Source organism: Phoca vitulina, unplaced genomic scaffold, assembly GCF_004348235.1.
Source record: "Phoca vitulina isolate PV1807 unplaced genomic scaffold, GSC_HSeal_1.0 scaffold19, whole genome shotgun sequence".
In the NCBI taxonomy this organism is placed as follows: domain Eukaryota; kingdom Metazoa; phylum Chordata; class Mammalia; order Carnivora; family Phocidae; genus Phoca; species Phoca vitulina.
Genome location: NW_022589722.1, coordinates 29,483,443 through 29,757,057, shown reverse-complemented (window position 1 = coordinate 29,757,057; position 273,615 = coordinate 29,483,443). Strand labels below are relative to the sequence as shown.

At 53.8% G+C, this 273,615-nt stretch overlaps 6 protein-coding genes and 1 pseudogene across 10 annotated transcripts in view; 3 read left to right on the top strand and 4 right to left on the bottom strand.

Annotated features, from left to right (window-relative positions):
• Window positions 1-5,823, top strand: part of SHISAL1 (shisa like 1) — a 133,092-nt gene extending 127,269 nt beyond the window's left edge. For both annotated transcript variants that reach the window (XM_032416384.1, XM_032416383.1), the window contains exon 5: window positions 5,389-5,823. In XM_032416384.1, the coding sequence (XP_032272275.1) occupies window position 5,389 (1 nt within the window). In that variant the 3' untranslated portion in view covers window positions 5,390-5,823. The remainder of the gene's footprint in view (window positions 1-5,388) is intronic.
• Window positions 5,824-30,469: 24,646 nt separating this feature from the next.
• On the bottom strand, window positions 30,470-52,114 carry PARVG (parvin gamma). Of its 2 annotated transcripts, XM_032416785.1 has the most exons (13): window positions 51,917-52,114; window positions 50,712-50,806; window positions 48,567-48,631; window positions 46,662-46,764; window positions 45,560-45,700; window positions 44,509-44,624; window positions 42,954-43,009; window positions 40,572-40,594; window positions 37,612-37,670; window positions 37,348-37,416; window positions 35,160-35,261; window positions 31,167-31,239; window positions 30,470-30,724 (listed from the first exon to the last, which is right to left on the bottom strand). In XM_032416785.1, exons 2-13 carry the CDS (start codon window positions 50,788-50,790, stop codon window positions 30,615-30,617), a joined length of 996 nt encoding a protein of 331 aa, XP_032272676.1. In that variant the 5' UTR covers window positions 50,791-50,806; window positions 51,917-52,114; the 3' UTR covers window positions 30,470-30,614. The 2 variants fall into 2 exon arrangements, with proteins under 2 accessions (XP_032272676.1, XP_032272674.1); XM_032416783.1 differs by lacking the exons at window positions 30,470-30,724; window positions 31,167-31,239; window positions 35,160-35,261 and having other exon boundaries at window positions 36,841-37,416.
• A 3,024-nt stretch (window positions 52,115-55,138) lies between these two features.
• On the bottom strand, window positions 55,139-151,520 carry PARVB (parvin beta). Of its 2 annotated transcripts, XM_032416518.1 has the most exons (13): window positions 151,355-151,520; window positions 107,108-107,197; window positions 104,271-104,341; window positions 89,360-89,462; window positions 83,861-84,001; window positions 82,475-82,590; window positions 79,639-79,697; window positions 76,772-76,791; window positions 70,893-70,954; window positions 68,342-68,410; window positions 63,782-63,883; window positions 59,465-59,537; window positions 55,139-57,990 (listed from the first exon to the last, which is right to left on the bottom strand). In XM_032416518.1, exons 1-13 carry the CDS (start codon window positions 151,467-151,469, stop codon window positions 57,914-57,916), a joined length of 1,098 nt encoding a protein of 365 aa, XP_032272409.1. In that variant the 5' UTR covers window positions 151,470-151,520; the 3' UTR covers window positions 55,139-57,913. The 2 variants fall into 2 exon arrangements, with proteins under 2 accessions (XP_032272409.1, XP_032272408.1); XM_032416517.1 differs by lacking the exons at window positions 104,271-104,341; window positions 107,108-107,197; window positions 151,355-151,520 and adding an exon at window positions 102,454-103,408.
• On the top strand, window positions 141,279-141,379 carry LOC116640138 (annotated as a pseudogene).
• Window positions 151,521-166,696: 15,176 nt separating the features above from the next.
• On the bottom strand, window positions 166,697-202,377 carry SAMM50 (SAMM50 sorting and assembly machinery component). Its single transcript, XM_032416555.1, has 15 exons — window positions 202,212-202,377; window positions 197,669-197,779; window positions 195,236-195,337; window positions 192,599-192,686; window positions 190,552-190,658; window positions 189,758-189,888; window positions 189,439-189,526; window positions 186,866-186,994; window positions 186,293-186,364; window positions 185,391-185,477; window positions 182,751-182,821; window positions 179,919-179,986; window positions 175,504-175,650; window positions 174,637-174,778; window positions 166,697-167,858 (listed from the first exon to the last, which is right to left on the bottom strand). Exons 1-15 carry the CDS (start codon window positions 202,230-202,232, stop codon window positions 167,813-167,815), a joined length of 1,410 nt encoding a protein of 469 aa, XP_032272446.1. The 5' UTR covers window positions 202,233-202,377; the 3' UTR covers window positions 166,697-167,812.
• A 2,675-nt stretch (window positions 202,378-205,052) lies between these two features.
• PNPLA3 (patatin like phospholipase domain containing 3) lies at window positions 205,053-220,454 on the bottom strand. Its single transcript, XM_032416733.1, has 9 exons — window positions 220,128-220,454; window positions 217,334-217,566; window positions 216,323-216,388; window positions 213,712-213,921; window positions 212,804-212,864; window positions 210,786-211,001; window positions 209,465-209,597; window positions 208,399-208,503; window positions 205,053-207,434 (listed from the first exon to the last, which is right to left on the bottom strand). The coding sequence occupies exons 1-9, from the start codon at window positions 220,312-220,314 to the stop codon at window positions 207,386-207,388; spliced, it is 1,260 nt and encodes a 419-aa protein (XP_032272624.1). The 5' UTR covers window positions 220,315-220,454; the 3' UTR covers window positions 205,053-207,385.
• Window positions 220,455-255,176: 34,722 nt separating this feature from the next.
• PNPLA5 (patatin like phospholipase domain containing 5) lies at window positions 255,177-267,379 on the top strand. Of its 2 annotated transcripts, XM_032416526.1 has the most exons (9): window positions 255,177-255,448; window positions 255,828-256,060; window positions 257,904-257,969; window positions 258,267-258,476; window positions 259,885-259,945; window positions 261,042-261,227; window positions 263,249-263,381; window positions 265,512-265,628; window positions 266,214-267,379. In XM_032416526.1, the coding sequence occupies exons 1-9, from the start codon at window positions 255,256-255,258 to the stop codon at window positions 266,296-266,298; spliced, it is 1,284 nt and encodes a 427-aa protein (XP_032272417.1). In that variant the 5' UTR covers window positions 255,177-255,255; the 3' UTR covers window positions 266,299-267,379. The 2 variants fall into 2 exon arrangements, with proteins under 2 accessions (XP_032272417.1, XP_032272416.1); XM_032416525.1 differs by lacking the exon at window positions 258,267-258,476.
• The last annotated feature ends 6,236 nt before the right edge of the window (window positions 267,380-273,615 follow it).

Sequence of the window (273,615 nt, the reverse complement as noted above, 5' to 3'; positions counted from 1 at the left end):
CTGTGGATATGGACATAGACACACTGTAGACATAGATACAGACATGCTGTGGATATAGATAGACACACCTTAGATTAGATACACTGTAGCTATAGATACAGACCTGCTGTGGATATATATAGATACACTGTAGATATAGACACACTGTAGATCTATACACGCTATAAATACAGGCATGCTGTAGATACAGATACACTGTAGATAGAGACACACTGTAGAGATACTGACACCCTGTAGACATAGGTATAAGTGTATAAAGAGATTTACTACAAGGAGTTGGCTCGTGCAATCTTGGAGGCTGAGCAGTCCCACATTCTGCAGCCCGCAGGCTGGAGACCCAGGAGAGCTGATGGTGTGAGTGTCGGTAGGGGTCCAAGTCTGAAGGCAAGAGAGACTGACGTCCCAGTCGGAAGACAGCCAGGCAAAGGAGGAATTCTCCCCCTTCAGTCAGTGTGTTCTATTCGGGCTTTCAGTGGACTGGGAAGGGCTGTCTGCTTACACAGTCTGCTGACTCAAATGTGAGTCTCTCCCAGAAACACCTTCCCAGACACACTCAGAATCATATTTGGGTGGATATCTGGCCCCACCCCACTGGCCCAGTCAAGCTGACCCGTAAAAGGAGCCATCGGGGATGGAGTGGAGTGAATAAAAGAGAGAAGACAGGGACTTGATCAGAGAAGATGGAGAGGAAGCTTTTGGCTTCCACTCTGATGGGACGAGGGCCATTGAGGGTTTTGAGCTAAGCAGTGACATAATCTGACTCAGGTTTTCACAGGATCCCTCTGGCTGCCAAGGAAGCCCCTGTAGGAACCCCGTGGGCTGGGTCTGTGGTGGGAGAAGGGGGTACAGGAAGCAGCTAACGGATCAGAATGGACTTTGAGAGGAAGAGGGGGGCCAGAGATAGCCCTGGGGCTCTGATGCAAGCAACTGGAAGGATGGACTTGAATTTAGTGAGGTCAGGATGATCGTGGGAGGGTTGACTGGGAAAGAAGATCCGGGTTTTAGTTCTGAGAAGGTTAAGTTTGAGATGTGTGGCAAATCTCCAGTTGTTGATGTCAAGTGGACAGGGTGGAGATAATGTGAGAGCTTGAGGCCAGAGAGTCATCAGTGTATAGAGTGAGCCCCTGCGAGGAGAGGAGCTCCTCAGGAGTGAGTGGAGGTGGAGAGGAGAGGAAACGGGAAGATGGGGAGGGACCCAGGGAGGAGCCTGAGAAGGTTTCAGAGAAGCAGGAGGAGAACCAGGAGAGGGTCCGGAGCGTCCCAGAGGCAGGAGGAGTGATGCCCTGGGTCAGCGGTGCCCAGGGGGCAAGTAAGAAAAGGTCTGAGAATTGACCACTGGATTTAACAACACAGAGGCCTTTGGTGACCTTGACCAGGGCAAATTCTGCAGAATAGCAAGGGCAAAAGCCTGTCTGGAGGGACGAAGGGACAGTGGAGGAGTAGAAATGGAAAACAGAAGTGTAGGTAATTGCCACATGGCCACTTCCTCTTTCCGCCTCCAGATTCACCAACAGCTAACGTTTCAGTGTTTTTCAAAGAACCAGAAATTGGGTTTATTTATTCCTTCCTTCCTTTATTTTTAACTTCATTTCAGTTTTAATTTATCAGTTGCTTTCCTGTGCCTTCCTTGGACTTATTTGGCCTTTTCTAACATTTTGAGTTGGATAGTTAATTCATGTTCTGTTTATTAATATCAATATTTAAAGCTGTAAATTTTCCTCTGAGCATTATCTGAGCATCCCACAGGTTCTGAGATATGGTATTTTTATTTTTATTATTATCTACCTATTCTGAAATTTTAGTTTCTTGGCTCTCTGAGTCATCAGTTATTTTAGAGTTTTTATTTATTTTTTTTTTAAGATTTTATTTATTCATTTATTTGAGAGAATGAGAGAGAGAGAGAGAGAGAGAGCACATGAGAGGGGGGAAGGTCAGAGGGAGAAGCAGACTCCCTGCCGAGCAGGGAGCCCGATGCGGGACTCGATCCAGGGACTCCAGGATCATGACCTGAGCCGAAGGCAGTCGCTTAACCAACTGAGCCACCCAGGCGCCCTATTTTAGAGTTTTTAAATGTCTTGGTGGTAGAGTTTTGTTTTGTGGTTTTCCTTATAAATATTTTCAAATTCTAGTGTATTGTGATCAGAGAATGTTATCTGATTTTTAAATTTTGGAATTTACTTTCTTTGTGGCCTGATAGTCACTTTCTGTGTGTTCTTTTTCAAGAACATTCGAATAGAAGGTAGATTCTGTTTAATGCACAAACACATGCACACACACACATGCATACACACATGCACACACATACATACACACACATACATGCACGCGTACACACACTATGTTATTAATTAGGTATTTGGCCTCCTGTCTTTTTATTTATGCTTTTGTCAACTTAATCTGTAATGTAGAGGCTATGTTATTTGGTGCATAGACATTCATTATTTTGAGATCCTCGTGGTGACTCTCAGCCTGATCTCTGCACAGATCCTTTCTTTTTCTCATTCAGTATTTCTTGCCCCGACTTCAGCTTTATCTAATATTCAGATCAAGACCCCTGGTTTCTCTTGGTTTGCATTTGTTTGTTATGTTTCTGCCCATCCTTTTATTTTTTTTTAATTGTATTAAAACACATAACATAAAATTTACCACTGTAACCATTTGAAGTGTAGGGGTCAGTGGTACTAAGTACATTGACGTTGTTGAACAACCATCCCCTGGGGCATTTTCATCATCCGTCCATCCTTTTATGTGAAACCTGTGTGACTGATTCTACCTTCAGTAGATCTTGTTTGTAATCTGGTCTGAGTGTCTTTTTTTTTTTTTTTTTTTTTTTTTAAGCCAGTGTGTATGGCTCATTAACATTTACTTACATGGCAGATACATTTGGTGTTACTTTTGTCATGGTTTGTGATATGCTTTCTGCTTTTATAGCTTTTGTGGGGGTTGTCAATTTCCACCATATGGTCTCTGTTTTCTTTGTTTTATTTTTTGTGTATATGTCTTCTGACAATTTGCAAAGCTGTGTTTTTGATCCTGTGGTTATCTTTATAATTCTACTGTGATATGATACCCTTAATTCTCTATTGCTTTAGACGGTGTTTATTTTCTCCCCACATATGAAGAATGTCCAAATTAGAATATTTCTATTTTCCTTCCCCTTCTCTCCCTTCCACCAAATGACTTTAGTTGATTATATTTTATGATATTTTCCCTGTTTACTGTTGTGCCTCTGATTGTACTTAAACCTCTGAACAATTCTTGAGATGCCTAAATATAAGTGATGAAGACATAGTTTACATAAATTACCTCCCCGCTTCTCACCTCTACCCTCCCATCTATTGTTATTTACCCCAGTTCTCTGTTTTCTCTTTCATTCTTGCCTATAGTCCCAATCCTTGGATTTGTTTCAGACGGTCCTACAGTTCAACAGATTCTCTCTGTTGGTGACGTCACCACACTCACCCCATTTGGCCTTGGTTATCCCAAGTGTGTCCTCTAGTAATTTATATAAGAAAGACTCACGTGAACTATATTTCAAAAATAGATTCAAAATGTGTTTCTGTTGATGTTAAACTTGAAAGATGGTCCATCTGGGTTTTAACTTCTTGGTTCATTCATTCATTCAACAAATATTTATGAAGCTATGTTCCAGATCCTGGCTATGTTACTGTTCCGGACCCTGGCAATACAAATGTGAACGTGACACACAGACACTTTGGCCCTCTTGTAGCTTACTTTCTGGGGGGGGGGGGGGGGGACAAACAATAAATTAGACCAGTAAGTAAAATCTGTGGTATGCTGAATAGAGACGGATGCTATGGAGAAAGATAAAGCAGGTGGTGGGGGGATCATTGGACCTGGCTTTGTTCTGGGAAGCAGCAGAGAAGGCTCTCTGGAATCCAACCCTGAGCCCATGCACACATTCCTGCTGATGTAGAGCAGGGAGGTTGGCTCTGCTTCTTGGACTCTCACCTGCTCTGGAAAGATGCGCTGTGCTGGCTTTGTCAGAGCCCCTCCCTCAACTCCCCCCTGCCCCCCGCCCCCTCCTAACTTGCACTGAAGCTTGGTTGAAGATGGTTTATCAGTTAAGAGCTATAATCAGATGCAAGTAGCAGAAGTCCAGCTGCACTGATATGGAGGGGAGAAGTCAGGGGCCACCACCAAAACCAGGTTTCTCCCTGCTTTCCACTTCACCTACATTAGTGAGTGTCCCTTCTTCTCATGCTCTTATCTGGATTCATATCCCCTTCCCAGGGGACTTCCACTTACACAGGACTGGGTCGTGGGATCACCCCATCTGCAAGGAAGTCTGGAAAGGTAAGTATTTGTGACTGAGCAGTTGCCCTTATAATTGGATATAGGATAAGGGATTCACAGTGCCATCTGGACTCTGCTAGTCAAAGCTGTAAGTGCCCCATGGGCCAGTGTTTACCGTCCTGACCCTGCCCATTGGTGTCCTGGCCCATCCCTGTGCCAGGAGCACCCTGGTTTCCTCTCCATGGCTTTGTAGGATACGGTCACATCCAGTGATGTGATTCCAAGACTCATAATGGTTTTTATTACAATTATGAATGGTATCTGTATCTGTTCTTAATATTTTCTAGGTTTTTTAAAGATTTTATTTATTTATTTGAGAGAGAGAGAGAGCATGAGCATGCATGAGTGGGGGTGGGGAGGGGCAGAGGGAAAGGGACAAGCAGACTCCCTGCTGAGCTCAGAGCTGTAGCGGGGCTCAATCCCAGGACTATGAGATCATGACCTGAGCCAAAGTCAGACACTTAACTGACTGAGCCACCCAGGTGCCCCAATATTTTCTAGTTTTTTTATAGCAAGGGTGACCATATAGTTTATCATCCAAATCAAAACACTTACTAACATGAAGGGGGAATGATATTAAAAATTATGTCAGAACAACAGGTGTTAACTGGGATGACCCAAACTAAGACACATAATCACTCTGGTAACTTTTGAGACAGATGAACACTGTTGGTTTTATAAGTTAATCTGCTTATCTCTTGGATTGAAGATCATATCTCTGTATCTGCACTCTGTTCTAATAATTAGTCTGTTGATTCTCTTGGATTTTCTGTGCACATTATCTGCCATTAATTGTAATTCAGGTTCTTCTATTCCACTCCTAAGATGTTATGCTTTTTTTTCTTGTCTTATTACGTGGGCCATGAGTGCTGGTTCTGAATGGAGCCACAGTGGCGGTAGGCTTGCTTATCTGGCTTCCAGCCTTAAAGTCAAATATTTCTCAGTATTCCAGAAGTCATGCACTCAGAGAAAACCTGGCTTCTCTGGGCACCGAGGCCCAAGAGAAATGTCCTCAGTGAGTCCCCACGGAGGAGACACTGTGTGATATTTTGTTTCCTTCTGCTTCCCCAGAAAGCCCTTTTGCCATGCCTCAGGATGGGGGAGGTGAGACCCGAAGCACCTGGCACAGCCTCCAAGAAGAACAACTTCCACAGAGACCCCAGGGAGAGCCGAGGTGGCTGCGGCGGTGGCAGAGGAGGAAATGCCACCTGTACCCACAACCCCCTTCCATGGACTTCTAAGATTAGGAGCAAACTCAGGGGTGGGGGCCAGGGATCTTAAGGGAGGGGGTCTTGAGCCACCCGTCTGCAAGCAATAGTCCCATTCTGGGCTGGTGGCTTCTGAAAGGTGACGCCATTGTGGACTCAGGATGACCAGCACAAAACTGCTCCGGCTAATTCAAGCCACAGGGATTAGGCCTGTGCATCGTATCTGTGGGCCCCTTGCCTCCAGTCCCTCCAGTCGTGGCCTATGGGCCTATTTGTGTCAGAATACTGAATGTGAGTGTGTGTGTGTGGGTGGGTGGGTGGGTGTGTGTGGGTGTGTGTGATTTGGGTGTTCTTTTTGTGTGTTTGTTTGGTTGGTTTCTATTGGAGTCCCCCCGAGTCCTCTAATGGGCACAGGTCACCAGTGGCGGGGGCCCTGGTCAGCGTCCCCGTTCAAACTTCTGGCTGTGGCTGGCAGCCGTGAACCCACTAGAGTCAGCGAGCACGAGGCATGGCCCAGCTGTGTCTGAGGGCCCTGGGGATTTGAAGATGCTAGTGAGGGTTGGTTCTTATGGAATTTGTTCCTATAACAATGTCATAATAGGGGATGATGCATCTTGGGCCATCCACAGAACAGGTGCTGAGCTGCGTGTCTTCATGCACTCTCCCTCTCACTGGGAGAGGGGTGTGGTGAGCCCCCTGCAGAAATGGCTCTGAGCAGGGAAGTTGCCCAGGGTCACACAGCCAGGAGGAGACCAGCCCCTCTGTTTGATCTTAGGGGTGTAGGAACCCAAAGTCTACACTCCCCATCCCAGGGGACCCCCCCAGCACAATCCCTGGGACATCTCCCCACTGGCTTCTCAGTGGACTGACTGTTGCCCCAAGTTCTCCACCGTCACTGCCCTGAAACCCTCATCCACACAACACATTCTGGTTAAGCACCTGCTGTGTGTTAAACCCCAGCCTGGGCAGTGATAGGGACTGGCCATGAGTCAGGCAGGCCTGGTCCCTGCCCTGGAGGGGGGGCACCATCTGGTGGGATAGACAGACACACAGATCTGTGCTGAACATGGTGATGAGGACTGTGGAAGCTCCAGGGGAAGTTTCCAGAAACCATTCCACTTTAGACTTCCACGTAAACCCGGATGCCTATAACATCTGTCCCCAGAGCTCCCCCCACCCACCCACCCTGCTGGCCCAAGGTGCACACACGGAAGGGCATTGCCTGGGAAAGGATCACATAAATCCCCAAGGACCACACTGCCAGTGTAGACACACTCATTCCACCAGTGTTAGTGATAACCAGATCTCCCCCAGCTCTTAGCGTGGCGGACCCTGCTCAGCAAACTTGTGTCCGTCTGAGGGCGTGTCCTCACTTAGCCAGACCCAGTGCTCTTGCACACACACTGTCTGCCCTCCAGACACAGCAGGGAGTGGGCAGGCCCCAGCTCCTGGTGCTGGCTGGCTAGGTGGGGAGAGAGGACAGGGGAGAAGTGAATCGTGAATAAGGACGGGGAGCGCTGGGCCGAGAATTCAGTCAGAACAATCTGTTAGTGAGGGGCTTGTCGACGTTGGGTGGTCTGGGAATGCCTTTCTGAGCAGGTGATGTTTAAACCCAGGTCTGAATGATAAGCAGGAGCCATGGGCGTTAAACACAGGGGAAGAGCATCCAGCACAAGGACCCTCAGGCAATAGCATGCTTGATGGTTTCAAAGAACCAAAGAAATCCAGGATGGCTGGGACGCAGAGGGAGGGCAGGAGGGGTTGAGGGCGAGGGAGTCCAGGCTCTGTAAGACCTCACAGACACAACAGCCCGTCCTTTGATAGAGCATTTTCCAGACAACCTGGCTCTCCATCCCTCAACAGCTCCATAAGGAAAGGACTCTCCTCATTTCGTGGACTAGGAACCTGAGACTCAGATGGGTCCAGTGACCCGCCCCAGTTCACCAGGCAGGCTGTGAGAGACCAGACCCATGGTTTCCGTGCATCTCCCCAGACGGGTGCCCAAGCGTATGGCTTGGCAGAGGCAAAGTGAGAAAACTTTACTTGGGGTCTTGAGTATGGACGGGCATGTCTTCCTTTCCCTGGATGCTGTGGGGAGCCCTGGAGAGGGGCTCAGCCACCCTCCGGCCCAGGGGGATCAACCCTCACCTGCATCCGATGTGCAGAGCCTCGGGAATCAGGGGAACCTGAGGTTTGGGGGGGGCACAAGACCCGGATTGTGACATCAGCTCTGCACTAAGAGCGATGTGCCTTCGCCGCCCTCAGTTTCCCCCTCGGTAAGAGGAAGGAGTCAGACCAGGTATTAGGGGGCTGGCATCTCTGGCTTCCTGTGGTCCAGGGTGACGCTCACGCCGTTGATCCCACAGGGGGTGCTTCCTCTGGCGGGAAGGAGCTGGTTGCCTTGCCTCCCTGGCCGGACTGCCTGAGCCGGAGGCTGCTCTCACTTCGACCAGCCAGGGCCAGGACCCACCTGATCCGCAGCCTCGAGAATTACAACTTGCAGGCCTCTGGCCCCTGCCAGCAATCTTCTCGGGAGTGACTGATAACCCCGTGGGGCTTGGGACGGAATATTCTGTTGGAATGGAGGCTTCCCACGTGTAGCTCAGAAGACCACACAGACGTAGCCGGCCAGGCGGGGCAGAGTATGCGGAGGGCAGGGGCCCTTCCTCGCTCCTCTCCGAGCCTGTTTGCCACCTGTCGGGGGGGCAGGGGGGGGCGTGGGAAGGAGGGGACAATGGTCACTGGCTCTCTCAGTGGCTGAGGCATGAGACGGGGCGCCAGGAGTGAGCGCCCCGAGTGGAGGGCGGCTGCAGGGAAGGCACGTGTGCGCAGGGCCGTCCCTCCCAATGTCCAGGGCTCCTCAAAACCCCACAGGAGCCCGGCTCACCCCAGCAAAATCCTGTCCCCTCCCTACTGTGGCAGGCCACCATGCCAATCGGTAGAGTGTCCCTGAGAATAAGACACAGGGTAGTGACAAGTTAAGTAGAGATTTCCAGGGTTAGTGTTTTTAGTGACTCCCAAACCCGGTTTTTCAAGCTGCCTATGTTTACTTTCTACTGCGAGCTTCTGGCTATCACCACGTAATTTGTAACAATAACAATAATCATAGTACAAAAAGAAAAATAAAAAGCAGAGAAAGAAGAAGACAACGTACCTAACCGAGGAGTTTGTACCCGACGCCGGTCTGTGTCCTGACTCCCGTTTGTAAGGACCTCTTCCTACTGGGAACGGTGCGTCATGGACGAGCAGCTTACGCTTTCCCTCTCACCTGTGCATGGAGTGATCCGTGTGTTTTGGAACCGATTCAGGACCAATACCGGTAGCACCCTCAGGCCCTCTGCCCTCACCTTTGCCTCTGAAGTCGCCCTGAGCCTCAGTCAGGAGCAGCCTCCTCCTGCAGACGGGCCTGGAGCTGCCAGGGGCCAGGGGGCCGTCTGACGCTGACCAGGACCAGTATGAAACAGGCCTTAATTGAAAACACACGCACGTGCACCCCCGCACGCACAGGGACAAGCACACACACACACACACACACACACACACACACACACACACACACACGTAGATGCGTGCACACACGCAGGTGGATCCAGGCCCTCTTGCGGTCTCGGATGCTTTAGAAAAATAGGCGGGCCGCTAACGAGGGTGGGTGGTCCTTCCCTTCAACGTCCAAAACACCATTCAGGCAAACGTGGCTCCGAGGCTGGAAAGAAGGGCTTGGGGGGTGGGGGGGATCAGGGACAACGTGGTGAGGAGTGGGGCCGAGAGACGCTTCCCGGCTCACCATCAAATCCAAAGCTCTCTCTAGATCATTTCAGTCACAGCGAGACTGTGGGTGTGGCCATGCCTGGCACCGTCTCCCACGCAGACCCCCAGACCCTCGCTGCACCAGGTCGGGATCCTGACCCTCCGCCGTCCCTCCAGCCCAGGCCCCGTCCACCAGCCCAGCTGACATCCTGTCCACCGTGTCCACTAGAGTCTAGTAGATCCCTCAACAACCCAAATTCACGTGACAGCCCCCAGGGGAGTTATTGGGGGCATTTCTTGTCAGTGTCGAGGGGCAGCCGTGTCATCACTATGCCCCCACCCCCGTCGTCTGCTACGGGAACCTGAGGTTGGAATAATAGAAGCGACTTTCAGGAATTCTTGACATTGCTGCTTACCTGGTGAGTATCAGATGGTGTCTGCCTGGTCCCCACAAACCATCTGTAAGGTCAAGGGGCAGCCAGCCCCCCAGTGAGTGGTGACACCGTGCTCACTGCCACCTGCAACCCCAGAGCCCATCACCAGATCAGGCTGGGGAGATGCCCTTTACCCCCCAGAACATAAAGACCACACACCTGCTGTGTGACCGACACCCCACGCAGGTCCCAGCCTGCCTTGCAGCACACACAGCCCCAGATGGCAGTCAAGGGAACGGATACAACCTTGGGGTCTGTGGCCTGAAAAACAGATGTTGAAGTTGAGAATTCAGGTGAGAGAGATAGAAGATCTTAGAAAATCCATTCGCTCATGCATGCATTCCTTCAACTGTTCAACAAATATTTATCCAGCTCTGAACCCAGCGCGCATCTGGGAGCAGTTCCTGCCGAACACAGAGATGAGAGGGAACAGGCGTGTGTCCGTGGGAGAGGCCGGGGTCCCCTGAGAAGTGACTAGTTGTGCCTAAAAGTTAGGAACTCCCAGATCCACAAAGCAAATAGGCAACACCTACCTATCCCCTCCATGAGAGTGACCTTGGAGGTGGCATTGTCCCCATCCCTCAAGTTCCCAGGACCCTGCCAGATAGTTGGTGCTAGAGAGATGCCTGGTGAGTGAGCCACTTTGACCCTTGGTCACACTGTACCAAAAACTCCTATCTTTACATCAAAACCCTGATATGTTTGCCCTTGACAGGGTGACATTCAGGGCTGTGGCAGGGCCCACCCCCCAGAGGCACCATTCACAACGCTGTCACCAAAATGGTCATGGGTTCCCAGGAACAGCATTTCTATGGACCGCTTTGGGAACAGCAACCCCCAGGTTTGTGCAGTGAGGTGCCCTGTGAATTGCCCTACACCACCCTCCAAAATACGCAGGAGCCCATGGAAGTCAGATGAACCTGGGCGGGGGGGTGAAATGCTGGGGCACGTGGTTGCAAATGGCGGCTGGCACTGCCACCAGGGCATCCAGTGGGACCAAACTGGTGACCTGAGAGAATGTCTTCTTGGAGCCCCGCCTGGATTCTCACGTGTGTTCTTTCTGTTTCTCCCCGCTTCTGTATGTTCAAGCTGGTGGGATGCGTCACAATCAGATCGGCAAGCAGTCAGTCTGGGTCAGGTGCAATAACTAAGTGGGACGCCGAGGGGGAGGGGCTCAGTCGCTTAAACAAGGCAGGACCCCCACCCCAGGCAGGTGCGTCCACGCCAGGGTCGGCCACGCTAGGGCACACAGATGAGGGTGGGACAGGGCAGTTCCTCTCTCCTGCACACCCCGACTTCCGTGAGCAGGCAAAGGTCTCCCTGAGAGATGATAACTGGGAAAACCAAAAACCAACAATATTCCTGATAATAATAATGTAATAATAATAATAATGTATTTTACACTGCGCTACGCTGCTTTTGTCTTTATATACAGTAGTTTTTATAAAGATGTCCTTAGGTTTTAATAAAGGAGTGTCATGTCAACTGTTCCAGTGTTAAAACGTGCTTTAACGTTTCCAAATGCACTCGTGGGAACCGGCCTTCGTGATTATTCCATTCTCGGCTCGGGAGGCTGGGAGAGGAGGACCTGAGGTCTCAGCTGAGGACCTGTCTAGGGTGGCACTAGGGGTCCAGCCCCAAGGGCAGATGGAGAGGCCAAACGGGGACCACCTCCCAAGGGGCAAGAGCAGGCGGGAAAGGAGACAGAACCGTGCGGTCCCCCGGGTGGTGGCGGGAGCTGTGAGCACACGGGTGGGCAAGCGGGCGGGCTGGGAACAGTTGCTGCACATTGTTGTCTCCTTGAACCCTGTGCCAGGCTGGTAGGTGGATTCCCATCCCTGGCTCAGAAGGTGGCCCTAGATAACCGAGCACCATCCCGTGAGTTCTCGGAGGAGGGCCAGACCCCTGCTCTCCAGGAGGGACAGACACCCGTATTGGGCAAAGGGAGGTTTTGTGCCTCCCATACCTGCCACCCACGGTGGCCACGTTGGACCCTCTTTCCGCCTGGGTCTCAGCCCCACAAACAATTTGGCCAAAGCAGTGTCACCCCATGAGGGCTGGCGCTGCATCCAGTTCCATTCAAAGCTCCAGCCTCAAATACCATTCGGAGCTTTGCCTCCCAACCCCCCAGGCTGGAGTCCCATCCTAGGGCCTAGAGGGCGGAGGCCGGACTCAGTGCACCCTTCTCCTCCCCAGGGCAGCCAGCGTCTGGGCTGGAGTGGGAAGGTGGGGGAAAGGACCAGAAAAGGGGGCAGGGAAGGAGCTAGTTTGATGTCACTGTTTTTGCTGCTGCAGGAAAGTTCTGCATTCTTGGGGCACATGGAGGTTTCTTTGGGAGAGTGTGGGGTCTCCCCATGCCCCTATTCCCAGGCAAGGAGGACCAGGCCAGGATGCAACCATTTGTACACACACACATGTACAGACACACGAACATACACACGCAGGTGCACGCACACACATGCTCATGCACCTCCCCTCCTTGGCTCTGGAGAGGGGACGGGGACAACCTTCCTGAATGAAGACTGTCCTCCTGGAAAGCTGCCCTCTCTCTCCCAGGTGCCCCTTATGCTGTGGGCAGGGTGACCACACAGGAGAAGGGACAGAGGTTGGCTTCAGATCCCTCAGGGCCTCAGGTGCCCAGCCAAATGTCTTGGACTTGATCGAATGGGCCGTGGAGTGCTGTGGGCAGGCTTGGGACAAAGGAGGGATGTCATCAGTTCCCCAGACTAGGAATTAAAAAGAAGGCACCACTACACATCCAAAAAAACAAAAAAGATAAGAGAAAAATTCATATCCAAAACACCTGAACATTGAAAAGAAACAGATAAGTTTCTTTAAAACATTACAAGTTCACAAAACTACTAGAAAATGAAAATCTAAAGAGCCCTATAATTATTAAATAAATTGAATCCATAAGCAAGTTATTCCCACTAAGAAAACTCCAGGACCTGCAAATTCAATGAAACCTGTAAGGAAGAGATCAAGCCAATCTTAAGCAAGCTCTTCTGGAGAACAGGAGGGAAAAATAAGATAAACATACAAGAGCATAAAATGGCCTCAACTCATTTTTTTGAGGCCAGAAGAACGCTGATACCAAAACCTGGCAGAGCAAGCCCCAGTCATCACACAGATGCAAAAATCCCAATCAAAATAGAGCACATGGTGGAATTCAGCACAACCTAATCAGGTGTATCCCAGAAATGTCAGGTTGGTGATCCCATAGCATCAGCATCTTAAAGAGAAACATGTATGATCACTTCAATAGGCTCAGAAAAAAAATAATAAAGTCAACACCCATTCAAGTTTAAAAATGCTGGAGCACAAGGGGACATTCTTAAACCAGATAGCCAATACTCATGAAAAACATATAGAAAACACCTTATGGATCTTGATACGTGAAATCTTGAAAGCTTTCCTTTCAGATCAGGAATGAGCCCCTGACACCTGTTCTCACCGCTTCTGTCCAACGTTGTATAACTCCCAGCAGCACTGTGAAACAGAGACAAGGAATCAAAGGTGTAAGGATTAAAACAGAAGAAATTAAAATGCAACCTTTCAAGATGATATGATTGTATAGGTGAGAAATCCCAAATAATCTAATTTAAATTAAACCCAGCAGCTAAGCGTTATATATATGTCATTCAAACAAAATCTGATGTGGGTTGCTGAGAACTCTCTATTATACACCATTCAGGAGCCTAGGCACCCTCTGACCTGTTCACCATTGTCTCACTCCGAGGCCTCCAGAGTCACCATGGTGAGGAAGGACAGAGCATGAGGGTCGCTTGTCAGCTCTTCAACACTTTGGGCTGGAGGTAAGAAGTGTCACTTCTGCTCACACTTCATTGGTTGGAACCAGTCACACAGCCCCACCTAACTGCCAGGGAGCTAGGAAGAGTTGTCCTCCTGTGGTCTCCAAATATTCAAGTCACGCTTTGTCCCACATGTAGGACACACTCACACCTTCTCGAGAGAGTCAACCCAACTGCCATGCTCACTGAATCCAGCTTGAAATCTCGGCTCTTGGAGCAAGTGACCTACATGGAGCTCTTCAGAGGGTCTGTGCCCACCTCCTCTTGCTCTGGACACCTATAAACTGAAAGACATTCCCTGCCTCCAATACTGACCCCCATATTCAATGATGGAGCAGGGTGGTGACAAGTGCAATGAATACTTCCATGTGGAGAAAATGGAGACAGGTGGCCATCTCTGCTGTGTAGAATCCCTACACCCTGCTGGGCAGACCTACCTGGGGCCAAGACCCCTACCCTGGGGTGGCCAAACTTTCTTGATTAGGCTCCTTCTGAAAAGGTACCTTGATGGTCATTCTCCCTGGCCCTTGACTATGTCCTGCCATCAGGCTCCTTGACCACAGCTGAAATGGACATTTGGGAATATGCCCTTTGGGGGCTGTGGAATCTCAGCTGCTGTCTGCCCACAGAAGACTGGGGACCCAGTGAAGAGTCAACAGTCGAGTATTTTAGTCCAAGCTTTGGGTTCCTCTCCAATATGGTTTCCTCAAAAATGTAGTAAACATCAATATATTTGTTTCCAGTGAGTTCCATGTTCTATCCTTCAAGGCAAAAGGTCTTTCTGGGATACAGGTCTCCACTTTGCTTACTTGCCATTTTGTCCCCATGTTTCACTCACAATATAATGGCAGCCACTTGGAGTCTATCTGGACTTTTCTAATCTGCTTTTTGCCCTGAGGTAGTTTGAGCCTTTGTTGTTCAAACGCTCCCTAAATCCCTTTTCAAGTTATTTTTGGCTTTCCAATTTTGCTAAGCCCCAGATTTCTGGAATTTCTCTATTGTCTTTATTTCTGCTCACAAACAGCCACCTCTTTCTTGAGCTCATGTCTTTCTTGCAAAATCTTGTTGAGTGTCGTCAACAGCCAAGACACACTTCTACTCTCCTGCTCTCTCCCCTCTTGTTTTCATGTTGCAAGTTCAATAGGGTATGGGGTCATGCGGACTGACTTAGGTGAATGTGTCACCATCCACAACCTGACCCCCAACCCCCAGATCCAGTGTTCCTTGGCACCCGCCACCAGCCGCTAAGCTAATGCCGTATCTTTTAGTTTTTTGATGCCTCAACACCGATGTAAGTCAGGACAGGATAAGGCTACGCGGAGGTCAAAATAAAGGGTTCTCCAACCCTCATGCAAAGATGGTGCAATCAGACTAAGCTACAGGGAAACTCCACTCCACAAAGTAACTCAGGGATCCAACTGCTTCCATCTTGTCTCCACAGTTTTCACTCAGAGCCTCTTGGATCTGAATGCACCAGGAGGGAATAGAGAGAGAAAGAAGCATTCTTAATGACCTCATCTCAGCGTTATGTACCGTCTTCCCGAAGTCCTCTGGATGCAAACATACTGTAAAGACACTATGATCAAAACAATATGCTGCTGGCTTGAGAATAGACAAATAGATTAGAATACAGAAATATAAGGGAGCATATATGATACTTAATATAACAAAAGTAGTGTTTCAATACAATGAGGAATTATTAATTAATATATAGTTATTGTCCTTGTTTGACTAAGCCACAAGTATTTACAAATGATACTGACTGGCTACCCATCCAGGGGAAAAGAAAAGTCGACCCCTATCTTAGCCCTATCTGAAAACCAACTTCCTATTAGAAACTTAAACAATAAGAATTCAGCCAGAAATTCTAAAGGGTTATAGGAACATTCTCAATGCAGGAAAATTCCTAACCAGGACCACACACCCGGTGTAGCTAAAGAAGTGATAAACAAAAAAATTCATTTTTGTATGGCAAAAGGTAACACAAAGTTAAAATGCGAACAAGAGATTTAAACACAAAGAACACATACAAGGCTTATATTTAATTTATAGAGAGCATGCACAAATCGAGAGGGAATAAACAACCCGATTTCTATAAAAAGAAAAAGGGACACCAGGAGGCAATTCACAGAATTAATCCAAATGGCAACAAATGTCTGAAAAGACTTTCAAATACACAGACATGGGGCAGGGGAGCAAAGCGAAATAAAGAGTTGCCATTGTACACCCATCAGACTGGCAAAAAATAAATCTGTCATTTTCTCGTTAGCAGCCACCTGAGAAAAGGGTGCTTTTCATGCACTGATGCTAGAAATGAATCCACACTCACCTTTGTTGGAAGCAATCTGAAAATATCTATTAAAACTAAAAGCTGTACCTCATTTGACCCAGCATGGATGGAATGGAATTCCAAGTGGGAAAGGGAGCAAAATGATGTTTATCAACAGGGGAAAGACTCAGCGGTGTGCTGCTAACTGATCAACAATTTCATCTCCAGAGGGGGAAAAAAAGCATGTATTTTTTATTTATCATAAAATTAACTAACATAAAGGACGTGTGGCACAGAGCTCACGAGTGATAATAAAATATACAATCCTCTTGGTTATAAATTTTATATAGTCAAATAATTCTCAGAGAGTGCTTCTGTTGATTTTTGCCAAACTCTTATACCTGTAGCCCACGCAGGTGGCCATGGTGAGCAAGTGTAGATCCAGCGTGAACGTTCATGGATAGTTCCGTTTTAGTGTAAGAGGAAGAAGAAAATGAAACCAAGACGTGTTGAGACTTCACTCTTTTGTCCATGGCCTGAATACCCTCTTTGTCCAGTTAAATAAGTTTTCAAGTCCTTGGAGAACGTTCCTCCATTTTTTTGTGCGATTCCCAATATAATAGCTACAAACATCACACCCTTGGACGTTGATTTGCAGTATCAACGTTAGCGTTTCTTAAGTACTAGACAACCACCAAGACAATAAATCAAGCCCTAATGGGTAATGCGTGGCAATTTCCGCGGGGTGTACCCTCTCACCATGGCCACCTGTAAACTAGGTGCATGACGTGTCTGATCATAACTCGGGAAGAGATGCACAAAAGTGTGCCGTTATATTGTATTGACAATAGATGTTCATAACCTCGAGCATCAGTTATAGTAAAATAATTAGGAAGCGGTCGTTTTAAGTATTTTTTGCCTTTTTTTAAATTTTTTTTTTTTTTAAGATTTTATTTATTTGCGAGAGAGAGAATGAGAGACAGAGAGCATGAGAGGGAGGAGGGTCAGAGGGAGAAGCAGACTCCCTGCTGAGCAGGAAGCCCGATGCGGGACTCAATCCCAGGACTCCAGGATCATGACCTGAGCCGAAGGCAGTCGCCTAACCAACTGAGCCACCCAGGCGCCCATTGCCTTTGTTTTTTAATAGAATGTATTTAATATGTAGTTTATGGAATTTAATCTTCTTGCTGACTGCATTGAATAACCGGCTCACAAAATTCCTGAAAAATTAACAATAGACTCTCACGAGCCAGTACATGCTGGCTCCAGCACAGCCCTGGGAATAGCTGGCCAATACGGAGTGGCCATGCAGTGGAATTTTTAGGCAACTATTTACAAGAACAAATAGAAGTTCTACAGAGGATTTGGAGGGATTTTCACAAAGAATTGCCAAATAAGAAAAGCAAAATACAGACAAGAGAGAATAATATCGATCCCATTTTTGCAGCACAATGACCGCCCCCAGCAAAAGCTGCGTACATGTGTGTGTACACATTAATTAGTGGTTGCACCAGCATTCCGAAGAATAAGGCGACACGGTTTGAGGACATAGGGTGTGATGTGTGGGAGAGAGGAAAGGGAGCCAAGCAAAATAGGAAAACAGAACAAAAAGACCGCCAATAAAACAAATTGCACATATGTTAACACATTCTGGCATTTATGCATAATATATGCATGTATGTGTTCATGTCATTAAAGTACATCCTTTTTTTTTTTAAGATTTTATTTATTTATTTGAGAGAGAAAGAGCAAGAGAGCACAGGCATGGGGAGGGGCAGAGGGAGAGGAAGAAGCAGACTTCCTGTGGAGCAGGGAGCCAGCTGAATGCGGGGCTTCATCCCAGGACCCTGGGATCATGACCTGAGCTGAAAGCAGATGCTTTACTGACTGAGCCCCCCAGGCGCCCCTCATTAAAGCACATTTTAAACCAGGTCCTCTGTTGGACGATTGTTAGGTTATCCATTGTTGCGTAACAACCTCCCCACAAAAAACATAGTAGCTTAAAATGCCAACAACCATTTACTGTGACAATTCTGTGGGCTCAGAGTGTGGGTTTTCTGGGGCACTGGGAAGGCTGGGGAGGTTGGCAGGAGCTCCCCACGAGGCTGGCCACAAGCTGTCTGCACATGGTCATCTCCACGTGGCTGCTTGGGCTTCCTTACGGCATGGTGACTAGGTGCGGGGGAGTGAGTGGGGGGAGCTGGAGGAGGGCCAGGAAAATGACACGGGGTCATTTTCGACTTACAAGGATTTTGACTTGCATTTCAAGTGAAAAGTGGGAGATTTTGCAAGGTTTTGAACAGAGGAGTGACAGATTCTGGCTCCCTGTTTGGGTTATTTTAAAGATTTTATTCATTCATTCATTCATTCATTTTAAGCAAACTCTACAGCTTGAACTCATGACCCCAACACCAAGAGTCGCACACTCGACCGACTGAGCCAGCCAGGCGCCCCTGGCTTCCTGTTCTGAGTCCTGTGCTGAGGACGGACTGCAGGGCACAAGGGTAAAGGTGGCTTGTACCGGGGGGGGGGAAGCAGCGAGCGTGGTGGAGAGCGGTCAGGTCCTGGATGTGCTTCGAAGGCAGACAAGATGATTTCCTGCAGATTGCGTGTGGGGTGTGAGACAGGCACCATGAGTGAGCACAAGGTACTTGGCCTGAGCCACTGAAAGGCGGCAAGGCTGGGAGACCGGGAGTTCAGCGCTGGGTGTGCTGAGCTTGAGAAGAGGTGGTTCACATCCCAGAGAAATGTCACGAAGGCAGCTGGAAACCTGGCTGGAGGTCAGGACAGAGGCCCAGGCTGGAGGATAATGTGGGAGTCATTGGCATCTGGATGGTGTTTAAATCCACTCGGCTGGATCACTAAGAGAGCCTGTGGCTAATGAAGGGAGGCACAGTCGGAGGACTGAGTCCCGGGACACTGCATCGTGCTCAAGGTCAAGCACAAGGAAGCAGTGGCAAGGGGGGAGTGAGTGTGTGGGCCCCTGAAACCAGGTGCGGAGAGGGCAGCCAGGAGGAGAGAGGGACCCATCCGCAGAGTCGGATGCTGCTGGTAGGCGGGGAGCCCAGGTTTGACAGTGGGGTGGGGGCCCCTGCTGAGTTCATTCTGAGCCGTTTCAGGGAATCCATGGGGTCAAGGGCCTGCTTGGAGTGCTTTGGGAGATTCGAGAAGGATGGGGAGGGGTTTTGCTCTTTCAGGGAGCTCTGCTATCAAGAGAGGGAAGAAGATTGCCGTGGAGGGCAGAAGCGGGGCCGAAGTCCTGTTGAGAACGGGAAAAAGAGCTGGATGCTTTCTTTCTGAGCTGTGCTAAGCCGGCATCCTCACTCCACCTGCCCTCGTTCTTACCTGCCCACCAGCCACTCCCAGAGGGGGAGCCCCTGAACCACACAGAGGCTCGGCACTCCAGTGGGGGGAGCTTGCCTGGGACAGCACGGTCCCCGGATCGCTGTCGGATCCCCCACCTTCCCATTAACGGCCTCAGAAAATACCCAGAGCGGCTGGCAAATGTTTGAGCCAAACTCCGTTGCGGGAGGCAGCAAGACGTGACGGGGACTGGGAATCTGCGGCATATGAGCCGGGGAGGCAGGGCCAGACGGGCTCTCGTTAGAAATGTCTATTTGTGGCTCCCCAGCCTAATTTCTGAGTATGATAATGAATAAATATTGGTCTTTCCTTCTGCAGCTTTTTCCATTTGGGTGGTTCAATCAGATAGATACTGCCACCTCTTGTTTTCTAGAACGGTGGAGAGGTTGGGGCCCAGGAAGGGAGAGGGTGTCACCCAGCATGGCGCAGGAAAGTGGTCACAGACAGGGAGGGGAGCGTGGGAAGGTCAGAGCCCTTCAGAGGGCATCTGGGGCTGCCCTCAGCTTCCACTTACCTCCTGCTTTCATCCCTCCGACATACCCTGACAAGGGCTCATCCGACTACTGCTTGGATACCACCAACCACGGGGAGCTCACTATCACAAGCAGTCCATTTCATTGTTAGATGTTCCAAAAATGCTAGAAAGCTCTTTCACTTGAAAAACAGTGTTGACCCCTGCTCTGGACACAGGATGCAGTGAATAAGACCTCCAGGGTCCCTGCCCGCAGTGGACAAACAGGAACCCACACGGACAGCAGAAGGACAGGAGGGAGGAGATACCTAGTGCAGAGGCGCTAGGGCGGGGTGAGACAGTGACAGGTCACAGGGGTGACCAGGAGCTGTGACAGCTTCATGAGCACTGGGTCAAAGGGAGCCGTACGTGTGAATATCAGAGGACAGTGTTCTGGACAAAGGATGTAGTATGGGGGGACCCAACTGGCCTCTGAGGATGGGGACCCCCACCCGATGTGGGTGGCCATCTTCAATGTTCTTGCTGGGGTCAGGTCGGTCCCAGGAGCAGAAATGGGACAGGGGCCACGGGACAGTTAGCAGCAAGGCACTGCACTTCGTCTCTGAGCCTAGAGGGGCGGGGTGAGTGTGTGCGACCCACCGGCAGTGCCCTTCCCCTCCCGGTCCCCACCCCCTCCATCCCCACCCGAGCCCCTCTAGGTCTCTGCAGCCTTCTCCCTGAGTGGAACCCGCCCCCACCCCCTACCCCTGGAAACCCTCCTTCCTGGCAGCCTTGGGGGTCCCAGCTTAGGCTTACTGGACTCTGCGGGAGCCCCTCCTGCATTAAGCTGGGCTCCAGCTGCCTCACCCCCGGCCCAGCCCTCCCCCCGGGGCCCTCACGACTGCTCCCTGCTGCAGGTCAGCCCCAGACAGGCTCCTGTCCCTGCTCTGGTGCGCTGAAGAGAGTCCCCAAAAAGATATGTCTGCGTCCTCACCCCCAGGACCTGTGAATGTGACCTTATTTGGATAGAGGGTCTTTCACAGATATAATTAAAATGAGGTCACCCTAGATTTAGGCCGGGCCCTATGTCCAATGACTGGCATCCTTCTAAGAGAAAGAAGAGGGATATTTGAGACACGGACACAGAAGAGACTCACAGGGACGCCCTGTGAGAAGGAGAGCGGAGGGGCACGGCCACAAGCCAGGGACACCACGGGAACCATCAGAAGTCCACAGAAAGCCTGGGACGGATTCTCCCTCAGAGCCTCCAGAAGGAGCCAACCTGCCCACATCCTGCTCTAGGACTCTGGTCTGCAGACAGAGACAATACATTTCCATTGTACTGAGCCACCCCGTGGGTGGTGATTTGGTACAACAGCCCCAGGGAGCTCCAGGAAGACTGCCGGCCTCTCAGGGGCAGAGCTGGCAGACCACTAGCAGAAATGGGTGGCTAGGGGACCGACCGGCCCAGGGCAGCATTGGGCAGCCCTCACCCTGGGCCTTCTCTTCCTCTCAACAACACGAGGTCAGGTGACTCTGAGCGGCTGGTTCCAGCCCCCAGTCCCAGCCCTGGGCCACCCCAGGGCTCTCAGACTTGGGTCTCCTGGCTCTGTCAGGGCTGTGTGGCCTGGAGCATGTTATCAACCTCTCTGGGCTCTTGCCAAATGAGTGTGTGAGAACTCCCGCTGAAGGCTACCGTGAGGACCCGAAGTATTCGCAAGCCACACAGTCAGGAGCAGGCACTTAGTAGGCGCCCAGGGAGTGGCTGCCGAGCACAAACCCCTCCATGTGCCTTCAGGCTCCGCAGCAAGTGACCAAATGAACATGTGCTGATCGGAGGGTATTTCTGCCCAAAGCCGATGTTTCTTATATGGAATTTTATTCTTACCAATAGTGGCAGCTTGTAAAATGCGTAGCTAAGTGTATTTAAAGGCTTTTACACTTGTGTAAGGGTTTCTCTGAAAACTCATTTACAAATGGAGTGGGGGCGGGCGTCCTTTGTCCAACCACATGCCTCCAGGCCCTGTCCCCAGGGTGCAGCCCCAGACCCTGGCCCCCCGCGCCTGTCACGGCCGGGCTCTCTGTCTGGGCCAGCGCCCAACCCTCTTCCTCCCGGCTCCCGCTGGACGAGCCAACTTGGCCCAGAAGAAGCTGTGCTGTCGAGGAAAGCCACCTTTAAAATCTTCTCTGTCTTCACCCAAGACAGGACCTGGGTTGTCCACCATCAGAAAACAGCCTGACACGGCCGAGCCGCCCACGGGGCCTGTCTGAGGCGCCTTCCCCTGCTGGGTCACTGGCTCGGTTCATCTCAGGCCGGAGCCTGTCTCCAGTCCCATTTGCTCTCTGCGTTCCCCCGGGAGGTCTCGGCTCTGTCTCGCCTGAGCAGCTGAGAAACACCTGCCCCTTGCATCTCAAGCTCAGCAGGGCCGAGTCCACAGCAGCTTGTGACCGCATCAGCTGCAGAGCCCGGTGGACCCCTGCCGCAGGACTTCCAGTCTGGGTCACCAAAGGCCACCAGCTTCCTCCGGGGACATTCAGAGCCCGGCTCTCCCGCTGTGAGAAGCCCAAGGCGCGCCCAGCAGCCACACACACTACTCAAGTGCCGGTCAGCCAGCCGGGCCCAGCATGGACCCAGACAGGCCCGTGGGACACCTTGGACAGCTCTGACCACCCCAGCCTCTCCGGCCTTCCTCCCTGAGGCCCCCACACTGCAGAGCTGAGCTGCCCCCCACCCGCACCTGCAGAGGCCAAGAGCATGATGCTGATGGCCCCCTCCAGCTGTTGTGTTGACCAGCAGGTAAGCACGGGGGCGGGGGGGGGGGGGCGGTGGTTACCAGATCGCCACAGAAACTGGAAGGGACGAAGTGGTATCAAGAGACTCCACCCTCCACCTAAAAGGAGGCACTATGACTTAGCTCCAGTCCCTCCCCCAAGGTCAAGGCAGATAAAGGGCAGAGCCAGATTTGCACCGAAGAAGTCCTGCCTATAAAGCCCCGCCCTCCCCTGGTGCCCGGTCCTTTGTTGCAAGAGGGCAGTTCCATGGTTGAGTCAAGGGGCTGGTTAGATGTGTAGGACCCCCAGGCTGTGGGACGGCAGGGAGGGAGTTCTGAGCAGAAGAGGGAGAAGGCCCAGAGCGGCACTTGAGGGGCTCCCCGCAGAAGAAGTTGCAAAGTGTTCCAGCCCTGGGGTAACGAGGCTGTGTTTCTGGAGCGACCCCATTCCAGCAGCACCCAGTCCAGGAGTTTCGGGGCCCAAACATCTACAGTTCATTCGGGGGACGGGGGTGGGGGAGGGGAGGCAGGAGCACTTTAACAAAAGGAACGTGAAAGTAGTTTCTGCTTGCAGACTGTACTGAGATATAGGCCCCTCCCAGCACCTTGGAAGGGGCCCAGGGAAGGGACGGACCCTGAGGCTCCTGCCTGCCCTCCCTCCCAGGAAATCCACTCTGCCTTTTTAAAAGGCTGCCCCTTGTTCCAGAAACCATCCCTGTGTCAGCCAGGATTCATCACTGCACTGTCTAAACCACATCACAAACCGCACATACCCCAAAAATCCCACCGGTGGCTTGCTGCTCCCCAACACTGGGTCTGGGGCAATATGGCCACTTACAGTGTGTGAGATGGGATAGAAGGGGCCCTTCTAAGAGTCCAGAACAGGGAGGGGATCCCACTGGAATCTCGAGGTCAAGCACCCTGGGCCTAAAGTGGGGAGACTAAGGGGGAAAGGTCTTGTCCCCCAGATCTAGGATCCTGAGGTTAAGGGCTAGTCTGTCTGCTTTGGTGTTCCTTGACCTTGGGCCTCATGGGTTTGTTGCATGAATGGGAGGGGAGGGGTCTGAAAGGGAAAGAAGGAGGAAGGAGCGGAGAAGGAACAGAGGAGGGAGGGGAGGAGGAAGAGGGGGACAGGGTCTAGACCTCCCAGCATCCAAACCGCACCTGGACCAGGCACTGAGAACGTCTACAGGTGAGATCCAAGATCAGAAGTCCAAGTGTGGCCAAGATGAGAACCACCGTCCTAGAGCTGCCACTCAAGTGTGGTCCGTGGACTGGCAGCATCCAGATCGCCCAGAGCTCGTTAGCAAGGCAGAATCCGCATCGAACGCCCAGATGCGTCGCGCACATGTAAATTCTGAGCGGTTGCCTGGTGTATAATATAAAGCCCAGGATGTATTGCCTGTCCCCGTAGGCCCTGAGGGGTGGATGGACATCAGCCGGTGGGCCTGTCTGACCAGCACAGCCCAGATTCTGGTGACCCAGTGTGGTCTGAGCGAGGCACCTGGCCCCGTGGGCTGCACCCACCTAACCCATTAGGAGTGCTCTATTCCCACCTTGCCAGAGGATGCTAGAACCCTGTGCAGACACCCGCCAGGTGGGCGGGCAGCACCTTTGAGGCACCCCACGACCCCCTGGCATGGCCTTGCCTACTGGAAAGCTCTGCCTGATCTGATACAGAATCCCCTGGCCGTTGACACCTGGGGGACTCTGCCTCCCCCCAGGTAAGCTGCTGAGGTCTTGTCTCGGCCTCAGGCTCTCAGTGCCTCCACACCTGTTTCTTGCCGCTCTCTGCCTGGGAAATCCAGGCCAATTTCTTTCCTCCAGAACTGCTGCTTCAGCCCACTCGGTGCTCCGAGGCAGGCCCTGTCCCCCAAAACATTCTGTCTCCCTAGCACACCCACACTAATTTTGTCCCGAGAAGAAAGCACCCAAAGCCTTTTGTTAGTGGTATATACTGGTGTGGTGGGGAAGACAAGCCATGGACAAATGCTGCCCAGGTCAGGGTCCAGGATGGGAGACAGGACAGGGCGAAGGGGATCTGGATAACCTCCAGGTGGAGACTCAAGGAGGACCCAAAAATGGAGAGAGAGAATTGTAAAGATCCGTTGTTGCCTGTTAGAAATCTACTATGTGAAACCAGAGAATGTCTCCCATTCCCCACAGTACGAGGGACTAATACACCAAGCAGTGGTCACCCTGCAGAGCAACAGAAAAGTAACATATGTATATGCATATATGAAGATATTCTTATCTATATGCATGCACACATAGATATGTATAATATAAATATTAATATGCATCACATGGGGCAAGCAAGGACAAGGAAAACTCTCTCACAAGCCAGGGGACTAAAAGTGAAATTGGAATTCCCCAGAGGTAAGCCGCTGCCAAAGCTGGCCTTGTCCTGGGGACATTTGGCCAAGCCAGGTCACCTGACCACACTTGGCTCTGGGGTGAGAGGAAAGCCTGGGCCTGCCCTGCTCAAGAGTCAGACAGGGAGCCACATAAAGCTGGGGTCTCCAAAGGGCTGTGCTGTCACGGTTGAAATAAGTTAGGGGGAAACCCTAAAGAGGACACTTGCCTTTATCAATCCTGGTATGGGAAGAAAGGAAAAAACCCTCCCCTGAAGTCATAACCACAAGCCAGCCCTATTGTGGATATTATACTAGCTGTGTGGCCCATAACGCTCAGGCTAAGACTTTAATTTAAAGGGAGCCGAATCGGAGCGACCCTCAGTATCTGGCTGAAGTAGATGTGAATTACCTCTGGAGGTTCCCATCTGCAACACAGGCTTCAAAGGGTTTCTGATGATTAAGTAGAAAGGCCCAACGGCAAAGCTCACAGAAGACACACAAGGGAAAAAGCACCATGAGCAAGAGTCAGCGCAGACAACAGGCGGCAGCATCAGACCAAAAAGACAGGCTTCAGGCATTAGCTCATCAGACACAGAACATAAATAAAGGTGCCTAAGGAATTAAAGAATTAAAAGAAGGGAGCAAAGATATGAAGAAGGAATAAGAGACTATAAAACGGCCATGAAATTTTGAAAAGGAAGCAAATAAAACTTCTAGCAACAAAAACCTATATAATTGAAATAAAATGAATGGAGTGACCAGCAGAGTCAATGCGGCTGTTACAGCCAAGGTGGCTCCCAGCTACAGCAGCAACCCATCGGAGAGGGGAGTTCAAGCATTTCTTGCTCACGTACAGTTCGAAGCTGGTGTTCCTTAATGGCAGGCAACTCTCCCCCCAGAACAACTCCACCTGTGGCTCCACCACCTTCAGCACATGGCTACCAAGGTCACCACATTGCCCGCATCACCTGGGGATCACCCAGGCATCCTGGAGCACCAAGGGCCATAGAGGGACCAGGTGTGGGGACCAGGCTCTTCGATGTTGCATCTTGCTTCATTCACATCTCAGTGACTTGGACTCAGTTACACGGCTGGGAAATGTGGTCTAACTGTGTGCCCAGGAGCAAGCGAAAGCAGGTTCGGTGAGTGGCCAGGCTGTCTGGTCCACAGCTGGTGAAGAAGTGTGAAGGTCCAGTCAACGGGAGCCACAGCTATTATTTTGCTAACTGCACTCTTGAAAGCCCTGCCCGTTGTTATTTCGGTTAATCCTACTGACTCCCACCCTGGGAATTAGGCTAAGCAGAGAGGATCCTTCCCATTTTATAAGTAGGGAAACTCATGCTCAGAGAAGAGCAGTGTCTTGCCTAAGAGTGCAGAGCTGCTGAGATCGGAGTCCAGGACTTCCCACAACATCACACTGATGCCTTTCTCTCCAGATGACAGGGGGAAAGGGGAGGGATCACAGAGCCAGAGCTCCTCCATATGCCTCTGTGTTTTCAGCTGAGCTGGTGAACACACCAGCCTAGGGGCCAGTGAACCCAGGGGCCAAGGAAACCAACTGGAGGTCAGAGCAGTGAGTCTAGAGTTGAGCTCAGCTTTAACACTGGCTTCCTGGGGCGTCAGGTCTGCATCTGCCCCACCCCAGTAGAGCTAAGAGGTCCCTGTCATTGGGTCAGCCAGCAAATATTTATCCAGTGCCTCTGGTGTGCTGAGTAGTGTTGTGGGTTTCAACGAGCAGAGCCTGGGGGCAGGGGACATGCAAAATCCAGGTAAGGTTACCTGATGAGCTAGCTCTTAATGTCTGGCCCTGAACTCCAACTATGTGCTGGGGCCCGGACCTCATGTGATGGCATTCTCACCAGAACCCATGGAGGGAGGGGCTTTCGGTTCTGTTTTTGCAGGTATAGTGATGGTGATGATGATGATGATGGTGGTGATGTTGGTGATGATGATGATGATGGTGGTGATGGTGATGGTGGTGATGATGGTGATGGTAGTGATGGTGATGGTGGTGATGATGGTGATGGTGGTGATGATGATGATGATGGTGATGGTGGTGATGATGATGATGATGGTGATGATAATGATGATGGTGATGATGATGATGGTGATGGTGATGGTGATGATGATGATGATGGTGATGATGGTGATGGTGGTGATGATGGTGATGATGATGATGATGATGATGGTGATGGTGGTGATGATGGTGATGATGATGATAATGATGGTGGTGATGATGGTGATGGTGATGATGATGGTGGTGATAATGATGGTGATAATAATGCTGATAATGGAGGTGGTGGTGGTGATGGTAGTAGTGATGATGTTGATGGTGGTGATGGTGGTGGTGGTGGTGATGGTAGTAGTGATGATGGTGATGGTGGTGATGGTGATGATGGTGATGGTGGTAATAATGGTGGTGATAATGGTGGTGGTGGTGGTGATGGTGATGGTGGTGATGGTGGTGATGCCACCTGACATTATTGAACACTATGTGCCCAGCAATGTTACAATGTCAGATGGATTCTCTTCTTTAACTTTCATAGTAACCCTACAAAAAGCAGATTCCTTTGCTCCCATCTGACAGAGAAGGAAACTGAGGCTCAAGGAGGTGAGTGATTCACTCTGCATCACAGAGCAGGTGGAGGATGCACCCAGGATTCTCACCCAGAATCTGACTCAAGCATTGCACTGAAACCACCGCACCTCCCTGCCTCCTCCGATGGGGCTCTGAGCTCCTCCAGGACAGGGCCTCCATCTGACCATCTCTATATCCACAGCTCTGAGCCCAGGGCCTGCACATTGGCAGGTGCTCAGGGAAGGTCTATTAGGAACGGCTTGTGCGCAATGATTTGTACAGATGTAAAATCCCATCTGTGCCTTAATGTATCACCTTTACAAGCAATAAGCATACCGATCGATTTGAAATGCTCGTGGATAATTGAATGAATTCGTGCAGTTTTTGGCCAACCCAGATCAGTTGGCTGGCTCTTCCTGGAAGAATCATGTCCAGGACATCCTCATCGTCCACTGCCCAACCAGCCAGGACTCCCAGAACCTGCTGCCCCAAGATCAAGGCACCCTGGCCGCTCCCTAAGTTAAACCCACCCATGGGTGAGGACCCCATGAGCTCCCAGGTAAGAAAGGCCTGTGATGTCCCCCTGCCTCTTACAGAGAAAGAGCCCATAGGGGCAGGGACTGGAGGAGGGGAGGTAGCGGCATTGATCTGTTGCCAGAGAGAGAGAGAGCAGGGAGGAACACACTTCTCTCCAGACAAGCTGTTCGCTTACCAGCTGCCTTTGGTAAAAGAAAAAATATTCCTAGTGCCATCTGTTCCCAGAGTGGGGCTGGTGTGGGGCCCGGGGCTTCCTGCCGCTCAGGCAGCCAGACCCAGTTTCAGAATCTGCGACAGCTGCCCCCCTGGATTATTTTGGGAAGCGGCTCAACTCCGCAGCACCCCGGCCTTCCTTCGAGGCATTTCCCGTCACTCCAAAGCTGTTTGCACACCCGGCCCCAGACTGCCAGCTTCTTCTCAGGCCTGCCTGTCCTCCCGTTCAGCCACTGTCATCATCCCTCTTCCCACTTCCCCCGCAACCCCTGCAGGAGTCAGACTCCCCGGGGTGGGGGGCAGGGACAGCCAGCTAAACGGAGGGAAGGGCTCCCTGTCCGCCTCCCTGGTCTCCTCTGTGAGACCTATGGCTTCCACCGCCTCCAAGCACCAGGCAGGACCCCCAGGCGTCCACCCCGTGCCACCGGGGGCTCCCCCTCCCTCACTGACTCCTCAAGGATCGTCACTTTGTGAAAACTAAGCTCCTGGAACAGGGGGATGGGCATCTCAGGCAGGGGCAGCAGCAGAAAGGCCCGGAAACCGAGCTGAAAGCAGACGGGAAGGGTTGGGGTGGGGCAGGGGGTAGACCACAAGGCCGGCATGCCGGGAGGGCCCAGGGCATCGGATGCTGCGGGGAGGCTGGGGACCAGGGGGGATTTAGAGCAGAATACTAATGTAATCACGATCCCAGGACAGAAAAACCCCAAGTGTTGGTGCGGAGCTGGGGTCAAAGGGGAGAAAGGTAGAGAGCCCAGCTGCGGAGTCACCGTATCCTGGCCCCACATGGGGGTGAGAGCCTGGACAGCTCCAGAGGCAGAGGGGAAGAGAGGAGGGTGTGAGTTTAAGAGGCAAGATGAGGGCAAGACTTGGTTCCCCCGGAAGGGGTTCTGGATGAGCCATGGATCTGTGGCCTGGGGGCCAGGAGGCTGAGATGGGGCATCAGGAGGTGGGACAGGGGAAGGGGCGAGCTCTGACTTGGACATGGAGAGTGGGGTGGGTCCCCCAAGGGAAGCTGCGCCCCTGGGTCTGGTCAGGAAGGGGGAGGGGATGGGGGGTGTCAGGGGCTGGCAGGGGGTGGGGGATGGAGTTACTGTCTAAGGGGGACAGAGTCTCAGTTTGGCAAGATGGAAGGAATTCGAGGGACGGATGGTGGTGATGGTTACACAGCACTTCGAGGGTACTTGATGCCCCCGAACTAGACACTTCAAAATGGCCAAAATGGCCAGCTTATTGAGTGTGTTTTACCACAATAAAAAAAACCTGATTGAATCCTGTGATTAAAAGGCAGAGGCATTCAGATTGGTCAGAAAGATACAACTATTTGTGTCTGTAAGGAATCCTCTTTAAATACAGAGACACAGAGAGTTTGAAAGTAGAAAGACGGAAAAGATACCTCGCTGTATTAATATCAGACAAAGGAGGCTTCAGAGCAGGAGATACTCTGGAGGATAAGGAGGCACAGGTAATGCTCCCGACGGGCACAGCGGTGGCAGCGGCCCCGGGGAGCAGAGATGGCCTGGCCCGCACCAGCCCCCTACTGCAAATCCCCTCCCCAAGGCCAAGGCCATCAAACTGTGATGACCCCAGACCTAGCGGGCTCTGTCCTCGATGGGGGTCCTGAGCTGGGAATGCAGGGGAGAAGCGCAGCAGCAGCCCCGGGGGGCCCACCTCAGCCCTCCCCTGCCAGCCCTGCCCCCCTGTCCCCTGTGCCTTGTCCTGGTTGGTTCCCGCCCCGCGTCGGCTACTGGGACGGCCATGGTCAACCCTCCTCCAGGGACTGATTCTTTGCGAAACATAGGCAGCAAGTGCCAAGTCTCAGCAGAGAGAGAGCAAGGCCCCTCCCCGGGACAGACTGGGGGACCACAAAGATTTCTCCTTTGGGATTTCTGGGCAAGGTTCTCTGCCACCGTTGTGGGGTTGGGCCTGGCCCACGGTTCCTCTGGCAAGTAACCAACTTAACTGCCCCAAGGGGCTCGGGGGCTTGGTTTTGGAGCCACGTCCATCCCCCTGAGGGAGAGACAGGCTAGCAATAGCTAACTGTGGGCAGGCTGGGGCCTCTGGCCATCTGCCCTGACACCCAAGAGTCCTTTCTGCTCCCAAGGTCAGGCCCTGGAGCCCGAGGGAAAGTCAGCATCACTGGGCTCTCAGCTGCCCCCACGGGTGCCCTCGGAGATGGGACTCCGAGCACCTTCCACGCCCGGCCTGTGGGAAGGGGAGCTGCACTGGGGGGGGGGGGCGAGCTCGTACACATGCAGATTGAACCGTCTCTCCCAGGACACTACAGCCTCCCCAGATCCCTCCCAGAAATAACACTTGTTAATATAAACTGAGTGAGGCCAGGGGGTGGCTCAAAACAGATCCATGCATGCCTGCTGAATTCAAAGATACTCAGACGGACACGGGAATGGGGGTGGGGGTGGGGCCGGCACGCCGCAGACACACAGGAAACGGGGGGCACGGGCTGTGCGGTGGGGCAGGTCCCTCTGGGGCCCTTGGGTCTTCCCGCGGCTGCTGCAGGCAGGCAGGCTCCGGGAAGCAGCTTCTGGGGCAGTGACCGCTAATTGGGGGATCCACGGGGCACGCTATCTGTGCTTTCTTGCAGCTTGTGCTTTCGAAACAAGCTGTAGAGGACGCGCAGCGTGCTCTTGACATCCTTGTTCACAATGTCTGCGGGCCAGAGGAGAGCAGGACAGCTGGTGAGGCCTCGGCCAGGGCGAGGAGGGGGGTGACCACAGTCCCACTTGGCCCGGGACCGAGGGGCTTCCTGGGACACGGGACATCAGGGCTAAACCTGGGGTCAAACAGGACGTTTGGTCATGCTAGGCCTGGGTCCTGGGACCCATCACATGGCCCTGCCTCCCTCCTCCCACCCAGTCCTCCCCTGCACCCCTCTTGCGGTACCCCCCACATATAATTCCTCAAGGTCTCATCCGTCTGGACAGCCTGCCCTGGGGTCTCCACCCCTGTGTCCTCTCCCCGGGCCCCCTCCTCCAGCAGGGTGGGTGGAAGCTGTCTTCCCGTCGTGGGAAGGCCCCGTGCCGAGCAAGAGGACCACCCCGACACAGGCCGTCCCCTGACACCACAGCACCCACATGGGCCATGCGCTCACCTTCGGGGTTGATGGGGTAGTCGAGCAGACCTTCGTCCTTCAGCAGCTCCAGGGCAAGGGTGACGTTGTGCAGCTGTGATAAGACCCCACCAGATGTTAGCCCCAACCCAGGCCTGGGCCCCCAAGTCCCAGGCCTCACACTTCAAGGAGGCCACCTCTAGTGGGGAAGGCAGTTATGGGGAGGGGCATCCGGTCCGGAGGTCAGGGAAGGCTTCCTGGTGGAGGTGACACCTAGAGGTAAGTCCTGCCGGGCAAGGAGACTTAGGCAGGGCAAAGAACACAGGTTGATCCTGGCCTTTTCTGCTGCAGCCCCAGGACTGTGGGCAACAGAGGCCCCATCGGAAACAGCTGAGGAGAGCAAGGTGCAGAGTGGCCAAGGGGCTCACACGAGCTTACAAGATGGAAAGTGGCAGAACCAGGTCTGTCTCACTCTGATGTCCGTGCAAAGTGGGCTGGAGGCTGGAGCAGCCGCCCATGCCGAGGCACTCATGGGTTCAGATCCCTGCTCATGGGGTAACTTCCAGCAAGTCGCTTGGCACCCCTGGGCCTACCTTGCTCACCTGCAGAGTGGAGTCACCACCATCTGCCCCGTGACCTGATCCGGGGTGCCGGGTGGGAGCCCAAGGGAGCCCGGAGAGCCCTTGGCTCAAAGCACACACTCTGTTAGCGGGGTTTTCCCTATTCGTGGCTAGTTTCTCCCTTAGGCCTCAATACGATCAAAAAGACCCTGCCCTTCTCCTGGGGACAGCAGCCTGGTGTGGGGCAAAGCAGGTCTAAAGCCGGTTTCCCAAGCTGTTTGACCATAGGATCCACTTGTCGTGGAGCACCTCGTGGGACCAGTGTTTTGGAAACACTTTGTCCACTCGCTTATTTAAAATACATTTATTGAGCATCTACTATGGGCTGGCCGGGCAGCAGGGGGCCAAACCAGACCCCCTCCCTGCCCTCATGGAGTTGGTGCCTTGAGAACCGTCTCTTGACACTATAAAAATGATCACACTTGCTTCAGCTCGTCAAGCCCATACTTGACCTGAGCCCTGCAGGCTCCAGAGACGTCTCAGCATGCTCTACCCCTGGTGTCACTTCCCTTCCATGCACGGCCTGAGATTATAAAAGTAAAACCACCACGTTGCACGGAGCTGAGGGAAGGTTGTAATCCAGGAGGGTGTGCTCAAATCCTCCCAGGGAGAAATAATTGAATGTGGGAGGAAGCCCACGATTCCTGATGCCGGTGTTTTGATTTCTGCAGAGCAGACAGTCGCCTCCCTCCCTCTGTCCCTCGCTTGTCTTCCTGGAAGGGATGACAGCCTCACATAAACACCAGTGGCAAGGAAGGCCTGATAATAAGGCATCCAATTTCGAGGGGCCACTCTGCCAAGATTACATACGATTCCTCGGGTGTCCCACCGGCGGAGAGGACTGTGGTCCCCGCCCTCCAGCTAATAACTTCTTTGGCATTTTGATCATACGCTCCTGCGGCTGAGGTTACCTACAATGTCCTATAAAAATTCATTCTTGGGGTCTGAGCAAAGAGGCTCTTTCTCGCCCCCCCATGCAGTGTGGCTCAGATTGGGAAGTTGGTTCTAAAATCGGTGGCTAGAGCGGGCTCACGGCCCCCAGGGACATCAGGAGTAAGAATGCTTGTCCCTGGCTTGTAACTGGGGTTTGCGAGCATGCCGAATCCTGGGCAGAGGCTTTGAAGTCCCGTGAAGCCCAACACCCGAGTAACAAAGAGGGGACACCTGTGCTGTTCTGGGTCCCGGTTCTGAGCCCCTTCCCCAGGCTCCCTGGCCTGCGTGTGGCCCGTGCTCTTCCATCTTCCTGCCTTCTCCCCCACCTCCGTGTTCTGCCTTCTGGCTGTAGGGTAAGCACCACCACCTCGGCTGGGCTCTGACCCTCCTGGGCCCTCCCAGTGGCCCAGCACAGGTCTGATCCATCCCCAGGACTGCGGCTCTCACCCTCCCCAGGGCCACAGGCAGGCCAAAGGGACAGACATCTTTCCTTCTCCCACAAACGGCCCCAAGGCTGGCTCTGGGAACTGGCCTGCAGCCCTGCTTGGTATTCCTGCTCTACAGAAGAAGCCGCCTTGGAGAGATAAAGGGGGTGCCTCCCAGCGGGCCACAGCGACCCTGGCGTGGACAGAGCCAAGCAGGCCACCTGGGGTCCTGGGCAGGCCGCCACCTGCCCAGTGCTCTAGCGCATCTCAGCCATGCCTCCAGCATCACCTCTGGCAGGGCTGATGCTCACGAAGACTCCTGGCCAGTCCCGAGCAGGCCAGGGGCCCCAGGGACCGCCCGCCCTCGATGCTTCCCCTCTGTGACCCTCCAGACTCCGTCTGCGTGGTCTGAGGGGTGGGCAGGGCAGGGATTGTGAGCCCACGGGGAAGAAACGAGAAGCCCAAGGTGCAGGCCGTGAGCTGGTGGTGGAGCAGGGACTGGACCGAGGCTTCTGGTTCCCCTGCCACGTCTGCCCCGACGTGGGGCCGGATGATGGGGTCCGGTGCTGCCCCTCATCTGCAGAGGAGTGAGAATCCCCTGCCCTCACTGGCAGGTCGATGTCTCTTGTGGAAGGGGCCTTCCCGGCAGGGGAACAGCCTGGGCAATACCCCGAGCGGGGAGAGCGTGAGGAGCTCTAGCACTGTGGCGCCCTGCGGGATGGCTGGGGAGGCCGGTGGGCTGAAGAGCAGAGCAGGGGAACGGGAGCCCGCCAGGCGGGGAGGCTGTGCGTGGGGATGTAGGCAAGCCTGTCGCTGCCACCAGCATTGTCATCCTCTCCCCGGCTCCCCTGGGTCAGGACGCAGACCCTCCTGCCTGGACTGGCTAGCCGTCCCCCAAGCAGCCTACCAGCCTGCAGGGGCCACAGGGAGACTCCTGACCCCTGCCATGCCCTGGCCCACCCCTGCAGCGGTGCAAACCACAGATGGACGCAACCCTGAGATTTCCGTGCTTCTGTCCACACCTGAACCTTTGCTGATGCTGTTCCCTCCCCTTGGGGTGCCCTCACTCTGCAAAGCAAATGCTGATCAACAACATGTGTCACCTCTTATGCCCTCCCAGACTCCTTCAGATCATAGCAACCGCTCCTTCCTCCGGGTCCCCAACTGACCCACCCACCCTGAACCAACACACTTCATTGTGGCCCTGGGGAACCACACATCACTGAGAGTACAGTGGGTATAGACTGAGAGGCCCTCAAAAACAGGAGCTGTGTGGGACTATCTTTATGACCCACACGCCACAGCTTGACACCAAGCAGGACCTCAAGAAATGAAGGATCAGGTGGCAGATGGGGGCTGGATAGGTGGATGGATGGATGGATGGATGGGCAGATAAGTGGGTGGATGGATGGATGGATGGGTGGGCAGGTAAATGGTGGATGAACTGGGTGGATGGGCAAATAGGCAAGTCAATGGATAGGTGTGAGGATGGATGGATGGATGGATGGATGGATGGATGGATGGATGGGCAGGTAAATGGATGGATGAGCAGATAAGTAGGCAAATGGATGGATGGGTGGGCAGGTGAATGGATGAATAAATTGGGTAGATGGGCAAATAGGCAAGTCAATGGATATGTGTGAGGGTGGATGGATGGATGGATGGATGGATGGATGGATGGATGGATGGGCAGGTAAATGGATGGATGAGCAGATAAGTAGGCAGATGGATGGATGGGTGGGCAGGTGAATGGATGAATAAACTGGGTAGATGGGCAAATAGGCAAGTCAATGGATATGTGTGAGGGTGGATGGATGGATGGATGGATGGATGGATGGATGGGTGGATGGGTGGATGAGTAGATAAATAGACAGATGAATGGATGGGCAGGCAGGTGAATGGGCAGATGAATTGGGTAGATGGGTGGATGGATGGGTAGATACATGGACAACCAAACAAACTTCCCCTCCACCCTTCACTTCTCCTGGAAGTGAATAAGGAGACTGGTATTGCCAACTCCATAAGGCCTACATCAAGGAAACCTCTGGAAAACTTACCATTTCCGCAGGAGAGGTGGGAGTGAGGTAGAATTCCTTCAAGTGCAGGAAGAAGCCTTCCAGTTGTCCAATCAGCAAGAGTAAGAAGACCCCGTCTGCAAACTGCAGAGCAGAGCGTTGGAGGCAGACGGCCCAGGGCTCCCGCTCTGGCTCCCACTCTGGCTCCCGCTCTGGCTCCCGCTCTGCCTCCCGCTCTGCCTCCCGCGGGCTGTGTGGCGCTGCAGGAAGCACGCACCTCTCTGAGTCTCAACTGTCTTTCTGAGACTTAAAGACAACATCCCCGACCTTTGCAGTGTGTTGTAAACATCGGCGGCAGCAGGTAGCAAGCACTCACTGGCCACCTGGCACAGACCACACGCTCTGTAAAATAGGTTCTTTTCACATTATCTTGTGAGATAGCTGAATATCGCTTTTTAAACCACATACTGATCCGTGAGCTACAGGAACACAGGAGAAAACAGAGTTGAGTGTAAAATTATTCCTCCGGAAGAGGCAGAGAACAGCACACGGGGCTCATTTTGCTGGCTGCCACATTAATATTTCTGCCTGCGCGGTCTGTTTGGTCAGAGATAAAGCCGCCAGCCCGCCACCAGCGTATCATATCCTAGCGTAATCCTACTCAATCTCTTCAAAGATACAAAACACAAGATTAGCTATTGGAGGGAAAACCACCACTCGAAGTCCTTAATAGAATTTCCCCATATTAAGTCTGCTCCGATGTTATTAGTTCGGTCTGAAATCTTTTCTGCTGATATTCCCTGGTAATACCCCCAAAATACCAGGGACTTCAACTTCTCCCTTTATCCGACAGTCTCCACATACGGTCCTCCCACATATCATTATTTTCCGAACGCCATTCCTTCACCAAGGGAGAGATAAAGACGAGAAGCAGGTAAAATGGAAACCTACAGGATCATCCTTATATACCCACATAAGATATAATAAAACCCCAAATTCAGCATTTATGGCATGTCCACAGTGTACCAGGTCCTATGGCAAACACCAGAGGTTCATCATCTTATTTATCGCTCCCAATTCTATGAGGCTGGTCTCCTTAAACTCATTTTAAAAGAAGAGGAGCCTGAGGTTCAGAGAAGGCCAACCCAAGGCCACGCAGATAATGTGAAGGAGGTGTCCTTGAAGCCCAGGCCGCATGTGTCCATCTGGTACCCGTCAGGTTCAGAGCCTGGTATCGCTAGCCCGCCACGTCACCACAGCACATCACACACGGCTTCTCCTGTGGCCACCATGGGACGTGCTGATGCACACAAACTGTGGCCTCAGCTCCCGGGTTCAAATCCCAGGTCCTCTGCTCTATTGCTGGGTGACTTCGCATGAGTTCTTCGACATCTCTGTGTCTTAGTGTCCTCATCTATAAAATGCGGTAGTATCTGCTCCCCCCACAGGGACTGTCAGGAGGATTCAGGAGTTACTGGATGTAAAGCACTTTGTTCAGGGCCTGGCACATAGTGAGGACTTTATTGCCTTTAGATACCTGGCACCCCGTCCCTCGCTGGCTAATGCCAGGTGCGTCAGAAGTCAGCAGCTCTGGCTAAGATCGCCATAAGCCATTTGGCCCACCGGGGGCCAGACCTGCCTTCCACCTCCCTCCCCCACGGCCACCACGCTGCATGGGCAGGAACATGGTGGCAGGTGGATGAGGCCGGTGGCCAGCAGGCTCCATCGGCCCCGAAGGCCCTGGGCTGACAACTAGCCTCCCAGCTTCTCTGTTCCCCTCTGTGCTGAGGGGGCATTACAGGTGCACGGTGTCCTCGTGGAAGGCCGTGGCCCCCTACACAAGGCTGACTGGTAAGATTCTGCTCCTGCCCCACGGTGGCACTCGGTGAAGTCAGCTGCGGCGGGCTGGGCAACTGGGGGGCCCACAGAGGCTCTAAGACAGCGTCGGGCACGTGACACCGTGAGCAAATGCAGTCACACGAGGGGGGCTCCAACCGCATGGGGGAACCCACGGTCCCTGCCTCGCGAGATCCCCGCAGTGTCCTTGGTTGGTGAGGCTACGTCCCAGCAACAGCCCCCCACTAGAGAGGAGGACCCCACGGCTCTGAGAGGCGACACATCCTGGGCCACACGGGGGCGGGACCCGGCTCCCAGGGCCCCGCAGGACCCTCTTCCCCACCTGCACCCCATGGCCCTTCCCTGCCTGGGGGCCCCACGGCTGAGTCCCTACCTGGGTGTCCAGGTTCTGCACAGACAGGCCCAGGCGGTCCAGGTTCTGGTTGACAAAGTTCACAATGGCCTACCCGAGGAAGGACAAGGACCTTAGGTCCAGGGCTTCGGTTGCCACCTTCCCGCTCGGGAGGGGACAGAAAGCCCCTTGCGTGGCTTTCGAAGCACAGCAGGTGAGGAGCGAGGGCCTTGTTCCTTCCCCTTCATCCTGCAGGACTCAGGGTGGACAAGCGGGAGGGCGACTGGGAGCTTTGATCTCTCTTACCTCTTTCACCGTGTTCACTTTCTCCGGAGCCAGCCTAAATAATTCATCAAAGATGTCCTCTGCAGACAGATCCAATAAACACCTCATTACCATGCCGCCAAACAGGGACTGTATTTCCATACAAGTTTCTCAGGGTCCCCAGTCCAGAGGGAGCTGTCATTCTACCTCCGGGTTCTTGAATTCAAAAAACGGGCCTGGGTCTGTCTGGGTCATTGCTCCCCTGGCTGTGTGGCCCAGGAGGAACTGCCTCCCCTCTCTGTGCCTTGGTGTCCTCATCTGCAAAGTATGGCTGATAATACCTACTAGATGGGGTCATTGCAGAGATGAAATTTGGGGCCACATAACACACTTGGCGTGGTGGCTGGGCACAGAGTAGGGCTTCACTAATGGTCCTCCTTTCTGTAGTGGATGCCTATGGCGTCCGCTCCGCCACCACCCCGTCCTCGGGAAGCTGCCCTGCCTCCTCCCAGGCCCCTGCTCTGCCCACAGGTTCCAGAGCGGACATAGGTGGCTGGGCAGGGGCCAACCCCACACGGACACTCGGCCTATAGGTCTCCTCCCCAGCATTTCTGGGTTGGCAGAATGAGGACATCGAGCCCTGCACCGTGCAAAAGGCCGCCACCCTCAGCAGCTGAGTCATGCCTGTGAGAGTCGGGAACAAAAGAGGCATTTTGGCAGCTCAGCAGCTCAGGCCCTGGGCCCGCCTCAGACACCCGAGTCCTCAGACGAATGCCCTTTTCCCACAAGCTGTCTTCCTAATATTTGCAGCCCACACATCTCCCTGGGGGAGACCAGTCTTCGGGCACTGAATGCCCCAGCTAGCTAGCAGAAATTACCTTCCGACCCTGCAACTCAGCAGCTGTGCAACCCTGAGCAAGTCACTTCACCTCTCTGGGCCTCGGTTCCCTCTTTAGTGAAAGGGAAAGGTAGCACCAGATAGCAGCATGCCCTTTCAAATGTACCCATAAACATGGTGGAAACACCAGTGGTTCCTTCCAGACCCCTTGGCCCATGCTCAGGGGACTCGTGTCCCTAAAGGAGCCAGGAAATGGAAGGCAAACGTGTGCTCAGTCGACAGGAGCCAGAACAGCGTGAATGTGCTAGAAAAAGGTTGTGAGGAGGTCCTGCTCTGTGTCCCTGCCCCTCACCATGTGACCCACCCTCATGCTGCCCCCCCGACAAGCTCTGTTCCCTGAGCAACAACTCCCATCCTCATGCTGCCCTACACACACACCAGCCAGCCTCCCTGCTCCTCCCCTCTCCTTCCTCCCCCCACACATCCTCCCTCAGCCTGTTCTCAGAAGCCCCTCACAGGACATTATTTCCAGCTCTCCAGGTGGGGTGCCCCTCATGGAACCCCCAGCCCATACAGCAATGTGTCCTAAGTGGGGAGGGCTTAGGGAGGAAAATCATGTTGGGATGGATGGATGATGGATGCCCTGGTGGGTGGGTGGATGGATGGATAGATGGATAGACTGGTGGGTGGGTGGGTGGATGGATGGATAGATGGATAGACTGGTGGGTGGGTGGGTGGATGGATGGATAGATGGATAGAAGGGTGGGTGGGTGGATGGATGGATAGATGGATAGAAGGGTGGGTGGGTGGATGGATGGATGAACAGCCAATCAGGCCAACCGGCTGCAGAATGAATGAATGAGGGATGCTGGGTGGCTCAGTCAGTTAAGCATCTGCCTTCGGCTCAGGTCATGATCTCAGGGTCCTGGGATCGAGCCCCACATCGGGCTCCCTGCTCAGTGGGGAGTTTGTTTCTCCCTCTCCTTCTGCTGCTCCCCCTGCTTGTGCGTGCTCTCATGCTCTCTCTGACAAATAAATAAAATCCTCATTGGCTATAGATGGTATAATGTCAGTATAAAAAAGAAAAAATACTGCACTGATTAAAACATACGGAACAAATAAAAATTTACACGTTCTGGGGGCACCTGAGTGGCTCAGTCGGTTAAGCATCCGACTCTTGATTTTGGCTCAGGCCATGATCTCAGGGTCATGATCTCAGGGTTATGTGATCAAGCCCAACATTGGATTCTGCACTGAGTGGGGAGCCTGCTTAAGATTCTCTCTCCCGGGGCACCTGGGTGGCTCAGTCGTTAAGCGTCTGCCTTCGGCTCAGGTCATGATCCCAGGGTCCTGGCATTGAGCCCCGCATCGGGCTCCCTGCCTGGCGGGAAGCCTGCTTCTCCCTCTCCCACTCCCCCTGTTTGTGTTCCCTCTCTCGCTGTGTCTCTCTCTGTCAAATAAATAAATAAAATCTTTAAAAAAAAAAAAAAGATTCTCTCTCCCTCTCCCTCCACCTCCTCCCACTCTCTTTAAAAAAAAAAAAAGTCCATGAGTTCACATCAATACCAAAAAAACAGAAGAAAGAAAACTAAAATAAACAATTATAAAAAATGAAGGAAGGAAGGAAGGAATGGCTGGACCAGTCAATGGGTGAAGAGGTCTGTCATGAGAGCAGCGGCCACGTCCCAGACCAGCCATGATGAGGTACCCACGCTGTGCTAAGCATATTTGCAAATTCTTTCAACCCTCATCACCAGCCCAAGAGGTAGGTGCCGTCATTAATCCCATTTTACAGATGAGAAAGCTGAGGCACAGACAGGCTAAGGCACTTGCCCAGGTTCGCACAGCTGCAGAGAGGAAGCACTAGTGTTCGAACCCAGGCCATCTGGCTCCAGAGTCCACACGTGTGTAACAACCCCACCGTCACCACCGGTGGGGATTATAAATCTCTCCCCCACACGAGCAGTACCAGGAGAGGAAATAGCCAGATCCATGGACGGACTGACAGACAGGAGGAGGGACAAATGGACCAGAAGAAGGCTCGAGGTACACATAGCAGGGCGCAAAGCGGGTGAGAACGCCCAGCAAGGCACCCCTCGTCATCACATCTGTGTCAACACACACCCAAGAGGAACAGATCCCCTTAAGGTACAATAGTACTCACTCGCAGGTTGGTCCTTGTCTGTGCTAAAGGGAAATTGTAGGGGGAGAAAGGCAAAGAAATGGTTAAAAAATATATATACCATCCTCAGACCTCTAGTTTCTTCATATGACAAGACTTGGCACGGGCAGAGTTGACAACGAAGCTGGCGGCTCCTTCTTCCCCCGCAGCTTCGTAAGCAGGCAGGGAGGGTCCTTGTGCAGAGCAAATGGCCAGAAGGAGGCCCGTTCCCTTCCCTGGAGGTTTCCGCACCGAGTTATGTCTGGGTTTTATCATTTCTGTGGTTGTCATTTTGGTCGGGGCGGGAGGCGTTATATGTGCAACCAGACACACAAATTGTACGTTTATCACGGGTGCGTTTTTACATATCCCCTGTGGGATCAGCACCCCAAAGAGATAGAGACCCTTCCTAGCACCCCCACGTGCTCTCCCCCCTGCCACCCCCATGACCCCCCAACCAGGATTACCACTGCTCTGATCCCTCCCACTGTGCATGCGTTTTGCCTGTTCCGGGAGTCCGTGTCGGTGAAATCACACAGCACACACTCTTCTGGGTCTGGCTTCTTTCACTCTGTGTTTCTTGTTTTGAATGGTTTTCCTTTGACTTTGTGTCAAATTTTCCATGCCCGCACCGCCCCTGAGAAGCAAGGGTCTGGGCCCAAAGCAGGCCAGGCGGTCCCAGGGGAGCCAGGTGCCCCCCCCCCATTACCGTGGCCCTCAGCAGGGGACTGGGCTGTGCAGGGCAGAGCGGGCAGCCTAAAGCAGAGACCCGGAGCTCATCAGCATGAACCAGGGTGCCAGAGGGAGAGACGCCCCCATGCTGCCCGAGACACTGGCTGGGAGCTGAGGGGAGCCATCATGGAGTTCCAAGTTCATAAAGGGGTGGAGAAGGATGATTGTAGGAGCCTAAGCGGGGCAGGAATGTGGCATCATGAACAGATGACACCTTCCCACTCAAGCTCCCCAGACTCATTTCCAGACCCTGAAGCTTTGGCTCAGAGGAGGAGCCAGGTCAGGGTCACCGAGCAGCTGGGTGACTGCGAGGTCACTCAGCCTCACTGAGTCAGAGGGGAGCAAGGCTTCTTCGCAGGGTGCCCTGGGGAAGGTTAAATGGGCCTGTGTGTGAACCGGACGCCCTGGCATGAGGGGCCAGCAAAAGTCGGCCTCCTCCTAATCTTTGCCCTGCTCAGCACACATGCTTGGGTCACAGCGGACACTGGTCATCAACTTTCCATTGGTTTCACTACTTTCCACTCCCCACAGGAGCCATAGACTGGAGGGACCCCAGGGTTGGAGGGAGTCCAGGTGGGGGAAGGCCCCCAAGCACACATTACCTATAACCTTCACAACAGCCCACGAGGTAGGAATGGGTCTCCATTTTTCAGAGGAGCAGAGGCTCAGCACGGTGGGAGGTGACTTGTCCAAGGTCACACAGCTCATATACCACCGATGGGGAGCTAAGCCCAGGTGGGGCTGCATGCCAAGCCTGTGAGCTAGAGATAACTGACTCCTCAAGCTGGGCTCTGTGAGGGTCAAACGGGTCACAGGAGCTACACAGCCCACCCTGCACATAGTGGGCCCTCAGCAAATGTTAGAGGAAAAAGGAGAACCTACAACCTCCTGCAAGAGGCCCACTCTCAGACCAACCCAGAAAGACCTGGCCAGCACTGCCTGGGAGAGCCTTTCCCTCCAGGAGGGCAGAGGGAAGAGCTCATTGGCTGAGCATCCTGCTTGCCCAGACAGACCGAAGGTAAACAGGTAAACAGCTGGCTGACATGGACACCCAAGGACAGAGCTTCCTGCCCCACATACAGTAGGTGCTCAATAAATGTTGGTGGTATGAGGGAGTGTTTGGTGTGCTTGTCTCTGGGCACTGGGAGGCCAGCGGGGTTCTGTCATCCTGTTATAACATTTGTGCTCAACTGCAGCATCTCCCTGCCATGGATGATTCCCTCACCCATATCCAGCACTTGGGCACCAGGCAAAGGGGAACCAACATGGCATCGGGGTCCTCTGACCCCAGTTCTGGATTCCTCCTGGCCCACAATGGCTATGGTGTGATCTCAGGACTGGGAGCCACAGCCCCTTTTCTAACCCCAATTCTGCCTGTTTTGTTGGGTTGTGCAGAGGATGAAATGAGCTGGCAAGGGTTGGCATGCCTAACAGCCCATAAACGGCCATGCCCTGTGAGGCCCAGCAAGATGGAAGGGCTCCCAGCAGGGCTGAGGGGTCAGCAAGGCCCTCTGGGGGCTGAGAGGAAGCTAGGGAGGTGTGAGGGCCCCTCCCACAAAGGGCAGGTTGATCGGACCCCGGCCCCAGGCCCCACTGCCCATTCTCAAAAAAACATAGCCTGGTCTCTGCTGTAGGTCCTGGTTCTTCCCTCACCTGCACTGAGTGAGCTGTTCCACTGATTTCTCTGACTTCAGACCATTTTTGGTGCTCTAAGAAAGAAAAAAGGGGAAGAAATTGAGTAATCCCAGAAAACTCAGGGACCCATGCCAGCCATTAAAAGACTGTAGTTGCCAGAGCAGCCCCAAGGAACCCAGCTTACTCTACCTCATCCCCTCCTCAGAGGTGGTTCCTAGACAGCTCTCATCACTGTGGCCTGACTCAATGTTTTTCTTTCTCATGAGCCTTGAGCCCCATGAGGATGAGAACAATGTCTGTCTTGTTCCCCAGGTATCCCGAGGGTCTCACCCAGTGCCTGGCTCATAGGGAGTCAATGAACATGAGTTGATCTGAAGAATGAATGAATGATGACCAGATGGATGCGTGGATGGACAGACGGACGGATGGATGGATGGACGGATGGATGGATGGATGGATGGACGGATGGATGGACGGATAGGATCGATGGATGAGTGGAGATGGATGGATGAATGGATGGTAGATGGATGGGTAAACGGATGAGTGGATGGATGGATGGAGGATGGATGAGTAGATGGATGAGTGGATGGATGGATGGATGATGGATGGATGAGTGGATGGATGGATGGTGGATGGATGGATGGATAGATGGATGGATGGATGACTGAATGGATGATAGATGGATAGATGGTGGATGGATAGATGGATGGATGGATGGTGGATGGGTGGGTGGATGGATGGATGGATAGATGGGTAGAAGGGTGGATAGAGGGGTGGGTGGACAGGTGGGTGGATGGATTGATGAATGAGTGAATGAATAAGTGAAGGAGTGAAGGAATAAAGTCACCTCTGATTTACATAAGAACTATAAACAAAGTCACGACACTACTTAGTAGAGAATTTCAATCAATGGTTTTGAAAAAAGTAAGAATGATTTCACCTGAGTGAAAGGTAAGCTCGAAGACAGGAAGTCCCAATGCTCACCAGGTACTGGGAGGTTGGGGGAAGGAGTAACGGAGAGCAGGAGTAGGTGGGGGCCCATTTGTGGTGCTCAAACTCTGCCTGAGGGAGAAGCCGTGGGTTCCAGGGACATGAACTTCAGCACAGTTGTGAGTGTGCTAGAGCAAGGGTGGAGGCGGAGGTGCAGGTGGAGAGACCTGAGAAGGCTCCCGTGAATAGTCACAGCCATCCATAGTGACCAAGGGGCACCACTGCAGTGCTATGGGCCAAGGCTGTGAAGGCTCCCAAAGGCCATGAACAGATGACCACTTATGGCCCATGTGACATGGTTGCCATCAGCCAGGACCTTCCTAACACCACCCCCACCAGCAGATGCTATCTACTGAGGTAAGTGGGACTGGCCAGCCTGCAGACCTACTTATGGCCCCCCTGGACTCTCAACATCTCCCACCCACAGCTCCAGCCCAGCGCCCACGGCTGTCCTGGAGGGATGTGATCTATCTCAAGGGAGGGTCAGTCCCCTCCCATGCAGCACCCCCAATCCAGGGTATGGTGATATGGACCCAAAATGTTCAGCCTACACACAGGGGTCCCCTGAGGCCCAGCCTCGTACCTCCATGGTGATCACCTCCACCTGGACGTTGGTCGGAAGGGGCAGGTCGGGCTGGAAGTGCTTGGCCAGGGCCACGAGCAGATGCAAGGTGGCCAGCAGGTCCTTGCTGAAGATGGCTGGGGGGGCACAGGTCAGAGCTGAGGGGCTGCCCAAACCTGGGACCACATGGAGGTCTCTTTGTGGTCACAACCACCCCCTGAAGACCAAGGAGCTCTGCATCCAGCCTTCTGGAAGGCAGAGTTCTGGAGACACTCATTCTGAACCCAAAACAGTCACCCTTTGCTCTTGTCACCCCGCTCTGCAAATGCAGCACAAGGCACCGTGTGGACGGGGCTTCAGACACAGAGGCAGTCCCTGCTGACAGTTGTGTGCAACCCGATGCCCTACAGTGGGGTCCTGCCCGGAGAAACTGCTGGATTCAGATGAGTGTGACTTAATTCAGGGCCAACATTATACACATCGGGCATTGAAAGCGAGTCTTTAAACCAAGTGGTAAAGGCAGTGGCAGGAGACCCAACAAAACTGGGCTTGAAAACGGCTCCATCATCACCCCCAGCCCCGGAGAAGGTACAGAACCCCTTTCTGCCTCAGTGCTCTCATCTGGAAAATGGGAGGGATGTGGGGTTCCGAATGGCGGGAAGGTCGTACTGAACTGCTAATGGGCTGGGGTCGGGGTCTGGGTGCTGTGCTCATGCTCATTTCTCACAAGCCTGCCCTGCAGGTATAACTTAAACCAATTAATGAAAGAGGACTGGTAGCACCCATCTGACAAGGTAAGTGGGGGCTCGCGGTGCTTGGGATTCAAACGGGCTGCATGGTTGACCGAGTTTATGCCACCCACACGGCGGCGGTCCGGAAGTGCGTAGGGCTGTTTGCTCCCAACAGGTGCACGACTTTGCCCAGGAGGCCGTGCTTCTTCCAAGCCCCCAGGGTGTCCCCATACCAAAGGCAGGTGAGCACAGCTGCCGGGTGAACAGAGGCCACTGGTGCAAAGGGACCCAGGCGCCCCCCGCCCTCCCCTAGACCCTGCCCCAGCCGAGGCCCCACTTACTTCCCACGCTCCACTTGAGCTGCCGCTCCTCCACCTGCAGACTGTGGTTGATGGCCTCTAGGACCACCTCGAGCTTGCGCCTTTGGCTCGGGGCGGTGAGAGCCATCTCCTCCACTTCCAGCTTGAGCCCGGTCAGCATCTCTAAGGGCAGGAGAGAGTGGGAGAGCCAGGGAAGGAGTGGGGGGAGAGGTGGAGGGAAGCAGAAGAGGGAGGAGGGGGAGGGAGGGGGGAGTACAATGGGAGGGGGAAGGGGGAGGGCACTGGGGGACCTCCCCTTCCATAAGCTGTGTGACCTGAGCAAGCCCACGCCCTCTGAGCTGCCCTCCACTGGCCCCCTCACCTTGACCACCCCGTGCCTGCTCCCTTAGCCCTCTGCATAGCTCTGTGCACCTCCGTTCTGCAAGGCTGTGTGGCCTAGACTCCTAGGCTCAGATCCTGACTCCCCCCGCCTTCTTCACTCTGAGACCTTGGACAAGTGACTAGGCCTCTCAGTTTCCTCATCTGTAAAATGGGGACACTAACAGGATAGAGTTTTTCTGAGGATTAACCACACCTGCTCCATGGCAGGTGCTGGGGAAGGGGCTGGTAGGATCATTCGGTCACCAACTACAAAGGGCTCCCAGGCTGGCTGAGGACCGGAATCGAGCCCACCCCAGGCCTCTGGGACCTCACAGCTTTGTGCAGAAGGCAGATGTGTAGACCAAACCTGACATCTCAACAGCAAGGGGGAGGGTACCTGGGGGCAGGGTAGGGGAGCTGCCTGGGGCCAGGAGGCAGCCCTGAGAGTAAAGGCGACCTAGGGAGCACTAGGCGTTTCCAGATTGAGACAGGGGCCCCCCCGGGCAGGAGCCCAGCCCACCTCTACCCGCCTGGGTCGTCTCCCTGCTGGCCTGTCTCCTCCAGCAGCCGGGGGCAGCCCGAGGCCGGGGACCTGGGTTCTTTGTTATCCACCGCAGCCTAGAAACAGCAGGTGCTCCATACATGACACTCAGCAGGGGGCAGGAGGGTGAAGCTGAGTGAGGAGCCCACCCTTGGGGGCCTGGAGGGGCCGGGCTGGGGGGCTGGGGCCCAGACCCGTGCAGCCCTGGGAGCTGCTACTTACGGAAAAGGTGGTGCAGGATGAGCCCATCAAATATGTCCTCCTCCAGGCTGCGGACCACAATGTGCTCAGGGAGGAGCTTGGCATTGATCCACTCCATTAGCACCTGCAGATCCCAAGAGGACGGCTGACCCGGGACCACTCCTCACCTGGTCCCCCACCTGGCTCAGTTCTGACCTCGGCCCGGAATGCCCTCCTCCCACCTGCCAACTCCTACCCATCCTTCAAGGCCAGGTCAAATGTCACCTCCTCTGGGAAGCCCTCCCTCCTCTCCCCGGCTGAGTTAGGGGCCCGCTCTGGGCTCCCAGGGACCAGGGCATGGTGGGGCTGTCTTTTGTCCTGTGCAAGGTATCAGTGCCGGGAAGCTACTGTAACTGGTCCCTGTAAGTGGGGACGTGGCTGTGGGACTGGATAACTGGGAAGAGCACTGAAGGCCCTTGATAGGAAAAGCCTAAATTGCCTCGAAGAGGCTGTTGGTAGAAATCTGGACACGAAGCAGGCACCTCTGGTAAGAGCTCAGAAGGAGAGGAAGGACACGATACTGGGCACACAGAGGAGGCCCCGTGACAAGGAGGCAGAGATTGGAGTGGCGCGTCTACACAGCAAGGGACACCAAGGGTTGTTGGAGACCTCTGATGGCGGGAGAAAGGCCTGGGATGGGTTCCCCCTCAGAACCTCCGGGAGGAACCCGCCTGCCCACACCTTGACTTAGGACTTCCAGCCTCCAGGCTGGGAGACCATCAACTCCCCTTGTTTTAAGCCACGTGGTTCAGGGTACTTGGTGGTGGCAGCCCCAGGACACCGACACAGGGGCTGTGGGTGTCCCACCCTATCCCCCAGACTTTCGGCTGTGGGGACACCCCCTCTGCAGCTCTGCCCGGGCGCCCCACCCTGCCTGGGCTCAACAGGCCAGAAGGGCAGGAAGCAGAGCCCTGAGCCTTTAAGGGAGCAGCGCCAGCTACTCCAGAGCTGGTGAGGAAACCCCCCAAGCTCCTCCACCTCCGCCCCTGCTCCCAGAGGGGCCCAGCAGGCTTCAGCTTCCACCAGCGGCACCTGCCCTGGCGGCCCCTTCTCTCCCAATCTCCTTTCCCTACTTGCTTTCCTTGTCTCCTCTATTACCTGCCGACTCACTACTTACACCCAAACCCTTATCTCAGGATCAGCTCTTGGAGGAGCCCAAACTAAGACATGTCAGCGCCCCATCAGGTTTTCCAGGAGGGACCGAGCTGGCTGTACCCTGCATCCCAGTGCCTGATGGTGGGAGAGGTGGGATGGAGGGAGTGAGGGAACAGGAGGCAGAAAGGAAGGGATGGGAAATGGCCACAATCTGGGGGTGGAAGGTGGTACAGGCCAGGAGGCCTCCCTGGAGGAGGCAACAGAAAGGCCATGTGGAGACTGGAGAAGTAGGGCAGAGGAAAACGGAGGCCTGAGCCTGCCTGTGCTCAGCTGGTCCAGCAGCCACAGCGGCAGACTCAGAGCCATGGAGAAACCGGGTGACCTGGGTGAACCACGCCCGTTCCTGCCCATTTTGCCAGTTCTCCATTGCCTCAGACAGGTGAAAGGGCACACGGTTTGGGGCCTGGGTCAAACTCCAGTTCTGGTCAGCCATTGGCCAGCCTTGTGTCCCCCACCAGTCACCCCTCTGAGCCTCACTATTCCCTCCATGGGATGCAAAACAGCAGATGCCTCTTGACCGTCATGAGGCTTGCTGGGATCATCTATGTAAAGGCACACAGTTGGTGCTCAATAAATGTTCTTTCATGTAGTCATTCAACAGGTCTGCCAGGGACCTGCAGGGTCACCACCCGCTGGCCTGAGGTCGGGGGGGGTGGCCTGCTGTCCCCACCCCAAGAAGATGAAAAGACTGCCTCCAGAGAAATCAGGGGAGACCACAGAAAGCTGCCGTACCTTTTGCAGTTCTTCAAATTTGGGATCCTGCCGGGAAGTGGGGGGCAGGTATTTCTTTTTTTCTCCTGGAAGCAGAGGTGAGCATGACACATGTGTGGGGACACTGCAGGGAGCTGGGCAGCTCTCTCCCTGTAGGTCACCGGTATGTAGGCACCTTGACACGAGGGATATTTGGTCCTGTGCTTCACACATACACACACACATACACACAAACACACACATGCACACACACACATGCATACACACAGTCGTAGATACACACACATAAGCACGTGCACGCGCGCACACACACACACACACACCCTGAGCATCAAACGTCTAAAGTGACTCGGATTTCCCAGACACGCCTCGTCCTCCACGCCTCTTTCTTTGCCATGCTGTTCCCGCCACACCCTAAACGCCCTTCCCTCTCATTTCCCTCATGAGCACTAGCTCATCCTCAGGCACAACAATATTTATATTTTGGGGACATACCCAGCCTGAAAAACTATTTCTTGTCTGAAATTCAAATTTAACTCGGCCTCCTGTGTTTTATCTGGCAAATCTACCCACTTAAGAAGATGCAGGTTCACGCAAGCCCAGGGGCTGGGCACCAAGGGCCCGAGGCGGAGTCCTCCTGCATCTGCCCGGCTCCCTGGTGTGGGCAGGACCCAGAGGCCACCCCGGCTGACTCTCTGAGCCCCAGGATCCTGGTCAGCAGCTTCCTGACATTCTAGACTCACAGAACCCACACTTGTCAAGACTGAGAGGGAACTGCAAGATCATCTAGTCTCAATGAACATGGGGGAAACTGAGTCACCTTGTGGGGACTGCCTTGCCCAAATTCACAAAATGCAATGCCTCTGTCTTCATATGACGCAGCTGGGGACTTTTCCTAGACGTTCTGAAAACCTTCAAGTACTACCCAGCCCCATATCTCCCGACAAGAAGGAGGGCTATCTAACCCGCTGGGCACCAGCCGGCTCCGGACCAACGCTTGGGGAGTTGGTGGGTGAACGGCTCCGGTGGTACCCCACCCTCACCCCACCCCTTCCCGGAGCAGGCTTCCTACCGCTCTCAATCATCACACGTTCCAGCTCTGCCTGCCAGTACTTCAAATAGTTCTAAATCAACTGTAAAACACAAAATAAATATTTTTTCAAATAACTAAGCCCTACCGCTAACAGCAGTTTTGCTCATGACACTTTCCAGCCTCAAACCCTCTATAAACAGAGAGCCCCGGGACAACAAAGGAAGTCAGCCTCGTGAGGCTGGGCCACCCCTGCACCCGGCCCCCTCCCACCGCCCGGCCGCCAGGGTCTCGCTCACCACCCCCGGGGGTCTCTCGGCCACAGCGCCTATCTCGAAAGGCTGTCTTCACAGCATCTCGATCAAGTTGCATTCTGCTCTTTCACTTCAATTATCTAACCCTTTCTCTCCATCATCACACTTAGGTTTGAAAGGTGACATAAATTCCAGTGAGTTCGCTTAAAGCCTCTGCTGAGCAGGAGCTTTGGGTTGCTCCCTATTTTGCTTCTTTTCTGTAACAGCGTGAGGATGGCCTGGGGCACCTGCACTGTCCTTTCCGACTGTCTCCTGGGAGGGAGGTGTCATGGGCAGCGGCCACAAGCTCCCCAAGCTCAGAAAACAGACTTGCGGAACTCCCCCGTCCTACGGCCACCCCGCTTTGCAAAGGGACCCAGGCGTGTGAAGGAAGCAGATCGACAAGCCCCCATTCCGCGAGGCGTCAGATGTCTGCTGTCCGCCGCAGTAAAGGAGTCACCTGCTACCTGCTACATTCCTCTCTGGGCCTCAGTTTCCTCGTGTACGCCAAGGAGGCAGGAACATCTACCCTCAGAGCAATAAATGAGATGCTGCTACTACTAAATAAATAGCAGCAGCTGGAATCTCCTCTTAACATCACCATTAACCTGGAGATGTGCGGTCACGAGGGGAATGGGGATGCCTGCCGAAGATTCTGGAAGCGGGGGCAGGCGGCTGTCAAGGGTGAAGCAGAAGGAATCGGCCGGGGCCGAACAGAACTGGGTGCTCGGATGACAACTTGGAAAGCAAGGCAGCGCCCAGACCTGCCTGTTGGGTTCCTGCCGTGCAGACCCTCACCTCCCCCGCCCCGCCCGCCCCCCCAGCCCCACTTGGACACGGCACCTTGTGGGAGTTCCTCCTCCGCCGGCGGGCCCGTCACCTTAGGGAGCTGCAGCAGGTTGTATAAGGACTCTGACTCCATTTCTCCCTTGCTGGCCCTGGGGGTGCAGGGGATAGAAGGCTTATCATCCTCGGCCTCTCTGTGGTTTGGGGGGGTCTCACTGCTCATGCCAGCATGGGAGGGGCCAACATTTACAGAGTGTGCGCAGCCCCCTCCACGGGTTCATTATGGGCAGGGGGCCGGGCTCACCCCCCGCGGGACCGGGCAGATTCAGAAGCCGGCCCTGGCCTCCTTCCTGTTCCCCTGGGCTCACTTCCTCTCCCGCTCAGCCACCCTCTTCAGCCCCTGCGTCTTCCCCCAGCGTTTCTGGTCCCAAACAGACATTGGGGCTGGGGTGTCATGCATCAGAGTGGTGGCCAGCTCCAGCCCCCAGGGAGGCCCCCAAAGATGGGGGCATTCACAGGGGCTGCAGCCTCCCCATCACCCTAGCAGCCAGCCCAGGGACCGGGGCACTGCTGGCAGCTCCATCCTGCCCTGAGGCGAGGATCCAACCCTACCCCCTGGATAGACCTCCAAGCTCCGTTTGGACAGGATTCGGTTCAAAGGACACGGCCACAGAAGAGGAAAGAGCCTTGCCTGGGGGTTAGGTGGCCCAGGTTCCAGGCTGGCTCCTCCTCGTTCTCCTTGTGTGACATTGGACAAATCCCCTCCCTTTCTGGTCCCAAAGACCTTTACAGACAGGGCCGGACTCCGAGCTCTCCGAAGGCACTGGAGTGGACAGAGCTGGAACGGCCTCAAGCCGTCGGCCGCCCCGGGCAGCCCCTCCCTGCCCCGGGCCTGTTTCTTCATCTGAAACCGGGTGGCCTCTCTTCCCCGCACGCTGGATGAAGCTCAGGGGAGGTGGCAGGGGGAAAGGGAGGCTGCCCGCTTGGCCACGCAATGGGATGGTGCCCGTCTGCCTGTCCGGCCCCAGGAGGGAGGAACGGCCGCTTCCGAGCCTGGGGGGCCGGAGGGGCAGAGGGGCTCAGGGCTTCGCCTGGCCCGACTCCCTCCCGGTGCGGCCTCAGCTGAGGCTGTGTCCTCTGGGGTCCATTTCCACAAGCCCCCGGGAGCCCTCCCTCGCTGAGCTCTGACTCCCGAGCTTTAGAGAGAGGCAGAAAGCCCCGAGCCGAGGGCTCCCGTGAGCTACGATGTCAGGAGGACTCACCCGGCTGCCTCCTTCACACCAGGAATGAAGCTGTAGCTCGTGATCACTGGCTTCCAAATAAAAGTTAAGTTCCTAGCCGTGGGGGGCTGGAGGGGCCACGCTGCTCACTTCCTCCAGGCCTGTGGCTTCCGCAGGGCCTGCTCGGAGGCGTCTGCATGCAGCTTCCTCCTCGCTGGGCCGCAGAGCCTGCTGCCTCCACAGCCCCACCGGAAAGCTCTGTCCCTGGAGCCCCAACCACCCAGCCACACCTCCTGGCCCTCAGATGCCTCGCAGGCAACTCGGATCTGCGATTTCTTCCCTCTCTCCCTCTCCCCTCCCCACCACGCAGCCCAAGCCAGTCCCTCCCGGCCTCACCATCTCCGAGTGGCCAGCGCCAGCCAGCCAGCTGCCGAGGCCAGAGACCCCCACATCCCCGCCCCTAGCGAACTTCGAGCCAGGCCTCAGGCCATCCCTCCACCCCCACGCCCCCACCCAGCCAGCCCCTCTTCCCCTCTTCCTCTGGCCTGGACCACATAGGAGCCTCCTTGCTCGAGCCCCACAGCCAGCCTCTCACACCCCAACCCCTGCCTGGATGCTCACGTCCCAGACCCCTCAAAACCCACCAATGGCATCCCATCGTTCTTAAAATCTACTCTGCACAGCCCAGCGTATGTCCTGATGGACCTGCTGGTTAGATCTCCATCCCCATCTCCAAACCTCCCAGCCATGTTGACCAACTTTCTGCTTCCTGAACACACCACATGCCTTACTATTTCCTCTGCCTAGAAGCCCCTGCCCCAGCTTTTAAAGGGGCTAAGTCCTCATCCTTATCATCAGCTTAAACGCCTCCTCCTTCAGGAAGCCTTCCCTAACTGCATCATCTAAAAGAGGTCGTCTGTAGGATTCCTTAGCACAGCTCTGAAGGTCTTCTGTGCCCCAGTGCCTAGAACAAGGCCTGACACCAAGCGGACTCGATGCATAAATGCAGCTGGCTACTGGGGCGCCTGGGTGGCTCAGTTGGTTAAGCGACTGCCTTCGGCTCAGGTCATGATCCTGGACTCCCGGGATCGAGTCCCACATCGGGCTCCCAGCTCAGCGATGAGCCTGCTTCTCCCTCTGACCTTCTCCCCTCTCATGCTGTTTCTCTCTCTCTCGCTCTCTAATACATAAATAAATAAAATCTTTAAAAAAAAAAAAAAATGCAGCTGGCTACTGTTGCCTAGAGGATGAAGTTCTTCCAGAGAAGAAATGGGCCTTGACGGATGAATAAGAGTTTGCCCGCTAAAGATGTGTGAGAATGTTCCAGGTGAAGGGAACGGCGCGTGCGAAGGTGTTAGGCGTGAGAAGGAGAGGCCCCAGGACGGCAGGAGAGTCGGCGATCAGCTCAGACCCGAGCTGGGGTCCTGCACTTGAATCTTCCCGGGCCAGGATGAACCTGTGAGTATTCACGGCAGCAGCGACTGTGCTGAGGGACCAGGAAGCCAAGCACCCTTTCTCTGCTGACAGATCAGGCAGAAAAGGGGCAGAGCAGGTCGGAAGCAGGAACAAGGGCGCACATGAGCAGGAAAGCGGCGTTGTTCCCAAGAACTTACAAAAATGACAGAAGGTATTAGTGATTATTACTGCTAATATTTATTGAGTAACTGAAGATGCAGCAGACATCGCTCTAAGGGCTTTAACTTTACTGGGGGCAGCCTCTGGGGCAGGTGCTGCTTTCATCCCCACCTGCAGAGGAAGACACAGAGGGGCAGGATCCCATTTCTGCGCCCACCCCCCCAGCCCCGATGGCCCCGTGCGAGCCCGGGGTTTGTGGCTCAGTGGGCCGGGAAGCAGCGGTGCCCACACACCCGCTTGGCTTGGGCAAGTGTGGCGGGCCCGGCGTGGCCCAGGGGTCAGTGTGCTGCCAAGTCCCCGCAGAGATGGCATGCCCAAATGGGGGGCTGAAGAGTGCTTAATAAAGCATTGGCTGGGGCCAGGTTAAGGGAACCCAGAAGAGACGGTGCTGCCCCCCGAGACGGGCTACTCCGAAGCCCAGCGGGGCAGAGGACAGGGAGGACACCAGAGCCCAGAAAGAGATGGCTGGAGCTCTGAGCCGGCCGCCAGCCGGGGGCTGTGGTAGAGGGGGGCACGCCGACCCACGGTGGCCTGGCCGAGGGACAACTAACACCCTGATCTCGTTCACTCTCCCCCACCCTCCTTCCTGCTGGGGCCTCCCACTGGCCAAATCCCAGGGGAAGCCAGCGGCAAGAACGCTCGCCAGGCAGTCGGTGAGGCGAGGGCCGCAGACACCGCGGGGCGGGGTGGGGGGGGGGGTCTCAGGGGCCGTCGGGAAACATCTGGCCCAACGTTGATGCCTCGGGAGACAGCAGCGGCTCGGCAGCCTCCTGGTCAGGGCAGAGGCTACCGGCACTGCGGTGTCATCGGACGAGTCCTTGATGGGGGGGGTCTGTCCCCAGCCTGGGGCTCCAGCCTTCCGGTGGCTCTGGGGTCACCTCATTTCTGGTATTAGACTCCTTCCTGTTCAAGCAACTACGGCGACGCCAGTTATCTGCCACTGGACCTGGGCTAATAAAGGATGTGTTACCAGTCGAGGAAGGCAGATCTTAAGTGAGGGAGTGATGATGGATCCGGTGAGGGAAACTGGAGGGAAATTTCCACCGTGGAAAGTGCGGAATAACGAACTGGCCAGAAGTCACACGGGAACGACGTGGCTCTGGACCAGGCGTCCCTCCGAAGCTGGGTCCTTCCCAGCGGCTGTTTGGGATCCTTAGTATTTTTACAGCACCAAGGCCTCGCTCTGCCAGTTAGCAGTACTTCAAGAGTGAGTTTTAATGCTGCGGACAGGAAAGTTCGAGGCCCCTGAATCCCCCCGTGACTTCTGCAGGGAAGGTTTACAGCACGGCCACCGTCGAGGGTCACCCGGGCCCCTCGTCCTGCAGCGCAAGGGGCACACCATCCCCCCGGAGCGGGCTGTCCAGCCGGCGCCACCGGCCCCCCGTACACCCCGTTCTGCTTTGGACCCGGACAGATAGGCCGACCCGCCCAGCTCGGCTCATTCCTATTGCACATCCGCTGCTGTGACTGCTTTTCCCCCGTGGCTCCCGCCCAGGAACCCCTCGGCCTCAGCCCCCGCGGGGCCCGGCCCCCACACCGGGCTGCACGCCGGCTCCTGGGCCCAAGCACTGGGCTGGCGCGACCGAGGGCCACTAAGCGCATGAAAGCAAAAGCAGACCCAGCCCCGCGCTCTCGAGGTCTTTATTGGAATAAGTAACAGCACACCGTTCACAGCGCACAGCACTCTCCTAACCGAGGCTCTGGGTCCCGGGAGGTCAGGTTCACGGCAGGGCCCACGGCAGACCCGAGCAGCCGCGGCTTCCCGCTGCCGGCCAGGCGGACGGCGCTGGCAACACAGCCAGGGGTTTAGCGGCTTTTATTCGATATCCAGACATCCAAAGGCGCCACTGCTTAAAACAGCTAAAAAGACAATGAAACATGGGCCCGCAAAAGGGGGTGAAAAAAGCATTCAGTTCCTTTAAAACACAGCTCTTTGTCACATCCAATTAGGACATTAGGGCTCTGCGTGCATAAGACCCTGTGGTTGTCACGGGGGAAGCCCAGCTGCAGGCAGCCTCCCCATGGCCAGCAGGGGCCTCCCACAGCCGCTCCAAGGAGGATAAAAGGGGACCATCTCACGGCCCCTGCCTGGGCCCTCGCTCAGGCCCTGCAGACCCTGAGCCGGTGCCACTCGGGTGCAAATGATCTCGCTTTCACTTAGTTCCTGTAGAGGGTGCCCCCCCCGGCCAAAAAACAATGCACTGAAAAGGTGGGTCAATTGAGGAGGAAGGGTTCTAGAACTTTCCGAGATTAAGGGAAGTGGCTTCTGCTGCGCGTTACCCCAAGAAGACGTCCCAGCAGCGCAGACCTGAAACTCACAGCTATGGTCGCTAAGCCAGGAGGGCTGATCACAGGAGAAGAGGCCGCCCCCAGAGTTCACCCTGCTCTCTGCCTCACGACTGCGCCCCCCACGCAGATGCCCAGGCCTCTCGTTGAACTCTGATTCAGAGCGGACAGTGAAGGGAGGGAAGGAGATGCATTCAGTGCAGGGAACCAACTTGAATAAAGCCAGTTTGGATGACAGATCACCTGCTCTGCTGGAACCTTGGCCTTAGAGAGTCGGCACCATGACACAGTTGGCCCATATCTAGGGATCCCTTTTACCAGAAACACAGAGGGCTTGAAGCGCATGCACTCCCTGCCTCCCTTTCTAGGTGCGGAGCCCGCCGGAGCTGCCCACCTGCGCTGAAAACCCCGAGGCTGCATTCTCTCCAAATATCAGCCCCCCCCTTCGGCCCCCGGGACCCCTGGGGATGGGCACAGCCTGGCCAGGCCCGCCTGTGAAAGCCAGGGGACCGGCCTCTGCAGCTCCGGCGGCCGGCAGGGATCCTACGCATGTAATGAAGTCGGCACAGAACGTTCCAGCCTTGGTTCTTCTGTCAGTGTGGCCCTTTAATGTCGCCGCGTCCCGCAGGAGACACTGTAATACTGTTTTAATTATTTCTGTCCCCTGCTGGGAAACCACCTCCATCAGACTCGCAGTGGCAGAGCTGAGACAGGGGACAGGGGAATCAGCGTTTCCTGAGTCGTGAGCGCCGGCGTCCGATTTAATATTAACAACCAGCACGACCGCTCCGATCAACAGCAGGAAGGTGAAAATCGGAGATGAGAAAGGCCTGTCCTGAGAGCTGAGAGCCCAGGAAGGAGGCTGCCGTGTGTGTGTGTGTGGGGGGGGGGGGGTGACACAGGGCAGGCCCCCCCACCCCGTTTCTCTCTTGAGCCTAAGTGAGCGGGGGAGGGGGTGAACAGCGTTCCTTTCAGGGGTGCCCAGCAGGGGATGCCAGCAGGGTTGAAAGCCACACTGGGGAGGAGGGGGGTAAAGACGTCATATTCCCCCAATCAGGCCTGAACTGTGTCCCCCAGAATCCATATGTTGAAGCTCTAATCCCAAGTACCTCAAAATGTCACTGTATTTGGAGATGGGGTCTTTACAGAGATCGGTATGTTACAATGAGGTCACAAGAGTGGCCCTCATCCATTATGACGGGTGTCCTTGTAAGAGGAAGTTAGGATGCAGACGGGTACAGAGGGAGGGCCACGTGAGGCCACGGGGAAGGGAGGCCATCTGCAAGCCGGGAGAGGGGCCTCAGGAGGGGCCGGCTCTGCCTTGGTGCTGGATTTCTGGCCTCCGGAGCTGGGGGACCACCCGTTCCTGCTGTCTAAGTCCCCGCCTGTGGCCCCTTGTTAACGGCGGCCCCTGCAAACTGAGAGACTCCGCTTTTTATAAAAGTTTAAAAATGCATCTATTCCCAAACAGGGCCTCTGAGATGTATCAAGCAACACTTTAGATCCGGCTCCCGACCTAGCCCACTTGGCCGTCACCAAAAAAAAAAATCAGAAATCGCTTCAGCGAATCCTGCCTCCTGCGCGGTGGCAGCTGAGGGTCACCCGGGTCTTAGATGTTTGTGCCAAAGGTAAAGGAGAAACACCGGCTGGTCAAGCAGCAGAATGTGGGGCGGGCCCTCCTGTCCCATCAAAAGCCCCTGGGACTTTAGAGGGACTTTTTTAAAACTACAAAACGCTTTTTACTAAAAAGGCCTCGCTTCCAAGGAGATTCCCCCGCCACAGTCAGGCTGACTCACGGCTCCTCAGAGCTGTGGGTGCTGTTCTGATCACCCATGGCCGTGGCCGTTAACTGCTCCATGGAAAGGCTTGCAGGGCACCCCCCCACAGGCTGAGGGGTGGGGGGGGATCAGGGCCGACACGTGTCTCAGCACTTGTGGGGCCACATGCCAGCACTGGGGTGCAGAATCCTGCCTTTCAAAGGATCCTGCCCACTGCGGGCTACACAGGGGAGCTTAAAAGCAATAACCCGAAGAGGCTGGTTGGCGTGGGGGAGGGGTGGGGTGGGGACCAAGGCTGGCGGGCCTCCCGGCCCTGCAGGGTCTCCGCTGCTCGCTGCTCTCACTCCAGGTGCTTGTACTTGGTGAAAAGGTTGTAAAGAACCCTCAGGGTGGATTTGAGATCCAGGTTCACCACATCTGCGGAAGGAAACGGAGACGCCGTTGGCGGGGCGAGAGCACTTGGGCCCTGGTGCTGGGGCGCGGGAGGCACGGGGCACCTGTCACGTCCACAGCAGAGTGCTTCAGTTTGAAAACTGATAGCCACCCCACCCCGGACGCCCTGGGCAGCGCCATCCCGGGACACTGGCTGCTATGAGAGGCCCCAGGCCACCAGCCCTCTCCCCGAGCACCTGGGATGCTCCTGCATCCCTTGTAGGACCCGCATCGGGCAAGTCTGGGGACCAGTGGTGCCTATGGATGTGGGGTCTCCAACAGCCAAGGACGTTTACTGGGGTCCAACACCCACGGGCCAACCTGTACCAGGACAGAGAGCGGGCCCTCTGGGGCAGGGCGGGGTGGGAGCTGCTGTTCCCTCCTGCCCCCTCAAGGGCAAGCAATGCTATGTGGTGTGGCCCATGGCAGGACCCTCAGGGGACCCAATAGCCCAGGAAGTCCAGGCTGCCTTCTTCGGTGGGAAGGGCACCTGGGTCTTCTTCTCACTTGCCCTGTGACCTCAGACAAGTGACCTCCCTGCTCTGGGTCTTAGTCTGTTTGCCTATAAAACTGGCACATCGGATCAGATGATGCCCAAGGCCCTTCTCGGGCCACAGAAAGATCGTGATCTTGCTTTCCCCCTGCAGGTACTCAACCCCAGAGCAAGAAATAGCATCTCTTCCAGAGGAAGGCTGGCTGAGCGGTTGCCATGAACCAACAACTGTCCTTATACCGAGGCCCAGAGTGTCTCCAATCTCAGCTTGTCAGAGCAGGGGGGAAGCACGGAGAGCCGGCACAACCCTCTTTCCTGCCTTCCCTTTGCAAACGAGACGAAGACTCACCGAGGAGAAACAGCCTGCCGGCCAGTTTACCCCCACAATGAACTCGAGGGTTCACACATGCACCCGGGGCTCCCAGAGTCTCCCAGGCCTGAGGCTTCAGCCCCAGCCACCCCCCCACCCCCCCGGGCCGGCCAACACTGCAGTGGGAGGAGACCAGTAGCTACCGAACCAGAGGCAGCCGGCAGGACCGATGCCCTCTGTGAATGGGCAGGTCTGAGGAAGGGGCAGCAGGGGGCTAAGCCAGGCCTGCTCCTGGTTCCCCAGCCTCCCTGCCCTGGTGGTCCCACCACCGGCTGCCCACGCCTCCCCGCTGCGGCTCGGACCCACACGTGGCATGACCGTGCCTCATCCCTGCAGGGACATCAACCCAACACTCATCAAACTGCGGCAAGCCTTTAATATCCTTGCAAGGCATGAAACAGCATCTCTAGCCTGAGCCCGGCACCTGCAGGGGCGCGCAGACCCCGAGGCTCGTGGGCAGAGGTCATGTCCTCCAAGTCAAGCAGTTACTAAAGCCCAGCATTGGTGGTCCCGCCAGCACAGTCCTCCTGGTCCCTGAAGCTAAGGGCACGGGGGGCACGGGAGCTGGGGTTGGTGGGGCTGGGGCGGGGCACTACCTTCAGGGCGAGCCTTGGGTGTCTTGAGCCCTCCGTCCAGCATCAGCTCAAAGGCAAACGCCACGTTGTGGACCTGCCAAGGAAGCAAGAGTAGAATTGGCACATTCCCAGACCCAAGCGGCGCCACGCAGGGCACGGGGTGGGCAGGGGCGTCGGGAGAAGACGTTCACTAGATGGTCCTTACTCCCCTCACCAGAGATCAGGGGGCAGCTCAGAGATGCAGGGCTGAAGGCACAAAGCTTGCCCTAGAGGGCTCCGGGGCCTCCAAGTGTCTGCTTTGTCATAGGCCACACGATGAGAAGTGACCGTGACCCTGTCCCTTTTACAGACGAGGAAGCCAAGGCTCAGAGAGGACAAGCCACTTCCCAGAGGCACCCAGCGCTATGCACCATCCCCAGCACAGAGCGGCCACCCACCATGTGCTGGGAGGGCCTCCCAGAGCTGCGTGTGCATCACTGTGGGCAGGACATCGCTCTCGGGGCAGTGGTGGCCCAGGCACCGGGCAGACACTGGGGACCCTGCCGGAACAGAAGTCAGCCCAATGGTGGCTGCAGGGGGCAGGCAGCAGGGCCCTGGTCCTGGCCTCAACTTGCTAGATGTCACAGAAGGTGGACACCCCACCCTCAACCCCCACATGGCTTCTCCCTGAAATGAAAGGTACCACTCAGCCCACGAGGATGCTGGAAGCTTGTATTCCACTAACAACTTCTGAAGAGGTTTAAAATAACACCTCCTCTGCTGCATTCATCCACCTGAATCACAGAGATGCCGGGTGATCAACCAAATCACAGCCAACCATCTGGGAGCAAAGGCTGTTAGGGGGTAGGATGGGGGGGGCACCAAAAATAAAATAAATCATAGAGTCAGAGCTAGAGAGGACCCCGGGGCTCTTGGTAATCACATATCCTTTCAACAGTAATATCTTCATGATTTCAGGGTAAATGAGCCAGAAACATGATCATTTTACTTATAGTTTAATAATTAACCAGGAAAACGATGTTTGACAAAATAACCCGCTGTTGGTCAAAATCCCAGCAGCTCAGGGACCGCGCAGTGGCCTCCAGGACCCTCGGCAGCACCAGCACTGGGCAGGTGGTGCTCGGAGGGGCCCCGTGTGGGGACGGACCCTGCAGGCCCCTCACACCAGGGCTGGACGGGGCTGCACATGACCAGATGCAGGGGGCCCGGAGGACCCTGGGCCATTCCCGAGGCCCTCTGGAAAAGGCCAAGCAGGGTGTCAGACGTCCAGGTGTACAGAGCCCGTCCAGCCCAGAGGAAGGGCCATGGGGTGCGCCAAGGCCACTTTTCGGAGGAGGCCCCAGGGCTGAGACGAGTTAGGACAGGGAGAGACGGCTCCTCAAAAGTGCTCGGCGCTGAGCAGGTCGGCCTCCTGAAACCCCACGCCTGCCCCACACCAAGAACAGCTCTCGCCCAGACCCACCTCTCCGTAGTGCAAGACTTCCTTCTGCTTCCTTCTCAGTCTGAGGAAACCACCCGACAGGAAGTCACTACCACCCTGCTCTCGTCCCAGCCACGTCCTCACCTCCACCGACCCCTCATGCCTGCAGAGAAGCCACCCCTGAGCCCAGGCCCCCAGGACAGGGCAGACAGAGCAGCAAACAGCTCCCCAGACCCGAGGGGACCAGGCCACACGCCGTGCCCCAAAGCCCCATGCCACCACTGGGAGCCAGCCACACAGCCAGGACACCCTGAAATCCTTTCCCTCTGCAAGTCAAGGGATTTTTGAAAACCTGGCCAGGTGACAGAAGAATAGAAGGTTCTAGAATAGGAGGGGGCTCCTCCACCTCTGCCCTGCTGAATGTGGGAGATCGGGTTGTCTCTCGGTCCTTCTGAGATCCCGTTTCCTCGTCCCGAGGGAGGGAATCAGGTGAGGGGATAGAAGGGAAAGCACTTTGAGAATGTGAAGCCCTTTCTTGTATTTGCCGGTAAGAACCTCAGTCTCCAGGACACACTCCACTCCCCAGAGAGAGGGACGCTGTGGAATCTTCCAGAAAGATGATCGATGGGCACAAGGTACTCAGCAAAGTGGCTCCCATGGAGTAAGATTATAAAACAAAAAGCCACGGGTCGTATCCACATCTCAGAAAGCTCAAAGGGTGCCGTGTGTCTGTGTGCAGGAACCTAGGGGGTCTGGTCTCATTTTTTAAAAATCTAGTGCAATTGTTTTAAAAAACATAGGTCATCGCTCCCCTGGGGGACAGCAGCCCCTGATACGTGTCCGATTTCGCTCATCAAACCTTAGTGCCCTCCCTCGGGAAACGCAGAGCTGCTGTAGATTCCCAGCATCGGGGCAAACGCGCCCCACACAGCCTGGTCCCCCAGGGGATACCCAGTGCGAGGTCCCCTGCAGCCACCACGGCCCGAGAGCTCGGCTGCGGGGCCCGGCCTGGAGCGAGCTCAGGTCTGTGCAGCAGGGAAACGCCACTGCCCGTGAACTGGTCATGAGCTAATACATATGACGAGCTCACAAAGAACTTGCCAGTAGCTGCCATGATGACCATCACTCCCCACGGGGGGCAGGGAGAGAATCCAGGAAGCTGGGTAAGAATGCACTGGAATTGGGCGCCTGGGTGGCTCAGTTGGTTGAGCGACTGCCTTCGGCTCAGGTCATGATCCTGGAGTCCCGGGATCGAGTCCCGCATCGGGCTCCCTGCTCAGCGGGGAGTCTGCTTCTCCCTCTGATCCTCCCCCATCTCATGCTCTCTCTCTCTGTCTCATTCTCTCTCTCAAATAAATAAATAAAATCTTTAAAAAAAAAAAAAAAAAGAAAGAAAAAAAAAGAATGCACTGGAATTCCAGCATCCTCCCTGAGCAGAGCCACCCCTTCATGAGCGTGAACGGGCTCCCAGCATGCTGGACGCTGCCCCTAAAACAGCCTTTCCTTCAGGGCTCTCGGGCGGAGGCGAAGCAAAGGCGGACGGTCCTTTGGGCCTCTCACACCTCCCAGGCCAGGGCGGCAACCCACAAAAACTTTCACCCCTGTTGCAAAGGGAATTAAGGCCAGGCCCGGAGAGAAGGCTCCCCTACCCTGCCATGTGCACAGTCTCATCTTGGGAAAAAAAAAAAAAAAAACCAGTTCCGGCCCCTTGGCTCGATTCACCGTTCCTGCCGGCATCATTATTAATTTGAACAAAGGAAATCTCTCTCCCCCAACAATGCTTCTGCAACCAGCCCCGTCGGGCCTGGAAACGCACGAGCCTCTTCCCTACATCATCTGTGTTCTCATTTCCAGAACAACAGCACAGGCACCCTTGTTTCCTGATGGAGTTCTGCTTGCTCCCCTCTGGCCCGTGCTCTCTCCATTCGCCCTGGCTCACCCGTGCCAGGCCCTCTCTAATCTGTTCTGATTCCATCTCAGCAGGCGAGGCAGGAACAACATTTGGCCGCCAGTGAACAGCCTGGAAGGTGCTAGAAGTATGCAGATTGATAAACACTGGCCCCGTTACCGGATGTTTCCCGGGCTGCCACCACCTGCAGCATTGTCTGCCTCTCTGACTCACGGGTCTGGCACTTTGGGAAAATCCAATGACAGATGCCCGTGAGTCCGAAGCAATATGGACAGTGCAAAAGCCAAGTTTCTAAAGGCAATGCGCTAACTACAGTCTGGACAGGCTGCATTCCGGGCAGCCCTGAGCAGCAGGCCAAACACCCAGGCACAGACAGGGACACGGGGGGCTCAGCAACTCGAATCCAAAGGTTAGGCCCTTTGACCCCAACAATCCTCTGTGGGGGATCTCCCCTAGAAAACAATCCACAGGAATAGAGATAGATATACAGACAGAGAGATCGATCGATAGATAGATGGACTCGAGAAGATGCCCTATTATTTTAATGGGGAAAAAAAAAAAACCAGAAACAAGTTAATTGTCCAAGAGTGGGGGGAACAGGGAGACAGTGGTGTCAGGCCACGGGACTCTGAGCCACCACTGAGGACAGCACTTGGGGAGGTTGGAAGCAGCTGGGAAAACCAGAGGTGACATATGCATGGCATCCACAGCGGAAGGATCTGCAAGTTTACAACATCCGACCACCATGATTAAAAATGACACCGTCCCATGGGAAAGACCCCGAAGAGAACACGGCACACGGTGCTCGGGTGTGTCTGGCACTGCTGATGGGTTTACTTCTATGACTGAGGGTTGGGTTATGTCTCATTGCAGTACCATTTTGGGGACAGCTTTATTTTTTTTGAAGATTCCAGCTAGACTCCAAAAAGAGCCACGGGGGGCAGGTCTAGGCTGTGCGCTTTAGCGAGCACGTCCGGGGCTGCTCTGAGGATGGAGACCACACACGTACCTTCTGGTCGAAGCTGTCTGGGGTCAGGTAGAAGTTGTGCAGGGGGACGAAGTAGTCCTCCAGAAGGCCCATGAGCAGAACCAGGTAGACGCCATCTGCAAACTACAGAGAAACACGTGGCGATGTTTCTGGGCTGTCCAGGGAGGTGGTGAATGTTCTGCATTCATTCCAAAGAAGGAAAATGTTTTAAAGTATGAAATCCATGCCTCGCTCAGGCATGAACCTGTAATTAGGTGAAGGACCCGGGTGCAGAGCATCTCGCTCAGGACTGGATGTGGCCACGCATGTGTTTGGGGTTGAAGCGCATCCACGTGAATAGGGCCACGGCTCTGGGAGCAGGCAGCCTGGCCACAAGGCCCGTCCCCCCACTATTGACCTCGAGGTAACACTGGCTCCCATCTCTCAGGGTTGGCATGAGGACCCAGCATATAGTGAGCACCCCATCGGTGTCGGCTTCTGGAATGATCCATCCATGCATGACCTGCAGGGTGCCTATGGTTTGGTTTGGGTTCTGCTGCCCTGTTCCACCTGCTCACCTTGTCAGCTGTCTGAGCACCTTCTTCTAGCTATGCTCACAGTGCCAGACACTTTCCTCTGCTTGAGCCCTGGTGACCATGAGCCTTTGTCCATCTAGATGAGCCTCTAGTGTCCATCCCAGCTGGGCCCCGAACACCGGGCTGCGCTGGGCGTAGGGAAAGGCCTGCAGGCTACAGCCCTCAATCCGGACCCCTCTCCCTGCCACCAGCCCAGCAGCACCATCCATCCACAGGAGGGGGACCAGGAATCTAGAACAAAAGGCCCCACTCTTTGGCAGACAGCCCTCCCCCACCCCCAATTAGCCAGGGAACAATTACTCCTTTTAAAGATAAAGCCATGGAGACCAATGAAGGCCCCACAGAGCACAGACATGGCATCTCTGAGGGGCCGAGACTTGCTGGGGTCCACTGCACGGCCAGTACTTGGGAGGACCCCAGCCTCCAGAGGTCTGAAACTGTGCCATCCAACATGACCGCCACTGGCCACATGCACCTATTGAAATTAGACATTTTTTTGTTTGAATGTTGCTGGTTTATTTTTCCTGTGGTAAAATATATATAACATGAAGTCTACCATTTTACCCATTTTAAAATATCCAGGTCATTGGCATGAAGTCCATTCAAACTGTGTGCAACCATCCATCCATCCATCCATCCAACCAACCATCCATTCTAGCACTCACATCATTTTGCAAAACCGAAACTCTGTGCCCATTAAACACCAACTCCCCCTCCCCCTCCCCCAGCCCTTGGCACCCACCACTCTGCTCTCTGTCTCTGTGAATTTGCCACAAGATTTATCCTTTTGTGTCTGGCGTATGCTGACTTTTTTTTTTTTTAGTCGTGATAAAACATACATAAAATGTACCATATTAATCATTTTTAAGCATAGAGTTCAGTCTTAAGTACATTCACACTATTATGTAACCAAGTTCCAGAACTCTTAAACTGAAAAAATGTCTAAATTAACGAAAATACAAAATTCCGTTCCTGTCGCACCAGCCACATTTCAGGTGCTCAGCGACCACCTGAGGCAGGCGGCCCCTCCATCACTAAAAGGAAGCTCTCTTGGCCGGCGTGGACCCCTGGTCTGGAAGAGCGCCATGCAGGACAGCAGGACAGCCGTGAGGGGCTGGGCACCCAGGAGCCCTTCAGCTCCGGAGACGGATGAGCCGAAGGAGGACTTTACTGAAAATAGCAGCTCCCTCCACCACCCTAGGCAGGCCACCAAGGCCTCCGATTTAAAGATGAAAAGTCCAAATCACAAGTGTCCAGTATCACCACGTTGAAAGGGGAAGGGGAGCGAAGACACAAAGCGCAAGGCAGAGGGACGCCGTCCTTCCCGGGCTCTCTGGACTCCCCCCGCTGACACCGAGCCAGCAACAGGCCCAAAGAAACCGGCTCTCTCCACAGCGTGGGCCCACTTCCAGGCCGTCCGCGAATGAAGATCCCGCCCCCAGCACCTGCCCAGGAGGTGTAGGGAGCCTCTGCTCCCTTCCATGGCATCCCCGAACCCAGCCCCGGCCCCCTCGTGCATGGGGCGGTGGGAGAGATGCTGACTGCAGAGGAAGGCACGGAGGGAGAGGGGCGCCCGGGAGCGTGAGAGCCAGGAGAGCACAGCGGCTTATCAGCAAACCGACCCTCCAGCTCACACTCCCGAGAGCACACATCAGTCCTGGGTGGGGGTGTGCTCTACCTCAGACCCCCACGGATGCTCCACGGCTCCCACGGCACCGTCTTCACCCATACCCAGCTTGTAAGGGCATGACCTCCACTAAGCCTCCCTGTACCTGCTGCCCCCTCAACATAAGGAGAGAAGCTCAGAGAAGCTGAGTAGGGGGCTCGGTATCACACAGCTAGGAAGTTGCCCAGAATATAGAAGTGGTTTTAAAAAGGAGGAAAAAAGACAGGAATGTGCGCGCACGCGCACGCGCGCACACACACACACACACACACACACACACACACCCTGAGCAGGGCTTTGAGCCCAGGTCTCCCTCATGATGAACATTGTTTATAAAACTACCTCTTTTCTGCTGGACCACTGGTTAAAAACACTTATAAGATACTACTTTAAGTGTGGTGATAGAGAAAAAAGGAGACACTGGGTACATCCAGATCAGTGCAAACTGAGGTGCAGAGTCTCAGTCCGGGGTGTCCGGCGACTCCTGCTGGCACGTGGGCCAACCGGGAAGTAAGAGTCGGGAATGGCTCGCAGGGCCCAGGACGTTCAGGCGGGCAAGGCTTCCTGGGCCCCCAAAGCATCACTGCCTTCCAGGAATGTGTCCTGACGAAGCAGACAGAGGCACCAGCCGCTGAGTGCAGAGAGCCCCCGCACCACCCGTCACGAGAGTGGGAAGCGCCTCATCACGAGCAGCGGGCTTCACGCAGTGCACTAGGATGGAATAGAAGGCAGTCCTCAGAGGTGACCAGTATGGACAGACAGACAGACCGGGCAGTGGAGAAAGGATGAGATGGAATCACGCACACAGCCTCCAACGAGAAGATGCTGACGATAAAACTACATAACAAAGAACACATTATGAAAAGAGCTGCACGGTATGACCCACTGTCATTAACAAAATATACTTGTGCATGTAAAAAAACATCTAGAAGAGCCCACATCCCACCGTTAACCGCAGTCAGGTAGGTCTGGAGAGGATGAAGGGGGGAGACGGTGGGGGGGGGGGGGAGAAAGGAGGACTGTTACTTTTAGGTTAGGACACTTCGGGACTGTTAATATACCGAATGGTAAGTATCAGAGGCTAAGTGTGCAATGTTCATAAACTGCGACAAATGATGCACAAGTAAATATACTCATTAAAAACGGTCCATTCGGCTTTCGAGGACAGACCCGTGCAGTCCGTGATTAGCCAGCCAGGTGGAGGAAAGGTCCGGAACAAAACCCTCAGCACAGTTATCCCTGGGCGTTGGGATTAGGAATGATTTTTGTTTTGCTTATCTGCATTTTCAGACATTCTACAACGAACTGAATTACTTTTTTAATTAGAAAAGCAAATGAGAAAAGGCAAAGAAAGAGACAGGAACGGAGGCAATCACCCAGGGGTTTAAGAAGGATCAGCTGGGGGTTAGAGGAATCTGCACCAAGAACTGTAATGACTCCGAATTCGAGCACCCAGCTAATCCTGGGAAAATTATATTTTGTGCTTTGATGCCTGCTGAGTGCTTGAAACATATTTTTACTATGCGGCGTGAGCTTTGAGTGGAGTGGGGGAGTATACTTTATATACTTCCCGCAGAAGAAATATTTTGTGCACACTCACTGGACAGGTATTCGGCGAGCACTTGCGCAGTAAGCCTGGCAATGGAGAACAGAAGCGGGATGGGGGGGGAGGGCGCGGAACGTTCTAGACTTAAAGAATTGCACCTGCCAAGGCCCTTCGGTGGGGGAGGTGTGACGCCTCAGAGGGTGTTAGGGTTGAGCTGTGTCCCCCTAAAAAGATGTGTTGGAGTCCTAACCCGCAGAACCTGTGAATGTGACCTTATTTGGAAGAAGTCATTACTGAAAGTAACGGAGTTAAGATGAGGTCACCAGGATGGGCCCTAATCCAACACAACCAGTGTCCTTACTAAAATGGAAAATCTGGACACAGACACACACACGGGGGGAGTGTCCCGTGACCATGAAGGCAGGGATCCCAGCAGGGCGTCTACAACCCAACGGAAGCCAAGAATCACCAGCAAAACCCTGCAGCGGGGGGAGAGGCCTGGCACAGAGAACCCCTCACAGCCTCAGAAGGAAACAGCCCTGCCCACATAGGTCTGAGACTCCAGCCTCCAGGATGGTGAGGATGGAAATGTCTGTGGTTTAAGCCGCTCCGTCTGTGGGACTTGGTTCCAGCAGCCACAGGAAATTAAGACAGAGGGCCCGAGAGAAGGCCAGAGAAGCTGGGCTTTGCTGTCCCAACTGCCAGGTGGCCATTCCTTGTCAGATGAACAAGATGGTGCCTGCCGCCAGGGATCAAGAGCTGGCTGAAAACACGAACCCCAGAGCCCTGCTCACCTGGGTCTCCAGTTCCGTCACCTCCAAGTTCAGCTTGTTCAGGTGCTTGTTCACAAACGTGATGAGAGACTGTGAAGGCAAAGACACTGTGAGTGAGAGAGTCCGCTCGTCCGTTCCCATCCGACGGGATGGACCGGACATTGGGCATCGGCTTTGTCAGACGGTCCCGTCATCTCCTCCGTTTGCTAAAATAAAAGGCTCGGGTTCTCACAGCGACCCTTGGTTTTAATGGAATAATGCTTCCATCTACCCCCATTGGAGAAGAACGTGCATCTCTGTCCGCCAGCCTGGGCTCACACGTGCTTATCCACACACACGTACATGTTTAACAATCCTCAAGAAGGATAAAACCGTCAGGGGGAGACAACTGGGTTTTTAGATGCATCTTAGATGCAACCTGGAATGAAAGAAGGCTGACCTGAGGGGCCACACTCATCCGCTTCAGTGACCTGTGTAAGCTTGATCTCAGGGAAGCAGGGCCACCGGCCTCTCCTCTCTAGCAAAAGTTTAAAACTTGTCACCTGTAACTTTTCTCACCCAGCAAACCCAGCTTCAGGGGGACGCAACACCAGCCACACACACCCCACCCCGGGACACGACTGCCTTTCCTTATTCCTGCTACTCAAATTTACTGAGCAGCTACTACGTGCCAGGCATTCTGCTTGGCGCCGGGGACATGAAGACAGCAAGACAGGGTCCTGCCTGGAGAGCCTGTGGCATAGTTCTCCATATATGTACCTGGTGGGGATGACAGAGAAATCAAGGGCCAGGCCAGCGTGTGAGACGTGCCACGGAGGGGAGCTCTGCTGAGCACAAGGAGAGGCGTGTGGCCCCCCGTAGGCTGCCGAGGGAGGCAGCATCTGAGTGGGCCTGCGGGGCAGGCCAAACGGGAGATGGGAGTGGAGGGGCGGGTAGAGCGGGCACCCAGGCCCCGAGCACATGTGCAAACACTTTGGGATCTTCAGGCTGCATCTGGATGTGGATGGGATGGAAGAGAGTAGGACGGGTGACCCTGCTTTTATTCTGGGGTACAAGGAGCCACCAACACAGCAACTCTCAATGTGGGGGTGTGGAAGGGCCAGGCTGGAAGCAGGAAGCTGTCAGGCAGATAAAAGGATTTGGTCTTGTTCGTCCCTAGTGCCCAAAATACGTCTTTTCAAAGAATAAATTAACATCGTATCTCTGAAAGACAGACCTTATGCCATGCCATGGCTACCCAACGCTACCCAATGTACTGTGCGCTGGGCCTTTGCACGGACATGATGATATTTTACTCTCACAGCACCCCTGAGAGGTGGGTCCTGCCTCAGTCCTGACAGATGGGGAAACTGAGGTAGGAGTTATAATCTGCTTCAGGTCATACAGTTGATAGGTGGGGGGGCGCAGATTTGAATCTTATTGCGCATTCACAGATGGGTTCTGTCAGGAGACAGATGTGGCAGGGGTAGGGGTTGGGGGCACTGCTTGGAGGCCCCAAGGTGCGTCACTCATGACCCAAGGATGCTAAGTACGCTCCACCCCAGAAGGACCACTGGGATCTTTCTGCTACCCTTTTGCAAAGTGCTTCCAAGAACTAATAAGCTCATTGTCCCAGGCTGGACCAGCATTTTCCGAAGGTGGGTTCCATGGGAATTTAATACATTCAATCACAAGATAAACAAACAGATCAAACCATTGACAAACAAGTTTGGAAAATCCTTCCTACCGAGTCCCCTCTTGGAGAATTCCAAACGCATGCCAGCATATTAAAGGTCCTGAGAAGTCCTGCATTAGGAAACCTGTTCTGGGCAATTGTGCTAGACAAAGAGCTCTCTCTCCTAGGGCATGGGCAGAAATGACTGCTCCTTGGATTTTTTACAGGGAGGTGGAAAGTCCATCCATCCTGCCACTGGCTCCCCAAGTGAGATGTCTGCAGGCGCTCAGATAACTCCACAGGCAGAGAGCTGAGTCTCGATTCCTTCTGGGTGAGAACAAGCCCTCCTGGCAGATGCCCCTGGAAGCTCATCATTCCCCAGCCCCTGACTCCACAGCCTCAGTTCGCATGTTTTTTGTTTGTTTCCATCCGTAGCCTACACGTAGGCTGCCTGGGCTGATGAAGGGCCTGTCCTTGCGCTCCTTTGTGGAGGGAAATGGGCCAAACGCACGCACGGGGCAGCTCAGCCGGCAAAGGCCTGCCTGTGTACCGGGCAGGTTGTGAATACAGCCTCGTGGTAGTGAGGCCTTTAAGAGTCAGCAGGCTGACACACTTAAAAACACTTCCACATTGAGAAAAAGCCTTGAGTTGGAATAAAGGGCCACGGTGGTGCCTGGCTGGCTAATTCACTCAACAGAAGCAGGCGGGTGGCAGGAAGATACCCAGGGAGCAGAGATGTTGAGTTAAAAGGTGCTAATTTTATGCACTGTAGTTACGTTTTTGACTATAATTACACTTCAATCCATGTGGCAAACATTTCAGAGATTTCAAACACGTTCCCACCTTCTTCCCAGCATGGAGTGCATGCTGTAGACAGAAGCCTGGAGACAGAGGGAAGCAGCCCAGCCCGGAGCTTACCTTCTTCACCACGCTGAGCTTGTCCGGGGCGTGGTCAAAGAGGGTGTCGAAGGCGTCCCGCTCTGCATGGGCAAGTGGAGAGGCACAGGCTGGGTTTATGGAAATGTCCCCGCCCGTCCCGGGGACCACGCAGTTCCTGACCTCCCGGGATGTCCCGCCCTACGCTCCCCACCCGCCTAGAATCCTCTTCATTCCCGCCAGAACCCAAGGGCAGGTGCGGTCGAAGAGGAAAATCAAGGAAAAGATGCTTCTAAGTCCCCCCCCAACCCCGTTTCTATCTTGTAATGTGAAATTCACAGGCGGCACTTGGACATCGGCCCATGACATCCTCGACCTGAGGCATCCCTTGCCCGCCTCTCTCCTTCCCCACACTCCTTGCGTACCAGTAAATCTCGCTAGTGCCTCCGAGCACGTCTCCTGATCAGCACGGCTGCTAGCCCCATACCGGCCCCACGGCCCTCAGCGGCTGCAGTCTCCTGCTTTGCTGGCCTCCCTCCTCCACTCCCGGCCCTCTGATCCCTTCTCCTAGCAGGAACACTGTAGACTGGATCAGTTCTTGCCCCTCCCTACCCCTGCCCCCACCAAAGCTCTCCAACCGCTTCTCATCACTCCTAGAATAAAATTCATTCCCTCTCCCGTGGCCCATGGGATCCAGTGGGTGCAATCACCCCCCAACACACGCACCCTCCCCGACTTCACTCCACCAACCAGCTCCCCGGCTTCTCCCCCATCATACACCCACCACAGGGCCTTTGCACCTGCTGTTCACCTGCCACACTTCCTCCAGCTTGCTCTCAGATGTCACCTCCTCTGAAGGGCCTTCCATGACCATCCACATCTAGAAGAGTGCCCCACGCCCACTACCTGACCCTAATATACTTCTCAAAGCACTTAATCACTACTTGAGAGTACATCTCATTATCATGTATCTGTTGGACAGTAGCTGCTGGTCTCTCAGCTCCGTGCTGGCTGAAACCCCTGTCTCGCTTGTTCCCTCCACTGCCTCAGGACAAATGAACAAACCAGGAAACCCTGCTCCAGAATCTCTCTCCAGCAATCCTTCTGGGGGTGTCCCCCTCTTTGGGAGCACCTGCAGGGCCTGAGGCGGCCTGTTCTGTCATGTCCCACCCAGCCTCCTTCTTCCCGGTGAGCCCCAACCCGCTCTGCTACTCAAGGGCCCAGCCGTGCGCTCCAAATCAACACAGAATCAATCCCTTCCCTTTCCAATGTGAGACCACTGGAGGCCAGGTCAACATGGCTCTCAGTGGATAAGAAGGAGCCGGGTGGGCTGGGAGCCGGGTGCCTGGTTCTAGCCTGTTGTTGCCATGGTGGGGCCTCATGGAGGCAGGACAGAAGCTTGCTGCAGCCCAGAGTCCAGGCAGGAAGACTGAGGCCTCAGAGTGGATGCAGAGCTGTGGGGAGTCACTGGCGGGGTAGAGACGGAAAGGGAGGAGGGCATCTGGAAGGCCTTGGGGTCCCAACTTCTGTCTTCCAGGAGCCAGCTGTCCCCCCAAGGTGCCCGGGGCAACATATGCTCCGAGGACCTCAGCCAGCAGACAGACCCACTATTACTTGAGGGCAGACCCCAGCATGGAGTTCTGGAGGCTGGGGAGCCCAGCCAGATTGGGTGGGGTAGGGGTAGGAAGCCTCCACTGCCTCTCTGGAGATGGCCGGGAGCCCAGAACCAGAGCTGACCCAGGGCCTGCTTCAGGACTGCCCGGCCCGGCCCATGGAGAGGGAGAAGGAGGGAGAGATCAGAGAGAAGACAGGCTGACACCCAAGTAAGCTAGAGAACCAGGTCTCCTGGAGGAAGCATCCCAGCCCTTCCCCCCAGCCTGGCCCCAAAAGAAAGGCACTCGGTGTCCCAGGTCTAGGGCATGGGGAGGCAACTCACAGCCCCAGCCCAGCCCAGGTAGCATCCTCCTTGGCCTTGGGGGTGGGGAGAGGGAAGGTGAGACAAAGAGGAAGGGAGAGGTGGAAGGGCTGTGTGTGCGCGAGCATGTGTGGTGTGTATATGCACACCCATGTGGGGCGCATGCATGTGCATGCGTGTGCACACGGTACATAGTGTACACGTGCGTGCGTGGGGGTGTGCATGCATGTGCGCGTACGGTGCGTGTGTGTGGCCACGCGGGTGGACGGGGGGAGGACCGCCCAGCGTCCTTCCCCTAAAAGCCAACAGCAACCAAAAGGCCCGACCCCACGGAGTGCCCCTCCTCCAGCTTTTCTACCAAGGCAGCTGTAAATTATTTTTATAATCGTTCAAGTCAGATTCCACTCTATACGACAGCCTGCTAAGAGGGGGGAAAAAAAGCTAAATCTTTACAAAGCAAAATACAAACTTTAAATGCAGCTTGAGAAAAACCCTGGGAGCAGAAGTGAGCTTGACGTCAGCCGGGTATATTTAGCTGGCCACCGCTGGGCTCACAGAGCGAAGGCGTGCAGGGGAGCCACGGGAGGGCGTGGAGGCCCGCCGCCCCTGTGCAGCCCTTACCTACAGCCGGGGCTCGGGAGCAGCATTGCCCAGCCAGCTTCTGCCGCACCCCTGCGGTAAGCCTGGCCTCGGGAATGAAAATAGGTCCCGGTCGCCCGCCTTCAAAAGCGCCGGGACTTCAGGCCACTTGCTTCCTTCCCTAACCCTGTTTCCTCCTCCGTAAAGTGGGAGTAAATAGGCCCCAGCTCACGGTTGGTGTTAGAATGAAACACACGGCTCATCGAGGGACAAGCCCACCGCCTGGCAAGCGTGGCGCTGGGGCTTGGGCTCAGTTCATTCGATGCCCTCTCTGACCCCAGCCCTCCCTAATGTCTCTCTGGAGGCTCTGGGGATAGTCACAGGGACAAACAGGGAGGGACACAGGCTCGGTGGAGGCAGATGGGTAAACTGAGGTAGCACAAAGAGGACAGGTAGCCAAAACAAGCCAGAAAGGACACAGAAAGGGGCCGAGTCAGCTGGGACGGGCCAGTGTCTGCCCAAGCGCAACCCTCACAGGTGGGAACTTCAGTCCAAACAAAGTTTTGTTCCACATTTTTAAAATATAAATTGGAATTTCTGGCTTGTCTGCAGGAACTGGAAGTGTGGCAACACCGAGCCCGCATCCCTGCCTGCCCGGCGTCAACGCGCCGCCCATGGAAGTGGGGGTGCGGGCTCCCCCAGTCTGCCCCACCGCCACCCCACACAGAGGCCAAGGGGCAGAAGACCACTAGGGTTCTAGCCACTTCCCTCGTTCATGTTGGCAGCCTGGTCCCTGGAGGCACCCACAAGTCCGGGGCCCATGGACAGAGGGCTAGGGGACGGAGGGAGGCGTCACACGAGGCGGAGCCGGGGTTTGCTGGGACAGGAAGGGGAGGAAGGGCGTTCCAGACAGAGGGAACAGAAAGCGCAAAGAGAAGCACAGGAGCCAGGGAGGGTTGCAGGCCGCATGGCCTGTGAGGGAGGCTCAGAGAGGCTGGGTCCCGCAGGGCGAGGGGGCCCCGAGAGTGGTGGCACAGGTGGCCCAGTCAGGCTGCGGTGGGGGCACAAGCTCTGCTGGCAGAAAGGAGGAGACCCGAGGAGGAGATGGGGAGTGGAGGAGGAGAGCTTCTCCCCACTTCTCCCCTGTCCCGAAGCCCAGGGCAGGGGAGGGGCCGCCCGCAGAGGAGATGTAGATGCAGCCAGCAAGCTCGTTGCCATGGAGACCAGGCAGCAGCACCCAGCTCCTCTGGGGAGATGGGCCTCCCAGCCCACCTCAGCCAGGACAGGGATGACTCAGGGAAGGGGGGCTTCTGGAGGGGGCAGGGCAAGCCCTCCCTCCCGAGCTCAGAGTGCTCAGGTGAGAAATGAGCACAGAACAGGACCCCCTGCGAAACCCAGTAGGCAGACATGAGCCAAGGAGGGTCCACCTGGTATTGTGGAAGCGCCTGGAATGTCTGCGGCCCAGGGCTGGCGGCTGCGGGGGATGCACGCTGAGGAAGACACAGCTCCAGCCCACAGGATGCTTACAGTCAAGAAGCCATGGGTAAAGGGACAGAAGGAGGGACCAAGGGTCCCCAGACTGTCCCAGCGCCCCGAGTCTGCCAGGCAGCTCCCTATGAGCACCGGCGATTGGAGTAAAGAGACAGGCTGGGCGGGGGCAGGGCACTCAGGGAAGGCCTCCTGAGAAGGAGCTGAAGGGTGAGCCATGGGGGAATCCAGAGGGAGAGCATTCCGAGCAGAGGGCAAGGGCAAGAGCTGGAGGGGGTATCTGGGGGTGCTCTTGGATGAACGGGGGAGCGAGGAGGCGGGGGGCAAGCAAAGGGGTGGTCTGAAGGGCTCGGAGGCCACCTCCAGGGCTGTGGCTTGAGCTTAAGCCAAGGTGGACAGTAAGGAGGAGTGAAGGGTTAAAGGGGTGCCTTAGGAGAAGCCTGACCCCCAACTCAAGGGGCAAGCCGGGGACCAGGATCCGGGGGGGGCAGAAAGGAGGTCCAACCTCAGTGGGCAGGGGGCTGTAGGGGCCCCGGAGGGTCCCACGGGAGAAGGGCTGGCAGAGGCCCAGCTACGGCGGAGGCTGCCGGTCTGGGTACCGAGGGGACCTCGGCGCTTGCTCCAGCAGAAGGGGCGGAACTCACCACCTGTCACCCGCTAATAGCCTGCTCGCGTTTCCTAAGCAGGGCGAGCCTATAACATAATAACATTCACCGGCGTCTCGTGGTTCCATGGCCCCGAAGGCTCATGCGTCTCCTGCGTTCACACAGTGGCTGAATCCATTTTTCATACTGTGACACCGGGCTCTTTCCCAGCGAGTCGCCACCCTGCACCCCAGACCCTAATGCACCATTCGCAGGGCCACGGGGGCTTCTCGGCCCAGCTCCTGCCCCCTTGAAGTGGCACACAGCCCCCCGCAGAACGGACGCTCCCGGGTCCCCCAAACCTCGAACTAGGCCTGTGCCAAACAGGGACAGGACATCGCCCAGCAAATCAAAGGCACTTAATGATGCTCTGACGGCCCCCCTCGGACACAGGGCCTGATGCCTTGTCCTCTCCGGGAGCCCACGCCGGCCCCACTCCCCCCTGCCTTTTCTCTCCCTTTCTTTAAAAATAACAAAGACATGTAAAAAGGACTGGATTGCTACTTAAAAATTGTGAAGATGGTGAATTTGCCCAGCGCGGCCTTCGGCCTACTGCAGAAGTTTGAGGACATCGCCGGGAGCCACGTCCCCTCTTCACAACCAAGCAACAGCGCGTGCCACGGGTCCCTGTGATACCCGTGAGAGAACGGGGCCCTGTGGCCAGGCCCGTGGCTGACTCCAGGGTGGCACCCCTCCCCCCAAGAGCTGCAGGACCAGCTCCAGCCGGGCAGGCTTGAAGGGCACGCAGGAAAACTTCTACTTGGCTTCCACTTCCCCTGCTAACAGCTGTGCTCACTGCAGAAGGTGGTATTTGGGGGTGGAGGGCTTTCTGTTTTGAAATATCCCCCAAAGCAGTGAGCTCACTCACATGGCCTCTGACTGCGGCAGAGAGCGGGGGGGGCAGGGGGGGACCCACGGGACAACACACTCCCCACCCTGAGGGTTTAAATGCGGCCCCAAGCTGTCCTGTGATCTGCCACCCCTTGCTGAGATGAAGATGGGGTCATGCTGCTTGGCACAGGGTCGGGAACAGCTCTTTGGGAACAGTCACTGAAATTAACGGGAATAACCACGCCCCACCCCCCACTACGCTCTTCTTCTCCCCCCCCCCGCCCACCGCCGCCTGAGGCAGGTCGGAGAAGCAGACAGACCCCAGGGGGAGCTACAACAGACCCCACGGGGTCCTGCAGGCCCTGACCCCCATGTGACAGCGCGTATCCACGCATCCGGGAGCTTCCTGCCACAGCCCCAAAGTGCCCGTGACCTCGGGCCCCCCAACCCCCACAGGTACTTACCGAAGCGACCCATCATCATCCTGCAAACGAGAACAGACAGAGACAGAGAGAGCCGTCAGTGGGTCGCTTAGAACACAGTGTGGTGAGGTCACGATGAAGGGAACCCCAAATTGCCCTGTTGAAGGGCTTTTTGTAAAAATGTAAATCCTGTTTTAACAGATTCTCTGTCCCTCTAATTCAAATGACAAATGTGTGTGTGGATTTCTAAATGTCTGCACAAGATCGGCAGCAAGTGGCCACTTTCAGTTAAACCACCCCTTTAATACCATTTGGGGGGGAATTTAAATCATGGGAGCAGTTAATAGGCAGAACAGTTCAGCAGAAAACAGGGTCTTCTGGAGCCGCTGAATGGGAAGCTTTGAAGTCCAAGGGTGCAGATTATGCAAGGGTCCCACTGTGGTGAGCAAGCATGCTGCACATTCAGGGAATCACGAAACTCAGGGATGCTGAAGAATCACAGACTGGGGCCCTGAGTCTAGCAGGCAGAGGCTGAAACCACCAGGCACAGAGGCTAGTCCCTCCATGAGGACTGCAACGACCCCAGTGCACAGGTCCTCCCCTGATGAGCCTCCTGAGAGGCAAGGAGGTCTTTATATCATCCCCAAATCCCTCTAGACTCAAGCCCCTTAGGCTCCATCTTATTTAACAACATTCTCTTGAGTAGCTACTATGTGCACGCCATGGAAATACAGAAATAAACACCCCGTTCCCATAAACCCCGTGGCCCTGCCCATAAGCCCACATTTCAACACAGCCCATGGGTACCCAAAGTGTCACATATAGGAGACGCTATGGGAACTAAAAGGAAGTCAGCCCACTTGTGTTTGGCAAACAGGGAGGGCTTCCTGGAGAAGGGGACCTCAGAGCCGGCTCTAGAGAAATGGACAGGAGGCGGAGGCTAGACAGAAGGTAGGGAGAGTCTCTGGGGCTGCGGGAGGGTGGGCCGCCAGAGCACCAAGGCCAGATAGAGCAGGAAGGCCAGCGGGCGGGTGGGGCAGTACTTTGTGGTTTTTGCAGACACCTGATGATTTAGATGCTCCATCCAATCCCCTATGGCCACACAGAGGGGGAGGGATTGGGGAGAGCAAGCCCAGAGTTGGGGAGACCAGGCAGGAGGCTGAGTCTGGGGCCACACAGTACTTCCTACAAGCTGCCTGGGCTGGAATTCACATTTCTACGGACACGGCCTTTGGGCCAGCTAGACCGCCAGCCCTCGTCCCAAACCCCTTAGCCTCTCGGGCGCCCAGCACAGTGCCCGGCATAGTAGGCCCTCGTGCTGGTGACTGCTGTGAATCGTCGGGGCCATTCGCCCACCCACTAGCCCCGACTCCAGAGCTCCCAGCTCCCCCAGCTGCCCTCCCTCAGGTCATCAAAACCCCTTGGGAGACTGCAGGAGGGGGCCACGCTCCTTCCCAGGGCTGCACGCCCGCCCGCTGCAACGGGCCCGGCAGTGCGTCTCCCCCTCTCTGACCTCGGATGACCTTGTGCCTTGCTCTGACCCACAGAGTGTGAGGACACTGTGTGTGGGGGGGTCAGAACCCTGAGGGCACCTGGGAGGAAGCCCGGCTCCCTAAGGACGAGGCACAGGGGCAGGGACAGAGGCCTGCCACCAGCCAGCATGAACACCTGCCCGGCTGAGCCCGGCCCGGTCCGACCCACAGCACTGTCAGCAGCTAAAGGGACTGTGGTTTTAAGCCTCTTGGTTTTGGGGTGGTTTGCTACACAACTATGGATAACTAAGACACCACTCTACTCCTCGTTCCCCTCCTCCTGCTCCCAAACAGGCCAGGCCTGACAGCCACTATAGACCGGGCCCAGCACCGGGCCCCTTGTCCCTCATGCCGCCCCTCCCCCACCCCCAGTCCCCATGGGCTTGGAACAGACGTGCTGCCTATCGCATGGCAATGGCTCCCCAATTTACCCGGCAGCTCCCTCGCCAGGAGTGGTCTCCCGTGTAGCCTGATCTGTGAAAGACCGGACGTCAATTGGTGACCCAGTAATTAATCACTCCATGAACGGAGCGGGAGGGTTCACGGAGACGATCAATCTTTAATGTTCTGTTTCATCTGAACCGGGTTTGGTGGAGAGTCACAAATGCAGCGAATTTTAAAGATCCTTAACAGGGTGCCATGCGGGCGCCTAAAAGCTACATGCAAAATAGACCATTTAATTTGCTACGTTCAATGGATTTGAAGCCTTTTAGACTTCTTAAAAGTTGCCCTCTGGCTTTCTCTAAGAGATGAGTGACGGCTCAGCTCTCTCTCAAAGGGAAGTTCTAGTTCAGAAGGGTGGCTCCCTCTCCAACGGAGCTGAGGCACGGACGGATAAATGAGCGGGGACAAGGGGTCCCTAACCATTCTGAACACCTCCTCCCCGCACCCAACATTCTTGAAGTTCGCCTTCTAAAATAAGGAATAAACGTCCAAAGGCTTCGGAGAAGAACTCCGTCCTCACACGGAAAACTCTGAAGATGCTAGCATACCTACCCTACAAAAGCTCGATGTTTTAAATTCCCCTTAGCCTTTTCTTCCTTGTAAGAGATGCTGAATGGGATCGGTTATATTTTTATTTGCTTATCATTCTCGGTGCCACTCCAAAAGATTTCGGGCAGCTTCAGTAAGTTCTAATTCCTGTGCCGCACGTAGTTTGTGTATTTTTCTATTTGGGAGAATTTCTCATTTAAATACCAAACCAAACGGCAATCTTGCCCTTCCTCACCAGAGAAGAGAAAAAAAATCTTTGAAGAGAGTGGGTGCAGGCCATAAAGCCAGGACAGCGCTTGTGTGAAAACCTCATCCTTGGGTTGAGGGATGTGCGTGGAAATGGGCCCCTGCGTCTGTGCGGGTCCCCAGCTGGGGTCCACTTACTCCGTTGTTGTGGTCAGCTCCTCCGTGACGTGGCTGGAATGCAGCAGGCCTTCCCGCTTCTGCAAACCCCAAAACGAACAAATAAATACACAAACACGTGGGCAGGCAGAGGGGACGGGAGAAAGGACATCACTGGCAGGGTAGCTGAGCTGTGTGCAGACGGCCTGGGGCCAGACCACCTTAGGGGCAGCATCCAAGCCACGCCCACGGGGGCGGACTGCAGGTGACCACAGGGGGTGACCCTTTCGGTGGCTGGAAACTGCCCCCCTCCCATCCCCTCCCCACAGGCTCTCCACGTTGCTCTGAGAGCCGGCAGCTGGGGGGAGGGGGGTCTCAGGGGAAACACCCTAGCTCCCAAAGGGATCCCCTACGCCGTGCAGCTGGGAGAGGTAAGGGGCACAGGGAACCCACATAACATAGGGAAGCACCCAGTGTAAGAACATGCACACTTGGCTAAGTAGGGTGTGTCCCCCCCGAAGTCCTGACAGTTCCGAACCTCAGAACGTGACCTTGTTTGGAAACAGGATGTCTGCAGATACAGCTAATTAAGACGAGGCCATAAGGGGCTAGGGTAGGTCCTAAATCCAACATGACTGGAGTCCTTATAAGAGAAAACAGAGCCACAGACACACGCAGGCATAGAGAGAAGAGGCTGAGGGACAAAGAGGCCGAGTCTGGACAGACGAGTCTACAATCAGGAACGCGGAGGACTCCTGCAGCCACCAGAAGCAGGAAGGGGGAAGGAAGGATCCTCCCCTGGAGGCTTCGGAGGGAGCGGGGCCCTGCCAACTCCCCGAGTAGGACTTCTGGCCTCCCTAACGGTGAGGGGACAATGTCTGTTGTTTCAAAACACCCACGTTGTGGTATTTTGCTATAGCAGCGCTAGGACATGACACTGTGTGTGACGGACTTCTCCGGAACCCCACAGGTGTGGGACGCAGCGATGGTGGTGGGGTGGGGGGTCGGGGATGGGGGCAGCCTGGACGTCCCCGGACCTCAGGGTGGTGCTCGGCAGCCAGCTAATCCAAGCACTGCAAGCCCCTACGTGAACCCCTCGAGAAACAGGGAACTCACTTCCCACCGGGCCACCCGCCGTGGACACCTCCCGAGATCTGAGCTCCCCAACTCTTCCTGAACTTGGCCTCCAGGGAATTCTCGTGGCTGGTTCTTACAAATGCAGGCAACCACCCTTGAGCGGCCATCAGCGGTCTCACGGCTTCCCAGGAGAGCCCACCGAGGGAGGTGCTGAGACATTTCACTCACTTACTCATCCATGCACGTATTAGGCACCTACTAAATGCCAGGCCCAGGGCGAGGTACTCACACATGAAGCTAAGCATTTCAGAGGTTTATAGCATAATCTCAGATTTCTGGGGAAATCACTGCAACTCGGAGAAATCAAGTGATCGCCCAAGGCCATGCTGCCAGGTGGTAAATGAGGCCCCTGTCCCCATCCCTTCCCTCCACAGACCCCCATATTCCTTGCATTTCCCATCTCCGACCGGATAAGCGGACATGGATTGACAGGCCCTGGGCTCTGGGAGGCGGGCTTCTGAGGCCAGTTCCCGGAACCCCCGGTCCCTGATTCATACCCCTTTGGGTGTGGCCCAAAGAATCCTTCCGTAACCCTGGTCAGGCAGGAGGCGCCAGCAAAGAAGGGTTTGCCCGAGTCAGTAAAACTTTCTGAAAACCCAAAAGATTTTCTTGGACCAAAGCGCAGGCCTGAAAGGAAATGCCTTGATTACTGAGCTGTACGGCGCTCATGGGGCTTCGATTCTGACGGACACGGGTTTGGGAACCACATGCCCACGTGTCCTTGGGAAGCCTTTCCCGGCTGGCCGCCTCGAGTGGGCGCCCAGGGCTAGGGCAGCAGGAATGGTCCCTGACCCCATCACCACCACTGACCACAAACATCCCGCCTTAGGAAGCAAGCAGGGCCACACGGCGGGGGGTAACCCTCCCCTGATGCCAGAAAGGGGCATTCCCGCCCGCCGGGTCAGGGCCAAGCTCCCGGGGTAACGGAGGGGTCAGACGGCTTCGGAAAACTGGGACCAGCCAGAGCCCTGCAGCCCGCAGAGCACGGGGCCGATAAGGGAAAGCATGGACTTGGACATCGCAAGTCTATAAACACACAGACATCCGGGTTCCGAGTGAAACCTCATCGGTCTGGCAGGAGAGCGGTGCTTTCACAATCAGAGTGTTTTCCCCATTTGGTGTCCCCAATAGCCAGTGCCCAGTGCCAAGGACACAGTAGGTGCTTCATACGCATTTACTGGACAAGACCGCAAACACAGAGCCAGGGCTGGGTCTGTCCCCTTAAATGCAGGGGACACGGTAGGAAAGGCTGCTCTGTCCCTGTCAGAAGGACCCTGGCTCCCAGTTACATTTCTCCAAGGGAAGCAAGAGAAACGACCCTAAGAGAGAGATCATGGGGAATGAGGGATAGAATGCAGAGCAGATGCAGAGGAGCTTTAATTGGGGTATCTATTTCCTACCGCTGGTCTCAACCCTCTCCGGTGAGTAATCTCATTCAAGAGAACTGAGTTCCAACTACTTGGCTTTGGAGAGAAATGAATGTTCTTTAAAAAAAAAAATCTGGAAAATTAAACCTCAATACGCTCATGGCTTTGAATCTGCCTCTCTCCAAATCAGTGCCATTGTTCCGGCTCCAATCATTTGTCTCCAAGCCAGGGCGAGACACACATTTTTGTCAAGAGGGGAAAACAGAAGGTAGCCTCTTAGGAGGAAAAAAAAAAAAAGCAGCAGGGAGGGAATCCACGGGGGGAAAGCGTCCCCACACCCCTCTGGTAGCATGGAGGGCAAGCCCGATACTCACCCGCACAACAACCACTTGCACGGACACGTGCTCGGGGAGGCGGATCGGGGCCCGGAAGTGCATGGCCAGGGACACGAGGAGGTGGAGGATGGCCACCAGGTTCTTCCCGTGAATTGCTTGTCGGGGGAGGGAAGAAGGGAGCTAGTTTAGATCAGGTTTTGCAGGAGCCCCGAGCCCATGTCCAAAAGGCAATAAAGACGCTGCGTCCAAACAAGACCGCAGAGAAAAACCATGGGCGGAAAAAAAAAACACTGGCCACGGAAAAACGAAGACAATGAGCGCCTTGTATGAATTTACTTCTCTTTTCTAATTTTTTCCCTTCCTGTTGGCTTTCAGGTGACATGTGCAACCACTTTCAAAAGCACAGCATTTTTAAAAGGGGTCAACTGGGTGGTGTGATAAGGAGACGGAGCGGGCAGGAGAGTGAAATTAGCATAGGGAAGGGAGAATTTTGTGGAAGATGGGTCATCGTGGCCACTTAGCCGTCACAATAATGTGCATTATTATCCCTGGCGCTTAAAAGGTCTCCCTCTGCACTATCAACCTCCTACACAAGGGAGGGAAGCAAGGGTGGATGGTGCTCCGGGGGAGGGGGGTGGAGAGCTTCCTGGCCAGGCCCTGCCTGCCCTGCACTGAGGATGGGGGGGGTGCTGGGCGGGGCAGCCCCAACAAAGAACTTTCCGGCTTCTCTTGCTTTAGTTCTTTTTTTTTTTTTTTTAAGATTTTATTTATTTATTTGGCAGAGAGAGACACAGCGAGAGAGGGAACAGAAGCAGGGGGAGTGGGAGAGGGAGAGGCAGGCTTCCCGCCGAGCAGGGAGCCCGATGCGGGGCTCGATCCCAGGACCCTGGGATCATGACCTGAGCCGAAGGCAGACGCTTAACGACTGAGCCACCCAGGCGCCCTCTCGCTTTAGTTCTTCACCTTTCCGGCTTGAGGTCTTGGCTGAGAATACCGTGATGTCACATACTGGTGGTGGCAGCACGCTGTGATTTATCCCCGAGGACCTGCGCCAACGGGTCACGGCTAGAACAGCTCATTTGCTGTTGGTGCCATGAGGACCCGGGGTTGGGTCCCTTCCAAAAACCCCACAGAGCTTCTCTCTTTCCCCTCCTTCCTCTGGGAGCCTCCCCTGCCCCACCCAAACAGAACCAACTTCTTTCCTCTCAGAAGCAAGGGGGGAAAAAGGGCAATGACAGGCGTGACCTCGTCTCTCACCTAGGAGCTAGCTCCCAAGAGTGGGGACGCTGGCTTTGGCCTGTCCTAGCTGCCTTCCATAGAGCAGCAGCGGGAACGGGTTTTGAACGTGCAAGCCCAGAAAGGCCACGATGAATGACAGTGTGGAGAGCTGAGGGGACAGGCTCGGTGTCCCCCGAGCCTACTCACAGTCCACGGTCCACTGGAGCGCCCAGCCATGGGGCCGCAGGAGGCCTTGCACGGCTTCCAGCACCGTTTGCAGCTTCTGCTTCTGCCCGATCTCGGACTGTGTCACCTCAGCCACATTCAGCTTGCAGCCCGCCAGTTTTTCTGCAACGAGAAGGACAAGAGCAAGACGCAGGGCGTGAGGAAACGCTGGAGGGTCTCGGGGCCGCCTGGTGCCCCAGCCGCAAGGGGACCACTCCCCCACCCAGCCCGGGGCGAGCAGATCATCACAGAGCAGTGGGGCGCTGTCAGGATGGGGAGCCACGGAGCTCCGAGCTTCCTAGTCCTTTGTGTTCCTTGGAAAAGTACTCCAGAGCGGAAAGGGGGTGTGGAGGTCGAGGGCAGACCTGGAGGTGTCCCACTCGGGAACATTCTAGGCACGTGACATGGAAAAAATGACTCAAGGTGCAACTGGGAGGCAGGGAGGAGACCCGCAGGGACGGGGACGGGGCCGGAGCGGAGGAGGCGGTGCACTGGGTCCTCTTGTTTCTCTAACAGCAGGACACCGCGGTAAGGATGGCGAGATGTTCACAGACACCACCACAAACGGCTTTATCCCCGAGAGTGAGCCGGAAGCTCCCTGGAGGACCCCGACAAGCCCGACAAGAACCGCCACATCTGCTCCAGATCCGGTGACTGACCCCGAGCCCGGCCTCGGTGGGAGCCCCACCCACTTTGCCGCCGCGTGGGCCCCCCACCTGCTAAGGGGCAAGGCAAGAAGGGGCTCTAAGACCCAGGTGTCTCCTGATGGGATGTCTCTCCTCAGCAAATCAACAGCAGCAGCATCGCAGAACACGGCGACCTGTTCCCCGGGAGGGTGACCACGGCGCCCGGCACAGAGCCCAACTGGCCGCGAGCCAGGACGTGGCTGCTGGCTGCAGCACTGAAGGGGGGGACAGCAGACAGCGGAGGCCAGGCTGGTCACGGTGGGGCTCCCGTTTCGCAAGTGGTCCCCCCAAAGCCCTGTGTACGGCATTCCGTCCGGAGGCCCGCTAACTCAGCATTCTCTCCCCATGTCCTCCCCTCCCTCGATTAGAACAAGAGCAAACCGTTTTAATATTCCCCCCAGGATAGTATCATTACAGAGCAATGCCTGTGGGGCTTGGGATGCTTCTTCCTTTGCTTCCTTCCTTCGTTAGCTCACAAAGCAGTTACATGAGCACCTTCTGTGCACCAGGCACTGTCCTGGGGCTGGATGCAGCACAGACAAGAGGCTCCCCCGTGGGGGAGGCAACCTCACCTCCATAACATCGGGCTGCAGCCGTGAGTGCTAGAAGCAAAACAAAGCAGCTCAACCAAATGCATCCAGCCGGGGCTAGAAGTGGTTGCTGTTTATATATTCTGATGGCCCTCTGCCTCTGACAGGTCCTAGCTGGATACGCCACAGCTGTTCCCTATGAACACCCTGAGAATACACAGCACGTCCCCCAGGTGTGACAGGGCAGAGCGGAGGATCCTGGGGAAGGAAGGAGGGTTACAGAGCCGGGTGGTCCAAGAGCCTCGCCTGCCGGGAGACGGGGAGCCCGGTACGCCTCTGCCGTCCCCTCCACCAGCCAACCCCACAGCCCTGCAGGCTGAACGTGGCCGTGATACCCAGGCTGAAGGAGGAGGCGTGCTGGAGGCGGAAAGGAAACTGCACCAGCCTGTGAGGGCTGCGGTCACAGAGGACCTCAGACCAGGGGGCGTAAACAATGCAAATGTACTTTCTCTCAGGATCCTGCAGGTTAGAAATCTGAGATCAGGGGCTGGCAGAGCTGCTTTCCCCTGAGGCCTCTCTCCCCGTGTCCTCACGTGGCTGTCCCGCTATGTGTGTCTGTCTTGATCTCTTCTTCTTAAAAGGACACCAGCCGTATGGGTTTAGGGCCCACCCCCCAATGACCTCACTTTAACTTAATGACTTCTAGAAAGACCCTGTCTCCAAATACAGTCACATTCTGAGGTCCTAGGGATTAGGATTTCAACTTATGACTTCTGGGGGGGGGGGGACACAATTCAGCCAATGACAGGAACCGAGGAGGCTGGTTGCACCTGGGTGCTGCCTGAGGCTGGTCCTGCTAGCCCTGCCACGTGGGAGAGGATCACACATCTGGCTGCCTGAGTCGCCGGCATCACTCTGCCTACCGATGGGCCCCAGGGGCGGCTCCAGCCTCTGCTGGCCTTGCTGCGGCCCACACCTGGCTGCAGAGCACAGAGAGGGACCGAGGAAGCTGGGGTGGATCCTCAGATGTGGCAGGCAAACGTGGTGAGGCTGAATGCAGGGCTGTGAACACTCCCTGTGCAGGGAAGGGCCTGCCTTTTGCAAGGAGAAGGGAGTGCCATGAGTTAGAAGCGGGACCACAGCCAGCCCAGGAGGCCCCGGGACCCCGGCAGGGGCACCCTCCCTCTGCCCACACATGGCCCACCTTGCGGAAGAGTTACACCCGCCGAAACCTGCCACAGGGCAGAGTCGGCAGCTGCTTCCAGGGTCCGCTCTCAAGAAGAGGGACCCAGGGGCGCCTGGGTGGCTCAGTCGTTAAGCGTCTGCCTTCAGCTCAGGTCATGATCCCAGGATCCTGGGATCAAGCCCCGCATTGGGCTCCCCGCTCTGCGGGAGGCCTGCTTCTCCCTCTCCCACTCCCCCTGCTTGGGTTCCCTCTCTCGCTGTCTCTCTCTGTCAAATAAATAAATAAAATCTTTAAAAAAAAAAAAAGAAGAGGGACCCAGCTGGGGTTCTGCTGCGGACTCGCACTTGGTGATCTCACATGGCCAAATCCAGAGGTCCACTCTCTGTCCTCACTCCTGCCTCCCTGAAACACCCTTCCCCTACCCCTCCCTGCCTCCTCCCTACAGCTGGACCCTTCAGACTCCTTCGCTGGCTCCTCCTCTTCCCGACCCCTTCCTGCCCACCCAGGGCCCTGGCCGCACCCCTCTCCTCTCTCCAGATGCACAGGTCAGCTTTGGCCTCGGCACTCGGCCACAGTCTCCTTTCTGGCTTTGGCTTCTGCCTTTGGGGACAGTGACAAGCCGAACGTCCAGTCCACGCGGTGTCATTCCTGCTAACCCTGGGCTCGGGGACCATGTGCTCACGCGGGTCCCTGCTGCATCTCGTGAGCGCAGCGACATCAGCAGTGAGTGATCACCAACCAGGCAAGACATGCTGGTTTTCTGTTCAGATCCGAAAATTCTCTTCCATGGTTCTTCTCCTCCCACAGAGGGGCGTGTCAACCCACTTGACATATGAGAGATTCTGGAATCGCCTTATTAAGGACTCAAGTACGATATTCACACGGGATGGAAGTCAGCTGCCAGAGCCAGCCTCCCGCAACCCAGAGGGTAACACAGCAACGCAGGACGACGGACAATCACGCAGCTTCAGATCGAGTGTGACATTTGCCAGCTGAGGGGGGTACCAAAGGACGTGCCTTGAGGGGCAAAAATTCTTACCTGATACCTGCTCTAAAGATGCCCCTCTCACTCGTCGCCTGGGAGGGGCCGGCACCATTTACAGGCAAATTCAGAGCCTGTCCTGTGATCCGGTGATGGTACCAGCAACCCGCCCCCCTCCCCGCCCCGCTAGAACTCAGGCTTAGGACACGATTTTTTCAAGCAACTGGGTGAATGAAGCCACAGGGGCATGCAGAAGCATCGGAAGGAAAAAATTTGAGTGCAACACTCTTAAGTTTGCTTCTGAAAATGCTAGGAAGTATCTCCCTCCGGCAGGGAACCAGGCACCTGCTTAAGGGATCGTTTCAATAAGACAGCGGCGTCACTCACGGCCAACTCTTTGAGTCCAAGAGCCGAAGGGGAGCTCGGTCTTCACCTCAGACAAGGAGGCAGCAACCCCATCAGAAGAATCCTCGCTGGCGGATCCGAAGACCCATGCGCTCCCCGCCCCTTCTCTACTGAAAGCATCTGTCATCACGAATGTCCAGTATAACGACCCTGAGGGGATCATAGCCCCCGACAGGGCTGAGGATGACCCTGGGAATGACCACACCAACACTACGATCTAAAACATCAAAACTCTGACCGACGCTTTTTTTTATCCACACATAATTCATGTAGAGCGTTACATTAGTTTCAGGCATACAATATAATGATTCCACCTGACCGCCATTTTTAATAATAAACTGGTGTTAATGATTACCAATCCCGATAACATTTCAAATTTATTCTTGTACCGTGGGAGTCATTCCAAGACGGGGATCCCTGGCTCAGCCAAATACTGAGAAATTTCTGGCCATTTGGTCTTCAGCCAACTAATGAATCTGGACCACCCTCTCCAGGTGAGGCCCCTGGGTACCATGGCGCTAAGCATCACCTCTGCTGCCGAGCTCTCCACCCTCACCTGGCCGCTGACTCAGGTAGAACAGGCCCCGGCTGCTGCAACACCCACCTCCTCGTTCCCCACCCCCCACGCTCCTCCCAAGGGGCCCCTGGTTCCCCAGCTGCTCAGGCCACAGACCTGGCTGTCATGTCAGCCTTCACATCTCTGGCAGCTCCAACCTCCAAGATCCCTCCCCTCGGGTCTGCACCTCCCCGTAGTCTGAGCCGCTTCATCTGATGCCCGGGCTGCTGGAACAGCCTCCTGACCGATCTCAGCTCCTGCTCCCGACCCCCCCCTTCTATACCCAGAAGCCCAGGTGACTTCATAAAACACTTAGCTCAGATCATGTCACGGCCCTGCTCAAAAGCTCTAGCGGTTCCCTGTCACTTGGAATAAAAGCCTTTGCCGGACGCGATCTAGCCTCATCCATCTTCCCGGCCCCGTCCAGCACCCCCACGACCCCTCTCCCCCACCTCCTGCAGCCTCCTTCCACTAATCTTTAAACACTACAGAGTCTTCCTCACATCCGAGTCTTGGCCTGGAATGTTCTTCTGAGGCTGGTGGTGCAGACATCTGCTCAGATGTCCCCTCCCCAGATAGCCGCCCCCACTGCCCAAACCCTCTCCGCCCCGTGACCTTCTGGCTTCCTTCCTAGCACGTGCCACTCTCTTAAAGCATCTGTTTGTGTCCCATAACATTTCTCTTTCTTCCCTCTGCCAGAATGTAGGGGGACAGGTGGGCGAGGGGACCCCCCCTTCTTGTTACCACTGCACCCCCAGAGCCTAGATCCACACCTGCCACAAGGTGAATCTTCGTCCAACAGAGGAACAACCAAGACAAACACAACTTCTTCCCTCCAAATGTACTTCTGGAGGACAGGCTGAGCAAGGGCATGACATGTGGGCCATTCCCTCCCCACCACCCTGTAGGAGGGCTGACCCACAGAGGAAGTGGTACCATTCTTGCCCCATCTCCCTGTCCCCACGTGAAAGTTCTGGAAGCTGGGCGTGGCCTGCTGCAGCCCAGGAGCTGCCACCTGGAGCATGGGCTCAGGCCACCCTGAGGACATGTGGCCCATGCCACCTTGCAGAGAATCGAGTGGCCCAGCCTGGGGACCACCCCACGGTGGCCCTTTGCTGGGGTGCCTGTGGACTCACCCAAGAGCTTCTGCAGCACCTGGCCGTCGTAAAGGTCCTCCTCCAGCTGCTTCACGATGATTCTCTCCTCCACCAGTACGTCGTTGATCCAGTCAATGAGAACCTGGGGACAAGGAGCATTATGGCCTCGCTCGCCACGCCAGGCAGACCAGGGCAACGGCCAGAGCAAGCCTAGGAACTGAGCGCTGGTGGGCACCGAGATGCGCCCCGGCATGGCGGCCAGGCAGACAGGAAGGGAAAGACGCGGCCTGGGCTGCTGGACTTCCCGCGGGACTTCAAGACGGGACGGTGGAGGGCAGCCACCGTGGTGACCCTGGGCATCCTCCTGGCAGGAGCGTGGGTGGACGGGGACACTCTCAGGAAAAGGAAAAGAGGATAACTGTTCACTGTGGCTTGGAGGAGGGGGTTACACGAGTAATATCAGCAGGACCGCGCCTCGCGGCCCGAGGCAGGACAGGTGGCCCATACGACATCCATCCCTCCCCTCCCACAGGGTCTGCACCAGAGCAGTCCCCCGTCACCCTGAGCCTAAAGCCGTGGAGAGAAGGCGGCCGCAGATGGCCCGTGACTGACAGCTCTGAGCGCCTCTTCTTTTCAACAGCTTTATTGAGACGGAATTCACATCCTATGCAATTCACCCTTTGAAAGTGTGCAATTCAGGGGTTTTTGGTCTTTACAGAATCAGGCACCCATCGCCACAATCAACTGAGAACAACTTCATTGCCCCAAAAGAAACCCGTAGCCAGTAGCAGGCCCTCCGACCCCTCCTTCCAACCACTCAACTCTGTTCTCGGTCTGTGGATTAGCCTATTCTGGATATTTCATATAAATGCAATCTCGTGCAAATGCAATTGATTTCCTATAAGTTTCATATCAACTTTGTTTCACATAATACGTGATCTCCTGTGTCTGGCTTCTCTCGCTGGGCATGATGTTTTCAAAGCTCATCCATGCCGAAGCACGCATCAGAACTTTATTCCTTCCCGTGGCGGAATGACATCCCAGCGCACGGATCTATCACGTTTCACGGATCCTCTCATCACAGTTGATGAGAATCTGCGTTGTCGCCACTTTTTGTGGCTTTGGTGAGTCATGCTGCTGTGGACATGCGCTCGCTTCTCTAGGCCAGCCTTCCACTGGAGACTTTTCTCGACAAGTTTCCATTCTCCTCGCCGGCGACGTATCATAAAAGAAGACAGCTTCAGCTGTGAAAAGATCTATGGAAAAACAGGATTCCATTCGGCCAATCCCGCTTCAGCCACGAAATAAAATGGATGCCGGAACAGATTCGATCAAAAATAGCGCAGGAATTTCCTATGCAGGCAAAACTAATAAAACTACCTAATTGGTCTCAATGACCTCTTGGAAATGGGACTTTATGGCCCTTCTCAAAGATGAACGAGAGGGCACGAGTCCAGAATATAGTGTTCTCTGTCACCCTTGGAAACAGATGTAACCTGCAAAATTGGCCACAAGTCAAATTTCTGTGAAGCATCTTCTGTTTTCCCACTAACTCAAAAATATTAAATCAGACACACAATCCCATGAAGAATAGAAGTGAACATAAATTAAAGGCAGTTCTGGAGGAAGAAAGAGGTGAGCAGCTCTGTGGCATTCTGGTTCCAACAAAGCCATCCTGAAAGGTCAGCAAGATGGAGCCAGTTACAGTTCTCCCACACCGTCCCCCCACGCTCCGCTCCCTCCCTCTCCCTCCCTCTCCCTCCCCAGGGCCAGCTGCCTGGGTTGAGAGCCTGGCCTGGGGTCTGGCAGCTGGACCTGGACCTCACTGCCCTGCCCAGGGCCATGACTGAACCTTCAGCCCCTAGCCGAGCTGCCTCCCCTCCCGCCTTCCAGCACTCTCCTCCACAGACACCGCATTCGCCCGGCTTGTGTCCTCCTCTCTGACCTCCCTTCCAGTTCCCTTGGGGGTCCTCCTTGACCTCTACAGGCCTCTTGAGCCCTCGCCCTGGACAACTCTTCTTCTCGCTCTCCACTCTCTTCCAAGGCCAGCTCATGCCTTCCCACAACTTCCAATGCTGTCCCCAAATCAGAAACCCCCAAATATGCAGCCCCATCTCCACGATCCTCCTGCTCAGCTGTCCCTAAAAGCATCTCTGAAAGAATTCATCTGCCTCCAAACCTGCTCATTTTCTGGGAAAGAAACAGAACACCATCCACCAGTGTCAAGAGCCTGGACTTCACCCCTCACCCCACTTCTGCCCACCTCATAACTGGGTCCACTTTTCACCTTCTCCTCTTCACCATCCTTGACTAAACCACCTCCTTGAACCAAGGCCACTTCCAACCGAGCATCCTGCCTCCTTGCTGGTGTTCTTAAGAACCCCAAGCTCCTCTCTACCTCAGGACCTTTGCACGTGCCATTCCTTCCAACCTGAACACATCTCCCCCCTCCCCCAATGGCCTGGCCAGCTCTCACTCATCCTTCAGGTCTCAAACTTCCCTATCATTCTCTGACCGCCGTGTCCCATCCAGGCCACGCGCCCCATCAGCCTCTCAGCACAGCCAAGCACCGTTTCCCTGACCCTGTTCACATTTACAATGGGAACACATCTCCGTGTGTAATGATCTCCCCCACTGGACCCAAAGCTCTCCGCAAGTGGGAACTATGGCACCAGCGGCTCCGTCCCCAGCACTCGGGGCTCACTGCCTGCCAGAAGCAGCCACCAAGTTGATTAACCAATTTACAGAGCACCCACTATGTGTGAGACTCTGGGAATAAACAAGACAGACGGGACCTCTGTTCTTACATTCTAATCCGACATGAAAAGATCCACAAATATATACACTTTCAGACTTGTGATCAATGTTAAAGAGAAAAACAAGGCCGGGTACAGTGGAGAAGCCTGGCAGAGACACCAAGCCAGGTGATGAAGGTCAAACGCCAACAGGGATCAGTCACGGTGATGGCAGGTGCCCTGACCTGATATGATGGGATGAGAAGGGCAATTTACCTCTCTGGTGTTCCTCCTAAAACCCCATTACCCACTCCAATCTGGAGCAAAACATCAGACAAATTCCCATAGAGGGGCATTCTCCAAAATTCCTAATCCATACTCGTCAAAATGGGCAAGGTCATCATAAACAAGGAAAGTCTAAGAAACTGTCAGAGCCCAGAGGGGCTAAGGAGACACAATGATGAACTGTCGTGTGGGATCCTGGATGCGGGCCTGGACCAGAAAAAGGACAGTGGGGAAAAACTAAGGAAATCCGAATAAAAGGGGGACTTTAGTTAACAACAACGTATTAATACTGAACAAATGTGCCATGCTGATCTAGAATGTTAAGAGAGGAAATCAGGTGTGGGTATACGGGAACTCTCTGTACTCTCTTTTGCTATTTTTCTATAACTTTAAAACTCTTTAGAAAATAAAGTCTATTGAATAAAATAAGGCAGAGTTTGGGGATGGGGAGGGTACAGTGGCCATCTGGGACCAGGTGGTCAGGGGGCTTCCTGGAGAAGGTGGCCTCTGAGCAGAGAGAGGAAGGAGGATGGGGATGAGCCGTGCGGCCACCTAGAACAACCAGGGAGGTGTGAGGTTGGGGAGCCGGGGCAGGAGGACCGGGGAAGGGAGATGCAGAGCCAGCCCCAGATGCCCACCTGGCCTCAAGGGCAGCAGCCATGAAGCCGCTCAGGGTGGTGGATGAGGAGAGCGACCGTGGGCACTAGCAGGATGGGGATGCACCCAGACATGACAGAGGGCACAGGTGGGGCAGGAACGAGGGTCGGAGATGACCCTGGGAATGGGCAGGCGAAGCAGGGCGGAGGACCGGGAGATGGACGGAGGAGGGGAGCGGCTGGGCGGGGAGATGGACGGAGGAGGGGAGTGGCTGGGCGGGGAGATGGACGGAGGAGGGGAGCGGCTGGGCGGGTGCGTGGGACGCCTCCAGGGTGCTGAGGTCTCGGGAATGGTGTAAGAAGGTCAAGAGGAAGACCCGTGCCACGGGCTGGAGGCACCAATGAGGAAGGGGAGAATAACGGGAGACAGTCCAAGGAGGGAGGGAAAGGTCTAGAAGCAGCTGGGAGCATCTGGAGCTGTGAGGACATCTGCCCCCTCCTGTCCCGACATCCATGGCGGGGGGGGCGGGGGGGGGGACCCACTGAGCCATCCGGACCCCATCACCCACCCTCCCAGGACCCTGGTTACACAGCTGCTAGCTATCACAGGAAGACCTGCCCCATCCCTTTGTCTCCCCCCGGCCACCAGCAACCTGGCTCCTGGCAAGAAGGACCTCATCCTCGATCCTTTAATCCTACAAAGCACTACCATGGTCCTTTTATCAGCAAGTTTACAGCGATTATAGGCACCAAGTGACAGTATCCCACTCACCAGCTATCACCGAGCACCTGCCTCGTGCCAGGTGGTGGGGGGCAAAGGTGTCCCCGACCTCCAGGAGTTGACGCTCCACCTGGGAGGTGGGCAGAGATGAATTAGGAGCACGAGCGGGGAAATGGCAAAATCCAGGCCGTGGAGGCGCGAAGCTGTGTCCCTGACGTCTCAGGGCAGGTGGGGGCATTCAGAAGGCAAACCCGCAGCGGGCAGGGCAGGAGGACCGGGTGCCCCACAGGACCTGAGCTACAGCCCACGCCGCCTCCATCAGGGCTGGAGTCACAGAGAACCACCTCCTCCCCGCACTGTTGATGGTCCAGGGCACAACAGCACAGACCACACTTTCTCAGGACAGAGGATGGGGATGCCTGCTTCTCTCCTGAGACCAAGAGACCTGGAATGCCCCCCACTGTGGCTCTCTAAGGCTGACCCACCGCCCGGACCCTGAACCCACTCCCACAGCCACAGAACTGAGACCCCCATGTCTATGCCCCCCCACCCCAGGGGCCTGTTCTGGCCGCTTGATGAGATTTTACCGGTGTATATTTTTTGCAGAATGTGTTATTTAAACTTAAGAAATAAAAATGAGTACGGGGACACAAGGCTCAGCAACCCTACCCCCTATTTTTGGTCTTCAGAGCCCTCCCCCACCTGGGCCCCCTCTCTGGCCAGCCTGATTCCCCACCAGCTTCCCACAGTCCCCCCAGCCTGCCCTGCTGCCGGCCTTCTGCTCAGCTGCAGATCCCCTGCTCCTGCACCTCCTCACCCACCCGGGTCGGGCACCCCGCACCTCACAGCAGCCACAAAGGGCTGGCCCTTGACACCCCGCCCCCCAGGCAGACTTAGCACTCCCTCAGGCCAGGGATGGCACCTGCTACTTTAGCCTCCCCACAGCACCCAGCAAAGCCCTGAGCCCTAAAGGGGTCATAAATACCAGATAAGTGACTACTAATAGCGTTCCTCATGTTGTCTATAATTTTTGGCTACTAGCTTTAAAATGATTTTGTAGGCAGAAATTTTAAAATGCCCCCTAAGATCCCAGCCTGCTGTGTACACGCCCCTATCACCCCTGGGACTGTGTAGATGATGGTGTGCACCCCATGATGAGGCTGTTATAGAAAGATTATCCAGGTGGGCCTGACCTAAGCACATGAGCCCTTTGAACCTGGATCTAGGGGTCAGAGACCACAGGCCAAGAGAGGGGAAGCACAGGGGAGAGCCCCCGTTGCTGGCTCTGAAGGCAGCAGGCCCCACCTGGACAGGAGAGGCCTCTAGGGGCAGAGTTGATTCTTCCCCAGAGCCTCCAGAAAAGAACTCAGCCCGGTGTCACCCGCAGCAGAGAACCCAGCCACACCTCCGACCTGCAGAACTGTGCGCTAATAAACAATGTTGCTTTAATCAGTTGAATTGGTACTTAGTTACACATCAACAGAACACTAATACGAAGGGCATTCGCTATCACAATTTTCAAGCATCAGCCTCACAAACAAGCGCTGCTACCACCACCTACAAAAAAATCCAGTGTGCTGCCCGCACCCTGAGTTTTAGCTGTGTGACCTGGATCCAGTCGCTTAACCTCTCTGGTCCTCAGAGTCTTTGTTAAAAAGGAGACAAACCAATTCCTACCCCTGTGTGTGTTACATGACCCAGCAATTCCAGTTCCAGATGTTTCTGCTAAGGTACTAATCCAAAAGTGCCCCTAGACATTTACTAACTCTGGAACGATTCCAAATTTTGTGTAGGAAAAACTATATACACAGAAGACAAAGCCTGAAGGGACACCAATAAAAGAAAATTACCACTGCCTTCTGTTTGATTTTTGTCTTCCAGGTTTTCAGTAGTCTATGCTGCTGTGGTAGTTAGAAAAAAGTAATAATAAATACCCTTTAAAAAAATCACTATCCAGATGGCTTCTTTGCAGAAATTGACAAGCAGATCCTAAAACACATATGGAAATCCAAGGGCTCCCAAATAGCCAAAACAATCTCAAAGAAGAAGAAAAAAGTTGGAGAACTCACACTTCCGGATTTCAAACCAAACCAAAAAGCTACAGCAATAAAAATGTGGGTGCTGGCATAAGGACAGACACAGAGACCAAGAGAATGCAATTGAGAGGACACCAATCGTCCTCCCACTATAGTCTACAGAGAGCAGTAAAGATGATAATTCAATTCAGCAAATGGTGCTGGGACAACTGGGTGTCCACGTGCAAAAGAATACACCACACACAAAAATCAAAATCAACTCGAAATGGATCAAAGACCTCAGTATAAAAACGAACACTATAGAAGTCTTAGAAAGCAGAATAAACCTTCATGAGCTTGGATTAAGTAATGATTTCTTAGCTACAACACCTAAAACACAAACCACGCACAAAAAAACAGATAAACTGACTTAAAACTAAAAACTTTTGTCCTTCAAAAGATACTACCAAAGGAGCACCTGGGTGGCTCAATCAGTTAAGTGTCTGCCTTCAGCTCAGGTCAGATCCCAGAGTCCTGGGATCGAGCCCCGTGTTGGGCTCCCTGCTCAGCGGTGGGCCTGCTTCTCCCTCTCCCTCTGCTCCTTCCCTGCTTGTGCTCTCTCTCAAATAGATGAGTAAAATCTTAAAAAAAAAAAAAAAAAGATACCTGCAAGTAAAAAGATAGCCCACAGAATGGGAAATGATTTTGCAAAATCCTCTGAGAAAGGGTTTGTATCTAGAATGCATAAAGTACTCTTACAACTCAACAATAAAAAGACAGCCAATTTTAAAATGGGCAAAAGATCTGGAGAGACATTTCTCCAAAGAAGTACATACATGCCCAAAGCATGAAAAGTCACTAGCAATTAGGCAAATGCAAATCAAAACCACGGTGAGATACCATTTCATACCGACGAGAGTAGCTATAATTAAAAAGACATACAATAAAAAGTGTTGGCAAGGATGTGGAGAAACTGGAACTTTTCCCACATCGCTGAAAGCATGTAAGATGGTGCAGCTACTTTGCAGAACAGTCTGGCAGTTTCTCCAAAGGTTAAACACAGAATTATCATCTGACCCAGCAAGCCCACTCCCAGGTATGTGCCAAAAGAGAATACTGAAAACACATGTCCATGCAAAATCTCATACACGGATGTTCAAAATATCCACTATTCAAAACAGCCAAAAGGCAGAAACAACCCAAGGTCCATCAACAAATGAAGGCGTAAACACAGTGTAGTCTATCCACACAGTGGAATACTATTCGGCCATAAAAAGGAATAAAGTACTGACCTGTTACAACATGGATGAAACTTTCAAATGTTACGCCAAGTGAAAGAAGCGAGTCACAAAAGGCCACATATTGAATGATTCTCCTTACATGAAATATCCAGAATCAGCAAGTCTATGGGGACAGAATAATTCCACAGAGACGGAGTGGCTACCATCGGGGGGAGGGGGCGGGGGGGCGGGAAGGAAGAGGGACCGACTGTCAATGGGCATGGGGTTTCTTTTGAGAGTGATGAAAATATTCTTAAATTGATTGAGGGGAAGGTCTCATGACTATGGGAGGAGACTAGTCACCCCTGAACTGGATGGTATGTGAATTCTATCTCAACAAAGCAGTTATCCGATTAATCTCTGGAATACAGATGTTCACACCTACTTCTGCAGGGCTGTTCTGAGGATTCGTGAGACGGTTTGGTTCTAAGCAGCTACAGTGATCTACAAAGATGTTAGCGCGACCATCCCTGGAGCTCTCGGCGCGTCAAAAGCTCCTTTCTGATTTACTCAGCATAACCAGCGGCACCTAGAACATATGCCAGACACCACCCTAGACATGGGAGGTACAAACGTGACCTCATCTCTGCCCCACATGGGGCTGTTAAGGCGTCACAGCTGCTTGCTGGGAAGGGCACGTGCTGGAAGGGTATACACAGGACGCCCGTCTCGTCCTCCCTCGGCTACTAGAAAGAGCTGGTCCCCACGCTGCAGGGACTCTAACACCCTGCACCTCTCTGATCCTACCTCTGACCACTGTCCTTCTTGTTCACTAGGCTCCTGCCACACTGTCCTCCTTGTTCGTCCTTATACATGCCAGGTACACGCATACCACAGGACCTTTGCACTTGCTCTTGCCTCTGCGGTGACATTCTTGCCCTAGGTACCAGCAAGCAGCTCTCTGACCACCGTACCTAGAACAGGGGGAGAGGAAACCACCCTGCTTCTTGTTTGAGCCTCCTGCAAAGCACTCATGGCCATCAGGCCATCCATTCATTCACCAAATCTGTCTCCCCAGCTGACCTGTCTGCTCCACAAGGGTTGGGCTTTTGTTTTGCTCAGTGACATCCCAGAGGCTGCCTCGCCCGGAGCTCAGTCCTGCCGGCAAACACACAAGAGACACCATTTCTGTTACGAAGAAACGAAAACTTAAAAATCCCTGTGTCCCCATGAACAGAATCAGCTGCAGAAATCAGGTTGCTGACCTGAACGATTACAAAACAGGACCAAAAGGGATGAAGAGCCCATTCCCCACAACAGGCCACGGGGGTCAGCTCTGGGAAGCAAAAGCAATCTGGCACCCAATTTTGCCGCCGCCCCCACGGAGATGCAATCTCCTCCCCGGACACCACAAAGCGCCGCGATTCTATTCCCCTGCTCGCCCGTCTTAATCCTGTTTCAGGCAAGACTTTTTCAAGATAGCACCAATCATTATTTCTCGGACGCACTCATTTGCAAACCCCAAATCCTGCAGGCAAATGTCTAGGACATACATTAATGATGCCCTTGGCACGTATGTTTTACAGGCTTGCCTTAAGCAGAATAAAAAATTACGTTTCCTCTCGTTCCTTCTGAATGATAATCAGGATCTGCGGCCTGTCTCCCAAAAGCTATGACAGTTACGTTTTAATCACTTCCAAACAGGCTCGCCGCTGCTTAATCCACTGATGTGGGCTTGACTGCAACAGGCGGGGGGCCAGCCCGAGCCGGGTGCAAACGCCAGGACACATCACAGGGGCGTCTCCACGCAGCTCTGGCTCCAAGAGCACTGCCTTCCGCCCAGAGGATCATTTTTCTGCAGCTGATTCTCTTCACAGGGACGCAGGGAGGAAGAAAACAGAACTTCACAGCCAAGAAGAGTCTTGTCCAATAAACTGGGAAATGAGATGTGAAATCTGCTCATGGGGAGAACCGTGTACCCCAGTTAACGACACGGTCTGCTCACCTTGGACCAACGTGCTTATGAGCGCGCAGGCCTCTTCTCTGGCTCTTCATTCTGGAAAGCATGACAGTTGCCACACTGTCTTTCGAGGATCATTAAAAACATAAAGCATCTCATCTATTAACTGCAATCTGCCCGGGGCCGCACGAGCTGTTCGCCCTGTAAGTAGTCCAGGGAGCTTCTGGAGGATGCTAGAGAAAATGCCTGTGGCACAGAACACCAGCGGGGAGGGCAGGGCAGGAAGTCTTTCAGGCTCTTGAACCCACAGGACGCTCGTGCCCACTTCCCAGTTCCCACGGCAGACCTGCGCCTCCCCCTCTCCCCACGGTGCCCAGTCTCCACACCAGCCACGGCACCTGCCAGACGGCGACAGCGCGGGATCTGCCGCGCCCCTCACAACGCTACTGCGCCCCCAACTTTTGTCTGGGCCTGGATTTGAATCGAGGAAGCCAGACTCCAAGCGCACCTCGCCCCTTCACCCCTAAACGCCCCAGTAGGCTCAACAGATGCTCAGAGAGAATTTCTGAATGAACGGCCTCATTCATACTGCCTGGAGTAGCCGGAGCCAGGGTTCTGTTTTATAGGAAACAGAGGGCAGCTCACAATATTTTCAACGGTGACAGTCCCGTGGCAGCGGGGTCAGCAGGGCTAAGTCTACAGAGGGAGACAGGACAGGGGCCAAGACAAGAGGTGAAAAAGAGCAGCTGACTGAGAACAGAGCAAGAAAACATGGGGACTGACCATGCTGCCTCAGAGATGTCCCTCGGGTGCCCAGACTGGGACGTGGCCAGTATCAGCTGACCTCACCCCTGACCTGCTCAGGCTGGCGTGTGGCCCACGCTCCCCACCGAAAACACCCTTTCTGAGCAGAATCCCTGCCAAGAACCACTGGCAGGCCTCCTCGGACGTAACCAACCAGCAGCATGGACAAGGAGAGTCCGCGGTGCAGAAAACGGGTCTGAAAAGCACTAAGAATCACGCAGGTCAAGCGCATGGAGTGGTTTTGTTGGAACCACCAAGACTAGCCGTCCACACCCCCCGGTTCCCAAGGCAGGGCTCCTGGGACCACCTGCATCAGCATCCAATTCACAAGAGCCCCCAACCCTCGCCCCATGCTCCCAGAGCCCCCTTCCCAAGATTCCAACTCCGTTGGTCTGGTGATGGGGCAAAAAGACCCGCCTGGTCCCTGAGGTGCACACCCTTGCAGGTGGTTCTGACACACAGCCTCGTGCACTCACTCCTCCTCCTGCCAGTGGGCATCAGCACGGCTGTGTGCGGGCCCGCCTCCCAGCACTGGGGATTCGGCTGGGAGCAAAATCTGACACTCGCCGCATGGGCTTCCATTCGAGAGGGAGGAGACGAGAAGTGTACCAGTCCCGGCCAGGGGAAGTTGGGCGGAGAGAACCAGCCAGGGCAAGGAGGTGGGGTGTGGAGCACAGGGGCGGAGGGGAGGGGCTGGAGGCGGGGACATCAGGAGAAAACGGACAGGTGGAGAAGAGTCCTCCGTGCCGGGGGCTGCAAGTGCACAGGCCAGGTGCAGATCTAACCTTGCCCGGAGCGCAGCGGCTGTGTCCCTCGGCCTCTGGGAGGTGATCTCTAGGCCGCTGGAGCGTCCTGCCAGATGGTTTACATGGGAGCCTTGGGCTGGCCAAAAAGGACCAACGTGGCTTAGGGTGGGGGCTTTGGGCCACACTCTATTCATCACGGGGGAGGGCTGGAGACAGGTTGGTCCCCAGGGCAGACAGACATGCCTCTAGGATGGCACCCCAATAAACACTCTGGACCACGAAGCTTGGGGACCTTCCCTGGCTAGCGATGCTCAGAGAATGCTGTCTTCTCATTGCCAGTAAGTGACGCTGTCCACGATGCCACCAGGAGACATTTGGAAATGCCACGTTCGGTGCCCTCCCAGGCCTGCCCTAGGTGCCTCCTCCCCCAGCTGATTTTCACCTGTGTCCTTTTACCACGATGAACCATAACAGCGAGCATGGCAGCATTTGGGGAGTCCTGTGAGTCCTTCTAGTGTCAAACCTACAGGTCGTCTTGGGGACCCCAAACTTGTAATTAGTGTCAGAAGTGAGGGTGGGCTTGGGGGCCGGCCTCTCATATCACACACCTGGGTGGGCAGAGGCTCAGTGGCAAGCCAAAAGGGGAGGCAGGAAGTGACGTGAGCTGGGCTGCCCTCCCCCCCACCGCACGCCCGGGGACAGGCCACGGTGGCCTTGGGACCGGCTACTCCCCCAGCGAGGAGAAGCTGGTGCTGACGGCAGCAGACCCCGACTCAGGGGTACACCCAGGCCCCACATGCCCGGCGAACACGAGTAAACCGAGGGCAGCCGAAGCTCAGCCCTGTATCCCCCGAGCCACTGCCCGCCCGTGTCTCAGTTGAAAAAGGCTCTAGTTGTGAGAACTAATATTTCCCGCACACTCCTCCACGCCGTCACCACAGCGACTAACAATCCACAGCCAGCCAACCCGCTTGCTTTGGAAAACGCTTGATAAAGTGAAAAACAGGCCGCCAGCCTGCCTCGAGAGGCTGCCTGCAGTCTGAGAGCAGGCGGAAACTTCCAGAAATTGCTCGTCTCCTGGCACAGGAGCTCCAGGCTGGCAGGACGGCCAGAGGAGCAGACAGCTCAGGGTCTCGCAGCTGGCCCTTCCAGGAACCCGGCGAAGTTGCAAGGCCCACCTGGCATGGCCCAGGTGGCCAGCGGAGCCAGGAGCTGGGGTGGGGGGGTGGGGCAGCAGTTTGGGGAAGGCAGGTGACCTAGCCTGGTGTCTTAGTTTCCTACGGCCGCTCTAACAAAGGACCACAGATCAGTGCCCACACAGCACCAGTGTATTGTCTTACAGCCCTGGAGGTCAGAAGTCCAAAATCAGCTGCCCCGGCCTATGGTCACAGTGTTGGGAGGGCTGGCTCCTTCTGGAGGCTCCAGTGGACAATCCGTCTCCTTGCCTCTTCCAGCTTCCAGACGACACCTGCATCCTTGGCACCTGGGCCCTTCCAGCACCTTCCAAGCCCGCAATGTATCTATCACCTGCTTCTGTCACCATGCTGCACCTTCATGCATGGGCAAATCTCCCTTGCCCCCCCTTCTAAGGACTCTTGTGCCGGCACTGGGCCCACCTGGGGTGACCCAGGATCATCTCCCAAACGAAGACCCCTGCGTCATGTCCACAGAGTCCCTTTTGCCACATAGGAGGTAATATTCCCATGGACACCTTGGGGGGCCATGACTCAGCCCACCACCCCTGGGTTCCCAGAAAGAGAGCCCAGGGCCAAGCTCACTGCTGCTCCCTTGCTGGGGTGGGGGCAACCCCAGGCTGGCAAGAGTGAGCGGGAAGGGAGGTGAGGCAGGTCCACCCCTGAGCTGACCACAGCTTCGGAAGAAAACCCATCAGTGCTCAGCCAGGCAGCCTCCCCCGCCTGTGGAGCCGTGGCCCTCCCAACCACCCAGCAGGGAAGTGAGGGAGCGGCTTTCATTCTCTGGTGCCTTCTGGTCCTGCCTTGTCTGATGGGGCGTGGACTTGCCCGCGCTGCCAGCCCCTCTAATCAGCATACCCCATCCCCTGCAGCATGGCCCTTCAGCCGAATCCAGAATCCAGAAGAGCTGCGGTAGCCAAGCCCACGCAGGTCCCACTGGGCTGGCCCCAGATGCGGAGACACTGCGGACCCCTCCACGTGGGCTGATGAAGGACAAGCAGCTGACCAGCCCTCACCCCGTGGGGTCCGAAACAGCCTGCGGGCTTGGGAGTGACGGCGGCACAACGGAGGCCGCTGGGGACAGGTGAATCTGAGACGGGCATGAAGCAGCCCCCATGAGAAGGAAGGCAATCCATTCATCTCACTACGCCCAGGGCCATGCATGGCACAAGACTTTCAGCCCGGGCTCAGCGAACAAGGTGCCAGATGACTAGACCCATTCAGGCCCGCACACATCGCTAATAGGTGTAACGGGGCAGTGGGGGGCGGGGTGCCTCTCCCCTCTGTCCTCATGTGAACGTGAGGACAGCACCAGCTCTCCTGGGGGTGTTTCAGGGAGGCGATGCTTGTGAACTCTCAGCTTTGCTCAAAGGCTGAAGAAGGAGAAAGCCAAAAGGTGTGTGTGGCGGTTAATCCTGTCAGCTGGACTGGGCCACGGAAGGCCTGGACACCGGATTCAACACCCCTTCTGGCTAGGTCTGCGAGGATGTTTCCAGAAGAGATGAGCACTTGAATTGGCAGACTGAGCAAAGCAGAGGAGACATGGATGACATGGGCGGGCCTCACGCAATCCACTGAGGACCTGAATAGCCCAAAAACGTGGAGGAAGGTGGGATTCACCCTCCCGGGCCTGCCGGCTGAGCTGCACGTCAACCCTGTCCTCGGCCCTCCTGGCCCGCCCGCCTTGGAACTACAGCACCCGCTTTGCTGGGTGTCTGGCTGTGGACAGCAGATCGTGGGGCTCCAATCACGTAAGCCCATCTGTCATGATAATCATTACATCTAGATGTAGACAGATGGATAGACGGGTCCACTCTGTTGGTTCTGTTTCTCTGCAGAAGCCCAACTGATACAGTGCAAACCCTTTCTACTACTGAAACATCCCCCATAATCGCCTTTGGTGGCTCAAAGACAGGGTCACTTTCCTCACCAACATTCTTGTGTTCAGAGTAACAGAGTGAATATTAGAGGGAAAAAAGTTCTTAATAAAGTAAACCAGGTAACGTCAGTTGTTAGGAATCAAGGTTTTTGGGTGGGCCCTAACACGGGCCTTTTCAAGGTCAACTTTTACCAGGAGACAATTTGGCAGAAGCGTTCCTGATCCTGCGCCAGCCCCCGTGAGAACGCGGTTCTGCGCCACGTCGGGTCCAACGGCGCCGACTAAGGTGGAGAAACGTCTTGAAGAGCACTTCTAATAGCCCTGGACTGTCTGGCATGGACTGTCACGGACAGCGTCCTCAAAGCCCGGGGGTCACCTGTGTCCGCCTCGGACTGCCGAAGTGAAAGCTTTTCCATGGCCACCTGCTCTGGCGCGGAGCTGGGTCTCCCGGGGCGAGGACGCTCTCAGCGCCCAAGCCTTTGCTCGTCCATCGGGGGGGATTAACTCTTGAAGCCCCATCGTGGTTTAGATCAGAACAATCAAAACTGCAATCGGCAAACACACACAGATACCACAAATAAAGCCTCACCGCGGAGCCGGGGCTCAGAAACCAGGCTAAGGAGACAGAAGCTGCCGTTGACACTCTGAATTAGCCACGGGGCCCCCAGCCCTCCCGTCGCAGCTTCCCTGACCCCGGGGACCAGCTCCGGGGCCCGCCCCTCGCCCTCCACCCCCCTACCCGGCCCAGCAGTCCACCCACCACAGCCCAGAAGGCGCTGACCGAGGTGCTCCTTACCTTGACCAGCTCCTTGAATTTGGGGTCATCCTTGGAGGTGGGGTCGATCATCGTGCGCTCCTCGTTCTCCTCTGCCGGGGAAGAGAGTCACGGTCAGCACTAGTGGGCGCGGCAGGGCTGTGGGGATGGCCGATTCCCCTTGCCCGAAGTCGGGGAGAGGGACTGAGAGCAGAGAAGCCAGTCATTCCCTCAGTGGGTCACGCACTGGGAGGACAGCACACACACAGGCTGAATCGGATCCGTGGGAAAAGCTCCTGGCAGCCGCTGTTAATAAATACATACACCGAGAAAGCTCCCCACTCCATAAAATAGGACGAACCAAAAATTTAGAAAAAAAATCGCAAAAAAAAAGGAAGGGGGTGGATGATGTTTCACAATAAAATGTGTTCATGCCTGTTCTGTTTATTTGTTACCCGTTTTCCCTCCATGTTCAGGCCTCGATCTACAGGCACTGGGGCCCAGGAGCCGCTGCAGAGGGGCTGGCATGATAGTGAGGAAGAGGGGCTACACACGGGAAAGCCCCCCGGTGGCCCGACACCATCCAGAACAAAACTGGACGTGCTCACGCACAAGGAGAGGGTGTGGGAGGCACCGTGGACCACACAAGGGGACGCAGAGGGGGAGGCCTCGGGACCTGAGCAGGGGAAGAGCCCGCAGGACACACAGGTGGCGATGACCAGGCTCCCACAGAGCTAGGGCCCCTGTCCATGCCAGTGGGAACAGAATGGCTTTGAGAGGACTGGCTTCACAATAGCAAATTTTAAAGCCTCACAAAATGGAAAACTATTTTTGGAGTCATACAGGTCTGATGCTTGAGAGGGAGGCTCCAGGTAACACACAGGAGAACACACAGGGGTCCCTTGTGATGTAAGGCCCTCAGCAGCCTCCCAGTGCTCCTCGGACCAAGGTCAGCACCCTCCACGTGCCTCCAAGGCCCTCTGCAGCCTCACTTCCTCAGCTGTCCCTGGCACTCTCCACCCTCCAGCCCTTCCAGCCTTCCCTAGATCCTCAGCAAGCGTCACCACTGCCTGCCACAGGACCTTGGCACATGCTACGCCCTGTCTGATACCCTCTTCCTCCACTACACATCCCCTTCACCTTTCAGACCTCAGTTCCACGTGCTGACCAGGTCAGTCCTTATCAAGGTCACACGAGCTTCAGGGACAAGCAGAACCTTATGGAACAAACTGAAGGACACCAACTCCCTTTGCCCAAGAGTGGCTATTTATAAAGATGGCAAAACGAGGAGGGTTAGGGCCCAGGGAAAGGCAAGTTCAAGGCATTATTGACAAAACAAGAGCCTGCCATGTGTTTAGGATAAACCTTCTAGCCCCCGTTAGTCTAAATCAGGGTTCTCAACAGGAGCAACTGTGTCCTTCCGCCACCCCAGGGGGCACGTAGCAATGTCTGGAGACATTTTTGGTTGTCCCGGCTGGTGGCACCTCATCGGTAGAGGTCAGGGATGCTCAAACCCCACAAGACCCAGGATAGCCCCCACAGTAAAGAATTACCCAGTGCCAGATATCCATAGTGCCGAGATGGAGCATCCTGTTCTGTGTCCAGCTAATTTCCAGACCCACGAGCGAGTCCCCAGTTTCCCCTTAGAGAGGGTCACCCGGGAGCATGCTCTTCAGCCAGACTGAAGATGACCAGCAGCATGAACAGTGAAGAGTCATGCTCTTCCAAGAGGAGAGGGGCCGCAGTGGACCCCAGCAGGATCTCAGGGTCCTCGTCCAGCACTTGGCTTCAGGTCCGCCAAGCTGAACCTGTGTTTGCGTTTCTCCACAAGCTCTTGCTGGCCTGGCCTTGTCGTGGAAACCACAAAGGACGGACCAACCGGGACTTCCCTTTGAACCAGGGTTCAGAGATAAGCAGAATGTTCCACAACCGCCTTTCAGACTGATCAGATCCCAAAACACGCTTTAAGAAAAATGTGTCCAGGGGCGCCTGGGTGGCTCAGTCGCTAAGCGTCTGCCTTCGGCTCAGGTCATGATCTTAGGGTCCTGGGATCAAGCCCCGCATTGGGCTCCCTGCTCCTAGCGGAAGCCTGCTTCTCCCTCGCCCACTCCCCCTGCTTGTGTTCCCTCTCTCGCTGTGCCTCTCTCAAATGAATAAATAAAATCTTTTAAAAAAGAAAAAAAAAAGAAAAACGTGTCCAGACTGTCACCTCATCAGTGCTGGCTGTGATGTGGTCTCAAGGAGGTACTGGGGTACTGGGGCCTTCACCACTTGGTGGGTCCTACCCAGCAAGCCCACGGCCTCGGGACAGCTCTGGCTTGCGCAGAGATTAGGGTGTATTAACTATGTTTCTTACTTTCTATATTTTCGAATGCTTTGACACCTTGGGGCCTGGGGACCTAGAGACACTGCCCCTCCCAGGGCCCGGGACACACCAATGAGGAGAGCTCCTAGAGCCCCCCGAGATTATCCCAACCAGCCAGTCCACACCTGCCTACACTGCCCCACCCCGTCCTTCCCACAAGAAAAGAAAGGCCGCGCCTTCCCCTCCCTCCTGCTTCCTGCCCAACCCTGGCGTGCCCCCACCTCGGGACTGGGCGTATAACAAGCTGTCTTTTCAATGCTGTTCAACTCTCGATCTGTTGGCCTCATCGTACGTAACTACTAATACAACCGACGTTTGAAATCAGACAGGCAGAAACTTACAAAGGAAGACCGGGTTTTCTTTCCTACCGACTTTTCTAAACGTGACCTTGAGCTAAGAGCCCAGACTCTCGGATGCCACCTGACGTGATGTCTGGTCACCAGGCCATCCCCCTGGTGCTCCAGCCGGGGGAGCTCAGCAGTGTCACGACAGGGGTGGGCAGAGCCCACGGTACCTAGCAGGGTGTCTTCGGGGTGGACATCCGCCGAGGCGGGGGACATCGGCGAGTTGATGGCATGTCTGCCTTCTTCCTGCAGGTCACTCACTGTCGAGAAAGGAAAACAAGGGTCAGTGTCAACGGAGTACCGTGGCCTCGCATGTCGGCAGTGGAAACACGCAGAAATCAACTCCTGCTTTTTAAGCATTTAACAAACATTCCTAAATGGCCTGTCACCCAGAAAGAGTCCGAGCAAAAATGCTCCAAACTGAGAATACGTTCTGTAGTTCTTCCCTCTGGCGCCAAGTATTTCCTGATGCCCGCCAAGCCCTGCCAGTCTGTTTCCGCTGCTCTTTGGAATACATGACTAAGACACGGAAGCTTCTGGATGCTTTCAGATCCGCCCAAGCCTGCTGAGATAGGCAAAGCTGGAACCGCAGCGACAGGGCCTGAAATGGCGGGCTCTCCGCTGCTCCCTGGAGAGCTGTGTCCTCAGCCATGGGATCTGGGGGTGGAGGCCACTCCCAACGCGCACACAGGCAAGTCCCGAATTTAGAGCAATGCTGTTGTCAATGGTCAGGTTCAAGGGAACAGAAGCCTGAGAGCAGGTAATGGCCAGCACTGGGGCAACAGAGCATGCAACAGAATCTAACCAACCTGACCCGAGGCTTCGAGCTGCAGGCACCATGACCTGCGGTGTGGACCACCAGCCGCTCTGTGTGCGTGTGTGTGTGTGTGTGTGTGTGTGTGTGTGTGTGTGTTGGGGGAACACTCAATAATCACAGGGTGCAGAGGGCTACAGGATCAGAGGCACAGCATGGATGCCAGGGGCAGAAAGGATCCTTTGCCCCCCAGGAAAACGCCTCGAGTCACATCTGCCAGAGTGTACCACCGGGACCCCCGGGGACCAACACCCTCGCCCTGTCCACTGTTTCCTCCGGTGCCCACCTACTCCTGGGACTCCAGCGTCCAGTCCCAGGATCTGATTCAGTGGGTGGGGCCTGGGCACCTGATGCTTTTGACAGCCCTGGTTGAGAGCTCTGGGCCACAGTCCCCCACCACACGCCACGGACTGGCCTCCCCATCGGTAGTCCCGGGTCACCGGTGAGCTCCGGCCTTCTCTTCCGTGAAAACTTCTTATACGTGAAAACCTCGTTCCTCTTCCAATACCAGAGTCACTGCGAACCGTTCACACCGCCTGTCCCGGGTATCTGAAGAGTAACCAAGGGGACAGGGCCTGATGGCTTTGGAGCAGGCAGGCTGGGGCGCTACGCCCCAACTCTGCTAGTGGTGAGACCCCAGGCAAGTCCCAGTCACCCCTCAGGGCCCCTGGGAGGACGAAATGATGAATGTCAGCTCTCCAGCGCAGAGCCAGGCACACAGTGGGCGAGGCGTATGGCCAGCCCTCTGCCCCGCCAGAGAATGCCCGTGTCTCACACCCAAAGGCCCTGAGATGAGGCTTATTACAAAGTAAACTCTCGCATCCCCACGTCCCCTAGCAGCATGATTCACAAGAGGCGGCAGCACCCTAAGAGCCCACTGATGGGTGGGTGACTGAGCAAGAGGCGACCTCCCCGTACAACGGAACACTACTCGCCCGTGGGAGGGAAGGCTGTTCTAACACCTGCTACCGCACGGATGAACCACAAGGGCAGCACGCCACGTGGTAGTCACAGTAGGACAAACACAGTGAGGGACCCAGAGTCATCAAGCCTCAGAGGTAAAGTCGGATGGCGGGGGGAGGGCGGTTCGTGTTTAACGCGGACGGAGTTTCCACGCCGGACGATGAAAAGCTTCAGGAGATGATGGTGGCGTCACGCCACGCCATGAACAGACTTTACGCACACGCTCACAGAGGGTTAAAATGATACATTTTATGTTATGTATGTTCTACCACAATAAAAAAAAAAAAAAGAAAGAAAGAAAGAAAGAAAAGGAAAAGTGGACCCTCTGCCAACAACATCCCGGTCTGGAAGTTGGAAGTCGTCCCCGCGGTCAGCCCCGCGCACGCACACCCGCCTCCCCAGGGCACGTCCTAGGAACAGACGGCACGCACAGTCATCTTTGTATCCCTGACCCCTCAGCTTAACCCTGTGCGAGACGCACACAAACACTCAGCACCTTCAAGTGTGATGATGCAGAGGTAGGTTTTGGAGATGCCCCCACCCCGCTCCCCCAGCAATAGTCCACAGACGCCCACGGGGGGCCCAGGCCAGCTCCGAAAGCAGCGACCACATTTCAGCAATCGCTTTTACTGTGTAATGAGTTACGAGGAGCATCTTAGCCAGCAAAAAGCTTCCAAAGGCAGAAAAAGGAAAGCGGAAAAGGGGATCTTGCATTGTATACACGAGGAGCTCCTGAACCGGTGAGCGGGGTGTATGCGGAGACCCTGAACACCTAAGTCCCATTTCCCGGGCCGATATCACAGAAGGACGAAGAGGCCAGGGGGGTCCCTTCAGGTCCAGGTGGTCGGGGATGTGGTTATGTTCACAGCCCGGGAAAGAAGAAAAGGCGGAGGGCGGGACAGGTGAGCCATGCAGGTGAGTCATGACAACGAGCCCACAACTCGGCTCAGAAAGATGCCGCACGAGTCATGCTTTCACCGGGACACAGGCCATGTGATGGGGGGAGGGCGGAAGGGTGGACACACAGAAATGCTTCCAGGGGGCCCTGCTGTCTGATCTCAAAGACACGGGGCGCAGGGGAAGAGAAAGCAAACAGCATTTTCAAAGCACAGAAATTGGGTCACATGGAAACAGAGAAATTTCCACTCTGCCCTTCAACATCAAAGATAACACTAAACAGGACCCGAGATTTCTCGACCTTAATAAACGAGAAACGCTCTCACAGAACCGCCCAGGCTCTGGCTCAACAGCACATTCCAAAGGAGCGTGTTGTGTGCAAAGCTCTGAGGGAAACAAGGACAGGGCCTGCGCTGACGAGCCCGGGTCTGTGACCACAGAGCCAGGGGTCCGAATCCCACTTTACCACACGCGGGCACGTAGCCTGGAAGGGTCCCTTCACCTTGCCAAGCCTCAGTCTCCCCATCTGTAATACGGGGGTGACAGTGGTATCTGCCTCACAGGGAGTTCTGAGCACTAAGTGAGACCATGAGTGCTCAGCTCCTGGCTCAGAGCACAAGCTCTGTGAAGGTGAGGAATGGAGATGGGAAAGCAGGCTCCAAGAGAGGGACAAAGGAAAGAGTGGAGAAGGGGAGGGCGTGCCTCCCCCGCACCCCAGGAAGAACCAGGGAAGGCTTCCTGGAGGAGGCAGCAATTGAGTGCAGCTTTGAAAGATGGCAAGAATCTGGAGAAGGGACTTTGGGACTCTCTGCAAAGCATACGGGTAACAGATCGGAGCCTGGACTCTGGAAGCCCACCACGCAGCCACATCGATGCTGAACCACGGGAGGGTTCGACAGATACCTCTTCAGGACTCTATTTCTCAGAGCCTGCGTTCCCCAGGGGACACAGCCCCGTCACTGAGGACCTTTCTGTCTATATCTGATTACCGTCCTCCAAGGGTCAGTCTGACATTTGGAAGGAGGGGCTCCTCTTGAACCATGGCTTCTCCCTAAGGACCCCACTCTGCCAGTTTAGTGGCTTTCCGTTAATCCCTGGAATGTTCTCGTTTTTAAAGTACTGGTCCATTTGCCAGAAAGCCGAACACTTCAAAGATGCAAAATGCCGGCTGCCTTGAGTCACGGAGAAAGATCCGCTCGCCTGGGAGAGCCGGCGTCTGGTGCGCACAACGGGTGTGGACGTTCAAACGGACGGGGGCTCGATGCCATGAGGCTGAGGACACACTGATTTCCTGAGTGCGTGCCATTGTTTTGAGATGAATGCCCTTGTCCACATAAAACCTGATAGCCAGCCATGAGGAAATCCATGGCAAAGGTTCCCGCTGCACCCAAGTCCACCTCCCAGGGGTGCCACTGCATGGCCATGGGCCGCACAGGGGACACGAGGCTGAGGGAAAAGCCAGGAGTTTGAGAGGAAGGATGGAGGCCAGGTCAGAAGACAGAGCCAAGGGGGGGGGGGGGGGGCGTTTGATAGCACAAGTGCCCCTTTGGGGACGGCCACCCCTCACTCAGCGGGGGCAGAGGGCAGACCGGGACATGCAGACAGCAATCACGTCTTACAAGCTTTCAGAAAAGCTCAAATTTAAGATTTAGTGTGGAATCTCCCAATTTATAAATGTAAGCACATCGTTCCAATTCTGTGGGCCAACCCGGGGCCATCAGTTTGCAACCTCAGGTCACAGTGAATGTACAATCCACGTTCCCACCCATCCGTGGGAAGTGGACAGAGGGCCACTAATGTTTCCCGAGTACCCACTACGCACCAGGCAACTTCCATGACATCCATTCATCGCATCTCCTAACAAGTGAGGGAGCGGCTGGGTCCTAGCAGGGCCGGCACCTGTTACATGTGAAGGCACCTGGTATACACCCCACAGTGAGCCCCAGAGTCAGGACTGAACCCGGTTCTACGTGGTCCCGCACCTCACTATGCCTGGCTAAGTCCTACGCACCTTCAAGCCTCAGCTTATTGGCAACCTCCTTCAGGAAGCCCTCCTGGGTGCTCCCTTCCCAAGCTGGGCTCCTCTCTGCCAGCTCACATCACACAGCCGTCCAACTTTCTCTTTCCTGGACCGTCTGCCCACCCACACCAGCACTAGCTCAGCTCCTCTGCACTGTAGGTCTTCATATTTGAGGACCAGTACAATGGAAGGCTTCGAACCCTGGAGCCGGTCTGCTGGTTTCAGATCCCGGCTCGACCACTGATAAGCTGATGATCCTGGGCAAGCTACTTATTTGCTCTGTACTTCAGCTGCCATCTGTGAAATGGGGGCACCCCTCAGTGAGAGATTACAAGACTCAATGAGGTGCTGGCATGTAGTAAGGGCTCAAAAAATGCTAGCTTTTAGCATCTGCTGGATCGATGTATACAGGCATGTTTCCAAAGCCCGTTCCTTTTCCATCACCCCACCCAAGGACTGGGCAAGGCTCAAAAAAAAAAAAAAAAAAAAAAACCTCTCCTGCCTGGAATTACAAGCACATAAAAAGGAGGAAAGAATGGAAACTAAAACCTCAACACTTGAAAGCATCTCATAAAGAGCCTGCCATTTGCACCCCAGGCCAAATGCAAAGGTTCCATCTTTGATTTTTTTTTTTAATCTTTTTCTTTGTATGGGTTTCATTTATTTATTTATACCCAGGCTCCTTCCAAAAAAACAGGCTTTTAGGCACCTTGTTTTTTTTCCCCTTTGACATTCTTGAGAACGCACACCCTGAAACCGCCCGACTCACAGAGCAAGGTCACCGTCAGGGACACGTGAATCTAAAATTACACAAAGGCTTCTCGACCTCTCGTTCCACGAGGGGCGCCGGGGCAGGAAGGGGGATCGCAAGGCACCCCCTGCAAAGATGGGGTGCAGGGAGCCACCGGGGGCTCACCCGCGGGGCTTCGTGGCGGATACAAAGCCCTGCCCAGGGGTGGGCTGCGGCCTCGGATGCTAAAGCAGTGACATTTCCATTTTCTGACATTTCAACACAGCCGTGACGTTTGGCCACCTATGGAGACTTTTTTACGCATAGCTACGCTTCTTGGTTTTCGTGCAGAACAAAAGATCAGGAGGAGAATTTTCCGCAGCACCGTGGGAATCGGACCAAAGAGAAAGCCCCCACAAAACAGCGTGTCACCTGATCCACGTCTACAAGAGGGGCCAGAAAATGGCAGGAAAGCTGCCTTGGCTCTGGACGCTTACCCACCCGGGTCTAGACACACCCACTCCCAGGCCGGGCCGGTCCTCAAGGGAACGGAGAGGTCCTTGGAGTTGCCAGGAAAACGAAGGGAGGGGAGAGGCGCATGTGCCCCCACGGGCCGGGCTAGGGCAGTCGGGGGGACAGAAACTTCCCGGTGCTTAGGAAGACCCAACCGTGAGGCTTTCCCGGCCTCTGCCCAACAGTGAGGGCTTCTGTCCGCGCTCAGAGGGGTCGTTTCTCTGCAGAAGTCACAGTTGATCAGAATAATGAAATTCACCAGCCATGGAGCTCCTCACTCAGTGGTTCTGCTGAAAGTGAGTCCCGTTGTACGGCACATGACGATCTCACAGCTCCGTTAAAACAGGGCCCAGGGAAGATGTCCCGCAGAGCGGACCGGACTGCTGGGGGAGGGGGGACCACTCTTTCTAATCTCCGAAGACACAGCGTCCACCCCAAGCTACAATCACCACGTGGGGTGGGGAGTTCTTTCCAGAGCTACCATGCTTGCAAAGGCCTTGGAATGTGAGGCCGGGTCTTTCCTGGGAGGTTATGATGTCCAGGTTCAATCTCCACGATTCTCAGGATTCTAGCGGATGGGTGGCAGCATCCGGCCTGGAGTCAAAGGCTCTGGGACCTGACGTCCCCAAGGAGCGCAGCTGCCCTTCCCGACCCGGATGTGGTACAAGAGGGAAATTACTTTCCGCGATCCGCAAGGGAAAACATACAAGAGAGAGCCTCTTGACCTTTAAAGTGGCAGATCCGGTTTGTTTTTGCTGCGGAATGGAATCTGAGGATGCTGGCCCATCGTAAGGAGCTCGGTGTATTTATGTGTGTTTAACTCGCGGTAATTTCTCAGCTGAGGATGAGTGTCTGAACCATGCTGACAACGCCACAGGAATAAGAAAGTCCCAAGACTGTGGCCCACACCGTAAGGATGGCTCAGCCTGACATCTGATTTATAGGGTTTGCTCTCCTGGGGCATGAGTTTCCATCCCATTTCTCAAGACGAAATAAGTTTCGAGGCTAAAATAAATGTGTGAGCATTTCAATAAAGCAAAATCCAAAGGAGGTCAGCGGGCGTTACTGACCCCGACATCAAGAGCTCGCAGCTGAAGATCTGTCCTGTTGAGGCAGCCGCAAGCCTCGGGTTCAGCAGGCTGCTGATCTAATGAACGCCGGTCAAAGGCCACCTCCGCGTTGGCACTTGGCCGGGCACTAAGGGGACAGGAGAACAAGACGGACGGGGCCTGCTCTCATGCCGCTGAGGGTCCGGGTGCCGGCAGCAGATGGAGGGGAAGGACGTGCCTGGCCCCTTCCACCCCACAGCCTGGCCTAGTGCCCAGCACAGAGAGGCTCTAAAGGAGTAAATGTATGATTCCCCCAGTGCAATACATACTGTGCTGCTTTAAAAACAAAACAGCAGGATATTTATGCAAACAACACAATGAGAAGCCCCGAACTATATATTTCTAGGTGTACGCATCTACATTCGTAGAGAAAAGAAGGAAAGGCTCCACTCCCAAATGACAAGAGCGGTGTCACCTGGAAGGGACGAGGGCGGAGGGAAGGAGGAGACAGAAAGGCTGGGCCACAAGCATGTTCCTACATTATTGTGAGATGAAATCAAAAGAAGGGACAAGAAACAGACATTCTGGGAGGAGTCGGTGCCCCCGTGGGGCCCGCAGCCCGTGACAGCCAATCCTACAGGGAAGGAGGCCTGCGGGAGCCGAGCCTGTCCAGGCCACAGACCGGGGCTTCCCTGCAGGACGGCAGAAGAGCAGTGTGTCTGCTGCAGAGCCCCGAGGAAGTCACAGAGGGCCGTGCGCCCATGACTTCGTGTGCAGGCAAGGGAGAAGCAGCGAGTTTTGTGGGTGAAGGAATGGATCTCCCCCAGGCAATTCTGTCATCCCCTCCAGGCTCCGGGAAATGCTTTTGCTGGATGCGAGAGGCATCTACACAGCTCAGAACCTTGGAATCCCCTGTCCCCAGCACCGTTTGAAGCCCATCTGCTGCTCCTCTGTGCTTTTACTGAACAGATCATTCCATGGCCTCTGGCTTAGGGGACCCCCGGGAAGTGCGTGGTTGCCTGGGTCAGCGTGGGAAAGGTGTGGAGGGGAGCTGAGGGGCCGCATCCTCAGGGAACCCCGCGGGATGAGACAGGACTGGGCCTGAGACAACACCGTGGATATCCCAGTCACTGCCTGGACGCCGGTCATGTCCCCGCTCCCATCGTAAGCCAGAGCCCGCCCAGGGGCCTCTGCTAACCATGCACCCTCCTGAGCACTCAGCCAGGTTCCCAAACTTCAATGCACTTAGGATCCTCTGGGCTAACAGGCAGATTCTGATCCAGCAGGTCTAGACAGGGTCCAAGACAAGGTGTCAATAACCAGCCCCAAGGCGATGTTGCTGATGCCGGTCGGTGAGCACTGGCCATCAACACCTAGAACGGTAAGAACTTAGTAGACATCCTACCCCGCCTGCTCCTGAAATCCAAACCGGTGAGCGACTTTCATGCTCCTTTCAGAAATGAAGACAGGGGTCAAGTTTCCACAACTTCCTACCTGGCTGGCACCTGCCACAGAGGTGTTTCCCTCCCCAGGAAGGAAGGAGATTTACTGGGCACACCCCACACGTGCTGTCATGCGACGCTCCCCCTACAGACGAGGTCTCTAAAACACTGAGCCACGTCCAAGCTGGCCCAGCCAGTTAGGGATGGATCCGACCCACCCAAGGCCTGCAGTTCCCCAAACCACACCATCTTCCCGCTTCCGGTGGGATCAGAAGGAAACACAGACCGTTTGCTGCCTGTGGGGAGAGCCCAGAACTTCAGTCCTTCTCCGAATCCCTGTTCTCGATCTTGAGCCAAAGGCAGAGCTGCCTGTTTCGGCAGCAATAATGAAGGAGTTCACTTGCCACCCGGGTTTCTCCCAAGACCCTCTTTTCCAAAGGGCTGGTTCCTACACCCTAGGAAAATGGGTTCAATAGTAGAAATGGCTCTAGGATGCGGGGGGCAGGGGGTGCTTGGGATTCTCCCGGCAGCACTGCCAGCCTTGGGGGACACGGCAAGCAATCCGGAGGGAGAGAGAAATTCAGAGAGGGAACTTCACAGCACAGCTCTGACCTCACACAAAGCCACTGCAAATGATAACCTGATTCTGGAGCCAGAAGGCTGAAGGCGGAAAGCCCCCAAACACATACACATGCAAAGAACACAGAGGGAGGAAGCAAGAGGCTGGACAGGACCCTCCTCAGATTCTCCATCTTGTGTCCTGTCCCTGGGGCAGCTGTGGGGAGAGGGGAGGAACCTGTCACCAGGACGGCCACTCGGCCTCCCATGGGCCCCGCCGTGGCCTCTCCCCTTCTTTGGTGACTGTCCTGGACTCGGCTATTTCTCCTCCCCAGCACCCTGTCACCTTCTTCTGGTCAAACCAGAACCCAGCCTTCCCTTGGAGGGAACCAGCACATACCCCTCATTCGCAGGCGTTACAATCCAGGTGGGGACCTGCCCCCGGCCCCAGTGTGCAGCCAATGGGTTCGCTGCACTCCCCGGAACACAGGTATCAAGTCAGGAATGGGCTTGGCCTGCTAGAGTCGACAGCTACAAGAAGACTGTACTGGGAATGCAGAATGAGACGGGCACTTTGCCCCAGTGGCCTTGACCCAGCAAGGACACAGGTGGAAGCTGCACCATCATCCTACCACCAAACAGAACCTGGAAATGAAGGCACTGGATGGACAGACCTGAGAGAACAGTTTGGCCACACCATTTGTGTGCTAGATCAAGCCTTACCTGAGGCCAGCCCCCCGTGGCCCTTTCTGTCAAAAGGCACCAATGAATTCCATTTTGTTCTTAATCCACTTTGAGTTTTCTGTCATTTGCAAACAGAGTCCTCTCTGAGGCAGCAGTCCTTCCGGCACGCAAAGCTAAGCATGTCCCTGGTGTAACCCACAACACGGCTCCCTCCGACTCCAGGGTAAAACGCAAGCTCCCCCAAACACTTGATGAGCAGACCCCACTTCTCATCAAGCTGCAGCTCCTGACTTCCACACACACCTTCTAACGAGGCCATCCCAAAACCAGTCATGTCTGTCACATCTCTGCCCGAACTGTCCCCACCACCAGAGATGCCCTCCACTTTCTATCTGGCTAACTCCACTCCACCCCCCGGATTTGTCCGGATGGCACTCTGCACTCAGGCCCCAGACGGAGTGAGGGTTCCTCCTCTGGCTCCCTACAGCTCCCCTTGCCCATGACAACTACAGTCCTTTACCCCCTGTCGGTGCAGCTCCGGGGTGGGCGTGCCTCCCTGCCCCCACCCAGGAGTGCACGGGGGCCAGGTGCTGCTCAGGACCATGGCCTCATGGGCCCCTGGGTGGCTCAGTTGGTTAAGCAACTGCCTTCGGCTCAGGTCATGATCCCGGAGTCCTGGGATCGAGTCCCACATCGGGCTCCCGGCTCAGCGGGGAGCCTGCTTCTCCCTCTGACCCTCTCCCCTCTCATGCTGTTTCTCTGTCTCTCTCTCTTTCTCTCAAATAAATAAATAAAATCTTTAAAAAAAAAAAAAAAAAGGACCATGGCCTCAGAGCCTGCACAAAACCTGACACGTGATAAGCACGCAATAAATATTTGTGGGACGAATGAGTACGTGTTTATGTAGACAAAAAGGAGCTGAACGGGAGAATTCAGGTAAGAGACGCAAAGTCAGGAGAACGGGGAACAGACTGTTCTTGCAAAACACGCCACCTCCAGCCACTTAATTGGGTGGAAAAGGAGAGTTTCCATTAAGGCTTACATTAGCCCGGCAGTCGTGGGTCACCAAGGACCCAATTACTGCGATGTGGCCGCGGGGAGGGTGAGGGCTCAGAGGAAGGATTCTGCTCTGCAATTAGGGACTTATCGGGATACGCTGCCTCTGGAGCCTCATTCCCAAACCTCATCGGCTGGGGCGCGCGTTGAGACCAGCCACCTGCGGCAGGCATCCGGAAGAGAGGCCGGCGAGCACAAAGCCATCCACCCATCTCCAGGAAAGTAGGTCTTCTGAATACCAAAAGTTGCTTAAGTATAAAAACAAAAAAGGCTAGAGCTCAGAAGCTGCTGTCAAACAGACAATTCCCCGGCCCAGATCAGGCCTTTTCTTCCCCTTTGCCCTGGGTGATCAGAAAAATGCGAGGACCACAGAGAAACGCATTGTCTGTGGGAAGGAGAATAGGAAGAAAGAGTTCTGGGTGAATGTGAAATGTCAGGTTTACCATATAAACCACCTGGTGAGCAGAAACCAGGACACGGGAGGGGCCCGGGCTTCTCGCTCATAAAGGATGACTGATCCTGTAGGGACAAGAGGACAACATGGCCGGCGGCTCAGGTGGAGAGCAAGTGGGTCAGCTTATTCAAGTCACCTCCCAGATGCAGCAGGTAGAATCCTCAGGGGCCAGATACAGCGGCTGGGGCCGCACATGGCCGGCGTCTGCTTTAGTCTCTGCAGGTCTCAGCTCCGGGTCCCTCCCGTCCAGTCCACCTCCCACACTGTCTCAAGACTTCGTCCCCAGAACACAGCCCATCAGTCATTCCCCTGCCCGCAGACCATCCCCCACCTTCCACTGCCTCACCACCCAAAGCCCAAATCCCTCCCCATGGCATCCCACCCCAACCCTCCAAAGGGTCCCTCATCCAAAGCCCCCCAAGCCCAGGGCGGGTGCCATAGAGGCAGAATAGAGAACCCACAGACTCTTGGGCACATGCTTTATCTCCTTCTGTCTTTTACTGTCTCTCCACTGCAGGGGGATAATAACCAGACACGATCCTAAGGTTGTCGTGACAACTAATTTAACAAGAAGCAGCCAAGTGGTAATTTTTGGGTCTCCCCTTCCTATCCCACCATCAGCGCCTGCACTGGGTGACAGGGAGTCACCCGCCTGACACGCTCACCCAATGCGCCAAGTACTTGCAAGGCTGCGAGGTCCAGGGGCACCTGGGTGGCTCAGTCGGTTAAGCAACTGCCTTCGGCTCAGGTCATGATCTCGGGGTCCTGGGATCAAGCCCTGTGTCGGGCTCCCTGCTCAGCGGGGAGTCTGCTTCTCCCTCTCCCTCTGTGCTTTCTCTCTCAAGTAAATAAATAAAATAAAATCTAGGGGGTAAAAAAAGGCTGCAAGGTCCGGCCATGTACTCACAGCCAGCCCCTGTGCTCCCGGTTACGACCGAGGGGGTGTGTGAATGTCTCACTACCAGACTATAGACTCCCAGAGGCAGAGGCCAACCCCTACCACCCCTGTGCCCCCAGAGGTGGGCCCAGCACAGAGCAGACATGCCCACCTGACGGCACCGAGCCAAACCAGACTCCGAAAGCCTCAGGTATGTATAAGTATCGAGGGGTAGAACGGCCTCATAAGCTAACTGTTCAGGTGATGAGGGGCCATGTACCACCACGTCACCGATTCTCAAAAAATCCAGACATTGAAACATCCATCTCACTGCACATCAGGCATGATCTAATCTCAAAGATCCTTCATGTTCGGCTCAGGCATCACCGCAAATATCTTCATATGGTGGCTGAGCATTTAAAACAGACACTAATTAGGCTGAATTATAACAGAACCCCAACTCTACATAAAACACCCGGATGGCAGCTGGATGGTGCCAGCAACACGTGTGACCCCCCACACACACCACCGCCACCACGCTAATTCTGAGAAATCCAGAGTGCCTCCCAAAGCACCAACAGGGAGCCGAGGCCAGCCACCGTGCATGGTGACCGGCGACCAGGAGAAGGAAGCCACAGGAGGCTCAGCAGCATGGCTCAAGTGACTCACAGGGAAATCAAAATGCAGCCCCACGCCAGGAGCAAAGGATGGTGGAGCGGGGCTCCCCCAGGCAAACGTGCTTCTCTGGGTATGCACGAGAGCCCCGGCTTCCCCAGGACCTCGAGGGCCACCATCACTTAATGGGCGCTTGTTGGCATATGTTATCTGATGAACAGCCGGACACACGTCCCTGAGGCCAGCCTCCCCAGAACCCCAAAAGGGCCATCCAGTTCTGCCTCCCGCTTTCTCAGTCCCCCGCTTAGCACAAACGCCTAGCAATCACTGCATCCTGGCTGCATGCATGCTAATCTGGATGTGATGTGTGTGCTCTGTTCCCTTGATTTGGGGAAGGTGCATTTATCACATTTCCACCAATCAATTGTGCTGGGTTTTGGTGAGGACGTGGAAGCAATTTTAATCACTGGTCATGAAAATCCGTCATGAGTTAACAAAAAGGGAGAGAGAGTCTAAAATAAGCAGAAGGTGGGGGCAGAGGGCTGACACCACCCCCAAAGAAACCCAGAATTATCAAACATGCCACATCGTTGTCTCCCCTTTGTGCTTATCGGCCGCGGCCACGGCCCCCACGGAGCCAAACGGTGCGGGGTGCCCCACCAAAGCAGGAGGTTACAAAATCTGCTGATCATTTCCAGGAGCGGGCAAGCCCAACGAGCTTAACGCACCGGGAGAGAAATGTGCTTAATAAAGAGAAAACAGAAATGGCAATGCAGAAGTCATCCCGGTAAAGCAAGTTCGGTGGGTCCCTGTGCTGCAAACTCATATTAATTAATCTGATCAGTAATGTCCCATCGTATTCAGGGAAGTCCAAAGCGTGTTCTGCTGAGAAAATAAGAAGATTAAATCATTAAGTCGTTAAAAAAAAAAACAAAACGATTCTATGTGCACCTGCCACCAGAGACCTGGGGGGGAGGGAGGGGGACCAGAGAAGGGGCTGAGGAAACGGCGGCAGCATGGCGCCCTCTACTGGCCTATCTCCACCAGCAGAAGCAAGACCAGACCCCATCTGCAAAGGTTCTATCTGAACTAAAGAATCCGGCCTGCTGGGCAGATGGGCACCTTCCAACGGGGGCAGTCCTGGTGCTGGCAGCTGCGTCCTCACTTGAGACACTCTGGGGGCCAAAGTGGCATTTCGGGTGGCCCGTCTGGGCAAGCACAACCCCACCCTAGCTCAAATGGATCCAACACTCCAGGCAACAGAGGAAAGGGATCTTCACAACCCGCTGGGGTTCCTGGAGACCAGCCTTTGTAGGGAAAGCCCCAGAGGAGTAGCTAGGAGCCAGAGGCCAGTGGAGACTCCCTTGCAGCCAGCCAGACGAAGCGAGGTTCCCCATCACACCCCACACAATCCCATTGGGCCCCGTCCCACTGCTCTCCTTTCAAGCACGGTCACATTTGAGGCACATGCATGCACCTGTTGCTGGATGCATGTCCACAGTGGTCTGGAAGGGCAGACGCACGGGGCCCGGCCCAGAGGAGGTACTCAATGACACACAGCACGTTAATGGTGAATTCGTGGATGAATGAACAAGGGAATGTTTCAGGACCCTAACATTCCCCTCCAGTGTTCCTCTTTGGAACTCGTAGGAGCTGTTTTCTTTCAGGGCCTCTGGGCCCTGCTAAATAACGCTCCCCTGCCCCCAAAGATGTCTCCATCCTGATCCCTGGAACCTGTAGCTCTGCAAGGCAAAAGGGACCTTGCAGATATGATTAAGTCAGGGATCTTGAGACGGGGAGTGATCCTGGTTATCCAGGGGGGCTCAAAGAAGTTGCAAAGGTCCTAAAAAGGACACAGGTGGCGCTGTGAGCAATGAGACAGCAGAAGCAGCGAGAGATGCGAAGACACTGCACTCTTGGCTTTGCAGATGCTGGGCGGGCCCCACGCCAAAGAACGCAGGCACCTGGAGAAGCGGAGAAGTCGAGAAAATGGATTCTTGCCTGGAGCCTCCAGAAGGAGCACAACCTTGCCAACACCTGGATTTTAGGACTTCAGACCTCAAGAACTGTTAAGTCTGTGTTGCTTTAAGCCACTAAACTTGTGGTAATTCATTACAGCGCCCAGAAAACTCAGACAGCCCCAAGCTCCTCCATGCCATTTCAAAAGGCCCAGAACATTCTTTGACTGCACCTGTTTTACTGAGCACCTACTGTGCGCCAGACCCCAGGCGAAGCCCCAATGACACAGGCATGGCCTCGGTCACACGGGCAGAACAAACATAAACGAGCACGTAGGGAGGAGTCCGACTGACGCTGTGGATAAAAACACAACTGTCCCCGAGCATTGCAGGTCATGCGCATGTGACAATGAGGCCTGAGAAGATTGGCTTCTTGATGGCAAATCCACTAACATGTATTGCCTTTTACCTTTATGCAGAAGGAGCAGGATAGGCTCGTGTCCACGAGATCCAGGTGACCCCTCCCCCAGGGGCTCCTCAGAGGGGCCAGCACAGCAGCTGACGGGGCCACCGCACCCCCCTCCTCCCGCACCTGGCTACTGAACAGGCTCACAGGGAGCAGTCGGGGATGTGCTAAGCCCCTGACCTTTCTGGCCACAGCTATGACCCACCGCCTCCCCAGGCCTGAACCTTCTTGTCTGCTCTCCTCCCAGAGCACCTGTCCTAGGCATCTTCTCAGTCCCACCTCTGCTACTCCAGGTCTCAGCCCCCAGGGTCCCAGGCAGCAGCCCCAGCCAGTTTGAACCCATTCTTTCTCGAGGTCATAGTTCAAGTGGCTATACACAGTAAATGCACCAGCCCAGATGTCAGGGTCCTCGCCAGCCTCACGAAACACCCAGTAGCAGGGTGTCATGTTAGCACGCCGATGAAGAAAAGGATACCCGCCCCCCCGCGGCTTCACCCACGCAGGCCCCAGCCTGAGGACATTGGCGGGGCACGGGCAGGGGGATGGGTAGGGAGGAGGAGGACTCAGGTGAGACAGGTCCCATCAGCCTACCTATCTGGCTGTGACTTTGGGCAAGGTAACTTCTCCCAGCATTGTGCCAGGTACGTTCAACACAGCATCTCCTCCGAAATAAGGATGCACACAAGGGTTGTAGGGCACGGGGCAGACGGGGGCCCGGAACTCCAATCCACAGCTCCCCAGCATGCATTCAGGGAGCCGGTGTTTGCACTTACATCACCAAGCCCGCCTACCATGCCCGTATATCACCAAGCCCGACTACCATGCCCGTATGTCTTTTCTAGACTCCTTGAACTGCCCTAGTTGTGAAGTTCGAGTGCCTGCACATAGCAGTGTCTCTGAAGCCCCGATCCACAAACTGCCACCTCTTCATTCTCAAGTTCCCTTCTGGTGTCCCATTCCACCCCCAACTTGAACCGCCCCCCCTTCCGCAAGGGCGGCAGGAAAGCGACGGCCTGCGGGGTGGGGACAGAGATGACTGGGCCTGGCGCCCCGGAGGAAGGAAGCCTGCCCACCCCACACGCTCCTGCAGGAGCTCACGCAGGCTCCCCACTGCCGGGACGGGGCTACCCTGCAGACCAGGAGACGGAGGCCCTGCAAGCAGGCGACCTGCCCAAGGAGAGGCAGCCAAGTGCTGACTTTCATCCTGGAACCAAGTCTCCCCAGCAACAAAGCGCTCTCCCACCAAACAGCAGACAAGGGAGTCACAGGCATTTAAGAAATCCTAGAAAGTTCTTACAGTCCTGGATCCCTGTAGATAGGTAAGAGGGCAGGGAGGAGGGAGAGGGGAGCCAGGACACAAGGACAAAGGCAGGGACACCGAAGGAGCGGCGGTGCCTTCTGGGCACCGGGGATGGCGATAGGGGGTCCTAAGTGCAGGGGGCGGGCACCCTCCCTTACCCCCATTTTACCGATGAGGAAGACAAAGGAATGGCCAAGGCCCCAAGGCCAGTAAGAGATGGGGCTAGGACTCGTATCCTGCCATCCCACTAGCTGAGTGTCCAGAATAAATGCGTGCCCACTGTCGTGAGCCCCGTCACAGCTGCCCCGCCCCCCGCCCTCATGCACAGCAGACCTCGAGCCTGAGGAGGTGACAAACACACCGATGACCAGCATTATTCCAGAAAAGGCCTCTGGGTGCCAAGCAGAGCAGGCTGGGGGTGGGGGGCAGGGGAGTGTGGGCAGGTGGCCCCGGAGCCACAGAGGAGGGGGCACACTCAAGTCGGTCCCCAAGTTTTGGGAGCCTGGGGACCCTTTCCTAACCAAGAGTTTCACAGACTTCCATCTCCATCGGCAGCTGTGCTTTCCAGGCAGAAAGCACGTGTTAAACTAGCTCGTGGACATCCCGCAGAACCTGAGGAACTGGCGAACAGCAGGGCACGGATGAGCAAGATGTGCGTTTGTTTGTCCCCATCATTTCTGGTCCCCAAGCAGGCTCCACTGACCCACCTGGGCATTCCCAGGTCTGGTAGGGATTCAGCCCGGGGTCAAGGGAGCAGAGGAAGCAGTGGGTGAAGCAGAGCTAAACAGAGGACTTTTTCTGCAGAACTTCTCAGAGCCTTGATTGTGCTCCTGCACCTCATGACTCTCCCAGGGGATGGGCAGTGCACGCAGCTACCCAGCGCCTCAGTTAGAAAGGCCTAGAGCAAGGTCCCTCTGGGCCTGAGGGGAGGGTGGCAGGGTCTGCCCCTCAGCCAGCCGCCAAGCCCTTCCATCAGCCATCCATTCCCACACCCCTCCCCACCCCACCCCTGCACGGGAAGAAACAGCGGCCTGGTTCAGCCGCTTTCTGCTCTTTGCGGTAAGGCCTTCTGTCTCTGAAGAGCTGCCCCAGAGTGAGCAGAGAGCCTCCCTGCATCCAGTCTCCTTAAGCGCCTCCTTCAACTGCTGGTTCCTCCTCCAGAAAGGCCCCCACACCCCTGCAAAAAGCCTGCTCAAAACAATGTGAATGATTAAGACACAGGCAAAAAATCAGCCTGTGACCTCCTTGAGGGAACAGCTCCCATCTTGGTCACCTGAGGACCTAAGCCCCAGTGTCCCTTTTTTTTTTTTTTTTTTTTACCAGGCAGAGCCCAGGGAAAATGTGTTTGTTACTCCACAGGGCAGGGAAGGAGGATCTGTTGGGAGCTTTCTCCGTGTCAGGGGCACAGGGGCCTCTGAATCGCCACCATCTTACTGTCCCCAGAAGGCCCCAGGGAGATGGCCTTCAAGCTGACGTGAAGAGCTCCAATTGCTGTGTGACCTTGGCCAACTTAGTTAGCCTCTCTGGGCTTCGGTTTCAACTGTGAAGTTTTACGAGGATCGCACGAGGCGCATCACCTGTCCCGCTATCTCCTTCCCAGGTGGGAAGACAGAGCATCGGGGGGACTATGCCAGCTAGCACGATCAGAGCTGATAACGAGCAGGCCGGGCTCACGGCTGCCTGCTCAGCGCGAACACCTTCCACGTCTGCTGCTTCCCAAGAAAAGACCGAATGAATCGCTTATCCAGTGGTGACAACAAGAGCCAGATCCTGGCCAAGATCAGCCAGTTAAAGGGGAAAGACAGAACCAAAGGGTCATTAAAAAGAAATCCACCATGTCACGTAGCCCCTAAAAGCAGCATCATTGTAATTTGTCCCTGAAAACATTCCAAACGCCATTCTTCTAGGCCCAAAGACCCACATGAACCCCCCAGCCCACCCCGGGCGACTGAAACGTCCGGACACATCGCGGCGCACGCAGCAGGCTTCTGTCCATCGGAGCCAAGGGGAGATTCCCAAGGACCCTCTTACCCCACCGTCCTCACGCCAACGTCCTCGTCCCCTTCCCGGTAAATCAAACGGCTAGCCCAGGCCCATTCTTATCTAAACAACCCTCCCCCATAAAGCAGAGCAGGAATTAGGGCCAGCCCCAGGCTTGAGTCCTGCTGAAAATGGTCAGAAAACAGGGGGCACTCACTGGCCGGGAGGGGGTGCGGCTGGAGGGCGCGTTAGAAACGCAGATGAGCACCAGGCCGGCGGGCACGGGGCGGGCACCCAGAGCACACACATCACGTTCATATATGGACGCGGGCAGGGACCCCATGACTTGCAGTTTGCGGGAAAGGCCTCTTTAGGGCACTCTGAGGAAGGCCACGAGGGATCGGGCCACCCGGAGGACGGGCCTGCTTTCAAATGATAGAACTCTGCTAACCACAAAACACTATTTCTGTCCTCGCTGCCAACGGCCTCTTGGGCCAAGCAAACTGCTCCAGGAAAACCAACCCAGAGCGCGCAGGGAAGAAAGGAAGGGAGTATCCATTCCTGCGGTGGGACCCGAGAGTCGCGATTATGTGGCTGGGGGGGGACGGGGGGGACGGCCCAGCAGACGCTGGCCTCTGATAAGCCTTCGTTCTGAGCCTGGGGCTGGAGCCGGGCTCCGGGGCAGGGTGCCAGGCCAGGCCCGCGGCGCCCCAGGCTGCCTTCCGGTTGCCAACTCCGTCAGGAGCACCCCCGCGCTAACGAGGAACACTTGTCACCCCGTTTCCACGACAACAGAAATCAGACACCAGAAACAGAAAGCCTAAGCCAGAGCCCAGGCCACCCAAACAGTGGCGGCTGGCAGATTTGCTTTTGGTGGTGCTCACTTCCCAGGGTGGAGGGGCCCAGGAAGATCCTGGAACGGGGGCGGGGGTAGGGGGGAGCGGGGAGCAGGACTAGATCTGCTCCCCGCTTTGGCCCCTGGACACACCAGCAGCAGGTTTCAAAAGCCGGGCCCAGCCTCCCACCAGCTGGGTGACCTGCACAAGCCATGTCTGCGTTTCCACATGTATCAAACGGGGTTGCCAACCATAACGGAGCTCCTGCGGTTGTCACAGGGATAAGCGGGCTCCTGTGGGACCTGCCACTGGGACGCACGAGGAGCTCTTATTTGTGATAATTCCTAGCAATCCCCAACTCCTAGGGAGACACATTCTTCTCGTAGGTGTTGCTCGATGGATCAGCCAGTCCCCAGGTCTGCTTAGGCGGGAGTGCACGAGCCCAACAGAGACACCAGTGCCCAGAGCTGGCCCTCCTGTGGGCGGGGTTCCAGAAAGGTGCTCTGGGGCCATGAGCAGTCATGGGCATCGGGATCCCACCCTCCCAGGCACCCCTGCCCCACCCCACAGTCCACCCCCACTAGACAGGATGCAAACCTGGGGTCATGCAGAACTCAAATGTCAGAGTCTTCACCCCCAGGACCTCAGAATGTGACGGGACTTGGAGACAGAGCCTTTAAAGAGGAGTGGGGTCATAGGGGTGGACCCTGATCCAACCTGACTGGTGTCCTTAGAAGAGCAAATGTGAATGCACAGAGACAGAAGCCGGGCACGTGCAGAGGGAAGACACCATCAGCAAGCCAGGGAGAGAAACCAAGCCCACCGGCACCTTGACCGTGGACTTCCAGAACTGTGAGCACAGAAATTCCTGTTGCTTCAGCCACACAGTCCATGGTACTTTGTTATGACAAGCCTAGCAAACCTAAATTAACACAGAGCCCGCCGCCAGGACAGCAGAGGGCACTGGTGCCCAGGGGGGATGCCCCTCCGGGTTGAGCAGAGCGGAGGCAGGAAGACCCTCGCCAGCCCGCGAACGGAGCGGCTACCTCCCCGTGGAAGACCACCGGCGCTCCAGGGAGAGGGGCCTTCGGCCGGGACACAGAGTCTGCGCTGGGAGTGGGGGGGGGGATCTTCTCAGCACCTCGACGTCACCAAGTCAGCCGAGCAGATGCCCCGGGGACAGAAATCACAGAGGGTCAGTCACAAAAGACGCCGCCTAGCTTTTAAAAGGAAACCAACTGTCCGCTTGAAAAACTACAAGAGAATCGGGAACCCCAGGGTCTCCTCCGGAAGAGTCATATATATGGATATAGGTAGATATAAAAAAAAAAAAAAACACACTCATAGATGCAGAGAACAGACTGCTGGGGGCTAGGGGCGGGGAGAACAGGAGAACCATGTCTAATGGGAACCCACGGCGTTCCAGAAGGAAGGAACGGAGCCCAGCACCTCCCTCTCCTCCACCACTTCTCTTCCCGAGGAACACCAGACTCGGTCTTCGGGGCCCCTGCTCCAGGGAGCCAGCAGCATCCCGACTTCTGTCTGGGCCCCGAGATCACCAGATGACACCGAGCCGGTTCCGTCCCAGGGGGCAGGACTTGCGTGAAGAATGGTGTCCTCACACCCACACCTGAAACATGGGGATGCGGGCCCCGAAGCACCCAGCTTCGACCACCTTTCTCACCGCCGATTTCTCTCACTTCCAGCTCAGCTTCAGTTTCTCCCGCTCAACTGTCTGGAAGTTTCCTCTTGAAAGCGATTCCTCACCACGCCCCAACCCCACCCCCAATACTAGAGCGGAAGATACCCCGTGACGATCAGCCATGAAATTCTCCTGCAAGAAGCCACCCTTCGTTTCTGAATCCTTCCCACCTTCTCAGAACATAAGCAAAAAGGTTTCCTCCGATGACAAGGGTGGGGGAGGGGGGGAAACACCACCTGGGACGGTCGGACGGTCACATCCATCCCTCCATTATGCTAGGCAAATACACCACCAGGAGAATGACAAGTGCTATTTAAAATCAAATGACAGGAGTCTTTGTACCTGTTTAGTGACACACCTCTGTACCTGTCAAACAAGCCAAGGAAGACTATTAAAGGCAGAGCTCTAGGACTTCCTTTTTTCGGCCAATATCATCAACACCCAGCACATGAGATTCCGAATTGACACCCAACACCCACATTGAGTGGCCGCTCCCTTAGGAACAAGAAAGGGACACTGTACCAGCCCATTCAACTCCCCAAGACTGGCCACGAGCAGTGTTCATGTTAAAGGAGCGAATATCAGGAAAAACTGCCGTTTCTCTTATGCCTCAAAAAACTGTACAGAATGAAATTATAAAGCAGACGTTAATCTAAAAGAGCTTATCCATTTGGAAGCCATGGGCACTGGGCAGATGCATGCTCCACAGTCTTTTTCAAGTGAAAAGAGAAAGACCAATCCTCCTTCTCCCTTCAAAACCAAGAACAGACTTCACGATGAACCACAGTATACAGCACCAAGATAAAATACGATTAACTATGTGTTTACGATTTATCCCTATCACTCGCTCATCTATGAGAATAATCCTAAGAGTAATAATCACTGACGGGTTTTAGGCACTTACTAAGTGCAGGGTACTGTGAACCCCAGAACTCACATCCACCCAGAACCTGTGCATGGGACCTTACTGGGAGAGAGGGCCTTTGCAGGTGTTATCAAGTTAAGAGGAGGTCATAGAGGGTTAGGGTGGGCCCAACTGGTGTGCTTATAGGGAGAGGGAAATTCGGAAACGAGACACAGAGGAGGGAAGGTGACCATACGGTGACAGAGGCAGAGGTTGGAGTGATGTGTCCATAAGCCGAGGACCACCAGAAACTAGGAAAAGGCAACGAAGGACTCATTCCCCGATCCGCCTCGCCCCGGGGGCCAGGTGCTGAGGATGGAGACTCGGGATCCCAGCGCACTTCACTCCATAAGCTACAAAGTGGTAGCCTCCAGTTTCTATCCACTGGAAAGTTTCCCGAGCTTGTCTGAGGCAGACGCACCCCTGAGACAGGTCTGCTCAGACTGCTGATAAATGCAGGCTTTGAAACCAGGGTCCCAAACGGGCCCTTGGACGGCTCCCGGGACACAGCCCACCAGCTCTCCAGGCCTGGCTCCTGGCTGCGATCCAGCAAGAGCCTCTTCTCTCGTCTTTGGGTTTTCTACGAGCACGGGATTATTTTTAGCAGCTGTTCCTGCTCTCAGTCACCTCATTAGTTTTAGAACCAAATAATCCCATTATATATGACTTGATTGGCTCATCAAATTATCCTCCGTTCTAACAAATATTGTACATTTCTCAAAAAAGCATTTACGCAGCTAACGATCACAAATCCCCTAATTTGATTTACTCTTAAATGTGTTTAATTTTCCCACAAATGGAACGATAAACTTACACACCGAGCATTTTTGCCAGAGAAAGGACCATCAGCAGGGCCCACGCAACAAGGACCCCACCGCGGCTTCTCAGCCAGCTGCCTTTCTGAGTGCGTCCCAGGTGCTGTTTCGGGGCATCTTATATAGATAGTGCTTTCCATCACCTGATGGGAAAACCAGGGCACAGAGAGGTAGGGGAACTCGCCCAACAAGATTCAGAAGGTAGGGGGCGCTGCGGGCAGAAGCAGAAGCCCAGCCATCCACACCCTTCGCCACCTGCTCTCCATCTAAGTCAAAACTCAGCCCAGGTGCACCTCAGTTCCAAAGTCACAGTGCCTCTGGCATGGGGTCCAACACGGTGGTGCGGGGGGGAGGGGCAGCGCAGTTACACCACAGAGCTGAGCTGTGTGTGCGCAGCTGGGTGACCCCCAGAGTCACAGGGATGCACATGGTGTGGCTCCAGGCACAGCCATACAGCCGTGTGCGCGTGCGTGGTAACAGGCAAACAAATGCTAAGCACCCGTTCAGGGTGGGGGTGGGTCACCTCTGTTGGGGGAGGAGTCGGGGTGGTACGGGCAACGTTACCTAAGCCGGGCGCTAGGACTGTGGGTACTTTTTAAGTGATTCTTTTAACCGTACATATGCACGCTCTTTTGTATGTGCAATATGTGTCCCAGGATTTTTTCCTTTATTTTTTTAAATTCTGGTAAAATACACATAATAAACAAACTCAACCATTTTAACCACTGTTAAGTGTACAATTCAAAGCATTAAGTACCAGCACGCTCTCTTCAACCATCACCACCAACACCCGCCTCCACAACTTCTTCGTCTTCCCAAACTGAGACCCTGTCCCCACTACTTAACTTGCCTTCCCCCCCGCCAGCCCCTGGCGCCCAGCACTCTGCTTTCTGTCTCCCTGAACCGGACTACTTTAGGGACCCCATATAAGTGGAATCCTACAGTATTTGTCATTCTGGGACTCGGTTCACTTGGCACAATGCCCTCGAGGTGTGGCAGCAGGTATCAGAATTTCCTTCCTTGTTCAGGCTGAGTCATGTGCCACATACAGATGGACCACATTTCATCTACCCAGTCATCCGTCGACCGACACAGAGATTATTTCCACCTCTGGGCTATTTGTGAATGATGCTGCCATGTCACAATATATATTTTAATGACCGTGTTCCCAAGAAGGAGGGAACTAGATAAAAAGACAGACATGCTGCATACTTTCTGGGCACCAAGCCGTCACCGCCATCTCTCGTGGAAAGAAATCTCGGCTTGCTATCCGCACTCCCTGTATTAGGCTCTAATCCTCCCTTCAGGTGATCGTCGTGGAAGGTAGCAATAACAGAACACTTTAAATGGCCATCTCTTGGAGAACATTCTGGAAAGCAGAACGTGTCAGACAGATGTGGGGTCTGGTAATTGTTGGTTTACGCCGGGACTGGCCAAGTCCAGCCAGTGGGCCAAATCTGGCCCGAACCTCCTCCTGTAAAAGGTTCACTGGCCCACGGCCACACCTGTAGGCTTACGTGTCTATCATCCGCAGTGGCTTTCACCGTGCGGCGGCCGCACTGATGGCTTCTACAGACACCAGCTGGCTCGCCAAGTCTGAGGCATCTACTCTTTGCACCCTTGCAAGAACAGGTTCCCAACTTTTGAATGGGTAAAAGAATTCATAACCCACGTTTTTCACATTTCCCAGGGGCGGGGGATTTAGGACAGGGGTGAGGTTTAGGACACGAATGTCTCCAGCAGTCTCAGAACCAGCTCGGGGGAAAGCGAGTCTGAAGTCCTTCGGCCTCTCCTGGGTCCTGGCTCCACCTGGTCTGCGTTCACACCGCCTCGCGGGCAGCAGACCCATCATAGCGCGCTTCCGGTGGAAGGCCTCTAACTCCACGTCCATGGGCGACCTTCCAGTGTCACGCACAGCCTCAGTGGCTGGAGAACCACCGAGCCCGTCAGCAGGCCCAAGGCCAGAGAAAGACTCCAAGGGTGCCCGCAGTCCCGGCTGCTGTAACAAATGACCATAAACCAGGGGGCTTCCCACAGACATTTGTCCCCTCACAGGCTGGAGGCCACAAGTCTGAGAGCAAGGTGGCAGGGCCGTGCTCCCTCCTGATGGCTCCAGGGGACAGTCCTTCTTCCCCTCTCCCCGGAGTCAGTCCCTGGCAGCTCCCTGGCTTGTGGCTGCCATGGTCACGTGGCCTTCTCCCCGTGTGTGACCAAGTCTCCTTCTCCAATCACACTGGATTAGGGGCCCACCCCACTCCGGGACCTCATCCTAACCTACATCTAAATCACATCTGCAAAGACCCTATTTCCAAACAAGGTCACATTCACAGGCGCTGGGGGTCAAGACTTGAATACATCTTTGGGGTTGGGGGGCGGGGCGTGGGGGGAGACACAACTCAACCCAGCACAGAGACCCGCTCAATCTCCCCTGCCGGCTCCTTCCTTCGGGGCCTGCTCCGTGATGCTAACACAAGCAAAGTGCTGCCTGGCATGAGCTTGCCAACTGCAGAAAGTGCTCCCTCCATCAAGAGGGAAGCGGGGAGTTGCTTCTCTCCCTTCTCCCCGCTGCGGCTGAGTCTGAAACTCGCTCCCCGAGACATGGAACCACTCACCTGGCTCCGGTCAAGGCCGGGCCTCGGAGCTTCCTTAATGGCCGAGCGCCCAGGGATGGAGTCACAGGCTAAATATACACAGTGGCAGCCCAGCCAGCAGAACATTCTCTGCTGAAGGTTGTTTGTTATTAATCCCCCCAGTGCCTGCAAACAGCCAGCCGGATGTAAGAGCTCTTCCGGGCCCTCCGCCTCACTCCATAAGAATTATATGTATTTTGTAGCAGGGAATGTGTAGCCACAAAGCACACGTCTTTGATTACGTGGCACCTCAAATGAGACACTTTCCACGAGCTGGCAGGAAGACTTTCGCAGCTCCTGGCTAAAGTGTCACGGAAGACCTGCGCTTCTCCGCTCGTGGCCATTCATCAGCACAGCACAGATGGAGCTCGGGAGCTGGCAGCACCGAGAGCGAGCGAGCGAGCGAGAGAGAGAGCGCCACTGGCCACCGGGGACTTTATTCCGCAGATCGGACAACAAAAGCCAAACACCCTGCACTGAAAAGGGGTACGTGCATGGCCCAGGTGAAGGTAAACGCCCGGCCGCAATGTCTCTGCCCAACTGTCTCCTCTCTGCACCTGGGGACAAATGTGGGCACACGCAGATGCTTCACGGTTCACGAGGCCTCTTCTCACACATTCACATTTAATTCTTAAAATGATCCTGGTATTGGTAAGACAGGTGTTGCCGTCAATCCCCTTGCTGGGAGAATGGGACCAGCTCCAGGTCACCGAGCCAAGAGGGGACAATGACCTGGGTCTCGTGCCTTCCCACCGGTCCATAGCATCCAGAGTCTTCATGGGCGCGGAAGGTCGCAGGGGAATGGAGTTGTTGGGAGTCCTGTTCCAGTAACAGTTTAAGAAGACAGAAAGGACTAGTCTAATCTACGCCACAGATCGAGGGACCGTAAACCCCCGGGGGGCCAAATCTGGCCTCCGGTCTGTTTTTATAAATAAAGCTTTATTGGAACACAGCCACGCCCATCTGTGTACCATTTTCTATGGCTCTAAGAGCAGAGTCGAGTAGTCGCCACAGATGAATACCGCCCATCTGGCCCTTTGCAGTAGAAGTCTGCAGACCCTGCTGTGGGTGGTGACCGAGCCGTGGAGGGAGGGATCTGGGTGAGCCCAGCACCCCAGTACCGAGGCACGCTGCGGGCTTGTTCACGGTGGGTGCCGGGGCCCATCCCCACCGGAGATGAGCAGCAGCCGAGGCTGAGGCCCGCACTGCCCGCACACTAAAACCCACTCACTCCGCGTTGCGGGTGGCCGAGCCCTCGGCCCCGGGCAGAGCGAGGGCCCCCCGCCTTCCAGAGGAATGAGGTACCAATTCGAGCTGGACTTCCAGCCCAAAATCTCCAGGGCCCCTGCAGCCTCTAAAGCTCCTCGCCACAATGGGCTCAGAAGTCGTGCTTAAAATTGGATCACTCCAACACGGAGGAAAAGAAAACCCCATCAGTGGGGCCTCCGCAGCGGTGGGGACGCTGCCTCCAAGGGCCCTTCACTGCTGGAGAAATCTAATCGAGCTCAGAATGCTGTCTGCGCTGTGTGTGTCCCCTGCTCCCGTTCCACTTGGCGGGTATTTGTCTACGCGCCAGCTACAAGGTGTGGAGCAAGATCTGAACTGAATCAGACCGGAGCTAAGCCCGAGGGATGGACCCATGCTTCTCACCTGGTGCCTGAAATGCACAGGGAAGGAAGAGAAAGAGCTCCCCTCCCGGCTGACTGCCTCTCCCACTCGTGGACGGGGTCATCCATTCGACGGCAACGCACACCGTGCTCACCGAAGTCGGTGGGGGCTTCAGGGAGGAGGCAGGGCTCTCCACCCCCCACCCCTGTCGGGCCAGAAGCCAGTGAGTCACACGTGCAGGGCAGGGGCACAGCAGGGCCCAGTCCCTGCGTCAGGCGCTCCGATGCGTCTCCTCCGTCTTTTCTAGGCTTGCTTACCTAAGCCGAACCTTTCGGCTTGAAACCCTGCAAGCTGGATCTGTCACGGACCGACCGCCGAAACAAGCCTGACCTCGCTGGCTCAGAGCCAAGTCCCGCCCTCCACACAGAAGGATGCTGTTTAATCTCACCTCATTCACAGGCAAGGCCCCCGGCCTTGGTCTTCATCTTGGTTGTGATTGTTGTTTGTGGGGTTTGGGGCCATGGCCGCTCACCCGCATCTCTGGGGTCGAAAGGGCCCCGAGTGCCCAATGGGAGACAGATGTCCATGAGCAGGGCCACACTCTGCCCCAGCAGCGGCCCCCAGCACTGAATGCCCCCTCCCCCAAATTAATAGCTCTGCCTCCCCCTGTCCAGCAGGAGAGCTACACCCACTCTGCCAGGCCTCCTCTCTAAAAACAGACACCTTGAAAGAGGGGGCCAAGCCAAGGAGCAGGCCTCCCTGGCGCGATCCTTGACCTGACGGGACCCTGGCACCTCTGCCAATGCTGGACACGGCCAGGGGGGGCCCTCGCTCTCCCTTGTCCTCATAGGGTTGCCCTCTCCACGTGCGTATGTCCTGATTTCCCCTTTTTTGTAAGAACACTGTTCACATTGGATCGGGGCTCCCCCAAAGGCCCTCTACCCAGATAAGGTCTCAGTCTGAGTTACTGGGGGCTGAGACTGCAGCGCACGAATGTGGGGGGACGTGACTCCCCCCTGGACCTGTCAGCCTTCCTGAAAGCCGTGCCCTCTGCCTGCGCCCACCCTGCTGGCTAAATCCAGCTCAAACTCCGGCGGGAGCTTAAGAGCCCCCTCTGCAGGGGAGCCCTCCCTGATCCCAGGCCAGGGCCGGCCCCACCACGTGCTTTACGGTCCCCCCTCCCGGGGCAGGACTGGAGGGTCTGCTCTGCTCCCACCTGCTCTGCAGAAAGGCATGTGTGCTTCTGGGCATAGTCCAGGCTGTAGGCAAAGGGCTGCCCAACAAATGTTGGCTGAAGGCACCAAGGAGTGAGTGAATGCATGAATGAATGAATGAATGAATCACTGGCCCCATTTTCACAGCATTCCTTAGAGAAGGCAGCTGGAGGAACCACAGGTCTTGAGGCTACGCCCCCGAATGTCATTAAACCCGAGTCCTGGAGTGGCCTTGAGGGCCCCCGAACTCTTCCCTGTGCTTCCACGTCCGAGGTGTTGTCTGGAGTGAAACCGCCCAACGAGTCTTTTGAGGAGGCAGGGCAGGCCTCCTCGTGCCCATTTTACAGACAAGGAAACCAAGAATGAGGGTGACAGTGACCCAGGGTGACAAGGCAGAGTACAGCCTAGTGGCTAGAGGCTCAGGCTCCACGTGGCTCCCAGCTCTCCATGTCCACGCCATTGGGCCCCGGGGCAGAGCACTCTCCTCTCCGTCCTTGAGGTTCCTCATCTGTGAAATGGGTCACAACGGCACCCACAGCATGCAGCACCGAGGGCTGTGTGGCTCCAAGGAAGCGCTCGCTCGCAGCTGAGGAGGAAGATAAGACACTGGGGCCCCTGGGCCTCCCTACCGCTGGGCTCTGTGCTCAGCCTTTCCGTGCAAGGCCTCACTTAATCCTCAGAACCATCAGGGACCAGGCTACTGTTGCCACGCTCACTGATAAGGGCCCTAAGGCTACGGTCAGCAGACTCGGGCCGCAGCCTCCAAGCTCCCGGACACCCCCTCCACGCCGCCCGCAAGGAACTGGTGAGAAGCCCCCGCGATCTCACCCAGGAGGCTGCAGCACCTTCTGTGGTTAACTCACCACTCTGGCTGACATCACAGGCAGCTCTCTTAATCAGGAGGACCCAGGCGGTGCTGTATAAGGAGATAACCTGTGATCAAGACAGCCTGCTTTGCAGCATGATTGTCAACTGCACCATCCTGGGCCCCCGGGCCTGGCCTCCATCGGGCTTGCCAGGTGGACACTTGAGAGCCGGCTGGCTTCGTCCACCTCCGGCGCCAGGAGTTCATCCCGAGCTGCAGCCAGCCCCCTCCCTGCCCCCATCAGCAGGGGTGCGACCTCCCCTATGGTTGAAAGCAAGTGGCCAGCAAGGCGCGGTGGCAAGAACCAGCACATGGGTGACTGACGTGGGCCCTGCCAGCCAGGAACCAGGGCGGCCGGGCTGCACGCTTGATGAATTCCGGGCATGGACAACTTCCACGTACAAGAGCATCCAAAGGGATAAACTACCCAGGAATAAATCTAACCAAGGAAGCAAAAAGCCTCAAACGCAAGGATGAGCGACTGCCTACCTGGGAAGCTGAAGGATAATGAACGACAAGGAACAAAGGAGTTTGAGAAGCCAGGCTGGAGCATCCGACACCAGACCCAACAACAATAGTCCTCAAATTCCTTGGTTCCCTTAACACCTATCACCTCATTCCCTCCTTGCATCTCTCAGAGCAACATATTGAAACCATCATCTGGATCCAGTGGGTGGTAAAATCAGCTGAGTGTGACCAGCACATTTCTCTAATGAAATGAAACGGAATTGAATAGAAAAGGTCAATGTGTTTCACTTACAGTAGGCTATGATTTCATGAATATGAATAAATGTAGGTTTGAATTGGCGTTTCTGGGTAAAATGCATTTCTTACCACAGGTCAAAGTCAAATTACAAGTTTAACAGACACTGTCTCAGCTCACAGCTTCTTGACCATGTGTTGGCCCCGTAAGAACCTTGTCAAAGTCACCCTCCTAAGCACACAAGGTCAGGCAAGACTGTGCATGCAATTGCTGGGGGTCCCCATTCTCGCTTTCCCAATGAGGACAGCCTCATACCTGCCCCAAAGCATCGTATTGGTGACAGGAAGAGACCACTGAGCAAGCACCAGCTCCTGATAGGGGACAGCCGCCACCAGGGCAGGGACCGGGGACAGGACGATGAGGAGGAAGATTCGACCAGCCCAGTCTGTCCTGATCGCCCATCTTCACCCAGGTTAAGGACACCACCTTGGAAACATGCAAGGACACTGACCTAAGGTCAAAGAGAAACTGACAAGCTCAGGCTCCACTCCCAGCCCAGCACTGTTTTTCCTAACAGCTCCATGGACAAAGAATTCACGTGCCATGCAATCCACCCTTGTGAAGTGTGTGATTCGAGTTTTAGGATATTTACCAGTTGTGCAGCCATCACCACAAACGATTTAGGAACATGTTCACCACCCCAGAGAGAAACCCTGTACCCCATTAGCAGACACTCCCCATCCCCCCAAGCCCGTTGTAAACACAAATCTACTCCTTTTGTCTCTGTGGATTTGCCTAGTCTGTACATTTCCTAACTATGGATTCACACAACAAGTGGCCTTTTGTGTCCTATTTTCAAGGCTGATCCATGTTGTGGCCTGTATCAGTACTTCATTCCTTTTTACCGCCAAATAGTATTCCATTGTATGGATACACCGCATTGTGTTGATCCATTCATCTGCTGATGGGCATTTGGGTTGTTCTTGCTTCCTGGCCATTTTGAATAATGAGCAGAGCATCAACATAAACCTTAAACAAACATACATCTCCTTCAGGAACAACACTCATACAACACACACACTCATACCTCAGGCTGTACAAAAAGGATATATTCTTTTTTTTTTTTTCCCAAGGGATCTGGTAAGCAAGAAAATTAGGAGCAGCCTCAAAGCCGGGCTCTAAGAAAGCAAAACTAAATAATTGTAGAAACATGCAATGAGGCCCCAGCAAAAAATAAAATAAAAGCAAAGCCCAGCTGCACACAATAAGATTGAAATTCTGCGTGCTGCTCCAACAAAATTTCAAATCATTAAAATCTCATTATACTAATAATATGTTTTCTAGTTAGACTTAACTAAAACACTCTCTTCCCCTAACAAAGTGCAGACACTCTCAGAAGCAGCAGCAGAGCAGGATGACTGAAGATGACAGCTCCTGGGGCACCGTGTTTTCTGTCCCGTGGCTGCAGATGCCTGCAGCCGGCACCTGATCAGGCGACAGGCAGAAATTACAACTGACTTAAGGGACGAGCTTCCAGGTCCTGAGTTCCCGGCCTTTCACCTAAGTTCTTGTCTACTCTAAATGTTCTTGAATGGAAGCACCTATCCAAATACAACATGATGGTCTCTTCTATTTTGTTACTTCTGCCCATTTACCACGAGCCGGTCCCCTGGTCTTCTCCTGCAGTCTTCCTTATGTGATGGGCAAAGTGGGGAGCTGGGGAGCGGTGGTAGGGGTCAGAAGGATAGCTAACACCCATGGAGGGCTTCCTACATGCCTGGCCCAGGCAATTCCAATATTGTATTATTAAGATTTTCAAACTAATGGGGCACCTGGGTGGCTCAGTTGGTTAAGCGTCTGCCTCCGGCTCAGGTCATGATCCCAGGGTCCTGGGGTAAGTCCTGCGTCGGGCTCTGTGCTCAGCGGGGAGTTAGCTTCTCCCTCTCCCTCTGCCCCTCCCCGCTGCTCATGCTCTCTCTCATTCTCACTCTTGCTCGCTCTCTCTCAAATAAATAAATGTTAAAAAAAAAAAAAAAAGATTTCCAAACACACAGAAACACGTAAAGAACTTGACACTGAGCATCTGTCTACCCTCCACCTGGAGTCTACACTAACACTTTTCTCTGTTTCATTATGTATCCACCCATCCCTCTATCTATCCAGCAATCCATCTGTATTCCTTTCCTACCGCTGCCCTAACAAGTCACCACAAATTTAGTGCCTTAAAACAACACAAATGTAGTATTTTATAGTTATGGGGGTCAGAAGTCCAAAATGGGTTTCACTGGCTAGAATCAAGGTGTTGGCAGGGCTGTGTTCCTTCTGGAACGTGTAAGGAAAATCTGTTTCTTTGCTTTCCAGCTTCGAGAGGTGCCCACACTCTTTGGCTTCCAGCCCCACATCACCCCATTGACACATCTCTTTCCCTTACACTGACTCCCCTACCTCACTCTTAAAAGGACCTTGTGTTTACCTAGACACCAAAATCCTTAAACCCATATGGAAAGTCCCTATGACCGTGGAATGTGATGGAGTCACAGGTTCTAGGTTCTGGGATGTGGTCATCTTTGGGGGCCATTAATCGACCTACCACACCATCTTATTTTTTTATGCATTTCAAGGTAAGTTTCAGACTGGGATACCTTTCCCCCTAAGCATATGTATCACTAACTGGAGTTCAGTCTTTATTTATAGTTCTTTTTTCTTCGTTGTTAAAATTCGCATACAATGAAATACACACTTTTTTTTAAGATTTTTTATTTATTTATTTGTCAGAGAGAGGAAGAGAGAGAGAGCACAAGCAGGGAGGAGCGTCAGGCAGAGGGAGAAGCAGGCTTCCCGCTGAGCAGGGAGCCCCATGCGGGACTCGATCCCAGGACCCTGGGATCATGACCTGAGCCGAAGGCGACGCTTCACCAGCTGAGCCACCCAGGCGTCCCGAAACGCACACTCTAAGTGCACATCCGGTGAGTGCTGACAAATGCATGCACCTGTGTATCTCACACCCCCATCAAGATGGAGGACATTTTCATAATAAAGGAGAAAATTCCCTCCTGCTCCTCCCCAGTCAAGCCCCATCCCCATCTCAGAAATAACCATCACTTAGTTTTATCCACTGGAGAACTTCACAGAAATGGCACCGCACAGTATATAATCTTTGGGGTCTGGCTTCTTTCCCTAGGCATCCCTGAGGGTCATTGTGTTGTTTCGATTACTTCGTACTGTACTTCGTCCCTTCTTATTGGCTCAGTTGTCTCCTGTCATATGAATCACACATCCCTCCCCCGTCCATTCCTCCATGCTCCTATTGATGGACACCTGAGGTGCTTCCAGGTTTTAGCTATTATGAATAAGGCTGCTATGAAAATTCTTGTACAGCCTTCTTATGGACACAGACTTCCATTTCCTGAGTCAACATCTCAGATTGGAACTGATGAGTCATGGGGGCGTTATATGTTTAGTTTCTAAAGAAACGACCAAACTAACTTCCTAAGTTTGCACCACCCTACAAGCCCCGGCTCAAGTGAGAGCCCCAACAGCCCCATATCCCCACCAAGGCATGGGCGACCACGTCAGCTGTCCCGGTGGGTGCGGAGTGTATCTGGTTCTCATCTGTGGTTCATTTCCTGGATGACTAATGATGCTTTTCTAGATGCATACTGGCCATTCGTACATCTTTGGTGGAGCGTCTGTCCAGACTTTTTATCTATTCTTTTATTGCATTTTGTCTTTTTTAATAATTTTTTTTTTAAAAGATTTTATTTATTTATTTGACAGAGACAGAGATAGCAAGAGCAGGAACACAAGCAGGGGGAGTGGGAGAGGGAGAAGCAGGCTTCCCGCTGAGCAGGGAGCCCGATGCGGGGCTCGATCCCAGGACCCTGGGATCATGACCTGAGCTGAAGGCAGACGCTTAACGACTGAGCCACCCAGGCGCCCGCATTTTGTCTTTTTTTTTAATCAAGTTGTGGGAGTTCTTTAGGTATTGTGGATGCCAGTCCTTTACCAGATGTGTGTTTTGGGAACCGTGAGAATTTTGAGTTACAATAAGAAACATGTATATTTGGTTTTCATCCCAGTTCCTGGCCCAGAGTTCCTAAAACCCTAGCAATTTCCTAAGCAATGAGAGACACAGTCACCTTAGGAAAGGGCTGGTTGCCAGGGGAACCAACCCTGGGATTAGAGAGCTGGAACTCTTCAACCCCTCCCACTCCTACCCCTACCCTTACCCCCTCCCCACACGCCCCCTCTGCATCTTTTCCATGAGGCTGCTCCTGAGGGCAACCTTGCATGCAAGCTGGTGAGATGACAAGTGAAATGCTTCTCTGAGCCCTGTGAGCCGTGCCAGCAAATTAATTCATGGAACCCAAGGAGGGGGTCAGAGCCTCTGACTTGTAGCCATCGGTCAGCAGCACAGGCGAGGACCTGGACTTGCAACTGTGTCTGAAGGGTGGCGGGCGGTCTTATAGGGCTGGGCCCTTAACCTGTGGGGTCCAACGACACTGTCTCCCGGTGGGCGCTGTCAGAATGGAGCTGAATTATAGGCCACCAGCTGGTGGAAGAACCCCTATATCAGGACTGATGTCAGAGCTACAGCTGGTGATCGGAGTAGAACTGGTACCAGAATCCTCGGAATATTTTCTCCCACTCCATGGCTTGACTGGGCCCAGTTTAAATTACATCACTACATTGCTTCTCGGCCTTTTGGCTAAGATCAAGTGTAGTCTCTGTTCTTATCAGTTTAATAACCCACGTTAATTCCCAATAACCCTAGCGTTAAGTACACTTTACAGAAGAGGAAACCGAGGCACATACTTCCCCAAGGTCAAAGCCGCAAGCGCAGCAGGATCGGTTCAAACTCTGGAAGTTGAGCCCCAAGATCCACGACCCTAACCGCCACACGGACTGCTTCCTGCTTACTCAGCAAACACACAAAGACCACCTTTCGTGGCCAAAGATCATTGCTTATCATTGGGCACTGAGCCAACAACCCGGGCAGGTACGTGCAGGATGCGGTGGTCCCCGGCGGGGGGCAGAGAGGAGCCCCCACCTGCTGGATCAACATTGAAGCCGAGGGGTAGAAAGGCTCTGGGGCAGAGGGGCAGCGTTTGTGAGGGCCCCAGCCAAGGAAGATGAGGCTGGGGGTGGAGGGGCTGGCCGATGGCGGGGCAGGTGACACAGAGTCAGCGAGGATATGGACTGCAGCCACCGGCGGTCTGTCTTCTTTCTATAAATGCCAACGAGTCCATTCAGCACAGAATGGATCTCATTTGTCTCCTCTGGAGCACCTTCCTGTCCCCGTGACTGAGTGCATCTCAAATGCTAGAGAAGAAATCGCCTTTACTTCGAGCCAGCTGGGACAATTATTCACAGGTGAATCACCTCTCTGGTCTGCAAGGCTGCACCACTCACAAGCCAGGCTGCCGGGCGTTTTAATCTCCCCGGCAGGCGGTGTGACCTCTGCAAGGGACCTCACTTCTCTGCGCCCCGTCTGCTCATCTGCAAACTGGGAATAAGCACATAGCACCCACTTCCCGGCTTTGTGTGAGCCTGAGACGAGATAATGCATGCGGTGTGGGCACCGTGCCTGGAATGTCACAAGGGCCCCCCACGGCTTAGCCATGAGCTTGGCTGCTGGAGACTCTATTCTGGCTTTTTTCTCCCCTTTAAATTTTTTCCCTCACTTCTCTGACGATCTTCTATCAATCCATTATCAAGTATGGACTCGTTCTCACTTTGAAACACAGTATTAATTTTCAAAACAAGAAAAAGGAGAGGGATGAAGACACTTCCAATGAAGCTTTAGTAAAGAGTTCCCTTAAATTCCACCTGTACCAACCATGAGTTAAATGCCACCAGCACGGCATTCCTCTCTGCTGCGAGGATGCTCTGTCCGCATACAAAGCGGTGCCTGCCCGGTTCTGGCGGATGCCACGGTGACCGGGGAAGCGGAAGACACAGAGGGCGACCACAGTTCCACTGAACCCCATAGCTGCTTCCGGGAGGCCTAGATTCAAGCGCACTCCAAGCGCACCCCAGAAGTTAGGGAACGTCTATTCCCTCCTTAACGTTTTTTTTTTTAAGATTTTATTTATTTATTTGTGAGAGAGAGAGAGAGAGCACACAAGCAGGGGATGCTGCAGGCAGAGGGAGAAGCAGGCTCCCCACTGAGCAGGGAGCCAGATTCGGGACTGGATCCCAGGACGCTGGGAACAGGACCTGAGCTGAAGGCAGACACTCACCCAAGTGAGGCACCCAGGCGCCCCTCCCTCCTTAACTTCTTAATAACTATTAGAGCAAAGCCTAGATCCTTTGGAATTACAAGTCTTCAAGTGAAAGTATGAACATGCATAACTTTTTTAAACAACAGGCATAAACTATCAAGATGGCCTTACTTGGGGGGAACGAACATTGGTGATGGATTCTGGTTGCCTAAGAAGTAAAGGTTCAAAGACCCAAACCAAGAACGATCATTTTTCAAAATACCTGAGCTCAAATGAGTTCACTTTCCACTACTCACATGAAAGCATAACACTGCTTTGAGTTTGCCAACCGTTCTAAGGCTTTAAGCTGGCGAGGGAGCACCATCAGAGACCGAGGCGGACGATGCTGAGCTGGCCTCACTCCCCACGGACGCAGCATCCGACTGAGACGCACCAGCAGGAACCTGCCATTTCTCTGCAGCGCACACCTCACCTGCACAGAAACCGTGCCTCCTGGTCGGACGGGGCCAGAAGGAGGAGAACACCCGCATCCCTCAAATGCATATTGTTAAAGGATTTATGTAACTTTGTTACCAATAGCCACCTAGCTGCTTTCTGGAACACATTAAGAAAGAAGAAGCCAGAGCTGTTGAAACGGCGTCCGTCAGAATCAGCATTGTTCCCCCCTGAGCCCAGACACAGCCTCTGAATCCTTCTTAACACAGGGGCAGGCAGTCATCACAAATCCAGCTGAGCGTGCTCTCAAGGGGAAGCCGCCTTGCCAGCCCTGCCCTGCGACTAGCCGACCAGCTCTGGTGTCCGTGCCAATGCCCTACTTGCCAGCATCATCACTCACTAACACTTACTGAGCCCTCCCCCGATGGCTGATAAGGCTTCACCTCCTTCAGTGCAGGTATCCTCACACCGCCTAAGGGCAAGTGCCATCGGGCTCCACGTGAGCCCCATCGGGAAAGAGGCTCGGGGATGAGGATGCAGGACCCAACCAGCAAGAAGGCAAGCCGAGAGCTGGCCCAGCCACCCGCCCGCAGCCTCCCACTGGAACGCGCTGCCTTTCTGGGGATCAGCGAGGACAAACCAGCTCGGAAGCACGGAGTGCTATCTCCCTCCACTTCCCCACCTCATGAATGAGGAAGAGAGGCCCCGGGGCTTGACGCACGGAGCCTCAGAGGGGTTCCAGAGCAGGTAGAAAAATAAAGGATTCCCCTGGCTTCCCAGAGGCCATCCCGCGACTCCCAGGGACTATGAGCCCACAGACCATGGCAGGGCCTGCTGCCCCTTCCATGCTTAATTCGAACCAGAAAGCAGCCTCTCATTTGAGTACGTGTCACCCAAGAAGTATCTCAAGGATGCAAAAGCTGCCAGAAACTTCTAGAATGGAGTGCATTCCATGTTACGCTCTCTTTACCCCCACAGCAATTAGTGCAGAGAAGGAGATTAACCCACCACTCCGCCAACGTATGTTTGCAACGCACTCCTAAGCTTACTAATCTGTCCTTCAGCCTCTATGTACTATAATAAATAGCAAATGCACTCACCAGGAAGTAAAGCGATTTTGCATCCGAAACCTAAAAAGTGTACAGCTGATGCAAAGAGAAAACACGCTTCCTTAGGGTACATCTTTTATGTGATGGAACCGCCTATTGGAAAACAAGGAAATCGCTAGGTAAACTTACCTGCCCTTTGCCAACCGCAGCAGGGGGGGCATCAATCACACGAAGCACTTAAAAACCGCTCACAGAAAGCACTTACCCACTTATATCTTATAAACATCCCTTTATTATTCTGACAACCGGACAGGGAGCATGATGGTAAGCTAACTTTGGGATGTGAGGTAAATATTCATTCCAGGGAGTGGAGACCGGAATTCAAAGCAGAGGTTGTCTAATGAGCGTGGGGTTGCCAGGGCGACCCGACTCTTCAGGGACCACGCAGGGACAGCTGAGATGCTAGGAGAACCACACAGAGTTAGCTACTCCTAAAGAGGCCATCTCAGTACAGAAAGGTAAGGAACATAAAAGTCATTGCTCTGGGCCCGGAATCAGTTTCCCTTTCTTACCAAAGCAAATGATTCCAAGGGATTTTAGTGGGCCACCAAGAATAAAAGCCCAGTTTGGAACAAGTTGATGTGCCTATGTGGGTTTCTCTTGTAAATGTCTCCCCTCCCAACAACTGTGGAACAAACAAGGAGAAAGGCTGCATTTGAAGACTGCCATCAGGATAATAATCAAAGGAAACTTTACAAAGCCACACCAAAAGCTCCCCTGAACACCACTTCCTCTCAGCCAGAGAGAGGAAAAACAGCACCACGGTTTCCAGTGATTTCCACCCCACCTCCCCCTAAGGAATAGGTTGCAATCCAGGAGCTGGGCAGAGACAGTGCATTTCCTCTCCCACCACGAGCTGCCCCCCACTGACAGAAGCGGCTCCAAGAGGCATTTGGGTCTCGGGAAAGGGATTGCTTCCCTGCTTCTCTCCTCCGTGGCAGGTTCTGCAGAAAACCTCACAGGCCCAATGGATGCAAACAGGACCTACACTGGTTTCTCTTGCAATAAACCATTCTAGAACCCACCATGTACGTGGTCCTGGTTCTCACCTACTTACATCCCTCCACGGGCTTACCAGCCACTCTTTCCCTTCTCACAGATGAAGAGGCCAACTGACCTTAAACACGACCTGCACTCGATGCTCCAAGGGTCCTATAGAGCGCCAAAATGATCACGTGAGTGCCCGGAAATGCAAAGAATTCCAAGAGCCCTACGTCCCTGGCCAAAGAGACCAAACTCATTACAAATCCTTTTCCTCTATGCTGCCACAAAGAAAGACACTATTCCGGTTTTATTTTTAAAGGTAAACCAGAGGGCTGTTGAGATCTGCTATAAAACAGCACGTAGAAGTCACTTCACAGTTTGCAAAATGTCCCCAACCGGCTACAAACTACCACTGACCCAGATGCGTCAGCCCTGCACCGTCTACACCCTGCAAGGAACGGGAGATGGGGCCTGGGCAGAGAAGGCAGGCCTCAGCTAATTTGCGTTCCTGCAAAATGTCTTCATTCTTAGAGGGGAGAGGCCATGAATCTGCAGCTGCCTGGAGGAAGGCCACCTGCAACTGCATGCCCGCCCACCCACCCACTTCCTCACCATTGCCCGTTCCCACCCACTGCTCCCACTGTGGCCTCCAGACCTTCTAAAGTAACACCAATTGCGTCTGACCATGACCCACGCGCCACATGTGGGGTGCCCTGCTGCCATGAACTGCCTGCACTTCTCGAAAAGCGGCTGGTGGGGGGGGGGTCTCCTACAGCGCCCCTGGTGGGAAGCCCCATACTCCACCCCGTCCTCTGGCTCATTCCCAGCCATCCTTTACATGCAACCAGGGCCCCCTTCCTCCAGCTGGAACCCAGAACCATGGCCAGGTTGTGTGTCCCCCACAGGTCACGGTCACCAGCTCTGAGGACGAGCCTGGGGTCATCCCTGCCCACCGCCAGCTCCCAGCCTGCCAGGGAGCGCAGGTAAGGACTCCATTACCTGTGTCCTTAGGCCCCAGATCAGGGGTACGTCCTCCCACTGCTGTCCTTCACCTCCCCCTTTTGGGTTTTCTGGCTACATTTCCCCTGAGCTTTCACGGAGAAGTCAAAAATTCGTTTCTTCTAGGTAGCAGCTCTCACCCAGATTCCCCACTCTGGGAATCTGCCCCCCTCCGGGCCCTGCGCACCAAGAGGCTGTGACTGGTGCCTGGGCCCAGGTAGGCCACGTGGATTCGCCCCCTCAAGGAACTGAACAGAGAGCCCCAGATGCTGAGCCCCGGGCCCGGGAGGTTCACAGCGGGGCTGAGGGCCCGGAGTAGCATCCCCACCCCTTGGCCTTCTCTTGGAGTTCTTGAGACAGCCCAGGAAGGAAACAGCCGGGCTGTCCACCTTGGCACTCTTACTGGGCTGTGTGTTAGGGGATATTTACAGCATTCCTGGCCCCCATCCATAGATGCCAGGAGCACCCCCACCTCCAGTCATGACCGCACAATGTGTCCCCCAGACACCACCCATGTCCCCTGGGGACAGAATCACCCCCAGTTGAGAACGACTGGTTTAAACCCGTGAAGTGGCTACTAGGTAAGGTTGTGTTCTCTCAACTATAAAATGAGGGGGAAATTCTACCCTGCATAGACTTTGCAGCTAGGTAGGAATTTCTACGTCACAGGATTAAATTACATAGCATCTCTGTCCAGGTCCTATTGTATTAGGTCCTATTATTACAGAGTAGTGTTTAAGTGGGCTGTGCTGAGGTCTACGCAGCATCGACACAGCCAATCGATCTGTGAAGGTCAAGGTGATCACTGGGGTTAACGGGGGTGGTGTAGAGAATATTCTCTCCTGCACGTTATTGAAGAAATGTAATACTTTCAACCTTCAGTTCAAGGTCACAGCCGCCTCGTGATCCCTTGAGATTTAGATCCCAAGGGAGGGCTCACGATACCATGCTCATTGATCGATGCTTCCGCATCCAATGCTTGGAAGACCACTGGGGAGAGGAGCAGAGGACGAGCCACAGACTGGGAGCAAGGACCTACAGAAGGCTCATCTGAGAAAGGATCTGCATCTAAACTCTTAAAATCCAACACGAAGAAATCAAACAACTTTGATTAAAAACGTGCCATAGATCTGAACAGACACCTCACCAGACGGCACATACACACACAAAAAGATGCTGCAGGTCCGTAAGTCGTCAGAGAATGGGAACCTAAAACTGCTAGAAAAAAAGGACATTTACAGGGGCCCCTGGGTGGCTCAGTCGGTGAAGCGTCTGCCTTCGGCTCAGGTCATGATCTCAGGGTCCTGGGATCGAGTCCCACATCGGGCTCCCTGCTCAGTGGGGAGCCTTCTTCTCCCTCTAGCCCTCCCCCCTACTCGTGATCTCTCTCTCTCAAATAAATAATCTTTAAAAAAATAAAAAGGATGGGCGCCTGGGTGGCTCCGTCATTAAGCGTCTGCCTTCAGCTCGGGTCATGATCCCAGGGTCCTGGGATCGAGCCCCGCATCGGACTCCCTGCTCGGCGGGAAGCCTGCTTCTCCCTCTCCCACTCCCCCTGCTTGTGCTCTCTCTCTCGCTGTGTCTCTCTCTGTCAAATAAATAAATAAAATCTTTAAAAAAAAATAAAAATAAAAATAAAAAAATAAAAAAATAAAAAGGACATTTACAGAAACAAACAAAAAAACCGTCAGAGAAGGGGAACTTCCTAAATGCTTTCTTTCCTCGGAGAGAAGGAGGGACAGAGCCTCCAGGCTGGGCTCCCGTCACTGGTGTCTGGGATGAGGGCAGGTCCTCAGCGCAGGAGACCGGGAGGCATCCAGGGCCATCCTGGCCCCAGAGCTGGCTGCACCCCTCTAGGGACTTCACAGGGCAGCTGCAGCCCCTGGGGTGCCCCCTGGCCCCACCTCCGGGCCTGCTGGACCTCTGGGGCCTTCCATCCGAGGTCATGAGGGGGACCTGGCGAGGGGAGTCTGTCCAAACCAGCTTTTAATAAGTTGCTCCTGAAAGTCTCCGGGCCTTCTACGGGGAGCCATGGGGTTTGTCAAGCGTTCTTCCCACCCTTTCCGATGTCTGCAGTTAGTCACAGTTCTGTTTTCTAAAGCGGGCCACCACATGACCCGAAGTGGTTCCCTCCCGGAGCCCATCAGCCTGAATCACGCCGTGAATTCAGCCACGGGCACTTCCTGCATTGGTTCCTCCAAACTCCAGGGCAATGCGTTTCCTAAAATGATCTCGCCTGAAGATGACAGGACGTTCACCCCAACATGTCCCTCCACGCCCTGTCACAACCACAAGTTCTGACAACCTGGAGGGGCGGGTGGAGGCCAGCGTCTGCAGGCTCCCCGAATCTCTAACCTCCCCGAATCTTCACACCCTCCCTTACAGGGGCCTCACTACCACCCAGGCTCCTAAACTCACCGTCAACTTTCTAACAAAAAGGAAAATGAAACCCTGCTGCACCTGACAGCGCCCGTCAATCTCTGAGCACCCACCCCCTTCCTGACGGTTCCGTGGTAGGCAAATGTGAGTGTCATCCCACAGGGGCCCAGGACCCGCCCCGGCTCACAAACTGCACGAATAGCACAGAGATCAGGAGGGCAGGCTGCCAAGAGAACAGGCCTGCGGGAGGACTAACAACTCTCAATTATCCAGGACCTCATCACCCATCCAGCTCTGCCTCTCTGCTGCCCGCTTCCCAGAAGACCAGTGGGAAGCCATTAAGCCCTTCCCAGCCCAGCCTCACCACCCCCATTCCTGCCTCTGAGCCCAATTAGGGTTTTCGGCCTTTTGTTTATGTGGGGGAACCCCAAGCAGGCCAGGCACCCAAACTTTGAGAACTGAGGCAGGAGAGCCAGCTAACTCACACAAAAAAGCATCTTGCTCCTTCTGCTGTTGTTTTCATGTCCCCGCTGTTCATCACAGTATGCTCTGGACTACTGGGGTTCTAGGCCCACTGACACCAGACCAGACTGGCCCGCAATGTACTAGACACACACCAGTTCCTAGAAGCAAAGACAAGAAGCATTTCCCTTGGGGACCAGCCCACTATTCAGGCACACATTCTTCGTATTCCAAGGGCGTAAATGGCACCCATAAAAAGCCGTAACAGTCCAGAACATTCCGCTTACTTGCTATTCGGTGGCAGATTTCTTTCACCGGTTCCTTCTGATCTCAACCCAAACGTGACCCGCTCTGAGCGCTTCTCTCCCCTCCTGTGCTTTCAAACGTTCTTCGCGGCGCTCAGTGTTCTCGCACTACTGGTCTGTGTATTCATCACAGCTGACGCCCCGTTCCAGAAGAGCAAGAGCCTGGGCTATCCCTGCTCCCCAGGCCGAACAAACTGCGAGAGGGAAGTGGCATTTATGTCTATAACTGATCCAAGTCACAAAGAAGACCTGAAATGACTTTCGGCGAGGGCGGCGTCAGGACAAGTGAGGACACACATCACGGAGGCAGCAGGAATGACAGAGGAGTGACCGTCATTTATCATCTCGTTTAGGATGTATGACTTGATAAGAGACGAATACAAGCCAGTTCGGGCCCTTAAACTGTAAGGCTTGTGAGAGAGGAATGGCCAATTTGTTTGGGGGTATTTGGAAGCCACGGAAGGGTGACAAGGCCCTACCCACAGGGAACTGAATCAAGTAATCTGGTAAAAGCACCCCTGATGGGAGATGCCAGGGTACTCCTCCCCCCCCCCCGCCCCCGCCATAAAAATCCCAGAGGGGAATGCATGGGGGTACACATGTCCCCTAGAGATCGAAGTGTCACACGCATCCCTAGGAATACACAGGTCCCAGGGAGAGATTAATGGAGGTCCAGCGTCCCAGCCGGTATGCATCCTTGGGGTACATTCAACCTGGAGCTACAAGGAGACTTGCTGGGGCATAAGTCAGCCTCAGGTGGTTTATGGAAATCAGTCTACACACCCCTCTCCCGTCCCTTCTTTCCCGGGACACCAGCCTGAGGTCAGCCCCAGGGCCTTCTCCCCCACCTGCCTTATCTTCGCTGCCTCTTCCGCTCCCGGTTCCTAGCAAGCACAGCTCACCCAGACCCATCCGGAATCTGCCCCAGGCCTGAACAAAGGGAAAGTTCAGGAATGCGGTCCTCAGAGAGGCCCGGTGAACGGCGGTGTGTTTAAAGCACACACAGGCCCGCAGAAGTTCCCGCCCTTGCAACTCTGAAAAAACTTTAAACTGTAAGAGGACGCAGGTAGTTTTTTAGAATGATTTTCGTAAGCGCAAAAGGGGGAGGGGAGCTCTGTAGCCCTCGGTCGCGGCACCCCCACCCCGGCGGGTGGCCTGCACACGCTGCGCCCCTTTCCTTCCTCCCGGCTCCAGGGCGAGGGCCGCGTCCCCTGCGGGGGTTCCCGCGCCAAAAACACCAACTGGGCCCCTGGCCCGTGCCCAGCCGGCACTAAGTGACCAGTAACGGCTCAGCGCACGGAGGGTCACACGCACGGCTAGACGTCGGCCGGCGGGCGGGGCTGCTCCCGAGCGGGGCTAAGCGAGGGGCGACTCCCGCAAGCGTGGGCGCGGGGCCGCTGTCCGCGGGCTGGGGGTCCGGGCCCCTCGCTCCAAGGCCGCCTTCCGGACCAGCGGCCATCTGCAAACGGCCGGGGACGGGGCGGCCGGGCCCGGGACCCAACGTTCCCCGCCAGTGTTTAAAGGTCTCGGCAGCAGGAGGAGCGAAGGTCAAGGGCGCTCCCGAAGGTCACGGCGGCGCGCCGCGCGGGCCCGCGGGGTCGGTCGGGGGCGGGGAGGGCCCGGAGCGCGCGGGCCTGGGAGCCACCCCGGCGAGGCCCGGCGGGGGACGCGTGGTCCCGCCAGAGCTCGGGGACGCGCGCGCGCGGGGCCCGGAGGGGGCGGGGACGCGCGGGCCCGGCGGGGGCAGCCGGCGCGGGGCGGGGAGCCACCCCAACGGGGCGCGGGGACGCCTGCGCGCGGGGACGCGTGGCCCCGGCGGGGCTCGGGGACGCCTGCGCGGCTGCAGGCCGGCGGCCGGCGCACTCACCCTCCTTGGCCTTCTTCTTCCTCGCCAGCGTGCCGCCGAGCTTGCCCAGGAACGACTCGTCCTTCTTCATCCTGTGGGGCCGCAGGGTGGGCGAGCGCAGCGGCGCGGAGGACATGGGCCGCGCGGGGGACAGCGGCGGGCGCAGCGCGTGTGGGAGCCGCCCCGGTCGCCGCCGCCGCCCGCCCGGGGAGGGGCCCGCAGGGCGCGGCCCCAGCGTCCGCCCCCGCCCCGCGCCCGCCCCCGGCCCTGGAGCGGCCGCCGCCGAGGTCCGCGCTGTCCCCGGCTCTGCCGTCGCCACTTCCAGCTCCCCCCCGGGCCGCGCGTCCGCTCCCCTCCGAGAAGTGAAGGGACTCGGCTCCCGAGGGCCGCGTGGGACCGTCCCCCGGGGCTCACTGCCACTTTTCGTCCTACACGTTTGCGCCCTGCGACCGCGGGTTCCGGTGATGGTGGCACGGCTCCTGCGGGGAGCGCGGTGGGCGCCAAGCCCTGTCCTCCGCTGGGAGTGCACAGACCGCAGGGACAGAGACTTGCCCTCCAGGACAGCACAAGCAACCTGCGGTGACACAGGACTCCCGGGTCGCTCGGTTAGGAACCCAGTGAGGTGGGGGAGAGGAGGCTTGCCCCCGGGAAGGGCCATCTGACCTGGGATAAAGTACCCTCTGCATCTGTTCAGTGAAGGGAGAGAAGACTCAGCAGGCAGAGGGGAGAGGGATGGGGAGAGAACGCTAAGTAAAGACAGGCACCCAGGGGTGTGAAGTGACAAGAAGGAAGGGCACATTGCCTGGTGTGGATTGAGCGTTTGGGGTGGAAGGAACGAGATCAGTGCCCCATTCGAAGAGCCCCAAACCACTGAGAGGGTTTGAGCAGAGGCCTGGCCTGTCGGATTGATGCAGAGGATAGATGGAAGCAAAAGCCAGGGCCAGAGAGCAATTCAGAAGCTACTGGAACAGGCCAGCCCCGAGTCCCTGAGGCCGAGTACAAGATGGTAGCAGAGGGAAGGGACAGACAAGAATGAGCTTTCAAGGCTGCAAACCCCAACATTTGGAAAATAATTGGATGCCAGGGTCAGGGACAGTGTAGGGTGAGAGGTCCCTGAGGCTTTGGAAGGCCCGATTGGGGGTGTCTCTAGCCAGGCTGGGGAAAACGTTGTGAGGTCAGTTATTGACATCCCAATGGGATCATGGCACCGTCAGGGCTAGACCACGCTCTCTGGATGCTCGAGGGATGCGGTCATCCAGGGTAGGGGTCTCTGGCCCCTTTGAGAAGCTGATGCACAGAAACGACAGTTTGTGTTTTTTTTTTTAAGATTTTATTCATTTTTTTGACAGAGCACAAACAGAGGGAGCGGCAGGCAGAGGGAGAGGAAGAAGCAGACTCCCCGCTGAGCAGGGAGCCCGATGCGGGGCTCGATCCCAGGCCCCTGGGATCATGACCTGAGCCAAAGGCAGACACCTAACCCGCTGAGCCACCCAGGCGCCCCAGAACCGACAGTTTACTCTAGAGAAGCGCACACTGGAGATGTCGCACACTGTCTTGGGAGGCCCACAGACACCCTCACCCTCCCGCTGCCCTCAGCACAGCCACGGGCCCCAGGGGAGCGGAAAGGTAGCCGTGGGAAGGAAAATGGAGCAGAGCCGTGCTCCTGGGCCACGAGAACTGGCAGCAGAGGGACAGTCCTGTGCCCCTCCCCCCCGGTAGATAATCAGTTGTTTGAATATTTCATCAGTGGTCCAGCTTCCCAGCGAACGCAGAGAACTTACAGTTTTCACTTACTAACTGCTCATATGAACATTGCAGAGACAGGCAGAATCCTACTTTTAAAAATGTCATCACACCAAGAACGAATTTCTCTAGAAGACACTTAAGCCTGACAATGCCCACCTGCTTCAAGCAGGACCACTCACTACAACCAGGTGATTCCTAGTTCCTAGAGGAACTGTGGTGGGCCTTACGTGATAGTAGGATTCCTGGAGTGTTGTGGGAATCATCCATACAGAAACATCATATTTTAAATGCAGGCGTGGTACTTATTACCAAGAAATCCAAGCAAAGCAACGACTTCTCAGTAACTTTATAATCACTCCCTTTTCTGCAGAGAGACAATGTGTGCATTCACACACACTATTTCTCCCTCGTACATTTTGGGCTGGAGAATGGGATGATCTCTTATTAAAGGCAGCTTTGAAGATCATCTTAAATTATTGTGTGAGTTGCAACGGCTTGTCTCGTGTGTGCCCCAGACAACAATCAAAACCTGACTTGATGGCTGGGGGTTAATTTGTATTTTTTTCAGGGCTAGACGAAGGAGGGACAACGATATAAACCACCCCCCCCAAACTCTCCTTCCTTCCTGGCCTGGCTCCTGGGGATTTTATACAGTGTTCCCTCTAGGGTCGTCTAACCAAAACAAATTTCCAAATCGCTTTACAAGCAGCACACATCAATATTCACTTGAAGATTGGCAAGTGCTGGTTTTTAATTAAAAAGAGAATTTAACAAGAAGCAGAAATGCGATCTAGCCCCTGTCCTCCTCAGCTCCGCCCTCCACGTCTTAGCATGTTACATACGTATAGCCCACGCCATTGCTCTGCATACACTTTATATTTGGAGAATAATTATGAAAATCAGATTACGTGTGGCTGCCCCTATAAAAGAAAACCATTTGATTTTGCGTTTGAAGTGTGGCTTCCAAAGAGGCCAGTTCCTCATAAGCTTAATGAAGGACAAGGAACAACCATTTAACGAGGGGCGCGCCATATTCCTGGCCGAGTACTGAGCCCCACGCTGCGAGCTCTCGATCAACCCCAATTACACGCATTCCTGCCAGTCTTGCTGTCTTTCCTATAAGTGGACAGCGCACTGGGCAATGCACACAGATATAATTTGTCCTAACAACAAAGAGCCTTAAAAGTAATGAGATAGGAGAATGGATAGACTGATTGGTATGTTCATACAATGGAATACTACCGAGCAATCAGAATGAATGACCGAGTGGATGTATCTCAAAAATGTCATGTTGAAAGGTCAGAGTACACACTGGGTGCATCCACATGTTTGAAGTTCAAGAACAGGTGAGCTCCTTGCTATGTTGAGAGTGGTTCCCCTCGGCAGGAGAGGGTCTCGCCTGGGTGCAGGCACCAGGAAGCTCCGGGCAATGCAAATGTTCCATGTCTTGGTCTGGGTGGTAGTCACAGGGGTGTAGACCTGTCTGCCGAGCATTTGCGCATTTCCCTGTATATCCGTTATACCTCCATAAAGTCTTGTGGAGAAGGAAGTAAATAAATGATACCTCTCGGCAGGATAATTTGAGTTCTTGACCTTGCCTGCTTTGGGGTTCCCGTTCCTTATCAACGTGCGTCTTACGGCCCCGCGACTCTGCGAGCACTTCAAGAGGATTTTGAAGCTGCATGCTTTCTCCGATTTCCCTTTCATGTAACTAAAAAGAAGTGATGTCTTTCAAAAAAACAGCCGTTAGCTCTTCAGGAGAGGAAAGGGAACTTATCCGAGGGCGTGCGGAGCCTGTGAAATGTTTTCTGGTGTTGCTCATTTTCAAACCTCCGAGCAACTGTGGGAGAGTCAGAAGTGTGTTGAAAAGCGAGGGAAAGAATTAATTCAGTGTTGGAGAAAGTGCCGTATTCCCCCCCCAGTTTACGCTTTGGGTGCGATCTTACCACGCACTGGGGCAGCATTTCCAAACACTCTGTGCTCATCATATCTAAAGTCGTCTTGTGGACGGTGCTATTTCATTAGTTTGCTTGTGGAGTCATCTGGCAGGAGAGTGACGTGTGATTTTCGCTGTAAACGCTAGGAGCGTGAAAAGATGACCACACTTGCCTGGAATTTAAAAACTGTGCCGATACTGCTTTCTCCCACACCACATTCGAGCGAAACATGAATCACGGACGGCCGTGATCAGCCGCCTCTTACTCGGTGATTTTGGAAACATCAGCAAACTTTGAAACAAGGGAAGCTGGATTTCTATTAGCAACTCCTCTGAGTTGTCAGTTTGCATAGTACTATGGCAGCTTAAACTACATGTGCTCTTTGTTCCTGAAAATGTTTCATAGATGAGGAACGGGTGAGAGGTTGGCACCAAGTTATTGATTCCTTCCATGGAGAATCGGTGAAGCCCTCTAAAAGATTATGCCCTCAAAACTTGCCGCAAGCTTTTAGAGGGCAAGCTCCTTGAAAAATGCTATTACTTTTTATATGGCTGGGAGAACAGAGGCCAGGCCTGTTAGACATTCACACCTTAGTCTGAATTTCTTTCACTATTCATTTGCCATGTATATGTATCACCTGCCTGCACAATAAAAGGCTTTGCTTTTCTCCTCCCACCCAACTTGGGAGCAGTGAGGGAATGAGAGCTGTGCTTTGGGTGGTGGGGAGGACAATGGAGGGTGGGGTACTTTGGTGCAGCGAGCCTTCTCCAGGCTGCTGGATGGAGCAGACGCGGCCACCACAGTCCATCATGAGAGCATCACTGGAGCCAGGAAAGACGGTGGTGTCGGGCAGGGGTCTGTGAGAGGCTGGCCAGTGGATATGTTCAACTTTGCGGGCCATACGGCCTGTCACAACTCCTCAGCTCTCGTGTTGTAGCCTGAAAGCGGCCACAGACAATATACCTGCAGATGAGTGGGGCTGTGTTCCAGTAAAACTTTATTTCTGTGCACAGAAATTTACATTTCATATTATTTTCACCAGTCACAAAGTAGTCCTCTTTTGATCTTTTTTTCAAAACATTTGAAATGTAAACCCATTCTTCTCCCACAGGCCTTACAAAGACAGGCATTGGGCCAGATTTGGGAGCAGAGTGCGAAAACTGAATCTTGCTTTACGGCACGTTTTTGCCAGAAAGCCCTAGCAGCGGTAACAATGACGGGACCACTAAAAATCAGTGTTTAGAGGCTGACCGGGATTCAGATCCTGTTGTTTCAAACTCCGAGGAAGTAAGTCTACAAAATCTCTCCTCGTGTTCGAAATGCATTATTACCACAGCACTTCCAAGAGTGGGTTGGTAACAATCCCACTTCTTATGTATCTTATTGTGTAAAACTGTCTGTACTATTATATAAGGTAGAAGTACACTACAACATGGCTTGTCTTTTTGGAAAACGGGAACCACCTAAATGTGCATCTGCGATTATGTAAATCATAGCGGAGTCCAGATGCACTCAACATTGTACGAACAGGGTGGAGCTGTCTTCCTGGTGTGTGTGCACGTCCGCGGTGTGGCGTTAAGAGGAAAAGCAGGATTCCAGGCCTTGCAACACTCTGCAAACGACACAATCACCTGCCTGGTGAAGCTTACATTCTAATGGCAAGGGAATCAAATTAGCATATGTAAAACCCACATACGTGTGTGTACGTTTTATATACATCTGTGTAGACATGCATGCATTTTAGGTATATATAAACCTGTTTGGAAGCCCACCTTTTAATCCCCAAATACTCTGTCAAGGGGAAAGGACTGATGGGAACTTTGCTTTTCTATCCATCAGTACAAAAGACAACAAACTGATGTTTACGTAGAGCGAAGAGAACTGATTTGAGGACTAATTAGAACACGTCTTGATTGAGAAAGTGGGTACTCAGGCAAAGCACGAGCATCCGTTCACAACAGTGCCATTTACCAGTGATTCGTTCAAGCTCTCAGCGCATAGGGTCAAGTGTGTTCCTGGATTATCCACCTGCCACACCTACTGCGGTTCGTTGCCGATAGCGATCGGGGGCTGAGCAGCTGTGAGCAAATTACGCTCTTGAATCAGGAGCGTGTTAAAACGTGAAGCTCCACTCTGTGTGGCAAATGATCTTAAGACTGTCAAAATATCAAATTTAGGGAAATCGGGAAAACGCAAGGCTTGAAAAGACGATTCAGCCCCTAGTGCTATTTAAATGTTTAGTATAAGGAGCTATTAAAATATGGAGCTTAATATCTTTCTCAGAAGCACCAGGTGGGCAGCAGGGTGCGGCCCCTTGAACTCGGGGTTCATGAGGTACAGAGTCCATCCCGTGCAAACACTTTTCAACAAGTGAACATTGTGGTTTTCGTGTAATCCGAAAGAAAAATGCAAAACGAGGACGTCTGCTCTAGAAGCATCGCCCATAGTAGATATTCAGTGAATAACTGATGAGTCCCAGGAGCCTGTCTCTGAAGGTGAAAACAACCCAACTACCCATTGGCAGATGATCGGATAAACAGTGTGGTCGATCCAGGCGTATACACCTGAGATGCTGACACGTGCCACAACACAGACGAACCCCGAGGACATCATGGTCCGTGAAATGAGCCTGACACAAAAGGACAAACCCTGCGTGAGTCCACTCCCATGGAGTCTCCAGAGGACTCACCATCGTAGAGGTGAAAGGTAGAACGGTGGTCACCAGAGGCTGCGGGAGGGGGGCTGGGGACCAAGAGTTTAGCAGGAGCAGAGTTTCGTTTTGGAGGATGGAGAGTCCTGGGGACGGCTGGTGGTGACAGGTGCACAACGCTCTGGATGGATTCAAGGCCACTGAACTGCACACTTTAAAATGGTTGCAATTGTAGGTTGTAGCTTATGTATACTTCGCCACCTTTTTTTTTTAAATCCTGTGCCTAAGACCCAAAGGAAATCAAGCCCTGAAAGTAAAGGTAATTTAAGACACTGAAAAGGAGGGCATTGGGGTGTGGGTGAGACTAAGGCTTTCCTACGGAGGGAGGTGACAGGAAAGTGAGACGGATAAATGGAGCTGGCAAGGAAGGAAGAACAGGGAGTTACAGTCCCCGGGGGGCAGCAGAGGCTTCACTGGAGGGCTGGCCCTTGGCAAAGAAAGAACAGAAGGTGGGTGCCCCGGCGACCAGAATCCGGGGGAGAAGGATGGAGGTGGGGAAGGCCACAGAAAGAGGGCCTGCGGGGGTGGTGCTAACCCGCAGAGCAAGCCCGGGGAGAACGACCCTCACTTAGGCAAAGTCGCCTGCAGCTGACCCATGGGGGCCTTCTCCCCGCTGACTCGTCTGTGCCCCCCGCCGCCCCCCACCCACGGGTAACATCATCTCTGCCTCTGTAGCTCACATTGGAGCCTTGCACACACCAGGAGCTCAGTGTTCGCTGAATGAATGAATGAATGAGTGAAAGTAAGGCAAATGATCGATGACAGCGGGTTCGGCCACCTGGGGTGACAGGGACATCTGCTCGCATGCAGAAGAGCTTTTATTGATCGGTGCAAATTAAGGCTCCTCCTCATACACTCAGCCCCAGTGACATGTTCAATGATGAAGGACACAGGAGAGGACTGTGTGGTATGGAAATAGCAGGAACAAAGCTTCGCTGTCACCAGCCCCATTCCGGGGGTCCTCTGCCGCGGGGGGCAAGGGGGCATGCCAGCGCCTGTGTGTGTGGGGAGTCGGTTTCTAGTCTCAGAGCAGAGCGCTGGCAGGTCAAACCTCCTGGTGCTTCTCTGCGGTTCCGCTGGGATGTTTCGGAAGGGCAGGGCCTGGCGGAGGAGGGCAGGGCTGGGCCCGAGACTCTGCATTTCTAACCCAGCCCAGAGGGGGCAGAGCGGTGCCCGAGGGAGACCGCACTCATTTGGAGGACGGCTTGAAGGCCTGCCATCCTTAGTGAATTCACCCAGCCCCCGGGCAGGGATGAGGGGGTCACCAGGGGCTTCTGTCCCCAGACCCACGACCCTGCCCGGAGCCTGTCAACTCTGCCTCCTCCACATCTCTCGCCACCCCAGAAAGCCTGAGTTCGCGCCCCGCCGTCTCTCACCTGGTAAGATCTCGTACCCAGTAAAACCCAGTCTCATCACCGCCCTCCCCGCCTTCATCCCTGCTTGGCCTGGTGCCCCAGGCCCCCAAGGTCTTGTCTCCCGACTCCCCGCTCCCATTGCTGCGGCCTTCCAGAATCGTCCAGGCTTCCACAGGCGCCAGCAGCCCTGTTTGCGAGCTGTCCGATCTGGAGGCCACGTTGATGAAAGGGTCCCGTGCATCCCCGAGTTTCATGGCCCTCTTAGATCTGTTCGCCGTTCCAACAGACGCCACTGTTCTCCAGGCTACCTTGCATTTCCGTTCCCTTCGTGAAGAATGCAAGCTCTCGATTTTCGCGGGTCGATCTCAGGATGAACATCACGACAGTAGGAGACTTCAATCACCAGACAATACACACCTTCCCTGTTTTACCCAAGTTTTCCTTTTAAAGTAATCTTTGGGAAGCCTGCCTGACAGACACACCTCAGCCAGGTGATGGCGGTCAACATCACAGTGGTGGATCCTGCCGGGGTCATGTACCCGGATATAGGATGGGAAGGGGACTTGACCTCTGTGGTCTTCCTCCCCAGTCTACAAAATGCCTGCCCGGCACTCCTCGAAAATGTCAGGGTGGTCAAAGCAAGGCAAGTCTGGGAAACTGTCACAGCCAGGAGGGGCCGAAGGAGACAGGATGACTCAGTGTAACCGGGGATCCTGGATGGGGTCCTGGGCCAGAAAAGGACGTGAGGTAGAAACTAAGGAAATCTGAGTAGAGATTTTAGTTAAAAATAATATATTAATTAATTAATTAATCAGTTCCTTACTTGTAGCAAATGTACTCAGACTAACGGAAGATGTTAATAATGGAAGCTGAGTGTGGGGTATGTGGGAACTCTGCATGGTCTTCCACATTCTTCTATAGATCGAAAACTATAAAATGGAAAGTTTATTTTAAAAAAGTACCACCATTGATTTTTAAAGAGCTGTTGTGTTTTTTCCACCTTTATTGCAAAATAAAGATTTTCGGAATTTTCAAAGCTCATAAGGAGGTCAGTTGGGGGATGTGTTATAAGATCCAGCACCCCTAAGATCCTTTTCGAATCAATCATCTATTTTTAGAATCCTTTTGGGCCAATGGTTCCTCATTTTCCTTAAAATTCATTTCAGAATGCTTAATCCTCTTGCCCGTTCTGGCTTAGTCAGGAGACAGGGCAGTGCCAGCTCAGCAAGGGGAAACGAGGGGAGCCCTGAGGAGCTGCCAGGCGCAGCAAGGTCGAGAGGGTCACCCCTGCAGCTTCCTGCCCCAAACCTAAGGGCTGCGCCTTTGCCCGGCGCCCGCGGCCGGCAGGGGGCGTCTCAGCCACGGGATGCATTCGCCCCCTCCTGAGCCTTTGGCTCTGCCGCTCCGGGACAGATAGAGACGCCCGTGGCAATATTTAGTTTGATTGTGTTTTTTGGTTTTTTGGTTACTGGGGCCCAGAAAAGGGAGGAGCTTATTTACTTCTGCTCTCTGACAAGAGAATGACATACAAAGAGAGAAGCCCCTTTCCAGACGCTGAGGGCTGGGAAGGACCTCGTGTCGGGAGGGGTTTCTCTCGGATTGGAGGCACCTGAGCCGCGCCCCGCACCCGGTCCAGCCCTCGCAACCGCGTGCTCAATGTGTGAGTAAGGGAACAACAGGAGCGACGGGAGTGAGGATTCCAGGCGGCTCCGACTCCTAAGCCCTGCTCTTCCAGTCCGAGCCCGGAGAAGCTGGGGGAGGCTGTGTTCAGACAGAGAGGCACCCAGACCCTGGGGCAGCACTGAGGCTGTGGGGGTGGGAAGGCAGGGCAGACTGGGGTGACTCTTGCTGGCGGGGCAGCTCCAGCTGGTTCCTGTGGGTGCCCAGTTAGCAAACATCTGGATTAAAGCTTAGGGATGAATCATATTTAACCTTTACCGGCCACGGTAACCTCTCAGGAAATTCCAGCCCCCTTGACTCCAGCATCTCTTCCCGGAGAGGACAGCATGTCAATTTTCATCCCTCTATGTTCAATGTCAAGGCCATACCACGGTCTCTTCATTATGTTCTAATATTTCTAGCAGTGGCTCTGTCTGCTTAGTATTTCAGGGAAATTACACTTCGATGAGCAGTAATTTCTGGGTATGATAATAAGATCGAAGCGGTTGTGTCTGGGTCTCTGACTCCATACAGGGAGGTCACCTTCTATTGCACAGTGATGGATGGATGCGGGCTTGCTATTATCGCAACCATCCCAAGTCAGAGTTACTTTAATTGACCAGCACATCTATCTAGTGATAAATGTAGGAAATGCTTCTCCATTAGAAACTAATTGATTGAAAAGGGGAAGAAAAAAAAAAAAACTAAAAACCGGGCAGAGAGGCTGTAATTTTCAGCTTGTCCAAAGTCATAGAATGTGCTTTCGTTTCAAAAATGATTACTATTTATTTTCCCAGCCAGATAATGCTGAATCTCCTTCTGCCTGAACGTTCTTTGTTCTTAAAGTTATCTAATGATTTGGCAAAGGAATCCAGTAATTTACTTATCACAAAAACGCCACGTAGAAAGTCACAACTCAGGCGTGGGGCCAAGATGTCCGAGACGACCGTTAGCCCCCCTCTAGCAAAGCATCGTTCATTTGTAAAGCCGGGACAGCTGGCTTGACCCCAGGAGAGCAGTGCTGAGGCAGCTCCCCACAGCTCACTTCTCAAACTGGAACCTCCAAGTGCGGATGTAAGATGTGTTCATTTCATTCCAAATTTATACTATTACGTTTTCTCTTTACGGCACTTCAGGTTAATACCAAAGCAGAAATGACTCCACTTTCGCCCTGCTCGCACCGTCCTCTGGATCACATCTACAGTCCAAGGCAGAGCCCACCTGCACTGTGTGCATATGGTGCACCTGCCTCCCCTCCCCCCCCCGGTGCCCCAGCCCCCTCCCGTACCCACTCCACCCCCAACCCAACCCCAGCTACAGCCTTTAGCTCCGACAGTGTGCCGGGCCCCTCACATCCATTTCCTGCTACACACAGTTTCCACCACAAGAGCAATCTGAGGGCAGGGAGGTGAGTATGATTCTACCTGATCCTAAGAGGGTTTGTCATTCCCAGCTTGTCCCTCCTCTTCAGGTCCATTTGGAGGCTGTCACGTTCCTGGCGTCCCCAGCATTAGGCTAGAGCAGACGCCACCACGCTATCTGGGGAGGACCCCGCAGCCTGAAATCATGGGCTTCGGATGATGAGAGATCAGCGGTTCTCGGCGTGTGGCCCACGGGCCCCTGGCGGTCCCCTCAGGGTTTGTGAGGTCAAAAGGATTTTTGTGCGACCAAGATGTTACTGAGAGTCGGCTCACGGTGGCATCGGCGCTCCTGGTGCTAATGCTGTAGGAAAGCGCGGGTGGCCGAGCAGCGCGCCTCCTAGCGGTCACTGTGCCCAGCAAAGCGCAGATGCTAGGCTGGCTGAACAGTGGCCTCAGTGAAGCAGAAACGACCGATTCCCTTAGAGCTCAGACCCTTTAACGTTCTGCGTGACGACACGGGAGCGCGCAGGGAGCTTGCACACGGGGGCACGTCTGCTCGGAGAACACACGACGTGGTCGGGGCTCGGGCAGAACCAGCCGCTCTCTTCATGGAGCATCGATCATTTTGACTTCAAGGAGCAACGGACCAACAGGTGATTCGGACTTGGGTATTTGGTAGACATTTCCTTGAAAATGAATGAAGTGGGCTTCCAGGAAAGCAACTGACCATAGTTTGCTGTCGATGATAAAATGTGAGCTTCCATGCGAAAACTAGCATTTGGGGAAACTTGTATCCACCACCACGGGCTTGGCAGCTTCACAGTACTTAAGGGGTTTTTTTTGAGGAAATCAGTGGTGACATTAATAAATTATAAATCGTTATTTCACACGATCATGACATGGGTCAGTATTTGGAAGATTTGCGTAACTTGGTGAACCAGTATTTCCCAAAGGAGCAGGGCATGACGTTACAAAATCATGCCTGGGTAAAAAAGATCCAGTCACAGTGTCGGGTGAACTAGTGATTTAGTGTATCTGAGCATGAAAAGTCACTGAGGTGGTTTGCTTCCAAATTGCAACTAATCTGTAAAAAACTGTCACTTGCTGAGTTTTGGTGAAATGGCAAAGAATAGTCACAGTCACCTGAAAAGGCTATTAAAATACCATCCTCTTTTCCAAATAACTACCTGCATGAGGATGGATTCCCTTCAGAGCCTTCCGACGACCTCACCCACAACACATTGAATGCAGACATTGGTGTGAGCATCCATGTTTTTGAAAACAGATATTCAAGAGATTTGCAACATTGCTAAACAATGCCACTCTTCTCACCAAATTTCTTTGGGAAATACATTTTTCATAAAGCATTATTTATATTAGCAAGTAATAAGTTTGTTATTTTTATTTATTTTTTATTTTATTTTTATTTATTTTTTTTAAGTGGGCTCCACACCCAGCATGGAGCCCAAAATGGGGTTTGAACTCATGACCCTGAGATCAAGACCTGAGCTGAGATCAAGAGTCGGGTGCTCAACTGACTGAGCCACCCAGGCACTCATTTGTTATTTTTAAATGAAATAATATATTTTTTAAATTCTCAATTTCCAGGGGCGCCTGGGCGGCTCCGTTCATTGAGCATCTGACTCTTGACTTCGGCTTAGGTCATGATCTTGGGGCCCTGGATTGAACCCTGTGTCCCGCACAAAGCTCAGGGGGGATTCTGATTGAGATTCTCTCTCCCCTCTCCCCCGCCTGAAAGCGTACTCTCTCTCTAAAATACATAAATAAATCTTAAAAAAAATAAAATTCCGAGTTTCCATACTCCATGTGGTATTAGTATGAACCCACATAAACAAAATCTCTTTGGGGCTCCTCCACAATTTTTGACAGTGTGAAGGGGTCCTGAGACCAAAAAGTTTGAGAACTGCTGTTAGACTTAACAATCATCCGGTAAGATCAGTGCAAAAAAAAAGAAGGCAAAGGAATTTATCTATCGTTCCCAGGGCTCCCATTTTGGATGCCATGAACAAGCTTTCAGTGGTTACATGATAGAGATCGTCGGCCGCGTTCCCACTCGCGAACAGCAACTGATGGTTTTAGAGATTTCTGGGAGTTATGACGCTGGCACCAAAAAAGCCGTATCTGGCTAGCGGCAGAGCTGAATGGCAGCCGAGTGCCTGCTGTCCGCTCCTTGTACCGAATGCTCACTTACTTTGGGGGGCAGAAGGCCTCAGAAAACCCACTGGCGGCAGGTAGCCGGCTAGGACTGTGCAATCCGTCGCTGAGAGGTGACCAACCCAAATCCTCTCCTTGACGGAATGCAACCCGAGGCCCAGAGGACAGAAGGGGATTTGGGGAGCTGCCCGCAGAGCTAGAACCAGGCTCCTGACTCGGGGCTCACTGTTCACCCACCCTGACAGTTGCCCCCAGAAGACTTGCGTCCTCCCCGGGCCTCCTTCCCCTCCTGATGGGCCACAGGCAGGAAGCGCAGAGAGAGAGGGAGAAGGCCCGCACCGGCAGGGAGGGGGTCCAGATGCAGGCTGAAGGCCATTGCCCTGCTCCAGCCTTCCGCTGCCCTGGGAGTGACAGCCTCTCGTTCATAGACCCGGTTTTTTAAGAGACACTAGAGATGTGAATTTTGAGAACAGTTGCCTGATCTTAAACACTTCACTTAAAATGGAGCTCGGCTGGGGCACCTGGCTGGCTCAGCGGGTGGAGTACACAACTCTCGATCTTGGCCCCACGATGGGTGTGGAGCCTACTTAAAAAAAAATAAGTATCAAAATAAAATGAAGTGCAGCTCTCTGGTTCTTGTTTTCTGGACTCAGGAATCCTCTCTTCTCTGGGGACCTTTAAACGTACGGTGTACTTGAGCACAACTAACTGTCCCAAAGGTGAGTTAGTATGGTTTAAAAAAAAAAAGCAAACCCACAAACTAAGAATTCTTAGCTGAAGGAGACGCATGTGTGAGGAAGGCAGGGCCTCTGCAGGAAGCGGCGAAGGGGAAATGTGACCCGATGTGCCAGGGGCAGATGCTCCTCGGTGCGGCCTGCCGGGCTGTCCTCTGGCCCCGGAACGCTACCACTTGGTAGGGCAGCCTGCTCCCCGGCTGGGTCGTCAGACCGCAGACCCGGCGGGCCCCCGGCAAGCCGCTCGGCCTGCCCACTGAGCACGCTGCCCAGGAAGCTGCGGGGAAAGGTCATTGGCTGTGCGCACAGAGACCACAAGTTCACGGTAACGGAGGACGCGATCTGTCACGACGGCTTTGTCTCCCGTGAAAAGCAGGCTCCCTGAGGTCAGTCTCCTCGTTACAAATGGAAGCTGACCGGCCCAGCAGGCTTCCAGCAGGGGAAGCAGCGGCGGTCTCGGTCCTAATAGGGAAGCGGGCTTCGCGAATTGAATTCGCTGCATTCGATGCAGAGGTGAATGAAACACACGTCCAACTCGGTTCCAGGCCCGAACATGCAGGGATTTACACGAGGATGCAAAGGTTCCCTGAGGCAGGGCACTACTCTGTGGGGGGGTTTGTTAGCTTTCCGGGTTTCTTTTCCACCATCGCGGATGCCCTCAAGCTGCAGCTATGAAAAATTCCCACAACGAAACTCGCCTGGTTTCTGGTCTCTCACGGGAAGCACTCTGCGAAGTGCTTCTGGCTCCATGCTCTCGTCTGCCCACCTAATCCCACCTGGGAGTGGACAGACTTCTCATTTTCACCCAGAGCCTCCGCTGTTTTCATTCCCCCTTGCGGAGGGGCAGCCTGTGCAAACGACCCCCGCCCGGGGGGCGCCGGACTCCGCTGGGCCTGGTGCGCTTTAATGAAGGGGCTGCTACCAGCGACCCGGGCAGGGCTGGATGAGACATGCGCCCTTTCAGAAACGACTTCTTCAGGCTCCCACTGGCACGGTAGATGAATTCTCAAAGGTCACAGTGTCTCAGAGAATTATTCAGGTTTTACTGTTCTTAATTTACAGTCTGAACATGACAGTGTTGTAACATGGGCCTCTTATTTTGCCAAACGCATAAACGTGAGACTGTAAACAATAAAACAGTTCAGAGGAGAAAGCCTATTTCCCCACGTTCCCAACTAATCAGAAAGGTAAAACTGTGCTGCTTCTTACAAATTATCTGCAAAATCCCCATAGTTCACACAGACAATGGGGGCAAGACAGTCCCTGGAGGGGCCGAGAGCTTGGCCCCAGGATGACAGGGGGCCTTGGTCTCAAGCTGCTCCCAAACCCAAGCTCACTTGGCAAAGATGTAAACAAGTTACAGGGAGGACTGCAAGTGACAGGAACTCAGGCCCAGCTAGGAGAGGGAAAAATCCAGTAGTAAAATGCCACTGGGCACCATCCGCAGCCCTGGACATTCCTACAGGAAGAATTCGAAGGAGGTTTATTTTTATTTTTTTTTAAGATTTTACTTATTCATTCGAGACACAGAGATACAGAGAGAGAGAGAGAGCACGAGCAGGGGGAGAGGCAGAGGGAGAAGCAGGCTCCCCGCTGAGCCAGGAGCCCGATGCGGGGCTTGATCCCAGGACCCTGGGATCATGACCTGAGCCGAAGGCAGATGCTTAACCATATGAGCCACCCAGGCGCCCCTCGAAGGAGGTTTAACTTACAAAAAAAATTTTTTTCACGTGACTAATTAAGTATATCCTGAAAATACTACTTTTGAGAGATACGAGGTTATGTGCAGGAGAGTAACAGCCCCCCTAAGATGTCTGTGTTCTAATTCCTGGAACCTGTGACCATCACATAACATGACAAGGGGGAATTAAGGTCACAGACAGACCCGAGGTTGCTGATCTTAAAATAGAGTAGCGGGGCTGTCCAGGAGCGCCCAGTGTACTCACGAGGGTCTGAGAAAGCACCGGGGAGGCAAGAAGCAGAGAGAGAGTGACGGGCAAATGACGGGCAAACACAGGATGGGACTGTGAGCCACGGAACACAGGCGCCCCTAGAAGCCGTAAGGCCAGGAAACGGACTCTCCCCTGGAGCCTCCAGAAGGAACACAGTGGTGCTGACACTGATTTCGGTGAGGCCCATCAGGACTTCTGACCTCCAGGCCACAAGATGGTTGTTTTGTGTTGTTCTAAGCTCTAGGTTTGTGGTAATTTGTTAGAGTAGCTTCAGGCAGCTAGTATACTCATCTCATTAATGCTATTACCTCTAAAGAACACATTTTTCCTCTCTGCCTCAGTGTCCCCAATGTGCCACATGTTCCTTCCACGCCACCCATGTGCATTTAAAGGGCTCCAACCCCCGGAACTGTGGCTGTGGCACCCACCAGCGGGGTCCCCCCGCGGCATCGCCAGAGACCGCGCCCTCCACCAGCGCCCGGGCCTCCCCTGGGGCTCTGCCGAGTACTTCCGGTGCACGGGAACCAGACGCAGAGGCTCCAGGAGGCTGGGAGGAAAAGCAATCAGGGCACCGTGTAATGGGACCTTCCGGCTCGCCGGTCCACATGGAAGAACATGGGGCACCTGTAAATGTCCCGCCCCTTCCACACGGTCCTCTGGAAAAGCCAGCGTCGTACACAGAGCGGGGGGAAAGCAAATCATATCCACGATGCCTCTGAGTATTTGTCTTTAAAATTTATTGACGTGGTTTCCCACGAGGACCGCACAGAACGGCGCGTTTACTCGGCAAGAAGGTGCGTGGCCCCGAGTCCCAGGGCTCCTCCCACAGGCTCCAGAGCACGTGTGTCAGCTACAGGAACCTGATCCCGGCTCCAAACTGGACACCATCACAAGTCCTAAAAAAGTAAAGGGCAGACAGTCAATGCTCACCCCCTGTCATCACAAGACCATACCCAGCACCTCTCTTCATGTCTCCAGCACAAGCCATGGTGGGGGCCGGGGAACAACTCGGCCACTCTGGGGGGCGCCCCGCCTCCACCCTCCTCTCCTGCCACGGCTCTGCTCCTGAGCCCTGCGCCTTCCTCCCTTGCTGGCTTAAGAACCAGCCTTGGGAGGATAAAAACGCGGTAACAGGGGCGCCTGGGTGGCTCAGTCGTTAAGCGTCTGCCTTCGGCTCAGGTCATGATCCCAGGGTCCTGGGATCGAGCCCCGCATCAGGCTCCCTGCCCAGCGGGAAGCCTGCTTTTCCCTCTCCCACTCCCCCTGCTTGTGTTCCCTCTCTTGCTGTGTTTCTCTGTCAAATAAATAAAATCTTAAAAAAAAAAAAAAAAAAACCACGGTAACACGTGGGGACACAGATCCCCCTTTACTGCTCCCTCCCCACCTCCTTTGCGGTCATCCAATTCTGTCCTAAGCAGCAAAAAGAAAAGAAGGACCCCGGGGAGAAATCTTATGAATAAAACCCCTGAGGGGAAAAAAATAGCTTTGTGTGTATTTCTAAGGCTACCAGGCAAGGCTTTCTGTGCAGCGCAGAGGAGTGACAAGAGAGGTATCCTGGCTGGAAGCAACGGAGGTGGCTGTGGAAGGCACCTGGCAAAGCACAGCACGCAGTGGGGTTGGGGAGGACAGGTAGGCACAGAGAGCAGGGGCGATGGGAGGTAGAGACGGGAGGACAGAGGAGGAGGGAGCAGGGAGGACAGAGGAGGAAGCAGGGAGGAAAGAGGAGGGAGCAGGGAGGACGGAGGACGGAGGAGGAAGCAGGGAGGAGGGAGGAGGCAGAGCAGGGAGGGTGCAGAGGGCGGGAAGACGGAGCAGGAGAAATGAGGAGGATGGAAAGGGAGCAGGGAGGGCGGCAGAACTTGGGCCAGCCCAGACCCTGGAAGGGTTCCAGAGGCTTATGACCACAGCAGCATCCGCAGCCCAACAGGGTCCCCCTGCCACTTCTCAGAACCTGCTCCTGACCCAGGAAAAGGAAGGGTGCAAAGAAGTCACGCTGCTTACAGTACTGGTGACAAGCTGACCCTCCACAGGTTTTATTCTGTGGGTTTTCCTCCTCCAGCTGCTGGCAGACCACCGAGCCCATGTTCAGACAAGCAAGTAGGATGAGTGGCAAGGCTCCAGTCCCAGCAGGAGGAGAGCGGGCCCCTCGGCCCGGACACCAGAGCACCTACAGGCTCCTGTCCCCACGAAGGCTTAGGCCACAGCCTGGCCACCCCCAAAATTAGAGTCCCTGGGCCACAGCCAGCACCTGTCCTGCTAATTCCACAGTGGAGGTGGAGGGCAGACTCCCACGCTGGCCCGCGCAACTCTGCCCACCTGGAGGCTGTGCCCAGGGCCGGACGGCTGCTAGACGTGGGACAGAGGGGCTTGGCCCGGGGACATCAACGCCAGGAGGCCTAAGCCTCACAGAAAAATGGCATCCTGAATCCCAAACAGCAGCTGACAGTGCATTTGCGGAACAGAGCATCTTCGCAGGTTGTGGACAATTTCCAGAAAAAACTGGACAACAAGAATGGCTCCTTCAGGGGTGCCTGGCAGGCTCGGTCAGCGGAGCACGCGATCTTGATCTTGGGGTTGTGAGTTCAAGCCCCACACTGGGTGTAGAGATTAAAAGTTAAAAAAAAGAAAGAAAGAAAGAATTGCTCCTACATTCAGAGGAAAGTTGATAATTTTATTGTCATAACACCCGTGCTCTTGCCCAATCTCAGGGTTTATAGCGACATGAAAACCAGCAGGAAATTTTTCTTTTCCAACCTATGAATGAGGGAACAAAACCCCTGATCTATTAAGAGATTCGAGGCAGACCACTGTCCCCATCGCTAGGACCCCCTGCAGGACTGAGGTGCTCACTGGCCAATGGCATTAGCAGGAGTGCCCTAGCCAGAAGGGACGGTGGCAGGCCCTTGGGGACCGACGGTAAAGCACACCAATGTCCTTAGAAAGGCAAAGACCTACAACCAAAGCCAGGGCTGCATTTGTACAAGTTCTGTTCGAATCGAAATGATTTGTTTCTTCCCTTTACACCATCGGGTCCATAACAGGGGTCCACGCCTGCACTCACTCCTGAGAAAAATGCCTGAAAATAAGCCACGGGACAAAATGTCAGTCAGGCCCTGGCTTCTGTGATTCAGGAACAAGCGGCATTCCGACAAAGGCTCATTGGCTCAAATCCTAAGTAGACGAACCGCGCCACGTGCACAGGCTGGGGTTCAGAGACCGCAGGATCACAGGGAGGAGAAGACGCCCACTACTATACAACAGTGTCTCACAGGGACACGAGGCCCATGCCACTGAGGCAGCGTCACCGAAACATCTACCTTCTGTCGTGTGGCCACCCCAGAATCAGGTCGTCCGGGTCTCCCCGGGACCCCCTCCCCCCAGCAGGCCTGGCTGTGTGCACCCTAGAGGCCCCTGCCAGCACTCCACTGCTCCCCACTCAGCACCATGAGGGCCACCACGGGGGTTTCGATGAGGGTCACACTGGCACCCTCCCTCTACTAAGCCCTCAGACCCTGAGCACCGTCCCCCCGCAGTCACACGGGAACAGCAGGTGCCGGCCGGGGAACGCGGCCATGGATAAGGCAGATAAGGGCCAGAACTCAAAGACCTTGGCGTGTGCCCGAAGTGAAAAGGCCGGAGAGGAGAGGGGCTGGGACCAAGTGCCTGCCCGAACCTCCCTTCTCCTACAGAATGACAGTCCATGTGCCCCTGGCATTCTGGGCTTGGGCACCTGGGCTCGGCTGCCCTGCGGCCTGGAGTGCCCTGGAGTGCCCTCTCCTGCAAGTCCCCAGCCCTCCAAGTCAAGAAGCTCCAGCCCAGAAACCACCTCCCCCAGGAAGCCCTCGCACGCCCTCCCGAGATGAGCCTCTTTCTCATCTCCCCCTTCCTAGAGATGAGCAGCTCTCAGGAGCCCGCCTCCTTCATCCCTGCGTGTCCAGGGGCCGCCCTCAGTGAGCCCGGAGCGACAGAACACTATTAGGTCTCAGACAACGGTGCCTGCCGTAAATCACCTCCAGTACGAAATTTAGCCAACATTTCAAAGCTATTTCTGTTTGTGTAAAGGTCTGAAATCCTAATTAGAGAGCGTTTGCTTTAGGTGGGGGGAGGTCTCCACTGATTCACACACACATAATCCTCTGTCCTGCTACTGCCTAATTTCAGAAATGAAGATCAAATTCTCACAGCATCACTCAAACTTCCCAGAATTCCCAGTTTGATGATGAAGCTTCAAACAAAGCCGCACACAGAGTAAAAGCAAGTTTCACATTCGAGGGTAACCAGGCTGGCCCGCGCAGGGGACGCTGGGCACAAAAAGCACGTGCTGTAAGCAGCACGACCGGGGGTCACCGAGCAGAGCCGCCGCCTGACTGGAGGAGCAGAGGAGCTTCCTTATGTTCTGGTCTTTAAATACCGTGTGCACAGCATGCTTCCTCCTTCTAGAAGAAACCACATTTGAAATTCATCTCGAAACAGATTTTTCCAATTTAGAGAGAGGCAAAGCTGAAAGGTGAACGGAAGCAAGCATTCTCTGTAAAGATTCTATGAATAGGGGAAAAGACGCGGGTCTCCCGAGCGGGTGAGGGATCCTCGGAGCACAGCGACATCCAGTGGCCTCGAGCAACACTGCAACCATGGTGAGGACAGCCGGCGGGCTGAGCTGAAGGACAGGAGGCCCACAGCCCCAGGGACTTGCCCCAAGTCACATGGGGGCAGGGGACACAGGGCAGGGCTGGCCCCGGGGGCCCATATCTGCTGCGCTCTCGAACCAGCTGAGGGGGAGGGCAGTAGTTCTCAGTGGGTGATGGTCACTCGGTGACACAGACAATACAGCTAAAAAGCCACATTCACTTCCGGTTTTCTTTGTAATAAAAAATATTTAGAATGTATTTACTTACATAATTTGCACTAATATTAACAGAGTTAATCCAAACTGATCGATCATCATGGAAAGAACCTATACAATCTTTGAGATCGGAAGGTGCGTATACAATTCAAGTTTGAGTAAGACCTTCCAAGAAGATGAGCGAGGAGGAGATGATTTTTACCTTTCTGCAGTTAATACTCGAGGTGCAGAGACAGCAGCGTGGGGAGGAAAGGAGCACCGCGTCTCCACGTCTCCCTCAGACGAGCGAGGTGCTGGTGTCGGGCTCTGTGCTTACGTGGTTTTGGTGCAGAGGGAGAGGCGCAAGCTTTGGCCTCAGGCAGGCCTGGTCCTGCTGCTGAGCTGACCTCAGACCCTGCCGAGGCTGCTGTCCTTGTCTGTGAAAGGGTAACACTCTCCCCTGCACAGAGCTGCTGGGAGGCTTCCATAATCACATCAAGTGCTTAGCCGGGCGTCTCACACAAGGTAAGCGTTCAATAAATGCCAATGATCGCCTTCCCTCCACAAAACGTTATAACTGTTCTCAGAAGAGACACAGAGTTGGTCTCCCTCAGAGCGTGATTGGTCCACAAGCATCAGCCTCACCAAGGGAGGGCGTCAGGAATGCGGCGTCCCAGGGCCACCCCACACCCGGGAGTGTCTGCCTTTACCAGAGTCCCCGGGGGAGTCAGAGGCACATGACAACTTGAGAAGTGCAGGCTCAGGGGGCTTCAGCACCCACATCTGACTTCATCCTGGTGTTGGTGTGGGCCCGGCACCTGCCTCTCCGGTGCTCCCAATTAGCACCTGGGCGTTAAGCCAGGGAGACCCACATTCTCACCTGCGGTGGGAACACGGCTTTGCAGAACGCAGCCTGCAGGACTACGCTCACGGACCCGAGACTGTAAATGTGTGGGGATCTGCTAAAAAGTTACCTAATGTGCAAACCTCGCTCTAGGAGAAAAATGCCCGTTTTCACATTTCATTATCTCTGAAACCAGCAAACGAAATCCCATCTGTAGCGTGTCTCAAACACAGCCAGGGGCAGTCGATGCATAAGCGGAGGGAAAATGTCTCCTAAGGGAACACGCTTTGCTTCCTACGTGAGAAGGGCCACAGTGAGTCCTCCAGGAGCAACAACGTGAGCAGGAACCGACCTTTACTGACAGAACGCTGAGCACTGTTCCCAGTGCTTCACGGGCATGAATTCATTCAGGCATGGTCACAAGCACCCATTCTCTATGCAGGAAAACTGAGACCCAGAGAGGTTAGGTCACTGGCCCTGGGTCACACAGCCACAGAGTGGCTGAGCTGGGATCCAAGCCTGGACAGCCGGGCTCCCGCACAGCCACCCTGCACAACCAAACCCTTTCCAGCGCTGGCTGTGTGCGGAGGACAGGCACGGGGTGGACGTGAGGTACCAGCCGAGGAGGGGCTGGCTGCAGGGGACATCCCTGGGGCCAGGGCAGCCCCGCAGCCAGAACCAGCCTCCCAGGTAGAGACTGAGGGGCAGAGGCTAGTGACTGGATAACCGTAGGGATCTGGACGACAGATCCCGAGCTGCACCGAAGAACTGGTGCTTTCTTAAAAGCCTGCTAAAGCGGCTACCCCGTAAAAAGCACCACCACCTACCACACTGAAGTAGAAGACGGTGGGAGGAAAACCAGTACAGTTTTTCCTTAAACGAGGACAAACTCCAACGTCACGCTGGAGACTCGGGCTATGACTCAGACAGCACCAGCACTTGGTGGCCACGTAAGTGTAGACAGAACGCCAAAAAGAAAAAAATACAGCCCAGAGTCCTGAGTGCATTAGCGTGAAAATAACAAGAGAGAATATAGACACTGCTATGGGCAGAATGCTGGTGTCCCCCCAGAATTCATATGTTAAAGCCCTAACCGTGAGATGGTATTCGGGAGCAAGGCCTTTGGGGGTTCATTAGGTTTAGATGAGATGACGTTATGAAGGTGGGGTCCCCACGGTGGGGTTGGTGTCCTTATAAGAAGAGACATCAGAGAGCTAGCTTGCTCTCTCTTCGCCACGTGAAGACACAGAAAGAAGGGTTCCGTCCACAAGCCAGGAAGAGAGCCCTCACCAGGAACAGAACCGGCAGGACCCTGATCCTGGACTTCGAGCCTCCAGGACCGTGAGACACAAATGTCTATAGTTTAGGCCCCCAGTCTGTGGTATTTTGTTAGAGCAGCCCCACCTAATACAGACCAAGACCCTACTTCTGGATTTCTCAAAATGTATACAATGGATACCATATAAACCAAGAAATGGAATTTCTATAACTGTAAATGACCTCATGCCATATCCATCCACATAATATTTAGCAAATTTTGCTCAGTAAGAGGACTGGTGGAGAAAGGCCAAGATGGCGGGTTCCTCTGCTCCCAAGAGAAGGCTCCGGAAAACGAGTCCTCTGTGGCCAGGAGCAAAGCCTTGTCTCCTCCAACTCGAGTTCCTGGTCTGCAAAGTCACTCACCAGAAATACCTCATTCCATTTTTAACAAGCAAGATCAATAATGCCTCCTCAATTCCTCCAGCCAGACCCGTGAAGGGGCCCCCATTACTTGGCAACAGTGAATGCAAACAGAATGAGGTGGGGGAACACGTCACATTTTTCCTCCAAACTGGATAGAGAAAAACCCAATGAAGGAAAATTTATTTTCATTCTTTTGCTAACTATTGAATTTCTCCTCAAATCTTGACTCTTAAAAGCCACTGACAAAAATGATTAACCATGTCCACAATGAAACAAAATTGCTGGACGACGCAACATAACTGGGGGAAGAACCCCTAGCACCTACCTGTCCCCCTTCTGCACGCCCATGGGAACACAGTAATTCAGTTCCAGCCGGGCGATGTTGCCAAGCCTGAGGACGATGCCAGCACCGTAAGACCAGCGGATGCACTCGGCCAGCTTCCGGATATGAGCCTTGGGGCCCTCCCCTGCAGAGAGAGAAGAGGACGTGACCAACAGTGTGGAGCCCCTCACAGAGCTGTCCTCACACAAGCCCTGGTCCTCCTCCTTGCTGTGTGGCCTTCGGTGACATTTATAGCCAGGCCTGGATATTCAAAGAGAATGCATGAAGTGGGATTAGGACCGAAATCAAAGGAGTCTACTCCAATCAAATTGGGAGTAGACTTCCTACTCACTGCACCAGAAGCCATTCTCCGCGCCTGGCCCATTCTGTCCCCTCTGCCCAGAAGGGCATTTCCCCTGCACCCGGCCACCCAGGAAGCCCGGCTCTACGCCTCAGGCTGAGCGGCTTGTCTTCTGTGAAGCGCTCCAGACACCTCTTCACGTCCCCCTGGCTGGATGCATCTGCCGTGAGTTTCCTCTGGCCCCGAGCCCCCTTGCAGGAGAGGCAAACCCAACTCAGCTTGGGGGTCATAATGACCAGCAGAGAGCAGGTGCCCCAGAAATGTTTGCTGAGTGAACGAATAAGTAGATCTTCGCAAGACAGCATTCAATGATGCTTTTTCATGTGTGTTTCATTCAACAACTTTACTCTGAGCACCGTTATCAGGCGCTGCAGGAATTTTTTTAAAGTGAGGCCCAGTCTCTAAACGTAAAGACTCTATAATCTAACCAAAAGGCAGCTACGGGGGTGCCGTGCTTTAAACACAAGGGCAACCGCGCCCTGACGGTCTCGAGGCAGCCCGGGCCTTACCGTAGTTGAGGTTGCAGAGGTTCCCCGCGTTGAGGAAGAAGTGTGTTCTGAAGAGCTCCCCGAAGCCACCCTGGCCTGGCCGGAAAGGCAGTGGGGTGTACACGTGCAGACCGCCGGCCCAGTACGCCTCTCCACCCAGGTAGTCGCCTAGTCAGGGGACAGGGACAGAAGAAGACAGAGACGCACGCATTAGGAATCACGTGGAAGTCTCTACAGGTGAGACACGGGCCACGTGCAGAACACCCAGCACTCAGGCTCTATGAGTGGTGGCCCGTCTAACTCCCGGTGTTGGCCTCACTTTGAAGTCTTTCTTTTTTGCCTGGCTTATCTTATAAGCTTTAACTGGGGAAAAAAAATGCTAGTGTAGTTTAGAAAAGAATGAAATCAGAAATTTATCAAACCGTACAACGGCTGGAATAAAACAACTGAACTCATGGGCGTCGCCTTGTCCACGACTGCAGATGACCAGATCGCGGCTGCCTGGCAAGTCAGACGGCTTCCTCGGCAACAACTTCGAGGCCACAAGACAGGAGACGGAATGCAGAATGGGCCTCTGCCGTTTCTGGAAGGGCTGCGCATGCTATTAATCAAAAGACACACGGTGTCTACTGCCCGCCGGGTAAGGAAGCAGCGTCCCAGCTCGTTGTGTCCAGGGAAGAGACTCGGTTTTGAAAGTTCATGGCCACTTAGGGTTTATCTGTTTTTGCCCAAGGTTACTTTTTGCCAAAATTCAAGACTATCTGCTGAGAGTACATAAATGCATTATTTCTAAAAAATGCTCCTATCCGTTCCATTTTAACTACAAATAGCTATAACATTAAAGCAACACGAAAACGAATAAAAATAGCCCTGAATGTTTATACTTTGTTGCAAAACACCATTTATAAAGCGTCTTAGTATTCCTTAATACAAAATGATGGATCATAACAAAAGTGAGTTGTCTCCAAGGTTAACCTCAAGGAATAACCTGCTTGTCCACCTCAAGACCAGCCATCTCATCAATCCCTGCTTTAGTAGCAAAGTTCTAGAGGGAACAGAAATGAACAAGTAACAGGAGGTCAGCTGTGTTTGCTTTTCATTTCCCAGTAATTACAAACCTCTTAAATAACCTTATTAAATAAAATAATTATTTTACTCTGGTCACAAAAGTAATACATTCATTGTAGAAAATCTGATAAGTAAAGGGAAATAGAAAAAAAGGAAAATATCCTTTAATTTTTCCTATTCAGAGATAATCAGCTAACATCCTGGTGCCTTTCATCCAGTGAACTGTGATGAATAATTGAGAAAAAAAAAATTGAGTCATCGCATACATATATACATAGATATACACCTCAGTCCTGCTTTAAAAAAGCTGGCTTAATAGTTTAATATGTTTTAAGCACTTTCATCTAATACTTTCTATTGTTTGAAAATGTGATTTAAGTTTTTTTTAAAGATTTTATTTATTTATTTGTCAGAGAGAGAGCACAAGCAGGGGGAGCTGCAGGCAGAGGGAGAAGCAGGCTCCCCAGCGAGCAAGGAGCCTGACGTGGGGCTCGATCCCAGGACCCCAGGATCATGACCTGAGCCGAAGGCCGACGCTTCACCGACTGAGCCACCAGGCGCCCCTGGAAATGTGATTTAGATGCCTGAATGGTCAAATGGGTACCACACTTACCTAATCCTGCCTACTGTCATGCTGGTGTCTCATTTCTTGTGACGGACATTAGTCTGTCACGAGTCTCCTTAAACACACAAATATTTAAAACCTTGTCTTGCAGTATCATCTACGTACACGTCCTAAGTACACTGCTCAGTATATTTCCCTACAGGGAACACACACCTGTATGACAAGCACCCGGACTGAGACTCTGGCACGTGCAGCCCCCCAGAGACTCTGCTCTCCTTGCTGACCACGCCCCTGCTGGCCAACAGCACAAATCGTTCTAGCCCGTCTCAAAGCGTTACATGGACAGAGCCACTCTGGACACCTCCTCTGGGTCTGGCCTTGCTGTTGCTGGTCCTGCACGTTTCTGAGGCTCGTTCATGCCATATTCAGCCAGCGGCTCTAACTCGCTCACCCTGCTCTACAGAACAGTCCCCAGTGTGAAGATACCACTACTTATTTGCCCATTCTATGTCGATGGGCATTTGGGTTTCTAGGTTTCAGTTTGGAGCTATTATTATTAGTGCTCAATATTTTAGGCTCCTGATATACACTGTTAAATTGCTTTCACTAAAAGTGATGCAATTTACATTCCTGCCCATAGTATCTTACTGATGGCCTATCTAATAGGGTACTAACTGGAACATCATTGTGTTTTAATTTTCAGGCACATGATAGACTCCTAAACTTCCATACAGTCACTATATAATACTTCCTTACAAGGAAAAAAGAATAAAACTATCCCTGATATGTTACTTCTCTTTAAAAAAAATGACATACTAATAAAGTACTCTAAAAACAAGTGACAAGAAATATGTATTATGTAAAAAATTTATGCACAGGGTAGTCATTATCTAGAGTAATAAAAAATGGAGACAACAGAGATGTTAAAAGAACAGAAAATCAGGATAGAATATTTTATAATGGAATGGTGTGGAAACATTTAAATGATGTTTTTGAAGATTTTAGAAACATGTGGAAATGCCTCGGATAGAATGTCAAGTGTCAGAGAGTGACCCAGGAAACAGGAATGACTGAAACTGGCTTTCCAGAGAGCAACATAAAGCTTCAAAATGTTCAAAATCCTTTGATCTAGGGATTCTACATCTAGAATGTTACATTATAAAGTAAAATTTAGAGATGAGCACAGAGACTCAATAGGTTATTCACAGATACACTGTTTTCTAATCATAAGAAAAAAGAAAGCCTAGATGGCTGACACTTGGCATTTGGTTTAAAGAGATGCCACTTCGGCAACAAGATGAAATACGCAGCCGTGGAAAACGACAGTGTTTCCCTCTCCAATCCACCGCCGGCAGGGATGCACGACGGTACGGCCAGTTTGGAAGACGGCCTGGCACTCCCCTACAAAGATTATACAACTTTATCAGACAATCCAGCAACTGCTCTAATTGCCGATTCCCCAAATGAGTTGAAACTTTATGTCCAAACAAAAACCTGCACGTGAATGTTTATATCGGCTTTACTCATGACTGCCAAAAATTGGATGTCCGCAACCGAGACGTCCTTCCCTAGGAGGTGTATGGATAAGCAGACAGCAGCGCCAGTCACATGATGGAATATCGTTCAGCGATATAGAAACATGAGCCATCGTGCTGACACGTAAGGAGGAACCTTACATCTGTGTTGCTCAGAGGCCAGGCTGAAAGGGGCGCATGCTGTAGGGTTCCGACTATGTGATACTCTGGAAAGGGCAGGACCAGGGAGAGAGGACGCGGCGCGGGGTTGTCAGGCAGAGCTCGGGGGAGGGAGGGAGGCAGAGCGCAGGGAGTCTGGAGGGCACTGGAACGGTAGGTCCGGGCCACATGCCTATGCCAGACCCCACGGCACCGCAGAGCACACAGGGAGCCCGAGCATGAACTGCGGGATACGGTTTGTAATAATGCCCCAATACCGGCTCACAACTGCAATCAGCGCGCCTCGCTGACGCCGATCGACGACAACACTAGGGCAGTGTCCACAGACACTCGGGTGCTCTCGGCCCAACTTTTCTGTACACCTAAAACTGCTCTCACAACCAATCTACTAATTTAGCCAAGTTATAGTAGGTCAAGAAGATGAAATAAACTGTCGTTAAAAATGATCAAGCACTCATTCCTAGAAAAATCTTCTTCGCTTGCGTTACTGAGGGCAGTGGGAGAAGCAGGTTAGGACACAGTAGGTAAACATACCGAATGCGAGCACGGAGGCGTGCTTGCTTAAACAACAAACGCTCCCACATATCGTCGCTGGGCAGTGAGATCACAGGTCGGTGCCGAGCATTTTTTGCTTAGATACATTTTCTCATTTTTCTACAGTTCCCTCAACAGGTATCTATCTGTCCGCGCCTGCTGTGTGATAAACGCTGTGTTAGGTGCTAATTCTGGGGCGGTGAAATACAAACATCTATTATTGTGGTAATTGAAACAAGCATAGTTACCCTTGAACAGGACACTGTGAACCAGGCAAGCCCACTTACACGCCAATTTTCCATCAGTACAATTCTGTAAACTGTAAAAATCTGTAAAATCTCCTCATGATTTTTTTAAGAACATATTCTTTTCTCCAGCTCACCTCATCATAAGAATACAGTATGATACATACAACCTACAAAATCGGTGTAAAATTGTTTATGTTACTGATGAGGCTTCTGGTAGGTGCCCCTAACCTCCTCCCCACTCCGCTGTTCAAGGGTCTAGTGTATGTGCTTTCACAAATGAGATGTGACCCTAATCTTGTCTTGGCGGTCTTACAGGGAAAGACTCACCTTCACTCTGCGGCCCAACGCTGTGCATGCTGAACCCACGCACACTGGTTGGTCCTCCGAGGTAAAACCTACAACAGAATGGCAGATGTCAGAAGAAAACCACCAGGTGGAAACCTACAAAGTACAGTGAAAGTGCAGAAAACATACAAGTGAGGCTCACGTTCGGTAGTGGATTGTCGCCGACCTTGTCCCACGGCAAAACTTTTAAGGATCGGGAGGATGCACTGGAGTATAGTGACTTTCATAAAAATCTAAACCAAAATCTAAACACTTCAAACTTCTGGGGATGTAAGTGAGATAAAAGGCACAACTAAAGACCCTTCTTTAGAAAAGAAGGACATGGGGACTGTCCATTATAAAGGAATTATCTGCTGTCCGTGAGAATTCATTATGTAACAGCTCTGTTGCAAAATGGCCTCCTATGTGTTCACATGCAATGTTAAGTTAAAAAAAAGGCAAGATAAAAATTATGTAACAGTGTGATCCCAATTTTACAAAAAGAGGAAAATAATACTAGAAAAAAACAGACCAAAATAGAATTATTGTTATTCTGAGTTTTTTTAATATTTTCTACAGTGATTGTATAATTAGAAAAAAATTATTACAATTAAAAAAATGAATTCCTCTCGTATTCCTAATAGACTGGGTTACCACACTCTCTAGAATGCTCTCTGAACAAAATTAAAGGCGTGAATTAAAAATTACTTAGAAACCACATCCACTTGCTGTGAAACCTAACACCTTATCAGAAGCTGACTCTAGGCCATGCTGAGAACAGGATAATGAAGTAAAATGACGAGGGGAGTGGTGGGGCCGCACAAGGCCAGCAGCTGCCCCCTGCCCCCTGCCCCTGCCGACCCAGGAAGCCACATTTGGCTGCGGGGAGCAGTCCACACGCCTGGAACAGTGCAGAGGGAACAGGGCGCAGTCTCTCCCATTTTCCTACCACATAAAGCCTCGATGAATGTATTCATTTGAACTTGAGTTTAAAAGTCTATAAATGTGGGGGCGCCTGGGTGGCTCAGTTGGTTAAGCGACTGCCTTCGGCTCAGGTCATGATCCTGGAGTCCCGGGATCGAGTCCTGTGTCGGGCTCCCTGCTCGGCAGGGAGTCTGCTTCTCCCTCTGACCCTCCTCCCTCTCATGCTCTCTGTGTCTCATTCTCTCTCTCTCAAATAAATAAATAAAATCTTTAAAAAAAAAAAAAAAAGTCTATAAATGTGTTTTAACATTTGGGATTTCTAAGCAACGCCTTTCTGAATGCCCCATTAACATTATGGAAACAAACAGCAAGCTCCATTTACTTTTTTTTAAAAATGATAAATCACACATATTCTTTGGAAATAATTAAAATGATTCAGGAAGCACAAAAAGCAAGAAGTCCTCCCTCCCCACCCCCCCGCCCCCCGCCCCCCGCATCCTGATCCCCAGAGCTGATGTATCCCTGGGTTGGTGGCTGGCCTTCTAGACCCCTGGTGCTATCCATGCAAACACAGATGTGCACAGGGGAGCTTCTGCCCTGATTCGAGAGCAGTCTGCTCAACGTGAGCGCGTGACAATTTTAACTTGTAGACATCTACCTCGTTCTTTTTCATCATTACAGTCTCTTTAGAATGCCTGTATTTGAATTTAATAATTTCTATACTGGCAGTTTTCAAATTTTTGCTATTCTCAACGATGCTACAATGGACATCCTTGTACATAAATCTCTGTACATTTATAAATGTATTTCTGCAAATTAAATTCAGAGAGATGAAAGTGATAGGTCCTAGAGCTTACAAATTAAAAATTTTTACACTTCCAAACTGTCTCCCATCAACTAGGCTAAACTAGTTTAAACTAAAACATTTTAACTAATGCAAGGTTAAAAAAAAAGTTTCTTGCCCTCAAGAACAATTATTAGTATTTCAAAGCCAAAAAGCACGATTTCATACTCTGCTGATAGGAGTATAAATTGCTATAAGTTTTCTAAAAAGCAGTCTCCAGCAACATTCTTGATAAGCTTTAAAAAATGTTCATATTCTTTTGAGACAGTACTTCCACATTTAGGAATCTCTCCTCAGAAAATAAAATGAACAAAACTTTACAGAGTCACATTTACAGGGTTACTGAGATGCAAATAATGAAAAATTAAAATGCAGCTTTTGAACCATTTCTCATGACTTGGTGAATGGGTTTACTCTGTATTTTTTTAAAACATTTTAGGGGAGAACACAGGGGCGCCTGGCTGGCTCAGGGGGTGGAACACGTGACTCTTGATCTAAGGTTTGTGGGTTCAAGCCCCACACTGGATGTAGAGATTACTTTAAAAATAAAATCTTTAAAACAGAATTTAAAAAATTAAAAAATCAAAAGCAGAGAGAACATAAAAGTGTATGCAAATTACAGTATACCAACAACTTAATACAAACGTGTATATAAATTTACGTGTATATACACGCACAAAAGCACACATCCACAAGTAACAGACTCAAAGGAAATAGTCCCAAATGTTAACTCTGCTTATCATTGAGCAGGATTTTTTTTTTTTACTTCCTTAAATGTTTCTCTGCATTTTTGTGATGCGAATGAACTATATTCTTTCATCCTCAAAAGGGAATGTTAAGATCTTTCATATTACAAAGTTAATTCCCTCCCCCTCAAAAAAGCAAAACATATTAGTATGAAGTATATTGGATTTTTTGAAGTTACCTATAACATAAAAACTAAAGTAAAATTTGAAATATTGGCTCTCCTAAACAGTTAAGCTTCTCTAAAATAACTTATAAGGAACCAACCAAAAAGAGCCAAAGGAAAGCATCTGCCAGTCACTCACTCACTCGTTACTCCTTACCTGTCGGCAATACTTGATGGTTTATCGCCAATGGGCACCAGCATCCCACCCCAGAGAGACGCTGAGAAAACCTGTGGAAACACAAGCAGGGAGCCGTGACCTCTGGTGCTCCTTCCCCGCAATGAGCGTCCACACTGGCCACCGTACTGCGCAGAGCTCTGGGTCAGGGCGCGGGGCTGCAGACTGGGGACGTCGGACTGTGCCGCTGAGGCACTACAGTTGATGGGGTTTTGTGGACACTTTTATGAAGACACAGCAAACACAAGCACACACCAAGCCCAACGCCCGAGCAAGGCAGGGCTCTCTTGGCTTCCGTTCCAACACAGGGCAGCCCCCCGCTTCCACGCGGGGTGAGGCTGAGCCGGTGGGAGACACACACTGTCCGGCCAGGGGGCAGCAGCGCCTTCACTTCGGCCCCCGACCCTAGCAGACCCGGAGAGCGGCCCGCAGTCCCTCCTGCTTCCCCACAGGCACCCCCACTTGCCCTGATGGTGATGCCACACTGGGCCTCCCTCCAGACAGAAACTAGTTTCAACAGGGGGCCCAAAGCCCTCTACCATCTGGTCCAAGCCCTGTCCTCCCTGTGCTGTCCCTCCTCCTCACCCTGTCCGGTCATGGCAGCCCCCTGGCTCGTCCGGGAACGTGCCGTAGCTCCTGCCCAGGGGCCTACAGCTGGCTCCCTGGCTTGGTTCTGGGCTGCGCTGCCCCACCCAGGTGCCTTCCCGACCATCTTCAATGGACCGCACCCCCTTTGGGCCACTTTCTCTTTACTCTGTTTTATAATTCTTCGTAACACTTGCCACCTGCTAAACTGTACACACACGTGCTTGCTCGTGGGTCTCCCTTCACGTGAGAACGTAGAATGTGAGGGGGTGGGAACAGTGTTTTACGTGGTGAGGTACTGTTAACGCCCAGGCAGTGCTGGGCAGCCGACAGAGATGTGGAGGGCGGATGGGGAGGCGAGTGCGTGCGTGATGAGCGGTACCCAGAGAAAGGCACAGGAACTGGACGCACAGTGCAGGAGCCCCGATCGTGGTCTGGAGGCCAGAGGAGTTCTACAGGAGATATGCCCAAGTCCTAAAAAGGCAGGGAACGAGGGGCCAGTGAACAGCTGAAAGAAGGGACCTACAGCCAGCAGAGGACAAAGTACAAGTGCCTGGAAGTAAGAGAGCCTGGTCCTTTCGGGAAACGAGAAGGAGTTGAGCAGAACCAAAGCACAGGGAGCGGGGAGAGAGACGAGCCCGGAGACTAAGTGTGACACCAACAGTGCCGACCTCACGCGGGACAGCGGTACTGTTAAGACTTGCATCTCACAAAGAGCAGCACGTCTGCGGCGTGGAGGAGGAGAAGGGGGAGCGACACTCATCAGAAAGGGACATCACAACCAAGGTGTGAAAGCGCAGCATGGGATCTGGGTGACACTGAGCAGGCAGAAGAGGCAGGGCTGGGTGCTCAGTGGCCTTCAGGGTGAGGACTCCTCCAAGCAGTTAGGGAGGTCAAGGGCAGCTGGGTCAACACCTGTGCAAGCCAGTGGAACTGGGAGCCCGGGTGCGGGGTATAGATTCAGGAGGGAAGTAATAGTTGGTTTCAGACACGCTGAGTTTGAAGTGTCCCTGAGGAACAGAGTGGAAACGCCCGGCAGCATGTGACTCTGGCACCAAGAAGGAGAGCTGCGCCAAGCACACGGGCGGAACGAGATCCTCTGGGGAGAGTGGCAGAGTAGGACACCTCCATGAGAATCTAGGGGGTACACTCGCAAGGTGGGAGTGCAGCAAGCCTCGAAAGGACCCCGCAAAGAGGAAGTGGACACGTGGAAGGAGGACACAGTCATGATGGAGTCCAGTGAGGACAGCGTCGAGTGCCGTGGCGAGGGCCGGGGAGGGGACCGGGAGGAGCTCGCCGACTGGACAACGCGGGGGCCTCCGGACCAGCAGCGGCGGGGGAAAGGCAGGAACCACATGCAAGAAGCAACGACAGCAGGCCTGACTGGGGGCAGTGGTAAGTGACTATAGAAGTAGACACGCGTACCATCTCATTAAAGCTCACTCCTCGCCCTGAGTTTGGTGGTGGCGAAGGGCAGAGGCGGTGTGTGTGTCGCAAGGGGGCACAGAGAGCTGTCCCCAGTCTCCCCAGCCCTGGGAGGACTGGAGAACGAGCCGAGGGGTTCCTCTGCCTCAGTCAGAATCAGGTCACTTACTCCTCATTCCTGAGCAAATCAGGAGAAACCAAACCAAACCGGATTAAAGATTTAAAAAGAAATTCCTGGAAGCGCCCAGAGCCCTGCAGACTCAGCAAAATAAGGTGAAGCTTTGGAATTTCTTTGGAAGGGACCTCAGAGGGAAAGGAAGCGCATTCCTCTGCCCTCCAGACACATTTCCATGATGGCCCCGAGCTGACAAATGGGGAAGGGGCTCTGCTGGGGTCCCACATAAAATGACTGACAGGTTCCTCTTGAAGAGAGAAACGATCACTTCTCCCCAGAGTATCCTCAATTCCAGCTAAATTGAAAAGATCGAGCACTTCAGTTTCAAGCACTAACGTTCTGGGCTTCCCCTCTGGATGATGCTTTTACTATCCAGGAATTGAGTTTCCAAAAACAAGGGATAAAAATACAGGTGAACGGTCTGGCTGGATACTCACTGAATCGAATAAAAGTTGTTTATTCAACTGAAGCTCGAAATCTTCTTTTATGAAGCTCACGTCCCCTCCAGTGTAGCCGGCCAGCTCCTGTTGGCAAAGGATCCGCATGTCAAATAGAGCAAACAGACTCATTACACCAGCTCCAAAACCATGTCACTCCAAGTACTATTTACTTTTGTTGTTCTGTATTTTTAAAAAGGCAGATCGCTTCTGTCTGTCCCCTAGAAGCTCCATTCTAGCTGTTATTCTAGTTGTTCTAGATGGTACCAGGGGACTGACATAACACAGAATCCTCAAACATACTGACTGCGCAGAATATGTTATGTTATGTTATGTTATGTTACTCCTGTACGTGGGGAGAAACACTGGCCACGGACACATTCTGCTGCGTGATATGGCTTGTTTGGCCTACTCAGTGTTTGAAAAAAAGAATTAGCCAATCTTGCACAATTGGGCATATTTGATGTAAAAATCTGATTTCTAGTTGGTCCTCTGATCCTGAAGATCAGGCAGACAGCGCAACAGTGCGCCCCCCTGTTGGCATCCACCCCGGGGACCCTCAGGTATAGGAGTTACCCTCCCTGCCTTGAGGTGGTCTCTTACTGGTGACCAAGGGATTAGCTCAGCCAAGCCTCAACTTTCCTCCCTGCCTAGTGAGTGACCCCATCCCAGAGGTCAGAACTTTATCTCCCCTCCGCTCTGTGGGGGCAGAACACTGCACTACACGGAGCAGTTCCAGAGCTGGGACCCTCACATGGGACCGACACCCCTGAAAGCCATTCTAGAACAATCTCCATAATTAAAGGAAAGCATTCAATATAGAAAATGTGCCTACTGGGTGGGACTCTCTCCCCTCCCAGGTCACAGAGCCAGCAGGTCACATGCAGGTAAAGGAATACTACCTGGTTAACTTTCAGCAGAGCACCTCTTCTGGGCAAGATGGAGGAGTTCCGTGAGTCGATGACCATTGCATGCTGAAAGAAACGTGCATCTCAGTATTTCACTTCAAGCCATCGTGTCAAGTAAGAAGGCGTACTTCCTGAGCGCTGACCACAGGCCATGCGCTGTGCCCAGCCCCTTGCCCTATCACATCACTTCACCTTCAGAAAAGCCCTCTGGGAAGGCAGCTCCTGGTCCCTAATTCACAGGTGAGGGAACTGAGAGGGTGGAGCAGACAATTCATGGTCACCAGCTGGGAGATGCCGACCTGTCGCTGGGCCCATCCTCTCAAGGAGCTTGACCCTGACCTAAGTGAACTCGGCCAGCTTTCAAGCACATCCCACAGTCGGCTCCCAGGCACACCTTCCCATCTCCGCTGACGATGCTTCAACAGAGTAATTCGGGGCGAGTGCCCAGAAACTCACAAAGCCGCCAGCAGCCACCCAACCCGTGACCCTTTCCGGTCTGTCCCATTGCTGGCGAAGGCTATTCTCCCAACGCATCTAAATACGTAGTCAAACGAGGAAAGCCCTTACCGAAAGAGATGATTTCAGCGAGTGCCCACTTTCCTTCCGGACAGCAAAGGACGCCGTCCTCGAGAGGCAGCCCAGCTCCCGCCACACGCCCTCCCACTTGACGGTGTGGTTGGTTTTCCATATGGGAAACTGCAAGGACACGGGGGTGGGGGTGGGGGGGCCCACAATAAGCCTTTCTGTGCTGTACCCACGGGGAGTCGTCCCCCATCAGGCCTCAGAACGAGGCATAGAAATCTTGTTCCAATTAAACACCTAAGATACGTGTTTTGTTTTGTTCTGTTTTGTTGTTGTTGTTTTTACGGTGTGTGGGAGGGAGGAAAAGGAAGGTGGGGAAGGGAGGGAGGGAGGGAGAAGGGGAGAGAGCTGTGATCCTGCTCAAAGCAGGACTGTGCTCCGAGCAAGGAGACAGGTGCCCTGTGAGAAAGCCACACTCAGCACCCAGCTTGGTAACCCACAGGCTGCTTTCCGGGCTCTATGACCTGATGCTCGCCCCACCTGGCCCAGTCCCCGGTCCAAAGCCAGTATGGGTGACGGTGGAGACCCACATCAGGCCCCGGGGAAGAGGGAGGAGACGAAGGTGCTCACGAGTGAAAAGCATCCTTCCTGCAGCCAGAGGCCTGAGCCAAGTGACCCCTGGGCAAGCAGCACCTGCCTCTTGCCCCGACCCTCTGGCCCCAAAGTCAGGCCCACCCATCTCAGGTCCCCATCATAGAGAGACACCCAGGTTGCTCTGGAACAGTGAACACTGTCTAGTGGCCTCAGGCAGTGTGACAATGATGTGACTCCTACAAGTAAGCCAGGTCACTTCACATTCCCGGCGCGGTCTTTCACTGGGCATTCCCCGTAGCCCCAGGCCTGGCTCCCAGGGTGAGAACTTGGGGCCACCCGCCTCAACTCTGGTTCTCATCGAGCATCCACAAGGCACGGTATCAAGCAGCCAGGATCCAGGGCAGCCTTGCCCACCTGCCATTTCCGCACGTAGGGCCACATGAGACTCAGCTACTCCCCCAAATGCCTGAGGAAGGTGCACGGCTGGCCTAAATCATTCCTTCCTTCCTCATAAGGCAGCTCCTACCCAGAGAAACACGACCGCCCAGAGGAGACACATCTATGTCTCTGTGTTCACGGTCAGGAGGATGAGGCAGGGGCCAGATGGTGCCCTTTTCCTCCAGGAGCTCATCTCTCAAGCCCAGGGCCACCAGCTCCCAGTCCTCTGTCCCTCCCGTTCCCCTGGCCCCTCTGCCATGCACCTCCCCAAAGGCCTCGTCCAACAGAGATGGCCTTCACCCCTGCTATGCCTTGGGGCTAAACCAGCTACCTCTAAGTCTCCTAAGAACCTGCTCTTTAAAAGAGGCTTAGAGGGGCACCTGGGTGGCTCAGTCGTTGAGCGTCTGCCTTTGGCTCGGGTCATGATCCCAGGGTCCTGGGATCGAGCCCCGCATCGGGCTCCTTGCTCAGCCCGAGGCCTACTTCTCCCTCTCCCACTCCCCCTGCTTGTGTTCCCTCTCTCGCTGTGTCTCTCTCTGTCAAATAAATAAATAAAATCTTTTAAAAAATAAAAAATAAAATAAATAAAAAAGGCTTAGAAAAAAGTGATAAAAGGGGCACACGGGAGAGAGATGGGGAGGAACCCGCACACCAGGGCTCACCGCCGGTGGCCTCTGGAGAGCTGCTGCCGGACAGGGGCTGGGAGGGCAGCGCCAGCTGGGCACCCCCCCATCCCACCCAGGGCAGGAAGGCGTCCCAGGGCTACTCCCAGCAGACGCGGAGAGGGGGCCACACGGAGAACTGAACATGGAACTGCAAGCGCTCACGTTGCATCCCGAGCCAGGGGCCGCTGGCCCCACTCCGTGCTGGGGGCTTCGTGCCCCTGGTCTGCCCGCGAGGCTGAGGAATGCAAGCGGCCAGTGTCTCCAGTGCCTCAAGGCACCGACCGCAGGGTTCCAGCACGGGTCCCGGACCAGAGCTGCCGGGGCGCGGATGGAGAGAACGTGCCAGCCGTCCTCCCCGAGACGCTGGTTCAGCGGGCAGGCGGGGCCCAGGAACTTGCATTTCTAACCAGCTCCCAGGTGAGGCCATGCTGCTGGCCTACAGACCGCGCTCACGTTGGGTGTCCACTCTTCCCTCGTGAACCGAGCCCGGAACAGGAGGGGAGCCCGCACGGTGTAGACAGGGAGAGAGGGCAGGGGTCATCGTAAAGCCAAAAGGTGGTCAAATGGTAGGAATTCCATCTGCTGCATTACGTCAGATCCTGCTAGAAGTACGAAAGTGCCCACCAACGAGGAAAGCTTTCAGTAACCCGTGGTGACCTTGCTGGCTGCCAGAAGCTATGGACCTCAGCACACACGAGGAAGGACAAACACAAGGCATCGCAGGAAGGCGCCAGCCAGGAAGCACCCCACAGCAGGGCGAAGGGCAGAGGGTGACCCCGGCCACGAGGCCCGCACTCCAAGCGCCAGACCGCAGACAGGCCTGCCCGCCCTGGCCCGCCCCCTCTTGCTGACTCTAGCGATCAGCGAAATAGGCCTTGTTCTCACTCAAGTGCACAGAGGGAGGGACGAAAGGCTACTCACGCTGTACTCGGCAGACACTCCTCTGTCTGTCTCCCGAAGTGAGCTCCAAGGGAACTGGCCAGTAACTTTATATAAGTTTACAGAGAAGCTAGGAGACAATGGGACAGAGCTTTAGACGCTCAGTGATGATAACTCGTACACATTTAAATCAATAGATCTAAAAATACACTTCCGGGGCTCATTGCCACGAGGAAAGCTGCAGCGCCTTGTGACCACCACACAAGGGCGAGCTGCTTCAGCCAAGTGTCTGTTCACAACCAACGCATCTACTTTAACTTATAACCAGGCCACTGTACTCAATCGTCTGTTGGCTTCCTACTTTCTCTCGAAGTTTCCGGGCCGTGGTTTGAAGAAGGACAGGCCATACGAAGTCTCTTTGGTTCCATAGGAAAACTGAAAAGTCACCTTTTCTGCACGGCCTAGAAGATTAGGGAGTTTGAGGCCAAGCACCTAGGAGGAAGAGAAAATCAGAGGTGGTTTACACGGAAGGAAGGGTAACTGTTAAGAAAGACTCTGCTGGCAAAGGGAGCCTCATAAACCCAGGACAAAACCGCGGACTACAGATCTGGCCTTTCCTCTTTAAAAATGTACCTTTGCTGAGTGGATATGCCGCCCCCGTCCCCTTCTGTCTGATGGTGAGGGGCAGGCTCACTTGCTGACTGCAAAGCCAGGGAAATCAACTGTACAGATTGGGAATTCAGGGGAATTTGAACAAGAAACTTAATACAAACATTCTCCAAATCACTCCTAATTAACCACTGATGGATGTTACCTACTGTTTTCAAACAATCTGAAACATACTACAGTCGGGATGGGGTGAAACAGGGGAGGGGGCTGAGGAGGGTACTCGTCGTGATGAGCACTGGGTGATGTGTGCAAGTGGTGAATCGCTCTCCTGTACACTTGAAACTCAGCTACCACTGTGCGTTCGCTGGAATTTAAATTAAACGAAAAAGTAAAACATACTACAATCAGTTCTAGGAACATCAGTGAGACACCATCAGCTAGCCTAGAGATGAAGGTGCGTGAGTCTTGAAACCACCATCAGTTTTGAGAACAGTCACATTTAAAGGCCCATTATTGGGAGTTCTGCTAGTAGGAAGTCCATCATACCATACTGCCTTCGTTGTTCCCAACCATGGTGTTGTAACTGCCCGTTAATCTCCTTAATTCAGTTACTTCAAAGGTAACGTCTAACCCATTTGGAAGCGCATCATCACCTACGTACACAAAAAATATTGAACAGTAAGACAGCTCGAACATGCGGTTTTATTTTAGGTCCTGCTGCTAAAAAAGACAAAAAGCCATTTGAAGGTTCATTTCATCTGACAAACACACTGTCTATTTTAAAGTTCAAGAACAGTCCACCACAAAATCACAATATACCTTTGCACCTAAGAACCTGCGTCTAGTTCCTGTGGTAGAAGATACCAAACAAGTCAGATGCTACAAGGAGGGAACGGCGAGCAGCGATATTTGCTTAAGTGCATGCTATCTGCTAAGGGCATTTCTTCTCCTCCTAGGGAGTCCTTGAGGATACTTGAGGCAGCAATTCAACTGCCATTAAAACAGAATTCTTGTGACAAGAGGGACTCTAGTAACCCCAAAAGAGAAGCAACAAACTCAATGCAAGTTCAGAGGTGACGGTCCCTGTCTTTCCATGAGCCAGGGGTGCAGTGGCTGTGGGATGATGAGGGCCCGAGTCCGCGGCAGCTGCCCTGGCACCCACCACAGGCCCCAGGGTGCTGGGGGGCAGGGCTGAGCTCTGCAAAGGACTGGGGGTCTCTCACAGAAAGGCAGGGCTGACCCCACAACCCCGGCGGGGCAGTTGAGCTGCCTCAATGCCGGCTCCTCGATACCCAGACTCAGCCCAGGCCGGAGCCCTGGCACCATTTTTTTTAAATTTAATTAAGAGGCTTTCCTGTTTAGAGCGGCTTTAGGTTTATGGAAAAATGGAGCACAAAGTGGAGAGTTCCCATAGAGCCTACCCCCACCCGCACGCATCTCCACCTGCAGTCATCTTGCATCAGCATGGTAACGTTTGTCACAAGTCACAAACCCACAGCGAGGCCTCAGCAGGAACCACAGTGTGGTCTGCACGGCTCGTCCTTGCTGCTGTACCTTCTACAGGGTCTGACACATGGATGACGGCGGGCACCCCCGTCACAGAATCATGGAGGGCTTTACTTCCCCCACCGTTCCTTCTCACGAGTTCCCAGGTAACGCTAACCGCCGCCGGGACGGGGCACCCCACAGAAGCGCCTCCGCGGACCACACGCACGTCACGTCGACAGCAGGCAGGAGAGCGCTAAGGTGAAATGCTGCCAACCAGACGTGCCCCCAAGAAAAGCACTCCAGAGTAGCGGACGGGCCACTCCTGTCACTCACTTGTCTGACCTGGGGCAAGCTAAACCTCTCTGAGCCTTGGTTTCCTTAGCTGGGAAACATCTTTTCTAAAATAACGCCAGTCACTCCCGGGCGTGGGTGAGGATTCAGTGGGATCCCGCACACACATGCTCACCACAGAGCTTCGCCTGGGTACAGCTGTGTCACTACTCTCACTGAGGGGGCAGGAAGGGCTGGCTGTCCCCCCCACGGCCCCTGACCTGCTCTGCTGGCCCGGCAGCTCCTTCGGAAGGAGACTATGCGTCGCTCGCTGCTGGCCTCTCCCTGGTACCCAGCACAGGGCCTGCCAGCAGGTGCTCATCCACCAAAGAGTACACGTTGACGAAGCTGGCAGACTTGTGCGATGTCAAGCAGCAAACAAGCAAATGAGCAAAAACTGAGAGTGAAATCTGAGGCCTGGTGCCCTCCCGCTGAAAGCACACATTTAGATGGAGCCCGTCTGCCAAGAGCCCATTTGGACACCGGTTGGGCTGGGCTATCCCGAACGAAGCCTGGCTGGCCTCCCTTGGGATCCTCCCTAGAACGCCTGCACCATCCACCGGTTCAGGTGACAGTACCTTCAAAGTTCACCTGTCCTCCCTCAGCCTGACATTAAAAAAAAAAAAATTCCAATTACCCCCCTGGGACCGTGAACTACCAAGACCTTTGTGCGTGATAACGCTCCAGATGCTATCTGTCTGGCCACACGTTCAGCTTTTGTGATCCTGCAGGATGGATGGGAGGGATAAGGAGGGAACTACGCCACAGCACGTACCTTGACACGTATCAATCAGAACATCCACTTGTCTAAATATTCCTAGGCGAAGCAGTTTTTCTCGAGCTTCGTGAGATTTCCGCATCACCTGTGAGAGAAGACAAAAAGAGAAGGTCTCCCTCTAGGACAGGAGCGCAGCTGGTGGCCGTCTGACCGGCCTGGGGGTTTAGCACTGCTGCTGAGTCACTGGGAAGGCGGCCCCATGGAGACTGGACACGTGAAGGGGACGGACAGCACTCAGGGAGCAACAACAAAGCCCCGTTCAGAAGAGCAAACCCCCAACGAGGACAGAAAGCAGGTGCATTGACACGATCCCTTTCACAGAGACAAACAAAAAAAACTAGTCAAAATGCACCCCGCCCGGCAGGACTCCTCGGAGGGATGACGATCTGTCGTCACAGTGGTTGTGTTTGGTGCAAGGGAGACCACGTTGTGTGCCTTTTTGTGTTGCTCGTGTTTTCTAACCACTGTCTGCTTTTTTCTCTCTTGAATGTTGACAGCGGTGTTTTCTGAGGCCAGCAGTCCTCTCCTGCTGGAGGGACAGGCGGAAGTAGAAGGGCAGGGCAGGAAGGCTCTCGGGGAGCAGAGTAGGGCAGGACTCATAACACGCATGGTTGAGAGCCTGTCCTGCAGGTAAAAGGGGACTGACTTTGGAGCTTCCAGCCAGGGACAGACAGGGTAGAATTTCCTCAGGAGAGACAACTGATAGTGTAGATGAACATGGAGAAAGAAAAAGGGGCGGAGGGAGGCAGGAGGAGCTGCTCACAGCAGCCCCGGGGCCTGGGAGGGCAGCTATTGAGCACGGGTCACGGTGCTGGGGGAGGACAGACTACGCACACGTCACACGCGGAGCCCGAGGACGGTCACTGACTGGACGGAGGGCAGGAGAGAGAGGAGACTATACCAACTTTCCGCTCTGGGTTAAGCGCTTCTGGGTACCATTAGAGAAACCACTGAGAAGTCAGAGACAGAGAAGGAAGGGCCAGCAGGGGCTGGGGGGAAAGGGACGATGAGTTCTGTCTCTGGCCACACAGGGCTGGAGATGTTTGTGGCGATCCCATGAGGAAATGCTTAGCAGGCAGGTGCATATTCGAGCCTAAAGCTCAACAGAGGCCTGGCAAGAAGGAGAAGTGGGGGGCCCTACCACGCAGGCTGTAGTGAGACCACGGGTGTGGTTGAGAGCCCCCAGCAGACAATCCTCATGGAAAAGCAACACATAAGGACGGTCACAGAGAAAGAAGCTGACAGTGCAGCCTAAAGCGAACGTGAGGAGACGGGCAAGCAGCCCAGGAGAGTGTGGGATCTGTGGAAATCAGGGGGAGAGAAAATGCTGAGAAAGAGGGAAGATAAAAACAATCTCAAAAGACAACAGAACAAGAGAAATGTATTCGTGTCAGTGACAGAGATCACTTCTGTCCTACGCCAGGAGCCCTTGTAAATTAACAAAACCTAACAATCCAATGGGAAATGGGAGACACCAACAGGTAATTCACAAAATACATGAATGGCCAGTAAACCTGGGAAAGGTGCTCAGTCTCATTCACTGGGAAAAAGCCCCAATGAAAACAAGGACACAGGGTATTTCACCTGACAGGTGGGCAAGAATTTTAAATGTGTTAATGCAACAGATCTCCATATAGTATCAAAAATGAAAGGTGCAGGAAAACGTGGGGAATGGGCTTATTGTGTCTCCATGTGCGTGACACACACCGGACAGCCCGCTGACCGCTGGGGAGTGACACTGGGCCAGCGGGGAGGGAAGTGCCTACCTTTCAGTTCAGTATCCTCCATACCACCAGATGGTTTGATGCTTTTTTAAGATTGTGCTTATATATTAATCTTTTTTTTAAAAAATAGCAATTTTCGGGCCACCTGGGTGGCTCAGTTGTTAAGCGTCTGCTTTCGGCTCAGGTCATGATCCCAGGGTCCTGGGATCGAGCCCCACGTTGGGCTCCCTGCTCCGCAAGAAGCCTGCTTCTCCCTCTCCCACTCCCCCTGCTTGTGTTCCCTCTCTCGCTGTGTCTCTGTCAAATAAATAAAATCTTAAAAAAAAAAATAGCAATTTTCTTTAAAGTGGGAATGGTCAAACACTGTCTAAAGATTAAGGAATGTGGGTACTGACAGGGGCTGCCTGAACCTGGCCTCCAGGAGGCTGGTGGGGACTCTGCCTCCAATGTGGCTCCAAGGGCAGAAGGACAGAAGGCAACGACCAAGGAGAGGATGGAGATGGTAGATAAATGGAGCAAGTGCCCCAAGGAGACAGCAGGAGTGGGTAACGACAGAGCACCCACCCCACGAGAGCATGCTAGAGCGCTAAGTGGGGTGCCAGGGAGGGAGTCAGCAAGCAACGTGGTCCGCTCCTATCACAGTGCTGGTGCTTGTGAAGAACACACGTATGGACCAGCCTCTGCGGGAAGAGAGGCTGGAGGGAAGGGCGAAAGCAAACACAGGTTAGGTTTTTGGGAGGCACCCAGGGAACCGGGGTAGGGGGCTCGGCTTGGGGGCACTGAGGCTCCCTTCAGGGTAGGAGGCAAGGTTATCAGCGGAGAGGCTGGGGCGGGAGCTCGGGGCTTTGAGACAGATTTGTAGGTTCTTTAGAAGGGAATGGAAACTATGCCAAGCAGGGAAACTACTTGCCTCGATAAGGTTTTTCGCCTTAAAAACATCTCCAATTTCACATATGATGATATCATCTTTAGTTCTTCCAAGTCCATCAAAATGAACATGTTGAACAACCACCTAAATGTGATGAAGGGACATGGATTATCATTATTTTTTTTTTTTTAGGTTTTAAATGCTGGTCTTCTTTTGTTTTAATTCCAGTGTAGATGACATACAGTGTTCAATTAGTTTCAGGTGTATAATTTAGTGATCCAACAATTCTATACATTACACCATGCTCATCAGGACAAATGTACTCTTCATCCCCATCACCTGTTTCCTCCACCCCCCACCAGCCTCCCCTCTGGTGACCACCAGTTTGTTCTCTGTAGTTAAGAATCTGTTTCTTGGTTTGTCTTTTTTTCTTTGTCTGTTTTGTTTCTTAAATTCTACATATGAGTGAAATCATATGGCATTTGTCTTTCTCTGACTGACTTATTTCACTCAGCATCATACTCTCAGCTCCATCCATGTCATTGCAAATGGCAAGGTTTCATTCTTTTTTATGACTGAGTAACACTCCATTACGTATCTATACCACATCTTTATACATTCATCAGTCTATGGACACTTGGGCTGCTTCCATAGTTTGGCTATTGTAGATAATGCTGCAACAAACATCGGGGTGGAATCATTTCAAATTAGGGTTTTCATATTCTTTGGGGAAATGCCAGCAGTGGAATTACTGGATCATAGGGTATTTCTAATTTTTTCCACAGTGGCTTCACCAGTTTGCACTCCCACCAACAGTGCCCTTTCTCCGCATCCTCGCCAACACCTGTTGTTTCTTGTATTGTTGATTTTAGCCACTGTGACAGGTGTGAAGTGATATCTCATTGTGGTTTTGATTTGCATGTCCCTGATGATGAGTGATGTGGAGCATCTTTTCATGTGTCCACTGGCCATCTGTAGGTCTTCTTTGGAGAAGTATCTATTCATGTCTTCTGCCCATTTTCTAATTGGATTATTTGTTTTTTTGGTGTTGAGTCGTGTAAGTTCTTTACGTATTTTGGATACTAACCCTTTAATGGATATGTCATTTGCAAATAACTTCTCCCCTTCAGTAGGCTGCCTTTTACGTTTGTTGATTGTTTCCTTCACCATGCAGAAGCTTTTTATTTTGATGCAGTCCCAGTAGCTTATATTTACTTTTATTTCTCTTACTTCAGGGGACCTATCTAGAAAAAATTTGTTATGGCTGATGTCAGAGAAATTACTGCCTGTGCTCTATTCTAGGATTTTAATGGCTTCAGGTCTCACATTTAGGTCCTTAATCCATTTTGAGTTTATTTTTTGTGTATGGTGTAAGAAAGTGGTCCAGTTTCATTCTTTTGCAGGGACACGGATTATTAAGTATGATACCGGACAAGAAAGTAGGCATCAAGGCTAAAGACAAATGTCTGACAATTAAACCAAGGATTTTTTTTCTCAAGTTTAATGATCCATACTTCTTAATTCCAGACTTCATTTATTTTCCTGCCTTTTGAAAAAAACTGGTTACCTGAGCCTATCCTTTGCCAGGTCTGTACTTCCTGTGACTGAGACTTACAAGGTCTCGGTAGCTGGATGACCAAGGACCACGACAGTCCTAAACCCAAGCAGGCCACAGAGGTCCCCCATATAGCCTTCCCAGCGTGCTCCCAGAGCACTGGCCCCAGGCTGATGCTGTGACTCCCAATTTAATAACTGTGCATCTTGCTAGAGAGCTTCTGCGTATTTCAGTAAACATGATAAATGCTGGCTCAGAGCCTCTTACCTTATTATCTGTAAAAGCTTATTTAATTAATTCATTCAATAACAATGCACCAATCACCTAACAGCCAGGTATTATTCTAAATACTGAGGATATAGCAGTGAACAAGACATAAATTCCTGACTCAATGGAGCTTACCTTCTAACGAGGGTAGAAATAGGCGACATATATAGTAGATGGTAACGAGTAACAGAGAAAATAAAGCAGGGATAATCAGGAGTATTAGGGAAATGCATATCTGAAAGTAATCAGAATACTGCAGAAGTTCTTAATTACACAACCACTGAAAATGTGCTTACACTTCTTTCAGCTGGATTTAAATTTCAAAGGCAACAAAGCTTAGGAAAAGTTTCACTCTTTTTTCTGGACACAGTGTAAACTTAATTATAATTTGAGTTTGTCCTTGAAATACTTTGTTTTTTCTTATAACTTAAATACAAAAATACGTTTGTTTAAGCTTCCCACATAAATAAACGGCTTTCTCTAAAACCAGAAACTACTTTTCTAAAAGTCGCCAGCCTTTCTAAAACGTAGTTGGCTACCAGGTCTTCTTAAATGAAGGCAATGAGACAGATTAATCCTTCTGTCTCCCTGGGGGTCTAGGGAAGCGAATGTCTCTGGCAGGAACTGCATCAAGCCCTTCAGCAGAAACTCACATCTTTGTTTTCAAGAATCTCCTGTTTGGCTTCAGGTTCAACTTCAACAAACTCAGCCTCTTCTCCTAATGCTCCAAAATCAGGTCCATTAGCTGGAAGAGGCTCCAAACTCTAAAAGGGAGGGAGAAAACACAGATAAATAATAAGCTTACATAAAAAAACAAAAATCTTTGCATTTTGTCTTTAGATGGTGCTCCAGGAAGCTCAGTACCGTGTTTCCCTCTGTGGAGTGGAGGCTGGGAAGCAAACGACAGATGTAAGTACTGTTGATATACAAATCCTGGATTGGTTGTGAGCTCCCTCCACGGTGTCCAGTGTATTACTAATAAATAAAATAAAGATGAAAAATAACTGAAATGGGCAGGCATGAACCTATGATGACGGTGTCATTAACTGAGGTCTCTGGGACTATGGCTGTTTGGACCTATACACCTAAGGCCCATTTGAAGAAAAAAAAAATAGTTAAAAACTAAGGTGCCACAAAGACATTTATCAAAAGGGGTACCTGGGTGGCTCAGTTGATTAAGCATCCAACTCCTGATTTCGGCTCAGGTCATGATCTCAGGGTCATGAGATCGAGCCCCAGTGTTGGGTTCTGCTCTCAGCGGGGTGTCTGCTTGAGATTCTCTCTCCCTCTCCCTCTGCCCCTCCCCCTGCTCCCTCTCTCTCAAATAAATACATAAATCTTAAAAAAAAAAAAAAAAAGACATCAAAGAAAAGAAAAAAATTGCTTTTTTGTTTTAGAAAGTATTCTAATTTTTTAAAACAAAATTGGATATGTTCTAGGATAACTATACTGACAAATCAAATTACTAAAACCTATTTCTCCGTACCCTGAAAGCCTCATTAACACATTAAAAGAAACTGTGAATATTCATAAACTGTGCCAGAAGGCAGTCACTTTCTACAGTCTGAACTGACCTCTCATCTCAAAAGCATTAAAGCAACTTCTGAATAAGGATTCCAGAGGCTGTGGCTGGTACAGTACTTCCAGGGAGAATGTGTCAATATAATAGAATTTATAATAACACATGTATGATATCATATGTTACGTACATGCTTGCTTAAATACAGGGATTCCCAGACACTCCTGGAAATGGATTCAGAAGGCCTAGTGTGGGACCAGGCAATTGTACAAATATGCAAGTTTGGGGAAAACTGCCCTAACCAGTATCTGGCTGCTTCCTTACTCCAATTCCCTGCAAATAAGTGCTTTCGGAGCGCACAGACGTGTCTGACACCTGCAGTATGTGCAGCAATGGAGACTCTGGGACCTTCTCCCCTTTCCCCAGATACACTCGACAGACTCATCAGTACTTCCTCCATAACGTCACTGGTTGTCTGGAAAGGTAATGACCGGACGTGTCCTCTTTCCCACTCCAGCTCTAAAAGACTGTGATGGCCCTCGAGAGTGCCTAGAGGTATAGAATCCAACTAGATCCCTTAGCAGGACACACGAGGAACCCCACCCTAAGGCCCACATCCGCGACTCCAAGTTCAACCTGCACCACTCCCCTGACCCTCACATGCATGTTGGTGCACACCTCATTCTCTCTGCCCGGTACAACTTCCTCCCTAAAATGATCTGCCTTAAATGTCATCTCTGTGAGCCATCCCTGGCTTCTTCAGGCAGAATCAGTCCCTCGTGTGCTGGGACACCTCTCGACACTGGAAGTTCCTACTACTGCATGCCGAGCACTGGGCTGACAGGTGGGGATGCAGCAGTGAGCAAGACAGACCAGGTCCTTGCCTCACAGTGGTTAAAGCGGAATATTTCCTTAAGTAAATAGGGAAGATAATGCTGGGCAAAGAATTTATCATTTGTTTCGTATCATCTTTTCATTTTTGTGGTGTAATATTATAAAAAAAGAATCATTACTCTCATCTCTCAAAATATTAACAAATTTTTAAAAAGTAACTTTTTACCTGCACCATTTCACGAATATGCTTCTTGCATTTAAGTTTACATAGTGTAAAAAAGTATATTAAATTTGTGCTAAATCTGTATGCAGAGTATGTACTACGGTTAGGAACATAAGCACATATTCATTCTATTTATGCTTTATCTGGGCACAAGGTTTATATTCCACAATACTAAAAAAATTCCATTACAGTTCCTAAAATTTCAAAGCATGAAATAAGGCTCACTAAGGATCTGCCATGCCCACTTGTATACTTTAATCAGAAATTCAAACTTTAGGGCGCCTGGGTGGCTCAGTCAGTTGAGTGTCTGCCTTTGGCTCAGGTCATGATCCCAGGGTCCTGGGATGGAGCCCCGCATCGGACTCCCTGCTCCGTGGGAAGCCTGCTTCTCCCTCTCCCACTCCCCCTGCTTGTGTTCCCTCTCTCGCTGTCTCTCTCTCTGTAAATAAATAAATAAAATCTTAAAAAAAAAAAAAAAGAAATTCAAACTTTAAGAGATGATGTCTTTATGATTTCACAGTTCCACCAAAGTTTGATGTCCTAAAATAACGGCCTTACTAATAGAGATTCATTCATTCACCAAATATTAAGAACGTTATCATGTGGCAAGCGCATACAAGATCCTCACCTTCATAAACTTATATTCCAGTGTCTGGAAGAGCAGGTACGGGTAAGTATTTGGTGAAATGAATTAAAATAAATATTTGGATCTAGCTCTATCCTTTCATCAGCTCAGCCTACCAGTCGGCAAGTTTTCTTTTTTTTTTTTTTAAAGATTTTATTTATTTATTTATTTATTTGAGATTTGAGATTTGAGAGCGTGCTCGCGCACAAGGGGGGGAAGGGCAGAAGAGGGAGAGGGAGTAGCAGACTCCCCGCTGAGCAGGGAGCCTGACTAGGGCTCCATTCCAAGACCCTGGATCATGACCTAAGCTGAAGGCAGATACTTCACCGACTGAGCCACCCAGGCGCCCCCAGCAAGTTTTCTTGAACGCCATGATCCAGGTACCGTGCAAGGCAGTGCTAACTGAAGGGATAGAACATGCAATCAATTTAATGAGTTATGAACAACACCTTTAAAGTGATACAGGCTAAAATCAAATAGAAAATATAAGAAAACATAACAGATATTCATGGTAAATATTGTTTCACAAAATTTTTGCTTCACATATGCATGAGGAGGGTACTAGACGGCAAATATAAAATGTTTTCTTACTGTGAATCCTGACCAAAGCATTCAAGTAACACTGGCTAGTGGGCTGAAAGTTCAAATTAAAGAATATTTTTTGCCAACATATTAATCAAAGCAGCGATTTTAGCACCAAAAGAGCTCAATAAAAACAAAGATTTTTTGGTTTTTTTCTGTAACCCTAAGAAGCCACACCAGGCACGTAGTAGACCAATGGGAAATGTTACAGAAATAACTGAATGAATGCCTACTTTGTTGAAGATGCTACATGGGATGCAAACCAAGTAAGATCCAGCTCCTACTGTAATATCTACAAACGGAGACTGGAAAGGAGTAAGAGAAAAATCCAAACAGAGCTAAAACAGGCGCCAGAGGAAAAACTTCAAGGAAGTTATCAGCACATCCAAATGAAGGCAGATAAGGAGGAGGTTGAAGTAGGAAGTGACCGGAACCGAGCTCTAAAAGATGGGGCTATTTCCATGGCTGATGACGGGCCTGGGGGTGGGGGAGTGAGGAGCTGCTGGACAAGGTACAGTGCAAGGAGTGTGTCAGAACAGCTACTGTGTTTCATTTGAATGATCTGTGAAGCGGAGTGAAGTTCAACTGCCCATGCCAAGCTGGGGGTCTGTGCTAAATCCTTTGGGAAACTCCTGAAAATTCCTGAGCAGGACAAGTGAAAACAGTCCATGTTGTAGTAGAAAAGTAATGCGGAGCAGTGGGACTCAGGAGGTCTGAGTTTTGGAACATTCGGAGGCTCTAACAAGTGTGACCTCGGACAAACCATTCATTCTCTGGCCCTCAGTTAAGATGACGACAAAGGAGAGCAGTCTGGCCAGCAGTGAGGACGCGCCAAGCACCCAAGCAAGTACTTTCACCTGCTGTGTCTTAACTCTCACAACTGGTAAGCGCTATTACTGCTGCCACTTTAAAAGGAGTAACTAAAGCGTGGAGAGCTTCTGTCTCTGCACCGTGAGCAGGGGAAAGGAGGGGTCCTAGATGGGTCTGGGTCTTCCAAGGATACCTGGTGCTCTAGGGGTCCCTCATGACCCCAGCAGGGGCTGAGCGGGGGACTGGAGAAGGTGACCGGTAAGGAGAGAAGACGCCTGAAACGGCGGAGGCTAGAGAAGTCAACTCGCGGAGAGGAAAACTTGACTCCGCTCCGGGTCACCACGGAAAGTGCGCTAGTCCTTTCTGGCCACCGCCTCGCTGAGTGACCTTGGGCAAGTCACGTCCCCCTTCTGGGTACCGGTTTCCTGCTCGGAGGTCTGCGGGACCCGCCGGCAGCGTCTCTGCGGCCTCCCCCACGAGGCCTCCAGGCCCCGCCGTCCTCGGCGCCCCCTTACCGGGGGAACCCCGGGCGCAGCCGCGAGAGCGTCTCCCCGCGGCGCCCGCCCAGAGGTCACGCGGCCCGCCGGTCGCTGGGCCTCTTACCCGGGCGTGCACTGTCCCCATGGCTCCCTCTCCGGCCGCCCCCTCGCAGAGCTCCCCGGGCCTGACCACGGCTCGGCTGGCGAGGGCAGAGGGCGGGTCCGCGGTAGCGGAGCTGTCAGTCAGCGTAACACCCACAAGTCCCCGGACGCGGCGCACTGGCGGGAGCCATGATACCCCGCCCCCTGGCTCACGGTGCTTTCGCTCATTGGTCCTTAAGAGCCCGTGATCCGGATGTTCACACGGACGCCGGGAGGCCCCGCGGGCCGCGCAAGCGCAGAGCGTCCAGTGATGCCCGCGCCCCTGCCGGCGCTTGGGGCGCGGGTCAGTGAGAGGATCCGCCGGGAGCCGGCGCCCGGAGTCGCGCCCCGGAGAGAGCAGACGGTTGGTGGGTGCGCCAAGGCTTCACCCAGGGTCTTCCCTTCGCCCTCCTGGCGCCCCGGCCCGGCGGGTGCTGCGCGGGCCCCACGCCCTGGCGAAGTGCCGAGGCTCGCCTCCGGCCTCAGGGTCAGCACAGATCCGCGGTGGCACCTGCTACCCTCCTGCTGGCCGCCCGGGTCCTAACAGTCGCGGAAGTCCTCGAGGGTTGGCCCCTCGTTGGTAAAGGGAAGGTGAGGGTCATACTACGTCACGGGATTGGAATAAGAGGGAGTGTGACAGCGCCGGGCACATCGCAGGGCCCTCGGTGAGCGGTGGGTAAATCAATGGCCATCGTCCATTGAGCTGCAGCCAGTAAGTACTAGCGAGGGTGGTCCAAGGGATGGACTGGGGCGGAGAACAACACGGCCACGGGGCTTCATTTTGGTGGAGAAAACAGCCCCCCCCCCAAAAAAAAACCATGTCATCACACGTTGTGACAAATGCAGTGAGGAACAGCTAAGGGAGATAGAATAAGAGGGACTGTCAGCATTTTGTGTCCACTCCCTCCTGATAACAGAGCATTTCACCTCTTTTTCTCCCCCCCCCCAACACCGCCCTCGCCCAGAGTTCCTGACACCCATTTCCATTTAAATAGCACCCGAGCCTCCCGTGTCCCTGGGGTCCCAGGCAGCACCTGCCAGGGCCCTGTCCTTCCTTCACTGCGCCCCTTGCAGGTTGACCTACGCATCTGCCTCTCCAGCTCCTGGCGTTCAGGAAACCTTCCCCTGACCACCAAAGTGAGTCTTGGTGTCTCACAACCCCCCAGCTCCACCTCAAATTTTACATGTGAAAACTTTGACAGAGATTTTCAAAGATAATCTAGCAGCAAATTTTAAGCACAAATCACACAAGCTGTGAATTCCTTCTGCCACTTCCCGTTCCCTCATCTGTAAAATGGGGATGATAGCAGTTTCTAAGGCATGATGGTATACTGAGGATTTGATGAGATAAAGCATGGTGCCTGGCTCACTGTAAACACTGAATAAACTATATCTTCCTGTATTTTCTCTTTCGTTATTCTTTTGAGTAAGCCTCTTCTCAAAGATAAGCCATGAGGTTGACCCGCAGATTGTAACAAGGACCCTGAGCCAAACATTTGAGAGTCTGTTGGGTACAAGGCACTGGTGACGAGGTGACAGAAGACACATCAGAAACAGCTTCATCCTCAAAACACCATCTCTTGACAGTCAAAAGGCATATTAACATATTAAAGGCTCTGAGAAGTCCTGCAGTACCTATACCTGTTTCACTTTCTTGAACCCAGTATTTCCTAAATTGATTGGGTCAAGAGACTTTGGGTTTTGAGGCTCCTTGGCCCTCAGTGGTGTTCATCAGTAATTCTGGTGCTCCTCTTTTGGGCAAAAGGTAGGGTTGTATTTTCCCGCCCCCACCCACGTGACTTGCTTTGGTCAGCAGGTTGTAGGCAGCAGGTTGTAGGCAGAAGAGCTAGGTATGTCTGGATGACAACCTTAGAGCACCATATTCCTTTCTCCCTGTTGCTGTGATCGGTGACCCTCCAGATGGAAGGACAGTTTCAGGCTGGGCCAGCCAAGTCTGGTGGACATATAGTATGAGAAATAAGTCTTCTGGGGGAGTCTTTGTTAAATGCAACATAACCCAGCCTATCCTAACTGATCAAATCACCTAGTGAGACCTGCAAGGACGCCAGCTTTTGAGAGAACTTGGCTTACACAGTGTTGATCTGGCCCCATCAATAGTAGAAATGCAGTTCGGTGACCACACTGGTTCCCTTAATAAAATCAAACCTCAGGCTCAGAGGTTGTAAGGAAGGGACACTGGGTCTTCCCACAGATGCCCATAGAGGTCACTCACCTCTTAGTTTGGGACACCCTGTGGCATGGGCTCTAGGGAGTGGGCTGGGGACAAGAGGCTAGATTCCAGAGGCCTTAAGTGGAGGTGGACACAGCAGGATGGGGACCAGCTGGAGGGGGCAGGGTCAGACAGGGAGAAGGCGCTCAGTGAGTCCCTGGGTCCTGGCTCAGGCGACTTGGAAGTTGACAGATACAGGGCAGCTCTGCACGGAAGGAGTTATGTTGAGGTGCTGAGTTATGCCAAGGAATATCCAGGTGGAGGTGGCCGGGTGGGCTTGCCCCTCACCTGAGCCAGAGACCGGGTCCTCAGAGTGAGCCCCCCCACCCCAGGAGCGCTGTGAACTCGTAAAGGAGGCAAGGCTGAGCCTTGGGGACGAGCCCAGCACTCAGGACAGTCTGGGGTCCCAGAGGAAGGAGAGGGACTCTAGGGAGTGGGGGGTTCTGGTCCAGGGTCCAGGACAGAGCATGTGGAGAGCACCTGGCTGGTGGGGCCATAAACCTGGGGGGAGGGGGGCAGCATTTGAAGGAACTTGTCTGTGAGGGAAGGAAAACAAAAGCGGGGCTCCTGAGAGAATGTAGAGACAACGGAAAATGTTTTCAAAGTCACGTTTATTATGAGTTATTTCCCAATGAAGGTAATAAATATTTACCACAGAAATTTGAAAACCACCCAGAAGCACAACAAATGGGCTGTAATTACAGATAATGGCGTAATGACATCCACGGTCAGTACTGGGGTGTATACGTTCTCCACCTTTCCTCTGTACACACATGCACACCCACAATTTCGGGTGTTTTTAAATAAGACGAGGCTCCCGCTGTGCACCAGGTTTTGTTACCTGTTCACCAAATAAAGACTTGCTCCCTGGCATTTACTAGACCACACAGTTACTATTCCTGACAGTGGAGCGTCTTCCAGAGCATAAATGTGCCAGATAAAGGAGTTTTGTCTGATACGGTGGTAGGAACCGAAGAATGTTGTTGCGTGCTGATCAGCAACCTCCGCAGAGCTGGGAGGTGTGGGGCTGGGTGGCATTAACGCGCAGGTGGGGAGTGGAGCCTTGGCCATTTCTATAAGAACAGTATCCTTCTTTGTCTTTGCACACATATTTTAAAAAAATTATAAAACACATGCTCATTGTGAGGTGGAACCAATTCAAAAAGTAGTAAGAAAAGCAGTTGCATGTAATCCTACCAGCTGCTGACATAATTCCTTCCTTATGGTGATCAGAGAACTAGCGTACATATGGTCTATGCAGAAATATGGCGGTTATTGAAAATACAGCTGAAGCGTGCTCCTAGCTGCTGACCGTGCTGCGCTTCTGACAGAAGACAGCTGATCAGGGAACTTGAGAATCAGGGGCTCAGGGGAAGGTGTGAGGAAGGTGTGAGGTGGGTGTCAGGCCTGGTCTCCCCCACTCCTAGGCCAGCTCAGCAAGGAGCAGGGTCCTGCTCTGGGGCTTCAAGCGGCTGGGAGAGCCTGCCTCTCACCAGCTCTTGCCTCCTTGAGGAGGCGAGCGCTATCAGAACGGGAGCCTCAGTCCCCATGTCCCCGAGACACAAGGACCCAGCAAGGAGCCGCAAAGGGGGGGGTTCTGTGTGCTGGGCGGTGGCCCCATATGCTCACAAGGAGCCTGCTTCTAGGAGTCCATAATCTCATGGCAGCTCAAGGGAACGGGCTCGCCTAGAGGCTGCCCCTAGAACCACATCTCTCTTCTTAAGGGTCTGTCCTTGTAAGAAAGTGCTGTGTCTGAACTTGCTGGTTCTTCAACTCCCAGCGTGCTGACTCGGTACAGGTGAGAGATGCAGCTTGCTGTGCCAATGTTGAGGATTTTGAGCTTATCACTGCTTCCTTTTGGTTACACTCAAATGCATAAATAAGAAAAACAGCACAGTTCACCTGCAGTCACTTTACTCTGTGCTTGCCAACGAATCACACCTGGGGAGAAGGTAGGTCCCCGTCTCTTGCTTGTCTCCATTAAGGCTCTGGGAGTACAGAAGTGGGCAGGGGATGTTGAGAAAAAAGGGGCGCAGGCCACAAGCCCGTCTGTTGTGCTGGGCTACTGCCTGGGGGCCCGGGATGCCTATATGTGCACTGAATTCTATTTTTTCGTAAGGCTTATTAATACCTCCCTGATTCGCATACAATGCAACAGATAATAAGACTCCTTTATATTTTATACAAAACTCTATCAAATATTTAAGCTAGGTCAAAAAAAGTGTTCCAAAATGTAAATAATTGAGCATCTTTTAATGGCCCACGAGCGTCAATGCCCTCGTTGGAGAAGGCTACCACCCCCTCCCGCGCCACTGACCACTTCCTGTCTGGGGAAACAGGATCACGTTACTCTTCCTTCCAAACCCCAAGACTGCACAAAGGGCAGCCCAACCCCCAGCCATAGGTACCCCCACCCGCACCCCCACCCACCCCCAACCCATCACAACACAGGCTATTCTAGGAACAGTGCACTGGGAGGGCGGCAAGACGGTTGGCAGTGGCCCCTCCATCCTGGGCTTCCTGGTGTCATTTCCCAGCCGACCAAGCTAACAGACCCAGGTGCTTAAATGTTAGACTTCCTTAAGCTCTAGACCACCACATACACCAAAAGTAGCTTCCTAGCTTTTCCTAAAAACACTAGATCGCCTTTGGTTTCAGTAAACTATAAATTCAGCACAGAGGCAGGACCCCGTGTGTCACAGACATCGGGGCATCGAATGCCAGTGCGGACGTAGCTACAGAGAGATCGGGAAGTACCTGCGAAAGAATGTCCTAGACTTGTCTCCTCGTGAACGCTTCTGCACGAGGAGTGGGAAAGGAGGAGTCCCTCCCAGCTCCGGCCCCCCAAAGCCAGGCCAGACAGGACAGGTTTGCCGAGCAGCCTCCGCTCCGGCCCCTACTGGACAGCAGGGCAGGCAGCAGTGCCTTCATAAGTCCCTCGGGGAAGGCTGTTGGCCGCTTGCTGGTGTCTGGGATCTGAAACGAGTGAAGAATACTAACTCAGCCGCTGGCCTTCAGCCTCAGCAAGGATGGATGGACGCCACCAGCCCTCTGGGCACTGCAGGGTGGTGGTGTCCAAAGCCACGGCGTCTTCCACCCTTCCGTGCTGGGCTGATGTCACCACCCTGGGGTTCTAAGCTGGTGGCCCTCCAGCCGCCTGGACCCCTCCCACTGGACGTCCACAGGCACAACAGAGCCCATCAGCTTCCTCCGCATAGACCAGCTCGCCCACTGGCCTGCACTACCATCCCCAGGCCACCTCCTTCTGACCAGCTGTCCCACTCCCTCTGAATGCAGGCAGACCCCAGGGCTTGCAACTGCCATCTCCTGGCCCTAGAGCCTACGAACACCTCCGTCCCACAGGTTCTAGTGAGACCAGGCCCTCCTCATCCTTGCCTGGACCAGGGCAATTGCCCTCTTGCTGGTGAGCCTGCCACCCGAGGGCCCAGTGATGAGGGCTCCTTCCCACGGCCACTAGAATCATTGCCCAGTGCAAACCAGACCCTTCCACTCCCCTACTTTGAATCCTTCCAGGTCTGCCAATAGCACTGAGACCCCATCTCCTGAGTGCCCACCACGTGGCCAGTACCGTGCCAGGGGCTCCCCAAAGCCTCAAAAAAAAAACCCAGTGAGGAGATGAAGAACACCCGCACGGAACAGGTGAGACCGTCAAGGCCCACGATTTTCAGGATTAGACCCAACCCTTGTAGCTGCAACCAAGCCCTTCTCGCTCTGAATCAGTTTTCAGAATTCAGAAGCAGCGGCATCCCAGGGGCCATGGGAGCAACAAAGGATGCTGGGTTCCACCCCCAGGCACCCCGCCCCCCAGACTGCGATTCAGAAGTGTGGGGTCAGACGAGAATCTGCATAAATAGGCACCCCCCAACCCGCAGATGAAAGGTCCCTGCCGGACCCACACACCCACAGCCAAATCATTGACCTGGAGGTGGGGAAGAGCTGTGTCATCACTCGCGAACACACACTCGAGGTGAGCCACTGCAGCCACCGGATGTCCTCGGGCATATCTGGAAGCCACATCACCAGTCTGCAGGAATAAAACCAGGAGACACACACATACACACTTACCCACATGAGAACAAGCCAAAACACACACACACACACACAACCAAAAACTAAACAAAAGGCAGGTATCTTAAAACAATGTCCTTTGTCCAGCTAAACCGCCAGACTCACATCTAATCCCAATCTGATCAATCCCGGAAGGTGGATTAGGGACATGACACCAAAGACTAAACCTCCCTAAAAGCCCTAAAGCAAAGTTAGGTCATTGGGGGCTCTGGAAAGCTCAAGGGATACTCGTGGAAATAAAAGGGGAACGGTTTCCAGGCTTCTCCTCTGTGGCAAGGTACCCGCTGAAGCTTATGCAGAGAATCTCATAGTCAAGGTAGCACCTCCCCTCCCCCCAAGCCCTGTGGCACTGGGCCAGGTGCCAGCCCAGCGGACTCCCCACCCCCCACCCCTGCACAAAAGGACCCATGTGGTGAGCTCTGTAAATGCCTGACCAGACCTCACCCTAGGGCAGGGGTGTTGGGAGCAGGCGGCTACTTCGGTAAGAGTGAGGAGGGGATCTGGGCAGGAGAATCAAGCTGGATTCTGAAGGATGGTTTGGCCTCTAAAAGATGGACCAAAGGCCATGCTGACTGACTCACTAAAAAGACCGTAAACACTAACATAAATCTAAAGAAAGCAGAGGTTAAACAAATACCCGGGATTCAAGTGTGTGCCTCGTGTCCTCCCAACACCCCGGGAATAAAATCCCAAAATGAAAGTGTACAACTACTAAGAAGTGGCAAACAAGAACAGCATGGAGAAAAGAGGTGGGCTGAGTGGGGTCCCCATGAGGCACTTTTCAGGGTGCTCCTTATGGACCGTGAGCTCCATCACACTCTACAAGGAGCCAGGCCACAGGTCAAGGCCCTTACGTGGACTCCCTCAATCTCCACCCAACCCCAGGAGGAAAGCACAAAGCCACATAAAACGCTCACCTCTGGACCACAGCGATGGCAGACTCCACGGGCAGCGTACAAGGAAGCATCACATACGACATTACCTTAATCGGTAAGAAGTTGCAAATCTTGCTCACGTATCCGTGTTGGTTTTTAACTGCTTCACTCAGTGCTGAAAAATACAATGTGCAGGTGTATCTCCCACCAGGGTAAAAACCAAACCACCTTCCTGAGGGGCTGCTTGGATTTTCTATGAAATACACAAATCCCGGGGTGCCTGGGTGGCTCAGATGGTTAAGCGTCTGCCTTCAGCTCAGGTCATGATCCCAGGGTCCTGGGATCGAGCCCCGCATTGGGCTCCTTGCTTAGCAAGGAGCCTGCTTCTCCCTCTGCCTGCCACTCCCCCTGCTTGTACTCTCCCTCTCTCTCTCTGGCAAATAAATAAAATCTTAAAAAAAAAAAAAAAAAAATACACAAATCCCAGCATCTGAAGAATCAGAAGCACTCACAAATGAGATCAAATGAGGAGTATGCCCAGAACAGCCCTCAGATAGCCCGCAGGATACAGGGTTCTCAGTGAACCACTCTCGTTTAAATAACAACTATTTTTGGAGGGCTACACAAACTTCTCGAATACCCCATCGACTTCTGAGCTTTTTCCCTGAACCTTCCGCTGGACTGTGTCTCCTTCTGCCCAGAGCCATCTGTCCTGTTAGTTCCGTTTTGTAATGACCTCCTGATGCCCCAAATCACATTCGCCCCAACAGCTGCTGGCTAGTGCAGGTAATTTAACAGAGGTGCCAGTGCCCTGGGGCAAGGGATGACGTCCCGCGCGTCTCTGAACTTCTCCAAGTGCCCAATCGGAAGCTGGTATGTGCACACCTGTCCACCTAATAGTTGATCACATGATAAAGTATATCACCACTCAATGGCGATTCAAAATTGCAGCTCTGGAGGCAGGGAGAAATCAGAGAAAGGGGGCTCCTCAAGAAAGAAGGCTTTGAGATGGGTGAACAGGCAGAGAGGGGTTCTGGAAGAACAGGCCCACCCCTGTGGGCCCCCCACCTCCACTCCCCACCCCCATCATCTAGTGTGTCCGGTTCACTCAAAACAGGCTCAGCTGGAGTCTGCTCTCCTCTGGCCATGACCCCATGGGAAAGGAGACTGAGCACAGGCCTGTGCCAGGAGTGGGGGCCTCAACAGGCCTGCCCTCTCGCTCCGCCCCACCTCCCACATGAGGATTACCTTCCTCCACAGCACCTAGAGAAAAAGCCCTTTCAGTCTCTGTCTCTCCCTTTCTCTCTCTGTGTCACAGGAAAACCACCTCCTCTGTCAGCCCGCCCCCCTGTGGAGTGAGCACCTGCAGTGAGCTTGGGCGACAGGGTGTCCAGGATGCTCTCATCCCAGGGCAGGATGCTGAGACGCAGGTGGTCCAGCAGCTCGTCTCCCTCAGGCTTCGTCCGCCCCGCAGCCACCCTCAGGGGAGATTCCAGGCTCCTGTGTCCCCAGGTGAATTTAAGGGTCTTCAACTCCTCTGAGGGTAAACTCAGGCATGGATGGGGCCTGTTGCAGATGCCTACCAAGGACACGGGAAACCGACCACCAAGTGAATGTGGGCAGCAGGGGGTCATTACTCACGCAGCCGCCCACCCGCAGAATGACAGGAACCCAGCAGGCAAGCGCCCAGGGAGCCGCAGGCCTGTTATGGGCTAAGCAGGAGGTGGGGAGAAATGAGGGCGGGCGTTCGGGCTTGTGTAAGAGAGGGAAACGAGTGTGGGGTTTTGAAGCTGGAGACATGTGCGTTTGGCTCCGGCTCGTCACTCACTAGCTGTGTGCACTCCACAGCCACGGGTGGATTTATGAAGGTGAAAGATAAGAATTACAACTAATTTATAATAACTGGACCACCGGTGAAGCCCGTATTCCAGGCCCTGAGTTAGGAACTTCGTAACAATTACGACCATTCCCACTGGTCTCCGCCCCTCCACTTCAGCCGAGAAATCAGAAGCACAGAGAGGTTAAGAGACTCACCCAAAGCCACACAGCCAGTGAGTGGAAGAGCGGAATTCGACCCCAGGTCTGACATTAAGGATGACACTCTTCCGCTGTGGGGCTTTGAAAGCAGCACCAGGTAAGGGAGTTTGGGCAGGCCCTGCCACTCCAGTTACACGTGCCTGCTTTCCCTCCTACAACCTTACTACATGCTCTGTGGCCTGCAAGCCTCTCACTCATGTCCCCCATGCCTAGAACGCTCCCATTCGTCTCAAAGTTGCAACAAGGATTCACATCCTCCCGAAGCCCTACCTCCCCCACCCGGGCCATGCAGATCTCTCCCGTGTGATACCACAGTGTCCCGTAGCTTCCTATCAGGGCACTTGGCACACGCCGTCCTTCCACTTGCTTCTCTGCTCACCTGACCCACAAGCTAAGCTCCCAAGGGACAAAGACCACATCTGTCTCTTCCCCGTGGTATCCCTGGCACCGAGCCAATGGCTCAGCACCTTGAAGGTGCACAAGCAACATTTTCCCAGTCGAAAAATACATGTATGTCCTTTTAACCACCACTCCTTGGTCTTGGCCAAAGACTAATTCAGAGAAGCAGTAGGGAAACCAACTTTTAGCCTTAAAGACAATCCATTTAATACTGGCGAGAGCCCAATTCCCAGCGCCCAGACCCGCTGATGACCCAAAGGCAGGAACCTGCCCCAGAAAGGACAGCTGGGCTCATGGGTGTGACCCACACCTGGCCAGAGACAAGGATTCTGCTTGCTCCACTTGGGGCTCAGGGCCAGAAACCCTGCTTAAACTCCCTCCCTTGTTTATCTAAAGATTCAAAATAGTTCATGCAGCAAAGAAAAACTAACAGGACTGGGCGCCTGGGTGGCTCAGTTGGTTAAGCGACTGCCTTCGGCTCAGGTCATGATCCTGGAGTCCCGGGATCGAGTCCCGCATCGGGCTCCCTGCTCGGCAGGGAGTCTGCTTCTCCCTCTGACCCTCTCCCCTCTCATGCTCTCTCTATCTCATTCTCTCTCAAATGAATAAATAAAATCTTTAAAAAAAAAAAAAAGAAAAGAAAAACTAACAGGACTGCCTTCACTGTTCGGACAGGGGATTACTGAGGGAGGAGAGAGCCGTGGGGCGGGGATACCCCGCGGCTGAGCCCCAGCTCTGTTCCTCGGTGGGGTCCCCGGCTCACCGCCATCTCCCCATTTGTAAAATGGGGCCAAGATTTCCTATTTCCCAGGGCGAATGAAGGGGCTGAGCAAGGTGCCAAGTGAAGACGCTGAGCGCTGAGTTTCTACCCAACACCAGGCTCCAGTGACTGCTAGCGAAAAGCCTGTTAAAAGGCCGGTCTACCCTCACCGCGCCCGTACGTACCGCTCTCCTCCAAGAACCTCAAGGCGTCTAAGTACCCACGAACGCAGATCTCGCCAAGCACCTGGCAACAAACCAAGTACTGTAACTGCAGTGCTGAGACCAAGAGCAGAGCCCTCCCCGCTGGCAGCTGCTCCCATGGCCCAGCACGGCCACGGCAAGGCTGGACGACAGGGCTCCAGGCTCCTAAGAGACAAAAGTCAACTTCCACACGGGACTAGGTTCGAACGACACCCCCTCCACGAAGACTTTGCTGGCAGCGCAGCATGACAGGCGCTGATTTCCCTAGGCTCCCTTGGTCCCTGCACGAGCCTCCACCCTCACAAATATGGGGGCCTGTGCTAGTTGTCATGGGACAATTAACAGCGGCCTCCTCCACTCGTCTGGACACAAACCACACATGCAAACCAATGCACAGCCTCCCCTCTCTCCTGGAGTACATGCTGTTGGGGTACAGCTTACGCACTGCCTTCCTTCTCCCTGGAGAACCATTAGGGTACATGGTTCACACCTTTTCTTTTTATTAGGGAGATAAGACCTCCTACAACAACAATCAAGAAAGATTAAACCACCAAATGCAGTGTGGTTCTTGACCACACTTGCAAATACGAATCCTCAGGATACCTCCAAAAAAAAAAAAAAAAATTGCACTGCCCAGGCTGCACCCCAACTACTTAAATCATAGCCCGGGGATGTGGAATCTGAGCTGCAGGGCTGTTTAAATCTTCCCAGGTGATTCCAATGGGCAGAGTGGGGCAGCCCAGAGCTGCCGGGACCAGAAACTCTTCTCTGAGTTCCTATTCGATGAGGGGGATCTGTTTCTGTTTGTGGAAAGGACAATTGGGAGCTATCCTGGCAAACAAGGAAGCAAAGAAGAGCCGCACCCCCAGAACACACAGCCCCCAACTCACCTTGAGATCCGGAGGGAACAGTGCTCGCATTAGTAGGTAGACATTCTCGGAGCAGAGGCGCAAACTGAGCTTGGTTAGGTCCACGTGAAGAAAGTTCGTTGACGTGACTTTAGGGCAGATGTCATACTCCCCGTAGAAGGGGGACACAGTGATGGTCGTTTTGGCATCAAAGAAGGGGACATTGTCACTTACTCCTCCATCCACGTATCGCTTTTACGGGGAGGAAGAAAGGACATACTGTCAGAAGCTCTGGGCGAGTGTCTTCTGTGCTTTTTCGGATTATGGGTAGAGCCTTCTCAGAGCCGCAGGCTGATATTGTGGGAAGACAAGGTTCCAGAACTACTCTTCCAACAAAGCTTTACTGAGCATTTCTATGCCAGGCCAGGCTCTGGGCTGGCACTCAAGTGTGCTATATACTGTTGTGTAGTTTGTGCACTGCACAAAAAGTACCTGGCAAAGAGGCAGACAGAGGCTGGAGCCCTGCCCATAGTTTGCTGGCCAAGTCCGAAGCCCAGGCGGGTACCTATAGGTGCGCCCATGTAATCTGCACAAAAGGGGCCGAATAGAGCAGGGGCTCTGTGTGCACGGGGGACAGAGTATGATATTGACCCTGCCCTCAAAGAGACGGAAGTTCATGGGTTCAATTCCAGACCCCCCTTGCTGCTTGGAAAATCAGAACCAGCACCTTGAGGAGCTTTGGAGACTTAAATGGCAGTGAACCTGGAACCAGGGCAGCCTTCAGAAAACCTCCTCTGAATCCACAGCCTAGTGGCATTTGGGATCAGCTACCGCAAGCAATCAGGCTTCCTATATCCATACCCTTCTACAACCTTAGGCTGGCACAGGCAGAGTTGGGTACAATTTGGACAAAGTCTTGGACCGCTCAAAGCAATGTCTAGAATGATTCCCAAATCCGAGGCCATCCCAGCCCAGCTGTCGGTGCTCACAGAGAAAGGCCTTCAAATATCACAGCCAGTCCTTCCCGAGACCTAAAGCAAGTCCAGAGAAGAACCACCCATGCTCAGCCGTGCCTTAGCTATCCAGAGAGTCTTGCCTTGAGTCCAAAAGATGATCAGGCATGTACACAGTGGTATTTTCAAAATCATAGCCACACAATTTCCACGGAAGATGTAAGGAAGCCTCAGAAACCTCCCTGGCAGAAAAGGACATGGATCAGAACGTCGGGAACTTTCGGGAACCCTAAGGAAGAAAGCAGGCTGACTGTTTCTCACTCAAGGGAGAGTCTCAAGTCCGATGCGCCTTATCACATGGACTTTTCCCTTCCATTCCAAATTTTCGTATAGTAACGTTCTGAGTTTGCTTGGTGGAATCAAGAAGGAGCTGTTCTGGTTCTCCGCGGGTTTCACTGGAGTGTACTGAATATGCGACCGCCCCCCCCCGGGGGGGCTGGGGCAGCCTGGGTGAGGTGGGCAAGACGGTAGAAACAGCCCCCACTTTCTGAAGACTCCCCCGTGCCAGGCTCTATGCCAAGCACCTCGAGGCCCTGGCCCATGCGAGCCTCACGACACCTCTACGACGCTACACTATGATGAACCCTCGTTTTGCAAACAGATCTCAGAGAGGTTAAGAAATATGTCCAAAGCAGTCCAGCTAACGTGTGCCGGAGGAGGGATTCGGTCCGGGTCTGTCTGCCAGGCAGAGGCCGTGGGCATCTGAGGTGACCCCTGCACTGCTCCGGGCCTGTTTTCTCATCCAGAAGCAGGGACAATGTGTCTGTCACGGGGCTGCTCCTGGGCACGAGTGAAGCTCTCGGCGTGACATGCCTCTGCCTTTGCCCCACAGCATGAGGACGCCACCACCCTGGGACATTCAGACGTCGTGTCTTCTCTCTCAGGACAGGATGTCTTAGCTGGGCACTACTCATGTTTAGGAACAGGTCATTCTTTGTGGAGAGGGCTGGCCCGTGCCCTGCAGGGTGTCAGCAGCACCCCGGGCCTCGACACACGAGGCGCCAGGAGCACTCCCCCAGTTATGGCAACCCAAACTGTCTCCAGACACTGTCCCAGGGTCGGGGGGGCAGCGGCAGAATCACCCCCAGGGTGATCACCATGGCCCTAGAAGGAGTCTGCCAGTGGCCCAGCATCGCCCAGCATCTAGTCCAAAGCCAGCAGAACACACACTACAACCTGGGTCTCTCCATTCCAGGCAGGGCTCAGCAATTGGCCACAACACATATTTGTGGGATGGAACCAAATCGAAGCCCTGTCAGCAGCTTCTGCCCAAAGCCATGGGCCAAAAAGGACAAAGACAGACCCAGACAGGCTGCAAACTCTCAAGCGCTGAAAATAAAGCTCTACCCTAAGCAAGGAACGGACTCGTAAGCACCTTGGAGTTTAACCAGGCCAGCAGGACCTATCTGGGGTGCTAAGGTGAAGATTAAGTGAATCAGCTTACCTTCTAGATAGCGAGATAATTAATTCTACATAAAAGTGGCCATGCTGCCCAGGCAGCCTAGAAGGGGGCTAGCTGGGGAACCTCTGTCTGAAAGGCCAAGAGGCAAAAGGCTCTGCATTTGGGGACAGGCCCCCGGGTGCCTGTGGCTGGTGCCCTGCAGGCAGGAACTGGGCAGACAATTTAAAAGCAGACTCACCACGCCTCTGAAGGAAGGAGGGATTATGCCGCAGAAGAAAGGGATGAAGCTGGAACAGATCAAGGCCTGCGAAGACAAAAAGAAGTGAAACCAGAGGCCCAAACAGCCTGCCTTCTGATCTCCTGGGGGCCCACATAAGCCTTCTTCAGATGAACAGAGCAACAGGCCTAAGATGCTCTTTGCAAAGGGGGCGCTTTAATAAACAAGCTGAACAAATGACGAACCAAACTACACACTTGTATTTCAGGCCTAAGTAAAAGCTCCTAATGACACTGTGGACATCAACTTCCTGTCCCTCTCCCCACAAGAGCTGCACTGGGCCCTTGCAGATGCCACCCAGAGGACCCAGAGTCGCTGACTGACTGGGAAGACACCAGAGCAGGGCTTTGCAAAAAATTCATTGAATCGCCCAGAGGGCTGGTCAACCACAGACTCCATGGCCCACCCCAGGATTCTGATTCAGCAGGCTGGTGGGGCCTGAGAGCCTGGAAGCCGGCGAAGTTTCTGGATGCTGCTGATGCTTTGGGTCCTGGCCGGGAGCGGCGGGGGGAGGCAGGAAGCAAGACCGGCCCACTGAGAAAACCTACTCCTGCTGGAATGGACCAGTGCTGGCTATCTAGAAAAACCTTTTGGAAACAAGCTTAAATAGAGGTGGACCATGGCTGCTGAGATGCTCCTGGTTATATGTGCTAGGAATATACATTGTGGGAGGAGGGACATATATGGGACAGGGTCTCTGGAGGAGGGGATCAGGAGCCAAGTCTTAAAGGACAGGGAGGTAGTACTTGAAACTGAAACCAACTAGGGCCATTCCGGGATATACACAGGTTATAGACCACCGACCACCGGATGCACACAGAGTGGTGCAGGAAGCAAACCAGCATCTGGGCAGCCAGGGTCTTTTGCATCTTAAGAAATGACGCAGGTGGCCTACGGCAGCCCTCTCTGTGTTGCTTCCAAAAAGAAATAGCTTTTCTTACTTGACAAGGCCCAAATAAGCAAACTGCTTACGTCCACAACTTCGTCCTTGGACTGAAAATCAGACACCAGTACGTTTTCCCCATCAGACACCCTGGTGAGCGAAATGCACATTTTGCCAGAGATGAGCCTGTGGATATTGTCTGGGAGGTGTTTCTGAAGACTTTTTTGGATGTGCCTGCCCAAGCTGCAGGAGGGGTGGAGGATGCCAATGCTCCGGCTCCTGGCACTCTGGACAATGTCCACGAGGATCTGCATGAGGAGGTCTGGAGGGCAGGAGACAAATACACAAAGGACTGTGCTACCCCGGAAATGGAAATGCTTTGTGGCAAGACCCGACACCAGGTGGCAAGGAAGCGGCCAGCCTTCTTCCGGGCCCGCACTGATACAGAAGTCACGTGCGGCCATGGGTCCCTTCAAATACGGCCATTCCCATCTGAGGTGTGTAAATGGCACACTGGAATTCAAAGGTTTCATAAAAAATAAAATAAAATAAAATAAAATATCTCCTTAATCATGTTTTATGTTGATTAGATGTGAAAATGATAATGTTCCGGCTGTACTGGGATCAACGAAATTAATTTCACTTGTGTCTTTTACTTTTTTCAGTGTGGCTACTGGGAAATATTAAATGACACACACAGCTACACTGTATTTCTCCTGGACAGCACTGCTCTGGGTCCCCGCCACAGGAAGGAGCCTCCCGAGGTGCCCAGGGGCACTCTCTCTCCCCTCCATCCCCCAAAGCCAGAAGTGGAAATGCCTCAGCATCAGAGCTTTAGCACAAAGGACCTAACATTGCAGGAAGCAGAGACTCAGTGCAGGCTGGGGCCCAAGGGCAAGGACACCTCCTACTAGCCAAGCGACCTCAGAAAGTCACTTCACTGCCCCTCGCCATCTCAGAGTGTGCATTTTTAACTTTGGGGACAGAAGGGATTAGATTTGCTACCATCCGTAAGGTCCTCAACCCAGCGAAGGCTTCTAATTAAGAACTAGACTTACCCTTAGGCTTCTGACACCAGAATTACCACTGTCTAATGGGCATGGGCCACATTCATGCCCCATCAAGCCTCACTCATGGACCTGGACCCCCTCCGGCTGATCTGCATTGCCCTGACATGCAGGACCACCAGTCTCAGCCTGAGACCGAGCCCATCACAAATCCTGAGATGCAGAAGGACAGCCATAAGCCAGCCTGTCTTGGAAGACCTCTGACCTCAACTCAACTCTCCCTGTGCGTGTGGCCCCACGGAGCCAGGGCAGAAGGGGCAAAGTCGCAGACAGCTGGCTCGTTCTGCCAGGCTTTCCTGCTGAGTACTTGCCTTGGAAGCACTCGCAGGAACTCTTTCCAAGTTGTGGCCCTAGGAAATGCTCCTCGTGGTCCCCAAATGAGACAGGAGTTCAAAGCAGGGCTCCTGGAATTTGGGGAGTGGCTCCTGCCAAAACCTCCAGACCCCACTTTCCAAGGACCTCGTGGTCCCCAAGCCTCCCCCTGCCCTACAGGGTACAGACCCAGGCTGCACATGTCCTCTGCCAGTTAGGAACCCTGTCTGTACTGGAATCAGTGCAGGTTACCTTGACATACAAGGGCTGTCTTTTATTGCTGCCAAAACCCAGAGTGTGCAGATCGGCCATGGCCAGTCTGTTCCTCCCTGAGACCACATCTCCTGCCCTTTGCTCTCCTCCCGTCAATGGAAAAGCCAGCCAGGGCCTCTCTCCTGATCCCCACCTCCGGGCCAGCCCAGGGTCTGCTCATCGATCCTATCCAATCCTATCCAATCACAGGGCTGCACCTACTGGCAGGGGGCTCTGGGCCACGCAGGAACAAAGTCACTCCCTGCTGGTGGAGTCCAACACATTAGTCCCCAGGGAAGAGCAGAGTAAACTGCTAAGGAAGCTGAACAGGGGTTGATGAGGTGCACTATCTTCCTGTCTGGGGATCTTTGGGTGCCAACATCTCCAGCTGCCACTTGTCCCAGGTCCTGCCCCCTGGCTCAGAACCCCAGGCCACACCCCTGTTTGGGCCGTCTTGGTACAAGCCCCATATCGTCCCCTCCCACCACCACCCACATAGACAGATGTTTAATTTGCACAAGATTCAAATGCACAGGACCTCATTTCCAGGGGCACTGAGCAGGGTGGGGGTGGGGGGAAGGATGGTATAGGGGATGTCCAGAGATCCACTCCAGCCCCTAGGAAGGGTCTAGTACCCCCTCCAAGCCCCCCCCCCAACATTCCCCCGCCCCACCATGACCCTTCGACTCCAAACCAGTAAGCCTGCCCAGGAGGACTCCGAAGGGTTGCCCTCTCCCTGAAAGGCTATCCAGCTCCCTACCTCCCCCGGGTTGGGGGGCCGGGCGTGTCTCCAAACCCTGTAGTCGCCAGAGGGAAGACAGGGCCCACCCAGGGACACAGGCCAATGCCCCCCTCCTGGTCCGACCCAGGGCAAATCGCCCAGCGCCTCGTGAGCTGATGGCAGGAACCTCAGGGACCAGCTCCACCCTGGGCCCCCTGGGTCCTGCTCCCTCCTCCGCGTTGCTCCGTTTGAGCTCACTCTCGGTCCCGGGGCGAGGGGCTTCCTGCAAGCCCAGGCGCCAGAGCCGGGTTGGAGTGCGGATACGCTCGGGGTTCCCACACCCAGAAGAGCCAAGCCCAGGCGCACCCCCCTCCCAGGCTGGCGACACAGAACCCCCGGAGCCGACGCCGGGCGAGAGGACGCGGCGGAGGTAGCGTCCGTCTGGGGACGGGCCCCCCCGGGACGCACCCCGCGGTGTCCGTTGTCCCATCCCAGCTCCGCGCGGCGCCCCGGCGGCGGCCCCGGACGTACCCAGCGAGATCCCGGAGAGAAAGACGACGCCGTGCAGCGCCCCGGCCGAGGAGCCGAACAGCATGCGCGCGTCGCGGAGGAGGTGCGGGGCGCGCTCGCTCAGGCAGCGGGTCGCCCCGATGTGGTAGAAGCCCAGGAAGCCGCATCCCGAGAAGGACAGGCTCCACCCGCGCTCGGGGTCGTACATAGCGGCGGCGCGGCGGGGTCTCGGGTCCGGGGCTCGCGGGAGGGAGTCGGCCGCGCTGCGGCGCTCGCGGGGGACCCGCGTCCGGGTCGGGGTCTGGGGACGTCCCGCACCGCTCGGCGCCCGAGCGCTCTCTCCGCCCGGCCTCCGCGCCGCCGCTCAGGCACTCCCTGCGTGACGTCAGCCGGCAGCCCCGCCCCCTCGGGCCAGGCCCACGAGACTCCGGCCGCCCAATGAGCACCGGGGCGGGGCGGGGCGGGGCGGGGCGGGGCGCCCACTCCCCCCCCCCCACCTCCATCGCCTCGGGGTCCTGCGAGGGGTCTGGGGCCGGGGCGGAGGAGAGAAGAGGACCTTACCCCCAGGTGGGAGCTGGAGAGCAATTGTCCATCCCCCAGACGGACAGCTCCCTTTCGGTTCCTTGTCATCCCTTGAGTCAGGGAGAAAGTGAAGGTTGCCCTCTTAGGTCCTTAATATCCTTTGACACTATCCTTTCCCTTTTCATACAGGACAGCAAAACCTTAAGCAGGCACCAGAATCTAAATAGAATTGATGGCTTTGCTTGATTTTCCTGCAGTTTTCTGTAAGATGGCTTCAACTTGTGGCAAGTGGTAAAGATAGTGACATGAAGTTTCCATTTCAAAGTTTCACTTATAAGTAAAAATTGGGAATAACTGGTGTGGGGGTGGGGGCGGTGCAGGACCGTGGGAGTCTGGCAGGCTGGGGCTTAAATCCTGGCTGGAGCCCTTAGGAAGGTGAAGTGCCTAAGTCGTCCCTTGGCCTGTGTGCACCGCATAGAGCATTTCCACGGCAGCCTGGGCAAGGAGGTTGGGTGTCTGTCCAGAGTTACACAGCCAGAAATCTGGGTCTCCTGGGCCATCCTACTTCCTGTTGATGTGGACAGAGAAACCCCCTCCCTCTTCCACAAAGGCCCGGGTGTGGGCTTTGGAATCAGGCCTCCCCCTTTCTGTGCCTCAGGGTCCTCATCTGAAAATAACAGAGTTGCAGTCAGGATTCAAAATGTCACCTGTGCGGCACCTGGACACATGGGTTGTGCATGACCTCCCCACCCGCAAAGCTTCCCAAGTCCGAGGCATCCCCTGCTGTTGCTGAGCCTGTGCCTAAAGGGATGGATGGGGAACTGGGAAGAGGGCAGAGAACTGCCCAGTATGCTCATATCCAGCTGGGGTCAGACAAGGTGATGCCCCACCTTCTTGTTCAGGTTCCCTGCTGTAAACAAGTGTCCTTCTTGTGATCTGCTGATTGATTTCACATTGTTGTGCTCTTTGTTGGTGATATTGCTATTTAAAATGGCCCTGTGGGGCGCCTGGGTGGCTCAGTCAGTTAGGCATCTGCCTTCTGCTGAGGTCATGATCCCAGGATCCTGGGATCGAGTCCCACGTCAGGCTCCTTGTTCAGCAGAGAGCCTGCTTCTCCCTCTCCCTCTGCCTGCCCCCACCCCCCGCTTGTGCTCGCTCACTCTTGCTCTCTCTTTCTGTCAAATAAATAAATAAAATCTTTTAAAAAATAAAATAAAATGGCCCCACGCATAGTACTGAAGGGCTGTCTGGTGTTCTGAAGTGCAAGAAGGCTGTGTCCACCTTACAGAAAAAATACCGGTATTAGATACGCGTTATCCAGGCACATGCTGGTGGCTGTGAGTTCAGTGTGAATGAGTCACCAAGATATATCGAGTAAGGTGTTTTTAAACAGAAAACACACGTAACTGAAGGTTATGTATTGATCGGTTGACAAAAGTGCTGTGACAGGAGGCACACAGGAGCTTCACCCCGTATTTCCAATAGGAACAACGATTCAGAGGTCACTCGTTGAGCATGATAAGCATAATTCTCAGTGATACAACCACATGAATAATGAGGACCGACTATATGTCCCCTGACTTCCACGAAGGGGAGCAGGTGCGTTCTGTGGGCTCCAGAGTTTCTTTCCCCCATAGAACCCGAAGCACAGAGTTGCCTGCTCTGGGTGTGTTTGCTCAGTCCACTCAACGCCTCCCTGCAAAGCTGGGTAACATAAGGGCAGGCATCTTTCACCCAGTTACCAATCTGGAGACTGAGCCTGAGGGAGGCCTTGGCTCCTCCACCAAGGCAGGTGTCCTGATCCTTGCATTGTCCTCCCCTTAACGCCCCTGGCTTGCCTCTGACCCTTCTGCCTCCATACTCATGCTTGACATTTCCTAACCACCGATGGCCAAGTTAGGCTACTCTGACCAGTGCTGTGTCAGCCTCCTGTCACCTCTCAGCCCCCACCCTGGGCTCAATCTCCCAGCTCTGGCTATAATTCACTCTTTTTCTCCTCCTCCTCCTCCTCCCCCTCCTCCCCTTTCTTCTCCTTCTTCTTCTTCGTAATAAAATATACAGAACATAAAATTCACCATTTCAAGAATTTTTAAAGGTACAGTTCAGTGGCCCTACTAAGTGCATTCACAATGTGTGTCACCATCACTGCCATCCATTTAGAACTTTTTCATCTCATAGAATGGAAGCTCTGTCCCCATTAAATATTCCGTCTTCCATTCCCCCACAGCCCCTGGCATCCGCCATTTTACTCTCCGTTTCTCTGGGTTTGGCTCCTCTGGGGACCTCAGAGAAGTGGAATCACACAGTATTTGTCCATTTGTGACTGGTTTGTTTCACCGAGCACCATGCCCTCAAGGTTCGACCATGTTGGAGCAGGTGTCAGAATCCCCTTCCTGTTAGAGGCTGAGTCGTTTACCATTGTATGTATTGATGGGGTTCAGGACACACTGCCCCAAAATACAGCATCTTGGCATATTGAATTTCTTTACGCTGAAGGAATTTCAGAAATGGCAGGTACAGGAAGGACTCTGACCCTCCCCTGAAGTGGGTCATAGCCACGCATGTGAGAGCTGCCTTCTCTATGCCCAGAGGAGAGGAGGATACTTCTCTCCAAAGATGCAGGGACAGAGAGGAACCTGAACCAATGGGCTTTGCTAAGTTTCCACCCATGTTCACTACACTCACCACCTACATTTTGTCCTCCCATATTTTTCCCCAACTTTCCACTTTTCATTAAACTGAGCATAAAAACACTCAGGTTGAAACTTTTCTTTGGGTCTTCATTTCTTTATGAAGGCTCCTGTGTCACATACCTTATATTAATACATTTCTAGGCTTCTCTCATAAACCCGTCCCCATCAAGAACTTAAAAGAACAAAAGATCTTTCTCCCGCCTTTAGTACATTGCATGTATGCTCATCCGTTCATGTGATTCACTTCTGCATCTCCGAATAAACATCTCTCCTGCTCCATCCTGGTCTCAGGACCCCACTCTTCAACACTGGTCCTCGGGGGTGATTTTCAGGTTTATCCCATCCCCAAAATAGGACCCAGGATGTCCTGGGTCATGCATGCATCTCCTCTGATTGTCCTGGCTCCTGGGGAACAGAACCGCTCTCCCTGGCAGTGCTGAGAGAGCATGGAGTTGGCTCTGGAGGACTTGGGTAACACTGAGGGTCTAGTCACTGAGCCGTGGAGAAGTCAGATGGACACTCCCTGCCATACGCCAGAGGCTACATTGCTAGTGACCAGCATCGTCCACCTGCCAGAGAGGATAGCCTGACTCTTGCTCAGGCAGCATGCTCCCCAGCCAGCCTGATGGCGTTTGTTGAAAGATCGAGTAAATGAATGAATGAGTGAATGAATGAAGGAGTAAATGAAAGCTAAAGTGCTACCCTTTCCCCTTACCTGGCTAAACATGGATGCTCTTCCAAACTTAACCACCTTTACAGACCTACACATTTTCTTAACTATTCTTTAGTAGATTAGGTGTGGCCCTTGATGGGTTCCTCCCGAAGCGGACACAGAGACCAGGATTCCAGTTCAAAGTGATCCCAGGAGACACTGGAAAGAGAGGAGGCAGGGTGAGAGGGAGGGGTCCTAGAGGCAGGAGACTACTATGGGCTCACTCCCACTGGGGTCCTTGAACAGAAACAGCACACCATGGGGAGCAGGTGGGAGATTTTTTAAAGGCAGAAGGGCACAGAGAAAGGAAATAATTAGCAAAGAATGCATTGTTTCAGGCAAGGTCACCCTTCTCAGGGAAGTGGGAAGGTGTGGAATGGACAGATCACCTCACTGGTGCTGACCAGGTAATACCAGCTTAACTTGTTCAAGTTTACGTTCCTGGGAGAGGCTGGAACTGAAATTAGCTTAGGTATTAAGTCTTGGTTTGGTGACTTAGCACAAGTGACTCCATTTTGAGCTTGTTATTTCTTCTTATTGCTGGGCTGGGGGTGAGGCACCAGGGAAGGCTGGAGCGTTGGTGCCCTAACGACAGATAGGGTCAGACGGGAAGAGCCTTGTGATCAAGAGGGAGAGGGGTGAACTGGGCAAATGAGGTTGGCAAGTTCAAGACCAGGCAAAAGGTCTCCAAGGCTGGAGGGTGGTGAGAGAAGGGGAGGGGGAAGGAAGGGGGATGCTAGGTGAAGGGTCCAAGGGCCTGGGAGGGCCCACTAAGGAGTCGACATTCTATTCTTGTGGCAATGGAAAGCTGAGAGTTTAGGCAGGGTAGTGATGGTCCTATTTACAGATCAGGAAGGCCCACCTGGAATCTAAAACCCCCCGGGGTAGAATTCAACAGGCTGAATTCTGAGACGGGAAAGAATTACACCTTCATTCTCACTGCCTCTAATTGCAATTTAGAATTTCCTTCAGACACAAATGTAGGGAAGAAACTATATAGTAGTATTATTAGAATTACCTGTGACTTTGTTCCTAATAGAAATCACAGATCTTTTTATAACCAACTTACAGTTGTAGAGCTCAAGATAATATTTAGGCTCATTACTTTGAAATTACGGTGTCTGAAATGGACCCCCCGCCATGTGAGGTCTTATTTAATGTACAAAGAAGCACATTCATTATTGTATCACAATTAAAACATATTTTGATAACTGTACTTGAAAATAGGCAGTTTCCTTTGTAATTCTATAAATTTTATTTCATGTGTTTAAAAACCTTCCTTGGAGAAGGGGTGATTGGCTTCACCGCTGCTCATGGAAACAGGTCGCTGGTTGCCTGCAGAGCAGGGGGCTCCAGAGCAGGTGGAACCAGAAGCGGTAGCCATTTAGGGGGCGCGTGCCCGGGCAGGGACGGGAGCTGGCGATGGAGGGCTGGGTGGACTGGGGAACTACTTGGGAGGCAGAGAAAGTGGACTTGACTGGTGGAAGGCGAATTCAGTAGGCAAGTGGTGACCCTGCCTCGGCCATGCTGAACTGGACTGGCCTGCTAGGCAACGAAGAGCAGGTCAACAGTGGGACTCACAGGCCTGGAGCTCAGGGAGAAACCAGAACACACAATTTCAGGGTGGTTGGAGTAGAGGTGGTAGTTAAAGCCAAGACACAGGAGGAGACCATGCAGGAGGGGTAAACAGAGAAACAGGGAAGGCCCACGTGGGGGAGGGGCTGGGGTGGAGGGAAGGGCAGAGCCTAGAAGGCAGGTGTCACAGACTCCTGGGGAAGAACAGGGGAGGGTAGCTTCAGCTGTGCGCACAGGACAAAAACTGGCTGGGGATGGGGGGAGGAGAGGAAGGGGACAGCTGGTGGAGTCAGCTCCTCGAAGAAGCTGGAGGGAATGGAGGGAGGGAGGGAGGGCAGTCAAGGGGGAGCTTTTAGACTAAGGGTCAAGGAGAGGAGGACATTGCTGGACAGCTCTTGGAGAAGAGGACTCAGTGGGAGGAGGAAGGTTCCCTGGGGGGCCATTGGCTTTGGACAGGGCTGGGAGGCAGTCAACCATTGGGCATGAGAGTGGCCCAGCGGGCTGTCAACAGGACATGGGATTGCATGTGTTCTCTGCAAAGATGAGGTCACTGGGTGAGAGTGGGTTGTGAGGAAAATGCATACAGGTGGGAACAGAGAGTTTCCTCCAAAGCGGGTAGGGCTGAGTGGGTGCCAAGCGTGCGAATCCAGGGGCCATTCGTTGAGTGATTGAGTGAGCCATGGGATCGGATCTCTAACAGCTACCACCCACTCTTGTGAAAGTATAGAACACCAGGAGAGGGCTAGGGTTTTTACACGTGGCGTGATGGAGGGACAGAGGGACGGCGATTGAAGGTATTTGCAAGGAAAAGGGTACAATGGTTTGTGAGGCCATCGGATGGGCATGCTGCCAAAGTCTTAGCAGTCACACCTGTGATGCCTCATTAAGAAATCCAACCCTAAGGGCGCCCTACAAAGCTTTCTCAAATAAGCTAAGCACCTAAGCTGCAGTCAATTTAAGTAAAGCCCTTGCTTTGCTTCTGTCCTCTCTAGAAAGTCGTCCCGAGCTCCGGTTGGGGAGCACTCCTAACCACGCCATGTTTGGCACTGCCCAATTCAAATCAATTTTGCTCCAATAAACACTTACAGTTTTAAATTTGCCTCAGTGTATCTTGTAATGGGTGGACCACAGAATGTAAGCAGCGGAAAGAGGGACGTGAGAGCCAGAAAGGGGCTGTGGGTGGTGGGCAAACTGTAGGGTCAGTGGTCTGGGGGGCGCTGCGGCACCGCTGAGTGGGGAAGCAGCTTGCAGGGGAGCGGGTGGAGGTCCTGGCTCGGGAGGATGGTAACAGGGTCCCAGGGGCGGCGCAGCTAGTGGAGGTGATCACGTGAGGGGGTGACTATGGGTGGATGGGAGTGTGGGGTAGAAGACAAGGCCATCTAAGGAGCTCACGGGGTGAAGAGAAAGCAGTGAGCCGGGGCATGAGGCCATCCAGGGGCACAGGCTTGGGTGTGGTCGGTGAAGTGGGCATGTGAGTCAAAGCACAGGGGGTTTAAAGGACAAGGAGGACAGACGATCTGGAAGCAGAGGTGAGGAGCAAGGAGGCTGCCCACCGAGAGAGAGCCCAGCTTCCTGGTGGGGCCAGCAGAGCGGTGGCTGAGGATGGGAGGGATTGCTAATGACCACGGTGGGGGCTCAGAGTAGGAAGGGAGCTCAGCAGGGCACCGAATGTGTGGGGTGTGGGGCAGGATTGAGCTGCAGTTTTCTGGGGGCTAAAGAGAGCCAAGCAGAGCTTGGTTTCTCATGAAGGAGCCCAGGTCACCTGCTAAGGAGCGAGGCCCAAGGCAGGTATGTCAGTGTTTGTCAAAATCGGCGGAGAGTTCAAACCCTTCACCCTCCCAAAGAGGCTGCAGTGCAGGAGGCTCAGGGCCCTGGGACCCATCCAAGGCCGACTGTGCTGCAGCGCTGGTGAGTGCTCGGCTGGGGAGATGACAGAGCAGCCCCACCTCCCACCTTCTCTGGCCAGAGCAAGGGGGGCAGGGCTGGCATGGGGGGGCACTACCGACTGTCCACGCAAGGCCACTCATCAAGAAGAACCAGCCAAGCTCAAGCTGGCGCCCTCTGGGGACAAAGGCTCAGGTCAGCCTGTGACCCCTTCCCCATCATCCGCTGTCTCCTGGGTGTTTATGAGGCAACACCAGAGCCACAAAACCATGTCCTCCTCGGCAATCTAGTGCAGACCTAGGATGCCAGCGACTCTGTCTTCCATGCCCCCCACCACGCTGCACACATCCCAGCAGGTGCTCGCTGCCTGCCTGGCTCCCGCTGCATTCCAGGGTCCCACTTGGGCTGGACCCAGTCCACACCTCCCTCCAAGCAGCCCTGGCAGAGACGCTTCTAAGGTGAGTGTGGAGGGATACTTACCCCACCTCTCCAACAAGGAGATGAGGAAACCCCAAAGATCCGGCCCAGTAGGGCTGGCCAGGGATTGCAGGAAGGCTGCTGAGGTCCACCCTGAACCTGGTGGAAATGCAGGAACACTTCAAACACAGCCCGGGGTTGTGGGCTAGTCACCTCCGCATCTTTACCCCCTATCTGTGCTTTCAGAGCGAAACCACAGCAACCCCTTCAGCCTCTCTCCTGGGCTCTTCCCCCAGCCCTCCTCAGCTCCCTCACCAAGCCAGGGGGCCCGACAGATCCCAGTTGGGATGCTGATCCTGCAACCTACTCACTGTTCCCTGGGCCAGTCATCTATCCTTGCTGAGTCTCAGTTTCTGCATCTGTACAATGGGCAAATTCCTTGCACATGGTGCCTGGGCACTCGGCATTCATCTCAGTGTGAAGCACAGAGACGCAGGTCTCCCCTAATCTGGAATTCAGTGGGAAAATGATGGTGAAAATGAGCATTCTGGGTCTCATTAGGTATCTAAGATTTGTGTAAAAGTGCAACACCACCCCAATTCCTCTGACAAGGGACCCCCCCTTGGTCTCCCTGATATACATGTTCCTCTTGGGAACTAATGCAGGACATTCAGGGTGGGAAAGAGGAACACCCTCTGTTCTGTACATTTCCCTCTTCAAAAGGGCACTGGATTTCATAAACCCTGTGTGGGAGAGAAGGATCATCTGAAAAAACAGGAGACCTTCACAGGATAGGACATTCCCTGGGAGGAGGCATTACCCTGCTTGATGGCTTCCCTCAGGGCTGGAGGAGAAGGAACCAGAAGTGTGTGTTAACTAAGAACTGGAGTAGTCCAGCCTGGGCACAGAACCATCTCCTCCTGTCTTGGGGAGACTTGACCTCCGGCTCCCACCCCACCTCCCCCCAGACCCCTCCCTTTGAGCCAAGCCCACCTCCCACAGGCTCTCAGATGGGTCCTGCCTCTCCATCGCCGGCCCCCGCTGGCTCTTGCCTTCCACTGTGAATCTCCACAAACGCTGGCCCCCAGCCCTCTCCTGCCGCGATGTGTCTGCGGGGCTCACCTTGGCGCTGACCGCCAGCCCGGGCAGGTGGCCGGGGCACAGCCCAGCGAGAGGTGGGGCTGGGTATGCCTGAAGCCCTGTGTGTGCATTGGGGTGGGGAGCATAGGGACCACGTGCTTTGGGGAAGGCACCCCAAGGGCTTCGGATGGCCCCCTCCGGCTTGAAATCCAATTTTTAAAATTGGCATAGTTCAAGGTATGCTGAAAAGATTAGAATGTATGTTTCAAAAAGGTGGGTTGACGCATAGATACACATAATTTTACCTTAAAAAAAAAAAAAAACCCTTTTATCTATTTATAGTCACCTGGAGGCATTTGTAATGAAGGAAACAGATTCCCCTTGAAGAAACTGGGAAGACAGCCGCGGAGGGAGAGAACGAGGCGGCAAAACCAGCTTTCAGAAGGCACAGTCACTTAACACAAAATCAGAGGAGGACCCGTGCTGACCGCAGACTCTGAATGCCCCTCGCTCTGGGGCCGCCTGGGTGACCCCTCAAGGGGAGGCTGGCCTTCAGCAGCCAGACGGGCTCTCCAAAGAGCACGGCGGAGCAGGAGTGCCTGGCCCACTTTCTGGGAGAAAAGGCAGCATGGGAATGAAAGCAGCTAGGCTGACCTGATGCGCAGGGCACGGGTGTGATCGGAGACACAGGACACAAAGAGCATGAGGTAATAGGAGACGACTGGGGTGGAATTTCTGGCTAGATTCTGCGCCTAGAAACAGCCCCGAGATGGGGCGGGCCTGCCCAGTTGTTAAGAGAGCAGGCAGGACTACCGTGTGCCGGAGGCTGGTGGGGTCGCCTAGGAGGCCACGGGCAGGGAGTGTGGCTCTGTACGGGTCACTCTGGAAGTCTGTGTGGGACTGGCAGGCTGGGATTATCTCCTTCAGCTGGGTGACCTCAGGGATCCGCATGAGACCCCACGTGACACCTCAGGGTCACATGAGAATTCACCAGATGAGTGTATTTCTTAAAAGCTGGGGGACCGTAGGAAGCATATGGATTCTGTAGGAAGCAACGTGGATTCCCGGCCTCAGCCCAGAACTTGGAAGAACACAGAAGATAAAGGTTGTCTTTGGGGAGGCTATTCTCCAAATAATTCCCTGGGTAAATGACAGAGAAAGGGGGCAGAGCAGCTGGGAGGCCTGCGGAGAGAGGAGCCGGAGGAAGATGCAGAAGGCAGAACTGGGGACCAGGTGGCCAGGCGGGTGCGGAGGGGTGGGTGGCAAAGGTCTCCAGGGCTTCTCTCAGGTGTCTGGCCTGGCAGAGTGACAGGTCCTTGCGGGCCTGGAGGTGGGACAGCCCCGGCTCCTGCCCTCACCCCCAGCTGCTCTCTCTGTCCCCGTGAGGTCCCCTGTCCACTCACTGGGCCACTGGACCATGCCCTGGCTTGCTCGGCACACTGCCTAGGGGAAGGCTGACACCTCCCACGGTCCGGGTGCTCTGCCTCTTGTCCCCAGGTCCCCTTGGCCGGTCAGCTGGAGCCACACTCATACCGCCCCCACCCCCGAGGAGTCAGCAGAGAGAGAGCTAGGGGACTGGAGTTCTCTTCTGTCCCCTCCGCAGTGCTGGATCTTGGCTGTCCCTGGTCCCCAAGAGCAGACCTGCAGGAGGCTCTGCCCCTCCTCCTGGCCTTCCAAGGCTGGGCATGAAGGTGGGGAACAAAATACCTACTACCTGGTAGGGCTTTCGGGCTTTAAATGCCCCATGGTGCTGAGCCCTTAGAAGGCACCAGAGTGGGTGGCTGGGGTTTTTATCATGGCTGGCAGTCCAAGGTGGAGCAGCCTGCTGGGGGGACAGACAGCCGCCGTCCTCACCTCCAGGGACCCTGGGGAGGCTGGGGAGTGGGCAGGGGCTGTCCCTTACTAGGTACCTGTCTGCTATTGTGTATCCCTTGTTTGGTGAATCCTCACAACCATCCTGAGGGGAGGGGCCCTGTGACGCCCACTTTACAGATGGGGAAATGGAGGCTCAGAGAGGTAGAGTGACTTATTCAAAGTCTCTGATCTGGTAAATAGCAGAGCTGGGGTTAGGAACACATCTGTCAGTTTCCAAAGCCCTTGCTTACTGTCCTGCAACAGAGGCATTAAAGGTAGTCAGGGCAGGGAGTTTCTGGAGTCAGGGGAGGGACCAACCCACGTAGAACCCCTACACGATGCTTTTGGGTACAATGGGGCCTTCTGGACACATGGACACACAACAGTGTGGGACACAGACCAGAGCCAGACTACCTGGGCTCCAGCCCTAGCATTGCTGGTGGTCAGCTGTGTGACCTTGGGCAAGTGACTTCACCTCTCTGGGCCTCAGGGTGAAATGCAAATAATCTGAATGCTTCGCTTCCTCGAGTTGTTACAAGGATTAGAAGAGCTAATCATTCGAAAAGCGAAAATGAGAACAGCTTCTGAGTAAATAAAGAGATGAATGAGACCAAAAGGTAGGGGCTGGAGAGACCCTTGGGTTTTAAGGCCAAGCAGATGGTTAAGAGCAGCGAAGGCTCCCTATGGCCCGTTCATCATAGCTGGCAAACCCTGGGGAAGGAAAACCAGGAATATTTTCTTTTTGGTGAGCGTTCCCAAGTTGATCAAACTTCCCAACTGGAGGGGGAAGGGTCTTCACAGGGACTTTTCCAGTATTCCTCCGGCCAAGGTTCTGTGACCAGACTCTGCTGGGACACAGTCACCTTGCGTGTCTGCAGGTGTCTAGATAACAAGGGGCCCCCGTGCTTCCCTGAAAGTCCAGCCTATCCCACCATGGAGGGGGCGCCTGAACCACTTGCCCCGGTCCTCCAGGAATCTGCGGGCATCCTGGGAGCCCTGAGGACACCGGTCCCCCAGGGCCTGCAACACATCAGAAGCGACATCCATGGGCAAGTCATCTGACCCCTCTGTGCCTTGGCTCCTTCATCTCCCATAACGGGAACAACAACAAAATCCACCTGAGCATCTGTAAAGTGAGTCCATGGTTTTCAACAGGAGCCATTCTGTTCTTCCCTCCCTGGGGGATATTTGGCAATGTCCAGAGACATTTTTATTTTTATTTTTTATTTTTTTTATTTTTTAAAGATTTTATTTATTTTTGACAGAAAGAGAGAGTGTACAAGCAGGGGGAGTGGCAGGCAGAGGGAGAGGGAGAAGCAGGCTTCCCGCCAAGCAGGGAGCCCAATGCGGGACAATCCCAGGACCCTGGGGTCATGACCTGAGCCGAAGGCAGACGCTTAACCGTCTGAGCCACCCAGGCGCCCCTGCTTTTTTTTTTTAAATGGGCGTAGAGCCCATCGTGGGGCTTGAACTCATGACCCTGAGATCATGACCTGAGCCGAAATCAAGAGCCAGATGCTCGGGTCCACTCAGCGTTTTCTCAGGCAAACCCTATGGGAGAAGATTTCTTCTCCTCACTTGATTTTTTCCCCCAGCTTTTAAAAAAGTTTTCAAATCTCTAAAGCTGAAAGTCTACAGCAATGAGTACCTGCGTGCTGGCCACGAGTTTACAACAGGGGAAGCTTGTTGTTGATTTGCACGTGTGTGTTCTCTCTCTGCACACTCGCATCCCGTAGAATGCATCACACACTTCTATCTTTTATGAGCCCATTTGAAATGACAGCGTGAGTTCCCCCATGTGCTCCAGCATTTATTTCCTAAGAAAGGGGGACGTTCTCCCCTGTCCCCATGACCCAGTGATCTTTCACAGCAACCTTGCACCCAAATTCCCTAACTGTCCCCCAAAGTCTTGCAGAACTTTTGTTTCAAATCTTCCGCCTGTCTTTTCTTTTGTTTCTGTTTATTCGGAGCGCAGGTCCATGGGCTGGTAGAATCTTCCACATTCTGGAGTTGTGCGTTTCCTTCCCCACAATGGGATTCGGGTTCCAGGCCCTGGTGGAGAATGCCCCAGACCCGCCCCGGGCTCCCTGCCCCGCAGCATGAGGAGGCCTAAAGTCGGGCCGTGCCGCGGTCACTGGCAATGCTCAGGGTGGCCACCCAGTCGAGGTGGGACCCCTGGGCCCACCCGTAGCCAAGGCACCGTGTTCCCTTTGCAGTGAGTGGGGGCCACTTGGAGACCTTGTAGAGATCCTGTCCCTCAATCACCTCCATGCAGTGGTTTTAACCCTTTAGTGATCCTTGTGTATGTCCCTCATTACCTCATGACGGTCTACACAGCGGTGACTTTCTAACTCAGCTATGCTTCCATGTCTATTGGCTGGCATTGTGTAAAGAAGGGCATTTCTCCCCCTCCCCCCACTTTATCGCAACCACTGCAGACTCGTGGGTTTAAAAATACCAATATGTCTGTCACTCTCTGTTGGCATCTCTAGGTGATGCTATTCCCTGTCTGATTGCTTTCACTGGGCAGAGCAAACGTGTCCCCCCCGCCCCCCGTTCACAGTTTTCACAGCTGCCGCCTTCCCCAGGAATTACTCTCTGTCCAATGGGGGCCGCCCCACCCAGGAATTTATGCGTGCTCCCACCGGACAGTGACTGGCTGATGAGGGACACAGAAGATCAGCTGTGTTCTGGGGTTCATGGCCACTGTTCTGGGGTGATGGTAACGTTCTGTGTCTTCACAGAGGGACAGAGGACACCCCAGCCTAATCAAAGGGACCGACATGATTTCTCCGAAGGAGACTTACCCAGGAGGGCTCAACCTGGACCCCTCCCTGGGGACATTCATGCAACTAGACCAACATCCGAGAGCCAGTCTGCCCTCACCCAGAGCCCCGCGGCCAGGCCAGGCAGAGTCACACTTACCCACCCATCTGGAGGCAGGGGCAGAAGCGCTGATCCCCATGTGGGTGCTCTGAAAGGGGAGTTGGCATGGTTTTGCAAGGTGTGGAAGAAGTTGGTGGATGGGATTTGGGGGCAGGTGTCATTCTCACCATGAAACAGGCATGTTGTTCGTTAGCTAGTGTGGTGTAAGGAACCAGCCGGGAGAAACTGGAAATGTGCTGTGTGCTCCAAGGGCCCCTTGGAGTCCCTGGCTGCAGCCGTCACTGATCCACTCATGTCAATGACTTCTTCTTTGGAAGCAGCCCAGGCACCAGCATGGTTTTTTGGTCGTGCACTCTACTTAGAGACATGACAATCTGCTGGGGAGCAGCTCTGAGCGTTGGCCAGGAGCTGTCCCAAAGGACCACGCTGATCTAAAGGAAGGGTGGGGCACCCCTATGCTTGTCCTCCCAGCAAACCTCACAATGTTTCTCAGGATCCTAAAAAAGAGATCCCAGGGAGGGAGGGGACCAGAGGCTATTCAGAGTCTCCTGGGTCACTCACTTCCCTTTTATTAAAAAAAAAAAAATTAATTGTTGAAGCCATAAAATCAGGAGAGAAACTTTAGAAAACCAAGGGGGGAGTCACCAATGACCGTGCACCTTTGTCCCTCAACATTTATTTTAGGTACTTGAAAGACTGGCTTTAAAACTTGGCCTGGCCTCAGAGCTTTGTGGCTAGGGGCAAGTGCCCTGCCTCAGTTTTCCCTCCCGTAAAATGGGGATGATGGCACCTACCTGTCAGGACTCTCGGGAGGGTTAAAGATCGCACCTGCCCTGGAAGTGCAGGCCTGGCTGCTCACCGCTGCAGAGTCCAAGTGAATCAAACGCACACCTCCGCTGTGGCCTGATTTCCCGCACTCACCAGCACCCACACGCCCCTGCTGCTGTGTGGTCCTCGCGTCATCACTGTTGGGAGAGACCATCCAGGCCTCCTCCACGGTCTCTTGGAACAACCGGGGTCTAGCAGCTCTTATGTTTCACCATCTTTTGGAAGTTACAACACCCACCCTGCTACGTTTACTTAACCATATGTCTTGGCTCTTGTTCTGGGATATTTCTCATTTTGCAAGGGCTCGCCAGGGTGGGGGAGGTAATCACACATCAGGGTCTCGTGGGAGCAGCCTACGGGGCGGATCGCAGACAGAGAAGGAAAGGCGCATCCTGTGCGGTCACAGCAAGGGGGCTTCTACTTCATTCCCCTGGATGCCCCCAAACAAAGACGTGTATCCCCCTCACATCCCAAGAGAGCCACCTTTCTCTTATGGCCAAGGGCCATGACTACGAATCACTGAGGGCTGAAAGGGGGTCCTTGGAGTCCCTCCTTTGACCCCTCTGACTCCCATCCCACCCTGCCCACCCATCCAGCAGGCCCTGCCCAGCCCAACTCCCCAGTTGCCTCTGCACCCGCAGCTCTTGCCCTGGGCCAGGCCTCCCACCTCGGGCTGAGGGTCTCCCTGGCTCAGAGCCTCCCGGTCATCTTGCAGCATCGTCTGGCCAAGGCGGGACCCTGGGGGGAAGGAGGAGAACTGCAAACTTTGGAGGTGGGGCTTGATGTTTTTCTCATTTCGTACAAGAACAGCTCTTACTGCAAAAGGCAAAGAGCAGTTTGGACGGTATGGGTTCTGCAGGCTGTTAGCCCCAGGGGGAGCTGGGGGAAGGGTCTATGAAGAGTCTTACTATCTTTGCAACTTTTTTTTTTTTAAATCTGAAATCATGCCCAAACCAAAAGTCTGTGAAAAAAAAGAACAAGGCCAAGTTCAGTGAAGAAGATGGGCAAAGGGAGGGAAAGCATGTTGTTGACGGGGGGAGGACAGTGGTGGGTTTCAATGCCCAGAGCAGCCATCATGCCACTTGGTCGCTTTTCCCCCTTCGGCGCTGGGGCACCACGCTGCAGCCCACGCGCGCCTTGTTCGAAATGAAGAGAGGAGAGAGCCAGCCATGTGGGGCCCTCACAGTCTGCCTGGAAGCCACAGGCCAGGAATCTGGGTGCTGAGTGTCCCCAGACTTCTGAAGGACTAGCACAGCACGCAGATCCCACGAAGTGCCAACTCCAGATTAGGAAACGCAGGGCTGATGGTTGTCAGGACTGAGAGGAAGCCGAGGCCTGGAGGCCGCCCCTGCCTGGCGCTGGCGGGCGGGAGTCTCTCCACGGACCATGCTGCCGGCCATCGCTTACGCTCCCCGCGCCCTGCGTGCCCTGCAGACAGGGTCCCAAGAAGAGGGGCCGGGCCATTTAAAGTCATCCCTCATTGGAAGCACATGATGGGGACCTCTAGGTAATTTTGTGAATGAACCTCTGTTTCAATTGATTTTAAAAGCATTTTTTTAAACTGAGCTTTTCTTTTCTTTTCTCTTCTTTTTTATAAGATTTACTTATTTGAGAGAGGGGGTAGAGAGAGAGAGAGAGACCAGGGGGAGGAACAGAGGAAGGGAGAGAGAGAGAACCTCAAGCAGACTCAGTGCTGAGCTCGGAGCCCGACACCTGGCTCGATCTCATGACTCTGAGATCATGACCTGAGCCGAAACCAAGAGCTGGATGCTCAACCGACTGAGCCACCCAGGCACCCCTTAAACTGAGCTTTTTAAACAAACCCAAAGACAGAAATGAAACTCTGGATTGACCTAGATACTCCAAACAAACAAAAAAAACCCCACAATATGTAAAGTACAACGAGCTGAATAATTATCATGAGGAAGAAAACTAGCCCTGGGGTTTCCCATTCTGCCAGCTTCAGTCTTCAGGCACGGCATGAACCAGCTCTGCAAGAGGTGACCAGCTGGGGGTTGGGGTTCCGAGAGCCTGACCCACCTCTAAGTCCTGGTCAGACTTGTTTCCCCCGCCTGGGGGCACCTTCACCTTTCTGCCCCAAGTCCTCCTTCCCCACATCTATTTATTTTAATGGGATTTGTCCCGATTAATAGGCTTCCATGCCCTTCTGACCCTATTAGAACAATGTTCCATATTTACACCGTTTATCTTACAGCAGAGGGGCCGGCGTATGCCCAGTAACGCTGTCAAATGCGTCTCCATGTTCGTGAGTGTCTTGGGTGAGGGGACCAGCACCAGGGCCCTCCTGGGATACGTGGCTGTCTGACAGAGGCCATTCGCCTACTGGCAAGCTCCCTGGAGCTCTTTCTGACCAGCAAGGGAGAGAGGGCTTCGGGGCCGTTTCCCATTTAGGGGACAGGACTCTGATCACTAGGCTGCCCCCCACCACCCCACCCCACTGTGCATCCCACCTCCCAGACTTTCTTTTTTAGGCAGTTTCCTCTGCCTAAAACTCCTCCCTCCACTTCCAAGATGAATTGCCATTCAAGGGCCCAGGACCAAGGCCACTTCATTCAAAAGAGACAGAAAAGGCAGAACCTGTGAAGGAGGAAAAATTACAGGGGGCGGGAACGCCGGCTGAAGAGGGGCGGGATGCGGTGTGGTCTGCTGGAAACAGCCGATCCTCCTGTGAATTTGGGACGTCAGAGCCCAAGCAAGGGAGACTCGAGCGGTCTCAGTGGCCCCACCCGTATGTGGGGATGATAACAGGGCTGTCTCCCCAGGTTTGCAGGGAGGATGAAAGAAATCACTTCAGCTGAAGGGCCTGGGAGAGGTGCCAGCCCCAGATCTCCCTACTGAGCCATTCAGGTCTCAGCTTCAAGTTCACCTCCTCCAAGAAGCCTCCCAGACGACATACAATATACAGCAGCCCCTCTCCAGTCCTCCTGCGACTGCTCTTCTTGCTATCCGACCCATCTCTTGCTCACTTGCTTTTTTAAAAGTGTATTAATTTGCTTATTTTCTGCCCCATAAGGATGGGCACCCCATGAGAGCAGGGGCTTTCCCCATCTGGGCCTCAGCTCGATGCCCAGGACCCAGACCTGCAGAGTGGTGCTCCCAGGCCAGGTGAGTCCTCCCTCTGGGAAGGCCAGCTCCCATCTCCAGGCGGCTCACCCAGCTGCTTGTGAGCCCCAACCCCCTCACAGGGCATGCCTCCGGCATCACGTGGCAGGGGTGCTGCTGGATGCTCCTGGCTTCCAGGCCCAGCTGGCCCGGGGCCCTGGCATCTGGGGTGCCATGAGTTGGAAGAGCTGTTGTCAGTCTTGGCAGTGCCCAGCAGACGGTGGTCTGCAGGCCTGGGCTGGTCAGAGGAGGAGCCACTTAGAGGTTCAAAGCGGTCAGGAGACATTTTTGGACTTGGACATGAAGAAAGGGACTTGGGTGCCCAGGTCGGGGGTGAGTGCGGTGGGGGCCCGTGACCCTGACCGAGAAGGCTGTGCAAGCTTTCCCGGCGCCAGCCTCTGTGCGGGCGCGTGGGTGCTTGGGTGCATGGGCACCGACCAAATCCACCCCAGGGTCAGTGTGAGCCGGGCTGGTCCGTGCACTTGCGCCGCCTGCGTCTTCTGCGTCATGGTGCCCAGTCCAGCCCTGGAGCTTGCTCTGGCGCCGGTGCAGCCCCAGGGCCTCGGGGCTGCAGGGGAGACTTGAGCAGTGGGTACCGAGGAGTTGGGGTCCATCAACGCCTGCAGATGGAGGTAATAGGAGCGGGAGGGAGAACTGGGAGTCGCGGCGTGACCTTGGCCTCTGGGCGTCCCAGTTTCCCCATCTGGAGCCGGAGGGACCCCGCGAGGAAGAGAACGGAGTGCAGCGCCCCCTGCACGGAGCAGAAGAACGTTCGCGCGTCGCAGAGGAGGTGCGGGGCGCGCTCGCTCGGGCAGCGGGTCACCACCACCACCCCGACGAAGGTAGAAACCGAGGGAGCCCCCGCCCGCCGGGACAGGCTCCAGCCGCCTCCGGGCTCGTCCGTCGCGGGGGCGGCGGGATTCGAACCGGCTTCCCAATCCCTTCCGCTCCGGAAGCGCAATTTAGCGTCCAAGGCAGCGGGAGCTCCTCGCCCGCTCTCGTGACGTCACCGACCTCAGGCCGACGGGCCCGCCGACCGCTCCCTGCGGCCACCTGCCCGAGCAGCCGCGGCAGGTGGCGCGCCGGACCCCGCCCCGCCGCCCCGCCCCGCCTCCGCGCCCCGCCCCGCCCCGCCGCCCCGCCCCGCCCCCGCGCACGCTGCCCCCGCGCTGGGGGTTCTGGTCCTCCGCTCCCAGCCGGCTGCCCGCGTGCTGCTTTCTAGCTCACGTTCTCACAGCCTTGGCACTGGGAGGATGATTCCCATCTTACATCTGGGGAAACAGTGAGGTGACCTGTCCAGATCACCCATTGGCCCACCCTCAGTAGGGCAGTACTGTAGTCGGGGGGCTGGGCGGTGAGCTGGGCGGTGACAGGACTTCAGCATCCTGAGGAGGCAGATGACAATCCCAGCATGTCAGCTGTGCTCCTCCTCCCAGCCTCTGTGGGCTTCTATCATAGGACTGGTCACACTGGTTATTTGTACCTGTCTCCCAGATCGGATGAGAGTGCTCCTCTAGGCTAGGACTGGATCCTGCTTATCTAAACCCCCCAGACTCTGTCCGGAACAGGTGCTCAGAACCTCTCTACATGGTGTGATAGGGATTTTAAAAGATTAAATGGTAAATAGCATGCACCAGGGACCTGCTAAGTGTTTTACAAACGTCACCATCTCAATCCCTTTGGTAACTCTGTGAGTGACGTCCTGTTGCATCCTCATTTACAGATGGAGGAAACCAGGGTGCTTGATGTCCAGCAACAGGCAAGGTCACCTGGTGAACAGTTGGTGAAACCAGAATGTGAGCCCAGGCTCTGGAAATGATGTTCACATGGGGCTGCTGAGCAGAGTAATGGGCCTTTAGTAGGTTGTTCTACCCAGGAAATGGAGGGGGATGTAGGAGCTCCCAAGGAAGAAAAGGTGGGGTCCAAGAGGTAGAGGAGTTCTCCCCTTGAAGAGGAGAACTTAGAGCTGGGGGCTGAAGGGAGAGGCTTATTTTTTTAAGCTTTTTTTTTTTTTTTTTTTTTTGAGTTATGATATACCCATGGTCAAAGACACTGATTGTGAATACACAGCTGGGTGAATATTTTGCAAGTAAACACTCATATAGTCAGATCAAACTATGGTGTATTTCCAGCATCCAGAGAGCCCCCATACTCCTCCCAGTCACCTGCCCCTGGAGAGACAGAGAGGACGTGAGTGTGGGCTGGCAGGAGGGACCCGGGGACAGAGAGGGAGTGTGTGCGGGGTGGGAGGGAGCTTTAATCAAGCTTGGCTGCAGCAGTGTGGGGCGGCAGGGATTTGGGGGACAGTGCCCTGTAGGGGAAAAGCCGGCTTTCTCTTAGATGTGCTTCTGCATAAGACTGGTCTTCGGGTAACCATCTCTGGGAGATCTCTGACAGCCACCTCAAATTTGCAAACCCCAATTCCTGAAGCACAAAGTACACAGAAGCTCAGCTCGATTCCTTCTCCCCCTAAGGCCCAAAGCCTGCTCTCCTGCCTTACCAAAGTCTCACTCCTCCCTACTCCTCCCTACCTCAGTGCCTTTGCTCATACTCTGCCCTCTGCACCTGTCTCCTCTTCCCTGCCTGGTGAACCCCCACGCAACCTCCAAAGCCCAGCTCCAATGTTGTTTTTTCTCTGAAGCCTCTTGGACTTGTCTCCACTGAACACCTGGCCTCTGAAATCTGCCTTCTTCTGAACTTACCTGGCTGTCACCACATGCCTCAGCCTGCCTCCAGCCCCATCATCCATGGATGTGTGTCTCCCTCTGTGGGTGGTGGGCTCCCTGGGGGTAGCCACCTGCTCACTCCCCTCAGAGACACCAGGGACCCGGAAGCAGTATGTACTGGGCATGTCAATTTCTCTTTCTTGAATTCTCGATCTGCACTTTCCAATATGGTCACTGCTGGCCACTTTGGCAACTGAGCACTTCAAATGTGGCTAATGCCCCGGAGGAACTGAATTTATTTTATTTTCAGTAATTAAAATTTAAATGTACAAGCCAAAGCAGTGTAAAATTTTCTCATGAAATGACTTTATTGCTTTGGTAGGATTACACTTTACCCTAGCAGTTGAAAATTTAATATCTAAATTGAAACGTATTTTAAGAGCAAAAGGTCTTAGGGAAAAAAGAATAAAATCTCTTATTAATGCTTTTTTATATTTATTACAAGTTGAAATGATAACATTTTGGATATATTGAGTGGAATAAAATACATTATTGAAAATATCCCACCTCTTCCTTTTTACTTTTTTAAATGTTACTAAAAATTAAAAGTAACACATAAGACTGGCATTATATTTCCATTGGACTATGCGGTTCTAGACTTTAAGGTCGGGGGGGGGGTAGAAGCTGCCTGTGTAGAAAATGGAGAAGGCATGGAAAAATCCTTCACGAAAAGAATCTGAGCATTTACGTGGCTGGACACTGCCAGGGAGATGTCGGTGTGATAAGACTTACCGGAGGGCTGATGAGACCCGAGGCCACATTAATAGAAATAGAATGTCCATAATGAAGGACGTGAAAGTCAGAGCTGTCACTATCCCAGGAGTAGGGGTTTCTGTTCTGGGTTTTGCATCTTAGAGTGGCACTGACCACCTAGAGCAGGTTCAGAGGACCTACTGGACACAGTGGTGTAAGGACCTGTTTAAGGTGAGGGGTGCCTGCCTCTTCAAGGCTGTCCCAGGCAGAGGGAGAAAGCCTGAGGTCCCAGAGGGGTGAGCTGGAACCAAGAGTGGAAGGTACATGGAGGTAAATTCTAACACTTAGATTTCTCTTAGGGGAAAGAGGGCTCCCTCACCAACAGGAAGTTCCCTGTCAACAGAGGTCTTCAAGCAAGGCTGGATGACCACTGGGGTGATGGTAAGGGGGCTTGGGAATGAGCTGTGTCCTTGGAGGTTCTCAGGGTCCTTCGAGGTCTCAGGTGGAGGCTTTTGAGGCCCAGCACAGCCATGCCTGTGGGGTGAGGTGGTCCTGGGCTCCGTCTGATGGGGTCTGGTTCCCTCCCAAGGGCCAGAATCAGCCTCTGATTGCCCCCAAGCCAGGACCCATCCTGCCACCGGGGTGTGTGAGTCAGTGCAGGACAGGGTGCTGCAGACCCAGGCTCCCAAGGCAGCTCGGCTCCTGAGCAGGGCAGCAAGGCAGACGAAGACCCCAAGAAATGCAGAGTCCAACCGCAGAGCAGTAACTATAGGGAGATTCACCAGGGAAATAATAGGATATTTGCTCATGCATGAGACATGTCTGGATGGAACTTTCTATTGTAGAAATTTTCAAACATAGACCTAAGTGGAGAGATCGGTATCACAGACCTCACACACCATCGCCCAGCTGCGGAGGTGAGCCACAAACGTGTGGTGATGGGGGCTGCCTCTGGGAGCAGGTTAAAGAGTGAGGCTCTATTTATATAGTTTTTTTCTCTTTAAAAAAATTTTTTTAAAGTTTGTTTTATTATGTTATGTTAATCACCATACATTACATCATTAGTTTTTGATGTAGTGATCCATGATTCATTGTTTGCGTATATCACCCAGTGCTCCATTCAGTACCCGCCCTCTTTAATACCCATCACCGGGCTAACCCAGCCCCCCACCCCCCTCCCCTCTAGAACCCTCAGTTTGTTTCTCAGAGTCCATAGTCTCTCATGGCTCGTCCCCCCCTCTGATTTCCCCTCCTTCATTTTTCCCTTCCTACTATCTTTTTTTTTTAACATATAATGTATTATTTGTTTCAGAGGTACATATTTTTTAAAGATTGTATTTATTTATTTGACACAGAGAGAGAGAGAGTGAGAGAGAGAGCACAAGCAGGGGGAGCGGCAGGCAGGCAGCGGGAGAGGGAGAAGCAGGCTCTCCGCTGAGCAAGGAGCCCCATGTGGGGCCCGATGAGGGGCTCGATCCCAGGACCCTGGGATCATGACCTGAGCCGAAGGCAGCTGCTTAACCGACTGAGCCACCAGGTGCCCTGTGAGGCTCTATTTACAGAAACCATGCTGCTTTGTCTGCTCATTAGACCCTTTCAACAATAGTGAGGACATGGGGCAGGAAGGCCCCTGGGGGCTGCTAGTACCTGGCTACGTGAGCTGGGGCACACCTGCCTCAGCTGGAAATTCAGACCTGGACCTAGGTGTTTTCTAGATCCCAGACACATATCCAAATCTGAATTCATCACCTGCCCCTAAAGCTGCTCTGTCTCCCAGGTCCCCATCTCAACCAATGGCATTGTTGTCCACCCCATCACCCAGATCAGAAACCGGGGAGTCATCCAGACTGCTCCCTGCATGTCAGCCCCCGCATCGTTAGTTGCAGGTTCTGCCCCATCCCCGTCCTGAGTGTCCTTCCACGATGGCCATCCTAATCCCAGCCCCATCTTCACCTGCTTCTGCTGCTGACTGCACTAGGCCCAGCCTCAGTTTCACTCCTCTTCCCTTTCTCCCACTGGGGATCACATTTACATTAAGATCTGGATCTGATGCCCCAAATTCCATCAGCTTGACTTAGAGGAGGGTCCATTTCCCCAAATATTTCTGAGGTTCTCTGTGGGTGTTTATACCCCTCAAAGCCGGGTGCCCCAACAACTCTGTGGAGGGACAAATTTGATCCTGATGCCTACACCCGCTGGTCTCCTTAGGTTAAGGGCGGTGGCTGCTATGGATGGCCAAGTAAGGGGTCCACACTGCCTGGACTGTGGTTCCCTCGGGGCACCTCTGCTATTGTCACCTCTGTCCTCACCGAGCTGTGGTGGCTGATCAATCCTGCTGAATAACAAGAGAGAGTGAGCATGCTCCCCTGGCTCCCCAGGGGCCCCACAACCAAGCTGCCTGGGCCCCGAGTGATACATTCCTTTAACCCACCTGCCTCCATCCTCTGCAGGGCTGCCCGCCTGCATCCCAGCGCTCAGGTCTGGATGCCAGGTCCGCTCAGATGACCTGTTGGGGAGGTCTATCCTTTTCTTACTTACCATGTGGCCTGTGGCCAGACAGATGGGGGCTCCCATCTGTCTATCTGTGTGCAGCTGAACACGGAACACCAGGACCCTCCTACTCCCTCTGTCTGTTGTTCCTTGCTAGCACATAGGCCTCTACACAGAGGAAATGCCCCCAGCCTGCCCTCCGTCCTCATCCACTCTCACCCGAGTGCGTGCAGGGATGGGTCCGCCTCATCTCCAGGGGCTTGCACCTGGCCTGGGGCAGGACGCAGAGGCAGCACCAGCGAGTACCCGCCGTTATTGGAACTGCTCACTTGGAGCCCTTAATCCTACAAATCTACACGTGTAGGGCTTTACAGTTTATAAAGCACCTTGGGGTATATTGATCCTCTCCAGCCTCTCAGTGAATCTGTATGTATCTCGTGTAATCGGCAGTCCTGGGAGAAAGGTGCTGTTGCCCTATGTTCGAATTCTTTCAAGACGGTGAATACATGCACATGATCGAATAAAAGGGTTCACAGTGAATACGTGTCTGCCTCCCGGTAAGTCCCTGCTCCCCAGGGGCGCCAGTGTTCTCGCTCCTTGTGGATCTTTCCAGAGACATTCTATCCTTATATCTTCTTGTGTTTCTGTGCCCTAAAATGCTCCTTTAAAAAAAAATCACCCAAGTGGTCGAATCTTATGTGCAGTGAGTCTGTCCCCTTTCTCGACAGCTGGAGAAACTCGCATGCTGTGTTTGGGCCAGAGTCCGTCCCATTCGGATTCGTTGATCTGTCCACTGGGTTTGTTTTTTTCTTCCTTTTTGTTTTAGGGCTTCTTGTTCTCATCTTTCCCTCTAGGATTTGAGTAGTTCTCTGAGGGGTGCGCGCGCGTGCGTGCGCGTGCATGTGCGCGCGCGTGGGCATGTACACCTGTCTTCTCATAAATTGCAGGGCCGTTGTCTGCCAGCAGTGAGGCAGGTAGGCGTTATCAACCCCTATCTGATGAGGAAACAGGCCCAGGGAGGGGGGGCCTGGCTCGCGCTGCCCAGTCTGGGAGAGCTGAGTCAGGGACCCAGCTCAGATGGCACCCCAGCCTGTCACTGCGAGCCTGAGAGCAAGAGAAGCAGCCCCCACCCCCCCACCCCCCCGCGCAGGGGTGGGGTGGAGGAGTGGGTTCAGCCAGCGTGGAAGTATCTGGAGATTCAGGGGGAGTTGGGTCTTGGAGGAGTTGGGTTCGTACTTGCATGAGTAGGAGTTTGGAGGGAGGTTTGGGAGCCGGGGACTGGAGCCACCTTGCAGTGTGTGGGGGAGGGACACGTTAGGGAGGCAACTGGAGGTGGCTGCAGGTGATGGGGTGAGGGGTGATGGGGCAGGGCACAGGGGAGGAGGGACAGGTGAGGTATCTGAGGAGGCGGGAGGAGAGGGCCTGGTGAGTGAGGGCGTGAGCTGTGGAAGCAGGGGGAGGCCTGGCACTGGGAAGGGATGAGAGGAGGCGGGGAGGTGGAGGTATTGCTACAGGTGATGGAAAATTCCAGGCAGGAAGCTTGAGAGGCAAGGCTGGAGGTGCATATGCAAGAGAGACAGGGGCAGCTGTGTGGAGCTGGTGGGAGAGGGCTGCTTCCTCTGGGGGGAAGGCGGAAAGAAGACCAAGATGAGAACACGGGGCCAGGATAAAGACGCACCTTTCTGTGGGGCCTCACTTTGCCTGGGTCCTGCGCTGGAAACATTCCTGCAGCTTATTCAGCAGGAGTTTAGGGGGTACCGGGCTGCATGGGACCAGTCACCTGGCAGGGCACAGAGACAGGGGCTCTTGGTCACCTGGGGCCATCCCAGGTCTGTGCTGCCCACCAACTGGCTGTGCCCACCCCTTCCCCTCTGCCGTGGCACCCCAGTCCCCCAAAGTGGTCCCACTTCAGCCACACTTACACATTTACAGACAGCTTGCCATTTGTCTTGTTTCGAGTGTTCTGTCCTGGCTCTTCTTCCTACACCCCAAAGACTCCCCCTCCCAGCCAGGTTCCCCATGGTGCATCCCTATCACAGGGACAGGAAGTGTGGTGATGGTAACCCCAGCCCAGTTACCATCCCTCACAAGCACGCACGTTTTGCAAAGCATTTGCCAGTTGGAGACAGCATTGCTATTTCCTTCACACAGAGGCACAAGCAAGCTCAGAGAGCGCAGTGAATGAATGCTCAGGCCTGCTGAGCCCAGCCTCCCACGCTTGCGGGGGGACGGAGGGATGCTGGCGCCGGATGAGAGACCTAGAAAGCTGAGCCCCATCCCCGGCTGCAGGGGATTCCTTCCTGCTTTCCTTCTTGGAGCCCTGGGCTCTGCATCCCAGAGGGGCAGACCTGCGGGTGGGGTCCTGGGGCTGAGGCTGAGCCAGCACCTTGTGTCCAAATTCTGCTAGCTACCTGTCTGTGACCCAGTGTCCCCTCTGTGCAAAGGGAGATTAACCACCCAGGGCCGCATGAAAGCCAGGTGCAGGAGAACTGAGGGCACTGGTACTCGGACCCCTCTCTGCCCTTGTCCACTCCTCCCAAACCTCCACTCCCTTGCGAGCGTCATTTCGAATCTCTCCCCTCTGTGCCCTCTGTTCTATATCACGGCTCCCCTTGCTGAGTCCTGGACACACCCTATGCTTTCCCATCTCTGTGTCTTTGCTCTGGAATGCCCTCTTTGAATCTCCACCTCCCCCAATCCTTCCCCCTTCAAGCCCTTTCCAAGCTCCTCCTGCCTCCCCTGACCTGCCTGTGGTGAGGCCCCTCTTGGGAACCCCTACAGCCCAGATGCTTTTTTTTTTTTTTAAGATTTTTATTTATTTATTTGTCAGAAAGAGAGAGAGAGAGCAAGCAGGAGCAGAAGGAGGGGAAGAGGGAGAAGCAGGGTCCCCGCTGAGCAGGGAGCCCGATGCGGGACTTGATCCCAGGACTCTGGGATCATGACCTGAGCCAAAGGCAGAGGCTTAACCCACTGAACCACCCAGGCGCCCCAGCCCAGATGCTTTTTCAGGGGTGAACACAGTGAGGGGAGGGCATGGTGCCCATGGGGTAAGGGTTCCAGGGTCAGCCTGGGCTGCCCCAAGAGATTGGCAGTTCCGAAACCCAGCAGCTCAGTATTCACTCTTCTGGGCATCTGCCCACGAGATTTTCCCTGAAACACCCACTGCTCTTCTCAGGGCCAAGCTCAGACACCCACTCCCTTGTGCCTCATTGTTGACCTCAATCTCATCTCCAGTATTTCCCCCTTGTCCCTACTTCCCTTATATTTAAAAAAAAAAAAAATCACATTTAGGATGTATTTTCTAAGTCCCCTTAAGTCCTTCTTGGATTGAGGTGGGACACAGTAGATAAAGGAAGGAAGGAAGATTGGCCTTGGTGTTTGGATCTAGAAAATGGGTGGATACTATTTTCCCTGAGTTCCCAGCTCTCACGTCCTGGGGTTCCCAGGACCAGGGCTCCCTTTTGTCATGTCTTGGGTTGGCGGGGGGTCAGATGGTGGCTCCTGGCCCCTCCTCAAGGCTGGGACAGGGGTATAGAAGCCAGGTCAGGGCCCCAGCTTTGTGAAGGGAAGCAGAAGCTACACCGGGCACTCCGGGGGCGGGTGAGGTCCGGGGCTGGGAATGGAGGCTGCCGCTCGGAGTCACCTGATCATCAGGGCCACGTCTCCTGCGGGCACCTGCTACACGCAGGCTGGTGGGGCTCAGTGTGGTGGTAAGAGGGTCACTCCCAGGGCCAAGTCTTCTCTTTTGGGGGCTGAGTCTTGGTGACACTGTGAAGAGTTGGTCCCCTCTTCCCTTGCAGGATTAAGTCAGCATTTCGGGGGCAGTATGTGTCTCGAGAGGCCGTGTCCTGCCCCTACTCAGCCCTATTCATCTGGGCGGCTCTGGCAAACCAGTTGGTGTCTCTGGGCTCTAATCCCCTCACCTGGGAGACGGGGATAATAACCCTGCTTCAGATGATGGGGAGGGCTACATGGAAGAGCCCATCCCTCAGCACCTGGCCCTGGAAAGGCAGCTCATGGGGACATTCCGCCCTCGGCCTCCTCCTCGGGACAATTAGGAGGTTGGACCCAGTATCCTGAAGGGGCCCCGAGGTGCCATCCCAGCCCCTCCTCCCTGCCTTCTCAGTGAGCCTCTCTGTCTGTCTGCCCTGAACGCCCCCACAGTGGGTGTCCAGTCCTGTTTGCCCAGACTAGCTCAGCCTCCAATTGTCTCCAGGGCAAAGCCTCTGAGCTGGTTGGCCCGAGATCTTTTTATAAATATTCCGTGGGAAACTGTTCTTCTTGGTTTCGTAAAGTAGGCCTTGGGTCTGCTTTGCAATTCCAAAGCCATCTCCCATGGAGGTGGACCCGGAGGCAGGCCTGCCACCCATTGCCCAAGGCTGGCCTGCTTCCTCCTGACTTAATCAGGGGTCAATGGGTTCATTTCCCAAACACCTAGTGTGCCCCAGGCCTAGTGCACCCCAGGCCTAGTGCGCCCCAGGCCTAGTGTGCCCCGGGCCTAGTGCGTCCCAGGCCTAGTGCGCCCCAGGCCTGCAGAAAGGAGCCAGCTGAGGCCCTGCCATCTGCGTCCACACCACGCAGCCGGTGTGGGTGGGTAAATACAATTCTTTACACACACACACACACACACACAAACATTCTTCTAGTGTTCCTTGTGACCAATAAACTGCTTACCTTTTCCAAAGTGTTACTGAATTCACAACAGCTTTAGTCACTCAGTGTTTTCTCAAGGGATGTTATAATGACAGCAATTGTCATATGATACCCAGGGGCATTTGTGTGCGTGTACGTGTGTGTGTGTGTGTGTGTGTCAAGCAGGTCCCTCATTCTTGAAAACATTGGGATCTGCTGATGTAGTTCAATATCCCGGACTTACAGGTGGGGGCACTGGGGCCCGGGGAGAGGAAGGGACTTGTCCCAAACCTCAAGGGCAGAGTCCACTCCCGGTTTCAAGCAGCCGAGAGCCTGGTTCTCGAATCTGGGCCCGGGGCCCTGGGTAAAATGATCTTGGGAGATCCTGGCTCATCAGGAGCCAGGTGCGGCAGCTCGGCTGGAGGCAGGAGCTGTGGGCTGGGAGGCAACCGAATCAGCGAACTACTAACGCCCCCCCCCCCCCACCTCCTCCCCGCCCTCCTTCCGCAGATGGCCTGGCCACATCGCCATTGACCTCTGCTGTTTAAACCACCGCCTCTCACAGTCTTCCAGAGAATTGCTCCCACCTGCTCCCAGTCACAGTCCTTCCGGCCAATGCCAACCTGCCAGGCCTGCTGGGCTGCTAAAGATCGGTGCCCCCTGCACCGCCCCACCGTGGTCCATCAGGCCCTCCTAGGGCTCGGTCCTGCACCTTCTTTTCTTTTCTCTTTTTAACTTCAAAACCTCGACAAGTAAACTTTAATAAGCAGAAGTCACTGTCTTATTCTCCCAGCAATGAACAATTCCATCCTTTAAAAGTAAATAAGGGCTAAAACCAGAGGGTACGGGGTTGATCTGGCCTCTGCCCAAATCCGAGTGGCCAGTGGACTTAGGAGAAGGAGGCCGCGCACGGAGGCTGCAGGGAGGTGCGTGGAGGGCTGCCAGGCCAGAGGAGGACGAGACAGCACCCCGCAAGTCCTTGCCAGGCCTGGGCTGACAGAGAGGCTTTCTGACACCAGAATGGGCCACTCTATCCCGTGCACAACGTGGCTTGGTTCCACCCGTCCACCAAGCAGGCATTATTTTTATGAGCTTGTGAAACAGACCAGGGTGGAGAGGCAAACCGGGAGCGCTCAGTGATATTGAAAGCAGCCTGGGACGGTGCCAGGGGCAGCGTGGGGTGGGGGGTGGGGGGCGGCTTCCCTGCCTGAACGGACGGGGAAGTAAGTGGTGTCAAATCTGCGTCCTTCGTCCCTCGTATTCTCTTTTTTTTTTTTTTTCCAAGCAAACAATAAGAAATCATTGAAATTAAACAGTAGAAGGACAGTGAGCTCACTGAGCATAGGGGATTGAACTTATTTTTTTTTTTAAGATTTTATTTATTTATTTGAGAGAGAGAGAGCGAGAGAGAGAGCACGAGCAAGCAATGGGGAGGGGCAGAGGGAGAGGGAGAGTCCCCACTGAGCAGGGAACCTGATGGGGGCTCGATCCCAGGACTCCAGGATCGTGACCTGAGCCGAAGGCAGACGCTTCACCGACTGAGCCACCCAGACACCCTGAATTTAACCAGCAACATAGTGACAGGAACTGTTTGATGTTCTGGACAGACTTCGAGAGGATGTCTTCCCTCCAGGCCATGTGATCGCTTTATTCCAATAATACATATTTCAAAACTAAGTCATTCCCTACCTCTTGCATTCTAGTCTATAGTCTGGCTTACATGATTTCCTTCCTTCCTCTCTCCCCAACAAAAGGACCCTGCATGTGGTCTAGTCTGGTATACGACAACCACTTCTGGAATAGTCCTGAAGAGGGAGAGATAAAACCTCTGACCACAAAGTTACAATAGATGTTATTAACACTCCTCTGTAAATCATACCATAATTTAATCCCAATACATTGATCTGCAGATCTATTAGGATAAAGTCTAAACAGCGGGATACTTAAAAATTTCTTCTCAAGGTGGGTGAAGTAGGTGATGGGGATTCAAGAGTACATGTATCATGATGAAAAAGAAAATAAAAATGTATTCTTTTTTCAAAAGATTTTTATGTATTTATTTGAGAGAGAAAGAGAAGGAGCAGGGGGAGAAGCAGACTCTCCACTGAGCAGGGACCCCGATGGGGGGCTCAATCCTGGAACTCCAGGATCATGACCTGAGCCCAAGGCAGATGCTTAACCAACTGAGCCACCCAGGCACCCCTAAAAATGTATCCTTAATGTTAAGTCAAACGTGGCCTTCCTGTTTGTCTTATGGGTTTTCGTGCTATTCTCTAAAGCAAAAGACAACAAAATGGTCCCTTCTTCTGTGGGATGGATGAGTGAGCTCTTACACTCTTGATGGGCATATAACCCATTTCCCCAAATCATCTCAGGTTGAACATCTGTTCCCTTTAGTTGCTCTTTAAAAGACATATGTCTCAGACCCTAAAGTCTGCCTCCCCAGCATCTAGCAGGCACCCAACAAATGCCAGGTCCTCTTTCTAAATGTAATCAATCTTGCTATTCCAGATTCTCCATGTCTCGCTAGACCCAGCTGTAATACCCGGAATATCACCTGTGCACCAAAGATTACCCTGGGACTGTCACCGCCCTTTCCAAGGAGTGCAGCTGAAGACTACTGCTGCTTGCTTGTTTGGCTCCGTTGTTTTGTTTGGATACTCTCAGCCAGATCGCCCTGAATTTAGAATGACCTTGACTCACCTGTAAACCCCCAGGTCTTTACCCTATGAACAGATGCCATGTCAGCTTTTCGGTAAGTTGCTCTTCTGCATTGATGGTGTGAACCTATATGCCCAACTGTATGTGTATCAGTTCAGTTTCATATTACTGCTCATTCTGGGCAATTAAAACCCTGATTCTGTTTCTGCTGCATTAGACATTCCTTCCATTGTGCTCATCATCCTTTGCGTTCCTTCCTGGGAGATAGGTTCTTGCTACTTTTGTTGCTGTGGCTTTAGGAGGGCAACCGACATTGAAACGAGCCAGGTTTTGCCCAAGAAACGATCACCCGTCTTAGGAATGTGTATTTCTCCACGGACAGAGCCTCAGCCTGATGTATGTCCCATGGAGCAGCATTTTTCTTTGTGTTACAGTCTCCTGACCACTTCGCTTGTGTTTTGTTATGATGTTTTAATTCCTTTTTGGGCTTGCCTGTCTGGATTACATTTATTACTCTGTCTCAGGGCTCTTCATGTTCCCAGGAAAACTTCTGAGACAATGAGGTAGTTAGTCATTGTGCTCATCAGCGCTGAGGAACACATAAAGTCTCACCCAACACCTCTTCCGTTTCATAATACACTTTGGAGAAGCAGCATCTTCGAGAACGATTCCACAGTAGGTGTCCTCAGGGTCATGGCAAACAGCCTCTAGTGTTCTGTTCTCATTCTTTCTCCAGACGGCCAGACAGACTCCGTGTGGCTTCGCACAGTTGCTCAATGCAGGATTTCCAGTCATCGCCATGTTTACACGTTTGCGGGAATCTGAGGACACCATTGCCGTCGGTGACCATCATGTCATTGTTAATAGACTTCTGAATGTGCGGTGGGACCGTGCCAGTGATGTGCATCCACAGGACCATGTTCTGCGGCCCCCAACCCATGGTGGACCCCGCGGCTCGTCCTAGACCAAGCACCTAGCTCTGGCAGATGTGCAGGCCAGATGTGGCGCCAGGCTCTTGGCTCTCCAGGGAGGGGGGGCCTGGAGGCCTGCGGGGTATGGGGAAGCCCCCAGTGGCCGAGGGGAGCTTCGCAAGAGGCCGACCTCATCACCCCTATTCTTAAAAATAGGACGAGGTGAGAGCATTGCCCAAGTGCCAGTAGCAACACAATGTTCTGGAACTTTCCCCCCTTTCTGGGACCTCTGCCCCATTCCTTCAAGAAAAAGAGAACAGTGCTTAAAGTGGCCTTCGTGGCTCTGAAACCTCTTCCTCCCTTCTGTCTTCTTTTTGTTGGTGTTCCTGTCCCCATCTCGCAGCTAGGGCAGCTCTGGCCTCCTTGTCCTTCTTTTCCTTCTTACTCAACTAGGGAGTGACTGGAGGGGTCTCCTCACCTTCACTCTTACACTTCTCTTCCCTTTGGGGACATTTACTGCTTCTGCAACCACCTCTCTCTGCAGAATCTGTGGAATAGGAGATGTGGCCATAGGTCAGATTCTCTGACCGGCTTTCCGTGGAGGTACCATTGCACCCTCCGTGGATCCGATATGTGTCCAATCTGAAGTCTCCACTAAAATACTGGTGCTGGACAGGACTCACCACTTAACGGTGGCAGACGGACTCCCTCTAGGTCCCCACAAGCTGGACCAGAGGGAATTAACTGTTTGCTGTCTTTTTCCTTTCTATTTTGATATGCTCTCACATTTTCAAGGATGTTACATGCCTTGTGCAAAGAAAGAACTCTTGTGTCCCCTTTACTGGGAGTCTTGGATCAGTAACGCTTGTCACATATGCTTTCTCTGTATATAGATGCAGACGGAGAAGTAGACGCAGGTACAGGGAGTGAGAGGTATTTTTCTGAACCATTGGAAATTAGGTGCAGACACCATGCCTCTCTACCCCTAACTATCTCAGTGTATTCCCTAAGAACAGGACGTTTTCTTGTGGATCCACAGTATGATGTTTAAAATTGGTAAATGTAACATCAAAGCAGCACTATGATTTAATTCACAGTTCACATTAAATGTTGTCAATTGTCCCAATCATGTCCATCCTGGCTCTTTCTGCCTCCAGGCCAGGGTCAAATCCAGGAGCACGCATTGCACTCAGTTGTCTCATCTCTTTAGCTTTCTTTGGCAGGGGGCATTTCTTTATCTTTCATGATCTTTTTTTTAAATTGTATTTATTTATTTTAGAGAGAGACAGAGAGAGCATGTGTGGGGGTAGGGGCAGAGGGAGAGGGAGAAAACAGGCTCTCCACTGAGCAGGGAGCCCTACGTGGGGCTTGATCCCAGGACCCTGGGATCATGACCTGAGCTGAAGGCAGATGCTTAACCGACTGAGCCACCCAGGCGCCCCATCTTTCATGATCTTAACCTTTTTTTTTTTTTTTTTTTAAGAGTAGGGGCAGGTTATTTAGTGGAATGTCCCTTAATCTGCATGATACAAGCTGGCTTCTGTATCCTTTGGAAAAGTCCTCATCATTTTTCAAACACTTTCTTACTTTTTTGGCATAAGAAAATGTTCCAGGGTCAGTCTTCCAGAATTCTCCCAGAAGCACTATTCTGCCCTGATTCCTGCAGAGAAACCTCCACTCCCAGAGTCGTGAAACCTCATGCCCACCGGCCTGGTCCCTATGGACTCCTCCAGCCTGAAGCTTAGACACCCCCACCTCCAGTTCCTGCTCCCACACTTCTCTCTTGTTAAGGTGACAAGGAGGCCATGGAGTGCCAGCTCAACCCTTCCTGGCTGGGCTTTCTTGGGTTCCTGGCTTATGTCTCAGTTTTTTCATCTGCAAAATGGGGTTGGTAGTACTCTCTATCTCGCAGGGCTGTTGTGAAGATAAAATGAGACAGCACTTAACCCAGTGTCAGGTAGGAGGGAAATGCTTGCAAAGGAAGGTTGTCAGCCTTCGCGGGTCTGCCCATAAAGCCTCTCCTGACTTCCCAGCTCCCACCTCCAAGGAAAGAGGCCTCCAGGCACTCTGCTCCCTAGAGCAGAGTGAGATGAGTCCAGGAGGGTCTATTCCATGGGTCTGCCCCTTACTCAGTCTGGAAGTGGTACAGGGAGGTCCTGAGCCTGAGTGCAATTCTGGCTGACCCCCCCCCCCACAACCTGTTTTCCCCCTTGCCTCCCACCCCACATTGCACACCCTCAAATATATATATATATATTATATATATATATATATATATATATTTGTATGGTGTGATCTACCAATCCATGTCTCAGGCTGTTACTATATTATTTAAAAATACCTAGCAATGCGTTGGGAGTGTTTTTAAATGTTTGCATAAATGGCGCCAGGCAATAAACCTCATTCTTCTTCTGCTCATCACATGTGAGGCTCTCTGACCTTCCATGAACTGTCCCATTGTGGTTATTCATCCATTTCCTGGGGAGGTGGTAGTGGTGGGGAGAGTCACCTATGACCTCCCTCTTCCTCCTCCGCAACATCCTTGTGGACGCCTCAAAGAATTTGTTTGGGGTACTTAATTTCACCCTTTGCCTGCTTGACTTCCAGAACCACTGCCCCAGTTTTAAGGGTGTGGGCACGTTTTCTTGGAGGTCTTTCCTGGCCATACGGGTCCCTAAGCCTCTCCAGGGCTCAATGTCCCTAAATGAACATAGGCACAGCGGTCCTGACCCACACAGCGTTGTGAGGGTGACTGCAAAGAGCACTTAGCACAGTGCCTGTGCCTGCTGTCCCGGCTGTCATCCCACCCCCCAGGACTGGCCAGTCGATGGTGCGTCTGCCCCGGAGGAGCAGCGATCAGAGCAGAAACGGCTCTGTGGGTCCTCGCATCGAAGGGCCTCAGAGTATGCGGGCAAACTGCAGCCCAGAGAGAGTAAGGAGTTTGGGCAAAGTCACATGGCTCGTGGCAGCTGACTCTGGCTGTCCTTGGTACCTGAACCAGCACAGTTGCAGAATGAAGTTCGGCTTGACTCCAAAGGCCAGGTGTTGTGCCAGGTGTCTGCCACTTCCTGGCTAGCACTTGCCTTCAGGGCCCGTCCGTTCCCCCATCTGTAAAATGAGGGCGGGAATAATGCTTCTGCTACCAGCGATCAGGCGGAGAGCCGGTGCCACTCCCCCGGGGCCGGTCAACCCGCAGTCGCGGCCCGTGATCCACCCCCGCGCAGGCGTGCGCGGGCGACGCCAGGGTACACGCCCCCCCCCCCCCCCCGCGCCAGCGAGCTGGCACACCTGGGGGGCGGGGCGTCGCGGCCCCGGGACCTGATTGGCTGCGGCGGCGGGGGACGCAGCGTGGGGCGGGGCGGGGGCGCGTGGGGCGGGGCCGGGTTCCCGCCCGAGCCTTTCATCCGGGCCGCACTTCAGCTCCCTCCTCCAGCGCGGACTGCCCGGTCCGGCCCCGCCGCCATGCGCTGCTACGAGGACGAGGGCAGCTGGAGCCTGTCCTTCTCGGGCGCCGGCTTCCTGGGGCTCTACCATGTGGGCGTGACCCGCTGCCTCAGCGAGCGCGCCCCGCACCTCCTCCAGGGCGCCCGCCGCTTCTACGGCTCCTCGTCCGGGGCGCTCAACGCCGTCTGCCTCGTCGCGGGCAAGTCCGTCGGTGCGTGGGGGACCGCGCGGGCTGGGCGGGTCGTGGGGGGGGCGCGGGCTCCACGCCGGAGGGAGGGCGCGGAGAGGGGCGTGCCGGCGCTCTGCCCTGCGCCCTTTACATCCAGCATGATCCCATGGGAGCCTCATAAGAACCCTGAGGAGTATGGTTACTCTCGTTTCGCAGAGGACTGATCAGAGCTGGGGAGGCTGTTCCCAAGATCAGAGGGTGGACAGAACATTTGAACGTAGGGCTGGGGACAGATATTCTGAGCTGGAGAAGGGAAGACGGTCCATTCCCATGGTACCCGGGAGGGAGGTCAAGTCTTTTGGACGGATGTGGGCAGGCCCCCTGGGTGACTGAGGACCCCCTCCTCTCCCCATGCGCACAGATTTCTGCTGCTCCCATCTCCTGGGCATGGTCAAGCAGGTGGAGCAGCTGAGCCTGGGCATCTTCCACCCCGCCTTCGCACCCATTGAGCACATTAGGCAGCAGCTGCAGGACAGCCTGCCTTCCAACATTCATATCCTGGCCTCCCAGAAGCTGGGCATCTCGCTGACCCGATGGCCCGATGGCCACAACATCATAGTCACCAACTTCACAACCCGCGATGAAGTCATCCAGGTGAGCATGTGGTGGCAGGTGAGTGGGCTCCATCTCTACGGTGACTTCCAGGTGCTTCCCAGAGGCAGACACTCCTTTCAGGGAGGTGGGGGGGTGTCACTTGAGGCTTGGGTTTGTTTATAAATGAGAGAGTAGCAGTACAGAGGGGCCAGAAGGTGAGGACGGAGACTCCCATCTTGCTTTGGGAAGGCCCCTCGGCTGGACACAGAAGGGAATGGCTGGGGAGGGGGCAAAGTCCAGCTTCTGTACTCAGGGCCCCTGCTTTTCCAGAGAGGCGCCTGCCCACAGTGGATTAGGAAACAATCCAGTATTGTTATAAAACAGGAGGTCGTGACAGAGAGCCACACGGTCAGGGAGGGAGGCCAGTGACAGGCTCTGGGAGTGGTCAGGTGGACCAAGTAGGGATTAGGTTCCTGGGAGGGCTCAGGCAGGTAGGGAGACAGGGAGGGAGGCCCGGAGCTCTGCTCCCCGTTCTTATCAGGGTCTGTGCCTTCCACTCAGACTGGGGTCCGTGATGCAGAATCTGCTTCATCTTGCTGACCCCAGCACCCAGTGTGGGGACTATCTCTGGGTCTGTGATGATCGGGATTCTCAGTGTGTGCAGGAGAGGAGCCAGTCCCTTGGCACGAGCTGATGTCCGTGGGCTCTCGAGGAAGCCAGTTAGGGACCCTAAAGGTTATCCCAGCATCTTTGCCTCTATGGCACATAGCACAGGGCCTGGCACATAATAGGTGCTCAGTAAACATTAGCTGCTGTCACTGTTATCATTAATCTGTGGGAATGAGGCTCCCGCTTGCATCTCCAACTGGTTAGAGCCAGGATGAGTGCTGCATCTCCCAGAGAGGGTTGGAGGGATATTTCCAAGTAGACTGCAAGTCAAGGTTCTATGCTCCATGAGTTTGGTAAGCCCTAGGTCAGTGGTTCTCAACCAGGGGTGATTTTTCCCCCTAGGGACATTTGACAACATTGGAGGCATATTTGGTTGTCACAATTCTGTGTGTGTGTGTGTGCACAAAGTACTGACACCTAGTGGGTAGAGGCCAAGGATGCTGCTGTGTCCCACCATGTACAGGACAGCTGCCTGCCACACCATCCCTCACTTCCAAGACAGGACTCTTGAGCCCCAAATGTTAATATGTTAAGCATCTTTTTCATTGCTGGACTTGTCAGAGACTCTACGGGGAAGAGTGGACAGTGTTTTCCAAATGGATAAAGAAATCAGGGTTTCTTTTTTTTTTTTTAAGATTTTATTTATTTATTTTGTGAGAAAGAGCGTGCACGAGCGAGGCGGGGGAGGGGCAGAGGGAGAAGCAGACTCCCCGCTGAGCAGGGAGCCCGATGCGGGACTCGATCCCAGGACCCTGGGATCATGACCTGAGCTGAAGGCAGACACTTCACTGACTGAGTCACCCAGTCGTCCTGAAGTCAGGGTTTCTTGTTTGAGATGCATCTGGTTGGATCAGTGTCCAGGGAACACACTTTGGGAGACATACCTGGATTGTTGGTGAAGAATTCCTGCCTGCTGGGTGATGGATAAATGGTACTTGGTGCCTCTGTTTGCCCTTGGGAAGGGGGGGGACACAGCAGCAGTCTCGACTGAGCAAGGATCCATCAGCAGGAATTGGAGGGCAGGTGTCATGACAGGCCTGAATTCAAGTACCTTCTTAACCTTGAGAATTTGGCTGGGACATGACAACTTCTCTGGGCCTCGTTTCCCTCCCCTGAACACAAGACTAATGCCAACAAACTTCACAGGCAGCTCTGGGCTTAGACACCGGGCCCAGAACAGGTTCTGAACACCAGGAGCGCGAATAATGGTGTTTCCGCTGACTTGTTTTCCCAGGCTCTGGTCTGCACCCTATACTTTCCTTTCTACTGTGGGACAATTCCCCCCGAATTCAGAGGGGAGGTAAGTGCACTTTGGGGGTTTGATGACTGAGTCCCTGCCCCGTGCTCTGAGGGCCCAATGTACCTTCTGCTGAAAGGCGTGTGGGTGGAGGGAACTGTGCTCCCTGAGCTCCTACTGTGTGCCAGGGCCCTCCCTCTGCTCCTGGGGGGTGGTGCTCAGAGCATCCTGGGGTAGATGGTCCTAGGGGCTCAGGGGCAGCTAGAGGTCACCGGCTGCAGCCCACTTCCGGCTGGTGGCCCCATGGCAGTGTGGGGAGAGGATAGGGCATCCTGAGCAGGCAGCCCACCTGAATTGCAGCGCTATATCGACGGGGCTCTGAGCAACAACCTGCCCTTTGCGGACTCCTCCTCCACCATCACTGTGTCCCCTTTCCACGGGACAGTGGACATCTGCCCCCAGAGCACCTCGGCCAGCATGCATGAGCTGAATGCCTTCAATGCCAGTTTCCAGATCTCCAAGAAGAACTTTTTCCTGGGGTTCATCGCCCTCATACCCCCCAGCCCTGAGGTAGGTCTGGCCCCGGTGCCCACCTTGAAGGTGTTAGAGGCTTGGCCATGATCCAGGGTCCTGTGAGTCAGACTGTGTCCCCACACCCTCCCCCCACCTCAGGGTAGTTAGGACACATGTTCTGAGTCTTACAGCCACGTTCTTGAACCCACAACATGGGGCTCAAGTTGTGTCCTTACTATTCTTCCCCTGCCTGGATGAATGTTGAGTTAGGACTGGCCCCACATCAAGGCATGGTAGCACCAACCGCGCTGAGCTGGGGTGTGAGCCAGGCCTCTGCTGGTATTCCTCAGGGTCAGGCTCTGTGAGAAGGTGCTAGTACCCTCTGTTTCTCAAGGGAGGACACCAAGGCTCAGAGAGGTTAAGCAACTTGTTCAAAGTCACACAGCCTGGAAGCAGCAAAGCCAGACTTCAAATCCTCAGCTAGCCTAGACCCATGCTCTCAACCACTGCCCTAGACTGTGGCCAAATTTACCATCCCCATGGAGGCGAGGCATAAGGACAGACAAAAAGGGACCATAGACCTAGATTTCTTGTTTTATTCCCTTGGTATTTCTGGAAAATGGGTAATTTGACAACAAATAGTTTATCACCATAACCTGCTCCTCTACCCCAACCATGTCCTGGCCCTCCCCTATTCCTTCATTCATTCCATGGTTCTGTAGTGTTTTGTTTTTTTACTTTAAGTAAATTCTACGCCACACATGGGGCTCAAACTCATGACCCCAAGATCAAGAATCCCCTGCTCTACCAACTGAACCAGCTAGGCACCTCGGTTCTGTAGTGTTTTATAATTTATGAAACAAGATCATGTTCATTTACTCTGATCTTCCCTATACCTGTGTGGTAGATGGAAAATCTCAGCCCCATCTTAGAGACTAGGAAGCTGAGGCTCTCAAGGTGGAGTGGCCATCCTGAGGCCACACAGCAAGGGAAGGCAGAGCTGCCTTCTGGACCTGCAGGTGCCTTTCCCCCCCTAGGGGAGCTCTGACTGAGACAGGCGGGTGTGGGCCCCCAATTTCCTCTGCTATCTCAGGCTGGTTCTGGAAATAAACATCAAAGGGTGAAGGCAACCACCATGCATTGACCCACAGGAACCAGGCAGTGTCCCGGGTGTCCTGGGCCAGGCCTACTTATCCCACTTTCCAGAGGAGAGAACTGAGACCAGAGAGCGGAGTGTCTGGAGCAAGAGCGGCCACCAAGGAGTCTTAGGGGGGGAGCCCGTCCTGCCTGCAGTCCCGTGGCCCTCCCCACCCAGCACTGGGGTCCTTGAGCCCATCGAGGGGGTTCTTGGGGAGCGCGGGCTGGGCGGGGATTGCTTCCAGTGGAAGACAAGTCTCTGGACTGTGACCATAGCTCGAGGGGCAGGTCCAGGCCTTCCCCATCCTACTCTGACCTGTTTTGGCAGGTAGTAGCGGACAGCTGCAGACAAGGCTACCTGGATGCCCTCAGGTTCCTGGAGAGACGTGGTAGGTGGCAGCCCCCATAGTCGCTGGGCATCCAAGTAGATCCTGCTTTCCAGGTGTCTGTGCGTTTAGGGACCTCAGCTCACTCGTTCTCTCACTCAGCTTCTGCTCTATGCTTGGCCTCAGCTGGAGGCTGGAGACCTAGAGAGGATCACACACGCATCCTGCTCTTGGGCTGCTCTTAGACTGTTGTGGGGGGACCTCTCCCCATGGAGATGGAGGGGATGCTCAGAAGGGGGCACCTGACCCGGCCTGGAGGGTGGGCAAGGAGGGCTTCCTGGAGGCGGCAACAGATAAGCTGGGCTTTGAAGAGTTATGAAGACTATGGAAAGGTTGAAGACAGAAAGGAAGAGGGCATTCCAAGCAGAGGGAAGATGAGCGAGAGCAAAGGAACAGAGGCGAGCACCCTCGGGGCATGTGACTCAGTATGGCCTCAGGAGTGTGCGTGTGCATGTGTGTGTGCATGTGCGTGCGTGTGTGTGTGCGTGCATGTGTGCGTGTGTGTGTGTGTTCATCAGACAGTGGGTGGGCTACAGAGGTCTTCTCAGCTGGAGAGTCTGGATGTCATCCAATGCTCTTCACATGGTAGAGCTGAAATTGGAACCCAGGCCATCTGGCTCCAGACCCATGTTGTTTACCCCAAACATACAGCAGCAGGAAGAATTTGCTGAGCACTTAATACGTGCCCAGATCTGGGCTTGAGCTTTAGGTGTTTGTCTTGTTTAATTCTCAGAACAACCACATGAAGCAGATTTTCATTTTCTCCTTTCTCAAAGAGGGAAACTGAGGCACGGGGCAGTTAGATCACCTAGTGAACAGGTGTTGACATCAGGGTTTGAACCTTGGACTGCGTCTTCAGGGTCCGGGCTCCGACGAGCCACTAGAAAGTGCACAGGAGATGGGGAGCAGAGAAGGGTCAGGGGAGAGCAGGAAGAGGTCATTCAGGAGGAGCTGTGGCTACATCCTGCAGCAAGCAGGTCCCCAGAACTGGGTTTGGGGATCGAGGGGGATGGGTGGCATGGAGAGCCAGGGGCTGTCACCATCACCAGGGGGCTCTGGACGTGCTGACCCGTCATATCCCTCCTCTCCACTGACCCAGGACTTACCAAGGAACCAGTGCTTTGGATGCTGGTGTCGAGGGAGCCCCCAGCCCCAGCTGATGGGAGCCAGGATGCCGGTCATGACAGAGGCCAGAAGAGGAGCCTGTCTCTCAACTGGGCAGTGCCCAGTGTGCTGGTCAAGGATGTGCCTGACTTTGAGCAGCTCTCACCAGAGATGGAGGCCGGTACTGCCTTTTCTTTCATGCACTTGCTCACCTACCCCATGCCCTACACACAGGGGCCTGCGGGGGGGGGGGCGTGCAGAGACCCTGCCCTGCAGGTGCTCAGGGGCCGGAAGAGGATAGGACTCCTTTATTGAGCACCTACTGAGTGCCAAGTGTGGTCCTAGGGCCTTTCTACCTGTTGTGGCAATCACTCCGCACCACAACCGTGGGCCTACGTGTTTTCCTTACCCCATTTCACTGACGACGAAACCGAAGCTCGGAGAGGCAGTTGGGAGATTCAAACCCAAATCTGTGCCTCAGAAAGCCAGGTCTCTGCCCACGGCCCAGGGAAGGGCAGGAAGTACATAGGGACGTGAGAGAGGCACACACAGAAGGTTCTGGACTCTCCACGTGGACATGGACTCATTTCATCCTCCCACCAGTACTCTGAGGATGGCACTGAATTGTCCCCATTATATGGATGAGGAAACTATAGCACCGAGAGGTTAAGTGACTTGTCCAAAGTCACACAGCTAACAAATAGCCCAAGCAGGAGTTCCGCTCTGAGCCATTTGGTCTGCTCTCCTGCTTAGTGACCCCAAAGTCACAACTGCAGCAGCAGAAGGGTCTGGGCGTATGTCATGGTGACAGGGATGTGGGTTTGAACAGCATCTAAGTGAGACCAGAGAGGAGGAGTCAGCCAGGCAGAAGGTGCAGCATGTGCAAATGTCCTGGGTTTGATGGGGGCAGTGTTGTGGTTGAGGGGCAGGGTGGCAGAGGCTGGGAGGGTCAGGCAGGTGGCTTTGAAAGCGGCAGGAGAGGGATGGGGAGCCACTGGGGGGGCGGCTTACTAGGGGCAACCCCTCCTTTTCAGGGTTCACTACTGCTCTGAAGGGTAGGTCTGGTGTTTACCGCACCTAGCTGGGAGGGGACGGGCTGGGCAGGGGGAGGGGGGAAGCCTGGGAGGAGAGCTGATGGTGGTTGAGGTTAGAGCAAGGACAGTGTGGGTGGGCGAAGGGGACAGGGAGGGCGCCTCTTTCCGTGCCAGAGACCATACAGGGCCTGCAGAAATGGGCCTGGATCTGTGGCGAGCCCCTGAGGGCCAAGCTTGGAGCTCGGGAGCTGGGGCTGCGTCCCTGCGGCCACATGGCAGCACCAGAGAACCGTCTCCATGATGGGCCACCACCGCCAGCATGCCCCGGGACTGGGAGTTAGTTATCGGACCGGCCCTTACAGACCTCCCTTAATCCCGGCCCACCTGCCTGGGAGCCGGGTACTGCCAGGAGCCCCAATTTTCAGAGGAGGGAACGTAGGCTCAGGGAAGGGGAGGGACTCAGCCTGGGACCCATGGCAGGGGAACGAGGAGCGGGTCTTCGTGCTGTGTCGTCTGTGAACCCTCCGAGCGGCTGTCTCTCCACAGCACTAGCCAGAATCAAGGTTGGAGGCCGAGCCACGGTCTGAAGACGAGGATTTGGGCTCTGGCTCTGCCCTGCCAGGATGCCAGTCCTTGGTACCCTGGGCATTTCAGGGGAAGGGGGCTCGGGAAGGGGTTGTTGTCCTTCCTGCAGCTGCTGCTGTTAATAACCCTGACGTGTTGCTGTCATCAAGGGAGGTACGGGGGGGCGCACGTGGCCCGTCCGGGGGGGGGGGTGTGCAACGGACTTTGCAGAGCGGCGGGAGACGTGGAAAGAGCTCGGGGAGCCTGAGTCCTTGGGTCTGTCTTGGGGACCCTGCCATTTCCTGGCCTGGTCTTTAGGCAAGTCACTTACCTACTCTGAACCTCAGTCTCCTCATCTGTGAAAGGGGCACGCCCTTCCGGTTTGGGGACAATAAGGAGAGAGCACAAGCTGAGTGCCCAGACCTCCGCTGGCTCAAACTAGGGGCTTGATCAATGCTGTCTCTTTCTCTGCAGATAGGGGTGGGGGAGTGGGCATAGTTTGTGGACTGTGTGAGGTGGGAAGGGGTTCAGGCCACCTGCCCTAAGGGTAATGGTGAGGGGCTGGCTGGAGGGGTGGGTGGTCATGCCCCGGCTTCTCTCGTAGCACTGAAGAAGGCATGTGTGCGGGACCCTAGCACCTGGGCACGCTTCTGCCGGTCGGGCCTTGGGCGGGCACTGACCTACTTGTTGCTGCCCTACACACTACCCTTCGAGTACGTTTACTTCCGGAGCAGAAGGTGAGGCTCAGCCGGGGGTCCTGGGAAGGGCCTGGCTTGCCATCAGGGCTGTGGTGGAGACCAGTGCCCAGGGCAGGAGGGGCAGCCAGCCCGCTGGGTGGGCAGAGTCTGGCTGGCCTCCCCGGGCTGCTTGGTGCTGGTTGCACAACCCAGAGGAGTGTCGGGGGGTCTCTTCTGCGGGATGGGACTGGTGGGGAGATGATGTAGCAGCTGTGACCAAGGGATCGGAAACGGGCCTCCTGGCCAATGCTCTGGCCCCTCACCTGTCTCTAGGACCTTTGGCCCTTTGCTCTACCTGTTAGAGCCTCAGAGGAAATGTGCTGTTTCTGGAGAAATAACTCTGGGGGCTGGTCTGGTTCTGATTAGCTGTGTGGCCTGGGCTGGGTCTCTTGACCTCTCTGGGCCTCAGCTTCCTTTTCTATAAAACAAGGCCCTTCCGGGGCTGACTGGTTGTGGTTAAGCCCTCACTAACCATTCTAACTTTGCTGATTAATGAATCACTCGGCACTGTTTGTTCATTCATTCCACCAATAGTTATATTGAGGTCCTACCCAGGGGCCAAGCCTTGGCTGGGGATAGGGAGGCAGCCCTGACTCAGACCCAGGCCCTGGCCTTGTGGAACTCACAGCCCACAAACCATCACACACTCACCTGTGCAATCACACCTCTGCCTAGAGATACCCAGAGAGGTCTATACTGGCTGTGATTCCTAAAAGAGGTCTACACTGGCCGTGAACTGAGATAGCTCGCCCTAGGGGCTATCTGGTCAGGGAAGGCTGCCTAAAGAAGGTAACTTTTGAGCTATAATCTGAAGAATGGGTAGGAGTCCACCAGGCAAAGAGGAAGGGAAAAGCATTCCAGAGGGATGGAACGACATGTGCAAAGGTCCTGGGGCAGAAGGCAGAGGAAATAAGATGGTGAGGTGGTGTGGCAGTGGCTGGTGGGGGCTAGACAGGCAGGGCTCTATAGCCACATGAAGAGCGTGGTCTTTATCCCAACAATGGTGGGAAGGCAGCGAAGGGTTTCAGTAGAGAAGTGTCATAGGGAGAACTGTGTTTTTTAAAAATTTTTTATTACCAAAAAGGTCTATGACAGTGAGTCACAGGTCTCTCTGTTTTGCTCCACGCTGAGTTAATGACTGGATCAGCCCTGCTGCTGTAATTGCCAGTGGCCCAAAGCCAGGAGAGAGCTTTCTGCTAACTCAGATTCTCCTCACGCTGAGCTGTTAGATTGAAACTGCAGGTTGAAGTCAAAAAGGATAAGGGCAAAGTCTGGACTTTTCAGCTAAAAAAAAAAAAAGTCCATATATGAGCACTGATGGAGAAACCTGTTCAGACCATAGGAAAATTCAGACTTAGCTTTTTTTTTTTTTTTTTTTTGGTAACCTACATGCTCAACATGTAGGTTGTAATAATAGAGACAGACAATCCAGAACAAGGGAGGTGATGGTCTAGCTTATGTTTTTGCTGTGGCCTGTCTGCCTGGTTGAGGTCCTGGTTGAGAGGCTCTGCTGAAGGCAGCACACTGAGGGGAGGCCCTGCTGTGTCCAGTGAGTCTCAGATGGTGCCCAGCCAGGCCCTGTCTCTGCCGTAATTGGATGACCTGGTCCTCTGCTGACCCGACAGGACCCAGGTGTGGAGCCACAGGAGGGTTTTGAGCAAGAAAGGGCTATGATCAGATGTATATTTCAGGCATGTCACCGGCTGCTCAGGGGAGAGTGGATGGAGGGCTGTGGAGTAAGGAGGGCAGGTCTGGGGAAGGGAAGGAGGGACAGAGAGAGGGAGGAGGTTAGGAACTGCAGGCAAGCTGATGGTCCCCTTTTGGCTGGCGAGGAAGCTGAAGCTCGGAGAGGTTCCCTGACCTGCCCGGGTCACACAGCTGATGAGCAGGGGAGCTGGGCCCAGAGCCCTGCCCTTCCCTGCCGTGGGCTTCATGCTTGTGCCCCGCGGAGTTATAACCAGCTCTGCGGTGGGCGCTTCTCACCTCTATTCCACTTCCTTTAGGCCTGGTGCCTCAGGTCCTCCAGTGCAGGGACCCCTGGCTCTGCTCTGGGCCCATGGGGAAGGTGGGCTTGGCCGGGCCACATGCTCAGGCTTAGCTGAGTGAAGCGTTTGCCGCCCCTTCCTCCAGGTTGGTGGCATGGCTGCCTGATCTGCCAGCCGACTTGTGGTGGATGCGGGGCATGCTGCAGGGCCTGGCCCTCGAGATCTACTCCAGGTCAAAGGACCAGCTCCTCCGACTGGTCAGGTGAGGCGGGGGGACGGGCCTGGGGCAGAGCGGGTGTGGTTTCCCTGGGGGAGCAAGGCACCACTGTTTTTCTAGACCCTGGGCAGGCCGTCCACACCATCCGTGTCCTTCTCTCCAGCCTCCCCATGTAGTCTCTGGCATAGCTTTGGTCACTGCTGTGGGCCAGACCCGTGCTGGGCCTGGATGCCGGAGCTGGCCTCTCACACAGGTCAGTCTGCAGGACCGGCTCCCAGAGGACGAGTGCATCTCCCTGCTCGGCCAGATCCCCATCAGCCCTTCCAACAGCCTTCCAGAGGTCCCTCCCTGTGCTCTGTGGGGTCTGGGTTGGGGCTGCCTATCTCTCCTCCACCTGGCTAGAGACCCTGGCGTCCTTCCAAGCCACTTGATGGCCATCCCTGGAACCTTCCTGCCCCTCTCCGCGTGGCCAGAGTAAGGGTCTCAGGGCTTTCCTCCTGGCAGTATCCGGGAGAAGAGTGACCCAGGGCTCACCGAATGCGAGGGCTGCCCCCACAGGGCTTCACCCTGCCCTTTGCCCATCCCCGGGCTCTAAAACCTTGCACTCACTGGCTTCTCCTTCCTCCGCAGCCTGCCCATTACCAGCCCCCTCCGGCCTGGGGCAGCTCTTCTTGTGGACCTGGCCAAGGAGCCCAGACCTCCCCATCAGGCCTGAGGGGCACAAAGCAGGGCCAGCCCAGTGACTGGCCTCTCCTGGTCCTTGTCTTAGCCCTCATCCTGTGCCGAGATCTGCCCTCAGTCCTCGAGTCCTGACTAGTCTTCCGGAGCTCAGAGCCCAGTGTGGAGCTGTCTGCTGAGCAGCCTTCCTTTTCCCTCAGACTCTTATCCCTGACTGTGTGGGCGTGTGGCCCCCAGGAGCCAGAAGAGGCCCCACCAGCCCCTCTGGAGCCCCTATTCCTTGGAGCCAGCTCCTGGGGGCCTGAGGACTTCTTTTTGGGAGAGGCCCAGCCTGTTGGTGTGTCCCTTGGTTGCTGTGTCCAGGTCACCCTGTCATCAGAGGGAAAAAGGAAGGTAGGAGCTGAGACACACATCTTGGTTCTTGAATTTCCATGTAGGGGGACTCGGGGGCAGCATCTGCTGAGAAGCAGGGTTCCAGTGCTTTTGCTGAGATGTTTGCAGAGCACTTTACAGAAGATAGAGAAAGTGTCAGTGATTGGAAGGCAAATGGAAATGATGGGTTGGGGTGTGCCTCCCCTCAGATCCTTTCTCTGACTTCCTTTGTCCGGCACTCACCCCAGGGTGACCCCCATGGTCTGCCTCATTCCTGCAACCTTGATCTCTGACTTCCTACTGGGTACATCCAGCGGGAGCCCCCAGCAGGAGATGCGAGGGTGGGAGGAGAGAGGGGGATCAAAATCTTCTCAGAATCCCACCCACATGTGTCCCATCGGAGTGTCCAAGGGCCCCTGGCTGCCAGCACCATTATTCCTTACTAGTACCTGCACACAGCCCACTCCCAGGCCCCTTTCTTTCTCAGGCAGAGAGGAGACTGGGACACCAGCCCTCCTCTACCCTCTCCTGGGAGCGGATCCCTTTCCTGTCTTCAGAGCAGAACCCACACTGTGTCTTGGCCAGGCCCTTAGGAGGCACTCAGCCCAAGCAGGGATGGGGAGGGTGGGGAAATGGAGGCATGCACAAGAGAAAAAGGGAGCAAAGGAATAAATCCGAACAAAAGAGATAATGAGTCATTCATTAGTTCGTTCGTTCGTCCATTCATTCATTCATTTGATTTTTGCTTAGTGCATTATAGGCTCTGGGGTCACAACAGTGAACAAGGCTTACATTCTGGTGTGGGTTGGGGCGGGGAGCAGATGCTAAACAGCCAACTGGAAACTGAAAATAAGATCATCTGAGGAGCAGCAGTGCTGTGAGGAGAGCAAAAGAGGGTGGACACGATGGCGGTCGGGTGGGGTGGGAGCGACCCTGGATCAGTGGTCCAGGAAGGCCCCTCCTAGAAGATGATGTCAGGGGTTAGGCCTCAGGTGAGAGGCAAAGAGCTGGGGGAAGAGTTTTGCAAGCAGAGGAAACAGCAGGTGCAAAGGCCCTGAGATAGGAATGCAGTCGATGTGTTTAAGAAACAGAAGGTAGCCAGTGTGGCCGGAGCCTTGTGAGCAATGGGGCAGGCGGAGGGCAGGCAGAGGCTGGGTCACAGAGGCCACTGTCACGGTGATCAGGACGTTGGATTTGGGCAGTCATTGGAGGGTTGGGAGCAGGGAAGCAAAAAGGTGAGTGCAGAGTGGGTGAATGGAGCATAGGAGGGCTGGGGTGGGGGTGGGAGGTTGAAAGGGAGAGAAGAGGCAGAGAGAGGGAGGACTTGCAGGAGGGTCCACCTCCCTGCTCATCTCTAGGATCTAGGATCCACTGGGGCTGAGCTCACTTCTGTCCCCTCTTGCTGTCATGAAGGGGGCTGTTCTACCTTGAGTCAGGTGATGTCCAAACCCCAAGGATTCTCTCCATCCAGAGCTGGGACGCCCTGTCCCTGTTCCCAGGTGCTGGGTTTGGGATTTCCTCTGCCTATGGAAAGGGGAGGACTGGTCACCTGGGTCTCCAGGTTGAGGATCTAGATGCTCAGGAGGCCTCTGAGAGTATTCTTTTTCCCCTGTCCTTTGTGCCCTATCTAGGACATGGACCTCTATTCCAGGGGCAAACAGACCTCCCTTTATCACCTCCCCTCTCATTGGTTCTTTGGGACTTGCCCTAGGGCCATCTTTGCCCCCTTTGCTTTATTTTGTGTCTTAGATGGAGAAAGATACTTGGCCACTCCCACCTTCCTCTTCATCATTCTTCTTCTCTGAAGCAGCATGTCACTAAATGTTTCTAGCTTACTTGGTTGAATATCTCAATTGCTGATAACACTCTGCTCTGAACACTTCTTTTTGGTCTTTATTATCTGTGGCTCATGCATCAGGGTCACCTCTTCACAACTTGTGGGTTGCAGAGATTATTCGCAAACATCGCTCACAGTGCTTTACAGTTTATAAGTACTTCCCTGCTTTCTCTTCTATTGAACTCTTAGACATTTTCTCACATGGCTTTAAAATCTGACTGCCTGTGGCTTTCTCCATTGATCCCAGCTCTGTGCTTCTGGGTCCATGCACCTGCTTGCCTGGGGACAGCCTGGCAGGGATAGAAAGGTCAGGTGAGCTGGCACCTCTGAGGCTGCTCTTCTCCACAGTGAATAGCTTGTGCCTTACAACCATTCATCAGGGACATCCCCAACCCAGACTTGCTGCTCAGTAAAGTACAACCCCTTAACCCTAATTTGTTCAAATCCCTCTAGGAGTATGGAGTCCAGCGCTGCCCCTGATATGATGTGACCAGTACTGGACCTAAATTGCCTTTCACCTCCCACCTGCTGGTCACCACTTCTATGAATGTAGCCTCAGAATGAATGGGCTTAGCCTGGGCAACCCCTGTGGATTTCACTGAGCCACCACCCACCAACAGTGCTGTGTTCTTCCTTAAGCCTGGAGGTGGCTCAGCTGACAAAGCAGCCAGCCCAGGAACTAATCCAGGTCAGAGTTCCTGGCTTGTCAACCTACATAGCCACCCAGCACAGAGCCCTGAGGCATTACAGAGGAAAGAAGGGATCTAGGGCTCTGAATTGAGGTCGCCCTGCGTCGAAGTCCCATCCCTGCAACTGAGCATTAATGTAACCCAGGGAAATTCCCTCACCTCTCAGAGCCTCAGGATTCCCCTGCATAAAATGGAGATAACAGCACATACCTCATGAAATATTTACTTGAGAAAAGTAAATGCTCCTTGTAGACTACATCATATGGTAGGAAAGAGGGAGCAAGAAGATGCACTAACTTCATATCTGCTCTGTGTTAGGCACCGGACTAGAGGGACTACTGGGCCTCCTCTGAGCCTTACACCACTCCTGGGTGAGGGATAGTCCAGAGAAAGCTCAGGGGAGCTGTGATGGGGCCCAGAGCTGTGTGATATCAAGGCCCTTTCTAGACCCATGCCATGGTCTCCCATCAGCAGAGCTTAAGTCATGGGTCCACCACCCTCCTCTTTCTCTCAATGTTCCAGCCAAGCACCTTTCTGGGCCTTGGAGCCCTGGCACAATCCACCTCCCAGGCTGACTGCAAACCCCTGCCCCAGCCTGGTTTTCTGAGTGCCAACTGTCTGCAGGGTGTGTCCTGGTGCCTGAGGCAGATCCCTGCCCCAAGGAGCTCACATGCCTCTGTTTCCATTTCTGTGGAAATAATAGGGAATCTAACCCTTACATGTACACTCACTTTACACTTTACAAAACCCATCATTTCAATTCTCACAGCAACCCTGGGAGTTTGGTAATATACTCTGCATTTTATGGTTGAGGAAACAAAGGTGCAGAAGGGTTATGTTCATTGGTAAGTGGTAGGGCTGGAAATGCCCAAGTCTGTCCTCCAGGAAGCAGAGAGATCCCTAGACCATTACAGCTTCATTGTGCACCAGCTCTACGATGCCAGGCAAGTTCTGTCCTTGATCAATTCCTCATTTCCTATCTTTAAAATCAGGGGTTGGACCAGCTGGTTTCTAAGGGGCCTCCAGCTCTTCTCTGGGCCCATTACATAGACAATTAATATCACTGTATTAGAGATGATTCCAGGAAGGGATTACCCACAATGGAATGGGTTTCTGAACTAGGTCTTGGTGGAAGCCTAGAATTTGGTTTGGCAGAAAGTTATTCCAGGAGGGGATACTGTAGGTGCAAAGGCAGGTTGGAGGTGGCCTATGGTAAGTTAAACCTACAAGGAATCTGAGCTTCAGAGAGGTGAAGTGCCTTGTCCCAGGTCCCACAGCCAGTCAGTGGTGGGGTTAGCATTCACACCCAGGTCAGGCTGTGGTTCCATTCTGTCTGAACGCTAGAATGCTGGGTGGAAATACTGAGGAGTCTTCTGCAGGGATTCTGATGTAACTGATCTTGATCTAGCCATCTGTCTGGGCAGGAGTGTGGTTGGAGCATGTAGTTCCTGGGCACTGGTGTCCTCAGGGGCCACTATGTGAGTGTGACTACCTGCCTGAGCCAGCAGTCTGTGCCTCAGTCTCGCTTAATGTCATCTGTGCCAAGCAGGCTGGTATGTGCTAAACTGAGGCTGGGATCACGTGATGCTAGTGGGGTGACCTCTGCCCCAGCACTAAATTCTGGCTACACTGGGAATCCCCAGGAAGATACCTCAACCCCTCTGAACTTTGAATCCCACCCTTAGATCCAGTCTTGTAAACTAACCAAGTATTTAGTGATGTTAAGGAACATTCATTACTTTTTAGCTGTGTTAATATATTGGGAACGTGTGTTTCGAAGAGTTTTTATCTTTTAGAGATCTGTAGTGAAATATTTATGAACGAAATAATACGTGAGATTTGCTTCAAAATAATCTGGGTGGGGACGGGTGACTGAGAGTTGATGAAACGTGGATTGCTAACAGTTGACACTGAGTGATGAGTTCACAGAAGTTCACTTAACCCTTTTCTCTAGTTTTGTATATGTTTGACATTTCCATAATAAACAAGTACTTAACCTTAAAAACTGGATAGCACATGCAAATGGAAAACATGCATCAAAACAGAACATAAAACAAGCAAAATCAGGGCCATGGAGAGTCGTGGCTATCCTAATCCCAGAACTCAGATCCCAGATCCCAGATCGGGAGGGCTGCAGGATCTGGTGAACTGTGCGCATTCAGCACCTCGGACAGCAACCTCTTCCCTCTGCCTCAGCAGCCTTAGGGCTCTGGGGCAGAGAACTTCTGCATCCACCTTTGTTGGGAGGGGTCTGTTCAGGACAGAAGGCTATCCAGCCTCTTCCACACTTCTAGAGATGGGGCCTTCACTCCCCATGGGGTAGACCAGGCCTTGGTGGACAGTTTGGGCTCCCAAGAAATTTCTGTTTTCTGCTCCTTAAGAATACTTTTGTCAAAAATCAATCGATCATCTGTGTGTGTGTCTATTTCTGGGCTTTCTATCCTGTTCCATTTATCTATATGTCTGTCCTTATGCCAACCCCATCCTGTTTTGATTTATAGCCTTAAGATAAATAGCTTTGTAATAAGTCCTGAAATCAGGTGGTATGAGCCTTCCAACCTCGCTATTCATTTCCAAAATTGTTTTGAGTATTCTTGGTTCTTTGTTTTCCCATATAGACTTTAGAACAAGAGAGCCCATTGGAATTTTGCCTGGGACTGTACTCTATAGATGAATCTGAGGAGAATGGGCATCTTAACAATGTCAAGACTCCCAATCCATGAACAGGGTATATGTCTCCATTTCTTTAGGTTCTCTTTAATTTCTCTCATCAGTGTTTTGTAGCTTCTGTTATACAAATTTTGCACATATTTTCTTAGCTGTATTCCTAAGTCATTTAATATTTTCTGATGTTATTGCAAATGATATTTTTAACATTTCAATTTCTAATTGTTTGTTGATGGTATGTAGAAATGGAATTGATTTTTGCTTTTTGACCTTGTATCCTGTGATCTCAATAAACTCATTAATTCTAATAGCTTTTTAGGTAGAATCCTCAGGGTTATCTATTTTAAAGGTTTTTCTTCAGAGTTTTATTCTTAAAAAACCTGAACCTATAGAAAAGTTTCAAGTAATACAACTGAAGTAGGTAGAATAACACACTCCTCTCCCCACTGTGTCTGCACCCTAATCCCCAGAACCTATGAATATGTTATGCTACATGTTAAAGGGAATTAAGGTTGCAGATGGAATTACAGTTGCTGGTTGGCTGACCTTAATATAGATTATCCTGGATTGTTGGGTAGGTCCAGTGTAGTTACACAAGTCCTTAAAAGTGGAAGAAGGATGAAAAAGAAGAGTCGATGTCAGGGTACTATAATGTGAGCAAGACTAGACCTACCATTGCTGGCTTTGAAGATGGAGAAAGGGACCACAAGCCAAGGAGTGCGGTGGCCTCTAGAGGCTAGAAAAGGCAAGACAATGAATCCATCCCCAGAGTCTCCAGAAAGAAGCGCAGCTTTGGGGACTCCTTGATTTTAGCATATGACACCCTTATTAGATGTCTGGCCTACAGAACTATAAGATAATAAACTTTCGTCTTAAGTCACTGAGTTTGTAGTAACCCTTTACAGCAGTAATAGAAAACTAACAAAATAATGAACATATACCATCACCAACATACACATACACACATATGTGCACGTGCACTTTTTTATTCCTATGTAGTAAGTATCTTCATTGTATGAGTATATCACAATTTATCCAGTCTATCATTGATGGAAATTTGAGCTGTTTCCTATTTTTTTTTTTTTAAAGATTTTGTCAGAGAGAGAGAGAGAACAAGCAGGGGGAGCGGTTGGCAGAGGGAGAAGCAGGCTCCCCACTGTGCAGGGAGACCGATGTGGGGCTCGATCCCAGGACCCTGGGATCATGACCTGAGCCAAAGGCAGACACTTTAAAACTGAGCCACCCAGGCGTCCGGAGCTGTTTCCTATTTTTGTCTAATATGTACAAAGTTTTCCTAATTTGGCCTTTCAGCTAGCCCCTGTGTCCTTTTGACTTACTCATCATTTTTTAACACTTTATTTTTTGCCCAACAAGATGCTTTAGACTCATTTTGTTTCTGTTTGTTTGTTTGTTTGTTTTGCCCAGCCCTGGAATTGTCCTTCCCCCCCCCCACCCCCAAGAGAGTCTGGTTCCTTTTGGTGGGGAAGTATTTAAGAACCAAGATCTGGAGACTGGGTGTGTCTAGTTATTACTGGAATACCAGTACCTAAAGACCTTTTCAGCAAAGATAAATAGGTATTTTAAAAAATAGTAAGTTCATGTCAATACCTCAGATTCCAATTCAAAACCATCTCCCTTGACTTCTCCCGTAGTGAGAGCCCTCATCTGAAACATCAGGACATTCATTCTTTCATTTGCTCATTTCCTCCAGCCTTTGGCGATCTGTCTGTGTCATTACCTAATCGTTAATACCTCGGGTGCTTGGATTGTCCTCTTTCATTTTGGTAAA

Excerpts from the sequence above, each read along its gene's own strand:
- PNPLA5 (XM_032416526.1), top strand. The coding sequence starts at position 255,256 with ATGCGCTGCTACGAGGACGAGGGCAGCTGGAGCCTGTCCTTCTCGGGC. Across the intron at positions 258,477-259,884 it reads TCATACCCCCCAGCCCTGAG|GTAGTAGCGGACAGCTGCAG; the intron begins GTAGGTCTGGCC and ends CTGTTTTGGCAG. Across the intron at positions 265,629-266,213 it reads CAGCTCCTCCGACTGGTCAG|CCTGCCCATTACCAGCCCCC; the intron begins GTGAGGCGGGGG and ends CTTCCTCCGCAG.
- PARVB (XM_032416517.1), bottom strand. The coding sequence starts at position 102,759 with ATGCATGGCCCTGGGCGTAGTGAGATGAATGGATTGCCTTCCTTCTCA. Across the intron at positions 70,955-76,771 it reads GATGATGATGGGTCGCTTCG|AGCGGGACGCCTTCGACACC; the intron begins GTAAGTACCTGT and ends TTGCCCATGCAG. Across the intron at positions 57,991-59,464 it reads ACCCAAGGCTCGCCCTGAAG|ATGTGGTGAACCTGGATCTC; the intron begins GTAGTGCCCCGC and ends TTCCTTCCGCAG.
- SAMM50 (XM_032416555.1), bottom strand. The coding sequence starts at position 202,232 with ATGGGGACAGTGCACGCCCGG. Across the intron at positions 192,687-195,235 it reads AGGCGAAAAACCTTATCGAG|GTGATGCGGAAATCTCACGA; the intron begins GCAAGTAGTTTC and ends CTTCTCTCACAG. Across the intron at positions 179,987-182,750 it reads CCATCAAGTATTGCCGACAG|GTTTTACCTCGGAGGACCAA; the intron begins GTAAGGAGTAAC and ends ATTCTGTTGTAG.
- PNPLA3 (XM_032416733.1), bottom strand. The coding sequence starts at position 220,314 with ATGTACGACCCCGAGCGCGGGTGGAGCCTGTCCTTCTCGGGATGCGGC. Across the intron at positions 213,922-216,322 it reads CTCCTTCCTTCAGAGGCGTG|CGATACGTGGATGGAGGAGT; the intron begins GTGAGTCTGCTT and ends TCCCCGTAAAAG. Across the intron at positions 211,002-212,803 it reads GAGGTTCTTGGAGGAGAGCG|GCATCTGCAACAGGCCCCAT; the intron begins GTACGTACGGGC and ends TGTCCTTGGTAG.
- PARVG (XM_032416783.1), bottom strand. The coding sequence starts at position 50,790 with ATGGAGTCAGAGTCCTTATACAACCTGCTGCAGCTCCCTAAGGTGACG. Across the intron at positions 44,625-45,559 it reads GCTCAAGTGGAGCGTGGGAA|CCATCTTCAGCAAGGACCTG; the intron begins GTAAGTGGGGCC and ends GTGCCCCCCCAG. Across the intron at positions 43,010-44,508 it reads TGGAGGTGATCACCATGGAG|AGCACCAAAAATGGTCTGAA; the intron begins GTACGAGGCTGG and ends TTTCTTTCTTAG.